The following is a 288,358-nucleotide window of genomic DNA, read 5'->3' as shown; positions in this document are numbered from 1 at the left end:
TGCGCTCTTCGCTTTCTTCACCGCTACCATCTCTCTGGCCGCCATGACGCCCATCCCACCATTAGAGCCCTTCACTGTCACCGGGCCACCACCCTCCCAAGCTGCGCGGTGGAAGGCGTGGGTAGAGTGGTTAGAGACATTCTTAGACGCTGCCGACATCCCTGCCCCACGGCGAAGACCTATGCTCCTCCACCTTGGGGGGTGCAGAAATCCACAACATAGCGAAGATCCTCCGTGAAGCTGGTCCCCCCAGGAACTATGCCACGATGCGTGACGCCATCACGGCCCATTTTGAGCCCTACGCCAACCCGGATTACGAGCGCTTCCTCCTCCGCCAAGCAAAACGGATCCCAGACGAGTCAGTCGACTTATTCTTCACCTGCCTCAAGGAGCTAGCTAGCACGTGCACCCTTCCTGATGAGGAAGACGAGATCTGGGCGCAATTCATTCAGGGCTGCGCTTCCTCCAAGCTACGTGAGCGCATCCTACAGGAACACAACATGCCGATGAGGGACATCCTGACCCGAGGACGTGCCAAAGAAGTATCCAAGGCCAGGGCAGCCCACATGGAGCTCAAAGCTACAGCAGCCATCAAAGAGGAACCAGTCAGCGCCCTCCGTACGGAAACCCGTGAACCCCGACAAAGACCCAGGAGGTCCCCAGCCCAAAGTTTCAGGCAGAGCCCAAAGACTCACCTCTGTGGATGGTGTGGTGGCCCACTCCCACACAACGGCACCTGCCCAGCCCAAGGAAAACCCTGCAGTGCGTGCGGAAAGCTTAGCCATTTTTCCAAGGTCTGCCGCTCGAAGCCACAGCGACAGCCACAAGGCCCACCTCGCCAGATGCGTGCACTCGAACTGCTCCCAGATGACTCGTCGAGCAGTGACATGGACGAAGACGAGGCCGCCACTGTGTATGTGGTACACATGCTACACGCCCTCTCTGCCTCCCGCGCAGGCATCACCCATGTGCACTATCAATGTGCAAGACCACCCAGTAGCGGCGCTCATCGACACAGGGGTAACCATCAACCTCATGGCTACCAGTGTCTACAGGCTTTTGCCCAACCTGCTAGCCCTTCGCAACACAAACGTCCAGGTGTATGCATTTGGAACCCACACCGCGCTCAGATTATGAGGCATCTTCCAAGCCGAGCTATCTCACGACCAAATCCACCAACGGTCCAAAATCTACGTCTCCCAAGAAGGGTCTGGTTTCTTAGTCAGCTGCCGCACTGCACAGGACCTTCGCCTCATACACTTTGCCTTTACCATGTTGGCTCACGACCTGGAACGCCTGCTGACCGAGTTCACAGCCCTCTTCAAAGGGATTGGATGCATCAAAGGCCCGGTTGTCCAGCTGCAAATAGACAAGTCCATAGCCCTGATTGCCCTCAGGCACAGGAGGATTGCCTTCCATCTCCCCCAAAGGTTGAGGCGGAACTCCGTCTGTTGGAAGCAGCTGAAATCATTGAGCGAGCGCGGGGCCCCACTCCGGATTGACCCTGCACAGAGAGAAATGCGAGTTCCTGCAGCAAGACCTAAGTTTTTTGGGATACCGATTCTCGGACAAAGGCATCGGGCCAGTTCCAGACAAAGTGAAAGATGTCCAAGAGGCGCCAGCCCCCACATTGGTGTCAGGAGTGCGCAGCTTCTTAGGTATGGTCACATACAGTGGACGCTTCATCAGAAACCTCTCAGACCTGACCGGCCCTCTGCCAGATCTCACCAGAATCACCACTCACTGGACATGGGGTCCGGAGCAGGAAAAGGCATTCCAGCAAACGAAGGCAGCACTATCTGCAGACACCACGCTAATCTATTTTGACCCACGACATGACTCCCAGCTCATAGTCGATGCCAGCCTACGCAAGCCAGACCCTTAACCCACCGAGCAGCTGTACTCTCAAATCGAGAAAGAAGCCATTGCGATCCAATGGGCGTGCCGCCACTTTCACATGTATCTGTACGGCCATCCATTCACAGTCAACACGGATCACAAACTGCTGATCCCACTGTTCCAAGGCTCCTCGTCTCGTCCTCCCCCGAGAATAGAGAAAGAGATTCTGCAGCTGCAGGAGTTCCAGCTAACCCTAGAGTACAGACCCGGCACCCAGAATCCAGCTGATTTTCTTTCACGGCATGCCCGGCCAGCTACCCCTCCAGAAGCGGCCGAAGCTGCAGCCAAAAAAGATTACATGAGAATGGTGGTGGAAAGGTCCTGCCTCTTCCTATATCCCTGCAATATGTCATAGCAGCCATCATGGATTATGACTGCCTCCAAGTCGCCATCCAGGTGGTTTCGTCAGGCTACTGGAGGCTCCTATAGAACCCTTCATCTCGACAAACCGCAGCAGCTCAAGCAACCCTGAAGTCCCTGCACCAAGTCCGCCATGAATTGTCGGTATCGGCCGACGGCTGTTTACTGCGAGGCCCATGCTTTGTCCTGCCGGAGAGTCTCACCAGACAGGCAGCCCTTCTGGCACATGGTGCCCACCAGGGAATTATCAAATCGAAGAACAGACTTCGCAGCAAAGTCTGGTTCCCCGCCTGGACCAACAAATAGAGTCGCTGGTGCACCACTGCCCGGTATGCCTTGCAACGAGTCTACCAAGCAAACCGGCACCTGTGATCACTGAAGCATCTCCGAGCGCCCCATGGGAGAAAGTAAGTGCTGACTTTGGCAGTCTACCAGGAGGAAAGTGCATGCTGGTGGTTGTAGACAACTTCCATAGGTATCCAGAGGTCGAGTTAATTACATCTACGTCTGCAGCGGAGGTGAGCCCTAAGCTGGAAAAGCTGATCGCATCCAACGGGCTCTTCGGCGAACTCCGCACAGACAATGGACCACCATTCACTAGTGTGGAAATAGACAAATATCTTGCCTCCCGCAAAGTAATGTCTTAAATAGGTGCCTGCAAGTGATTTTATTTAAAAGAGTGAATCACAAATAACAGACTATGTGTATCTGCTTATATGTCTGTCTCAACTTAATTTGTATTTGTACCAATTATTAGCCAACTGTTATTTGCTCAAACAATTGGCACCTCTTTAAGACAATATTATCTGCCCAAGCCCGCAAGGGTATATTGGGTCTCCCAACCCTCTCTTCCCACAAAGTAAAGCACCCCAAAATCACACCAAGATGGCCCCAAGCCAATGAGGAAGTAGAGAGACTAATGAGGACACTGAACAAGACGATTCAAATCGCCATAGCCGATGGACTCAACCTTGAACGGGCAGTGTACCAATTCCTCAGGGAGTACCGGCTTACCCCCCACTGCACTACTGGCATATCCCCTAGTCGACTGTGTTTCGGCCGGACTGTAACAGACACCATTCCACACCATCCGATATGGGCTGATACACCCAACCCCACGTACCAGTCCGACTACCGGAGAGAACGGAGCAACAAAACAGCGTCCTGGAGGAGACATGCCAGAGAAAGCCCCCTTGCTGTGGGCGACCAGGTGCTCTTGCAAGATCGCCACCCAGGAGAAAAGTTCCATCTGCCTTTGGAGCTTCAACCTTGGACTGTCACGGCCATGAAAAGGACCAGGGTGACTGCCCAAAGAGGACTGGAGAAAGTAACTCGCAATGTGTCCTTCTTCAAAAGAGTGCCGTCCGAAGAGGAGAATGACCTCCTTGTGTCTGAGAGACGCAACAAGACCTCCTGTGAAGGGTTTTCAAGTCCTGCCAGCAAATCATCCAACCTGCCGCCGTGGATCCATCTTCCAGTCCTGTGGCTGCACGGGATCTAGAAGGTGGTTTGAGTCCATCCCCCTACAACAACCCATTTGAACAGTCCCCTGCGCCACAGCCACGGAACAGCCAGAACAGGTATCACTTACGACCCTGTCCGAAGCCATCCCAGAAGTACAAAGACTATGTAACCTGTGGCTAGTCGGCGACCATAGGGCGGGTCACAGCCTGACTGAACAGCTGAAAAGACAACCAAGTAAGACTGTTCCATCTGTATCTCATTCCAGAAGTTGTGTATTTAGTGTTGCACATTCCATTTTGTTATGTTCTGCATTTCTGCCTAGTGTTTATATTCTGTTAACATGTCTCTCCTGGTAAAGGAGGAATGTAATATTATGGAGACTGTGGAGCATTCCATGTCTCCTGTTATGCTGAGGGGTGGTCTCCCTAAGCCATCGCACCGTGAGCGTGCCTTAATGGTTTTTGCCTGGCGTACGCCAGGACAACGTGTATATCGCAATAAATAGCCCAGGGCTCTGGGCGTGGCTCAGTTCGGAGCTGGCCACTAATGTGAACAGGCTCCTGTGTGTCATCATTGCCAGCAGCCCCAGGCCTAGGCCACTATTTTACACCATGCATCCGCATTAGGGTGACCAACCGTCCGTAAATTTCACGGAAAGTCCGTGTTTTTACTGTTTTGTCCGTTGTCCGTGAAGGATGTTTCCACGGACGGCATTTGTCCGTAATTTTAGCCTTGGGACTGGGTGGCTCTCTACAGGGGCCAAAGGGCAAATGTTCAGCAGTTGAGATGGCTCAGCTCGGGCAGAAGGGAGGGGGTTTACTGTGCAATGATTCAGAGGGAGGGGTTGTCGGGGTGCCAGGCTGCTTCATAGAAATGGAAATGTGGGGCCGGGTTAATCTGGGGATGTAAAGGCTGCTTGAATGAGACATAAATAGGTGTTAATTGACCCTAAACTACCTGAGGTGAAAGATTTCTTTCTCCATGGTATTGTTAAGGTGCCGAGCTGTGAAGTGTGTGCTTCGCAACCACTGAGGACACAAACCACTGTTACATTACATTGCGACTTACAAAGAGGATGCAATAGCTATTTCATGCCGCTCATGTTTACAATTCAGAAACTCTTTCCCCACTCTTAAAACAGGTTTTTTGTATTGTAAAAAGATGTTTAGCTAATGAAGCGTGATTCAAAGACTTTGCAGCTAAAAAAAACCTTTATGACATGCGGCCCCTGGTAGATTGACCGGTAAGTATTCTTCTTGCTTTAAACAGGATTTTTTTCGTATTGCACATTTCACTGTGGAAATGCAGGCTCTGGACAGTGGTAGTATATGACCTGCTGTAAATATACATATATCAATGTTACCTAGCAACTAACATCAAAATAAATCACAGATGGGATGTGATATTGTGTGTGCTGGTGCCTCATGAAACAGGATGCTTAACTAGTTCAGGGCTTTAAGTGGGCCGGGTTCTGCCTGTGCAGATCTAAAAAGCAGGTGCTGAGATGGGTCCCTATTTGGCTCTCCATTTTGCCCTAATCCTCGGGGTGGAAACAAAATCTTAACTCTGCTGCAGTTCCACCCTTCACAGCCTTTGATGTAACGCCAAAGAGACTGGTTACAGTGCTTTCATAGTCACATCATTTTACAACTAAAGCATTTGCAATATTATTTACAACAAAGCCAAAGTTGCTGCTTATTTGTCTTATGCAACTAACAACCATTGACAAAGCCAAAAGCCCTGACTTGTTCTAAGTGGATTGTTACTTATTGTGTCATTTATCTGGATGCACTGACATAAGCAGCAAATTTACCAGTCGGGCAGCAAAATATGCTAAGCACAGATTTTTAGCTTACGTGTTTTGTAAGCCACGCTCTTAGTTACATCGGCCGAGCCCCTTTGACAGACCCCCCAGTTTTTTCATCCCACGTAAAGTCCTGTACTAGGTAGTGTTCATATGGCTGTCCGATAGTTCTTCTTCATCATTTTACTACAGCAGTCAGCAGAAACATATCATGCACCATTTGAGGTAATTTGTGTCCTGCAAGCTAGAGTCAGTGCAGGCGTAAACCTTAGGGGTTTGCATTATATCATCACCATCATCATAGAAACTTTATTTCGATCATGTACATCTTAAAAAGTCCATATCACCTCAGTACATCTGCTGAGACATAAAACTAGCTACACGTGAGGGGGCATGACACTTTAGGTTATACTGTCCCACCTGTGATCCTCATGTTCTTGGCATAACTATACTGCTCTCGTACCTTTACCCTGCTTTCATCCACTCTTCTTGATTACTGCTCTGATTTACTAATGTATATCTTGATGGCATCTTTTTGTGCTGGATTTTGTTATACTGTGGACATTTCAATATCTCAAGGTTAGCATGGATCAGGCAATTCCCTTGTCATGCTTTCATGTAATACACCTTCTGCACATCTATGTAGACATGCTACAATGATTACCGTTTCTATGCTAATGTGATCCTTCTAAATGTTTACTCCTGTTATGACAATACTTTATATGGAGCTCCGCAAATTGTGTCTCTGCACTCCTGCTATTGTGAAATCTATTGTGTGGTTCGCTGTAATAGTTTCATCATGTGCTTTCCCTACCCTTCCATATTCCTTTTACAGATCCCTCAAGCCAGTTTGAGAGGACTCTGCATAACAAAGAAAAAGAAAATAAACTGCTAGACTAGACATTTTACGAAGAGAATGTGCATGTTTCATTTTTCCCAGAGTCTGCTTTCAATTTCTTATGCACAATGTATGGATTTAAGACAAAGCATACTTTTAGTGATCTGGAAATAGGAACACACGGGGAAGGAGAGATGTGGTACTATCCTTGTGCTTAAAAAACAAAAAGTGTGGAGGGTCAAGAAGGGGAAATATTTTCACGACCTGTCCACTCATGCCCCTATATTGTGAATATGTAACAACGAAGGAGTGGACCAGGTCAGCTGGTGGTGTGTTGTCCTGAATAGAGAGTAGGAATCACCAAGACACCCGTGTGGACTTGTATTGTTGGGTCACATTGGGCTGGAAAAAATCCCATCAGACCACCCTCTCGGCAGTATATCATCATATGGGGATAAATAGCCTTTCCATATACCGCCCTTGAAGTTTTGCGGAAATGGAGCAGATGGCGCTTTGTGCCATACTTGTGCCCAAAGTAAAATGTGAAAAAAGTGCAGTGCTAAGAAACAAATGATGGATAAAAATGACTACCTAGACTAAGCACATAGCTTATCAATATAAGTGTAGGTGTCAGGATTAAAAACACGCCTAGTAGTAAATAGGTTGGACTACATCGTGGCGCTATGTGAAAGGGTCAACTAGTTTCAGCTCGATGGAGCATTGCTCCAGCTTTCATCAGGACCAAAAATTAGTAAGCTACTGCAACACAATATATACTATATAGGGTGTACAGAAATGAGATACCAATAGGTTGCATCAAAGTACTCTAAAGAGGAAAAGTGTCACCCAGATTTGGAACTTCTATGTCCTCTGTAGATAGAGAAGAATCTTCTACCCAGCTTTGTGTGGGTGAAGACCTCACCTCGCCCGGCAACCGCTCGGGAAATTGAGGCCCCGCTCTGTCCGTCGGTGCCCGCGCTCAAGTACGAGCGGAAGTTTGAGAGGACTCTGCATAACAAAGAAAAAGAAAATAAACTGCTAGACTAGACATTTTACGAAGAGAATGTGCATGTTTCATTTTTCCCAGAGTCTGCTTTCAATTTCTTATGCACAATGTATGGATTTAAGACAAAGCATACTTTTAGTGATCTGGAAATAGGAACACACGGGGAAGGAGAGATGTGGTACTATCCTTGTGCTCTCTTCTGCTGTACATGCGAACAACAGCAGTTCAGTGACTTGGAGCAATTTTCGTATTTCAGACTGGGGTGCAATGTCATCTTCATTAACAGCAAATTTACTTGCCCATGGAGGTTGGCACAATAGATTACGTCTCACATTAGCCAAGTCCTTTTGATTTTGCTAAAATTATATATATAATATATTCATCTGACACAAAGTTGGCTATTTAGCTGCATCTTATGTGTGCTGCTTTACATCTCACAGTGCAAACACAAGGAGATGATGGACAGAGTACTGAAACTTTTCAGACACATCACCCCAGTCACAGATCTGGGTTGAATCCATCATCATTCTTTAGTTCACTTCGCCACCCCAGTTCAAACCCAGCCATATGAAAATCAGTCATGACCCTGTGCCTCAAGGAAACAGTCCAGCCCGAACTGCCATGCCAGGTCCTCACTGGACCGGACCCAAGCATCCTTGGACCGATTCTGGGTAACACGTCTCATCAGCCAGGCTAGCGTGAATCCAGTGGCAAAGTGAGCAAGGGACTCACGTCTGGGCATGCCCTGCCAACTTAGGGCAAACAAAGCAAACACAAGGAGTTGATGGACGGAGCACTGAAACTTTTCAGACACTCACCCCCAGTCACAGATCTGGGTTGAATTCATCATCATTCATTTGCTCACCACACCACCCCAGTTGAGACATGGCCATATGCAAATCAGCCTTGACCCTGTGCTTCATGGGAACAGTCCAGCCTGAACTGCCAAGCCAGGTCCTCACTGGACCGGAAACAAGCATCCTGGTACCGGTTTCGGGGTAACACCCCTCATCAGCCAGGCTAGCTTGAATCCAGTGGCATCTGACACAAAGCTGGTCACTCGGAGAATTGCACTCTAGTCCAGCAGTGCAAAACCCATTTAGCTACATCCTATGCGTGCTGCTTTATATCTCACAGTGGCACTCAGATATGAGATGCTAGTAATAAAGTCAATCCGAACAAATCTTCCAGACCACTTCTCTCACTACACATGCTTGCTCAGGACCATGAACTGCAAACAAAATATTAGAGTGAACAACTGCAGTAACCATATAAATAGATTATGACCATATGAAATAACACAAAAAGACCTGCAGAGTTGCTCAAAACTGCACGCACACCGAAAAAACGTGAAGTGCATGATTGTCTCAAAAGAGTATAAACTTATTTTGACTTGTACTTATGTTGATTGTCTATTTACGTATATACTATTGCGCGACCTCCTCTGATGTGTCTGTAAAATGTACCTTTTGTTGCAAATTTTTGTCCTGAATTTTGACCTGTCCTGAATTTTTGTCTTGAATTTTGACCGTTTGTCCTGAATTTTTACACTCACCGTCCTGAATTTGCACCCATGTCAGTTGGTCACCCTAATCCGCATAAGCGAGCATAATTAAACCAGAGGAAAAGGAAACTTACCCTATGAAGTGCTGAGAAGCTATTGAGAAAAATTTGAGGCAAAAATATAAACAAAATGCATTTTTTTGCAAACGGGACACACTTAGTATGTTTGTTACAATGGTGGATTTGATCAGTGTGTGTAATAACAGTGAAGGCTGATAATGTTGGGCAAAGATCTAAAATCAGCCCATGAGTATCCTTGTCACCTACTGCCCTAGAAATGCTGTCTAGGTTCCCAGCCTTTTTTTTTTTGCGTACCCTTTCTCGGTTTAAGCTACTGTCTATAAACTGGGCAAATGCAAAAGCACACATATAAACAGAGACTTCAGTTTGCTCTAATGTGTCTTGACAGCTGAATTGGGAATGTTGTTGTTTGACAAATAGGCTGTCAAATGTTTAACACGGCTTCACGTTGTTGCCCAGGGCCGTGAAATATCACACACATTTAACACTTCCTCCAGGCAGTCATTCAGAAGTGTCAGCGTGCTTGACACCCAGGTCTTTCCCCCAGCCGTCATTGCTAATGACGGCTTTGGTATTTCACAAACGCACAGACGCCATTAACCAGGGAAGCCTCCTTTCGAAAGACACAAGCTAAAAGCAAACACCGCCGAGGTAGCATCAGCCGAGGCAAGAACTCCTTTGTAGGTCGGCGTGTGAATTTAAATAAGAGACTTTTCTCAATCTCGTCAGAAATCGTGCATTACTTAGAATAATTAAGGAATTTGGGGCAATTCCATTTTGATGACTCGCTTTTCGCAGCAAAACTCTCCACAGGAATTTTAAAGTATGTCCATTATGTTTAGTTTTTTTTTTTTTTACTTTTGAATATTTTTATGAGATTTGGGGCCATATGTATCAAGGCCAAATGGGTTCGCAAACGCCGAAATTCGCAGAATTTCGGCGTTTGAGAACCCATTTTCGCAAAATGGTATGTATGAAAGAATTTGGGTGCAAAATAAGGAATTGCAAAATTTGCCATTCCTTATTTTGCGATTGCATTTAAGGAATCGCATATTTTGCGTTTCCTTAAATGCAATGTATTAAGCAAAAAATAAATCCAAAATGCCCTTAAGGAATCGCAAATTACCACCAACTTGTAGTTGGTGGTATTTTGCGATTTCTTTTACAAATGCACTTTATGCAATTTGTAAAGGTGCCATGTGACGCTCATACATGCCCTTAGGGCATGTATGTGCGCCATATGCGCACACATGTCATTTTCAGGGGTGCAGCAGGGTGTTCTTGAGACACCCCTGCACCCTTGAAATTATTCACAATTTGCGATTTGTAAATTGCAAATCGCAAATTGAAAATAATTTCGCATTCATTCCTATGGGCCTCCTGGCCCATAGAAATGAATGGGAAATTATTCCTTAATTGCGATTAGCAATTTGCTAATCGCAATTAAGGAATTTTAAGAAATCGCTAAAAAAAGCGATTTTCTACATACATACCATTTTGCGATTTCTACATAGTGATTCCTTAAAAATCGCTATTTAGAAATCGCAAAAGGGAATGTTGATACATATGGCCCATGGTGACGTAATGGCTTGGCACAAGACTGGAGTAGATTTCTATCTGAAGGCTGAGGGTGCAAATCTGCAAAATCATTTCATAAGGCCTTGGATCCAAGGGTGATGTCTAAGAGAAATACATTCCAGCATTTCCTAGGAAATGCTTCTACAATCCGAGTTCCCCACCTTGTGCTTCATATTAATGTTTAGGTCTCGCGTTAGCCAAAATGATTTAATTTTACTAAAATGGTATGTATAATAATACTTACACGTGCTTTTAGCCAGCCCTCTACATCCAGTGGTGTGCAGTTGTGTCATTCACATTTTTCTTCTGCCCACTCTCGCCAACACCAAGGGGAAATGGGTCTGCCCAATTAGGCCATCCACTAGCTTCACTATGACAAGTCTGTCCTTTCACAAGCAGCAAATCCACACACAAATTAGTTCATGTAATTATAAGGGTCTACTAGGGCAATGTTTTTTTTTCTTTTTACATTGCTGAGGTCTCAACAGCCTCCCGAACAATAAAGTTTTGCAAAAACAATGACAAAACAAGCATTAACAAAGCAAAAAGAGCTCATGGTAAATAAACCACCGACCCACTAGCTTCACCAATGCAAGACTGTTTTTTTTTACATAATGCATATAATCACGAAACAAGCAAGCATTAGCAAATGCGTAAGGTTTTGCCTGTTTGATTAATAATAAGCTGTTTTTTGTTGTAAGTTGTAGCTTGGTGGACAATTATGCAATATAAAGTAATTTGAACTCCCTAATAGTATTATGACTTTTTTTTATTGAGAAAGTCAATATATTGTGCAGTAACTGGTAGAAATATAATACGGGGAGATTATTTAAAGGGCTGAGGACAAATTAAAAAAACATGCAGCTGGCAAGCACGGTTGAAATGGAGTTTTCTTCCCAAAAAGTACAGCTGGGATTATGCAACACAAAAAAGCATTTACAAAGCCAATAGATTTTGCAGGGGGGGAAACCCAGGGGTGGCTCCGCCGCAATGGCGGAGGAGCGTTGCCCCATTGTCTGGCTCGGAGCCAGCAAATAAAAAATAAAACAATGTTCTAGCAGCGTTTTATTTTTCATTTGCCAGCTTTGAGCCAGTGCTGTAGGGAGGGGCAGGGCCGAGGCATGGGAGGGGGAGGAGGAGTGGTATGTGCACTCCCTAAGTGTCCATATGGGTTTGGCCGCCGTCTCAGGTCAGCCAAACACACATGCGCACTTAGGTTTCTCCAGCCCGGATTAAACAGCCGGGCTGGAGAAACCCTACAGGCTCCTTGGTCTGAGTGGAGCGTCTTTGCAGCCTGCTCAGGCCAATCACACCACTGCTCTGCAGCACGGAGATTTGATGGGAGTCTGTCCCAGGGGCTGCTGGGACCAGGAAGAGGACAGGAGGTGCAACGTGATGCAGGAGGTGGCGGGCAGCTTCAAGTAATTTTAGTTTTTAAAATATATTACTACTAACACCCCCCTCGCAATCCCTCCCGCTCTCCCCCTCCCATGTTCCCTCCTCCCATCCCACCACCTTTTGTTTGTGTCAGCCACCACTGATGAAATATATTGGTTTTGGCAATGATTGTATTTAAATGTCCAGAATTTATGGATAAGACAACCCTGAGTATTTGCACTGATGATCGCCAGATCACCTAGATGGCTGCATACACCTATCTCACTCAGCTAGCGGAATAGCACTTTATAAGATGGCGAAGCCTATGATGTTGGTGAGCTACATCCAGCTGTTTTAAGCTGGTTTGATCGCAGCATTCTTATGGTGCTACTGAGCCCTGGTCATCATTGTTCATTACAAACACCACCCAAGAACATTTCACGAGTGTCCATTTATTCTTCCAAAATATATTTACCGAGCACACTGGTGTGGATGCTCTCTTAAGTGCGGCGAGAGAATGAACGAAGAAGGAGGTTTCCCATTGGCTGGATTTGGGGTGGGGGCCACAATGTGGGTTTGATATTTATGGGTGACGGGGGGGGGGGGTGGATAATGGAGGTGGCATCCCAGCAGCTCCACTTTGTTGTTGCCACAGTCAGCCACCTGCCATCAAGTCTCACACCCAGAGTGGACAGACTGTAAACCTATCCTCATTTTATGGTTTTTAAGCTTGAATGAAATAGGAATTAGGGGCTAAAGTAAAAACACGTCCCTGCAGGAAGAAATAGAGTTTGTGAAGCTATACAACAGCTGTGCTGGTAAGCCAAGGAACAACAACCCAGTGTTCACCTCCTGACAACGCATCTGGATTTTGTTGATGTCAGCATAAATGCCATATCCTTACGTCGGGGCTTAGCACTGACCTACTCCAAGAACTGTCATTCATGGTAGAAAACTCTGGGAAGGTGTTGCATGGAAACATTTTCTTTTCCCGCCTGTGGTTGGGCAGCGACAGGGCAGCGATATACAAATATGACAATCTCCCAGAATTAAGGCAAAGAAAGATCCCAACATCTGTGGCTTGCGAAATGCACACACAGCTTTTCTTGACCCTTGACCAATTCAAGCATTGCTGTGTTATTATGTGGATAGAGAGCCTTCTTCTCTAGGGCAGTAGCACTGGGGCAAAACGCAGTGCAGCTTCATTGGCACCATAGCATCTATTTGTGCAAGACAAGCAGGATATGTTAAAAAAAAACATACAAAAAGTGCAAGGAGGTTGGGAAGAGGGCAAGCAAAATGAGAGTGGGGGTGTGGGTCAACAGAGAGCAGGATTAGGGGAGGTGGTGGTGAGACAATGGACTGCGGGAAGAGGGTGGGGTTTGGGTAAACAACAGACAGGGATGGGGACAATAAACAACATATAGTGGGAGAAGGGGTGGGGAAATAATAGTCAGCGGTAGTGGGGCGGGGTGGTGAAAAAATGGAGAGGAATGCTGAAGTGAGGGAGAGGGACTGCAGACACATTCATTCCATAAGAGTGAATGTGCAAAAGTATAAAAAAACCACAAGCAACAACTTGTGATTCGGATTGTTATAGAACACCTGCAGTATGTGGTTAAGGACAGTCGTGAGTGACAGCTACTGTAGTTATGGAAGAGGAAGCGTGCTTGGGTGAGGGGGCAGGGCCCAGCTCAGAAAATCATGTATATACCATTTTTTAGCAGTGCACTCGTTACCAAGCGGATAAATGAGCTGAAGATGGTTTACTCTGATGTAATGCCCAAACAGAATGAGGAGGCAATTTAAGAGCTGATGAGTTTGTATTAACAACTATAAACAGTGGATCGAAAGCCATGCTTTCATGGTATGCGCTTGTCGGTATTACCTGTACGTGCCTAAATTGGTATCTCCTATCTAGTAACGCTAACACTCCTGAAAATGGTGGTTGGCTATTAACCCATATGAGGCTTGTTGGTCTGCCATTGTTTATACCGGCCAACCTGGTATTGTTGCTATTAGCATCAGTTCTGCTCAAGACTGCCATAGTTTTCATGGCGGTTGTTAGAAATTGAGTCTCTAATTGGCAGAGGTATGCACCCTGTCCAAGAAGGGACCACAATCTGGGTATGTCACAACACAATCCTAAATCCTGTGCCCATCCTCTGGTAGCTTGCTCAGAGCAGCCAGGCTTAACTTAACAGGCAATGTATAAAGGATGTGTGCAATAATTCATACAAGAGAGTAGATACACTATAAAAATACTCCACAGCTGTTTAGAAAAAAGAGAATATTTATCTGAGTAAAATAAGACCACAACAACAAAAATCCAACTTGTAGAAGTTCAGATATTAAATATTGTTGAAATAAATGCAGTATGGCTTTTAGAAGCAAGTTAATCTAAAAAGTTTACTTTAAGTTGCGCAGGACCGTGGCAAAGACAAAGTTTGGGCCGACCTCGTGGAGGAGCATACTGGCTACAGGACTCACACAGGCCCTGGTGTACAAAGTACCTTTCATGGTTGCAAGCAACGAAATGTGTCTGTCTTCTCCATGCTTTGAAGGCAATGCGTTAGTTCAGACTCATGCAGGCTAATAGATGCATCGCATTTAAGCCTCGCAGATCGGTGCTGTGTGTCATTGTCGAACCTCGCAGTCAGGTTGATGCGCCAAAGTTGAGCCTTGCAGTCAGATCCCACGTCATTGTCGAACTGGGAAGGGCTGTCTCCAGATCGGCACTGCGCTGGTGTCGATGGGCAGTGTGTCGGTTACGATCAGAGGTGACAATGCATTATGTTTGTACCAAAGAAGCTGGAGAACATACTACAGAGACCCAGAACATGGCGGTGGCGCATCCAGCAAAGGTAGGACTCACAGAAGGCAGCACCGGTAGGTTTGCCGGAGGTCTTTTGTGTCCCTGAGACTTCAGAAAACAGGAGGCAAGCCAGCAAGCCCTTGGAGATCACTTGGAGGGAAGGCAGAACCCAGCTCTCCTTCATCAGAGTCAGGGAGCAGGAGGCAGCTGGGCAACAAACAGAAAAGCTGTCCCTCCAGAAAAGCAGTTCAGTTGGCTCCTTTGAGCAGCAAAGCAGTCCTTCTGACAGATGTTTAGTTCAAGACCCAGAAGTGTCTTATTTGTGTGGGATAGGAGCCCAGTACTTATACCCAAAAGTGTCTTTGAAGTGGATGTCACATCAAAGTCTGGCCTCTGAAGTGCACACGATCCCTTTCACTCCAGTCCCGTCTGCCACGCTAATCCGAAGTGTAAATCAGTGCTTTGTGTGTGGGCAGGATACTACCTATTGCAGTGTAGGTGTCAGCCCCTCCCATTTCTCTTTGTCCAGGAAAACCCATCAGAATGCAGATGAGTGCTCAGAATGCAGATTAGCCTCACCCTCCTGTGTTTGCGGTTATCTAGAGGGAATGCACAACCTCAACCTGTGTATTTGAGATAAAATGTAAGGCACAAAAGAGCTGAGAGCAGAGAAATGTCAGTTTTCTAAAAGTCGTATTTCTAAAACAGTAATGTTAAATCCAATTTCACCAATAAAGAGGATTTCTCAAGACCATCCCAAACATTTGAAGCGTCAAAAAGCTACTCCTCTCAGATCAGGAATTACAGCTTAAAAGTGTATTAAGGAATACCCAATGCTAGCCTATGAGAGGAGTAGTCCTCACAGTAGTGAAAGTGAAATAGGCTGTTTGCCACTACCAGGACATATAATACATAAAAGTACATGTCCTACCGTGTACTTACATAGCACCCTGCCACTTAGGTTACCAAGGCCCTTCCTAGGGGTGACTTACATGCAATAAAAGGAAAGTTTAAGACTTGGCAATTAGTTTAAATGTCAAGTTGAAGTGGCAGTAAACTGCACACAAACACAGGCCCTGCAATGGCAGGCCTGAAACACGGTTAAGGGCTACTTGTGAGGGTGGCACATCAGTGCTGCAAGCCCACAAGTTGCATTTCATTTACAGGCCCTGGCACATGTAGTGCATGTTACTAGGGACTTATAAGGGAATTAAATATTCCAAATCTGTATGAGACAATGTTACCATGTTTTAGGGATAGATCACATGCATGTTAGCACTTTTTGATAGCAGCTGTAAGGACGTTAGATGGTTATGTGAAGTGAAAGGGCCTAGTTTAAGGTTTGGTGGTAACGGTAAATCCTCATATTTGTGGAGAAAATTCTAAATCACAATATGAACGTGCCACAGTAATTTCCACCAAAATATGGATAGAATGATAAAGCAACTTTCACCAGTAGAACGGCCTGCAGATTTAGAATTTCCTCCAAATATCACAGAAACTTCAATTTCCAACAGCTGACCGTGCCCGATATCTTGGTTAGGTAGTGTTTCGCAGCTTAAATAATTTAAGGGCATATATTTCTGGTAGAAGTTTCCAGGTCATAGAAAACCATTCCCCTGCGGTACCCATCATGCTAAATTTGCTGTTGATTACTATTGATGGAAAGTGAGGATAAGCAGAATCCACTAACATCACTAAAATAATTTTTAATATCGTAAAATAATTCACTAACCCAAAAAGCCTAGAACAGGAAATCCCTCCATCACAGTACCTATGTGATCAAATCGCCGATTTCTTTGACAACAGAATTCTCTATTTAAAGAAAGATTTTATGAAAACACTCCCCCAACCAAATAAAGTCCAGACCTTAGGAACAAAAAAGGAACTCACATGTGTTAAGGAAATTAACTTAGAACAATCTAGGCAAGCCATCCTCTACTGTAAAAAGGGCTCACCTTTCGATCCATGTCCCCCAAAAATCCTACATGCGCTGGTGAATACTATAAATCCCATCATCAATCAGATTATTAATGCCACCTTTAGGCTAGCAAAAATCCTGGATATTTGGAAAACCGCCACCGTGAAGCCACTTAAAAAAACATATTCTCGGATCCCACCACCCTTTCCAACATTAGGCCCATTTCACTGTTGCCATGTTTGAGTAAAATTGCAGAGAAACTAGTTAACATCCACCTCAATGACTTCATGCACGAAACTAACATCTTAAATCCTAAGCAATCTGGTTTCAGACCCGGCCATTCAACAGAATCAGTACTACTTCACACCACCAAGACCTTAAAGCTAGCCCTGGATCAGGGTAACGATGCGGTACTGGTTCTGTTGGACTTGTCAGCGGCGTTTGACACGGTCTCTCATGACATCCTGAGAGATAGATTTGCACACAGTGGAATCACGAATAATGCATTGATTTGGATCACATCTTTTTTTTACAAAACAGGCACCAGATTGTAACATTGGGAAGTTACAAATTTGGGAGAACAATGGCTGTCATCAGGGGTTCCTCAGGGCTCGTCCTTGAGTCCAACCAGTTTTAATCTTTATAAGGCACTGCTTCTTTTCTGATGGATACTTATGATGTTGAATCCATTGCTTATGCAGATGACACTCAACGGATCCTCACCCTTGATAAAAACTCTACAGTGGCAGAAGAAAAATGTCACCACTGTTTAACAGCAGTGATGGATTGGATGAAACTGAATGATCTTAAATGTAACAGCTCTAAAAGAGAGATTATGCTGTTTGGCAAGTCCAACGTATTGGTGGCCGTCAAATTCGGCTCCACCTCCTAACACAGTAGACACAGTGAGAAATCTGGGAATACATTTTGATCACACATTATCCTTCCACAAGCAAGCTCTCGCTGTGGCAGGCACCTGTTTTCAAATACAAAAATTTCTCAGAATAATCTTCGATCTACTCCCTGTGCCTGCTAAGAAGACGGTTGCAGCAGCCTTAATTTTATCTCGTCTGGACTACTGTAATAGTCTCTATGCAGGAACCAAAAAAACGGTTCTGAAAAGACTACAGTTAGTTCAGAATGCTGCTGCGAGGTTGGTACTCAAACTGCCCTAAGATTCCTCCTCAGCAACAGCACTAAAACCCTCCACTGGTTGCCTGTCCATAGGAGGATTCTTTGAAAAGTTCTGACCATTATCTATAAAACTAAAAATAAAAATGGGTCAGAATACCTAAATTCCGTAACCAAGCCATACACCACGCAACGTACTCTACAGTCATCTTCAGAGAATCTTTTAACAGGCCCCAATTTCAAACTAAAAACTAGAGGTGGAAAGACAATGGCGGTCCTAGGCTCCAAAGCCTGAAACTCCCTGCCAACACAACTTAGACACACATAAACTGAACTTATTTTTAGGAAGCAACTAAAAACCTGGATCTTTGCTATCCCAGATAATACTGTGTGTTCTCTTATCTAAGCTCTGCCATAAAGTTCTCCTCCTCTTAGGTGTTCTTCCTCCGCTAAAGCGCCAAGATACTCTTTGGAGTGAACGTTGCGCTTTATAAAAACCACACATTCATTCATTCATCTGAGTTACTAAAACTCAATTTGATGAAAGATAGAGAAGGAAATGCCTGCCTATTTGCTAGAGCACAAGGAGTAAAACATTTAAGACACTTCCTGTCATTGTCAGAACAAATGATGGCTACAAATCTTCAATCAAAGGCTAAATACCTTGTTCATTTGTCCAGTTAATCTCATACACTCCTAAGTTCTCTGATCGTGCCTTGTCAGGACTCAGTTTTACCGAATGCATAGGAACAGGGGGTATGTTAGATCATGTCCTATAAAATTGGCAAAGACTACTATATATCATTTTCTAGTAGTATGAAGCAGAAAGTGTGTAGAAATTCCAAAAATAAGGCTTCTTTGAGGATTTCAAGTGGAAACCATAATATGGGCTTGCACTTTCACAAACCCTTGGAGGAGCTGGCTGTAAGAATATAAGTGTGAAAGTAGCTTAGAATTCCCAAAACCTACTAATCCTACTGCTCAGCAACAGATGTAGGCTAACCGCCTCTTTAAATTGCCTTTGGCTCTTTTTTAGGAAGTGAAGCAGGACTAAAAGCAAGACACACTCCACCAACAATGCTGGGGAGGACCACTTCAGTAATCTAAATTTAAGGTAAAAGGAAAGCTCTAGAGTTCAAGAAGATATTAAAAGTATTGGATTTAAAATCTATGGAAAAAGTATAATATGTCACATACAAGAGATTAAAGATTAGGTGTGAAAAGTGAAGAATTAAAACTAAAATACACTGTGCACTTTTATAATTGAAAAATGAAATACACAAATAGGTTCATTTTACTGCCTTTCAACTGCATGGAGAACCTATCTTTGAGGCTATACTATGTGTGCATTTTAATGTTGCATATATGTATGTGCATGATAAATTTTTGTGTCACCCCCAAAAATGTTGCCTTTTTTCCTCCACTTTTTAATGAGTTTTTATTTGTTGGCTTTCGGATTCTGTGTACCTTACCACTACTGACCAGTGCTAAAGTACTTGTGCTTGCTCCCCTAAAACATGGTTAAAATCGGTTACTACCTAATTGGCATATGTATTTATTCATACATCCCCTATAGAGTGGCATACCATATTCCCAGGTCCTGTAAATTAAAGGCTACCAGTGGGCTTGAAGCATTTATTGTGCCACCCATGTACGTAGAACCTCCTAGGCCTGCTACTGTAGCTTCAAACTGCCAATTCAACAAGGCTTAACTACCCTTTTATTGCATATTTCACTCCTAAGGTATGCCCTGGGTAGCCCTTAGGGCAGGGTGCATTGTAAATAACAGGTTGGACATGTACTTTTAAGTTTTATATTTCCTGGTAATGAAAAACTCCTAAATTTGTTTTCCCTACTGTGAGGCCTAATCCTCACATAGGATATCATTTAGAATTCCTTATTACATTTAATGTGCTGTACTTTCCAATTGTGAGAAGGTCTATATTATGTTTGGTGTATTTAAAATTGTAATGGAATACCTTATTTAATGGTAAAGTCAGTTTTTTTAATTGCAATTTAAAAAATGACACTTTTAGAAAGTTGCCATTTTTCTGCACTTAACTCTTTTTTTATTGTAGCCTGGCCCGGGTCACATGGCTGGGTGTAACTTACAGTTAGACTTTGAGATTGGCAGGATCGGTGGTAAAGCTGAGCACAGCCCCACTTGTAACTGAATAGATGGTGTTCTGCCTTCACACAAAGGGCATAACAACCACAAGTTGTCACTGCATTCAGATTGGGACTAGTGCAGGAGAGTCAGGAATTCCATGCACTACAAATCACTGTTTAGAAGCGTCTCCCACCTTCCAGAAGGAAGGCACTAGGGTATAAAAAGAAGACCTCAGACACACACTCTTCATTTCACTTCTGGACCTGTAAATACTCTGCCAGGAAGAAGGACTTCTGCTCTGAAGGGCTGCTGCCCTGATTGTGCTGCAAATCTGCAACCTTCTGCCTGGAGGCAAGGACTGAATCTTCAACTCTCCCAAGACCTGCAGAGTGGCTCACAAGGGCTAGTTTGCTGACCTCCTGCTCAAACAACAGGGAGACAAACAGCTTCCCCAAACTTTAACCCTCACCTGGACCCAGCCTGAGTGAGGCTTGACTATCAAAGTGGTGCACATCCAGTCCTGTATCCTTGAAAGTGGGGCAAATGGTGCCAGATAGCCATAATCGAAAAGTAGGGACTTTAAAAAGTTTTGGCTAAAAACTGCTCCGAGAACCAAGAGGAGACTGAGACAAGCTGCTCGCCTGTCTGCCCGAGGTGCATTGCCTGTCAAATTGATTTTTCGGCTTCTCAAGCTACTTTCTTCATCGCAGCAGCAATTCATTTTCAGTGGTCCTTCGCCAAAAGGGTATCCGGCCTTGTGGAAATTTCTTCGGCAGCAGATCTCTGCCTCGTTCTACTGGAGATTTCCATCTTTCATTTCAAAGACTGAGTTAGAACACAAAAATCTTCATGGTGGCTTCGACCCAAGGCTATGCGATGATGCCGCTCCCTCTTCGCAGCTCTCCTGCAGCCTTGCCCCGCTGAACTTTACCTTCTCAGAAACGTTTCCAAGTCTGAAGGTAAGCACTGACCTGGCCCAATCCAATTATTGTATTCAAAACGCACCCTAGGAGGTCGGCCATATTTTTTGACTTTGACCCGGTTTTGTGCAAGTAGATTTCGGTGGTTTGTACTTTGATCTTTTAGGCGCTAGATTTTTACTAAAAAAATTCAAAACTCCAGTTCCACTGATTGGATGTTTGTCATTTTGTTGTCAAATAATTTATTACATTGATTTAATCTCGTTAACTTGGTTTAGGATTTTTCTTGTGTTGCGTTTTTACTTTATTATATTACTGTTTGTGTGCTACATGAATACTTTACACATTGCCTCTAAGTTAAGCCTCACTGATTTTTATTCCAAGCTACCCAGGATTAAGCAACTGTTATTTTAGTGGCTTTTCATGGTTCACCCTGCAAGAGATTGTGGCTGTTGCTTGATCTGGGCTCACAAACAAGTCAACCAACAACCCAATTTCTCACAGTGTTCATTCATGTTCATGGTGAGGATGAAAAAAGTGAATGCTGCCTATGTTTAAAAATATCCAAAAAGAAGCCTCCAAGCAAATATGATTTTTTAAAATATAATTCAAATCAAAAGAAAAAAAAAAGGAGATTGTACTCAATTATTAATTTAGAAATACAGTATATATTTATTCCCTGGCATTTTCTTCAACAAACATTTTGACTGTGATATGAAAAAAAATGGATCATTGTGGCTATCCTTATTAGGTAATCATACCATTTATCTAATTCTCCATAGAACAGAAATGATAGCACAATCATATGTAGGAGCAAATATTGAGCTCAACGCACTATTTCACCAGTCTGACTTGACCTTATGCTTACTTGGCATTGCACTTGTAATATTTTGTAGTCTTTCCCATCTTTGGCGTGTTCATTTTACAATCAAAACAGAAGTTGAAGTGAGCAGGAACTAAAGGAAACAGTTCCTCTACTTTTATTTTCATTGTTTATAAATCTTCACTACATTTTCAAGTCAATTACGCAGTTATGATAACTGCATTCTTACAATTATTTATTCAAAAGGTCAACTCACACGTAAGTTAATCTACATGTGTCAGCTTATCTTTACACGTTTGGGTAAATGTACACCTTGTAGTTATTGATATGTTGTTATGCTATGTTATGTTATGTTGAATTGCATAGCATACTAATCACCCTAGAGGGTATCCAGGCGCCTGCACAGGTGTAGGTTTGTTGGCCCCAAGGTGCTTAGACAAGATCTTCAACTTCTTGTGGAACTCAAGAAATGAGCAGGAGGCTCTGTTGTGTTGAGGGAGATCATTCCATGTCTTGGGTGTGATGTAGGAGTATGAACGACCGCCAGTTTTGAATTGCGGATGCTGGGAATGTTTGCGAGTCAGAGCAAGACAGAGCGTAGGTGTCTGGTGGGTTGGTAAACGTGTATATGGCTGATTAGGTATTTTGGTCCTGTGTTGTACAGTGTTTTGTATGTGCGCTTGAGAAGTTTGAATTGTCTGTGCTTGTGAATGGGGAGCCAGTGAATCTTCCTGAGGTGCGGTGTGATGTGGCTGCTGCATGGGAGGTCGAATATGAGTCTTGCAACAGTGTTCTGGATGGTCTGTAGTCTGTGTAGGAGTTGTTTGGAGATTTTGGCATAGAGAGTGTTGCCATAGTCCAGTCTGCTGGTGATGAGTGCCAGCATGATGGTCCATCTGGTGATCTGAGGCAAACATTGGGAGATTTTTTGCAGCATGAATAGGATGTTGAAGCAGGAGGTGCACACAGCATTGACTGGAGCAGTCATGTTGAGCTGATCGTCTAGGTTGATCCCTGGATTACTTGTATAGTCTCTGGGTGTGGGTGTTGGTCCTAGCTCCGAAGGCCACCAGGTGGAACTCACCATTTTGAGTGTACAGTTACTCACACGTGTACACTCACATGTCCCCACTTCCAGATCAGGGATGGAGTCAGTTAAAATGTCACATAATACCATTAAGTTAGTACTAGTAGTGACTTTACTACTCTATTTGACGTTCCGCTCAGTTGATGGAGACCTTGTGGGGATCTCCCTGTGGTAAAGGATAGGTATAGTTTGAAAAGCTAAAGTATGAAAAAAATGTAAAATATTTGTAAATTAAATTTTAATGTAAATTAGACTTATAGATAAAATTTAGATGTAAAATATTTGTTTTTAATACTTCAGCACTATTAACTAAAATGTACATTAAAAGTTGTTAATTTAAATACAATAAATTACATGAAAATTGTTTTTTTAAAGATTTGTTTAAAAAATATCACACTTCTGAAGTAAAATGTTTATATTTATTTATTATGCAACAAAAGTTACTAAATGTAATGTATAGAATGAATTTAAACTGATTATTTTTAAAGGTACATTTATTTTTAATTGAAAACGATTATAACCTGTTTCAATAAAATAATATTTATAATTCAGGTTATATTTTTTAACAATAACATTTTTAAACGTTTAAATAGATCAATTTATTTTAACATTATTTCCAAGAGGGATTTATTTTAAGTCACCACCTCTAGTATTTTCCATGGGAAGATGTTACAGTATCAGTTCGTGGACATGAGTGGTGCTGTACTTCTTCCAATCTCTCAGCTTGAGTACATTTCCACAGTTTTGGTTCCTTTTTGACTGAAGTAACTATAGAAGTGCCTTTTTTAACAGCAATGAAGATACTCTTTTGCGAGTGCGCCCATGTTGTTTACTAAATTCCCCTCTAGCCCTCCATTAACCCCTCTTTATTCCTCTCTAATCCCTTCCCCTGTAGTAGTGATGGTGAGTATTGCCCATTTTTCAGCCACTCCCCTATGTTCTTCACTTGCTTATTACTAAAACACAGGTGTGTGTGGAGAACTATAAAAAATAAAGGAGGCAGAGGCAGGCCCTTCATATGTTGGTTTGTAGATAGTATTTTGTTGGGCGTTAATAGTATTACTGTAATACTATTAAGCATACTACAAAATGCAGTTTGTGAATAGATCCAACGGTGTTTGGAACTGCTCATCGTCATCTAGTGATGTCTGGGACACGCTCCTTAAACATGGGCTTGTGAATAACAGGAAAAATTAACCTTTCACCTTCTGAATTCTTCTCTTTTTACATATTTAATTGGATGGTATATCATAAGTTTACTGTGAGGCATTTGTGATGAGTATAATAACTATTCAATGCATTGATTGACTTTAGTAAAATGTTGAGATCAATAGGATACCTGAGCTAATGTCTTTCATTAATGATTGAAAGATTACATTGAGGCTTGAAGGTTGTTATCTCATAACAATATAGCAGAAGTAAGATGAATAAATATATCAGCCATTTATGATGTGGTATGTTATTAATGAAGTAATACGACATAGGTCACTGACACACTCAAGATTGTGGTGGATGGATATCATATTGACAGATTCAACTGCACAGAAACATTTGTACATGGGGTTTAGATACACAGATGTGGTTTTGCAAACTGGTAGAGGTCAATACTGAATTTGTGAAGACAAGGATTAAATAGGGGCCAGTATTTCATGTGGTTCAATTGTTAAAAATTATCTCTTTTTTGTAAGAGGGGGTGCAGTTTTCATTAGCAGCCATTTACTGCTTTAACCAAGTTATACATACAGATAATTAAAAATAAACTACATGAAATTGTTTGTCGCATTGTTTTTTTTCTCCAAATTTTTCATCATGAAAGGCATTCCACTCTCACAAAGGGTTTGACACTGGTCTTTTTGTGACCCCAGACTAGCTGTGGGTGAGGACATGGAGGAAGGGGATGGCTTACACCCCACGGAGATGTAAACCTCTAGAGGTTTCCTCTACTTCAAAGTTGGCATCAGGTATAAATGTTGGACCTCTTCTGGACCTGTGGACAATGCCTGGAAGGACTGCCACTCTGTTGGACTGCTGCGCTGAAGGACTGCTGCCCTGTTGTGCTAACCTACTGCCCAAAGCAGTGCACCGCCTGCAGAACCGATGCATCACCTTTGCTGATCGTGGCATTGCTCTGTGAACTGATGTATCACCTCTACTGCACTGTCTTCCCCGATGCAAGAACTTTGCATCTCTCATCACAGTCCATCAGAGCTGCCGCATCTCTACACAAGGATATTTGCTCGCCCAACACAGCCATTGGAACCACCACTGTGTGACGCATCTCCACACAAGGATATTCCCTTGCACTTTGCAGCTCCCGGAACTGCTGCTGCTTGATGCAGAGCCTCACCCAGACCTCACATCACCTCTCCTGCAGGACGCATCCTTGACATGGGGCTCCACATCTCTGTGCAACCAGGATTTAAGGTACTCTTATTCAGTGGTCCTAACTGAAATGAAATGAAAAGGGGTTTTGTTAAGCGCGGCTGCTGCCCTAGGGCGTCCAAGCGCTGAGAAGAAAAAAGATAGTGCCTCATGATACAACAGCTTAGGAGTTAGTCTTATTTAATAAAGAGGAAGGTTTTGAGCTGCTTGCGGAAAGATGACAGATTAGGATTGGATCTTAAGTGTAGAGGGAGTGAGTTCCACAGTTTGGCGGCATTGGAGGTAAAAGACCTGCCTCCTGCTCTTGATCTCCTAATCCGAGGAGCTACGGCCAGAAATGCATGGGCAGAGCGGAGTTGTTTGCTGGGGTGGTAAGGGGAAAGCAAAGGGTGATTACTCTTGGGGCCAGTTTTCCAAAAGGCTTGGTGGGAGATGCACATGGCTTTAAATTTGATTCTCTCCCTAACAGGGAGCCAGTGCAAAGTCCTCATCCTGGTTTCTACTGACGCTCTTCGTGGGAGCTGCAGCAGCGTGCGTGTAGCACAATTCTGAATCTGCTGGAGTTTTTGCAGAACTTATTCAGGCGCCCCTAGGTACAAGGCATTACTAAAGTCTAGTCGGGATTGGATTAGGCCTTGTATCACAATTTGCTTGGCTTCAAAGGGTAGGATCGGAAGGATTTTTTTCAGTCCCTGTATCCAGCCCGTGCTCTACTGCAGTCAACCTGAACTTGTGACTTTGTCCCGTCGCGACATCTCCGATCCTACTGATTGGATTTTTGTTGTTTTGATCTCAATTTACTTATTAGAATCTACTCTATTTTTCTAACTTGGTATGGCATTTTTCTTGTGTTGTATTTTCACTTTATTAATGTTTGAAGTGCTGCATAAATACTTAACACATTGTCTTCAAGTTAAGCCTCACTGCTCTGTGCCAATCTACCACAGGGTCGAGCCAGACTAATTTAGGGTTTGAGTGTGACTTCACCCGACAAGGATTATTTTTTCTGCTTGAGAAGGGTTTTACCCACGCTCAACCAGTACCCCAATTTGTTAAAAAATGACATTTGAAATACATTTTTTTTAACAACTTTAAGCATGTGGTGGCATAAGAAAATCTAGAATATGTTAGAAGAAACATGTACATACCTTCCAATGCAAGAAAGTAAACATTGTTTTTAGGTATCAGCTGCAGAAGCTTTAACTGTCTGTTGACTTATTGCTTTCAATATATCATATATAATAGAGTGAGCTTTGGGTCACCCCTTGCTCATGATTGGATGTTCTTGTTGTGTATCCCACTTTTGATTTGCTGGCTATCTTCCTCCTTCTTGTGTTTGTCCTGCCCAGGAGCATTTATGAACTGTGTTCTGATTGCTGTGCTGTGCCTAGGCACTGCAGTCAGTGTGGGGAAGTATTTTTATATTGTGAGGGACATCAGGTATTTTCTCTTCCAAAAAGAACTTCTTGACAAACAGCTTTGCCCATAGGCAGTCAGTTAAAATGGGTGCTCAAATTTTCTAAAAGAATGCCTCAGGTCAGCATAGAAAAGAAGAATGCACAGCTCTCTCATAACATGGCCACTAAGAAAAGAAGTGGTAAAGCACTGGAGACTAGAAACAACTACAACCTTCTTTTAAAAGTGATATATATGTACTGAAGTACAAAAACAACCAGGCACACATCCACTGAGATGTGCATGTAGTTGTTATTTATGATTTGTACATATCAACAAAATGCAAGCGAAAATAAAATGTTGAACAAATGTGCCAGTAAATATTTTAATTAAAAAATCTTAGACAATTTGGTAGTTTACTGTTGTGTTTTGCACACACGCTACCCAAAACAAAAAAACAATTTCATGTTTTTTAGTGGACAGGTGTCACACTTTTATTGATTAATCAACATTAGGGTGGTATGTTTAGCAAGATAAGTTTGTTATGAGATAGCAGGAGTGGTAGATGAAGAAAGCCACTCATATCAAGCAAAAGTACACATTGTATTGTGATGGGGACTACTATTGTCACTGCATTCTATGGTAAGATGGTTAAAAAAATGTAGTTTTCATACATATATGCTCAAGAAGATGAAACATTAATGCAGGAAGAAATTGGTGATCATGCAGAGATAATGCAGCACACATCTCATAGTATACGAACAACTTTAAAGCACGAGAATTTTGCTAAATTGGGCCATTGCAAAGAAGTCAAATAGGAAATTTGAAGAAATAAACTGGTACCCCATACCAAACCAGAATAGACTAAACAGAGGGGCCACAAAAAACCATACAGGCAACAAGAGATCAGATTCCATACGGTTGACAAAAGAAGTTATAAACTACTTGTACCCAGTGGCACAGTCTAAGCACAAGCAGCCCCTGCAGTGTGCGGGATCTAACACAACAGAGTGAAACTTCTTGGTCCAAATCCTTTGTATTTCAGTGTGACAGCCAGTCCAAATTAAGTTTAAGGGATCCACTAGGCGCGCAGAGGCAGTGATCCAAGATGGCCGCTCCTTGAATCGGCTCTTTGACAAGGAGGAGCATTTTTCATGGAAGGGCTTGCTTTCCTGCTTGGAGCGAGGGGAAAATGATGAATTCCTCTGCCGGAAGCTGTGCTGTGAGGCAAGTTTTTTTTAGACCTCCAGGTCTTTTTTGACTCCTTTTTTATTCTTTTGCCTTCCGCCTAGGCCGGCCTGCACTGCGGCTGCCATTTTGTCTTCTTCAAATATCCGCTGTTTGCCTAATTGGATAATATGATCGCGTAATCCCTGAGAATGAATGTCTCTCCTCAACCTGGATCATTTTTTAGAGGATGTCACATCTAAAAGATGTTACGTTCACTTTTTTTCAATGGGCATCTACATATTCTCCTTTCTTCTCTATTGAGGCCATATGGCTATTCAGCAATTTTCAGTCAAGCTCTGCATGCTGTCTGTTGGTATCCTCTCTAATTGGCTGGTACTTACTGCGACCTTAACGTTTTTTGCCCTACAAGGACTTATCTACTGTAGTGCTGAGCACTGTGCTCCGCCATGGACTTCCCACACTCAAAAAAGCCCCACGGGGCAGCTGGGTCCACTTCTGGAGGTCGCAAAGACTCAGTTGTTAGCACTAACAAGAGCGCCAAAAAAAGACCCGTCCTCGCCATCAAAATCACCTCTTTCTCTGACGTTAGAGGACATCATTGACAAATTGCACCATATTAGACCCTTCATAATGGATACAACTGCTACACTCCAGAGAATTGAAGAGAAATGGTCCGGCCTTGAGTCAAGACTTTCAGACGTGGAACAAAAAAATGAGTGATGCACGGGACGTTGCCGCCAGAGTCAACATCCTCACTAAAGAAGTTACTCAAATTAAGAAGGCTACAGAAGATTTAGAAAATTGTAATAGGTGCAACAACCTATGCATTTAAGGTATTCCGGAAGGTTATGAAGGCTCGGACATGATCTCTTTCTTGAAGGCTCAATTCTGCAAATTGTTGGTCTGTTGAACTCTATGGACCTTAATATTCAAAAGGCACACAGGTTAGGACCTCAGAATGCATCTTCAGCAACCAAACCAAGGGGCATCATCGCTTACACCCTACTGTACTCTGATCTCATGGCAATCCTCAACGCTGCCAAACAGCACAAGCAGATGCTCTGGTCTGGCCACAAAGTATTTTTCAGTCAGGATGTCTCCAAGCCAACCGCCAACCGGCGAAAGGAATTTCTAGACCTCAGGCCATCATTGAGAACCATGAATGCCCGTTATGGTCTCATCCATCCGTGCTTTTTTAAATCGACTTATAACGCCAATGGCGTTTCAACAATTCCCTTTTACTGGATTCTCAATTTGTCAAACAATTTACACTTTTTATACAGGAATTCTTTAACAATAACCTCTCCTCTGCTTCTCAACACCATTTTGTCTGGGACGCTTTCAAAGCTGCTGCCAGAGGCTACATAATCGACTATGTGTCCCGGGAAAAAAAAGCACTCTTGGACTCAACATCCATCTTAAAACAAATTAAAGCTCTAGAACATAAATACTTCATCACTAATTGCCCTGACATATTGTCAAATCTTATTAAAGCAAAAATGCAATACAATAAACACTCTTGGGACTCCGCTTGTAACAACCTTCTCAAATCCAATGCAAAAATGTACAGTGGTCGGAACAAGGCAGGTAGATCTCTAGCCAACTATCTTAAAAGCAAAAAAGCAAAAATCTAAAATTGTGGCTTTTACAGATAACTCTGGAAATATTACAAACGCTAAGATTCTTGATTGCTTCACTGAATATTATACTTCCCTCTATACCCCAGAGTCCACCCCTTCTTCAGGCCAAATAGATTCCTTTTTCCAAACTATTCCCAAATCTCCTGAAAATCACATTGATCTCACATCTTTGGACGTTCCAATATTAGAACCAGAAATCACTAATGCCATCAACCTCTTGCCCAAAGAAAAAACACCTGGCCCATATGGTTTTACCATACGTTTTTTCCTTAATTTTAGACAACTTCTAGTCCCTCAGTTATTCTAATTGATAAATCACTTTCTTGCTACCGGTGAATCACGAGGATCTTTCACCCAGGCATTGCTATGTTTGATCCCTAAAAAAGATAAAGATCCCTCCCTCTATAAAAACTATAGGCCCATTTCCTTAATTAATACAGATTGTAAAGTTTTTGCTAAATGACTTGCCCTCCGCATTAATAAGGTAATCCCGGACCTCATCAACATATACCAATCAGGGTTTGATAAAGGACGATCTATCACAGATAACGCAAGAACTTTCCTTATTATTATCCACCTGGCTTTCAAAATAGATTCACCAGTCGCTGCAATTACATTACATGCTAAATAAGCATTTGATAAGGTATACTGGGAATTCATCTTTGGTGCTTTGAAATGGCACGCCTTCAGTCCTCCCATTATTAAATACATCAAGTTGTTATATTCCGCTCCCTCTACCTCCATCTGGGTGATCGGTTGTCAATCTAAATGTTTTCCAATTCTTAGGGGGACTAGGCAGGGATGTCCGCTTTCCCCACTCCTATTTATTTTTGCCCTTCTTAGAGAAACTTAGGTGCTCCCCACAAAATACAGGTCTCCATTTTAAAATATCAACATCAAATTTACTGCATACGCAGATGATATTTTGTTATATCTCTCCAATTCGTCTACTTCTTTGCCGACATTCTTCTCCTTGTAAAAAGATTATTATAAAGTTTCTGGTTATAGACTGAATCTTGACAAATCCGAAGTCATGCCTTTAAATAAGCACTGTCTCTCGCATATGTTTAATGACAGAGGTTTTGAATGGAACTCCAGAAGTATCAAAGGCTTAGGCATCCTTTATGCTAATAACATTAGGGAAACTGTTAAAATTATTCTTGCTGACATACTTAAAAAGCTAGTTGGTCTCCAATTTTCTTATCCTGGTGGGGCAGATTGGCTACAATTAAAATGATGCTTCTCCCAATTATTATTTTTTTATATTTCAATGCTTCTGGTCTCTCTCCCACTTTCCTCTTTTGGTGCTATTAATCGCTCCTTGACCAAATTTCTTTGGAATAAACGCAAGGCTAGGATCTCACTTACTCGTCTCCAACAATCCAAAGCGTTGGGAGGGGTTAATTTTCTCAACCTCAAACGTTACCACTCTGCATTCACCTTGAAACAAGTATGGACCTTTTTAATGGAATCCACACATATACCTATAACGGCCTGGAGCTCTTTAGAACAAGCTCAATATACACCTTTCTCTTTTATCACAGCTACCCGATTATCTCAACCTCCTAAGTATTTCTCTTCACCTACCGTTACTCCCTCCAAAGAAATTGCAACCTCTCTGCTTAGACCTCATCTCTCCTATGCAGACCTTCTTCCACGCACTCCATTCTGGTATAATAAACACCTAAAGATTAACAACAGAGCTGTATTCTGGAATGGATTGGATTGGATTGGATTGACAAAAGCATCATTACACTTGATCACTTGTTGAAGGATGGGTCTTTTATGGACTTTACGAAGATCCAACGGTCTTCCGGTATCTCCTCTACACATGCTCTTCATTACCCCTTGCTTAGAGCATATCTGACTTGTCTCAGGGTTGGTTCTCTGATTCACCTGATCAGGCCTCCTCCCCCCACTTGATTTCTCTATCCAATTCAAAGCAGCTGTAATATACAAGATATTATCCCGTTCTGTTGATGTTAGAAACAAATCCAACTTAGAACTTTTATGAGAGAAGGACTTGGCTCAGGATTTTTCATTTCAAACATGGGACTCCATCTGGACAAAAATCCATACTTCCTCGCGCTCAGCTAGCACAACGCAGACTTTATATTACTTTTACAATAGACTTTTTCTCACCCCTACTGACCTGCACAGAGTCAAATAGCTAGACTCCAAAAAATGCTGGTCTTGCTCTCATGAAAACAGTGATTTTCTTCATATGTTCTTTCATTGTCCTCTGGTTAAATATTTCTGGTCTCGTATTTGGTTGAAATTGAATGAACTAATATGTTCCAATGTTTCTTTTGATATTGTGCATGTTTTTTTGGGTAGCTCTTCGCCTATCTGGGATGTCCAGAGTAACATGAGCAAATGTATTGATTTATTTTTAGCTATTTCCTTTCAGATCATCACCGCTAATTGGAAGGATACCTCTAAAATGTCATATCTAGCTTGGTGGAACTTGCTCTGTCATCATCACAGGCTTGATCATGCCTATTCCACTTCATTAGCTCTGTTGATCAAAAGAGACTTGCTTTGGTCGCCAATACCACTTTTCTTTCCAGGTTGACTACTTGATTTCACTTGTATTTATGGTACCAATGTATTCTTATAATTCACAATGTTGAGCTGTTTCTTATTACTTTGCATATTTGTTTCAACTTCTGATGTATTCTCCCCCCTCTTCTCTCCCCCTTTTTTTTCTTTCTTTCTCTCCTTTTGGCTCCTCTTCAATCTAAAAATGTTAAAATGTACCCTATGTACAGGTTTTTTCTTTCAAGGGTTCTATTAGTCTTGCAGTTATATCTATATATATATATATATATATATATATATATCTTTTACTTCTATTTTCATGTTGCGCAGCCACGTATTGATGTTATACTTTGCTTATTATCTTAATAAAGCATTCTAAACTCCCAAAAAATGTTTAAGGGATCCTCCTCAAAATCTTCAGGTCTCTTCATTTTGAGTTGCACCACTGGTCATAGCCAAAACATTAATGGTGGTCATTATTAAGCAGGGAATTCCTTATAAAAAGATAATATTGTGCTTCATGCATGGACAGGGTGGTTGGGTGATGTGAAAATCTATTATTATTGAAGCAAAGTCATTGCAAGACCCTGATTGCTGGCCTACCTACAGTTTTCAGATTGTGTGCTTTCCTTACGGTTAACGGTTACTCCCCAGTGTGGTTCCACCCTCCAAACTTGCAATATTTCCTCGCAAGTGCTAGGTGACACTTAAATTGGTTGTGCAGTTTTCTACAAGTTAAGTTTATACCCATTTGAACCTGGATGAAAGTTGAAAAAACATTTCATTACACAACTTAAAAGGAGTCTTAAAGTCCTATTTTTAAATTGAAAACCCAGATGCAGAGTTGCTTCAGAGCTACAGGTTCTAACCATAATCTTCACAAGAAGTAATAGAAGCTTGAGACAGAAAAAACTCCCCAACTTTGAACATCCCAGGACATGTGTATTCATGGCAATTCTTTCAAATATAAACATAGATTGTAAAAGTTATTTAGCTGAGAAAGCAATTGAAATTGGTGTGTTATTGTTTTATCACTCATATTGCTGTCAGTGACTTTCTATCAGCAAATAGCATGGCAGTTTTCTAGGTTTAAGACACACACACACGCACACACACACACACACACACACAAACCAAATGTAGAACTATTACACTAACTACAGAGTGAACTGGTCCTCGGAGGCTTTTAGATTACATATTGGAAATGGTAGTTTCTCTTACTGCCTGCTATATCTCTGATTTATATACTACATGATGTGAAATTGTGACCCAGTAATACTAGCTTGTGGTTATGACACATTTAATTAATAGTTTTCTTTTTTTTTAAAGTCTGGCTTGACAATATAGCTGTTTGCATTACCTGTTGTTAACAACTCTAAAATATCTATATGCAGCCATTAGCTCCAACCAAAACAGCATTACTCTTACACCTCAACCTATTTGCTGTTTATTGTATAATTCTGCCTTGTATTGTCTGCCATTGCAAGGTGTACAGGACTATTTTATGTTTCAAAAGTACATTGAATACGAGAAATTACATTCACAGATGCACTCTTTTTTGTTTTCTTCTTTCACTGCAGCAAGCCTTTTTAATGTTTTAACGAAGACAAAAAGGGCAAAGCAGGCCTACTGGCTTTGTCAGTGTATTTTGCACTGATATGTGAATCACTTTAGAATGGCATGTTCCTGCTCACTAAAGATCACAAACACACAGCACAGCAGTAGAATATAGTAATATACTTCTTTTGTAAGTATTGAAGTGCTTATGCAACATACATCCTCGACTTTGAACACCTACAATCATTAATAAAAAAATGTTATTCTAATACTCATGAAAGATTTCACAAAGCCAGTACTTAACTTGAACCTGTGGTATCTGGTCTTTGGTACCCTCACTTAATTGTCAATACTGGCACTTATGACAGTCTGCCACATTGTGGTGCTATCTATCTAATTTAGAGATGAAGACAACAACTATTGTTCATTCTTTCAATATGCATTAAAATTGACTAACACCAGGGGCATGGCTTCGGCGGCAATTGAGTAAGCAGCGACTCCGACGAGCTCCGGTGCCCTGCTGCCTGTTTGAGCCATCTTGAGCGGAATCTGGGGGCTACTCAACATCTCTGGGGCTAGGAGAGCCCCTGGCTGCGTGGGGTGCAGTGTGAGCGACGACGGGCCCCCGAAAATGGACTGCGAGGAGGCGTTGTGATGGCGGGGTCCCGGCTGGTTGTCGCGCCTGCCATTTCGCTTGAGAGGCCGGAGGCGAGCCCCTTCACCCGGACCCGGGCAATCTCTCCTGGGCAACTCTCGGCGACGACCTGGTGGGTCCCACGGAGCGGCCCGGGCGCAGGCTCTGCCCTAGTGCTGCAGTGCTGAGACTTGGAGCAGCTGCCAGTGGTCCCGGCCGGAGGAAGCCCCGAGGCCCTGTGGCTAGGGCGGGCGCCGGACTTGGAGGCGGGCTGCCCCTGTGGGCAGTGGAGGGGCCTGCGGGAGCGGCGAACCTTGGCGCCGGCCTTCCTGGAGGCCGCGGTGTGGCCGTGCATCGGCCCGGTGCCGGGCTCCCCCGGTGGCTGGCGGAGAGGCCCGAAGCAGCAGTGGATTCGGGAGCTGGATCGCCGGCGGAAGCGAGGCAGGTCCGGAGCGTCGCTGCAACCGCCATCTTAGACGCAGGCCTGGACACGGCCGGCGGTGACATTGCTGAGTTGGGGAGCCCTGAGGCACTGGCGCAGGGGCGGAGGTGAGGTGCATCTGCTGGGGGGTGCGGCTGAACGCGGTGGGCGCCCCCTCGCCCCTAGTGTTGTTGGCGGGATGCGGCTCGTTGCCCCGCGCCCCTCCCCCCTTGTGACCTAGGGCCTGATTTGGACGCTGTGCCCGGCGTGGGAGCGTGGGGGCCCTGCAGCCCTCTGAAGCGGGCACCGCATAGAGATACGGAGCCTTTTGTCTATCTACTGACCGCCCTTTTGCATGTCCTGGACTGCTTCGGCTGGGGGCCTCGGGAGGCGGCATACGTGGTGAGGAACGGTGGGATGCTGCGGGCCCTCCCTGTGGGGAGTGTAAATTGGCCTGGGGCCCCGGGGGCTTGCGATGCTCCCCGACTAGCGTGCCATCCCTGAAACCAGCGGCGGTATACCATTGCGCTCGGCTGGGCCTTGACTAATTACAGCCTGCCCCCCCTGACTGGTGGTGTGAACTTGGAGGGGGGTGCAAGGGCCCTGCAGAAGTTTGGAACTGTTGCTGGGTGCTGGTGGATGTTGGAGGGGGGAACTGCCTGCCACTGAGAGTTGCCCTGCGCCTTGCCGCTCGAGAGCCCTGCCCTTGGTGAGGTGGAGTGGACTTTGGCCTGTTTGGGTGGAGGAGCTGGCCGGGGGGACTACTGGTGCTACTAGACCCGGGCCCTCAGCGGTGGAGGTGTCCCTCCCACGGCCTACTCGAGTGGGCTACAACGCCTTCAAGCGGAGCTCAGGAAGCTGCATCACCTGGGGCATTGCTTCTTTATACTGGGAGCGCTCCCATCTCTTGCCTCCCGACCTGTAGCCTTCCCGCCTTGAGTGCGGCGCTCTGTGCAGCGCTCTGTACTGCTGGGCCCCGTCTTCTGCCTGCATAGCTTGGGGGCGCCCTTGGTGTGCCCTCCGCCGGGGCCTGTGGTGGACGGGGGGCCCCAGCCTCTAGCCACTGAGCTGCTGCCATCTGGGGGGGCCCGGGGCTTTGACACACTGAGAGGGAAGCGAGAGGACTTGTGGTGACGAGGCCCGGCGTGGATCCTTCCCCCGCTGCCTATCCCCTTGAGTCTACGGGGTTGCATCCTGCTTGCAGTGACACGGGCACGTGGCCCTCACCTGCAGGCCTGATCATGATACGATCCAAAGGAAGCAACAAGGATCCGGCGACGACGGCTAAAGACACGTCGGTGATGGCTATGTGGGGCAAGACTGGAGCGGCGCCGCCGACCGACGGGCCCGCGGAGGCGGCTGCGGACTCGCCACCGGTGACTCAGGCCTTTATGGCCTCCTTCATGTCTGATCTCAAGACGGAGATAGGCTCCCTACGCACAGAGGTGCAAACATGTGTCAAGGAGATGCGCAAGGAGGTCACGGAGCTGGGCGACAGAGTGGACGGCCTGGAGAAGTTATTCGACGTGCGCACGGAAGACCAGGAACAGCTGTGGCAGAGAGTGGTGGCCCTGGAAGAGCAGAATATTGAACTGCAGGTTAAACAGGAGGACCTTGAGAACAGGAGCCGTCGGAACAACCTCCGAATCCATGGCGTTCCGCTCGACGAGGAAGGGACGGATATTTTGACCTACGTGGCACAGCTCGTGCTTGAGGTATGGGGAGATGAAGACGCCTCCCCCCCGACTTTGGACCATGCTCACCGGGCATACGGACCGGCGGGTAGGGCGGGCCTCCTCCCAGACATCCTGACTGTGTGCACTACTTCATGGAAATGGAAGCCATCCTGTAACCGGCCCGGGACAAGCCCAACCTCACCTACGGAGGCCATAAAATACAGATTTTTCAGTATCTGGCTCCTAACACACTGCGTCGGAGAAGAGCTTTTCGGACAGTGACGGAGAAGCTGAGAGCTCTTAACATTGCCTACCAGTGGGGTCACCCCTTTGCCCTTATCTTTCACTGCGAGGACAAGCGCAGGGTCATCCGGTCGTACCATGAGGCAGCGCAACTTCTCAAGCTACCGGAATCGCCGACCCACAGCCCGTCACGATCACGTCAACGAGAGAGAGTCCCTGCCCGCCCGGACTGGACCAAGGTTCGGCGCTATCGTCGATCTCCTCCGGTGGACGAGAAATCCGCATCACAGGCCAAGCAAGACATTATAGCGCACATCCGCTCTCTGGAGGGTGACCGAGATGGCCGGTCCTCCCAACCGCCCACCCCATGATCTGGACCTTGTTGAGACATATTCTTCCGTGGCTCCCCCTGGCACTGTGGGGGGCCTCTTTGCTTCCTGCCCTGAGGTGCTGTCTTGATGCGCTGCCTATACAGCCACTCCTGGCGACGCCTAGACTTCCTTGCTTTGCTGCAGTCGCCGGCCAGAACACCGGTCTCCCTGTAATGCAGGCGGCTTGCACCCCTGCGACGCCCTGCCCTGACCTGCACTTGGGGATTCAGCTACCCCTGCCTACGGCGTGTGGGCCCCCTCTGCTGCCGCTCCCGCGGTGGACCTGGACCTGTAGGGGCTCTCCCTGTAGTACAACGACTGGTTCGCCATGAGGACCTGAGCAATGGCCGCTGATATGCCCAACTGCTCTGCCCAGCTGTGTGGTGCCCCTGGACTCGGTTTGAGCGGCGGGGCTACCGGGGTCGGGATCTCCTATCCTGCCTGTGAGTACCCCCTGTGCTGCCCCATAGGGAGTGACATTCCTGTGTGCGTCCAAACCCTCGGGTAGAGGATGCCTGGTGACTGGGGTAGTTCGAAATGGCCCTGTTGGCCGTTTTTGTTCTTGGTAAACGCGAGGCGTGTTTGGCCTCCTGCTGTTCTCTCTCTTCCTCTCTTCCTCTTCCTCTCCTTTCGTTTGCTTTCCCTCCTTTGGCCTTCCTCTCTTTCCCTTTCCTCTGGGCTGGTGGGTGATGGGGCGGGGTTGGGGTGGCGGCTATCTTCTGGGGGGGCGGATCCTTTGACAGACCCCTGTGGGCGCCTTCCCCTGCGCTGGTGGGTGCGGGGCACGTGGGCGGGTTCTGCTTGTCGCTTGCTATGGCTGCAATTGTGCCTAGAACCCTGAAGGTCTTGTCACTTAACGTTAAGGGCCTGAACTCCCCTAACAAGCGCAAGCAGGTTTGGCGCTATCTCCTCCAACAGCAACCCGACATTATTTACCTTCAGGAAACCCACCTGCTAGAGGGCGACACGTTTCGCATGGCCCATCCCAAATACCCTCTTCAGTTCTGGGCGACTGCGGACACTAAAACTGCGGGGGTGGCCATACTATGCAGAGCTGGCTTCAGGCGGGGAGACTCTAGACCCTATAAGAGTGGGGATGGGCGCTTCCTCAAGGTCGCGGTGTACGCGGGAGGGCGCAGGTTCACTTTATGTAACATATATGCTCCTAACCAGTTGCAGGACCGATATCTTCAGCAGCTTCTGAGGGAACAGATACCTTGTGGAGACCCGCACCTGATACTGGGGGGGGGACTTCAATCTAGTGTGGGACCCTGACCTGGATCGATGTGGTACTGCCTCTAATGCCTCCGGGGCGATGTCCTCAGCATTGCGCAAGCAAATTCCAGATCTAGGCCTACTAGACGTGTGGCGCTATCATAATCCGGATCTAAGAGATTATTCATTCTATTCACACTCCCACAGGTCTTACTCCCGTATTGATTTCCTCTTTGCGTCGCTGGGAATACTCCGAGACACGTTGGGAGCCTCCATCTCGGACATTTCTCTGTCGGATCATGCCCATGTGGAGATGTCCCTCCAGGATCCGACGGCGGGCCCTGCGCGTGTCGCCTGTTGGACTTTTCCACCGAGCGTTCTTCGAGACGCTGACGATGTGGATAGCATTCGGGAAGCTATAGACGCCTACTTTGCTTCTAACGATACCCCGGATATGTCTTTCCCGGTGGTCTGGGATGCCTTCAAGGCCACGATTCGGGGGCACATCACCTCCCTGGCGATTGCACGGAGGCGCGCGGCCTGCAAATTAGAAGCTGACTTGGCAGAAGATATTAAGAGGGCCGAGAGGCAGGACCGGGAGCGGTCGTCGTGAGACACTAGGAGGAGATTGGCCAATCTCCGAGGGCAACTCAGACTCCTGCGCACCAATAAGGCGGAGGGTGCCCTGTTGGCCCTGAAGCAAAAATACTTTGAAGGTGGTGACAAGGTGGGCCGACTGCTGGCGGGATGGCTGCGAGCGCGCGCTGCCAAGGCACACATAACTAGTATTCAAATGCAGGACGGATCGAAAGTAGTCTCGGAGAAATCCAAGCAGGCTGCATTTGTGGACTACTATACCTCCCTGTATGGGAGAGAACCTGTCTCGGTAGATGCGATGGCGGCCGTCCTGGATGACTACGAAGGACCGACGGTACCAGCTGGGGATGCAATGGCGCTGGAAGGTCCCATTACGGAGGACGAGATCACGGCGGCGATTAAGGACCTCCCTTTGGGGATGACACCGGGTCCAGACGGCCTGCCACTATCTTTCTATCGCACATTTCAGACTCAGCTTCGACCTTACCTCCTGCGGCTGTTCAACTCTTTCTCTGCAGAGGTGGCTCCATCCTCTGACATGGGCATGGCCGAGATAGCGTTAAAACCGAAGCCTGGGAAGGACCCCACACTGTGTGCGTCCTACCGCCCCATCGCCTTGCTTAATACGGATCTCAAAATATACACTAAGCTCTTCGCTCAACGCCTAGACCCGTATATGCAGTGGCTTATGGACCCCGATCAGGTCGGATTTATCCAAGATCGTCAGGGGGCGGATAATGTTCGCAAACTTGCGCACCTCGTAGGGAAAGTGCGAAACTGGCACATCCCGGCCTGCCTTTTCTCCCTGGACGGACGCAGAGAAGGCTTTCGATCGGGTGGACTGGGCCTTTCTCGGGGCGGTCCTTCGTAAACTCGGGCTGGGCCCGAAGATGATTGCGAGGATCATGGCTCCATACCTAGGGCCCCAAGCCCGAATTCGGGTCAATGGAGACTTAACACAGCCGTTGGCGATCCACAGGGGCACTAGGCAGGGGTGCCCCCTCTCGCCCTTCTTATTCGCCCTTGCAGTTGAACCCCTCGCAGAGCTAATACGGCGTGACTCGGGCATCCACGGGATAGCGCACGGTGGGCGGGACCACAAGGTGGCGCTGTTTGCGGATGACCTGATCCTTACTCTCACTCGCCTGCAAGAATCCTTGCCGGCTGTTCATAGGGCGCTCTGTCTATTCGAGAGAGCTTCCGGCCTCAAGATCAACCAGGACAAGTCCTGGGCTCTTAATCTTACCATCCCGGCGAGGGACCTATCCGCCCTGAGGGGAATTGTGCCCTACCAGTGGGCTGAGCGTCATATTATATATCTAGGCCTCACCCTGACCCCCTCCCTAGATGACTGGACCTCAGTCAACTGGCGTGCCTGCCGAAAGGAGGTCCTGGAGGACTTGCGGCGGTGGAAGCCCCTGATGTTGTCCTGATTGGGCCGCCTTCACGCTATCAAAATGTCGATCCTCCCCAAAATTCTCTACGTGTTCCAATGCCTTCCCACTCCAATCCCGCTGCACTGCATACGCAGCAGCCTACAACGCGAGCTCACCTTGTTCATCTGGGGTGGTAAACGTCCCCGTTTCTCCCAGAAAATTCTCATGGCTCCGCGAGACAGGGGAGGACTAGCTTGCCCTAACCTGGTCCATTACTACTAGGCTGCACACCTCCGATTTGTGATAGAATGGGGGGTGAGAGAAAGTGAAAAGGGGTGGCTGCACATGGACAGGTCGGTGACGGGGCGTACCATTTGGGACCTGCCGTGGCTCCATCGAGTGGCCCGCTCCAGAAGTGCCTACCTTGCAGTGCCCACGAAAATGGTACTGGATATCTGGGACGCTACCGCTGTCTCCAGGGGTCTGACCACGTTCCCGTCCCCGCATAACGCCATAGCGGCAAACCCTCACTTCCCGCCGGCCTATCAAACTCGGGCATTTAAGAATTGGGTGCAGGGGGACTGTAGGGTGCTCTGCGACCTGTTTGACGGGGGCTCATTTAAATCGTTCGATCACTGTCGGGAGGAATTCCTCTTGCAGCCCTCTGCGCAGCTGCAATATGCCCAACTGCGACATTGGGCCTCCGATGGTGATACATACCAAGCTGCCACACGCGCCTTCACCCCCTTCGAACGTCTGGCGTGCACCCTCGGGTGACTGAAACGGCTGGTCTCTCAGATTTACCACATTCTACAGCATCCACCACTCACACCCATCCACCCGTATCAGCGCCAATGGCAGATGGCGGTCGATACGGACATTACGCCCTCGCAGTGGGGAGCGGTGTGGAGAGACATCCCCAAGGTCTATCGGAGCATCCCGCAGAGGGAAAATGCCTATAAACTTTTAACCCAATGGTATTACACTCCCCTGCGCCTTCATAAGATGTTTCCCAATGTCTCGCCGCTGTGCTGGAGGTGTCGAACTGCGACGGGTGACTTTGTGCACGTATGGTGGGCATGCCCGCTCCTCACTGTTTTCTGGAAGGAGGTCCTTAACCACATACGGGGGGTATTGGGGTTCCCCTTGGCTGAAGCCATAGATACGATCTTGTTGGGTGTCAGGTCGCCGAACCTTAAGGCCGTCACCCGCAGTGACTGGATTGTAACGCTGCAAATGCTAGGTGCGGCCAAACAGCTCATAGCCTTGTATTGGAAGAAGAGTGAAACACCTCCCATAGCTGCTTGGTTTGTACGGCTGTGGCATGTCTTGGCAATGGAGCTTCTCACGGCGCGGCTACAGTTGCGTCACACTCGCTTCGAGTCAGTCTGGAAGCCCTTGGTGCGCTACCTGTGCTCAATGGAACATGCACGACACATGCCCACTAGGCTTCCAACCCTGCGTCTCTTTGAGGACGCTGTCGTCCTTGCAGATCCCACTAGGTTGCTCCCATAGATTACCTCCATAACATCTGAGCTCTAGAGGCCGACCCTCACTGCCTGATGCCACCCTTCAACAGCGGACCAGCCTGACCCCCCTGCTAGCGCGCCATCTCCTCTATCTCCTGTCTCTGGCCTCTTTCTTCTTTTCTTCTCTTTCCTTTCTCTCTCCTTCCCCTGCAGCTCTTCTCTGTGCTCACGGACCTCTGTTGGGTCGTTCATGTGTGTTGGGTTTGTTAACCTCCTATTTACCCTCCCTGATCTGTCCTTGGGGCTCTATTGATGCTGACCAACTTTAACAGCTTATCCTAAGCCACGCGGCCGGCCCCCTTGGGGTTGTAGGCAAGGCGCTGTGTTAGACAATTAGACTACGCAAAATTCATTGCCCACTCTTCGCGGCCTGCCTCGGATAGAGGTTGTAGGCTTAACGCTGTGTTATTGTGCCCCTCCCAGGGGTCTTGTTCTAAAATAAAAACAGACTTTTATATAAAATTGACTAACACCTGCCAACCAAGCTATTGTTATAGTTTTGGGGGCTTTCATTACTTGAATAGTCTGAGTTGCCACACTTGTAGGAGTGTGATGGTTAGTAATTGTGCTTGTGGTGTCATTGGTAGTACTAGCAGAGGCAATGGGTGGCTCAAGCTGCAGTGGCCTGCTGGCGAGGGCCCATGCACTTATTTTGTTTTACAAAATAAGCACTGCACAAAGTAACTTTGAAAATTGGCACTTTCATGAAATAATTACATTTCTATGGAAGAAACATGAAATTCATACTTTCTGCTGGAGGCCGGCAATTATTCCAACACACAGAATATACTGAAAGATGTGAAAGTAATTAAGCGATCAGCATTGCCATGCTCAGCCATGCTCAAGATACTCTGACGTGGCTGTCATGACGTTCACAGAAGTTTTTACAGACTTAGTTTAAACATTTGTTGGCTTACAATGACAGTTCCCTTTTCCCAGACCTCAGTGCACTTGTTAGCAAATAAGACATATGCAACCTGCAACCATGTATATTTTAAGAATTTAATAAAACATGTATAAAAATATTGGTGGTGGGATGAAGTAGCAAATATTTGTCTAAAACTAGTTAGCAATATGCACGGTTCCTCAAAAGTCCCTCTAGCACTCTTTAAAGTGCAGTGCATAGAGTTATAGAGTTAAACAAAACCCTGCAGATCTGCAGGCTCATAAAAAAGCATTTGCAATGCAATAGGTCTTGCATTTACGAGTTTAATAAATGCGACACCTATTTTATTGCAAATACTTTTATTGTGAGATTGCTGTCGCTGATGATGCCTGGGATGCCGGAAAGACCTGACTGCAGCAGGCTTGTTAAAACAATTAAATGAACTAGTGATCGTAGGCTGTAATGAAGCCTTCTGAGCAACAACTGAGCAACAACACAAGTACAGGGGGTGTCGCCATGGAATGTTACAAAATGCAACAAGGCGGTACTAAGGCGGGAATATGAGGCATTTCCACCATTGAACAGCCACAGTTTACAGTGGACAAGGACAAGTTTACAGCGGACAAGGATAAAAGGCAATGAAAAATATGGGTGGAGAGTGGGCGCGGCTTCAATACCATACTCCAATACAGCATGGCTTGCAGAGCAGCGTATGTGCTGCCCAGGCTCGATCTAAAAACACAAGCTGAATACTAAAAAAGACTGAATTCGCCCTCCCTGACTTCAAAAACAATCACCCGCCTGTTAAAAAATGACTTCAAGCTTTGGTCCCCTCGGGAATTTCACCTACAGTTGCACTGATAGCACAATTTTTGGATTCACTAAGGACAACAAGCTGAGTTTCAACAACAACAACAAACCAGTTACACCTCTTAAAGAAAACAAAGAACCACATTCTGCTAAAAGACTTCAGATCTACTGTGCAAGCCCTGGTAGTCTCGCCTACACACAGTGACAATACCATTTTAGCAGGACTAACCAAATCCACAATGCCACAACGAAAAGCAGTGCATCATTTGAGTCAGTGGTTTCAGACAGAGCCCACCTGCACTCATTTTTGGGGACAGTCACTTATTTTTTCCCATAAGACTTTGTCCCACAAAAAGTGAGAGGGAAATTGTAAAAGAAGAGAGGGAGAAGGAAGAGAACAACAGGAAACAGTGACACAGACAGAAAGCAAAAAGAAAACATCTGCAAAAACGAAATAAAGGGGCAGGGAATAAGAAGAAAAAGACATGAGGTGGAATCCTCCACCCGCAGGTTTCCCTGCGCCTCATCCCTGGTGGTCCAGTGGACCTCGGTCTCCTTTCTTTCTTTCTACTCCTTCACTCCTTTTTCTCCCCTTTCTATCTTTCACCTTTCTGCACCTCTGCTCTTTTGCGCCTTATTTCTGCCCATTTCCCTTTCTCTCCCTCTGCTCCTTAACTCGTTTTCACTCGTTTTTTTCCCTTTCTATCTTTCACCTTTCTGCACCTCTGCTCTTTTGTGCCTTATTTTTGCCCATTTTCCCTTTCTCTCCCTCTGCTCCTTCACCCGTTTTCACTCGTTTTTTTACCCTTTCTATCTTTCTCCTTTCTGCTCTTTTCTGCATCTCTGCTCTTTTGTGCCTTATTTCTGCTTATTTTCCCTTTTTTCTTTATCCCTTCTTTCCTCCCTTTACCTTTCCCCGCCGCTGCTGCCCCCGCGGCCCCTCCCCCCCCCAGCACGACCGGCCCAATCCAGCTCCCCACCCCGCTCCCGCCTCCCAGCTGTCCAGCCCTCCCCGACCCCTACTTAATGGCGGCCACTGCGGGGACAGGCGAGCAAGACCACTGACTCATTGTCAGTGAAATTGCTCTCCCACCCTCGCAGCTCCACCATTAAGTGAGGTGCCCCTGCCCCTGCACTCTTGAGTGTTGGTGATTGAGGCCCTCCTCCACCCGCAGGTTTCCCTGCGCCTCATCCCTGGTGGTCCAGTGGACCTCTGTCTCCTTTCTTTCTTTCTGCTCCTTCACTCCTTTTTCTCCCCTTTCTATCTTTCACCTTTCTGCACCTCTGCTCTTTTGCGCCTTATTTCTGCCCATTTCCCTTTCCCTCCCTCTGCTCCTTCACTCGTTTTTTTCCCTTTCTATCTTTAACCTTCCTGCACCTCTGCTCTTTTGTGCCTTATTTTTGCCCATTTTCCCTTTCTCTCCCTCTGCTCCTTCACCCGTTTTCACTCGTTTTTTTACCCTTTCTATCTTTCTCCTTTCTGCTCTTTTCTGCATCTCTGCTCTTTTGTGCCTTATTTCTGCTTATTTTCCCTTTTTTCTTTATCCCTTCTTTCCTCCCTTTACCTTTCCCCGCCGCTGCTGCCCCCGCTGCCCCTCCCCCCCCCAGCACGACCGGCCCAATCCAGCTCCCCTCCCCGCTCCCGCCTCCCAGCTGTCCAGCCCTCCCCGACCCCTACCTAATGGCACGCCGCTGTTGCACCGAAGGCGCGTCAAAGGCAAGCACGTCTGTGCCCGTCTGCGACCCGTCCGCGACCAGCACCAGGAACCCTAGACCTCCGCCCCGCCAACGCTACGACCCAGCAGCACTCCACGCACTCAACCCAGGCTGCAACAACAACTGCAAGCTAGCATCACCAGCCGACACCCATGGACCCTTCAGCTGTCACCGCTGCCGGCACACCTGCAGCACCGCCAAGAACACGGATCCAGCACAACCCGCCCACAAGAACACAACCGAACCGAAGACCCTACAATGCATCCTCCTCAACGTCCGATCCCTCCACAAACACGCCACAGACATCTGGGACCTCCTCGACAGCACAACCCCAGACGTAGCATTCTTCACCGAAACCTGGACCAACACCACCTCAGGACCGGACATTGCCATCCCCCAAGGATACAAGATCTCCAGGAAGGACCGCCCCATCCACCCAGGAGGAGGAATCGCCATCGTCCACAAATCCAGCCTCCGCCTGAGCACACTCCCTGACGAGTCCACAGAACTGATGGAACACCTTCACTTCAAGATACTGGCCAGCCCCACCGCCGCCCTCCAAAGAACCCTCATCTACCGACCCCCTGGACCCCGCGGACCCTTCGCCAACTCCATTACGGACATTATCTCCCCGCAGGCCATCGCATCCTCCAACTACACCCTGCTGGGAGACCTCAACTTCCACCTCGACAATCAACTGGACCCCAACACCACATCCCTCCTGGACAACCTCCACAACATTGGACTCCGCCAGATCGTGACCGAGCCCACGCACTCAGCAGGACGCACCCTCGACCCCCTCTTCACTACAGGAAACTCCATCACCTTCAGCCACACCACCGAACTCCCATGGACCGACCATCGTTGCGTCCACTTCACCTTCAGAACACCCACCATCCACAGACATCAGCACCTGCTTCCACGAAGAACTGGACCAAAATCACCGATGACCAGCTCACCTCCTCACTCAACAACTCCACCCCAACCATCGAGGAAAACGACGACCACAACACCGCAGCCCGAACCCCGCATAGAAGGATCTCGGACAACACCAACACCATTGCCCCCCTTCAAGAAAAACAACAATACCCGTGCCAAGAAAGCCAGATGGTTTACCACCGAACTTAGAGAGTCCAGGCGCACATGCCGCCGCCTCGAAAAGGTATGGAGAAACACCAAATCCACAGAAGCCCACAACAACTTCAGAGCCGCCACCAACGCCCACCATCAACTCATCAGAGAAACGAGGAAAAAAGCGATTGAAGACAGAATCTCCACCCACGCACACAACAGCAAGGAACTCTTCAGCATCATCAAGGAGTTCGCCCAACCCACCAGCGAGTCTACCGACATCCCTCCCTCACAAGACCTCTGCGACAAACTCAGCATCTTTTTCCACCACAAAATCAAGAGCATCTACGACAACTTCGACGAAGACAACCAACACACTGAACCCTCACCAACCACCCCCGACACCCGGAAACCAGCGATTGATGACTGGACAGCCCTCACCACCGAAGACACACTGAAGACAATGAAGTCAATCCACTCAGGGGCCCCCACGGACCCCTGCCCCCACCACATCTTCAACAGAGCCGCCAACACCATCGCACCCATGCTCCGCCAAACCATCAACCGCTCCCTGGCGACCGCCTCATTCCCCGACGACTGGAAACACGCCGAGGTCAACCCCCTCCTAAAGAAACCCTCAGCGGACCCCACCGACCTCAAAAACTACAGACCCATCTCCCTGCTCCCGTTCCCAGCGAAAGTCATTGAGAATGCCATCAACAGCCAACTCGCCACATTCATTGAAGAACACAACATCCTCGACTCCTCCCAATCCGGCTTCAGAAAAAAACACAGTACGGAAACCGCCCTCCTCGCCGCAACAGACGACATCCGCACCTTACTGGACAAAGGAGAAACAGTAGCCCTCATCCTCCTCGACCTATCAGCGGCGTTCGACACAGTCTCCCACCGCACCCTAATACGCAGACTCTACGATGCAGGAATCCAGGACAAGGCCCTCGACTGGATCTGCTCCTTCCTCTCCAGCAGGACGCAGCGGGTCAGACTCCCCCCTTTCCTCTCGGACCCCACACCTATCACCTGCGGAGTCCCCCAGGGCTCCTCCCTCAGCCCGACGCTCTTCAACGTCTACATGGCTCCACTTGCCCCCATCGTCAGAACCTACGGACTCAACATCGTGTCATATGCAGACGACACCCAGCTCATCCTCTCCCTATCCAACGAGCCCAACACCGCCAGACGCAACTTTCGAGAAGGCATGGAAGCCGTCGCCAAATGGATGAAAAACAGCTGCCTACAACTAAACACCAACAAAACAGAAGTACTCATCATGGGCCCAAACCCCGACGCCTGGAGTGACACCTGGTGGCCCACCACCCTCGGAAACCCGCCAACCCCCACAGACCACGCACGCAACCTGGGAATCATCCTGGACTCCGAGCTCAAAATGGACCGCCAGATCAACTCTGTCTCATCTTCCTGCTTCCACACCCTCCGCCTCCTTCGTAAGACCTTCAAATGGATCCCCCTCGAACACCGAAAGACAGTCACTCACGCCCTGGTCACCAGCAGACTCGACTACGGCAACGCACTCTACGCCGGAATAAACAAAAACCTCATCCGCAAGCTACAGAACATCCAGAACGCCGCCGCAAGACTGGTCCTCAACCTGCCAAAACACTGCCACATCTCCCAGCACCTGCGCACACTCCACTGGCTCCCCGTCGAGGCGAGAATCACCTTTAAGATGCTCACCCACGCACACAAGGCCCTCCACGGCACCGGACCAGCATACCTGAACAGCCGACTCAAATTCCACGCACCCCAAAGGACCCTACGATCAGCCCAGCTTTCCTACGCTGTGGTCCCCCGCACCAGAAAGACCAGATCGGGAGGCCGCTCCTTCTCCTTCCTCGCGGCCAAAGCATGGAACGTCCTTCCGCTCCACCTCAGACAGACAACATCGCTCCCCATCTTCGCAAGAAACCTCAAAACCTGGCTCTTCGACAGACCCCCTCCTTGATGGAATGGAACCTGCACCCCCCCAACCCTCCCACCCCTAGCGCCTTGAGACCCTTACGGGTGAGTAGTCACGCTTTAACAAACTCCTGATTGATTGATTGATTGAATCAAGACTACGCTTTCTTGGTATACAGCAATCACGACATTCATCAGCGCTGGCTATGAAGAACTAACTAACCACTTCCTAAAAGCAGCCCTATTGAAGCACCTTAACCGCATGCGTGCGGGCGGAATTCCGCTCGTACGCTGAGATTTTTCAAAGCGCACTTTACGTGACGAGCTGGGCTCGTCATCAGCGTAGCAGGAGGCTACCTCATGACGAGCCCAGCTCGTCATCAGCGTCGAAGGGGTTAAGCAGCAAATGCAAGGAACCAAATCATATATACCCAATCCTGAAGCAACTGCACTGTCTGATGTCGACTCAGGTTATGATTCATTCTGTACGTGCTTACCCAGGCACTGGACAGGCTTATTCCAGAAATCTGGTGCACTAGACGTATTCAGGATGCCAATCCCTGGTATGATGCAAATTTGGCGGGTCTCAAAAAGACCTGTAAACGTTATGAACGCAACTGGAGGAAAGAATATTCCACCGAAAAAAAAGCGGACTACCTAATACAACTTAAACTTTATCACAAAGCCATTTGTACAACGCGGGCAGCATATTATGCTACAGAGATAAAAACTAGCCCCAATCCTGCTAAAGTGATTTTTAAAATCTTAAAGGAACTCAACACTAAGAAATCTGCTGTTAATGTTACTACCTCAGCGGCTCAATGTGAAGAAATAGCCTCTTTCTTCGTGGAAAAGATCCGGGGCATCTACTTGGCCTTCACTGCTGAAATTCAATCCAGCGGAGGCTTCGATGCTATACCTAGCTCTGTTTCTAGTTTATCTACTATCCCCGAAATATCCACTGAAAGATTCAATCAGCTCACTAAGCTCATTAAATCGGGCTCCCCGATGGACCCTCTTAAGCCTGCCCAATTCCGAGACTCCTCCCAGTGTTGTTTCACTCCACTTCACAGTATAATTAATGCCTCCCTTTCCACCAGAGTGGTCACAGCCAAATGGAAACAAGTATGGGTCTCCCCCATATTAAAGAAGCCTACTTTAGACCCCCAGAAGCCCGAAAACTATAGACCCATATCATTGCTCCCCTGGGCCACTAAGATCGCTGAGGCCCATGTTAACACCATTCTTACTAGTGTCTTAAACATCAATAACACTCTGGATGACACTCAGCATGGATTCCGTGCCGGTCACAGCACGGAGACGGCGCTCCTGGCTGTGACGGAGCACCTTCGGGCCTCCCTGGACCTGGGTCAAACAGCGGCACTTATTTTATTAGACCTGAGTGCCGCGTTTGACACTGTGTCCCACCAGATCCTGCTTCGCCGGCATGAAGAGGCAGGGATCACTGACATGGCTCTTGCCTGGTTTAGGTCATTCCTGACCAACACGTCTTTTCGGGTTTCTACTCCTCCCTTCCTTTCCAAGGCTTACTCTATTGAACAGGGGGTCCCTCAGGGCTCGGCCTTGAGTCCCACCCTGTTCAATTTGTACGTCCAGCCGCTGGCTGCTGTCGCCAAAGCGTGGGACCTTAACATCGTGTCCTACGCTGACGACACTCAGCTAGTGGTTGCTTTATCAGAGGGAAGGGACACGGACCCTCTCAAGTTCAACTCTGGCTTGGCTGCGGTAGCAGAATGGCTTACTGCCAACTGTCTACAGCTTAATGCCGCAAAAACGGAGGTGCTACTGGTGGGAAAAAACCCGGAACACTGGGGAGATCACTGGTGGCCCTCCAATCTGGGAAAAGCTCCTACACCTAAGCCAGAAGTCAAAAACTTGGGAGTCTGGCTAGACCCTGCTCTTAGTTTTACCACCCAAACTAAAAAAGTAGCCGCAACATGCTTCGGAATTTTGCGAAGTTTAAAAACTATTTTAAATTTTTTCGACCCTGATACCAGACAAGTGATTGTCCAATCTATGGTGCTGACCAGATTGGATTACGCGTCCTCTCTGCTTCTTGGGACCAACAAAACAGAAACGGCCCGCTTGCAACGCGTTCAGAACGCGGCTGCAAGAGCTCTGGTAGGCTTGCCTCGCTTTAGCTCTACTTCCAGTACTATTCGCAAACTTCACTGGCTTCCAGTAGCCCAGCGAATACAATTTAAGGCCTTATGCATCTCTTTTAAAATCTTAAGACAGTCTACCCCCAGAATGCTAAAACCTCTACTGAAGATGTATGTGCCCATTCGAGCCCTTCGCTCAGCTGGTCAGAATCTGGTTGAAATCCCCCGATTCAAGCGCAGTAGAGCTGGTGGACGGTCTTTCCGGTACCTAGCAGCTAAGCTATGGAACACACTGCCAGGTCACATCCGTGAAATGAATGAACTCTACCAATTTAGGAAAGCCATTAAAACTTTCCTATTTCCTTAATTTCCGGATGTCTTTTTGTTCTCTGTTGTGTTTTGTTTAGGATCAGCGCCGGGACGCCCCTTTGCTGGGGCAGCTGTGCGCTCTATAAAACCCCATAACATAACATAACATAACTGTCTCCCGCTAGAAGCTTGCATCTTTATCAAGGTCACCTGAACCACACATGGTGATACTCTCAGTTATTCCTAGCTACCTGCAAGAAAAACTACATACCAAAGGGAGACATAAACTAACAAGATCTAAGCGAGTCTAACTCTGGAGGTCCCCACAATATTGAATACCAAGACAGCGATAAACATGTATTCCCTTGGCTAGCACCCAGACATTGGAACTAGTTCCCTGATTCTGGAAGAACAATCCAAACTCCTGACATTCTGTACAAACTTAAACACACACCTTTTCCTGCTCTTTCTACCATGGTTCTCTACCTTCTTCTAGCAAGGCCAACTTATGATGACTGCCATTGATATAGTTATTGGAGACTGCTTTTTTAAATGTTATATGTATCAAAATGTTACATGTAGAGTACGCTGCTGCCGCATGGCACGAACTACAGTCCATAACACCATTAGTAAATAAATCAAACAGGTGTAGAATGTATCTAGGTAACCAGAGTAAGTATAGCATTAGCAGGGATTCTAGCAACTTTGTCAACTCATTACGTGCCACATTTCATATTTCAAGTGTCTGATTTAAATTCCATATATAATTTTTGGATGAGGGACGTACCTCTTCCAAAGAATCACTGCCAATAGTGGCTCCTTAGTTCACACGCTGTGCATTACCACTCTTCATTATTACCACAGTACATGCACACTAATATGATACACGCTTCACATGTTATGGGGCACGAATGTGTATTGCTTACTGACTATAGAAGTTTCTTGTTCAAAGGATTCAAGGAACACAAGGGAGCTATAGAGGGAAAAATTGATCAGCTCGCCCTCCACTCAAAGCAACTAACAAAATCAATTAGATTTGATCAACATGGGCACTAAATTCTTTTAGCTTCCTGAGTGGGAAAGGGATTTCATTTTCTACCCCAACAACAAGCCTTCATATTTCTACAGTATTGTCCCTATTCATACTAGCCCTGTCTTTTCATTTATTACAAAAAACCGACCTTCAAATGAACAGTCACTCTGTTATACACAAATACCCTGCAGGTATATATTGAACACAAATTGTAAAAAAACGAGATAGCACCTCACGTGTGCAATACCACAAGAGCTTGCTGGTTAATTTGCTGGTTAATTATCACAGTTGTGCAAACGTTTTTCATCATCAGTCGCTATCTTGCAAAAAAATAAATATATATACATTGATGTCCAGAAAACCAGTGAAAAAATAAATGTGTGTCTGCTGACAACAAAAATAGACCCGTGAAGGTAAAATTGAGATAAGCCACACAGTCACCAAATAACCACTGTATTCTCAACTCATGGACCTATTCAAAGTAAACCCAAACTGAATGCTTGCAGACCATTTAATGATGGGCCGACATGTTTCATTGCCTATATATCATAGAGGCAATTTCTTCAGGGCATGGGATCTTAATCTACCTCTCTGGACCCTTGTTTCGTACACACAGTGACTGTTAAACACAAATAAGGTTTATTAAAAAGGACGTCCAGCCAGTAAATGGTCTGCAAGCATGCAGTTTGGTTTTACTTTGAATGTATATATATTTATTTTTTGTGAGATAGCGACAGATGATGAAAAACGTGGGCACAACTGGTGATAATTAACCAGTAAGCTCTTGTGGTGTTGGGCACGTGAGGTGAGGTGCTATCTCGTTTTTTCACAATTTTTCACAGGTCGGTTTTTGTAATAAATGAAAAGACAGGGCTAGTATGAATACGGACAATACCGTAGAAATATGAAGGATTGTCCCACTCCCACTCAGGAAGTTAAAAGAATTTAGTGCCCGTGTTGATCAGGTCTAATTGCTTTGTTGGTCAAAGGATTTAAAGACCTGTCATCACTGTTTGGTACCATTATTTTGCAGTCATGATGTTGTCCACTGGAGGAATGCTTAACACAATCCTTCCATTCTAGTGTCTAAAATGTAATAATGGAATTCTCCTTCAACCTACTTAGCGCAAAATTGTATTTCACTTTTATGCCACTTTCAAGCATATGAGTAGAAAGTGATGGGCAAGAGGTATATGCATAGCAATGAATAGCTCCTTGAGGCACATACGTGATAAATGATAATAACAGCACTGTAGAAACTGTTTCCCCCTATTTTAGAAAGTATATGAACAAACTAAACATGCATAGGTACCTCTAGTTAGAGGTGAAAGCTTAGAGGCAGCCCACCTTAATGGCATTGGACATGTCAGACAGAACAATACCAAGACACTTCTGAAGGTTCTGGTCTAACAAGGTCAAACCTAAGTATATTAAAGCATGGGGATAGCAGCCAAGTGGCAGCACATTTAATGGCCCTCAACAACGGAGAAGGACAGCGTAAGATCTGTCATCCTTAGGGCGGTCTTCGCCTACTCTTTCTGCCTGCTTACCTCCACCTTTTGTTGTATCTTTTTGCTGGCCATAGGACTCTGAGCACTTCATCACTTTTAACCAATGCCAAACTGCATGTGCTTCTCCCCTAAAATATGGTGACATTGGTGTATACCTGATTGGCATTTTCGTGTACCTGTAAGTCCCTTGTAAAGTGGTATACCATATACCAAGGGCCTGTAATCTAAATGCTTCGAGTGGGCCTGCAGCATTAGGTGTGCCACCCACACAAGTAGTCTTTCAAACCTGTCTCAGGACTGCCATTGCAGGGCTTGTGTGTGCATTTTACTGCCACTTCAACTTAGCATTTAAAACCACTTGCCACACCTTAAACTCCCTTTTATTACACATAAGTCACCCCTAAGGTAGGCCCTGGGTAGCCCTAAGGGCAGGGTAACAGGTAGGACATGTATTTTCAAGCTTAACGTGTGCTGATAGTGACAACCAGCTACATTTGTTTTTCACTACTGCGAGTCTTGCTCCTCTCATAGACTAGCATTGGGAATTCCTTAAAACTATTTTAATCTGTAATTCCTGATTAGCTGCATCATGTTTCATATCTTTGGAATGGAATGGTAAATCGTCTTTACTGGTAAAATTGGAATTAATATTGCTATTTAAGAAATGCCACTCTTAGAAAGTGGACATTTCTCTGTTCTTACTGCTTTGTGTGCCTTGCAGCATGTCTCAAATGCACATCTGGGCTGGGTGACAGCTACGCTTTGCCTTTGTACATTCCCCATAGATAATCACAAACACAGGAAGGGTGAGTGTCACAGAGGACTCATCGGCATTCAACTTCATTCTGATACCCTTCCTGGACAGGAAAGATGAGAGAGAGCTGACACTCACAGCTGAATAGGCAGTTTCCTGTGTCCCACACAAAGGGATGAATATCCCCACAGATAGCCTGGCAGACAGAGCTGGGATGAAAGGGGACCTTATGGACTTCAAGGAGATACTTTGAAGTCCCCCCACATCAAAGGAACATTTGGGTATAACCACTAGGGCTCTGACCTTACCAAGACAGTACACTACTGGACCTGAGAAGAATTCTGCCCGGGAGTAAGGACTGCTGTGCTACAGGAATTGCCACTCTGCTTGACCGACTGTTCTTAAGGAAATTCTTCTCTACTTTTCTCAACTGCCCTGTTGCCTGCTGATCTCTGCCCTGCTGAGGACGAGGAATGGACCCATTTGACTTGAACCCCGAGTGACTTCAAGGGCTTGCCTCCTTTTTCTGAAGCCTCAGGGTCATGAAAGACTTCTTGCAATATTGCTGCCGGACTCTGCATATGTGAGTCCTCCCTTGCCTGAAGTGCCCCCTTCAGTCTTGGGCCTCAGAAGTGGGTTCTACAGCTGTTTCGATCCTTGACTTTGTCACAGCAGTGGCTTTGTGCCGATCGGAACTGATGCTTCGCCATTCGACGCCGATGCAGCGGGTACTCCAAGACAATGAATCTACATCCAGTGCGACTAAACGACGACGGACTGCATGGCTCAACGACGATGCTGTGACTGCATTGTACAGGGGTTTGATGACAAAGCTTCCATTGACGGTGCGGATTGGCAGCAAAGCTCGCATCCATCCACAATAGCAATGATGATGCAGTGCTGCGTCAACTGCTTGCCTTGAGTCTTCTATGCCGCCGCTTGGCTCCATCCAAGGTACTTTGTCAACTGGACCTGTCTAAGTCACATAGCCAGCCTGCTCTCCATTGCGGTCAGCCTGAACTTTGAATTTACCCCAGTGTAATGTGACCTCAAGTAATCTTTTAGCGTAATTGACTCCTAAGCACTATTCTTAAAAAATTAATAACTCGGGTTCTACTTTTTGGATTTTTGTCATTTTGGACTTGATTTTTTCAATAACATATTACCAATTTTTCTAAACCCCTGTGGAGTCTTTTTGTCATGTTTTAATTGTGTTACTGTGTGTGTGTTGCACAAATACTTTACAAATTGCCTCTTTAGATAAGCCTGACTGCTCAGTGCCAAGCTACCAGAGGGTGAGTAAAGGTTATCTTGTAGTGTGTACTCAGCTTACCCGACTAGGATTGTGGACCCTACTTTGACAGGGTGCATACCTCTGCCAACTAGATACCCAATTTGTAACAGTCAGAAAGTATTTGGAGGCAATTGGATGCACTGAGCCGGACAAGGAACGTTTTATGAAATGTTTGTAGAATATTTGGGGAAAAAATAGGTGGTCTTAAAATGTTTTTAATTGATTTTATAAATGTGATGGGCATATAGAGGGGCACAAAAAAGATGTTGTCAAAACGCATAATAAATTAATGAGTTAGGTCAATGCTCCATCTGGCAAAATCCAGCCCAGCCAACGAATGTAGTGCTACAGTGCGACCAAGTCACCTAATAAAGTGCCAATATCGCACAGTGAGCACAAGATCAACTGGAAACTACTATACTGTGCAGGCTGCCAGCTTGTATGTGGAGGCTCTCACTTTTAAACGTCTATTACAGATTTTTAAACCTGTCTAGGAGAGGAAGGTGGACTTAAAAAAACCTTTAAAATAGTTGTTTGGACAAGGTGAAGAATGGCATTGCTGAGTCTTGACCCCGCTCCTTGGTCCTTCCAGTGCCCCTCCAAGGAAGTAGGTGTCTTAAGGCCTTGCCCCTACTCCCACCCACATTCACTGAGCTCCACCTCCTCACTCGTGCAGCCCGTATGTTTCTGAAGTTGATAGGTCTGGAAATCCACAAATAAAAATTGTCCAATGTTCATTTCCAAATCCAGATGTTGCAAGGTGAAAAAAACATGATATCAGTCACTGGTAATTCACAGACAGTAGGCTGATCAAGTATGATTGTGTAAACATCATGCCAGGGGCATATGCAGAAAGTAGTTATCTTGAAAATCTGGCATGAGTCAAGATCTCATGGACCTACGTTGTAAACCCATATTGTGCACAAATTCCTAGTGAATGAGAAAATGTCAAATCTTTAACCAGTGAGATCAAGATTACAACAAATTCAAATTAACATTTGGAATTTCACATCATCTCTACGTCATTAGTAAGACTCCTGTTTGTTGTACTGTAATCATTATTTTGACTTCAGGTTTTTTCTGAGTTTGACTTTCTTAGCATTGAATTGTTTTACTTGGTTTGCTCTGTCTTCTATTTTGGGCAATTTTTTACTAACTGATGTTTTCTCTCCCACCCTATACCTGACAAAAAACACTTTAAAGTCATCACGAAAATGTCACCAGTTTCAAACGTTGAAAATGTAATCTTTATATTATTAACTTCCATTAAAATAGTTTTCCCATCCATCAGTTGTAATTGTTGATTGGCAAAGCTTTTATCACAATGAAAATGTGTGAAAATAAATATGCATATTAGCATAATGCTTGCAATATTGAAGGAATTTCCACTCCACGTTTTCCTAACCGAGATCCCCCAACATATTTTCTTATTTATGAGTCGTTTTGGAGAGACAGTATTAAATCTGTACATTTTATAGAAGGGCATTAAATTCCCCATTTGGTTTATTTTTTATTTCACCCTAGCTGCCTACACCACTGTAACAGAAAAAAAGAATTCATGATTATCTTAAAAGAAGCCTTGTTGCTGGATTTGCATGCCTTTACTCTACATTGATAATTCAATTATCTTATAGGAGGTTGATTATGGAATACACATGGAATGCACACATTTTGACCCGGATTACTGAAAAATTCATAACAGAACGATCTCAATTGAAAATAATTCTATTTAGGATCACAACATGGCAAAATTACAGTTTTTAATCCTGTCTTGCCGATGGGTTTAGCTAAAATCCTATCAATGTGGTTAAAACATGTCCCACAAGATTCAGTGTTTCAGGATTCTGAAAGTGGACAGCTGAAGATTATCATCCGTATTATTCATAAAGATCTCTTCTATGTTCTATTCTCCTGATTGAAAGTTTTCTAATGGTGGTGTTCAACTACAGTTTATTCCATGGACATATGTAACATAAAGGGGCCAATTATGATGTGGGGGGGAAAGCCCAGGTCGCAGGCCTTCCGATCGGTATCTCTGGTTTCAATTCTGACCGACTAATAACAATGTAGGCGGTCAGAATTGAAACCCGCTGGTCAATCCGGCTGGATTACGACGAGCTCAAGGAGCCCATCAGCGAAGTCGGAGGCCCCAAAGTAATCCCTGAGGACGGCGTTCCCGCCATCGGGATTCCGATGTCAGTTTCCACAGGCTTTCCAAGTCAGGCTTTCCGACATGGAAAGCCTGTCGGGAAGCATCTTTGGGGGCCAATAGCAGGCCCCCATTCCTCCACGGCCTCTGGTTGGATGCCGAAGGGGCACCTATGGTGCCCCCATTAATCCCTGTGACAGACATACAGTGCGGGGATTAACAGAATTCCCCATTTCTCCATGGGAGTTTGTGTTACAGCCGGTTTACAGCCTCCCATTGAGAAATGGGATTCTGTGACCACACCATGTGCAGTCTCATTGCAATGCAGTGTTGGGATCGCCGACCGGAGGTAAGAGTCCAGAAACCAAAGCAATTTTGCCCAACATCATAATCAGGCCCATAGTGTGTTTTCTGAAGCTATGCTTAATGTATTGATACACATTAGAAACTTTAATAGTTTAATTACATAAAGGTTTTGTAGCACCCACATTTGTTAAATGCCCCCCAGCTCACTAGTAATCAGGTCGCTACATTCATGTGAAAGAGGGTGTTACATTTAGTCAAGGATGCTCTATTGTCTTTATGTGGTTTGCAGATCTTCATCAATCACATCCATGGGTAGGAAGGACCTGGCAGTATCTAAATAAAAAAAAATCCAAGAGGCACATTGACATTATAGTCAGTTACAAATCTAAGAGGGGAATCCTGTGTACACTAACAATCCATGTTGTTACTTATTTTATTTGGTTATTAACACTGTACCAACGAGCAAATTTCTGTATAAAAATTGGTTGATGCCCCCGCCTAAGGACATCCTAGTCTTCAAGCGTTACACAATTTTCTTGTCTCTCTAATTGGATAAACTATATCCTACCACCAAATACTATTTGTTCCTACAAATTACCACCATAGAAGCTCCATTTCAAGATTAAATATGTGGAGCTCTTCAGTTAGACAAAGGGTTTCATTTCAAGGGTTTCATTTTAAGATAATTAGTGTACATTAATGAAATTAGTTTCAGCAGCATTAGCAAAACTAGTTGAAGTCTCAAATGTACTACATCTTTCAATCACCATATATCCATTGAAGCAACACCAATGCTACATGTTCCATGACCATATCTATTGTGTTGTTTGCAGTTTGTCTTGTTGGAGAAGGTCATATCCCTCTTATTTTTAATAAACCCATGGTTACCGATTTAGATGGTGCTCCGGGATGGGTAGTGAGTTGGTTCTCTAGCCTCTTTGATGAAGAACCTAAACTTGAACTATCTGACCCAAGCTATTGAAGGCAAGTTCTATTAAAGGCCAATAGCAGAGTTCCATACAGTGGCTGACACATTTCAATTGCAGGACCATCCAACCAGAGATAACTTCTGCAACCGCAAGCAGTTAGTTTCCAGTCCTTGTCTTTTGACAGAAGCTGCATTGTTTAATGTTTGCGATCATTTGGTAAGGGAGTAATTATGGAACATTTGGGGATGCACATTAAGGGGCTGAGTCCGATTCGGTAAAATCCCTTACAAATAGCCGTACGGAGCATATTTCCCGTACAAATCGTACCCCTAAACGTCCCCGTACGTACAATGAAGTAAGATTCGGACCCAAAGCAGATCTCTGTATGAATCGCACAAAAGACCATACGACTGAAAAATCCGTACAAATCGCATTCGGATCACGCAGTACGCGACATCCGTACGGATCGAAGCAGCATTTTCCGACTCTTTTTCTACGGGAGCGCAAAACACCCGTAAAAGCAGATTTCGACTCGAACCACGTACGAAACGGACCCCTGGGTACGGTGCATACACCCCATGATTGGAGGGGTACGGTGCGTAGGGGTATGGTGCATAGGGATACGGTGCGTAGGGATATGGTGCATAGGGGTACAGTGCGTACACCCCATGATTTCAGGGATACGGTGCGTAGGGGTACGGTGCATAGGGGTACGGTGCATAGAGGTACGGTGCATAGGGGTACGGTGCGTATACCCCATGATTGCAGGGGTACGGTGCATAGGGTACGTTGCATCGGGGTACCGTGCGTTGGGGTACGGTGCATAGGGGTACGGTGCATTGGGGTACGGTGCATAGGGGTACGGTGCGTACACCCCATGATTGCAGGGGTAAGTTGCGTATGTGATTGTGCGGCTCTCCATACAAATTGCTCATATGCACGTTTTCCGTACAAATCGCGTTCTCAGTCCCCGGTCTGGATCGTACATGTCGGGTCGTACAGCATGTTTACGATTCGTACGGTTCACTTTGACGGTCCGTATCGTACGGATTTTCCATTGCTTTTCGTACGGTTTGCAACGAAATTTGCGATTCCTTAAATGCAATCGCAAAATAAGGAATCGCAAATTTTGTGATTCCTTATTTTGCCTTAATACATATCATTTGACAAAATTGCATTCGCAAATGCCAAAATTCGCAGAATTTTGGTGTTTGCGAATGCAAGTTTTCTTGATACATATGGCCCTAAATGCTTACCAGTGGCCAATTACAGAATTCGGCGTGCTCTCTTTGTTTGTGATGGGCGCATCTTTTAAAAGGAGTGCCCAGCACAAACAAGGAGAGCGTGCCATTTTATATTGAATGAACTGCCCCCAGGGCAAAAGGGCAGTCGTGCTACCCTGGGGGCAGTACATTCAAATGAACTACGGAGCGGCTTTGAAGCAGCCTCTCTGTGTTTTCTGTGTAGCTGCAACCCTGCACTTTTTAGGGGAATTAGAGATCCCCTTGCAGGCGAGTGCAGTGAGTGACTGCACCCGCCTCCAAGGGGTTGTCTGGGGTGTCCATAGGACCACCCCTTTCCCCCCCAGAGACTGCCTTCAGGGGGTGCACTGACAGTGCACCACATTTTCGTCGGTGCACTGTCATCGTGACAGCTTCTTTGCTTCTGCACTGTCGTCTATAATACAGAGCGGGAACAGAGGCAAAAGGATTTCCTCATTTGCATGGGGCCACTCCCCATGCAAATGAGGGAACACTCTCCTGTGATATTGCTGGTGCTAGATATGCAACAAGCATCTCCGACCCTTTCTGTAATACCAAAGTGCTCCGGGCAGTACAAAGTGTGCGTACATGTCCATTGTGCCCCAGGGGTACTTTCCATAATACAGCCCCATATCAGATGCATGCCAAAGCTCTATTTATTAGCCATGGCTCACACAGCAACAATAAGAGCAAGGCTCCTTAGTAAAGTTCTTATTCCAGGTAATTGAGTGCATGGTAAATATAGATGCTGCAAGGTTCAGTATTTCTGGGAGTGCAATTACTTCACAATTCCAACTTGCAGACTTATTATATAGGGAGTGGGTTTAATATGCTAAAAAATGCATGTTATACCCATACTCAGCTGGATAAAATAGGAATGTGGATAATGTGTCTGCTTGATTTGTGCAATAAGGTGGGCAAACCCCCACGGGCTTCGCGATTTGTATACAACATACATTCCCTCATTGAGGTGCAAATCCCAGTTTGTGTCAGAAATTGTATTTGGAGGTTCCTAGGAGGAGGGCCTCAAACTTATAAGGTCCAAACTATTTCACTTACAACTACCTCCTAACAGTACAGTTCACATGGCATGATTCTCAATGGAGGTAAGCAGAATCAAAGGCTGTATGCAATTCATCCGCGTAGCCGACATAGGTAATAATATTTTATATTTGAATCCACATCTGCACACACATATTTTATTACTACTAAGCCCTGCTGATTCACCAGGCCAATGCCTAGAGCTTTTTGTTTCAAATCAAATTGCGCCTGTAATTAGCCTCCTCAAGAAGCAAGAAAGGGCAGAGGAAAAACCTGATGACATATTTACCAGGCAAGAAGGAGGAAGCAGATGTAGATTTCAGGAGCATAATGTTTTGGGGTTTCTCTCCATTCACCTGGTTCACCTTAAAAGTTGAGTGAAGACACTTGTGACCAACCAACTTCAAGAACAAAGGTCTGAAATTCCATAGTAGCACCCTGCGGGGAAGCTTCTTTTGTTTCAGAAGCTTTTGTCACTAACATTTATTTACCTTTAGGACACCCACAATAATCTCTTACAATCTCCATTTGTGAAGAAATCTGTTTCACTTGAGAAGACAATTCAATAGGAAGCCCTAAAAGTATAGCTGGATAGAACAAAAATCTGCCCAGAGACGTTTTAAGGCATGGGCAAAGTGGGCTCTGGCCCAGGGCCCCAAACTTTCAGGCCCCAATGATACAGCCAACCCTGTTCTACCAAGTCATTCCCTGATGACCTTGAATGATTCTGAAACAGATTGTTTTAACCCCTTCGGTGCTGATGACAGCTCCCGGTCGTCATGCGTCACGGTGGGCGTGTGCTGATGACGGCGGGAGCCGTCATGACCACGCCCGCGATCGAAATGTCCAGCACCGGCGCAGAATTCCGTCCGCAGCCAAGGTGTTAAAGAGGGTTTTCCTTTAATTTACTTTAAATGTGGGTGCTGTGTGACAGTCTATCACCGACCTTTTGCGGAGAAACGTTGTGTTTATCTTTTATGTTACATCCATTTTTTGTTTTTCTTTGTTTTGGATCAAAACTGGACCGCTCACATGAGAACTGGGAGTGTGTTACAGAGATTATTTGCAGTAATATTAGTGAGCTGCTGCTATTTTATAATAGTGTCACTATCCCTAAATAGTAAATGTAAACACATTTAGAATCTGGACTAGTGCGCATGTTCGGTCAGTGACCTGGCCAAAGAGGGCATTTAAGAGCTAAAATTGGATTATAACTTAAAAGCTGACCCATACAGGGTCCCCCAAAATATGTTTGGACCAGCGCCCCCAGCATCCCTAAAATGTCTCTGAAATACCCCTCCCCACCATGTGAGGGGCGGAGGTTTATACATACAACAAGCTCTTCTGCGCAATGGATGCAATAGGACAGGCCAACACTCCACATACAACCAATGTCTAAAACATAATACTCACTTCAGATTAATAACAATTATAAATATTTATAAAAACGTGTATAGATTTGAAAAGATGTGTTATTGTCACACTTGTGATGAATCACTGAGTTGACCCAGCCAGGATGGAATCTGTTGCTTGTGGCTCCAAGAACTGACTCCCAGCCCAAGCAAGACCTACCTTACAGGTATGTTTCACACCTACAGTCACACGCAAATACTGGGACAGGATTTTATTGGCAGCGAGAGGGTGGTTTCCTTCTGCAATACATTGTGGATGGATTTACGTCATGACTGATCCACGTATATGATTGATTTATAAATCATATTTGATGTATTTCATCAATCCTCTACCACATACGAAAAACTCTTGAGCCCCCATATCGGTTTAGGGATGGATTTCACTGGAAATGCTCGCCAGACCAAAAGCCTGGTTTTAAATCGCAGCCCTTCACTGCTGTTTATAATCTCGAGTCACAAACAAGGAAAATTTGTGTTTGTCACCAGAGAGGATTAAAAATACCTGCAACTGAAGATACGGCAGATTTACACCTGGGAGCACAGTCAAGGGCCTTAAATCCCACATCGAGATGGCGTTTTATGCAGGGCTTTCGCTCATACAATTGCTAATCCCGCACTGCCCTGCCTCTTCTAAATGTATCTTTCCAGACAGGTGCAGGAAGTCGTGCTGTGGCACAAAATGTTCAGATCCTTTCACTTTAAAAAGCGTCAGAGCTCCAGGGAGCCGCGCGCATTGTCTCAGCCCCGGCTAATGCAAGGCATCGCCATTACACAAAGTGCGTGTTTACTTACTGAGCCAAGTTCCCCCTGTTACACAGAGTACATGTACTGCCTGGGGACAGGCCATTGTTTAATGGCAAATTGGACGGGAAGGGTCGCTCTATTAAAGGTTTTAAGCCGGGAGATGTTTTTGTAGAAAATAAAAAAATAAAATGCAGATCTGCGTCGATGCTTTGGTCATGGAATAGTTGGAAAATAGAGATGGCTTGTATATTTTCTTCCTAAGACACTGTTGGTATCAGAGGGGATTGTTGAGAATTAAACAGCTCAGATCCTTTCAAAAAAGGCAGGGTAATTTAAATTGGGCTGGTGCTCGGCAGTTTTGGGCTGGTTGATGCTTGTTCAAAGTTGGCGGAAAATTGGCCTACCCCAATTCAAAATGTTCATGCAGTGGTGCAAATTGTGTGATTCTGACGCATTAACACATTTCGGGCCTATTATTCGGGTTCAGGGCCTTTAACAACTGGTATTACCCTCAGAAGCAGACTATATGGCCACAGTGGTGCAGACGCATTTTCAACCCTCCAACCAGCCTCTGGACTTCATGACTACTTAAAGGGATGCTTTTTGTTTCGCACATACTTGTACGTCAGAATTGTGAGGGCAAAAATATTGGGCTACAAAAACATCACAACCTGAAATTCAACTACTAACATATCATGAAGGTAAGAAGATAGGTAAGTACAGAGTTACTACTGTTAATTTGGTATCAACTTATTTTGAAAGTATATAACTATATCTATCTCTGTCTATCTATCTATCTAAATATATATATATATATATATATATATATATATATATATATATATATATATATATATATATATATATATATATAGCAAATGTTCCAAGATGAGAGGAGCTGCAGTAGCTGGTGCTGGCGGCAAGGTTCAGGGCACCCTCGCAAACATGTTTTCAGCAAAAACTTGTCAAAAAAGACAACGCCGCACACTGCTTCGATATGTTGATTTTTCGTTTATTTTCTGTAGGTTCCCCACCTACGCGTTTCGGCGCAGTGTGCGGCGTTGTCTTTTTTGACAAGTTTTTGCTGAAAAAAAAAATATATATATATGTATGTGACCAGCATGAATCCTGTAATTGCCTGGCTGCATCCACCAGACTCGGCTGGTGCAATTCCGTGGGTACGGGTCCCGTATCAAATCAAAGGACTGCGCCTCACGAGAAGGTGAGACACAAAAGGATTGCACTCCACGTACTGCTTCCAATAAAGTTTATTTGGGCAATGCGTTTTGACTTCAGCAGGTCTTCTTTACAGCCTCATTTGTAAATAGTGCCCCATCTACCATAGAAATAGTGTTTAAACATTCAAAGACATAAACAACATACTACCAAGAATTGCTTCCAGAGACTATTTTGAATGGCAAAAAGAACAAGCATTTGCAATGCAATAGGTCTCGCATTTGCGAGAGTTTAAGCTATTGGCATTATAAATGACAATGCCTTTTATTTATCTATTTTGAAACCCAAAACATAAATAAAAAGCATTGTCATTTACAATGCCAATAGCTCAAACTCTTGCAAATGTGAGACGTATTGCACTGCTAATGCCACCTACTCATGCACTGCAATGCAAGCACACCAAAAGAAATTAAATTGTGTAGCAAACAGCCAATTGCAGGAGTTGAGCGATGCTAAACGTTGAGCGAAACACCCGTTTATGTATAATATATCGAATTTGTAACCATAGGTACACAGGCAGCTGCGCTGTCAAGCCAAACCGAAAACGACAAGAGAAAAACAAAACAAAATTGAGGAAGAAAGACTGAAGGGAATTAGTGGTTCAAAACATGGAATAAATTTTGGAATAAAGACAAAATGAAACCGAAATAGTGAATGTGTCTGGGGGGGAAATGGGGAGAAAAGGAATGAGAGCAAATAAAATAGAAGAAAATAGGTAGGAAATGTCGAAAGAGTGGTTAGAAACTGAGGGGTGAGGAAAGAGCGTGAGAGGGAGAGAGCAAGAAACCGAAAGCCAAACCCAAATTCAGGCATGAAAGAGAGACAAATTATATATCCTAGGAGAGGGTATGGAAACGGGGAAGAGAAAAGACAGTAGGCAGAGCAGAGGATAACATGCAACGAAAACAGAAGGAATTAAATTTAGACGAAAAAATATTCAAAAGGTGGCCAGTAAGGGAGTTAGAGAATAAGAGGGCAGGTGAAAAATATTTACAAGGGAATGGAAAACAGAGGGTAAAGACAGGAGGACGAAGGAAAGATTAAAATAATTTGGACGAAATATAGGAAATATAGAAAGATATGAGATACAGGGTTAGTGAGACAGAGAGAAGGGAATGTGATCATTTGGAATAAGAAAGAGGAGAAAAAGGGACAACACTGGAGAAAGAGAGAAAGGGAGTGAGGAGCCAGCATAAAGGGCTGAGTACTAAAGGGGTGGCGTGAAAGGTAGAGGGGTGAGAAGACAAGACAAACAGGGAACAAATGACAAAGACTGAGGAAAGATATGAGCAGCGTTTGGACTGTGCTGAGCAGGGAGGCGCGGGGGAGTGCAGGGGGAGGCATCTACCCACCCCCATCCAGCGGGCAGGTAATGGTCATTTCCTGCCAGAGCATGGGGGGTTGTGCAAGAATGCGTTCACCTTTTAAGGTTAACGGCATGGGGGCAGCTCAGCAACAGCGGGTGGAGAAGGTGGCGATAGAGGGTGGGCAAAAGGAGGTAGGCGGAAAGAGGGTGCGAGCGGAGGTTCGATGTGCAAGGAGGGAGGAGAAGATGGTGAAAGTAGGGAGGAAGTGTGTGTGTGTTGGGGGGTAGCGGGCAAGGGCAGTGATGTCAGCAGGACTGTCCCAATACCGCTGCCAGAGAGCTCAGGCCGAGGATGAGGCCAGGAAGCTTGCTGCGAGCAACAGTCGATGAGTCCAGTCCGGGTGGGCGAGGCCTAAGGGAGACAGAGTGGTCACCAACCCCACTTTCAAACAAGAAAGGGTGGAGGGGGCAGGGGAGGAGGGGGCAGGGGAGGAGGGGTCCGGGGAGGAGGGAAGGGCCAGAGGGACTTGATGGGAGTGGTGGGGGGGAGGGGGAGGGTATAGAGAGGGAGAGGAGGAGAGACAGGACAGGGGGAAGCAGCAGAGACACGGCGGGTAAAATAAACAAACAAGCCTTTCACCGTAACACGGCTGGCAGGGGAGGGGGCGGAGAGGGGAGAGGTGCGACACGGCAGTAGGAGGAGGAGGGGGGAGGAGAGTAGGGGAGGCACGGCCTAGCGGCAGGCAGGCAGGGGAGGAGAGGAGGAGGGGGGAGGAGAGTAGGGGAGGCACGGCCTAGCGGCCGTGCAATCAAGTAGTGAGGGGGCGGAGCTGGGGGAGGCTGTGAGAGAGAGTAGGCAAGGCAGGCGGCTGGGGGCATGTGCACGCGCTTTTAAGCTCAATGCACATGCGCATTGAGCTTAAAAGTCACGGGCACTGCAAGGAATCGCCACGATTCCTTGCAAGTTAGATAAAGTCTGGATGAGCCCCTATAGTCTCGCTTGCTCGATGCGCATGCGCATCGACAGGCGAGACCTAAAAACGACCATTGAAATGCTTCGTCATAATACATGTGTGCATAAATAATGCAAATATACAACCAAGCAAAAATACTTAAAAATACACAGATTTGGCAAATGATCACTGAATTTAAACTTCAAGAAATATATATGTTCCATTGTGGATAAACCGGAGCTGTAATGGAAAATGCATTAGTGAGTAATGATATAACAAATAGAAGCCAAGTGCCCCATGATGGAAATAAATAGCAACATACAATCAAAATTGACTCACATCCCAGAAAGATCAATTACAATTATTGAATTGAGTACAGGTCAGGTAATGCACCTGATATCCTCCTTCAGACCAGGATACTATGCTAAAAGCATAAACACATAAGATTATGTACTGAGTGTGTCAATGGCCCAGTGGCCAGTTCCCAAAGTAATAGCACCATGTCCACAATATAACTGGTACTATGCAAGTAAAAGTCTCATATTCAAAAACCACAAAACCAAGTGAACACCATTTCCAGAAGAGAGCATGAACGTACAGTAGTGCAAGTCTTCAATACACAATTTGAAAAAAAAACAGAGAAAAGAAAAAGTTCTAAACTGATTCAAATTCAAAGGGGGGAATGAAGAAGAAGAAGGGCAGGGGCGTCTATGGGAAAGCCAGAGGACCACATAATGAGGGACGCATTTCCGTACGTACATAGTCAGATCATTAAAAATGACACCAAGTAAATAGTTACCTATTGAAAATGCAGTGCTATTCCACAAAGAATGTTAGCATTATAGTAGGAAAACAAGGTACCATCATATTAATCTGTGACAAAGAACAGAAATAGACAAACGAAAAGACTGCAGCATCAAATTGAAATGAACATCAGCTGATGTGTATATGGAGCTCCTCACTCTCATTCAAGCCACCTGGAAACGGGTTGCCAAGCAGAATGATGTACTCAGATGGTTTTTGCCATAGATGCCTTTCTCTGATTCCTCCTCTGACTGTCTGTTTGATCCTGTCAATAGCAAAACATACAAGAAAATCACCATTTCGTTGATGCATTCTTGCCCTGTGTCTGGCAACAGGATATGCCTTATCCAGATTCTTTATAGCCCTGTTGTGCTCCAAAATACCCTTTTTAACTGGGCAGATGGTACTGCCCACATATCTGAGACCACATTTGCATATAAGGACATAGACACAGAAATCAATCCCAAAAGTAATGAACTTGTTGATGCGTTTCTGTTTACCTGTGGCTGTAAGGTAAATTCTGACCTTTTTGCTTCTCTTGCATGCCTCACACCTGCCACACTGCCACACTTAAAGAACCCATTCTGTTCCTGCAGCCATCCCTTTTTTCTTCGAAGTGCCAGTATAGCTGTGTACCAGAATATCACACAAGCTTTTAGCTTTGCAATACAGGATTTGAGGGAACTGACTCACAGTCTTGCCTATATATTGTGGAAAAGTAAATTTTGCCATGTTGTATGTGCCTACGTGTTCCCCATGTTATGTTATATGTGCATGATCGATATGCATGTATTCCCTTCTGATCGATTAAAGACGCAATTACAGTTGTGTCCATCTCTAGTATGCCAGTTTCCAGTCTTCGTGAAAACAACGAATATTAGGCCTATGTGAACCTACGTTGCCACATTTCACAGTGTGCACGTTAATTCATTGAATTATCCCCGTTTCTAGGCCCCAAAAGGGCCCGGACTCAGATTCAGCTCCTGTTTCCTGAACCCTCTCCGAGGAGCGATACAGCCCCCACCTGCATCCCTGACCCTTAGCTTACTTTCATGCCTCGCAGTGCCCGGCTCGGCCTGGCTCTGCCTCCCAGTCTGCCAAGAGTATGTTATGTTTCTAGTTATCAGTTCAGCCCTCCTTCTCTGCATTCCTAAGCTACTGAATCGCATCAATAGTCTCCGGCATGGTCTAGCCTTTATGTCTCCATGTAAGAGAAATACTGTATTGATATTCATAGAATATTCCTAGCACACGTACTACATGTAGAATAATGCATGCACCAGTCTTAATGTCTGTTAGCCTTTGCCCTGATAACTTTTTGGATTCTATCAACATGTACTCTAAACACCAGATACTAGATATGCCTGGGTACATGTCGCTCTGACACTCCAGACTTTCGTCTCCTCTTCTAGCGCAGAAGTCATAGCCCCCAGTTCTCCCTGGTAACACGTCATTGCCCGTTTGCGCGCACCACTAGGTTAGAGGTCCCAGCTGCTCAGGTAGCTCCCTCCATGTTTCCGCCCCTTTTATGACATATTCTGTTACGTTTACATCACATGTCTATGTATACGCCCTGTACACGCCTTCTTGTTACATCATTTTACCCTTATCTTTCGCGACTGCTACAAACTCCGCCTACTGCTACGCCTACTGTATTGAATGCAATGTATTTGTTTAACTATAAATATTGTGCACTGTTATTAAAAGTTACCCTTATGCTCCCAGATCCTGCCCCCGGCAGCTGCCATCCCATTCCCATGCAGGCTGTCCTGTTCCTGTCCTTTTATGCCTGATTAAAGCCTGTCAACTCCAGCTACCTCGAATCTTGACTCTTATTTATTGAGCTACCTGTTTATTGATTATAGTAAAAAATAGATCCGGTAATAATTTATTTATTTACCACATAATGGCGCCCGAATAGGGACTTGCCCTTTCCCCACGCGCCGGAGAAGCCACGCAGGCCCCCTGATCCTCTGCAGCCGTGACGGAACCATACCGTGCACGTGCAGATATTTCTGCTTCAAGTATCCCTCAGGCCCACGGAGGAGACGGAGGTTGCGGTCCAGCGTCCAGACGAGGCGGTGGAGGAACGCGGCGAGTCCCGACCAGAGCCCAAGCCGAGAGTCCAAGGTCCGAGGTATCCGGAGGCCCACCTGTAACTAAAGTCCGAAGTTCGTCCGTCCGTCGTCGTAGCAGTCCAGTCCAGTCCGAGGCCTTCCGTTCTTGCTGCCCGGTGAGTACCGTTGCTGGGGTAGTATCTAGACAGGGTCAATTGAATTGTCTCTGGTCCGTGGGTTTGGGTACACAGATCCAACACGAAGTGTCCACTTAGGTGGATGCGGGTCCTGACGTGTCTCTTTATGGGACCGGTAAGTTTCGTACTGTTTTAGCAGTGCATCTAGTCATTCTAGTAAGTTCTGTTCTCGAGAAATTCATGTGTTCTGTTTTCAGTATTTCAGGTAGTTTTCTGTCCGAACTGTTATTTTTAAATGTTATTTCATGTGTTTTCAATGTCGTGGTATGAGTGATTTGTTTTTCTTAAAGTTATTATTGTGTTTATCGTGTATTGTATGGTGTCCAGCCTTAGTTATGCCTCTGTTCACGAAGTTACGTCAGTTAAAAACCAGAAAAGGTCTGCTCGAGGAAGCAGTTCCTGTCCCGCCGAGGGACAGTCCAGGTCATTTTATGTATCATAAGCATGGCATAAGTGCCATATTATATCTAAACTTATGGGTGGAGTACACCAAGGAATTAGAAGAAAAGTATAGATGCCCGTATCAGGTACGTGGGATGCCGAGTGCATCATGCGAGTAGAAGAAGCATTATGGAAAAAGAAAGCCAGACAGTCCCAGAAAGATGCCATCGAGTTATGGCGCAAAGAATCTCATAAAAGAACCGAAAAGGAAATCAGAAAGTCAGAATTAAGTAGGGAATCCTCAGAAAGAGCCCAAGAAAGGGAATTAATCGAAGTAGGTGAACGAGTAAAAGCCGAACAGTCAGACAGACAGAGAAATGCCCTCATTAAGGGTATGTATCCTCTTCTTGCCGAGGGCTTGCCAAAAGCAACCCCGGAAGCACCATGTAATTTTCCGCCGCCATTAGTTCCGATTAAGCTACGTCACAAACCGACCGCAGCTGATATTTTTCTCTCGTCCTATTTGGACGACACAGTCCCAGAATATGCAAATCCTGTTCCGCCAGCTCCTGTAAATAATGTAATTCCTGTTCCTCCAGCCACCGGGGCACCTGTTACAGCACCTGTTACGGTACCCCCGGTCCAGCCTACAGTACAAGTTCCCGCTACATCGGTCACTCTGCCAGCCCGAAGAGTATCAGTCGACGATTCTAGTTTAGGAGCCGTGGGGGGAGGTCCTCCTGGTACCCCGCCGCCACACAAACGTGTAACGTTAGTCGAGTTACATGAACGTGCGTTACAGCGTACGCCCAAATATCAGTCCGTTGCAGATATCAAGCGAGCTCTTACCGAATGCCGTTATGATCCAGTCCCAGGCGATGATAATATGGTTATATATTCATTGCGTGTAAGACGGGTGACCGAGTATTTGGACACCCTACCGAACATGAAAGAAGATCTAGACAGAATATATCGTTTCATCCGTACAGGAGATGATCCAGAAAGTATTGGTGAAGTCATGTCTCAAAGGAAAGCTGAGATTCAGCTCATGCTATTAAAGTTTCTAATCAATTGTTTAATAAGGGAACAAGATTATCCAGACAAAGATCCGATCGAAATGAGAGTTCTGACGAAGTGGAGTGATCATATAGCCGAGGGAAGACACAAGACACTCAGTAGTATAGAGAGTATGTACAAGAAAATTCGTAAGGAAATAATAAGGTTGCACCAGCAACGTAAAACAGCACAAGTGTCCGAGAAAGAAGACAACTCTCCTACCGAAGAGGTAGAAGACGAGAATACCACCAGAATAGCGTATGTAGGTAAATCTAGATTTCCAGACCGACATTCACGCCTAGAACACAAGAAAGTCTTTCATCTTCCAGCACCAGAACAAGAGAATCTTGAACAAGTATTTCAAGCTACCGATCACATTCTGAAATCACGTATCGGTTATAGTGAACTTAGTACCATGCATGAACTAGAACTAGCCCGATCAGCAGTCCGGCGGGCTACTGATTCTACCACTTTTCCAGACGAAATAGTGGCACAAATGTTTCTGAAACTGCCCCCAGCCGAGCAGCGACTGGTGGGTATGTATATGATCCAGCACCTCATTACACTGTATGAGGGACAACATTCTGATCCAGGTCCGTTACATGATGTTCTGAACGAGTTACTCCAGTATAGATGGAGAGGTCTAGGTACCGATTTAATTAGTGTCATTCTAGAACAGCGCCACAAATACCGAACGTTCCTGAATCCGCATTTTGTTCACGTCTCACCTCCAGAAAGTAAACCATTTTACATGGATAGACAGCATCCGTTACGAGAAGTACACCCAGTTAGGACACCGGGTGGTGAAATGCAACGAGTATTTGTTTACACCCCTATTACAAAGATGGAACTCTTAGAGATGAAGAAATTAATTCCCTGTCACGACAAAGACCCAGCAGGGTTCCATCGAGAATTAAAAGACATGCTCCGTATGGGAGAATACACGTATCCAGATATCATTAAAATGCTAAAGGTCCTGTTGCCCGCAGGGGTATATGAAAAACTCAAGGAAAAAGAATGGGAGGTGGGAGAGAAAAAGATCGATTGGACAGCTCTAGAAGCTGAAGATAATATACGAGTACCAGGTACCGGTCTTGGGGACAAATGTAAAGAATTGCCCGAGTTATTGATACAAGTTTTGCCAAGGTTACTAGCCACGAAAAAGGAAGATTGGGATGCAATCTCAGCATGCAAACAGAAACAGGATGAAGACACTAGTGATTTTTATTCTAGATTTGAAAAATGTTTTATTATTAACAGTGGTTTGAAGACAAGTAGCGAGTCGTACCCTCATCTTTTTGTTTCTAAACTAGTCGAGAATTCAAGTCCACAAGTTAAAAATCGAGTATTGAAAGTCGAAAGTACCTGGCAAGCTAATACCCCGTCACAAATGCTCCAGATGCTCCAGTATCACCAGAACAGAATCAGGGAAGAGCAAGAACACGAAAGGAGACGTATGAAAGACACGAAAATGAAAGTACTAGTTGCACAATCTGTTCCACAAGACAGTCAGAAAAGGGGTCCGAATCAAGCCAGTCATCCTGCAGCTCCCGTTAAAGGGACATGCAATTATTGTAAACAGCCAGGTCATTTTATAAACGAGTGTGCAGTTCTGAAACACAACATAGCAACTGGTAAGACTAAAGAAAGACCACGTCCGCCTAGACAAGAACAAGTTTCACAGACTTCTCAGTCACCACAGAATGCACAACAGACAGTTCCAGCACCGCAGCCTATCGCTGCAACACAGCATGTTACACAGCAGATGTATCAGTATGCCCAGACAGAGTATCCAGAGTATCAACCGTATTCATGAAACAGCCTAGAGAGGGAGGTAGGCTTGCCTCTCATCGAGATACCTGTAGATCAAGAGGGTCCCTATGTACACAGTCAAGTATTAGGGAAAGACAGAAAGTTTTTGATTGATACAGGGGCAAGTAGGACTACTATCAGTCATGACGAGGTTCCAGGGGCTCCGCTCTCAGGCTCTAGAAATGTTTCCCTTGGATTTTCAGGAAAGCCTATTGTTAACGAGATTTCAAAACCAGTTACTCTAGAAGTAGGTCCATTGTCCCGAACTACTGATTTGTTACTTACGAAGTCATGTCCAGAAAATTTGTTAGGCATTAAAACATTGAAAGAATTAGGTGCAGTTATTTGCTGTTCTCCAGAAGGAATCCGATTGTTTTTAAGAGACTTCAAAGGTCACTATGTATTACGTGATTTTGATCCAAGATTACTGAATGTCCCGCAGCATTTATGGGCGCAAGGTCCAACTGATGTAGGCTGTATGCACATCACACCCCATCGTGTGACTCTCAAGCAAGGTATAGTTTTGCCACGAATCAGACAGTATAGATTGCCGCCTGAAGCTGTAGCAGCCTTATCCAAAATTATTGACGAGCTTATTGCTCAAGGAGTGGTTGTAGAAACTGACTCCAATGTATGTAATTCTCCTATCATTCCAGTCATGAAACGTACTGATCCAAATGCACCTCCAGTATATCGATTAGTGATTGACCTTCGAGAGCTTAATAAATGTATCATACCCCAGTATCCAGTAGTCCCAGATATTTCTTCCCTATTAACAGCCATTGATTCTGAAGCTACATTTTTCACTGTCATCGACCTCAAGAATGCATTTTTCAGTGTCCCCATTCATCCAGACAGCCAGTACCTTTTTGGTTTTTGTTTAAATGGAAGGAGCTATAAATTCACACGAGCTCCTCAAGGTTTCACAGAAAGTCCTAGCATTTACAGTCAAGCACTTAAACGACAACTAGACAATAATCACATGCCAACTGACACTGCCCTGCTCCAGTATGTCGATGATCTACTGATCACAGCCCGTTCTGAACGTGACTGCGAGCGTGCGTCACTTACAGTTCTGTATTTCCTAGCCGAGATGGGGCACAAGGTGTCCCCTTCGAAGCTCCAGTTCTGTGTCCAGCAAGTGATCTACTTAGGCCACTTACTGTCCAAGTGGGGTAGGCAGTTGACACCAGACCGTATCCAGTTGATAGCGAGTCTTCCACAGCCCAAGACACAGAAGGAGGTACGAGCTTTTATTGGCCTCACTTCTTACTGCAGACAATGGATTCCTCAGTATGCATTTCTAGCCAAGCCACTGATACAGTTAACGACACAGGAGGCAGCCGTATCGACTGTCCTCCCTTGGACATCTGAACATACACTTAGTTTTAATGAATTAAAGAAAGCTTTATGCCAAGCACCTGTTCTAGCTACACCGAACTACAGTAAGCCTTTTACACTTTTCGTCACAGAACGTGATGGTACTGCATTATCTGTTCTCACACAAGATCAAGCAGGACAGTATAAGCCTTGTGCTTATTTTTCGAGCACATTAGATCCAGTAGCCCAGGCTCTGCCTGTGTGCCTCAAGTCAGTTGCAGCCACAGCTCTAGCAATCAGACAAAGTGATTCCATAGTGTTAGGACACTCCCTGACAGTACAAGTTCCACACTCCGTGGAAGTTCTTTTAAACCGAACACAGACTCAGCACTTGACCATTGCACGTTTAACAGGTTATGAACTGACACTATTCCAGCCACACATAGAAATCAGACGCTGCAACTTTCTAAACCCTGCTACACTGTTACCGTCAGTTACTTCAAATCCTGCCACACATGACTGTGTGGAAGTTATTAACACTATGACTAGGCCAAGACAAGACCTGACAGACATTGCATTACCTAATCCCGACCTGACACTTTATGTGGATGGTTCATGTATGAGAACTAGTACAGGAGAACTAGTAGCCGCGTATGCAGTGACTACTGACACTGAAGTTATCGAAACACACCGTATTGACACCCTGTCTGCTCAAGCAGCAGAGCTAGTTGCTCTGACCCAAGCCTGCATACGTGCCAAAAACCTGAAAGTAAACATATATACAGATTCACGTTACGCATTCGGAGTTGTACACGACTTCGGAGTACTATGGCAGGAGAGAGGTTTCATGACTTCTCATGGAACCAAGATTCAGCATGGTCTCCTCATTCAAGCTCTGTTAGATGCAATACATTTACCGACAGCTATCGCTATAATGAAGTGCAAGGCACATACGAAAGTTACTGACATCATTTCCCAAGGTAACGATCTAGCAGATCGAACAGCCAAGCTTACAGCTCAGACACCAGACATTCCAGTTAACAAGACACAGACACTCACTCCAGATCCGACTACATGTATGACAGTTAAAGACCCTACACAAGATGTCATAGACATACAGTTACATGCTACTCCTGAAGAAATCAAGAAATGGTCCGAACAAGGAGGGGTCCAGACAGATCAGGGATGGTTGACGAAGGGAAAAGCCACATGGTTTCTCCCCGACTCCATGGTTCAAGTCATTATCAATACCGCACATAGTCCAGCACACCTAGGAGAAAAAGCCATGTTAGACAGTATACAGAACCTCTGGTTCAACAAGCATTTACGAGCTGCAGCCAAGCAGAAAGTCCGTACCTGTATGATATGTTGCCAGTTCAATCCAGGTAAAAGTGTCCCGGTGGAACAAGGTGGATTCCAACCTCCTGACCACCCTTTTGAAGTCCTCCAGATGGATTATATTCAGATGGAGCGATGTCGAGGTTTCAAGTATGTCCTCGTAGTTGTATGCGCTTTGTCCAGGTGGACAGAAGCATATCCAGTTCCAGATTATACAGCAGCGACCACTGCCAGGCAGTTGGTTCGTGAATTCTTTCCCCGTTATGGACTCCCTAGGGTCGTGTATTCTGATAACGGCCAGCCATTCTCATCCGAGTTAATGAAACATGTTTCCCTTTTGTTAGGGTACCAGTGGAAGTTCCATTGTGTGCGCCATCCTGAAGCAGCCGGTCTCGTAGAGAGACATAATCAGACCCTGAAAATCCGTATTGCCAAGACATGTAAAGAGAAAGGTGTAGACTGGCTAGTTGCCCTGCCAGTTGCTTTATTCTTCATGAGGATGGTTGCACATTCCAGATCAGGTCTGTCCCCTTATGAGGTCGTATTCGGCCGCCCCCCAAACATGTGGGGTACACCTAGACCCCGCAGTATTACAGATGTTTCCAGTAATATGTTGACAGATTACCTAGCTTCCTTGATGTCTGCCCTACACTCTTGTCGTTCACAGGTTGCTGCCGCATTTCCAGACAATACTGAAGTGAAACCGCACGAGGTCATTCCAGGGGACCTCGTTCTCGTAAGGAACTTTGATCGTTCAAGTCCGCTGGAGCCTCGTTGGAAAGAGCCACGACTTGTCCTCCTGACCACCCGTACGGCCGTGAAGTTGGAAGGCCGCAAGGGTTGGGTCCATCTGTCCCATGTAAAGAAATTCCATGGAGTCCGGAAAAAGACATTTTTAAAGGACACTTCTAAAGACTGTTCCATTTCTAAAGACTGCCTGAAACCAGATATTGATCTAAATCCTGAACTGAAAGTTCCTCTGTTAGAGAAAACTCCGCAAGAGGAGTATAAGTTGAAGCTCCGGTCTAGTAAAATAAGTCAGCCAGTTTAATTGTCTAAGTCCCTCTCGGGTGAAACGGTTAGACAGGTATCTGACATGTATGAGATAGACCCCCATAGTGAGAGAGTTAGTCAAAACTCTATCCGATGTATCGTTTTTCTAAGTTTCTTATTGTTTCTAAGTTTGATGGTTACCTGCACAAGTTATGCATTGCATTTATGTTTTCCAATTTCTCATGTAAATAAGTTTTCTAATGCTACAGTAGAGCACACGTTTAGTGATCTGCCTCCTCACGAGTTATCCTATCGTCTTGCTATGCGCAATAATACATTCATCAGAATGTTACATTTTTCACACCAGACCAGCAATGCTACTAATTGTTGGGTGTGTGGTCGACTCCCCCCTTTCCAGACACCGAAGGGAGTTCTGCCACTCTTTCCTTATCCGTTTTCACATAATGGTTCGTGTGGAGCATGGTCCACGTTAACGTCATCCTCCAATGATATGTCCCTTCTGAATAGAACATGTTTTCCAGACAAGCAAGGTCTCTCCCATAGAACAGGGTTAGATCTAGAAAATGAAGTTTATGATTTAGGTAATTATTCTTCGAATTTTATGGTCCTGAGTGTTCAGTCTGATACTACTCCAGACTTACCTGCTATTTCAGTACTACCAGTCAAAGGCGAATTATGTGTCCGAAATAATGGTTCCACACATGTAGGACATAGTGATTGTACTACTATTGTCGAGTATAGTGACAGTGGGAAATCTATTTTCAAAGCTTCACGTCATTCTTATTTTGTTTGTGGTCAGACCGCATATGTTCGTCTGCCCCTCGATTGGGATGGAACATGTTACATTGCCTTCCTACTGCCACCAGTTTTTCTAGCCCCATCTGATTATCACAGAAACACACATCTAGTACACGTCAGACCTAGAAGGGAGATTGAGTCCCCAATTGTCGATCAAACTGAAACTACTCTAGAACAGTATACAGATTTCAATAAAGGTTTCTTCTTCTTTATAGGACCTATCCAGAATAGTAAGTTAATCCGTAGGTTAACCAGAACCCTTGAAGCAGTAGTGAATGAGACTACTTCTGCTCTAGGTAACTTAACCGAAGAGCAATCTGCTATGAGATTTGTCGTGCTCCAAAATCGTCTCGTTCTTGACGTCATACTGGCCGATAGAGGAGGAGCATGTAGAGTCATCGGATCTAGTTGCTGCATTTTCATTCCTAATAACGCGCCGTCTGTTTATTCAGCTATAACCAGACTTCATAAAATTGCCCATCAGTTACACCAGAATCCAGGCACCTGGACATGGTCCGGTTGGCTCTGGAGTATTATATCTGCCTGGGGATGGAAAGTATTGTCATTCCTAGGTATTGCAGTAATGATCATATTCAGTTGCTGCCTCTGTATACAATGTGGCCCTGCGATTTGCGGCATTTGTGCTACCTCTTGTATTCCTAGTCCTAAGTCCCGTTCCAAGACAATTCGAGACGAGCAAATGATGCTATATGAAATGATAGATGGTATCATGAATATAGATGTTTCCTGATGGAAACGTAGGGCACAAGGAGGGAATGTGGAAAAGTAAATTTTGCCATGTTGTATGTGCCTACGTGTTCCCCATGTTATGTTATATGTGCATGATCGATATGCATGTATTCCCTTCTGATCGATTAAAGACGCAATTACAGTTGTGTCCATCTCTAGTATGCCAGTTTCCAGTCTTCGTGAAAACAACGAATATTAGGCCTATGTGAACCTACGTTGCCACATTTCACAGTGTGCACGTTAATTCATTGAATTATCCCCGTTTCTAGGCCCCAAAAGGGCCCGGACTCAGATTCAGCTCCTGTTTCCTGAACCCTCTCCGAGGAGCGATACAGCCCCCACCTGCATCCCTGACCCTTAGCTTACTTTCATGCCTCGCAGTGCCCGGCTCGGCCTGGCTCTGCCTCCCAGTCTGCCAAGAGTATGTTATGTTTCTAGTTATCAGTTCAGCCCTCCTTCTCTGCATTCCTAAGCTACTGAATCGCATCAATAGTCTCCGGCATGGTCTAGCCTTTATGTCTCCATGTAAGAGAAATACTGTATTGATATTCATAGAATATTCCTAGCACACGTACTACATGTAGAATAATGCATGCACCAGTCTTAATGTCTGTTAGCCTTTGCCCTGATAACTTTTTGGATTCTATCAACATGTACTCTAAACACCAGATACTAGATATGCCTGGGTACATGTCGCTCTGACACTCCAGACTTTCGTCTCCTCTTCTAGCGCAGAAGTCATAGCCCCCAGTTCTCCCTGGTAACACGTCATTGCCCGTTTGCGCGCACCACTAGGTTAGAGGTCCCAGCTGCTCAGGTAGCTCCCTCCATGTTTCCGCCCCTTTTATGACATATTCTGTTACGTTTACATCACATGTCTATGTATACGCCCTGTACACGCCTTCTTGTTACATCATTTTACCCTTATCTTTCGCGACTGCTACAAACTCCGCCTACTGCTACGCCTACTGTATTGAATGCAATGTATTTGTTTAACTATAAATATTGTGCACTGTTATTAAAAGTTACCCTTATGCTCCCAGATCCTGCCCCCGGCAGCTGCCATCCCATTCCCATGCAGGCTGTCCTGTTCCTGTCCTTTTATGCCTGATTAAAGCCTGTCAACTCCAGCTACCTCGAATCTTGACTCTTATTTATTGAGCTACCTGTTTATTGATTATAGTAAAAAATAGATCCGGTAATAATTTATTTATTTACTACAATATGTATATGTATATATATATATATATATATATATATATATATATATATATATATATACCCGCTGGGACGGCCGAAACGCGTCATGACACACTACCTAATGGCTGAATAAAAGAATGCTGAGAAAAAGTTGGTCCTTGCCTCGAGTCTCTTTGTAAGGAGCGCTGCTGCGAGGTATTTGCAGATATATATAAATATATATATATATATATATATATAAATATATATATATATATATATATATATTCACTGAAAAAACCATAGGTTATAGACCATATATAGTTAGGAATTAGCATTTACAAAACCTTGAAAATTCACTGAAAAAACCATAGGTTATAGACCATATATAGTTAGGAATTAGCATTTAAAAAACCTTATTTTACTCACACAAAACCATTGAAATTCCATATATAGTTAGTAGTACTAACTATATATCGCGCACCCGCAATCCACTGCTGATCATGTCACATATTACATCATTCACGACATGGTCAGTGACATCACTGATGACATCACTGATGACATCTCAAATGACATCACTGATGACATCACTGATGACATTTCAAATGACATCACTGATGACATCACTGATGACATCACTGATGACATCTCAAATGACATCACTGATGACATCTCATTTGACATTACTGATCACATCACTGATGACATCATTCATGTGATAATACGATGAACCTCTTCAGACTCTAATATAACCTTAGATACACTCAGTGTAAACAGACACTCACAGACTGTCACTCATCCATGGAGTTACTTACACACCTAGTCAGTCATGCAAAGAATCAATCACACCTCAATTTCCTCAACTATACAGTTATACACACCTTACTTATTCAAACATATACTAACACATATTTACTCTCTTTTACAATCCCTGATACAAGTTCACAATGATCCATACAGCCACTCACACATTCACTGACTCTTATGCACAGTTATTTATATATGCCAATTCTCACATGTACTGTGTTTTACATATGTACTTACTTTGACATGTAGCACTGAGATATCCATTCACTCACCAATGCACTCATGCACACAGTCAACCACCCATACAGCTGTTTCCACATGCACTTTTGAACCCATACATCTAGTGAATCAACTGCTCACACATCTATGCACAGAGTCATACACCTCCCAGCCACCCACACACACACTCAGTCTCCCATACAAATACTTGAGCAACCAATCAATAACCCATATACTTACTCATATAGCTACTGATCAACACATGCAGCAGTTTACAGAACAACAAACATAATGATGCACAAATTAAGACAGTTCGTCACTAACCCATGCACTCAGTGAGACACATTTAACCACTCACTCATACAGTCAGGCATGCACCTACTAAATCCTTCATCCAGACACTTCTACATCCACTCATTCTTCAATATGTAAGACATATTTTAACTTTACAGAAATACACAGTCACTGGATGTTGTCATCAGTGATGTCATTTGAGATGTCATCAGTGATGTCATCAGTGATGTCATTTGAGATGTCATCAGTGATGTCATCAGTGATGTCATTTGAGATGTCATCAGTGATGTCATCAGTGATGTCACTGACCATGTCATGAATGATGTAATATGTGACATGATCAGCAGTGGATTGCGGGTGCGCGGTATATAGTTAGTACTACTAACTATATATGGAATTTCAATGGTTTTGTGTGAGTAAAATAAGGTTTTTTAAATGCTAATTCCTAACTATATATGGTCTATAACCTATGGTTTTTTCAGTGAATTTTCAAGGTTTTGTAAATGCTAATTCCTAACTATATGTGGTCTATAACCTATGGTTTTTTCAGTGAATTTCAATGGTTTTTTAATAGCAAATATCATAAGCTGTCGATTGTCAAGTACGTGGTAAGAAAAAACATTTTCGTGTTTATGCACACTGATCTGCTTTCAATGCTGCCCCCCCCTCATTTCTATTAGGAGTACTCTCTCTTTCCAGATAGTGAAGGTTAGTTAACGCAGGCCTTTGCCCCCGTTGTAATCCGTCGTGCCTGCTTCTCTCTCCATTTGATTGATTGTTATCCAAGCATTTGCAAACAAGCACAGAATCGCCATACTCTGTTTAGTCTTTGCAGATAGTGAAGGATAGGTAAATGCAGACTTTTGTCCCCATTGTAATCCGTCATACCTATTTTTCTCCCCATTGATTGATTGATTGAATCGAGCATTGAATTGTTCGAAGTTGGTTCTCTTAAGGATCTTCTCTGCCTGCAAACGGGGAAGAATAGGAATATTCTCTCTCCCTTTGCAGATAGTGAAGGGTAGGTAACGCAAACCTTTAACACATCGTGCCTATTTCGTTCCTCATTGATTGATTGTTTGCCCGAACATTGACTGTTTGGGAATTGGTTCTTTTTGGAGGTATTCCCTGTTTGCAAATAAACGTAGGAAAATCTTTGCAAGTAGTGAAAGGGTAGGTAATGCGGACCTTTGTCCCCCGTTGTAATCTGTCATGCCTATCTACTCCCCACTGATTGATGCACCTGTTTCACCCGGACCATTTACTAGAGATAGGTCATCTGGCCCGACCAGAGAGCACCCCTAGTGAAAAGGACATATGCAATAATAACGAAGTGATCACTGTATCCTGTTAACAGAAACTTTAGCATGAAACAACCTGGAAAGAAAGGAATAGGAAAATGAAAATCAGTAGGCCACTGATGAACTTTTTATTAAATAACAAACAAAGAAACGATAACAATACGTAATGATAAAACCTATTATTGTCCTAGAAACAAGAAACGTTAGAAGTAAGCCCGTAATAAGAAACCTGAAAACAGTAAGAGAAACCAAGTGTGACATTGCAACGGCCACAAGGCAACGAGGCTTCATCGCCCCTCACTGCCCCAAAACGTGTCTGTCCCACCGCCTGCCACGGCCAAATAACGGCAAACTGGGAAAGATACAAGTCAGCAGACATCCGCCCCATTCTGGAAACTTCCAAAGTGCAACAGGTTTCCGGCTACGCCCAGCCGGAAGCAACACATATAAGGCGGGTCCTGCTGCCAACCGTCGGCAGAAGATCATCACGTAGGGTGTAGCCGGAGGAAAGGCCGAGGCCAATGGCACCCGTCCAGGGGGATTGCTACGACCACCCTGGAGAGTTGCAAGGGGGGGAATGTCTGTGTCCTCGACCCTCCCCTCTCTCTCCCAGTCCGGCCACCATCAACCAGAGGCCGAGGCCGACGGGATCCGGCCGCGGTGGCGGTAACCCTGAAGAATTGCAGGTTAGACCCTCTGTCTCCCAGTCTGGGCCAGCATCCATGGAGGGCCTGGGAGTGGAGAGGCCACTGCACGAAAGGCCCAGGAGAGGCACCACACGCCAAGGCCTGCCCCACCGATGAGCCAAGGAACCCGTTCATGGGGCCAGAGCAAAGGGCGTCCGGCCGCCATCCACCGGAGGTCCGGCCCAAAGACGGACGGGACATTTCTTCTTTCTTTTATAATGGCTGCGACAACACTGGGGGGGGATGTCTTGCGCATGTCTCCGACCCCCCCCCCCCTCGTCCTCATCGCCTGGTCCGGCCATAACAAATGTCAAGCGAGACGCCGTGGGGTGCACTGGGTGGGAGAGACGGTGCGAACAGGCCTCTCCCGCCTCCCCAGGTGGAGGCTTCCCAGCTGCACCCTCAGCGCTCCAGGCGCCCGGAAAAGGGTTCTTCCACTGTGGCGATGCTGCAACGTCTCGCCCGGCAGGGTGGAGCCCGTCCGCTCATTTGACCCCGCGATCGCCGGTAGCTACCGAACTCTCAAAATGGCGGTCGACCTGGCAAGAGCGGGCCCAGCATAAAGAAATGGCCCGGTCACTGGTTGACTCCACCACCGTAGTCCTCCACGACCTTGAAGATTCTAGAGGAGCCGCGGGAGTCCCCGACCCCCGCAGACACCCCCGATGGGGAATGACTGCCATGATCGCCCGTGGAGTGACGAAACTGTAGCCGCGGGACATCGGCGCTCCCATGCTGGCGCCAGCCTCAGTTTGAATGACTAGAATCCTGCAGACCTCAGTTCCGGTGAAAGCACAGTGTGACCCGGTAGGAAAAATTGTTGCACCCCCTCCCCTTTTTGACTGATGGTTCAAACCACCGATCCTTTCATTTGCCCATTTAACGAAACTTTGGATTGCCTCCCCCCCCCGCGGCGCCCCACGCCGTTATTTGGTGGGCGGCAACTTACTGGACATCACCTTGGTGCCATCCAGATTTCAGCGCGTTCTGCTGCCTTGGAACTATTTGCACAACAGACCGCTACTGACGACCCACCCCCCGGGACGCCCCACGCCGGATACCCAAATCAGTGCGGCACCCAGGCAACATCTTCTGAATTTTCATAATTTGAAAGAACTAGTAACATGTCCTCATCAGGAATTTCCTCTTCAATCATCTCATCAGGAATCTCCTCATGAAAAGTCTGCAATGATGATTCTTGTAACTCTATGGTCTCCAAACATTCGATAAATTCGCCATCAAGAGATTGATCAAAAAAATCATTCAAGTCATCTCCTCCTTGTGAGAATATTTCATTATTGGTGCTGTCAATTTCAATAAATGTAGTGGATAATTCAAAAGAAATTACCACGGTCTCTTCATTGTTTAAATGTTTTTACTGTTTTTGTTTTGTTGTATATATTTATAAGTTATTAAAGTTTTATATTCCTACTACTTTGTTGGAGTGCTATATATTTTTAATGTGACACATAATTGTAAAAACTTTGATGTACAAAGAGTCATCCCTGGAATCTTCCGCTTCAGGCTCGGTCCCCTCCCCAATCACAATACAGGATGGTTTTCAGATAGTAGGAACGCGTGTGGTGTGACGGATCTCATCGGGTGTGGGCCTTGATCTACTATAACTCCTTTGAAGAAGGGTGATTCTTTACAGCTGGGGCCATAAACTACATCTGCAGGGCTAGCTGATAGCCTGGGACCGGCCTGGACAATCGGACACCGAGGAAGAGGAGTGTCAGAGGGTGCGGTAGTGAATAGGGCGAAAGGGAGGTGTCGGGCGGGCACAGGGTGTGATTCTCAGGGAAGAGCAGCGCAGATGGGGGGAGGTTTATTGCCCATGCATAAGACAGAGAGCGGGGGTGACCAGTGCCTGGGGAAGATGCTTGCGAGGGTGGGGAGCCATGCTACGGATCGACAGCGTGCAGAGAGTGGGTCTGGTCAAGGCATCTAAAATGGCTGCCGTGCACGACAAAAGTGTGGCATTCGAAAAAAGGCTAGATGGCGCAGACAATGTTTTTCAACACTTCCTCGTTTCCTTCTAATCGAACGTTAACAGACGTTGGGGCATATTACCAAAGTTAAGCGATATTTATCCCTAACGATGCTTAGCAACAAATTTTTACCGCTAAGCATCGTCAGAAATTATCGCAGATAAACCTTGCTATTATCAAGGTTTATCGCAAATGCCATAAAAAACGGCCGCAATGCATTATTATCGCTGAAAAGTCAGCGATATTCATGCATTACCGAGCTAATGCTCTTAGCCATGTTATCCACCTCCCATTGGATGACATGGCTAAGAACTGCTCAGGACAGGTGTTACTTTTTGGAGATATTCGCGCTTAGCGCGAATATCTCCAAAAGTTGGTAATAGGAGATAGCGATGTTAGCGACTGTTTCCAGTCGCTAACATCTTGGCATGCCCACTTTGCATGTCATTAATGATAAATATCACTGACATGCAAAGTGGAGCCCAAGATGGTCGCTATCTCCTACTAGCGGTCGCTAACTGGTGTTAGCGACAGCTACGTAATACGGAGATAATTTTATCTCCGCTTTCTTGGCTTTTAAAGCCAAAAAAGCGGAGATAAACCCCCTTGATAATATGCCCCGTTATCTCTCCCACACTACCGGTCCCCCTGGGCTCAGACGCCGAGATGGTAGGGACTGCATCCCGTGGAGATAGGCCGACACGTCACTCAGCAGAAAAACAAGTCTATAAACATACAATAAGTTAAAAGTCAATCATTCTTCTTTCCTTGTAGTACGCTCCCCAGTCCACTTCCCGTTACGCTAACCGGGCGCACCCCACCAAAAAAACGATTTTTTTTTTTTGCACCTCCAAAAAGAACCAATTTTTGCACTCTATACTATAAGTCTTTTTTTATACTACAATCACTTCGCTACAACCTCATAAATTAAAAATAAAAATGAATAATGTCTCAAACAATTTTTGATTTCTAAATATAAATTTATTCTTCTGAATTTTCATAATTTGAAAGAACTAGTAACATGTCCTCATCAGGAATTTCCTCTTCAATCATCTCATCAGAAATCTCCTCATGAAAAGTCTGCAATGATGATTCTTGTAACTCTATGGTCTCCAAACATTCGATAAATTCGCCGTCAAGAGAAAATCATTCAAGTCATCTCCTCCTTGTGAGAATATTTCATTATTGGTGCTGTCAATTTCAATAAATGTAGTGGATAATTCAAAAGAAATTGCCACGGTCTCTTCATTGTGATCCATTTTATTTTGAAATTTCTTGCTGTAAATTGCAGAAAAAAATAATCACTTTCATTTATCGTTTTTAGTAATACATAATATAAAACTAACTTTATCAAGTATTTAGTATAACAGAAGGACTGAAAATGAATAACAGAAAACATTTTTCAAATTATCTTAAAGTGTACAACATAGTTCCCCTTACAAATTAACAACTCACCTTTTTGAAAGTAGGAGAAGTGTTAGTACTGTGTAAATCAAACACCAGAAATTGAGCACCAAAAATTCCTCACAAATGTACCTCAGACAGTAGTATCACAAAATGGCTGTGGTTTCCTCTCATTTTTGATATATACATAACCAATTAACTTTCATCACACACAAATACAAAACCAAAGTAACATTTTAATTGGTTCTAAATTTCAACACTTTCAAATGTGTTTTCCCCATGCAATTTTCCATAGGACATTTAGATACGTCTACAGCCTGAATGGCTGAACGGAATTACACCAAACTTGGCAAAATGGTACATCAAACCTAAGAGGTCAGTGAGGATCTACTATGCCCCCTTATGGTCATTTGCCCCTTCGCTTTGGCCTCCTCTTGTCTCTCGATCCTACCGAGAGACAAGATGGCGGCCGCTACGGACCATTTGGAATGTTTACAGACGCCGGAGAACCAATCAGCTTCGCAAAGCTACGTAACGCGAAAAGTACGCGAAGCGGAGCACTGTTACAGATATCTTTTTTTGAACGTTAATTTCTCAAAATCCACTGGAGCACATATATTGAGACCTAGCAAAGGCACATCGGGCTACCAGTCCCTACAATTTTGCCAAGTTTCGTGCAAATCCATTCAGCCGTTCGATTATTATTTTTTATTTTTTTGCCCCGCGGGGCCCTTTTAAAACCTCCACATCAAACCTAGGGGGTCAGGGAGGATCTACTATGCCCCCTTATGGTCATTTGCCCCTTCGCTTTGGCCTCCTCTTGTCTCTCGATTCTACCGAGAGACAAGATGGCGGCCGCTACGGACTGTTTGGAATGTTTACAGACGCCGGAGAACCAATCAGCTTCGCTTCACAAAGCTCCATAACGCGAAAAGTACGCGAACTGGAGCGCTGCCTGGTCCGCTGTTACAGATATATATCTTTTTTTGAACGTTAATTTCTCAAAATCTACTGGAGCACATATATTGAGACCTAGCAAAGGCACATCGGGCTACCAGTCCCTACAATTTTGCCAAGTTTCGTGCAAATCCATTCAGCCGTTCGGGCTAAAAGTGAGGCCAACCGCCCTATGGAAAACTCAATGTTAAAAACACGTTTTGGGACCCCCCTTTTTTCTTGGCCCCCCCTTGACGAAACCCCCCCAAATTTTCAGGAGCTGCTCAGAAACAAAATGTTCCATTTTCCTGACAATTTCAGCCAATTCCGTCCGCAAACGCCAAAGTTATTAGACATAGAATTTTCAAAAATCCCATAGAGAAAAAATCCTAACTATATATACCTACTGGCGACCGCCAGTAGGTAATATATATATATATATATATATATATATATATATATATATATATATATATATATATATATCAAGCTCCGAGGGGATGGTACAACATTAAGCAGCACGCTAGAGTGAGAAGCTTTTCCCCAAAGCTTTTTAATGGTACGGGCATGTGCGGTAAGAGCTAATTACATACACCTGACTCTCGCTGCCGACGCGTTTCGTATAGTTACTTCCTAATGGGATTCAGACAGTCAGAGGGGTGCATTATGGTCCTGTAAGTCCCTTCGTTTGGCATCAATCAGTTTCCCAAATGGGCGCACACGTAGTCTTAGGACCCACAGTTACTTTGTTTCCTGAATGGATGCTCCCCTGCTCCTGTGTTTCAAAAAGGCTCTGCATGAGCTCCTCCTGTCGCGCAGTCCCTCAATCCAGCTCACTCTCCACCTAATGAGCTCGACTTCACTCGAAGCTTGGTGCCCCCTACAGAAGGGGTGGTGCCAGCTCAGCGGCAGGACGTCCGCTAATAGATCAAGCTCCGTGGGGATGGTCCAACATTAAGCAGCAGGCTAGAGTGAGAAGCTTTTCCCCAAAGCTTTTTAATGGTACGGGCATGCGCGGTAAGAGTTAATTACATACACCTGACTCTCGCCGCCGACGCGTTTCGTATAGTTACTTCCTCATGGGCTTCAGACAGTCAGAGGGGTGCATTATGGTCCTGTAAGTCCCTTCGTTTGGCATCAATCGTTTTCCCAAATGGGCGCACATGTAGCCTTAGGACCCACAGTTCCTTTGTTTCCTGAATGGATGCTCCCCCGCTCCTGTGTTTCAAAAAGGCTCTGCATGAGCCCCTCCTGTCGCGCAGTCCCTCAATCCAGCTCACTCTCCACCTAATGAGCTCGACTTCACTCGAAGCTCGGTGCCCCCTACAGCAGGGCTGGTGCCAGCTCAGCGGCAGGACGGCCGCTAATAGATCAAGCTCCGTGGGGATGGTCCAACATTAAGCAGCACGCTAGAGTGAGAAGCTTTTCCCCAAATCTTTTTAATGGTACGGGCATGCGCGGTAAGAGTTAATTACATACACCTGACTCTCGCCACCGACGCGTTTCGTATAGTTACTTCCTCATCGGCTTCAGACAGTCAGAGGGGTGCATTATGGTCCTGTAAGTCCCTTCATTTGGCATTAATCGTTTTCCCAAATGGGCGCACACGTAGCCTTAGGACCCACAGTTCCTTTGTTTTCTGAATGCTTCGAGTGAAGTCGAGCTCATTAGTTGGAGAGTGAGCTGGATTGAAGGACTGCGCGACAGGAGGGGCTCATGCAGAGCCTTTTTGAAACACAAGAACGGGGAGCATCCATTTTTTTTATTTATTTTTTTCACTAAAAAAACATAGGTTTCAGAGAAGTTATAGTTAGTTGGACATTCCACTCGTACAAAACCATAGAAATTCCCCTGTTATAGTTAGTTCAGCTGTAATGTAATGTAATGTAATGTAATGTAATGTAATGTAATGTAAAGGACATTTCTACCGCGCAACTTTCGCTCCAAGGAGTATCTTGGCGCACAGACAACTCAGATGGAGGAGTTGTGGGGAAAAGGAGGAGGGTGTCACTAACTTTTACATAACACATTACACTAGAGTCCTACAGATGGCGTCCGACAAAGAAAAAATCCAGGTTTTCAATGCCTTCCTGAAATGGGCTTCCTGGGGGATTGATCTCAGATGTAATGGAAGTTTATTCCAGGCTTTAGTTCCCAATACAAAAAGAGATTTGCCACCTTTTGTAGCCAACTTAAAATGGGGGGGAGTGAGTAAGTTCTGATGAGCAGATCTTAAACAACGATTTGGATGATATCTTTTAAACCCATTATATAAATAGGTTGGACCGCGTTGGTGAAATGCCCTAAAGGTAATTAAAAGAATTTTGAACAAAATTCTTTTGCCTATTGGCAACCAATGAAGAGTATTTAATGCTGCCGAGGCTGATGATTTACGGGGCAGACGCAGTACAAGGCGGGCTGCCGCATTTTGGACCATTTGTAGTTTATGGAGCACCGATTTATTTGTTCCAGCATATAGTCCATTGCAATAAACTAGCCTTGAACTAATTAAGGCCACTGCGACAGTTTTCCTCGCAGATTACGGAAGAAGGTCAAAAAACTTCCTTAGTGCTTTGATGATCTGAAAGCACATACCTGCTACTGCCACGGCCTGAGGTTTAAAAGACAGCTGATGGTCAAATTTAATGCCCAAATTACGGGCAGATGTAATTGTATTTGGGGGCACTTCAGCCTCTGCTGGCCAGCATACTGTTGGGTAAAAGAGGTTGTTGTTTCCTATAGGTAGGATTTCAGTTTTTCCGGCGTTGCACTTTAAATGGTTGTTTGTCATCCATTTAAAAATTGCTGCAAGACAGTCCTTAAGATCTTCCTCGGCCCCTGGACGCTCCCTATCCAACACCAATATCAATTGGGTGTCGTCAGCGTATGAAATAGAGCTGATCTTGAATGACGCGATCAGCTTCATCAGGGGCACGATATAAAGATTAAAAAGAGCCGGGCTCAGACTAGAGCCCTGAGGGACCCCTGAGCTGACTACATTAACCTCAGATTGATACGGGCCTAGCACTGTTATTTGGCGTCTGTTGGCAAGGAAGTTTCTACACCATGCCAAAACCTGTCCTCCTATCCCTGCGGCAGCCAAGCGATCCACTAAGATGTTATGTGAGACCGTATCAAAGGCTGCCGACAGGTCCAATAGGATAAGGACAGCCTTATCTCCCTGATCCATTGCTGCCCTTAACGTTTCTGCGGTAAAGAGTAGGGCTGATTCGGTGGAGTGTTCTGACCGAAATCCTGACTGATTAGGATGGAGAACGTTATTCTTCTCCAAGAAGTTGGTTAGTTGGCTGTTAACAAACTTCTCAGTCAGTTTAAATAAAATGGGTAACAGGGAGATAGGGCGCAGGTTGGCCAGGGTAGTAGGATCAGCAAGGGCCTTTTTTGGGAGTGGCTTAACAGCGGCAAGTTTCCAATCGTTAGGGATGGTTGCCGTCTTTAGAGAGGAGTTAATAATCCCGTTGATCATTGGGTTAACCAACTCTATTAAAAGATGCAACACCAGAGGGGGGCAGGGATCGAAAGGGGATCCCGATTTGCTGGCTAGAATCGCTTTAGCAGATTCCTCCAGGGATACTGGGGCAAAATCATCAAAGTGAGGAAGAGATATCATCTCCACTGTCGCTTCAACAGCGGTCGTTGTGATATCTACTGGTGGGAAAGTATTAGTAATATCCGAGATTTTGTTCACAAAGTAGTCAGATATCGCATTACATAGATCTTGTGAGGGGGGAATCTCTTGCGATAGAGCTGACGGGTTCATGAAATCCTTAACAATCTTAAAGATTGCTTTTTGTTCATGTCCTGCTGAGGATATGGCCTGTAGATAGTAAGTTTTTTTCGCGAGCTTTATTCCGGCATGGTACTTCCGTCTTGCTGCTAAGTAGATATTTCGTGCGTCGATGTCATAATTTCGACGCCACCTACGTTCCAGGGTTTTGACTTCGCATAGTTCAAGTTTTAAGGTTATTGAGAACCATGGGGCATTCCTTTTAATGTTTCTGGATTTCAAGTTCTGATTTCTGGATGTTTTAAGCAGAGTACCTGCTCCCGCAATCCAGTTACAAAAGTTTTGATTGTCTGTTAAAGTATGACCAACCATAACTGGCATACTGTCCTTAAGTTTCTCGATAACATCAGGTCTACTAGCTAGTACCTTCCAGTCTGGGGCAGTATTAGTATTAATACAATTCTTACCCTTTACAGAATGTGTACTGGGTTTCAGAACTCCAAGTATGTTGAAGGGAATAAAAAAGTGATCTGTCCATACTTGAGGACAGGGGGATTTAACTGTCAGATTATGATAGTTAGAACAGACACAGTCTAAAAGATGTCCCGCCTGGTGGGTGGGTTCATGGTTCACAAGAGTAAGACCCAACACTTCAATTGTGTCCATAACTATAACTCGCGCCCCAGCAATGCACTGCTGATGACGTCACATATTACATCATTCATGACATGGTCAGTGACATCACTAATGACATCACTGATGACATCATCCAATGACTGTGTGTTTCTGTAAAGTTTAAATATGTATTATATATATGCCAAGGTGTATTGAAGAATAAGTGGGTGTATAAGTGTCTGGATGAAGGATGTAGTAGGTGCATGACTGACGGTATAAGTGAGTGATTAAATGTGTCTTACTGAATGCATGGGTTAGTGACTAAACTGTCTGAATGTGTGTATCAGTATGTCTGTTGTTGTGTAAGCTGCGGCATGTGTTGGTCAGTAGCTACATGAGTGTCTATATGGGTTATTGATTGGTTGCCTGAGTATTTGTATGGGTGCCTGAATGAATGAATGAATAGGATATTTTAAAGCGCAACTTAGCCCAAGGGCATCAAGGTGCTAACGCGAGTCATCCAACACACAGTCAGCCTTACAAGTATACCTCAGAGAAAAGCCAGGTTTTTAGGGCCTTACGGAGCAAAAAGAGAGAGGGCTGCCCTGTTAGCTCAGGAGGGAGAGAATTCCACAATCTGGGCGCCACAGTGGAAAACGCTCTACTGCCCCATCTTGCCTTGGCAAACCTAGGGATCACAAGAAAGTTTTTACTAGAACGAAGGGATCTAAAGGGGGTATAAAGATGAACAAGAGACTTGATACCTTCCGGGCCAGTACCGTAAAAGGCTGCATGGGACAAACATAGAATTCTAAAAGTGATCCTACAGTGTATCGGAAGCCAGTGTAAGTTCTCACGTGCTGCCGAGGCTGAGGCAAATCTAGGAAGATTCAGAACCATCCTCGCTGCAGCATTCTGGACCATTTGAAGACGATGAATAAGACTCTTGTTAATGCCCATATAAAGGGCATTACAATAGTCCAGTCTGGAGGAGACTAAAGCTAGCGTAGCCTGTTTGCGGGCATCTGGGGAAAGAAAGTGGGAAATCTTTCTAAGGATTCTAATGATCCCACAGCAGGTGGAAACGGTCCTATTAACCTGACGGTCATAGGAAAGGGCAGTATCCATTAGCACCCCTAGGTTCTTGCCATACAGGCCTGGACGGGGGCATTCCCCAAGTGAAGGCGGCCACCAGTCCCATGACCAGATTTCCTGATTGCCCCAAAGATTAATACCTCAGTTTTCTCCCCGTTCAATTTCAGGAAGTTCTGAACCATCCACTGAGAAACAGCCTCCATGCAGCTCCTGACATTCTGGGCAGCGTCCTTTACTGAATGAGTAAGAGAAACCATTATTTGGGTGTCGTCTGCATAGGACAATACCTCCAGCCCAAATGATCTCACCACCCTAGCAAGGGGGGCCACATAGATGTTAAAGAGTGTAGGGCTCAAAGAAGAGCCCTAAGGGACCCCACAATGCACAGGTTTAGGGCCGGAAAGATACTGACCCAGTTTCACTCTCTGTTCCCATTCATTAAGAAAGGAGGCAAGAAGACTCAGGGCAGGGCCCCCGAAACCTATCTCCCTAAGACGAGACACCAGTATAGCTGGAGACAGAGTGTCGAAGGCCGCTGTAAGGTCCAGCAGGACCAAAAGAGTGGTGTGGCCCTTGTCAACCTGAGAGTGGATATTGTTAACAACTGCAGTGAGAGCGGTTTCAGTACTGTGATGTCTCCTGAAACCATGTTGGGAGCTATCCAAAAGGCCAGAGTCCCTGAGATAGGTGCTAAGGTGGAGATTAAGATAGGTCTCCAATATGTTTGTGGGAGCGGGACGTAGGGAGATGGGGCGAAAAAGTTTCAGGACACCTGGGTCCAGAGCAGGTTTCTTCAGGAGAGGTTTTACAACCGCCGTCTTCCATAGGGAGGGAAAAACTCCCTCCAAGATGGCACGATTCATAACCTTCATAAGAGGTGGAATAGCCACTTCCCGGCAAGCTTTCAATACCTTAAGCGGGCAGGAGTCTAAGGGGGAGCCCGACTTAGTATTGTCTGAGTGTGTGTGTGGGTGGGTGGGAGATGTGTGACTGTGCAGAGATGTGTGAGTAGTTGATTCACTGGGTGTATGGGTTCAAGAGTGCATGTGGAAACAGCTGTATGGCTGGGTGAGTGTGTGTATGGGTGTGTTTGTGAGAGATTGGATGTATCAGTGGATGATGTCCAAGTAACTACATATGTAAAAGGCAGTGTATTTGAGAGTTTGAGTATATAAATGACTATACGTGAGAGTCAGTGATTGTGAGAGTGGCTTATGGATGAGTGTGTATTAGTATCAGTGACTGTATAAGAGAGTAAGTATGTGTTAGTATATGTTTGAATAAGTGAGGTAGTGTTTGTATAACTGTATAGCTGAGGAAATGGGAGTGTGCTTGATTCTTTGCATGACTGACTAGGTGTGTGAGTAACTCTATGGATGAGTGGCTGTGAGTGGGTGTCTGTATAGGTGTAAGAGTGCATTTGATAGTGTTGTATTGATGAGTGACTGTATGTATGAGTGATTATATGGGTGAATGAGTGGATGTGTGTGTAGACCTAGGAATCAGTGAGTGCGTATGTAGTAACTGGTATTGGTGTGGCAATGGTTTCAAAAATGGTAGTCTGTATTTTACAGTGAGTGTATCAAAGGTTATATTAGAGTGTGAGGAGGTACATCAGATTTTGACATGGATCATGTAATCAGTAATGTCATTTGAGATGTCATCAGTGATATCACTGACCATGTCATGAATGATGTAATATGTGATGTCATCAGCAGTGCATTGTGGGGGGGCGAGTTATAGTTAGCTGAACTGACTAAAACGGGGGAATTTCTATGGTTTTGTGCGAGTGAAATGTCCAACTAACTATAACGTCTATGAAAACCTATGGTTTTTTTCAGTGAATGTCTAAGGTTTTCTAAATGCTAATTTGTAACTATAACGTGACTATAACGTGCCTGAAACTTATTGTTTTCTGTGAATTTCAATGGTTTTTTTAAATGCTAATTTCTAACTAACTAATTTCTAACTATAACGTGCCAGACACCTATGTTTTTTTCAGTGAATTCCAATGGTTTTATAAATGCTAATTTCTAACTATGCTTTCAAAGGTAGGACATGTGAAGAAAGAGGAAGAAAAGGGCAGAAAGAAGCAAGACAAATGCTGAAAGAGTCAACAGAATTCCAGAAAGGCGAACAAAAGTGAAGGAATAAGCAAGAGATGTGCAGAAAGAACCAACAGAGGAGCAGAAAGGCCCCCTGTGCCCCTAACTTTTTACTGACGGGGTACTGGTGCTAACTGACTCTGACTAACCAGGACCGGAGCCAGTGCTATGGTAAAAGACGCTTAGAATACAGTGAAAACACCTACATACACTAGGGAACACTATGCGTTGGGGTACCCCTGTGAGTAGCATGACCTCCTCTGTATTTGCCATGAGTTAGTGCCTGGGTCTTGCATGAGTACATGGGTACTGAGTGGATGATTAAAGTACTGCAAGGAGAGTGCATGGCGAATTTATAAGTGCTTGGGTTTTGGTGGACTGATTGCTTAAGTACACACATGTCACATCAGGCCCCATCCCCTCCCTTCACCACTGTGCAAACGCACCCCCTGGCGGGTTCTAAGTTGGGGGATTAATTTCCCTTGATTCCTGAGGGTCCCTGGGGGCCAATTAGCCCACCAGGGACCCATTGTCAACGTGTTTCCTGTTTCATTCTACTCATAATATGGCTAATGAGGACCGATTCAAGAACATGTTCTGCATCTAATGCATGTTATTCTTAACTTCTCTAATTCTTGTCGAGTTGCAGGAAGGAGAATACATAATTACATATTAAACATCATATGTTTGTTATATATATCTATTAATGTGCGTCGAGGAAGGTGATTCTTCATATGATAGACGCAATGAATTGAATTGAAAACCTGATATGTCCTTATAGTTTTCTATTTAATCTCCCAAGTGTACTGCCAACTCTTCCCTTCTGTTCAAGGTGTTTTTGTCTGCAAATCAAAAATATAACATGATTCCAGACGCCTCAGATGAAGAATACGGTCCCCTCTCCTTGGGTTCACGGGGACATGGTCTAAGCAGTGAAAGGTAAGTAAATTCCTATCCCGATGGTGAAATTTGTCAAAGTGTCTGGCAAGAGGGTATGTTACATCTCCGTTTGTTATTGCCCTGATACGTTCTAATATTCTGGTTTAGTGGTATGGATTTTGCTGCCAATGTATTTTCGGCCACATGGGCAGTTTAAACAATAAACTGTATAAGGTGTGGGAAATATTTGAGTTTTTGGGGTTTCTCCAAATCAAATATGTCCTCACGTGTACGACGCCTTACATGGTTTAAATAAGGTGCCCACTGAAATATCCCCACTAAATCAAAATGATCTGATAACATTGAGGGCCCTGAGGAAATTAGGGACTAGTGTTACAGATGTAGATTCAACATCGACTCCAGAAATAGAGGATGACATACAAATATGCCAAAGGGAAGGCATAATCACATGTAAAGGTGGAGAAAGCAGATTAAAAGTCCAATCGAAATTCTGTCCACAACATCCTCCAGGAAATAAGGTGGATCTCTTTCATGAAATTGTAGTGGAAGAAATCAATCACCTATCAATGAAGAAGAAAAATAAGAGAAGATCATGAAACTTAACTCCAGGAGAACAAATAGTTTTAAAAGATCTGAGAGAAAATCAGAAAATCATTATAAAGTCCGCCGACAAAGGCGGAAATATTGTCGTGCAAGATCTGGAACAATACATTGCAGAAGCGAATAATTGGGGGGATATTCTGACAGAGGCAGTACAGCCACAATCAGATACATCAGGGTCAGTAGAAGACGTCTACTCTCAATGGGAATCCTGGATTACACAATCACCAGATATAGTAGCACCTAAGACCATGCACAAACATAAAAACAGACATAGAGCAGAAGGATGGTTTAACTCCCTACTATTGGAACAAAAAAAGGAATGTAAAAAGATCGAAAGAGAGTGGAGAAAGTGTTATGATCCCAAACTCAACACAAAATATAAAGTGGCCATTAGGAAGTACCACGACAACATCAAGACGAACCAAGCAAAGTTTTTTGAAGAGAAAATCAGGGAGGCGCAGAACTCTACTAGAGAACTGTTTGCAATAATCAAGTCCTTGACCACTCCTTCCCACGACAGTGGCCCTCCCGAATCATCAGAGGACAGGTGCAACACCCTAGCCTCATACTTCCTCTCGAAGGTGACAGACATTTACAGTGGTTTTGAATCAGACAATGCCCACCGATTAGAGAAGGAGGAAAAATACGTAGGGGCACCCTCACAACAGGTCATTACTAACTTTCCCAACATGGAACAAAAGGACCTTGAATCCCTACTAGACACAGTGAAGTCGGGATCACCTTTGGACCCAGCACCACCCCATATCCTAAAAACGGTATCACCAATTGTGGCACCCACTCTTAGAAAGATTATGAATCAATCTCTGGATACTGGTATAGTCCCTAGGGCATGGAAACACACTGTGATAAACCCTTACGAAAAAAAGCCAATGCAGACCAATCACTTCCAGAAAATTACCCCCCCCTGTCTCCTTACTACCTTAAGCAGGCAAGCTACTGGAAAAAACAAGTCAACAAGAACCTGACAGATTTCCTGGAGACCTACCACTGCCTCCACCCCTCAGAGATGGGCTTCAGGACGCAACACAGCACTGAATCCTCTGTTGGTGGTGGTTGAAGAGCTAAGACAGTCACTAGACACAGGAAAACCGGCGGCACTGCTCCTATTACACTTAAGTGCAGCCTTCGACAGAGTGAACCACCGCATATTGTGTAGAAGGCTGTCAGATAAAGGAGTAAAAGGGGTAGCACTTAAGTGGCTAACCTCATTCCTGGACGGATGCTCATTTCAAGTACAGGAAAATAATATCTGCTCCAAAACTATGTCACTTAAGTGTGGAGTCCCTCAGGGCTCATCCCATAATGTTTATGTGGAGCCTCTTGCCAAGATTGGACAGGAGTTCAATATCTCCATGACCTCGTATGCTGACGACACGCAGCTGGTCATTTCCCTGGATCAAAAAAACAGCAGGGATGGGGAGAGGCTGTCCTCATGCCAGATTAAAGTCAAGGAATTGATGACAGCAAGCTGTTTAAAGTCAAATGGTGAAAAAACAGAGCTGCTACTTATAGGAAATAAGGCAATACCAAGACCTATAACAAACTGGCCAGCCTGTCTGGGCCAACCACCCATCCCAACAGATACAGTGAAAAATGTGGGATTCTGACTAGATACAAATCTTTCCATGACCACACAACTCAATAAAGTCGTGGCAATTTGCTTTGGGCTTCTTAGAAGCCTACGGAAAATTCTAGACAGAATACCCTCTCAACTAAGGAAGATAGTAATCCACTCGCTGGTCACCTCGCGACTGGATTACGGAAATTCACCCTTCGTAGGGGCACCCAAATATGTCATTCAGAAGCTGCATATGGCCCAAATTGCAGCTGCAAGATTGTTGTGCAACATCCTGTTGCGGGAATCAACGAAAAAGCATCTGAGGAAACTTCACTGGCTTCCAGTAGAAGGTAGCATAAAATGTAAAACCTTAGTCATTGTCCACAAAGCACGACATAGGAAAGGCCCCAAAAAAATAAGAAATCTCATTTCGTCCTACATACCAAAGAGACAACTGCGCTCTAGCGCAGAAGAGAGGTTATTTCAAACCAGGGTACGTAGGGAAAAATGGGGAGGAAGATCCTTTTCTCATTTGGCCCCTAAACTATGGAACTCCCTCCCACTGGAATTGAGCCTAATAGAGGAGGAGCTACAATTCTGAAAAAAGATAAAAACATGGCTGTTCATGCAATACCCTTAGGTTTTACTGTCTAATTTCAGTATCTGGTTGCGCAGCGCTGGGAAGCCCAAGGGCAGCCATGTGCTTTGTAAATCCTTCATTCATTCATACATTCATTCATAAGCAACTGGGGAACTAAAATCATTATCTAAACCTAGAGAAAAACCCATTGGAGTCATGGACCAAAGAATACCATATGCAGCTACAAATGTGGAAAGAGAGGGGATTGATTGACTTCGAAGAATATATGTACCTTAAAATAGACCATCCGGTAACAGCAACTATTTATTGTTTGCCAAAGGTGCATAGGTCACTCAACAACCCGCCAGGGAGACCTATAGTGAGCTCTATAGGGTCCCTTCTTGAGAAAACTTCCCACTACATAGATAGCTTCCTAATGGAATATGTCACATCACTCCCCTCTTATCTTAAATATACAACAGCCTTCTTGAAAAAGATACAATACATCAATTGGAATGAACATTACACCATGGTCATTATAGATGTGACATCTTTGTACACATCAATTCTTCACATTGATGGATTAGCAGCAGTCAGACAGTTTTTGAAAACAAGATAATTAAGCTTCCAAGAGCATTCAGAATTGATCATGGAAGTGTTGCACTATTGTCTGACACACAATATCTTCCTTTTCAATGGAGAGATATTTCTCCAAAAACAAGGCACAGCGATGGGAACATCTTTCACCCCTACATACGCGAACCTATTAATGGCGGTATGGGAAGCGGGTGTACTGAAAAGCAGATACAAGTCAAATATCAAAACCTGGATGAGGTTTATAGATGACCTCTTCGTGACATGGGAAGGGGATACATCAGACCTTGAAACCTTTATCCAGACATTCGACAACAACAACTACAACTTGTCCTTCACATCTACATGCAGCAAAACGCAGGTAACATTCTTAGATGTGGAAGTATTTGTCCAAGATCAGAGAAGATGCACAAGGATGCATAGGAAGCCGACCGCCAGCAACAGCATCCTCCACGTGAATAGCGGGCATCCACAACATCTGAAATGGAGCATACCATATGGAGAGATGCTTCGCGCAAAGAGGAACTGTTCTGAGACCACAGACATCGAGCGTAACCTTGATGAAATGAGCACACAATTCTTGGGTAGGGGGTTATCCGTCCGGAATAATCGAAAGTGCCAAAACTGAGGTAACACACAAAACCAGACTTGAATTACTGGAAGACCATGAGAACCTTGATGAAGATGATGTAAAATGCATAATCATGGACTTCAATGTTTAAGAACCATCTTAAAAAAGTACTGGAGCATTTTAATGCTTGATGAATCAATGAGGAGGAGACTACCAGCAACACCTAAAATCACATACAGGAAAACGGCTTCTTTAGGTGACCTCCTAACACACAGTCACCTGGAGATAAAAAGAGCAGGGACAACATCATAGGTAACCACACCTGGATTTTGGAAGTGTTCCAAATTTAAAGCCTGTGAACATGGCCGAAACACACGATCATATCAACTACAGAATGGGAAGGTGGAGTGGATCACCGATCATATCACATGCAAATCCAAGTATGTGATATATATTCTAGAATGTTCTTGCAAGAAAATTCATGTTGGGAGCACCATCAATAAATTGAAATTACGAATACTTCAGCACCTCAGAACGGTAAAGAATAAAGATCTTTCTTATCCCATGGCAAAACATTTTTGGGAAAAATACTCAGGAGACAACCAAGAATTAATATACTTTGATGCACAAATGGTGAAACAAAATGAAAGAGGAGGGGACAGAACCCTGGCCTTGAGAAAAGCAGAATCAAGATTCATTCTAGCCCTTAGGATGGAGAATCCATTTGGTCACAATCTGGATGCTGAGTTACACGTACATCTGTATTAATAAAACAACAAAAAAGAGCAAAAGAAAGAAGAAATGGGGAAACAAAAACAATGAATCAAGAGGTGTACTCTGACAGCATAAAAGGACATTCTATAAACATTAGCCAGAGAAGAACTTGAAAGGCATTAAAAAGAGGAAACAAAAAGTGGAGTGGCAAAATCTGGAAAATAGAAGAAGAGAGATAAAAAGTGGGAAAAGAAAGGAAGATATAATATATTGTGCTAATAAACCGAATCGGAGATGGGATCAAATCAATTGAATAACTATATATGTCTTTACTGACCCATAGTTTGTTAGTAACTGAATAAAATGAAATCCTACTTCAGAAGACAGAACAAAGGAAAGAAAGGACATACGGGAACATAATTTGCACATCGCTCTGAGCACTTTCTTTCACAGAGCTGCTACATACTAAATTTGGGTGATAAGGACAATTAAATCCTCTTAATAAAATTTCAATGGACCTTCGCCAAACATATGGTCCAAGCCATTGCACATAGCACTTTAGCGAACAGTATTCTTTTAAAATTATAAATTAATTGATGACTGTGTACTTTACGGACAGTTAATTATCACTACCTTATTGTTCTGGAGGCTTATTGTTCACTATTTATATTCCTCTTACTTTTAAGGATACACAATCTTCTCTCCCCTCTCTTTCTCTTTCAATCGCTCCAAGTCAGAGATAAGAATGAATGATCCACTTTGCAAATTGAATTACTAACGATATTTCCTTCTTTTAAATCGCTTTAAAGAACAATTATGAATTTTATTCATAATAGAGCTCTGTAACTGCCATATCGAAATGGTACTTTACCATCAGTATTGCGAGTAAAAATGGCAACCATGAATAGCCAGGGTCTGCAATAAGAATAGGGGTCAGCAGTCTAGTCTATTTTTAATTGAAACAAACGAGGGTTCATATGCACAATATCACTTTAAATGGATGTTCTAGACAGTGCGACTCTATGGTCCAGTTGAAGGCAGTAGCCGAAACGTGTTGACCGTCCACGCTTGCACTTATGGTGCACTGAATAAAGCACTTTGGATAAAACTACCTGTGGACTCTCTCTGGTGCTGTGGAAACTCTCTTCGAATGGTGAGGAATGGTGAGGAGTTTGGTTGAAGATATATATATATATATATATTTTTTTTTTCACTGAAAAAACATAGGTTTAAGGGACGTTATAGTTGGTTGGACATTTCACTCATACCAAACCAGAGAAATTCCGCTGTTATAGTTAGTTCAGCTAACTATAACTCACGCCCTCACAATGCTCTGCTGATGATGTCACATATTACATCATTTAGGACATGGTCAGTGACATCACTGATGACACCACTGATGACATCATCCAGTGACTGTGTGTTTCTTTAAAGCTTAAATATGTTTTATATATATGCTAAGGTGTATTGAAGAATGAGTGGGTGTATAAGTGTCTGGATGGAGGATTTAGTAGGTGCGTGACTGACTGTTTAAGTGAGTGATTAAATGTGTCTTACTGAATGCATGGGTTAGTGACTAAACTGTGTGAATGTTTGTATCAGTCTGTCTGTTGTTGTATAAGCTGCTGCATGGGTTGGTCAGTAGCTACATGAGTGTCTATATGGGTTATCGATTGGTTGCCTGAGTATTTCTATGGATGCCTGAGTGTGTGTGTGTGTGTGGGTGGGAGGTGTGTGTGAGGGTGGCTGTATGGATGAGTGTGTACTTGTATCAATGATCGTATAAGAGAGTAAGTATGCATTTGTTTCTGTATGAATAAGTGATGTGGTGTGTGGAACTCTATGGATGAGTGGCGATTTGTGTGAGTGTCTGTATGGGTGTATGACTGCATGTGATAGTGGCTGTATTGATGAGTGACGTCATGTATGAGTGATTGTATGGGTGAATGAGTGGATGTGTGTGTAGACCTAGGAATCGTTGAGTGCGTATGTAGTAAATGGTATTGGTATGTCGATGGTTTTGAAAACGTCAGTCTGTATTTTACAGTGGGTGTATCAAAGGTTATATTAGGGTGTGTAGAGGTGCATCAGATTTTCACGGGCATGATGTCATCAGTGATGTCATCAGTGATGTCATTTGAGAGGGGAACGTCGTTTACGACGCAACTTTTAGCACGCAGTGCTATTACAAAGCGGTTTTTAAATCACATTCTATTACAACGATCACCTGCGAGCGGTTTAGCGCGCCTGTCTCACAGAGGGACGCCTACTTAAGGCGAGCAGCCCTGGGGACAGCCTGACTAGGTATTGTAACGCTGCTGTGCGCTTTGCGCGTTATTTGCTGCTCTGTAACTTTTAAAACTACCTGTTCTTTTATTTCTGTTAATTTTAGTTATTTCTCCCTGATTTTAAACTTGGGAATCTTCCGTCCCTCACACGCACTATAATCGGGACTCACCGCCTTCTAGAGCGGGTCCGGTTCCTGGGGTGGGTGCTGATTTCAGGCGCCATCTTGGAGTGGTGTGGCTTGATTGGAGGGCATCACCTGCGAGCGGTTTTGCGCTCCTGTCTCACAGAGGGATGCCTACTTAAAGCTCCCTTCTAAGCGCAGCGGGATCGCGCAGCGGGCGCGCCTTCGCTGCGCCTGAGTCGTGCCAGAGTCCTGCCCGTCTGCGCCCGTCCGCGTTTGGACGCATTGGGCTGGGCAGGACTCTGTTTTTATTTTGGCCTGGTTGTGGATGCGATGATCCGTTACTCTAGGGACGCTCTTGTGTCTATTAGACATCATCTTCCGGTTTGCGATGAGGCGCTGGTGAGGCCGTTGTGTGGCCCGCACCAGTGTGCCTGTGGTAGGTGGTCGTTGGGGGCCCACACCCTCTCACGTTGTATGGGTAAGGACTTTCTATCTGGAAGTAGACGTTCCTTGCATGACCTTAGTATCTGGAACCTGAATGTCAGGTCGTTGGTGAAGCATTATCAAGATATCTATGATCTTGTTGAGAACAGGTCTCCTGATATCTTCTGCTTGTCTGAGTCCTGGCTACAGGAGACTGATACGGCCATTCTCAATCTGGCCTTCCCCTCCGAGTACTCGGTTTACACGCTTAATCGCGCTACTAGAGGTAGGGGAATAGTGCTGGCTGTAAGATCTTGTTATCCTTGTGATTGGAGAGGGCTAAAAATCGCTGGCTGTGAAAGTGCCTCATTTAAGATTTCCATCAGCCCTCACTTTTCCCTCTCGGGCATGGTGATTTACCGCCCCCCAGGCAGCGACGTGGCATTTAGGGAGGCACTTCCAGACGCTATCAGCACGCTGGCTGTAGGGTGTTCTATCCTTGGGGATCTGAATCTCCATTTTGACAATTTGACAGCGCCCGCCGTGAGCAGCACTTTGGCCGATCTTGAGGCATTACAACTGTCGCAACTGGTCTCGTGTCCCACACACGCAGGGGGACACATTTTGGACCCTTTTTTTACCAATCTTACAGATGTAAGGGTCGCATCTCCCTCTCCTTTGGCCTGGACGGATCATTTTTTAGTGTCGATCCAGTGCCCATTGTACGAGTGTCCTCAAAAACCTATGATCCGAGTTCTGCCCAGACGCCCCTGGAATAAACTAAAACTTGAGGAGTTTCATCACATATTGTCTTTGGACCCTTTGGGCCCGTTAGACACTGTGGAAACGGGCTATGACCGGTTCTGCGAATGGGTCACTCGAGCCCTTGACTCCCTCATTCCGGTGACTCTGAGCAAACACGGATCAAGGGACCCCAGTCCTTGGTATGATGGATCTCTACGTGCGCTGAAGAGTACGTGTCGACGCGCTGAGAGAGAATGGCGTAAAACTTATGACACCAGCAAAAAAGCCCTCTACTTGGCCACTATTAAATCTTACCATCGTGCTGTTTGTAGAGCCCGTGCGGCATTCTATGCTCTTGAATTCCGTAATAGTATTAATCCATCTAAAACTATTTTTAAGGCTCTCAAAGAGCTGGTGGCCAAAAAGCCCTCTGTGAATACAATGTGCTCTACTTCACATTGCGAAACTTTGGCGTCCTTTTTTCTTGGAAGGATCCAAACCATCTACCAAGCCTTTCCCACGGCTACGCCCCTTGGCGGAGGGCTTGTTAGCCCCCTGGTGCAGGTTGCTTTACACTCCTTTCCCTGCCTTTCACCTGAAAGCTTCAAGAAACTGGCTCAGCAAGTTAAATCTGGGTCTCCGGCCGACCCTCTAAGATCGACCTTGTTTAGAGACCCGGCATCTTTCGATCTTTTGCCAATTTGCTCCTTGATTAACATCTTGCTTGCATCAGGTGTGGTTCCCGCCAAGTGGAAACAGGCAGTGGTTAAGCCCATTTTGAAGAAGCCGTCATAGGACTCTGGAAAACCCGAGAACTATCGTCCAATTTCGCTTCTTCCGTGGCCGGCTAAAGTAGCGGAGGCGCATGTGAACACCGTTCTCTCTGACCATCTCACGCGGGCCAACATTTTGGACGTCACGCAGAACGGTTTCCGTGCTGGGCACAGCACGGAAATGGCCCTCCTCTTTATGGTAGAACACCTGCGTACTGTGCTAGATTCGGGTCAAACGGCGGCGCTGGTTTTGTTAGATCTCAGCGCCGCATTTGACACCGTCTCGCACATGATCCTTCTGCAGCGCCTGGAGGAAGCTGGCGTCGTTGGCCCTGCGCTTCAGTGGTTCCGCTCTTTCCTCACTGATCGATCCTTTTGTGTGGCCGTTCCGCCCCATCAGTCAAAATTCTATCCTCTGGATCTGGGGGTTCCTCAGGGATCCTCGCTGAGTCCCACGTTGTTCAATCTTTACGTGAGGCCGCTGGCTGAGGGTGTCAAGCAGTGGGGTATGACCATGGTGTCATACGCCGATGACACCCAGCTGGCGGTTACACTCAGCGGGGATTCTCGTGTGGATGCCCCCAGATTCCAGAACGGACTTAGGGCGGTTGCCAGCTGGATGAATTCCAACTGTCTCCAGTTGAACGCAAAAAAACGGAGATCATGATCATCGGCAAGCAAGCGGAACTCTGGGGTGATATGTGGTGGCCCCCAGAGCTTGGTCCCACCCCGACTCCGGTTTCGGAGATAAAAAATCTCGGGGTGTGGTTAGATCCGACCCTTAGCTTTGTCTGCCACACAAAGAGAACGGCTGCATGCTGTTTTGGTATTCTGCGGGGTTTAAGACGTGTGTTAAAAAATTTTGGCGCCCCGACCAGGCAGCTTGTGGTGCAGGCGACGGTGATTTCTCGGCTTGATTATGCCAGCTCCCTCTTGGTAGGGATAAACCAGGCCGAAATCACCCGTCTACAACGTGTGCAGAATGCGGCCGCTCGAGCAGTGGTTGGTCTTCCCAGGTTCTGTTCCACGGCTAACACTCTGCGTTCTCTCCATTGGCTACCGATTAAACAAAGAATCCAGTTCAAAGTGCTCTGTCTGTCATATAAGATCCTCAAGGGCTCCCCTGCTCAGATTCTTTCGAATCTCCTATCTCCCTATGTCCCTGTCCGCTCGCTACGTTCTTCTGATCTTGAACTTGCAGCAGTTCCCAGGTTTAAGCTTAGCCGTGCTGGTGGCCGCTCATTTCACGTACGTGCGGCGGCTCTGTGGAATTCCCTTCCCTCAAAGACCCGTGCCTGTGTTGACCTTCTCTCGTTTCGTAGGGCCGTCAAGACCTTCCTATTTCTTTAAACTGTTGTATCCTTAGTTTCCCACTTTTTAGCTGTGTTATGTTGGTACCTTGTCGGGCGCCAGTTGCTTCTTTGCTGGAGCTGCTGTGCGCGTAATAAATGCACATAACATAACATAACATAACATAACGCATGACTCTGGGGGGCGCTCAAGGATAGGGAATACTTTTAATTTACTATCCAACACCTTCCCTAGTGTCAACGGGGACTGGTGTTGGAATAGTAAATTAAAATATTCACTATCCAACACCCCTTTCTGTTATGCGTTGTAAAAGAATGCGTTATAAAAACCACGTTGTTACAGCATGCGTGCTAAAAGCATGCGTTGTAACAACGTACATCCCATTTGAGATGTTGTCAGTGATGTCATCAATGATGTCACTGACCATGTCATGAATGATGTAATATGTGATGTCATCAGCAGTGCATTGCGGGGCGTGAGTTATAGTTAGCTGAACTATCTATAACAGCGGAATTTCTCTAGTTTTATACGAGTGAAATGTCCAACTAGCTATAATGTCCCTGAAACCTATGGTTTTTTCAGTGAATTTCAGAAGGTTTTTTTAAACGCTAATTTCTAACTATAACGTGCCTGAAACCTATGGCTTTGTCAGTGAATTTCAATGGTTTTTTAAATGCTCATTTTTAACTATAACATTGCAATCTCGTTTTCAGAGTGGTGGAGAAAGGTGAGCGTGGCCTCCAAACACCTTTTAGCAAACCTACTGTGTGGGATTTACTGGAGGTAACAGGAGGGGTAGTTAGCCCCCAACATCAACCTTGAGGGCCAACTACCCCTTTTATTACCTCCAGTAAGTCCCACACAGCAAGATTTGTTATATCAGGCCCGCCCCCTCCCTGAACCACTGTGCAAACCCGGCCGCCTTTTTACACCACACTGCAAACGCGGCTTCTAGTGCACTGCTGCTCAAAGGATGAAGTCCACTTGTGTCCTGAGGTCCTCAGGACACACGAGGACCTCATCGCCCCACCAGCAGTGTGCCAGAAGCCATGTTTGCAGAGTGTTGTAAAAAGGGTCGTGGCCTCGGACCACCTCTCTGCAATGCAGCTCTGTGGCACTTACTGGAGGCACCTGGTGGGCTAGTTGGCACTCAGGGACCCTCAGGATTGAAGGTGACTTGATACCCCAATTTACAATGCGGCAGGGGGTGTGTTTGCTGAGTGCTGCAGGGAGGGGGTTGAGGCCTCCGGCGCAATGCCTGCTTTCTTTTTTTAAATGAATAAAAGCAACCCCTGACACAGTGTTTCGCTCTAATCCTATGCTTAAAAACTTTGATAGAAAAACAGACATTTGAGGTGAGCAGATCTAGAGTGTCGCTGGTGTTGAGAGTGCTCTAACAGGAGCTGCTTTCCACCTAAACTGAGACCTACCCAGAGTTCTCTTCTTCATTTTTGCATAATTTATGCGTCACTCTATGCCTGAAAGGGTTTTGTTTTGACATATATATATATAAATATATATATATATATAGGGTTACATTTAGTAAACCTCTGCCTAACTATATTTGCTTACCTTGACAATATAAATATTCTGCCTGCAAAACGGTTGTAGCTTCATATTTAAAATGTGATATTCCTGTAGCATACCACAGATACTTGCTAAACTTTGAGGAGGGACCCTGAAGACCACCATAAGGGTGGGATCAGTTGGACACACCATTGGATTATTCAGAAACCGCAAGATGGCCACTGCAAATAATCTGACAGCACAGCTTCTAGTGCACTCTCAGTGTGTCCAAAGCAGATATCTTTGGAAAAACATGAAGCAAACATTTATGAAATTCTGCAGTATTACAGAGTTCTGCCTTTGGAAAAGTACTTTACCCCATACCCTTATCCACCTCTACATCCTAAAAATTACCCTTTCCACCCAATACCCTTACTCACCCAAAACACAAAAATGACCCTTACCACACAATACCCCTACCCACCCCTAAACCCTAAAAATACCTTAACCACCCAATTTCATTATCCACCCCTAATCCCTAAAAATACCCTTACCACCCTAAACCCTAACCCACGAGTTTCTAAAGCGTGTTGTCCCTGTAAAAGCGCGATCCGTGCACTGGAGAGACCTTGGAACCAGAGAGGGGAAAAGTACTGTGTGTGGAACTGTCCCAGTCCTCTCTCTGTGTGAATATCTGCTGTCCAATGGGGTCACTCACCTGGCGATTTAAACTGCCTACGAGAGTTTTAGCACAACTCACCCTTCCAGCAAACAACCGGCACTGAGGAAAGCATATCGCTGAAACGCGTCTGCCAGGAACTGGGAGACAGGACCTCGTGAATTTTGAAAAGTGCGAAATGGTGGCAATAAAACGTACCTGAATGCAGCTCAAGCATGTGTCAGACCCGTTTTTTCCAAAAGACGGGATTGGTGGCAATGTTTATTGACGGAGGTCGGCTCCGCATACTGGCACGCCTCTTGATCTGGAGCTCCGCATATGGCCGGTAACTCTGTGGTTTTCGTGCACGGACTGCACAAATGCGGCGCCCCCCCAACCTGGATGAAAGTGTAGGTATTGGGGAAAGAGTATTTATTTTTATTTTTTTTATAAATACAAAAAGGGGAGACCCAAGGAGCTATATGAAGGTCCAGTGTCCGTGCTCCCAAACCAATATCTCAACAACAAAGAGACACTGTACCTAGACGTGAGATGCAAAAAGTCATCTGAAACGTCAGGGTGCAAAAAGTCACCCATTCAGTCTAAAGTAAGAGGAAAAAGAGGGGAAGAAAAGACTAGGTGTGAAAAGAGACAATATTGTCCATAGTAGCCCTCACACACCCATAGGATGTCATGCTTCATCATCGGGCCATTTTGCTCCACGTAGGGCCGGCGCTGCAATTCCCTACGGGCCCCATACAGGGACACTTTGGCGGAGATCTTTTAGGACAGCCGGATGGTGCATGCGGGTGTGCGGGGTATAGTTGATAGAGGGAAAGTGCGTGCCAAGTGAAGGTAAGAGTAGTAAAAAGGTACATATGCAACAGTTTGTCATATAGGTGTACCTATAGCTGTGATGGCTTGTTTTTGTAGGCATGTTAACCCCAAAGTATCATAGGTCGACATGTTTCACGCCTTTATCGCCAGGGTGGTCGTTGGCGTTTAATCAGGACCAAAAAGCTTAAAGCAACATGTGCACGTGAAATGTGTTAAAACCCTCTGGATTTAACATGGCGGGCAAAAATATTATATACCTTGGAACAGGCTATATCTTCAATAAGTGTCCCGCTTCTGTAACACCTAGAAAAGAAGAAAGACACAGATATATATATATATATATATATGTATATGTGCAACAGTAACTACTTGATGCCATACCGTGTGCCACCTTAGCGTGCACATTATCAACACAGAAAAGATAAAACAGGAACTAAGCACGCGAGATACCACAAACACAGTTCGTATAGAATAAAGTAAGGGCGCCCTATACTAAGGACAAAGTCTTAACGACTCGTTAGTAGAATGGCCTGTAGGGGTCCTAAATGTCAAATGCAAGTAAAATTGTCCCTTAGAACACATAGTAGTAACAATATTCAGGAACCAGAACAAATGCTCGTTATTCGTGGGACCAAATTGAATGCTCGCCATACTAAATGATAGTATGCTCACCTCGTTCTTGAGGGGTGTCCCTAATGGCAAGGACAATACGCGCCCACACCGTACCGAAGTTACGATCACTGAGCATCTTGACGTGAGCATTTTGCATCTCACGTCTAGGTACAGTGTCCTCTTTGTTGTTGAGATATTGGTTTGGGAGCACGGACACTGGACCTTCATATAGCTTCTTGGGTCTCCCCTTTTTGTATTTATAAGTATTTGCACGGCGGATCAGCCGTAGACCCTTATGTATCTTTCTTCTTTCTTTTTTCTTCCTCTGGAGCAGGCACGCGAGATACCCCTTAAGTTTTAACAATTGGACCTGCCTTTGGCCAACATTGTGAGTGGTACCTATATTTCTAATACCACCACCGTTCGTTAAGGAACCCTTTAGGTATTCTGAAATACTGCCCCATCATGGTTCCTTTCCTTATAATACATTAATATTTTCGTATTTTGAGTGGTCTACTAGCAGCTTATTACACTACACATGTTTTTGATTTTTAGGGGGCCTGCGTATTCTGTAGGCTCTCACCTGGACTGCAAGACGTTGTCTGCGTTTATAATATGATTTTCCATTTAATTGAGAGCACGTATGGAACAGGAAGCTATCCACCTAGCCCAGGGACCTACATAGTGTCTCCCGGCTTTTTGCTCCTGTGAAACTAACACTCTGCGCATGTGCGGAGGATTAGTTATACGCTTTGTACGCCAGCGCACCTAACTCGTGTATCTCGCGCAGACGCTGGTCTTGCAGTCACCGGAAGCTTTCTGGCAATATGCCGCATTCTGGGTGCATTCCTGCCCTATTTAACAAACACCGAGTTCCGGGCTTATTCTTCACTGGCCTCGGGACGTGCAGGTGCTCCCTTGGAAGCACCCTCAAAAACGTAAGTGTTTATTAAGCCCCCTGGAGGATTTTTGTGCCCTGTAACTCTAGGACTATTCCGGCGCGAGCTACAGGTGCCACTCAGCTACTTACTTTTGCCTCTCTCCCCCCATTTTTTTGCTCAGTGATCGTAACTTCGGCACGGTGTGGGCGCGTATTGTCCTTGCCAGTAGGGACACCCCTCAAGAACGAGGTGAGCATACTATCATTTAGTATGGCGAGCATTCAATTTGGTCCCACGAATAACGAGCATTTGTTCTGGTTCCTGAATATTGTTACTACTATGTGTTCTAAGGGACAATTTTACTTGCATTTGACATTTAGGACCCCTACAGGCCATTCTACTAACGAGTCGTTAAGACTTTGTCCTTAGTATAGGGCGCCCTTACTTTATTCTATACGAACTGTGTTTGTGGTATCTCGCGTGCTTAGTTCCTGTTTTATCTTTTCTGTGTTGATAATGTGCACGCTAAGGTGGCACACGGTATGGCATCAAGTAGTTACTGGTGCACATATACATATATACATATATATCTGTGTCTTTCTTCTTTTCTAGGTGTTACAGAAGCGGGACACTTATTGAAGATATAGCCTGTTCCAAGGTATATAATCTTTTTGCCCGCCATGTTAAATCCAGAGGGTTTTAACATATTTCACGTGCACATGTTGCTTTAAGCTTTTTGGTCCTGATGAAACGCCAACGACCACCCTGGCGATAAAGGCGTGAAACATGTCGACCTATGATACTTTGGGGTTAACATGCCTACAAAAACAAGCCATCACAGCTATAGGTACACCTATATGACAAACTGTTGCATATGTACCTTTTTACTACTCTTACCTTCACTTGGCAAGCACTTTCCCTCTATCAACTATACCCCGCACACCCGCATGCACCATCCGGCTGTCCTAAAAGATCTCCGCCAAAGTGTCCCTGTATGGGGCCCGTAGGGAATTGCAGCGCCGGCCCTACGTGGAGCAAAATGGCCCGATGATGAAGCATGACATCCTATGGGTGTGTGAGGGCTACTATGGACAATATTGTCTCTTTTCACACCTAGTCTTTTCTTCCCCTCTTTTTCCTCTTACTTTAGACTGAATGGGTGACTTTTTGCACCCTGACGTTTCATTGGGGAAAGAGTAACAGTCTGCCTGTTGATGAGCTGCGCACAGGTGAAGAATTCCGCCATGGATTGTGCTTTGTATGAAGGAATAGGGCGCTTGGAGGGCTGACGAAGTCAGGGCACAATCGTATGCCTGAGAGGAACATTGTATCTTGCTCACGTTTCTAAAGCGTGTTGTCCCTGTAAAAGCGCGATCCGTGCACTGGAGAGACCTCGGAACCAGAGAGGGGAAAAGTACTGTGTGTGGAACTGTCCCAGTCCTCTCTCTGTGTGAATATCTGCTGTCCAATGGGGTATCTCACCTGGCGATTTAAACTGCCTACGAGAGTTTTAGGACAACTCACCCTTCCAGCAAACAACCGGCACTGAGGAAAGCATATCGCTGAAACGCGTCTGCCAGGAGCTGGGAGACAGGACCTCGTGAATTTTGAAAAGTGCGAAATGGTGGCAATAAAACTTACCTGAATGCAGCTCAAGCAAGTGTCAGACCCGTTTTTTCCAAAAGACGGGATTGGTGGCAATGTTTAATGACGGAGGTCGGCTCCGCATACTGGCACGCCTCTTGATCTAGAGCTCCGCATATGGCCGGCAACTCTGTGGTTTTCGTGCACGGACTGCACAAATGCGGCGCCCCCCCAACCTGGATGAAAGTGTAGGTATTGGGGAAAGAGCAACAGTCTGTCTGTTGATGAACTGCGCACAGGTGAAGAATTCCGCCATGGATTGTGCTTTGTATGAAGTAATAGGGCGCTTGAAGGGCTGACGAAGTCAGGGCACAATCGTATGCCTGAGAGGAACATTGTATCTTGCTCACGTTTATATATATATTTCCTGGATTCCTCTCATCGCCTTACTTTTGACGGAAGTCACGACACCACAGCAGTAAGTTAAGTAAATTGCTTTATTTAATTAAAACATCATGTGCAAAGTACAAAAAAAAATATATATATGCATATTTGGACTGGCAGAAACACACAATAACAGCATTTTACATGGAATAAATCAATTGCTGTGTGGGTGATTGAGATGCTGTGTGATTGACTGTGTTGGTGAGTGAGTGGGTGTGTCAGTGGTTGTATGGGTGAGTGAGTGGCAGTGTGAGTGGCCCTATGGGTGTATAAGTGGGTGTGTAGTGACTATGGGTGATTGAGTAAGTGTCTGAATGGGTGTATGGGTGAGTGACTGGGTGTGTAAATGGCTGTATGGGTGAGAGTGAGTGGCTGTTTAAGTGGGTGTTTGGTTAAGTGAGTTGGTGTGTGAGGGGCTGTATTGGAGAGTAATTATCTGTGTGAATGTCTGTATGGGTGAGTGAGCAGATGTGCGAGTGCTTGTATGGATGAGTGTATGTGTATATAAGTGGTTGTATGAGTGTGTGAGTGTGTGAGTGCTTGCATGGGTGAATGAGTGGCTGTGTTGAGAGGCTGTATGGGTGAATGAGTGGGTTTGTGAGTGACTGTGTAGGTAAATAAGTTGGTGTGTGAGTAGCTGAATGGTTGAGTGTGTGGCTATATGACTGGCTGTACAGGTGAGTGACTGGCACTATGAGTGGTTGTTTGGGTGAGTGAATGGTTGTGTGAGTGGCTGTATCAATGAGTGAGTGTATGACTACTGGTATTGGTCTGTGAATGGTTATGTGAGTGGTTGTGTGGGTATGTGAGTGGGCACACAAGAGGCTGTATGAGGTGTGAGTGGATATGTGAGTGGTTCCGTGAATGATGGCATCAGTAATGGCATTAGTGATGTTATTTGGGATATCATCAGTGATGCCACTCGCCATGTGATGAGTTATGTAATATGTGAGGTCATAAGCAGCGCATTGCAGGGTTTTAAGTTATACTTAGCTCAGGTAACTAAAGCTGCTGAATTTCACTGGCTTTGTATGAATGAAATCTAACCTTTTTTTTCAGTGAATTTCTAAGGTTTCTTTTTTAATCAATTTCCTAACTATAACAATCTTGTAACAATTGTTTTTTCAAGTGAATTTCTGCTAGTACGAGAGTGGAGGAGAAAGAGGGCGGGGCCTCTGACCAGCTCTGAGAAATCCTGCTGTATAGGACTTATTGAAGGTAATAGGAGGGCTTCTTGGCCCCCAAGAACCCTAAGCAGCCCAGAGGACTTCATCCCCCAGGAGGTGCATTTGCAGAGTGGTGGAGAAAGGGGGCATGGCCGTCGCAACCTCTCAGCAATCCTGCTGTGTGGGGCATACTGGAGGTAACATAAGGGGTAGTTGCCCCCCAAGGACCCTCAAGAGCCAAGGGGACTTCATCCTCCAAGTAGTCGTGAGCCAGGAGGCTTGTTTGCAGAGTGGTGAAGAAAGGGGGCATGGTCTCTGACAACTTCTCAGCAATCCTGCTGTGTGAGACTTACTGGACATAACAGGAAGGGTAGTTGGCTCCCAAGATCCCTCAAGCACCAAGGGGACTTAATCCCTAATCTAGTAGTGCACCAGGAGGCTGGTTTTCAGAGTGGTGGAGAAAAGGGCATGGCCTCAACAACCTCTCTACAAGGACTTTCTTGGGGCCCAACTACCCCACATGTTACCTCCAGTAAGTTCAATAAAGCAGGATTGCTAAAATTCTTCAGAGGACATGCCCCCTTTCTACATCACTCTTTAAAAGCACCTCCTGACATGCTACTGATGGGGGAATGAAGTCCACTTTACTTATGAGGGACCTTGGGGACCAAAAAGCCCTCCTGGTACCACCTGAAAGTCATACACAGCGGGATTCCTGAGAGCTGGTCAGAGGCCCGCCCCTTTCTCCACCACTCTGGTAACATGACTACTACTTAAAAAACCAAAGAAATTTACTGAAAAAACCCAAAGGTTACAGGGACATTGTAGCTAGGCTCAGATTCCACTCATACAAAACCAGTGAAATTCAGAAGTTATAGTTAGCTGGGCTAATTATAGCTCGAACCCCCGCAATGCACTGCTTATGACCACATATATTACGTCACTCATGACATGGTCAGTGATACTGATGACATCTCAAATGACATCACTCATGTCATCATCCACATTACTATCATCATCTATAGCAGCTACCCTGGTTTGCATACCACAGCAAAGTGTCCTAATGCGGAAACATTTCCTACAATTTTTATCTAAAGCCACATACCTGCGAAAGTCTGCAGTGTGGAAGGTACTATCACACCTATAGCACAATTTGGTTGACTGCCTAATTCTTGGTACATTGCAGCCAGATTTTAGTACAGCAGCCACATCAGAGTCTTCTCTGACAACAGTAGAGACAACATCCCTATTATTGTTTCCTCTTTTGTCTGTCTCACGCATGCAATGTTTTGATTGTTCAACCACTTTAGCAATGTCTATGGCATCTCTGTGTAAAGGATTTTTGGCTGCTGATAAATGTTCCTGGGCCTTCTTACACCTACAATGAAGAATCAACTGATCATGACGAGGAGAGGATGTAGCCTTATGGCTAGAGAGGTCGACCTTGAAGCTCAGGAACCGGGTTCGAGTCTCGGCAATGACGCTCAACATCCTGTGATCCTGGGCAAATCACTTAGGGCCAGATGCAGGTAAAGTACATTTACCGATTCTGAAATACCGAATTTTACCGATTCGTTATTTTAGAATTGGTAAATGCTATGTAGGAATAAAATCGGTAAACATTACAGAATCGGTAAGATTCGGTATTTACCGAATCGGTATTTACCGATTTGGTAATTGCCATGCATTCCTATGGGCCTAGAGGCCCATAGGAATGAATGGCAATTACCAAATCAGTAAATACTGATTCGGTAAAATGGGGGACACATTCAAGGGTGCCAGGGTGTCACTTTGACACCCTGTTGCACCCCTGAATCGTGCTTGTGTGCAGATGTGGCTCACATACATGCCCTAAGGGCAGGTATGTCTGCCACATGGCACAGTTGAAAATGCACAGATTTGCATTTTCAAAGGTATTCGTTATTTACCACAAATAACGAATCCTAAAATGGGAAAAGCACTCATTTGAGTGCTCCCTACATTGCAAATTCGGCCATTTACCGATTCGGTATTTTAAGGAATCGGTAATTTACCGATTCCTTAAAATACAGAATCGGTAAATGACCGAATTTGCAATTTAGGCCATCTACATCTCAGTAGCCTAATACCGGTCGGTAACGGCCGAAATTCGGTAATTTGGGCCGTTACCGACCGGTATTGGGCGACCTACATCTGGCCCTTAATCTCCATGTACCTAACAAAAATGAATGTGTCCTCATGTAATGATACTGGTGCTCATGTAAAGGGCTCTGATACCTGATATCTCGGGTCTAGCTCGCACTGTATAAAACTCTAAATAAAAAAGAAAACAAAGATCATGGACCAATTCATCAGTCATGGTCCTAAACTTACATTTTAAAGAGAGCTCTTGTAACTTAGAGACAACGTCATCTATTGATTGATCTTCTGCTTGTTGATGGGTGTAGAATTTATAATGATTCATAACCAAATTATTCTCTTTAGCAAATCTGGTTTCCAATCTTTTTTTTGCTTACACATAGACATCCTCAATTAGGTCCGACTAGGCTGGGTAGCCAGTGATAAATATTTAAAAATATGTTGCCCTTCTTTGCCTCGATTGTTTACAAGTAAAGCCTTTTTGTAGGAAGCACTAAATCATACCCGATCTAAGGCCTCCAGGTACGTTTCAAACATACTTAACCAATTGTCCCATTCAATAGGAAAAGGACCTGGTGAAGCCAGAAATACTGGGGGAAACCCAATGGCACCATGAGATTGCAAGACTATAAATTAAAAATATAGGTTGGGAAACTCTCCTTAAAATATGTAAATATGTCAATACAAATACTGGTCCAGCAAGTGCTAAAATCTTAACTAAAGATGGCAGTGTGACTAATAGAATTGTTAAAGAAGAGAAATCAGTGGTGTGCAAGTCACCACCAATGAGGAAATTACTTGTGAAAGAAGTGTGCGAGTCACTATACTGTTTAATAAATTCCAATTAACGATGGAAGGAAGTTGCAATGTTGTGCCGAAATCAAGCAACAATGAAGAAACACTGGTGTGCAACACACCAGAGAAATGACTCACATGGTAAGTGTGCAAGTCAGTAACTAATGATAAGGCAGTGGTGTGCGAGTCACTGAAGAGCAATGAAAGACTCAGGAAACAAGTGTGTGAGTCACTGTACTCCTTAATTAAACTCAGTAGCGTAGAGTGTAGAGTGCAGAGCTATACAGCGAAATAGCATAGACTGTAGTAGCGTAGAGGTTAGTGATTTAGAGTGTAGTGGCATATACTGGAGTTGCGTAGAATGTAGAGTTGTATGGTTTAATAGCATATACAGGATTGTCATGTAGTTGCGTATAGTGCAGTGGCATACAGTGGAGTGGTGCAGAGTGGAATGGCGTACAGTGTAATAGTGTAGAGTGAAGTGGTGTACACTGAAGTGGCGCACAGTGGAGTGGCATAGACTAGAGTGTCATAGAATGGAGTGGCATACAGTGTAATAGCATAGAGTACGGTTATATGGAGTGGAGTGGTGTACAGTGGAGTGGAGGGGCGTATAGTGGATCAGCATTGATTGTAGCGGTGGATAGTGGAATGATGTAGAGTGGAGTGACGTAGATCCGAAAAGGCTGCTGTGTCGTTTTTATCACCATTTTGCTGCATTCTGCACTTCACGGCATTCTGGGTTAGGGTCTTAGATATAGGTAAGTATTAGGTTTTATTGTTGTTCACTACCAATTACCACTTTACTCAAGTGGTAATAGGTAGACATGTTTTAAAATAATTTACTATATATTTTTATAGCAGTGTAAGGAGAACTGTACATTTTTTTAAGTAGTGCGGTAATTTGTAGGTATTACCGTGCTACTCTGTAAACGTTTTGTGCATATTTAATTATGTTAAAAATTGAAAACACACTTTAATACGTAATATTTAAAAAATATAGTGTATTACCCTGTATTTGTAATTTTTTTATATTTTTTTTATATTTAAAAAAAATGTGTTTAATATGTTTAAAATAATGTTTTTTTGGTGCTCTTAAGGTAGTACTGGGGCACTCAATATTAAAAAAAAATATATGTAGAAACACTGCCTGCGTGGCTTTTCCTGTCCTTATAAATACAGCAACTTTACACACAGCACTTTGCGTGAAAGGGTCGTTCCATGCGTGTTGCTGTTGGTGTTCCCACGCAACACCCAAGGAACCTGAAACATTTTCAGATTTACGAGAAATCGTAAAACTGGAAATGAGTATGAATACTAGGCCTCCCAGGGAAGGCGTAGGAAGGTGTAACGAGGAGAAATGTATTAATTTCTCCACGTTCTTTCCCTCTTTCTATGCGTGCTGCATTCTGCAGCACACATAGAATGAGGAAATTACCTCTGGTAATCGTTTATGTGAAAGAAGGTGTCCCTTCCTGCACATCAACAATCATTAAAAAAATGACACTTTGCGAATTCTACATGTGCTAATGCAGCACACAAAGAGGTTACAAAATGCCATTTCAGATTATTTATGTGCAGGAAGGAACACCTTCCTGCATATAAACAATCATCCCCATGATGCGGGCATCCTTGCACCATGGTGAAAAACAGGTGCCTGTGTCGGCGCATGGCAGCAAATTGTGCGCCAGCGGAGGGGAATCAAAAGGGATCCATCATATCCTTGTAGATATGATGCATGCTTGTGCTTTGAAAGTGCTGCAGCGTGGCGCAGTCAAAGGGCTTCTGGTGCCACATTGCAGCACTTTCTTGTAAATGAGGTCCTTTATACCTTAAAAAATACTTACCTGTATAACACAAAAGGATAATCTGTGCACCATAATGTCTAATCCTGCCAAATTTCATGTAAATCCATTCAGCCATTTTGGCACTATGTTAGATGCAAAATGTCTATGTAAAAACTTGTTTTGTGACCACCCTTTTTTCTTTGCCTCTCCTTCACCAGTCTCGTGAAACTTTGCATCATCCGCAAATTTAGAAGGAAGAATAGGTCTGCAAAGTTTCTTGGAGATTTGTCAAATAGGCGCAAAGATAGTATGGGGCAAAATTCCAAGGAACTCCGATGCCTGGTAACCCTAACTATAACTAAAGAGTGGCAGCTGCCACTCTGTATTACATATACTTACCATAACTATACTTAGCTTGCGTGGTAAAAGAATATGCACGGTAAAGTCATGCATGGTAAAGACATTGCGTGGTAAAGACTGCACAGTAAAGGATGTTTCCCAACCAAAATAAATAACAATATTGGTGGTTTACTGACCAATTAGCTCAAATAAACCTTCTTAAATGCCACCTACAAAGAAAAGGTGGGACTCTCCAATAGGAAGACCTGCACAGTAAAGGATCTTTCCCAAGCAAAATAAATAACAATATCTGTGGTTTACTGACCAATTAGCTTAAATCAAGCTTCTTAAATGCCACTTACAAAGGAAAGGTGGGAATCTACAATCTACATCTCTTATGCCACTAAAGGTTAAAGGTTAAATGTTGAGTATGCAAAGAAGATTTAGCCCTTCAAGCACAAATCAGAAGCTACCTTAACTTTAACAGAACTATTCAGTATTACTTTAGCTCTTCTGTTCCTTTAGAAGCTGTGCAGGACTCATACAGATTATAGGTAAACATACCACACATTTTCACCAAGAAACTTCAGGACAACTACCTCAATTTACTCCAAACACTATACATGATGGAGAACGTGATACCTCCCAAAAGGCAGATATTAAAATGTCACCCTTTCATCAGTCACACCAGGATAGGTGTTTGAGCTCGCATCTGTAAGTGTTCACCCAAGTATAGTTGCACAATGTGCACTACCTATTTATATACCTGTCACATATGCAAATGTAATGTCATTGCTAATCCCTATCTTTGATAGACTTACTCAATGCTTACCTATCATCAGCAGTGGTGTGGACTGAGTTCAAATACATATGATTATACTTATTCCCAACTTGTAATTGCTGTAAGGGTGTTGGTAATACGATAATAACTAATTAAATGATTTCAATCAGGCATGTACATGACAACACAATTCTGCGGTGATGTGTTAAGCAGAATGTTGATGCATCATGGAATGTGATGATGTCTTAGCTCTGCATTCCATTAGTGACAGTTACTCCTGTAACCCATTGATGTAGACGTATTTTACTTGACTGAATAAACCACATCATTTTACATCATGATTGGGGCTCGGACGAGGGTGGGAAGCAATATGGCGGCCGCCTGAGGTCGTAGAAGTGCTTCACTGAACCGTGAACTTGGAGCTCAAGGATAAGGGGAAAAAATAAGTGCTGCAGGTACTTACAGCATGGAAATCGACTGGACACGGTGTGTGCTGCTGGCGGGGTTCAGTCGGGGCTTGGAAACTGTCCTGGTACAGCACTTGGTCGGTCGTTGGTCGCTGCTCAGCCGACTAATCGCGATAGCCCTCACCCAGTCCGGTTGCGATTTGTGTCGAAGCAGCACGGCAGGAAAGACGGGCCGTACTCAGCTGGAGTTTCGAAAGGGAAGCCGGTCGTGCCTCTGACAGGGATCTCCAATTCTGCAGGTGGCGCAAAAGCAAGACAAAGAACCAGACGAACACCATTCCTGCCAAAGCCAGCTGCAGGGAGTGAAGCCCTGCCATGAAAGGGAAGAGGCAGGGCGTCCTATGGTCGACGCCTGCTTGGAAGTACGGTGCTGGAGCTACTTGGTGCTCCAGCGAAGAAACACGCAGAAGCAGAGGCAGTAGGGCTGGTGCAATCAAGCGGGGGAGATGCTCCAGATATGGCAGTACAGCCAGTGGGCCCAGAAGAGGCGCCACAAACGTGGACAGAAACTGTAAGTATCTCCATAGAGGGAGGCTCAATTAAAATGAGGGCTGAAAAATCAATCGGATATGGCAAGCAGGAGGACTATGGGAGTGAGGCAATGGGACTTTATTCTGACAATACGAGGGGGGGACACAGCAGCTAGGAAGGACAGACTTCCACTTTCAGGGGACAATGTGTCTACAGAATGTAGTGGACCCCTCAACCTCTAAAAATGTTCGGCACGCAGGTGTCCTGGCTCAGGCTCAGGATGTTATGCAGCTAAATCCAGAGATCGAAAAGGACCCCAGTGACTGCTTTTTTTCTCTCTCGGACAGGCCGGAGTGGTTAGCAGATAGATCAGGATCTTCTATAGGCTCGAGTGAGAATGACAGCGACCGGATACATCTGGGGATCCCCTCTTTACGACAGCACAGAGGGCTGGGGGGGGAGAATGGAACACTGTATGCAAAGGGCTGAGAGCGTGAAATGGGATTACTCTTAATGGACCCTCTAACCAACAACCAAACTACCACCCCTCATGGCACCCCAGGCATGAACCCACCCACGCTAGAGACAGTTCTCCAATCTATTATGCAGCACCGAGAAGAAACTCGAGCAGATGTACGCAAAGCCCAGAACACAGCAAGAAATGTACAGGGCATGGTCAGGAAATTGACTACGACTTGCAGCACTATAGAGGAGCGTCTGACCAAGCTTGAAGCAAGAACCAATAATGTTGAAACAGAAGTTTCTGATAATCTCATGCAGACTAAAGCGCAAGAAAAGCAGATTGTGGTTATTCAATGGAAACTGGAGGAACACGAAAACCGCCAGGGACGTAACAACCTGAGGGTTTTGGGAATACCCCAAGGAAAAGAAGGATCAGACATTAGGAGCTACATTTATTTTATTTATTTTATTTTTGTTTCTTGTATAGCGCAGGAATTCGACTGAGAACTCACTGATTGGAACTGGCAGCAAGAGGTTCAGCGAGCCCAGAGGACACTATTTTCCATGAGACAACTAGTTAGGGAGGGGTCCATACCAAGGGCTGTCCTGGTCTTCTTTGGGAATTTCCTTTTGAGGCAGGCAATATTTGAAAAAACCAGACCTGAAGTTAAGCGGAATGTTCGAGACATCTTGTTCTTTGTCAGACCTGACTTTTGTCACGTTACAGTCATAAGGAGGTGGTGATTACGCCAATTATTCAAACCTTTTCAGGACAATGGGGCCCAAGCCTTTCTAAATAACCCAGTGTCTCTGAAAGTGGTCTGACAGGCGAGCCAAAATTCTTTACATCAGAAAAAAAAGCAGATGAATTTCTGATAGGGTTTAAACCATAACACTATAGTGGGTCAGGTTAAGGAAACCATGTCTAGATATATGTTGGATCTTTTATTTTTGCTCTTTCTTTCTTTTTTTCTTGCTTTAGCCAGAATAAAGAATCCCCTTACTCTGGTAGTTAAACTATAATATGCACAATAAATTCACGGTTAAGTGAATCGCTATCCATCTCCATACAGACCTATGTGAAGTCTGGATTCTTCCCAGAGAGTGGGATGAAGGAGGGAGGGGGGAAGGGTCAGGGGGGCAATGTGGGGTGAGGGCAGGGTGGGACACAGGGTTTTCTTTGGAGGGGTTAAGGGGAGGAAATAAAAAAAGAAAAATGTTCAGAGAGGGAACTAAAAAGGTAATAAATAAAAAAAGAAAAAGCTGATCGAAATAAGGATAGGAGATGTTATGGAAATGTTATCAAGCTATAATAAAAATGGCTGATAAAAATAAGGTGGATAACTCACTAAGGCCAAATGGGTAGGATCACTATTTGTTCAGTTAACGTAGGGGGACTCATGGACAGAAGCAAGCGTTTAAGGGTTATGGAGATCATAAAAACCATAACAACTGACATAGTCTGCCTCCAAGAGACACATATCTCATGGGATAAAAGGGGGCTAATTGTGGCTAAGGGGTAAAGGCTACTGGATGTCTCCTCTCAAAGCTCTAACAGCAGAGGGGTCACTATTTTTGCTAGGAATGAACTAGGGCAGGTGAAACGAAAACTCGACGGTGCTTTTGGAAGATGGGCCCGGGAGGAGCTAGAGTTTGGGATAACAATAGGTACTGTGTATGGCTCAATCCAAGACGATCCGAAAGTACTAGAAGATCTGGAGCTAGCATCCTGGCCTCCTCCCCTGATTATGTGTGGGGACTTCAGCCTTCATCTGGTAGTAGGGAGGATCACAACCAGCAGGTACCAAGGAAGGAAGCCTAGAGTTTATAGAGCTTTTTCCTCCCTCATGTTAAGTCATGGTCTGACTGATGTGTGGGATTTTTAGTTCCCATCGTATCCTGGGTATACTTATTATTTGTGCCCTCACAAAAAATATGTCAGTTTGGACTATTTTTCAATATCAAAACAGATACTTGCCAGGGCAGGATTAAACAATTTGCCGAATTTGCTGTCGGATCACAATCCCTTGATTCTTGAGGTAATGATTCAACAGAATCTAAAGCAACAATGTTAATGGTCGTTTGATCATATACAAAAATGGATAAATGATTATTTTAATACCAATAGATACAATACATTGAGCATTATGGTATGGGACACCTTTAAGGAAGGGGTGAGGGGGAGATTGTTAGATTTGTCTCTCAAAGTAGGAAACTAGAGGATTTGGAGAATAGTAGGCTACTAGCAAATCTGAATGAGCTTGAAAAAGAGCATTTGGTTAAGATAGTGCAGGGGAAGATGTTGCCCCAACACAGTTAGAAATTATTCTGAACAAAGGCAGAAATAAATGTATATTACACCCCAAAAATTGTGGCAGAATATCAGACCCATATGACTGAGAGCTATGAGCTTGGGAAGGCTCCTAGCTCTAAGAATAAGGCAAAAGACACTTAAGAATCAGATAGCTTCAATAAAAAGGGTGGAGATGACATACACAGGTCCGGATGACGTAATTAGAATTCTTCATAGGTTTTATCAGAAATATTATAATGCAGGGGGCAAGGGCCATCAGATGCTCCCCAGGAGAGGTTTCGATACGAAGAAGGAAGGAAGCTAGACCGCGCTGCGGGGAGAAGTTAGAATCGGACTTTTCATTGGAAAAGGTGCAAAATGCTATACAGCAGCTTGCTTCAGGGAAAGCAGCAGGCCCGGATAGGATCCCATTGGCTTTTCACAAAATATTACAAGCAGAATAAGCCCCCTTGTTACTGGATCTATTCTTAGGGGTACAATATACTGGTCGCCCACCAGAAACTTGGAAGGGCACTAATATCGTCATCTTTTCAAAAAAAGACAAGCCTCCCGATAACCCTACTTCTTATCTGCCTATCTCCCTAATAAATGCAGATGCAAAAATATATTCTAAAATTTTGGCAATCCGTCTTGGGGGCATCATAGTCCGTCTTGTCACGCCATGGCAACATGGCTCCATACTGGGAAGGGGCACAACAGACCATATAAGACGAGCTGTGGCACTGTTTGACATCGCCAAAGAAACCAACGGGCGGCTGGCTATGATCCTCCTTGATGCGGAAAAAGCATTTGATCGGGTGGCATGGGAATATTTATGGGGAGCCCTGGCAGCCAAAGGATTCAGTCCTAGGGAAATAATGGCTGTTAAGGCAATGAATGCTGATCCATATGCCAGACTTCAGCATATGGACAAGGAATCAGGCACTATAATAGTAGCTAGAGGAACAAGGCAGGGGTGTCCATGCTCCCCAATATTATTTGCCCTTTATATTGACCCTTTTAGTGAATAGATATTAAACAAACAATCAAATATTCTGGCTCTTACCGGGGGGATAAAACCAAAATATTAGCATACGCTGATGATTTTGCTGTAATAACATCTTATCCCGAGACAGCTATAAATTAATTAGAAATAATGGAAGGGAGTCAGGATATCTGATGAATAAAACAAAGACACAGATAATATGTACTGACAATATCTCTTTTCAGGATGCTCGGCGAGTAGCCAACGCTACATATCTGGTGGTTAGCATATATCCAAAGGAAGAGATGATTACTCAGATTAACTTTGTTACCTAAGATTTTATACTTGTTTAGGGCCCTCCCCATTAAAATTGAAGGCTCTATATTGAAGACACTGGACTCTCTTTTTAGAAACTTTACATGGCAGTATGGCAAGATCAGAAGATCCGTGACATTTCGTACTCTGCCTCAAACCCAAGGGGGATGGGCTGCCCCTAACCTTACGTTTTACTGCTGGGCCGCATTACTACAGCAAATAAATATACTCTTTTTTGAAAGTGGCTCCAGTGAGCGTTCTGACGGGATTGAGGGTCTTCCAACAAAATATGAACTGGCACTTGGAGAAGGGGCAAGGGCTCTGTTACTTCGCCAACAAGAACCAAGTTGTTTTAAGACGGTACGATTTAAAATTATCAATAATGTCTGAAGACCTTGAAGAAAATCCAAAAACTCTTGAACATGGAAAAATACTCTAGGTATACACCACCCTGGCGATCAGCTTTTTTCCCTCTGGCTTTCCATGATATAATGGGGAAACAATGGGAACAGCTTGACTTGATTACAATTGGAAATCTTCACGCAATAGATCAATTGTATCCCTTTTCTGAATTACAGAGAGATTATATTTCCAATAGGTCTTATTTTAAATATGTGCAGATAAAAGTTTTTTTTAGTAAATGTAGACATGTGGTTAACGATGGCTTAGAACCCTTTGATTGAAGTACTGGGTAAAATTGACTTGAAGATAAAACATCTTTATGGTATCATGCTGGATCACGTATCTGATGATGTAGAGAGAACTGAAACGAAGTGGGCTAGCAAATTGGAGAACGCTGATATTAATATAGATATGTCACTAGAATTGGCAAAAAAAAACTTCTTTCAACTAATTTGAAGGACCAATAATTTAAGAACGTTTTTTACCTGCATTTCACTCCAGCTAAACTATTTAATTGGAAAAAAGGGAGGACGATAAGTGTCCCAGATGTGGGATCGGTCCATCTGAAGTGGTGCACATGTTTTATGGCTGTATGAAATTATCATCCTTAAAAAGGGACAGAGAAATTCTGGGAAAAAATACTTGGTAGGTGGGTCAACCTTACTCCTCCTTTAATGCTATTAGGACACAACAATAGTTTAAGGCTGGATTAGAGCACAACCAGATTTGTATTTATTTCAATTACAGTTGTCAGACTGCTGATAGCAACAAGCTGGAAAGGCCCTGATCCCCCAACGTTTCAAGCCTAGCCGGCTCGCTCAATTGCCATCTATAGTCTAGAGCGAGAGCTATATGATTATAAGGGATGTCAAGCTAGGAAATGGGGGAAAAAGGTTTAGGCTGCCAATAACAAAATGGTTAGACAGAGAAGGCAATATTGGAGGTTGACTGTAAGAAAGGGGATGATCATTATAATCAACTGCTTTAACAATGTATCTTGTATATAGGAAGGGTAATGGTTCTTGCTTCTGAATTGTTATATATGTGATTCCTAACTGTGTAACGTATTAATCATGATATTACCGGTATTTTTGTATAATGTATTTGGTATTAATCCGTACAGCTGCTCTCTGATCAATAAAAATAAAATGATAATAATTTTACATCATGATTTTTGTGTAGAAGATCTCTACAGAACCGGTGATGAGCAGGAGGCACTTCGTGTGAAAGTGTAATTTACTGTGGGGACCAGAGAGTGACTAAGGACCAGATTCTCAGAATCTGGCCCTTTGCGAGCGCAATTTTTGCATTTGGGATTCATCATCCCAAATGCAAAAATCGCTATTTGCGAAATCGCATATTTGCGAGGAATTGCATTTAAGGAATCTCTATTTGAGATTCCTTAAATGCAATTCATTAACCAATTTTAAATTGCGAATTCGCAATATTTGGCCGCTATTTACCACGAAGTCTGACTTCGTGGTAAATAGCGAAAAAATAGAAAAAAGCCCTTTAGTGCATTTTTCTCAGTTGCATGTTACACACACACATGTCCTTTGGACATGTGTGTGCGCAACACCTGTGTAAAGTTGCATTTCAGGGGTGCTACAGGGTGTCCTTTGGACACCCCTGGCACCCTTGAAATCGCATCCTTAATTGCGATTAGCAAATTGCTAATCGCAAATAAGGAATAACTCCCCATTCATTCCTATGGGCCTGTAGGCCCATGGGAATGAATGGGAAGTTATTCATTATTTGCGATTAGCAATTTGCTAATCGCAATTAATGAAGATGTAGGAATCGCAATATTTTTTGCAATTCCTACATGAATCCCGTTTAGCAAGTCCTTACTAGCGATTCCTTATGAATCGATGTTACAGACTCGCAAAACGGGACTTTGATGAATCTAGGTGTAATTCCACTATGAGGAGCAACATGCTGGTGCTACGGCTGGACTACTCTGCATAACCCATGACTTTTAAAGAGGTGAGAGGCACTTCTTTAGAGTGAGTATTATGTATTGACCCCGGAATTCTGTGTTATATTAATTAATTTCTGACGCAGACTGGTTTTGACTACTGACCAGGACCCAACCTCGGCTACCAACGGCATCGTTCTAGTTCAGTATTTTATAGCAGGGTTTAATTTTTGTAGTAATACTTTAAGATTTATTTAACAAGTAAGAAAATGCAGAATGTACCTCCACCTGCACCATTTTTGCAAGAACCAGTTAAACCACCTTTGTTATTAAAATATGTTATGTTATGTTATTAAAATATTTCTAGAGCGCACTATCACCGATTGGTTGCTTGGCGCTGTGATCAGCAGTAACATGAACATAGAGGGAGAGAATTATGAAAATGCTTGTCTGAATAGCCAGGTCTTCAAGGCTTTCCGGAAAGAGAGGAGGTCTTGACAATTCCGGGTCTCCACCGGGAGAGAGTTCCACAAGCAGGAAGCGAGGGTGGCAAACCTACGACCTCCTGCACGCTTTAGATTGAAAGAGGGCGACTGCAGGAGGTTCTGATGGAGTGAGCGTAGGTTGCGGGACGGGGTATATTTGGAAATCAAGTTGTTGATGAATGATGGACTTTTACAGTATAGGGATTTGAAGATTATGCAGCCCGTCTTGAAGGCACAGCGCTGGACTACAGGGAGCCAGTGTAGTTTCCTAAGGAGAGGGGTGGCTGCCTGGCGCCTAGGTTGGTTCAGAATCAGCCTTGCGGCATAGTTCTGTACCATCTGGAGTCGCTTAGCTAGGTAGTTGGGAAGACCTAGGTAGATGGCATTTGCGTAGTCCAGATGGGATAATACAGTAGAAATCACCACCTGGGTGATTGCCTCGGGTGTGAGCAGGCGGCGTACCTTCCGGATTTTCTTCAGTTGGAAGAAGCACTTGGAGACCACTTGACCACCTTTGGAGTGGAAATTATGGTTGAGGTCCTTCAAAGCTTATTATGGGGCAATTGATGCTCAAAAGGTCAAACCAGAAAGGGATAAACGTCTAATGTACTATTATTTAAGGGTTGGAGGCCAAAATGTTTTCAAACATCTACCTGAGTATGAACACACAGCTGATGAGGAGCTTTTTGAATCTGACACAGCTGTGACTAAAAATGGATGAATATTTTTCAAAGACTAAGAATTTAGTGGTACATAGGTAAACATTTTGTACAAGAGTGCAAACACCTTCAGAGAATATAGATGCCTATGTTACAGCATTGGAAGCCTTCGCAGCTAAATGTGAGTTTGATGACTTTACTTCACAGTACATTAAGGATCAATTACTGGTAAGGTGCAGTTCAAAGAAAATACAAGTGCAATTACTAACATGCAAGAATCCAGCTTTAGATAAAGCAATTGACATAGCCAAGAGTGTAGCAGGGTATTGTAAAGATGCCACATTTTTAGAAGAATTGTTTATGAAAGTGACAGTTTCAGGAGCTGAAGTTGGCAAACCAGTGTCTATGTCAGAGAATAGGAACATTTGGGGGTCAAGCAAACCAAGTGTGTTAATGTATCAACCACGGAAAGTCAGGCGCTTTATGTGTGGCTCCCCTAAGCATGTTTCCACCTCCAAAAATTGTCCAGCTCATGGCCAACAGTGTAAGAATTGTGGTAAAACAGGCCATTTCGTCAGAGTATGCAGAGGCGGCAATAGCATTCACTTCATACTCAGTGAGTAGTATGAGGACAGTTAAGATGACAGACAGGGAGAATTTAAGGAATTAGTATTAGAAGTAAGTTTTGAAAACTATGAGGGAGGTGTTCACATTGCTGACCCTCACATTGATGTTACCTTAGAGGGGAATTTAGTCAAATTATTGGTTGATACTGGGGCTCGCATTACTATTGTGGCACACAAGAAAGTTGATCAGTTTTGGTCCAATAAGACTTTGTTGCCACCAGATATCTTGACTGTAGCTTTTGAGGGCAGCAGAGTGGATTTGGTGGGCTATATCTGGGCTGCCATTGAGACGTTAGGTGAGTCAATCAAAGAAAAGGTTTATGTGGCTTGTATAGGGATCAATGTTCTGGGTTTGGTGCATCAGGCTGAATTTAAGATGACTATAAGACCTGGATCAGATAAGCTTGTTACCATTGAGAGAAATTACATTAAGTCAGTTACTAATGAGGAGAATTATTGGGAGAGGAGATTTGGTAAGGTTTTTAGGAGGAGGTAGGGAAAACAACAGTTTTTATATGCACTATTAAAATCAAGCAAGAGGTTCCACCTGTAAAACACAAACTATGTAACATTTCCTTGAGTGTAAGAAAATATTTATCTGATATATTAAAGGATATGTGTGAGCAGGGTATTAGTGAGAGAGTGGAGGCAACTTTGTGGTTATCTCCAATGGTGTTAGCGGGGAACTTAGGATGTATGTTTACTCAAGGAGTGTCAATGGTGCCATCTGGGTAGATACTTTCCCACTGCGAAGATTAACGATTTGATTACAAACATTTACTGTACTTTCCAATTCTGCGGGATGCTGTTTAGTATAGCCTCCGCTGTGGCTGTCTTTCAGAGATTAATGTCAACTATGTTCAAAGATTTCCCACAGTTAGTAGTATTTCAGGGTGATATTTTGGTGATCTCAAACAGCAAAAGTGTACATGATCAAAAGTTAAGTAAGGTGTTAAGTGTACTTGAGAACAGAGGAGCCACCTTTCAAAAAGACAAACGCATTTTTAAAAAGAGAGAAATTGAGTATCATGGAATTTTTTTTTTCTGGCCAGGGAGTGAAACCTTAACCCAATCTTCTAAAAAGTATAGTTGAAGCACCAGCTCATAAAATATGGAACCACTATTATCCTTTTTAGGGTTGTGTGAATTTTATGCCAAGTTTCAGAAAAAAGTTAGAAAATTTAACTGAATGCTTTAGAGTGTTCCTGAAGAAAGGTGTAGAGTTTTTGTGTGAAGGAGTTTGACGACCAGAAAGTGATCACAATCCCTTTCACTTATGAGTAAAATGTATGCTAAACTCCCCTATCCCCCAATATACTACACACTTTTCAGAGGGAATAACTCACTTGAAGCCTGACAAGTATTAAATGTAAAAAACATATGTCATGATAAAAGTCTGGTAATATCAGGAGACCTTCCGGACCATTTCATTGTTGTCTGGCAAAAGAAATACAATGAACAGCTTGGCTAGTCTCCTCTATATTATTTGGAAAGTTTCTGTTAAACAGTTGGCATTCCACTAGAAAACAACGAGGCGTAAACTGTTGTGAGATGTAATAGGCATTATAAATCCTCCAGTAATTCAAAGAGATCAATTTGGAATCAATTAACAAAATTTAAATAGCTAGAGGGGAAATCGGTTCAATATCAATCATTACACCAGAAAACAGTGAGTTCTCAGAGAAAGTGCACACAGAAACAGGCATGAGATCAACTAGAAGAAGAATCTGGGTAAAAGATTAATCAACATTTTGATTAATAGTTTTGAGAGTTGGAAGTTATAATCAATTAGCATATGCCCTTATGTCCACATTTCAGCAATTAAATGGGAAACTCGTTTACAAAATGGGTATAGCCCTCGAGGCTGTTTTGTTAAACTCTGCCAATTTTAGTTAGGCTAATTTGAAATCCTCTTTAGAAGAAATGCTGACTGCCCTACAGCAATCTATGCCCTAAGAAGGCCCTAGAAATTTACAAACACAATATAGATCTGTAGGGCCCTCTCCACAGCGAGTGGTATGCATTGTTATCAGTTTGCAGGGTGGTTTGGACGGCTGTTTCAGTCCTGCCAAAACATCACACGCACTGAAGCTCTCTCCAACCCAGCTGCATCACCGGGTTGGAGACAGCAAGCACAGGCTCCCAGTCTCCCTAGGAGCGCACATTATCGGCACTCGGGCCAATCCTGAAGCTGCTCTCATGTATGAGAGCAGCTTAAGGATTGGCCGCAGGGTAGTGTATGAGCCTGTTCCTGCTGTGGAGCCACGAGAGGAGCAGAAGTCCCCTTTTTTCGTTGTTGTCCCCCCTAAAACCACCCCCTCTCCTCTAACATCGGCCACTACTAATTAACCTTTGAGGACATTAGCTTGACACCGAAATCTGCTTATTCTAAATGAATCTCTACAAAATGGGAAATAATTCTCTATCGTATCCCATTTTGAGTCCAAATTAATACTCACATTTATTGCCTGACCTGAGCAAGTCTCTTGATGGAGGGGGGAGAGGAGGGTGATAATCACAGGGTATAATGTTGACTGGTGGGGCTGGCAGCATTATAAGCTGCCCTACAGTGTAGGAATGCTTTGGCTGGGGCTATGGATTGAGCTGGGCTGCACATTCAGTCTAGAAAAAAGAACTTTTATGGACCAGGTTTTCCTTTTTTTTATATCTGTTAAGCTTTAAATGTGTTATGGATTTTTTTGAATTCTGAAATAAATAGATTTCATACTGGTTTTGCCACCTCCTATTCTGAATTTTCAATGTAGAATGAGGCATAACCTGCAGCATAAGTTTTTAATAATCCGAAATCCACATATCACACACCTCGTGTTTTCAATCCCTAGTTGCAGTTACATTTGCACAGGGATAGTAATTGAGAGCCTCTCTCTGAAAAGCCATCGGTGATGGTCCCACCGACATATATCCCATCGGTCCGACTGCAGGATTACGGTTTCGTCAGTCAGCGCGAGTTAGGCAAGGGGCAGACCGCTGCCTCCAACAGGCTCAAGGAGCCCATCAGGACAGAGGTCAAATTTCTAATCCCTGCAATGGGAAGGGATTGGGATATCCCTTTTCGACTGCCTGTTCATTGCTGCCCCACCACTATGAAGAGGGAGCTGGAAAGGGACTTTGGGGGCCCCTAGCAGGGCCCCACCCCCGTGGGCCTCCGCTATGGGGGTGCCCCCCCAAACATCCATGCAACGTGTGCCAGGTAGGGCATGGCACCACATGGTTCCTGGCACACAGTGCATGGGTGTTTGCAAACCTGCCCTTTTCTATTGCAGCTTATGCTGCAGTCCTGTTTCAGGCTGCAGCACAAGTCACAGTAGAAAAGGGCATGTTTTTGACTGCCTTCAGGGTGGTTGCATCGGAATATGTTGGGTGGAATCAACAATTACTAATCAGGCACTTACCATCTCGTAACTATGCTATTGTAATAAGGCCCTTAGTCTTGAACTTGTAATCGTGGTCTCATTGTTTTTACAGAATGAGAACAGCATAGGAAGAGTCTCATATTCCATGAGGATTTAGGAGAATGTATTTCCCAACAGGTAAAATATTTTTTCTATCAGAGAAATAAGTAAAAACAAAAAGGTAGGCATTAACACACTCATTAAACCGTATTTTCACAAGTCCAATTGGGCTTGCGGAAATACAGTTGCAGCACAGAGAAAATATTTTTCCCTTTATAGAAACCTTATCCCTTGTGCCCCTACCAAGTTTCAGATGTTACCTGCCCATTAGCATCCTGCCAAGGCCTTTACTCCTGCCAATTGGACACTTAGCCCATAGTCTGTTTTTAATTACTTTCGGGTCTGAATCCTCCCAGGATCCTCCCCACGTAATGCCCTGCATTTCCTTACACTTCATGGTTTGCAGTCTGTTCAAGTTCAAGTGTCCTTACAGAATCAGAGGTCTCAAAAACGAATGTACACAAATTCCTTCAACTGATAAAAGGCACCGAACAAACTTATTTCAGCCAAATCTGGTATTCTTATGCTCGGCCGTGTTTCACTGAGAAAAATTCATAATGGCGGTTCAAACTGAAAGGATCAACTTTACACCCCCTAAAAAAGATTATGCAGAAAAGTTGCTGAAAACGTTTGGACTATATAACATTTTTTTTTAAGTTTGAGCAGAATGGTAGCAATCTTGTTAGTGATCCAAATGTTGGCCCGGTTTCATTCTTAAACACAGAGGTACAAATGTCGCTTCAGTAACATACATGTATAAATATATGCATACGTAGGAGTCTATGCATATATAACACATGTTTTCACACATAAATACATCACACTCGATTAAATGCTGCCGATCAGCTGCATTTTGCATTCAGCATGCTCTGGGGAGTCATCAAACGGATTTAAATGCACTAAGCAGCATCAGTCAACACATCCCTCTGCTTGACAAATGTCCCCATCAGTGAGCTATCTGGCAAATGTGATCATTTATCACCCAGAACATGACACTAACAAGCAGTGAACGGAAAGAAAGAACAGTGGCGACGTGTCCATTGATTTGGAAGGTTGTACTCGCCTGTGTGCGGGTTCTGAATGTGTGTGTTAGCCTCCACTTGAGTAATTTGTCAAGACCTTGTTGAAGACAAGATGGATGACCACTGTGGCCTCGGGAGCAAGGGGCGGGTGAGACTGAGCATTGCTAATAGTGGATTTCCTACTGACCCTGTGCCTGGTGCTTTCATCATAGACAAAAACAGAAAGGGCGAGACTGGATTGAATAATCTAGAGTACAAAAATGTAAAACTCATGAAGTATAGCACACGATTTAAAGCTAGCCAGTTAGCCGGGTTATAGAGATGTATAGGATGTTATTAAGAAAGCAGCTACTAAGAGGACAGGGGTCACAAAACCTCACGTGTGAGCACAGGCATTAACAACAAGAAAAATGCACGCTTTACACAAGTGAAAAATGTGGCCTCAGTGGCAAAAAAGTGTCTGATTGGCTTAGGGAACTTAGGGCCACACGTATCAAACAATTTTGCATTCGCAAACGGTGCAAATCGGTAATTTCAGCCATTTACGAATGCAAACTAGTCTTTCAAGATGTAGACTTTGCAGTCGTAATTTTAGGTAATTGCAAAGATAGCCATTACCTAAAATTGCGACTTCAAATAATGAATCGCGATTCCCTTAGCACATGTACCAAGCATTTTCTAAATGAAAACTGTGCATTTAGGAAACTGCTATTACCACCGACTTCAAATAAATAGTAACCATGTGCAAATTTAAAACAATGCACAAAAATTAATTTTTCAAAGTGCTATGTACATGTGCCTTTTTGGGGGGGGGGGGCTTCAAAGGAGCCTACGGCCCCCGGGCTCCCTTGGCTTTGCATTACCTAATTTGCGATTACCAATTAGGAAATTACAAATTAGCTAATTCAAAACCTTTCACACCTATGGGAATGAATGGAGTCGTATTGCCTAATAGCGATTACCTATTTACCGAATTGCTATTTGGTAATATTAAGGAATCGCTAAATCTTTGCTGATTCCTTACTTTCATAGCATTTTGCTATTACCAAATAGGGTTTTGGCAAATATCGCTATTTGATAATGGCAAAAGGGTTTTTTGATACATGTGGCCCTTAGTGATGCACTGCGTTAAAATCACACATCTGCAACAAGGTCTGAACCAAAATGCAACCATTTGGACATGTTTGGAGTCCTTATATGTAAACGTCTGTAAACAAACATAAATGTACAAGATGTATATTTCTGTATGTGCATTTATAGATGCTAGCGGGCCTATTTATGAAAAAGTCAAACAGTGCAGCGCAGCAAGTTACCTTGCAGCGCTGCACGACGTCACAGGGAAAAGGCAGGAATGTGCTGTATTAGAGGCAACATGGTATATTCCTGCCGTTTCCCCTGCGCTGCAGCCATTTTGGCTGCCTAGTGCTAATACAGGTACACTTGCATCATGATGCAAGGGTGCCTGTGTTGCATGCAGGATAGTTTGTGTGCACGAAGGGACACCTTCATGCACAAAAGTAATCCTGAGAGGCACACATAGAAAATTGACGTAACGAGAGATCCTCGTTACGCCTCTCCTGTGAAGGAGTATCTTTTTGGTGCATTCCCAGGTCTACCAGTGCTGACAAATCTGGGAATGCATCACAAACCATGGGAGTTGAGTAGGAACACACGACACAATGCCCATGGAATGCCTTCCCTGGGCAGATTTAAGCAACAAAGTGATCTGTGCTGCATCGTCTTACTCTAGATTTATGGAACCACTCAGGACCACACAAACTGGCGCTGTGTGGCTTCATAATCCTGACTTATGGTTTGCGTTGCTCTTGTACCATGTTGCTCGGTGCAAGAGCGATGCAAACCAGCTTGTAAACAGGCCCCTATGTTTTTACTCTACGGACAAAACCCTCTTTGTCTACACTGCCACAAATGTTCACTCCCCAATTCCACCCTAGACACTTTAGTTTTATTTTTCTTTAGTTTTACTTTATCGATATGGATCTCAACTGAGATCAACAAAACAAAATAAATAAATACAATCTTATCTAGGTACCTGCATAATTATCAGTTTAAAATATATTGGGAAAGCTTTTAAAATATTAGTCTCATTCAAATATTTTATATATTTTTTAAAACAGACATAAATATGCTCTAGGAAGGGAACATAATGCTGGACAAACCAGTAGCTCTCATGTCAGACTCCACTTAAACAAAGACCGCATATCCACAAGTCATAAGACAGAGCCACCCATCCCCCGCTTAACACTCTCAATGGAAGATTAGTCAAAATGAGTAAGTATTATTTATTTATTTGAAAGTTTCATATAGCGCGAACCAGACCCTTGTGGGTATCAGAGCGCTTTACAGGGTAGGTGTTAAAGTTACATAAAAACAAAGAAAATAACATAGGTTCAATGGTGGTCAATGATAGTATCAACTTCCTAACATATATACAAGGCAATAAGGTACATAACAAAACATTCAATGTATGTCAAGCAAAATATAGATAGAGTATCCAATACCTGGTTGTACAATAGACAAGAAAAGGATCTATTTAGAAGATACGTTTGGTAGCAATAAAACAGTAGTCCATGCTCAGGTGAAGTTAGCCATGAGAAGCGATTTCACTTCTTTTTTGAAAGAAGCCATAGAGGGATTAAGTTTGGTTTCTGGGGGTAGAGCATTCCAAATTCTGGGCGCCATCCCTGAAAAGGTTCGGGTATTTGTTTTCTTTTTGTTGAATCTTTGCAATTTCAGTAGAAGGTTTTTAGCACTTCTTGAAGATCTGACCCCACAAGAGGGCGCCAGTTTCTGTACTAGATAGCTAGGTGCATTGTAGTGAATGGCTTTATGCGCCATACATGCTATTTTAAGATGTATTCTAGCTTCAAAAGGTAGCCAATTAAGGGATTTTAGGTCAGGGGATATGTGGGAGCTTCTTTTGGAACCAGTGATAAGTCTTGCTGCAGCGTTGATTGAGGCTCTTAGAGGGCCCGTTGCAGCTCTGGGCAGGCCGCAAAGCGAGACAATCCCGTAGTCAATTCTTGGGATGACTAGCACTTGTACTGCCAGTTTGAAGTCCTTTTCCGGCAGGAAAGGTTTCAATTTTCTCAGAGTATGAATCTGAAAGTTTGCTGCTTTTGTTGCGTTGCTAATGTGTTTTTGCATATTGAGGTTTCTGTCCAGTGAAATTTCCAGCGATTTCGCTGAGTCAATGATGAGAGGTTGGCAGTTGAGTGCAGTAAGGTGTTTGATCCATTCTTGCATTCTAGGTACTTGAGCGGCAGGAGCGATTAGGAGGAATTCGGTTTTGAGGGCATTCAGTTTTAGATGGTTTTCTGGCAGCCAGGTCTCCTAGTGAGGTGGTCATATAGAAATGTTGGATAGGGTTGCATTGACTTCACCAAGAAACTGCTCGAAAAAGTTTTTTGTATTTTCAAATTTGCACAATATTCTCTGTGCAGTTTAAAACTCATTAAGGAAATTACCCTTTTCATGGAAAATTTAAACAGTTTTAGGGCCACATTTATGAACTAGTTTGCGTCACTCTTGTACCAGGCAACGCAGTGCAACAGCGACACAAACCTTAAGTCATATTTTTGAAGTCACACAAAGCCATTTTGAGTGGTTCCAAAAATATGGACTTATGCAACGAAGCACACATTGCTGCATTGAGTACTCTACACTGGGTATGCATTCCATGGGCATTGTGTGTTCCCATGCAACTCACATGGTCTTTTGATGCATTCCCAGATTTTCACAACCTTGTAAACCTAGGAATGCACCAAAAAGATATGTCTCCCTAGGTGAGGCATAAGGAGGAGACCTATCCTTATTTCTCCTCATTGTTTCCACTTCCTTTGTGTGCTGCAGAACTGTAGCACATGAATATAAAGGAAAAAGCCTCCCAGATTGTTGTGGGGCAGGGATGTGCCCCTTCCAGCACAAAAACAATCCAGTCCACAACATGATAGGCTACATAACGCCACCAGTGCATGGGGAAAAGGACTGGAATGTGCAGTATTGGATAAATACTGTGCAATCCTGCTCTTTACCCATGATGCAGGGCAGCGCAGCAAGGTAACTTGATGTGCTGGCCTGTGCCACCAAACTCATAAATATGAGAAACCTTGATTACTAGCATTAGCAAAATGTTCTTGCTTCAAAACTTTAATCAGAGATCCATCTGGAACATGGATCAAGCAATGATCCCAAAGAATACCAGCTGCTAATTCTAGAGCAATAGTACTTGACAAACCAAATTCAGTATGCGTAATGATTGATTCCAGTCTATGGAACTTATGCAGAAATGTGCTTTCATAATTATTTCATAGGGTCCAATAGATGAATGGACATAAATTAATGTGGCTGGTATTTTAGTTTTATAGATTTCAATAGGTGCATAAAATGTCCTCTCCCTAGAGGCTATAAAATTAATTTATTCTCTAACGCCGTCCAGGACTTTATAACGTTGCTAATTAAAAAAAAGTGCTTGTTACTCAGGTCATGGGAAAATATTCTACCCAATAAGAGTACGATTTTATATTTTTCTATTTAGCCTGCCCTAACACCCAACTGAAAGTAATACTTTTTCTCCTGCCCCTTAAGTTAATAATCTTATGTTTTGAGAAATTGATCTTCAAAGAATGATTCAATTTGTTTAGGCCCTATTAAAAGAAGTGTGTTTAGTAGGTACTTTTTGCAGCCATGATGGATGAGAAAAAAGAGGTTGCAATACAGCCTTTACTTGCTTTTTAAAAATTGGAAAAACATGTTCAGAAGTGGGAAATCATCGGGTGGTATTGGGGCTACTAGGAATAACTTTCACATGCAAAATTCATGCGTAACACGCTTCTTCCTCTGTTTGTAACTTTGGGATAATTTTTTCTTGGGCACTAGTGTGGCCGTCTGAGATGCCATATTCCTTCTTCTCATATTCCCGCCACAATGTATGTAAGGGAGTACAGAGCTTGATTCATTGTCCTTAGACTGTGATACCTGTTGATCTGATCTAGGTTCTGCATGGGAATAGAGTCCTTGAGTTTTTCCTTGGATATTAGACCAAGCAAGAGCAACCAAAATTGTAAATGCTGTCTCCAAAATGTAGTCAGAATTAAAACTGTTTGCTCCTGCTATTTAAAATTGAACTTGAAATCCTGAGTAGTACTTGTAGTGCCTCTAATAATTGAATTTAATCAACTGGAAATAGAAATAATCCTTCAAGAGGTAGTTTGGACTTTTTGATAAATCATACTCAAAAACTAAATCATCAATGGGTGTATTGTTGAAGAGTCATAAAACCCCTCCAGTTTCTCTATCGGCCAGGAGGGATTTTAGTGGAACAGAGTGAATATCCAGAAGTGTGAATAAGGCTTGGAAACCCCTAGTTCAATGGACCTGCTTGAGAATAGAGTTTCAAAAAGTTGAGTCCATTATTTGATCCATTAAAGAGTTATCTACCATGCCTTCATCTGATATATCAAATAGAAGGTTCACTCTGGAAAAGAAAAAGGGAAAAGAAAATAATGCATACCAAGGTATAGTCAATTAAATTAATTGATATTAGCAAATGCCCAAAACCAAAATAAACATAACAAATATGGGTACAATCACAAAGTTGAATGAATAAACTGAGACTTCTGAATCACAATCACAATAAATTACAATGGCTTAGTGTGAAAAATCTGATGACGCAGTGAGTAATTGGTGACACTCAGGTGCAATACAAAATAAGAAATACATAAAATCAAAAACAATAGGCTGCAATTTAAAAAAAACTCAGTACATGTGAAAGATCCACAATCAGATGAAGCTTTTGAAAATCAAGCAATGTGTGTTGAATCGACTGAGGCAGTCTATATTAAGATATTAAGTTGACTTTTCAACCCCTATGGTTAACTTGACCAGTGGCCATCATCAGGGCAGCATTGTGAAACGACGTTTAAGGAAAATCAACCTAGAGACATTGGCTAATAGTACACAGAAACTAAATTCAAAGGGGATGTGTCCTGGCCAAAGTCACAGATGAAACCAGAAAACGAGGGAGAAGGAATTCTCAGGTAGGGTCAATCGTCAAAGACAGGAAGGTTCAAGTAGCTCATCTGAAGAAGCTGTCAGGTCAAATCATACTTTGTAGTCCTGGCTTGTTAGCCCATCTGCTTACAAGTGTAGAATAAACCCCCCCGCCCAGCAGAAACAGGTCAAGAGAGTGATGTGTCCTAGAAGGGAACTTTTAATAGTAAAGTAGCCTGGTGAGAGATGGCGCTGCAGAGGGAGACCTCTTAATGGTCACATCACTCAAGAGTGGGGCTCGTATAGGAAAAGTGACGGCTCACCATAATTTGATAAGCTCCTTCTTTGCCAAATGGGTAGTTCCTCCATCTCATTTAGAAGTGATCGACTGACCGCTTGTGGAACCAGTGCATGTTAATCAATGGTGGTGGCTGCCATCTTTGATGCATCAGAAGTTCCAACCGATTTAATGGAGGGTTCTCAATGCATGACATTTACCCACTTGGGACTGCCAAGTGAGAAATGGTGGACTACAGCAGGAAAAACAAATAATGAGCTCTAAGTACAAGTAGAATACTCCTTGTATGTCAGAGTCATTGCTATTTAATTTTTCAGAAGCAAACCGTCACTTTGTGGGCTTGTTTCTCATAAATAAAATGGACCCCCATATGGGGTGACACAACCAGGTGGCTTGTTCAGCATTTGGTTTATCCAAAAGTGCCTTAGCCTCACCTACGTATGAACTTTTGGGAAATAAGGGCCAACTAACATGTTATGTTGTTATGTTATGTGAATTTGTAGAGCAAGGCTAATCACCTGTGAGGTTGTCCAGGCACTGAGTAGGGGATGCCTGAGGGGGAGGAGGAGATCATGCCTGTTTCATCTGGAAGAGCCATGTCTTGAGGTTTGTTTAGAAGTTCATGAGGGAGGGGGGTTCTAAGGTGCATCAGGAGGTCATTCCAGATTTTGGCTCCGAGGTATGAGAAGAAGAGTTCTCGACTTCCGGTCTTCTTCATGTGAGGGAGGTGCGCTCTTGCCTGGAACGCAGATCTAAGATGTCTAGTGAATTGGTAGAAGTTGAGGCGGGGTTGAGGTATGCTGGGCCAGTGTTGTGGAGAGCTTTGTAGGTGTGGGCGAGTTGCTTGAACTTACATCTTTCTTGTACTGGAAGCCAGTGGAAATTGATGAGGAGCGGAGAGATGTTTTTTTTTCGTGGGACATTCGACATAGGACATGGTCTGGGATTCTGATGTAGAGGGCGTTTCCTTAATCCATCAATTAATCAATTCAGATTTGAAAAGCACTGCTTGTCACCCCTGAGGGTATCAAGGCACTAGGGGTAGCTGCTGCTGAGCATGGTGAATCGAACAGCCAGGTTTGTAGCCCACTTCTGAAATCCTGCAGGGATAGTAAGGTCTGCAGATGAATGGTGAGGCCATTCCAGGTGTTGATTGCCAGGTTGGAGAAGGAGCGACTGCGGCGCTTGCTTCGGTGTAAGTGGGGAGTGTGGGTGTGGGGGAGGGATACAGAGTGCAGAAGTTTTACTGGTTTGTGGTGGTTCAGCCTGTGGTTACGGTAAGCTTGTCCTTCATTGTGCAAGGTCTTGTGGGTGTAATCAAGTCTATTAGTGATAAGAACCTGGGTGACTGCTCATCTGCTGTTCAGTTGGGTGCATTTGAAAATCTAGTGTAGCATGCGCTGTGGAAGCATTATATGGAGATGGTGTTGATCTGTCTGCTCAGGGAGAGGTTGATGTCCAGGATGATCCAGATGTTCTTGGCATGGTCCACAGCAATGAGCGGTGGGCCAAGTTTGGAGGGCTACCATGAGGCATCACAGAGGGAGTGGTTGTTACGGAAAATTAAGACTTCAGTTTTGTTTGTGTTGAGCTGGGGCAATTGTTTTCTATCCAAGCTGTAACATTGTTCAAGCAGTTGGCCAAGTTTACTTTGGTGGTGCTGGTTGAGTTGGTAGGGGAGAGGATGAGCTGGTTGTTATCGGTATAGGATACTATGTTGATGCTGTGTGCTCTGACGATGTCCACGAGTGGCATGTATTGTATACATTGGCGAGTATTGGGCTAAGCAAAGTTCCTTGAGAGACTCTGCAGATGAGTTTCTTGGGTTCTGTGGTGTAGGTTGAAAGTTCTGCCCGCAAGGAAGGAGGATATCCATATGATTACTGATTCGCAGATTCGCCAGTGCTTACGTTTTCTGATGAGTGACTTTTGGAAGACCATATGTAAGGCTGCGGAGATGCCAAGGCGGATTAGTGTGGATGTTTCTCCTCAGTCAAAGATGCTTCTGATGTCGTTGATGGCAGCAATGAGGGTTGTCCCTGTGCTGTGGTTAGTGTGAATGCCTGACCGAGAGCTGTCTAGGAATTAATGGAGTTTTATGGAGTTCACTGTGGTCTGCAAGTTGACTATAGATGGCTTTTTCCATGACTTTAGCTGGAAAAGGCAGACGCCAGATGGGTCTGTAGCTGCTGAGGATGTTGTGGTCTGCTGTTGGTTTCTTCAATAGGGCATTGACTTTTGAATTTTTACAGCAAGACAGGAAGGTGGCGGTGGTTATGGAGGTGTTGATGATAGTGATTAGCATGGGCCAGATGATGGTTCTTTTAAGGTTGTATATGAAGAGGGGCATGGGTTTTAGGGGGCTCCTGAGTGGAAGGTATTCATCGGGGCAGTGGTTTCTTCATTAGAGAGGTGTTTCTAGTTGCTTAGTTTCTGTTTGGCGATGAAGGAGGTGTTCGGCTGGTCGGGGGAGTTGGTATCGGTAAGCTGTGGGTCAAATGTGTTGTGGATGTTGCAAATCTTATATTCGAAGAAGTTTGAGAGGTTGTTGGAGAGTGCTTGGGATGGGATGACTTCATTGTTGGCAGCTGCAGGATTGGAGAACTTCTTCACAATAGTGAAGAGTTCTTTGCCATTGTTGGAGCTGGATTTGAGTCTGAGAGTTAGGGCCTTTTTCTTTGCTTCTCGTAGATGTTTGTGGTTGAACGCTGCTTTGTATGTGGATCTTGCAGTGGTGATTTGGTCAGGTGTCCATTTTTTCAGAATTTGTTTGCAGTGGCGCTCTGACTCACTGATGTCGTTTGTGACTTAAGACAAATTTCTCCCCGAGCACTCTCACTCAATATAAATTCAAATTGCCAAGTCGGCTTAGTGAAGATTCTCGCTAACCGCTGTAAAGAAATAGTGATGCTCTATTTCGTGAACTTGGGAGGATACAAGGCGTGCAGAGGAACCGGGAGTAGGAGGTATTGGTGATTGAGGAGATATATAAATACAGTGAAATTCAAAAGAGGATCAGACTTTGTAGTGGAGATTTGTGTCATTGAATGAATAATAAGATATATGGAAGGTACCTAATACGGAGGGACAGGTACATTAGATTAGAGCACAGGATATACAGCCCTGAGGAAGTCATTGTGGTTTATAAATCCACGACGAAACACGTGTTGGCTGCTTCATTTGAAGACCTTTTTTGATTGGATGAATTGCATAAATAAAAACGGATGGAGCAACTTCTCCGGGATTTCGGACTTTTGATCAAGGAACTTTGATTGTGACATTGCCAATTATGATGTGTAACACTGATTATTTCAATTTGAATTTATATTGAGTGAGAGTGCTCGGGGAGAAATTTGTCTTAATTCGTGGTTTCACCGAGGTGAAACTTTGTGGGTGTTGGGAACCGCATCCTCTTTCCTGGAAGCACCACTACCTACTGTGTCAGGAGACCCTTACCCTTGATATTGTAGAGCGCCCTGTTGTCTGTTGGTACCCAACTCTTTATATCGTTTGTGACTTGTTTCTGCTGGGAGATGTGCGTTTGGTGCAGTTCATTAGCCATTTATAGAAGAGCTTGGTGTCAAAATTGAGGTTCCCATTGTGGTTGAATGGGCGTTCCTAAATGGTCTATTTTGTAACTGGCACCTTCTGGTTGGCTTATACTGTGTCCATCCAGGCAGAAAGAACCACTTCTGTCAGGGGTGGGTGATTACACACACTGTATAACCTGCGCTCACCTTTGGGTAGCTTGGCAATGAGCAATCAGGCTTATCATAGAGGAAAAGTATTAAGCAGTGGCACAGCACTCACTTGCGATAAATACCTTGAGCATCACAAAAGAGACTTCCCTTAGGCCTGGGCGGTGAACTCCGCTGTATTCACTGAGTTAAAAAAAAAAAATGTATTTACCAGTTTCACATTTATCACAGCTTTAATTCCAGTTCACGGAGTTTGCAGAGTTTTCTGCACTCACGTGGAGCACGCGGAGTTCTGAAAAACTTATTTTTTTCCCCTTGCTCGCGTTTGCCAACATCAAGCTGGCAAGCGAGTAAAATTTACCTCCCGGAGAGATTTCTCAATGCGGGCAGTCAGATTTCTCAACACTTGCAGTTGCGGATGGTCACGACCATTCACATTGAGAATCCTCCAGTTCGTGTTGAAATAGCCGCTCGGGTAGAAAAGCCCTCTTGCGCTGCACACAGGTGTTGCAAATGAAGTCGACATGCGTGCTGGAGAATGTTCCTGCCAAGGTGTTGGGGGTTGCGTGTCAGCAACGTGTTTGTTGGTGTGTGTTGATGAGGTCAAGCAGGATGGTGGAGTAGTGGCGGCATTCGTTGGACTTGTGTAGCGCTGCAGTTGTGGTGTTGAGCTGGATCGTCAAGCGGACAGGATTCCTGCCACTGGGCGTGGTCCAAACTGGATGGGCACAGGCGGGCTTGCTTTTGTCACACCAGCAGCACACCTACTGCATGTGTCTGTAGCATGGTCACGCTGTGGAATGCATTAAGTAGGTCCTCTGGTGAGCAAGGCTTTTGATACAAGGAAGAACAGTGAGTGGGAAAAACCCATGGAGGAAAGAAGGAGTGCAACATGATTGTGTTTGCACACTTATGTGTTGGTGGTGTGCAGTTGCTATGTGTCCCCTTTCAATTATAATTATTTATTTTTTTATTTTTTTTAAAGTGCAAATCTAGCTCTGAAATAGAGGTTATTCGTTCATTCCATAACACTGGGATCTAAGACCTATACCGATATGCATTGACGCTGGTGAGAACATAATGCAGATGGTCTGATCCAGGGTTCTCCAAAGTCGGTTCTGGAGGGCTGGATCCATGCCAGATTTTTAGCATATCCCCATTTAGATGAATGCAGTTATCTTAAAAATCTGGCATGGAACCGGCCCTCCGGGACCGATTTTGGAGAACCCTGGCCAATAGATGAGGCCACATGTGAAGTAATTAAGTCATATCTCAGTTTGTTTCTTTTCTTTGGAGTCCAGTCATCATAAAGCAAAGGAAAAGGTAAACTAGCATCTGTACACCTTCACTCATTTGGTAAAAATAATTTGCATGTTTTGAAATAAAAATACCGCATTCAGCCGTGGCCCGTGCAGGTAAGAGCGGTGGGGCAGTGGGGCCGGGTGGGGGGGATTTCGACAAACACCGACGACAGAACATTATTTATTTATTTAATTTCCCCCTCGTCGTCTGTCGAAATCCCCCCACCCAGCCCCACCACTCTTACCTGCACGGGTCACGGATGCCGCCATGTTATTTCTTGGTAACTGAAAGGGTGCCTCACAGTATAACTTTCTTTGCCTTTCTAATGATCTTCAAAAACTTTGTTATTACCATGTACATTACATGACAAACATTGTTACCAAAAAGCCTTCTATCTTTTTTTATGCCAAATTCACAAAGAACCCCAAAATCTCCATATGAGTTTGAAATGTGTTGTAAAAAATTACAACTATTAATTTCAGTAAATGAACCAGAAGGTACATGTTTATGATTCTTGTAAGCTCACAGAAGGAGTAGCAGGACACCTCCCGAAAATATATCACGTTTATTCGAACCTGTTGTGTTCCTAAAAGTTGGCTCAAACAGTGTTATGTGCGTTTATTTGGGCATCCTTGGCCTCACTTGTTCTTCATTCTGTACTTCCTTTAGGTTTCCCAATGTTCTTTCTTGACGTGGTGGTGATGTCCTCGTGAGTCGGGAGAAAAAGTGCCCGTCAGCGGAATGACAAAATAAACACAGTTGTACGTTTAAAAAAATAACAACTTCTCTTTTCTCTTTTCCTTTCTACCTTTCCCTCCATTTGCTCCAGAGCTCCTTTCCCTTTACTTCTTATACTTTATTCTTTCTAGGTAACCTTTGCTACTATTCTTTCCTTGGTAAATCGTTTCTCTCTACCGTAACCCAAATTAAAATTGGGAGACTGCCATTTGCAGTGTCTTATTGCCTTTTGTAATGCTACATTCTCCTTTGTATTTCCTACTTTTATTCAAGGTCATACGAAAAAAGAATTTCAATTTCACCTTTTTTTATTTTGTCTCTTCCCCACCTATCTCCCTTCCCAAGAAGGCTTGTATGATTCTGTTTTTTTGTTTTTAGAAACTCAAACTGGTTTCTTTTGTCTGACGTGGTCCATCCTTGGACCACGGGTGAACAACCTGGTTCACTCCCCTCTCTTCAAGGAACCAGGGACCGAACAGTCTGATTTCTGCTTTCCTGGTGCAGCTTCTCTGTCAGAGTTTCTGTTGAGGTCAGATTCCTGACGTATTACTTGCTCTTGGTGTCTTTCTCCCAGCACAGTGTCTCTCTGCTTTCTTTCTGCCCCAGAGGCGTACCTACCATGGGTGCAACAGGTGCAGTCCACAGGGCCCAATTAACCCTGATAATTGCTGTATTTACAACCACAACAACAGTCAAAGGGGCAATTTTCTTGGTTTGCACCAGTGCCCATGGCAACCTTGCTACGCTACTGCTCTCCCCATCGTTAGGTAAAGGAACAGGCATTGTTTGGTAGGGGAATGAAAGAGGCAGGATGTAAACTCAAGATGCAATCTAGACATTTGGCAGTACTGGTGGTGTGCGTCTGACCAAAACTTGTGCCCCAGCTCTTACTCTTTCACAAATCAAGGACTGGCTCCCTCCCTCCATCACCTAGATTACTAAATGCACCCGATGGTACCTCTCAACCTCTCATTCACCTTGCACCTTCCACTATGCCAAGACTTAAGGATGTAGACCTCGGTATGGTGAATTACTCCAACAGCTTCCTTCTTGTCCTTTTCCAACACTTCTAAAATGTGTCTTAAATGCTGAAACCTCTCAACTTTCCAAAATTCACCTGTCTACAAACATGAGGCAGACTGCCAAAGAGCATACCATAGGCAGGGCTGGCTTTAGGACAGTGCGACCGGTGCGGCCGCACTGGGCGCTGACGTCATAGGGTGCTGTGTTTAGCAATAACTTATGTTTGGAGGGATGAGGGTCACTTTTCCCAGTGGTAGTGAGAGAAGCCGAGAAGGCGATTATGAGGTGAGGGGGCACCAAAAATGATTGTCGCTCCGGGTGCCACTAGCGCTAAAGCCGGCCCTGGTTTCATGTATACTACACGTATGTAGAACTTTTTTTACACACCTAATATCTCACGTAGATCCTGATTGATGGTGTACCCATGTGCCAATTAGCTTTACGAATGAATCTGTTGTTTTCTCCTGAGTTAAAATTAAAACTGTTTCCCTCATGACTTTGAAACTAGTCAGAAGTAGCAATCATTTTTTTCTGAACACGACTTAAGAGGGGTGATAAAGTCCCAATTTTAAGGTGTAAATTCACATGCAGTACATGTTATGACTACAGGTAATAATCATAGCATATGAGAGATTTACAGGTATTTGGTGAGAACAAAATGTAACTTTAAACTCCACTAGCATGTACGTCATCCTCGTATTCAAATTAGCCAATAACCATCTCTCACTACATCTTTCTTCACCTCCCTCGATCATGAACCGCCCTTCACCTCACCTTCCTTAAAGGACCAAGTCTTCAAAACTCAGATACATTTTTCTTTCTGGAATTCCTCCATTGGAATACCCACCTCCTCATCTTAATTTCATGCCTGCCAACCTGAACAAAAATCTTACCATGGGAGGAGGGGCGGGGCCTTGGACGGGGCGGGGCCTTGTGTCGAGAACTACCTAAGAAGCACTTTTGAACCTTACCCTGCCCCCAAGACTCTTCCTCTCAAAATAAATAAACTTGCTGAGGCTGGTGCAGATGTCCTGGGGTGTTTTCACACCCCTTAATGGACGTCTGCTGTTCAAAGCCTCAAAAAACAATCTGGAAAATCCTTATTTACTGTGGTATTCAGCTCGCTTTCCCTGCCACCGTGTGATATTGGCTCCTCACCCGGTACTCTGTGATGGGAGCCGATATTGTGTGTCACAAAGTGGCACATTGTGTGTTGGCAGGATTATAATTGAAGCCTTACCTGTAAAATATCCATCAAAACCACATCCTTAAACTGGAAATGTTACTTTCTATTTTGAAGAGGTTCTCTGTTTTATGTTTGAATTTATCTGAGACTAGAAAATTAAATGAGTTTGTCTTTCATTAAAGTTTTAATGGTATAGAAAAATAATCCCCTGGTCTTCACAAGCACTGAATTTGCATCTCTTGCACTAGCTACAGTGGCAGAACAGCAGACGGCGGGGGCCCCTGCAGAATGACAATCAATCAGGGTTGGTAAAGCGCAACTACTCACCCGTGAGGGTCTCAAGGCGCTGGGGGGGGGATGGGGGCGACTCCATTGAGTGCTTCGGTCACCCAAAAAAAATTTGATGAAGGCCCCTCAAATATCTCATATTGCACAGCTATTCGTTGGCTTGGGCTGAGTGGGGGCCCCTTGAAGGGTTAGGGTCCCCCTAAAGTGTTAGGGGTCGCCATGCAACTGGGAGTGCTGCAGTGGCCTGTATTACGCCCCTGACTAGCTATAACTTACATTTTAGCTTCTTTAATCATCCCGTAATTTGTCACTGGCCACCTCCCATCCCAAATGTTGGCTTTCTGGTACCATTTTCCTTATTAGAGTTCATTACGAGCCATGGTTGTTAATTGTTCTTTGATAAACACTGCTACCACCGAGATACCTTCCCATAGTCACTTTGCAAGGATCAGTCATACAAAGAAGAGCCATTCTAGATACAAAATGGCGGAGCATTGCAGGGCGGGAGGTCGGGGGGATTAATCAGGGGACTAAATTCTATTTCGCATTAGGATCATATGTCACATTCATTTACAACACGCCTACTTACATGCAAAGCACGTGGCGAGCCCCTTTGGATGAAAGGTGCTTCTACAAATCAAATTATTTCAGTTTTCCAATCTGGGAAGCTATTTTCTCTATTTATTTACGTATGTTTTGTATTGAAGCTGCGAATCACTTTACAGCTTTTAGCAAACACTTATGCATATTTTAAAAGTGCACAGCAGGAATCCTCTTTCTTGACAAATCGGTTGCTAATTAATGCTGCCTCTTTTTTCCAGCAGCCATTAACCAAGCACATCCTGTTGTCACAAAAAGACCCTTATTTCCTCACAGAAAATATGCAGCGCCGTGTATTCTGGGAGCGAAAATGAGAACAAGCGAGGAAGGCAGGCAGAGAAACATGTTTAGGAAACTTTGATAACCTACATCTACCGCGTGCAAAATTTGGGCTCTGCAGTTTGTCGGATACTTCAGTAGCTAACCAGAGATCTGATACAAACACATTTTAATAATTGACTAAAATAAACAGGCAATTTGACAGCCATCATGGATTTAGAGCCTGGAAAGATTAAATGCTTTGCGGTTATTCAAAAGAGGATTAGGCTGGCTAAATTTATTTAAACCAGATCTTTTACAGAACTAAAGAGTTTACAGTAATATGTGTGATGGAAAATAGGAAATCCGGGTTAAGTGCGAGTGTGTATCATCCACCCGCAGATGCGGAACACTGCGTGATCCAATAAACATGATTCTGTGAAACAAAATTACTTTAAACTCTGTTTAGCCACAGAAGCAGAATTCTGCATGCAGGCAACGTGATTGCCTATTATTGGCAAATAAAATATATATATATTTTTAATTTTGTTTTCAGCTTGAAAACAGAAGGCAGATCAGATTTCTCAGAGTGTGCTAGGGTCTCCGTGGTTGTTCAGGAGTGTCCGCAACCCAAAATCTCCCTAATTTACACGAAAACACAACTTTCATCTATTCATTTTTTATAAGTAGTGTTAGCCTATATTTAAGTAAATTTAAACCTTCAGCTATAACCCATTCCTGTTGATTGATAATATCAGTATAAGAAAGGAAATCCCTTGGTGAAAAAATGAATGCCCCAGAAATTGGAAAAGGTTAAATTGGTGACTATGCTGTGGCCCATATAGGGATGTATGACGTTACAACGCATACTTTTACCACGCCTACCATTACCACGCATTTTTTACAACGCAGGATCCATTACAACGGATACCATTACCACGCATGTATTTACAACGCATATACTTTTACAACGCATACAATTACAACGTAAGTATTGGTAAGTATATAATATTTTTTAATATTTAATTTAATTAAAATTAATATAATGTAATTTTATTAAATTTAATTTAATGTAATTTAATTTAATTTAATATAATTTAATTTAATTTAATGTAATTTAATTAATTTAATTTAATTTAATCAATTTAATTTAATGTAATTTAAATTTAATTATATTTAATTTTTACCCTGTACCCTTTTACCCAAAAACCCAAAACTGACCCTGAACCCAAAAAATACCCCTTTACCCAAAAACCCAAAACTGACCCTGTACCCTAAAAATACCCCTTTACCCAAAAACTCAAAACTGACCCTAAGCCCTAAAAATACCCCTTTACCCAAAAACCCAAAACTGACCCTGAACCCTAAAAATACCCCTTTACCCAAAAACTGAAAACTGACCCTGAACCCTAAAAATACCCCTTTACCCAAAAACTAAAAACTGACCCTGAACCCTAAAAATACCCCTTGACCCAAAAACCCAAAACTGACCCTGAACCCTAAAAATACCCCTTTACCCAAAAACTGAAAACTGACCCTGAACCCTAAAAATACCCCTTTACCCAAAAACTGAAAACTGACCCTGAACCCTAAAAATACCCCTTTACCCAAAAACTGAAAACTGACCCTGAACCCTAAAAATACCCCTTTACCCAAAAACTGAAAACTGACCCTGAACCCTAAAAATACCCCTTTACCCAAAAACTGAAAACTGACCCTGAACCCTAAAAATACCCCTTTACCCAAAAACCCAAAACTTACCCTGAACCCTAAAAATACCCCTTTACCCAAAAACCCAAAACTTACCCTGAACCCTAAAAATACCCCTTTACCCAAAAACCCAAAACTTACCCTGAACCCTAAAAATACCCCTTTACCCAAAAACGTAAACTTATAATATTTTTAATAAAATAATATACTTACCAATACTTACGTTGTAATGGTATGCGTTGTAAAGGTACCTGCGTTGTAAATACCTGCGTGGTAATGGTATCCGTTGTAATGGATCCTGCGTTGTAAAAAATGCGTGGTAATGGTAGGTCGTTGTAAAAGTTGCGTGGTAAAGGTTGTATACGCCCATATAGTAGAAGTAAATGAATAACAAACTAAAAATTGTTTTTTATAAAACCTGTTGGTGCTTTTATTTTCAAATAATTAAAAAAGAGTTTTTTGTACAAAAATTACTTTAAAAAACAGTACATACTATTTCATGAAATTGAAGAGCCCATGACATAAGGACTTTTTTGATTCTGGCAACCATCCAGTGCCATTTCAAATAGGAGAGACACATCATTTTTGTCTTGAAAAAGATGGTCTTAAATTCAAACTAACCATCGAAACGCGTCGACGCAAGAAAGCACATAATCAAGGCACAGAGCTATCTCCATAGACAATATAAGCAAAACGTGTCCTGGATTAGCCTCTCTCATTTCGTATTCCCAGATATGTATTACCATGACAAATAAGATTGTCTGTTTTTTGTTTCTCTCCTCTGTCTTTTTCCTATCCTTATAACTGATTGTTTTAAAGCTTTTTATTGTAATATGTCTTTGTGGGACATTTGAATGTATTAAGTATGTACTGTTTTTAAAGTAATTTTTGTACAAAAAACTCTTTTTTAATTATTTGAAAATAAAAGCACCAACAGGTTTTATAAAAAACAATTTTTAGTTTGTTATTCATTTACTTCTACTATATGGGCCACAGCATAGTCACCAATTTAACCTTTTCCAATTTCTGGGGCATTCATTTTTCACCAAGGGATTTCCTTTCTTATACTACTTACTAGTACCCTATTCCCCTGGTGTGTTAAGGGGTCTCTCTCAATTGATTTACCGCTGATTGATAATATCAACCATTCTGATATTACAGCTGGAAAGATGGCCCAGAGACTTAAATTGCCACTGCAGTCATTTGTGTGACCTGTCGCAATTCATTTGTTTTTTGCCAAGGCTAGTTCAGCATTCCAAAAGTGCACCATTGATAAACTGAGTACAAACATTGGCTTACATTAACACCCATTATCTACAGCATGAAGAAACTGTTAAAACTGTGTTATGAAGCATTCCATAAAAACAAGGTATTGTTGTTATGTTCAAAATTCATGCTTACTGAGCACAATAGTTTCAATTCCCAATATTGACAGGTAAGAGCATCCATTAAAGATAGTGAGGAGCATCCAGTTTCTATAAATCTATGGAATTTCTTTGCTAAAATATCCCAACGCAAGGGTGAGGACCACCTTGGAGACCTTCAGGTTGCTAGGTGTCTATACCCAAAGTAAGGTTTGGTAACATGAATAATAGCGACATTCTCGTGCTATTTCTGTCTTAAACACTGCTGTTGAAATGGCACTTTTGCCTAAAAAATCAAAGAAGATTCATGGGTTGGACATGGTCAAAGCCAATTTTCACATTCAAGATTTCGTATAACCTAGCAACGATTCTTTTACTATATACAATGTATTGCGAAGCCTTTAATATCATGCATAAGGGCAAGAGGCGATGTTCCAACCCTTTGGCTATTGATTTTGGTTGTATGACAGAGCATCAACCACAAAATTAAAGCGTACAAAAAAAATCAACAAAATATAGATTTTTCAATGCCTGTGACATACAAGAATATTGACTAGAAAAATATTGTGGGCCAAAATGTCAAAAGTAACTAAATGTATTTAAATGTAATGAAAGGTATTGTAACTTGAAAAAAGAATAATGCAGTTTAAAAATCAGGAACAGTTATTAAAATGTTTTAAAAAACTAAACATTAATTTACTAACTAACATAACTTTAAAATAACTTTAACAAATAATATAAAAATCTAGCACTAAATTCTAAATTAAAATACATTTATTAAATAAATAAACTGTTGGAATAAAATATGATATGGTTAATTTATATTAAATAAAAAAACAATATAAAGTTGAACAATTCTTAATATTTTAAAAAATAAATAAACATTTGATATAGTTATAAAAACATGAAAACACTTTCACAATGTTTGAAAATAAATATTTGTGAAATAAAGCACATAACAAAAATGAATAAAATAAATCTAAAAAGTAAAAATCATGTAAAAGAAATTTTGATATTTTTTAAACATATACTTTTAAAATAAACTATCCTTAAATTATTTTATAAAAAAACACAGAATGAAAAAAGAAACCGTAATCTAATTCCAGTGTAGCTCCAACTCAATATAATTAAAACATAAAATAAATAAAAACAATCCAAATACAGTACTGTAAATGAGATCCTACAAACACTTAGAAACATGCTTACACACGGAGGGTGGGGATCACATTTAGTATTCTAAGTCCAATTTAGCAGACACTGCGGAAAATGCTTACACTGGGCAGGGACTAACCATAACTCCACTCTAACAAAGAAAGAGCATCCTTTGTGAGGATCTAATTTACTATTCTAAGTCTAACAAACATTGGGAAAGTGTTTAAACTGTGACAAGTCAATTTTTTATTGTAATTTCAATCCAACAAAAAGAAGTTTGGGAAAATACATATATTTTTTGAGGGGGGGGGGTAGCAAGTGTTGCCAAGTGTCAGATGTAATATTCTAACTCAATACCTACAAACTTTACAAACAATACATACATAGGTGCACAGAGACGTTTTCTTTAAATACAAATAAAAAAAAGATATTGTTCAATAATTTTTTTAATAATAAATGATATTAATAAACATTCTATTAATTGACAATGTAAAAGATTGTATAATTAATACATTAATCAATTAATCAAAATCGTACTTTGAAAAAAACTATCCACCTAAATCTCCCAATAAACCTCACAACCTGAAGTAAAAATTAAAATGTAACAAATGATTTACAAAATTATTAAACATGTAAACCAAAATGACAAATGAAAGAGTTCAAATTAATCAATTGTAACAAACAAAGCACATTCAATTTAGAATTATGTACAAATTCAAATATATTACACTTTAAACAAATAAGTAACAGGAGATATAACTATTATCAAATTAATAAAATAACATAAATTAATATACACAAAAAATTGCCCATCCAATCCCATAACAAACCCAACAACATAAGAAATTACATTACAAAGGTATTTTTACATAAAAGTTACATTTTGCAATAACTAATACAATGCAATAGGTCTCGCCTTTGATTAACTTAAAACCATTTGCTTGGCTATTGGTATTGTATAGTAAAGCAAATGGCTTTAACTTAATGAAAGGCGAGACTTATTGCATTTTTAATGCTTGTCTTTCTTTGTTAGGGCAATAAAATGACAACAAAGACGAGCATTTCACCCAAGAGTTTTTAATTGAACTACTCTTCATAGTATGAGCTATAATTGAAGGAAGTTTTCATAAAGGCACAGACAAACCACTGGAAGCATAATCGCATACGTTTAAAGCTTCATGCTCATTCTTTTTGGCAGATAAAGCCACAGAGGCTAATGGAAGCAGAGTGATTTAATCTCGCTATGGTTACCGCATCCGTGTCTTGTAGGGGTAGTGGCGGCGGGCAAGTAGTATTGTTTGAGGGATAGGAGGTGGGGAGAGAAATGGCACAGCCAATCAGTCAGCCCTTTTCCACTGTGACCTCCGTGCAAGCTGTGGACACGGGAGACTGTATATCAGTCATCGAGCCTCAGTGTAGGCTCAATATGCTGTAAATATTTGTATTTTTTTTCAAATCACTTATTGTCTGCCCGCACTATATAAATGCACAATTGTTAAAATAGCAGGGAAACAGACGGCCGGGCCATTTCGTCTTGCTTTCGGTTACCGCATCTGTGTTTTGTCGGGGTGGTGGGGGCGGGCAATCAGTTAGCCCTTTTCCACTGAAACCACCCTGCAAGCTGTGGACTCGGGAGATGGAGATCCGTGTTTGAGCCTCAGTCCGCGCTCCAATAAATGGATTGCTGTTCACATTTTAGCTTTCAAGGATGTCTGAATATTTGATTCCGTCAAAAGCATATCATCTCAAAAAAACTACTTTTTCACAGTCCCAACACACATTATACTTGTTTTGCCATAAAAACTAAAATAAATTATCACAGAAGTTTGCTCACGCGCAGCGGTTTTCTAGGACGTCTGAATTTTGGATCCAGTCAAAAGAATAACTTCTCCAAAAAACAACTTTTCACAGTCCCCACACACATCATACTTTTTGGGGAAATAAAAATGAAAATAAATTATAAAAGAAGTTTGCTTACATGCAGTGGTTTGGAAATCAGCAGCCCTGACTGCTTGTCAGGTAGTTTACCATGTGGAGAAGACACGCTCGAACTAATATTACACAGTTCGGCTCACCTCCTCCTGAAGAGAAACTTGCCCTCTTTGACTAAGGAATCTCTGTAGCCACCATGACAAAAGATCTCCATGCTACATATGGACGGAAGAATAAAAAAAAAGCAATAAAAGCTGCATTATCAGAAGCAAGAGCAAGAGCGCTCATTAAAGGAACAAAGATGGCGTCTGGCTGTCCAAATTGGCCATCCTAAAAGTAGACAAGGTGGCATCCCTGAAGCCCGCTTGCCAATCACGCACCAGCGTTTAACATAAACGCTGACGCAAGCCAATTAAAAAGAAGCCCGTAGCTTAAAGCACACTTCTCAAACTGCATCAATTAGAAAAGGTCTTACATGGCGAGGGCAGCGCATGCGCTGCTAACGCCAGGTGAGACCTAAAAATATAGTGCAATCCAGTATTAAATTCAGTTTTATAGTAAGCCAGGTAAAAAAACAACAGACCATCCTTCAATAATTTGGTCGATAATAATTTTTGATTCAAATTCCGCTTCCTGCTCAACTTTATTAATTCCCACTGCTTCTTTAGATTCTTCCGTTCCTGTGACACTTGACTCCCCAACTATTGTTTCTGGGCCCACTATCTTGGCAGAACAAGAGACTTTCAGCTCATCTCTTGATATTATTCTACAGACTCTATCTAGTCATCGGCAGGAAGCACAGGATCACTTTTTTTGCAGCTGAGAGACGATAATGGTAAGCTGCAGAACACCTTGCAAGAAATTACTCTTAAGATGGGGGGGCTGTCACAGGAAATGGAGGAAATACAACAACGGGTGGTTAATATCGAAGAAGGGTCAACCCGCACAAAAGCTACCCTGAACTCACATGATGCCCAGATCACGGCCTTGCAGCTAAAGATTGAAGACTTTAGAAAATCGTCAAAGACGTTTAAATCTGAGACTTTTTGGTATTCCTGAAGGGGCGGAGGGAGCTGATTCGAGGGCTTTTGTAGTGAATCTTTTCCAAAAGGCTTTTCCGGAATTAGCTGATTGGGACTGGGATTCCCAACTCCAGAGAGTACATAGGCTACCACTTGTTCAGAGGAACAAGGAAAGTAAATTTCTCCGTCCCTTTCTCATTTATTTTGGGAATTTCTTACTTAGACAGGCCGTTTCTTTAAAAGCAAGGCCTAACTCTCCCGTCACCACGGAAAATGTGTCCTTCTTTGACCGGTCTGATCTCAGTAAGGCCACTATGGATAGACGGTGGAAGCTACGTAAGCTCATTGATCCGTTCAAATCCTTGGGTGGGCAAGTGTTCCTACAGGAGCCCGCCCATTTAAAAGTGGTCAAGGGGGGGACATACTTATTTTTTCACCGATGAAAAGGAGGCCGAGAGGGTACTCTCCACATTGGTTTAACTTGGAGAAAAGGGAAATCTAGTGTCTTTGCTTTAGTATTACCTGTATTCTCTTCCTATGCACATTTATTCTTTGCTGTTACTACGATATTTCCTTTTTCTCTGGTATTATGTTTTTCTGGGTGGGGGGGTAGGGTGAGCCTCTAGCTGCTCCTTGTTGCTTGCTGCCAATCCAGCGGCAGCTTAACACCGAGGGGTGTTCCCTCCCCTGGGAGGTGAGGGAGCGGGGGGACGGGGGAGGGGGCTCTTCTGGGGTTGGGTGGGTGGGTTTTTTTTTTCTTAAAAAAAACATCACAAGAAGGAGATTTGGGGGAAGTAGGTGGGAGAGATGTGCGCATTCCTTTGCAGAATGATAAGAGCTATTGGAATTTTTTCAAATGTTACGGCTAAGGTGTTTGGCTTGGAACATTGCAAGCCTTAATAACAAGAATAAAAGACGTTTGATCCGAGAAGCATTAGTACTATATGACTCACATTTTGTTTTTTTATCTGAGACGCATGTTGCTTATAAGGATAGAAAGCTATTGGGACAATTAGGCTACGAGGTTATCATTTGCTCGACTTTTAATGCTTCTACTAGGGGGGTTGCCATTCTTAAAGGTAGACGACTTAAAGCTGAAAGCTGTAAAGCCGTTTGTGATAAAAGTGGACTTTAGGCAATTGTTCAGCTAATTATTGATACATGTAAATTTGTTTTCTGTGTGGTTTATGGCCCAAATCTAGACAATTCCTTTGTTTTTGATCAATTGAATATGGAACTTTTGAATTGGGAGGGAGAACTTGTCATCAAGGGTGATTTTAATTGCATAATGGATTACCAATTAGATACCACAAGGTGCGGTGCATTTCAACGGATGCGTAGATCTCGAGCCGCCATTCTAGAACTGGGGCGTATTCATAATATCAGAGATGTTTGGCGTAGTATTTATCCTAATTTAGCGGGATACACTTATTATTCTGCGCCCCATAAATTATGTTCTCGTATCGATATGGCCTGGGCCTCTGCTAATATTGTGAATACTGGTTCTATTGAGTTATGCCCGAGAATTACCTCAGACCACAATCCTATTTTGCTAACGTTTAATATAGCACAAACTTAAACAGGCCCTAGGACTTTTTCCTTTCCCAGGCACTTATTTACAAATATAGTGTTTATTTCACAACTTAAGTCACACCTCATCGATTTTATAAAAATTAACCTTAATTCCACTTCGTGTCTTATTGTTTGGGATGCATACAAAGCCAGTATTCGGGGGTTCACTTAGCAATACCTTTTTAGACAGAACGCTGAGCGTCGTTACAGGAATAAAACTCTGACTAATAATATTCTGTCACTCGAACTACGGTTGGCTGAAGCTTTATGGTCACGCTATTCTAATGTGGTTGAATTAGGACTAAAGTTAGGACACCTAAAATCCACTTTAAAAACAACACTTAGGGAAAAAAGTAGTGTTAAATTACATAAATTCCATATCTCTCAATATGAAAGTGGAGACAAAATTGGGAAAATCCTGGCTTTTAAAGTTGCGGATGAGAGGGCTAACACCTTGATTAAAACTCTAAGGGGCTCTAATAATGTTATTTATGATCAACCACTACAGATATTAGAGCAGTTTGCTGAGTTTTATAAGAAACTATACACTCTGGAAAATTATCCCACCGCGGCTAACATTCAAGAATATCTGGACAGTAATATCTCAGAAGCGGTAGATCTATTTGGGCTTGATTTATTGTCCGGAAATATTAGTCCGGTAGAGATCAGTGAAGCAATTTTGTCCCTACCATCGGGAAAAGCAGCTGGGGAAGATACTCTACCTATAGAGGTTTATAAAATTTGTATTGACGAGTTATTAACTCTCTTCCATCTAGTTATCTGCTTTATTGGTGAGACTGGGAAAGGCCCGAGTTCATGGAACATTGTCAAATTGGTATTCTTTTTGAAAAAGGGCAAGCCGGCAGAGGAATGCGGTTCTTATCGACCCATTTCACTTTTAAACACTGATGCCAAGGTATTCGCTAAAGTTTTGGCTTCACGACTGGCCCATTTATACCCAAAATAGTTAATCCACAGCTGCATGGGTTTGTAATAGGTAGGGATACTACAGCACATATCAACATGGCCATACCCGCTTTTGACATAGCAGAGACAGAGTCCACCCCACTCGGTATGATCTTACTGGATGCCGAAAAGGCTTTTGACCGAGTGGGGTGGGACTATCTCTGGTCAGTAATGACTACTTTTGGTTTCAAGGGTCAATTTTTAAGCTGGACCCGATCCTTATATGATAATCCTACTGCAAGAATAAGTTACGCTGTCCTAATGTCTGCGCCATTTCGATATCCAGGGGCACCCGTCAGGGGTGTCCCCTGTCACCCCTGCTGTTCGCTCTTTCGATGGAACCTTTCCTTGATGCTTTACAAATACGATCCTGTATTATTCCTTTTAGTCTGGGTTCTCATTCACTGAAAATATCGGCATATGCCGTCGATATCGCCATCTACTCCACCGATGTCGTACAGGCTTTGTATGGTATATCTACGGAGGCGTGTAGATTCGGGGATGTTTCCGGATATAAATTAAATTTAAACAAAACGCAAATAATTGTTAATTATAAACCATCAGTCGCTATATCAGGGCTATGTGAGAATGCTACTTATTTGGGGTTAAAATCTCGTCAAATAACAGGGATATGGTCACAATTAATTATGATGTTTTAGTTAAAGATACTATTTTGTTACTTAAAAAATGGCACAAACTTCCTTTAAATATTATTGGTAGGATGAATCTGATTAAAATGAAAATATTCCCTAAATTTCTTTATTTATTCCGTCCATTCCTTTATCACTTAGTAATCTTTTTTTTTTTTAAATTGGACAGAATATTTAGCAGTTTAATTTGGGGATATCGTAAGGCGCGTCGGTCCATGGTGTCACTTATAGGTCCATTAGATAATGGCGGGCTTAATTTTCCTGATCTCAAACTATACTTCTGGGCAACCTTTTTGGGTCGTTTACGGTCCTTACTTAATATAGACAACAAATTTTATTTTCATGTATTTATGTTAAGCTCTGATTCTAACATGTTTTTGTTAAGCGTTAACGACCCCAACTATTTTAAAAGGGTAAAATTCAAGACCGCCAGGGATACTGTTGAGATTTGGTTTAATATTCTCGCTTATTGTAAAACCTCATTTTTTCATCCTAAACTTTTGCTATGGGGTAATCCTGGGCTTCCAGGGATCTTTAGTGATGGTGCGACAAATATTTCACTTGCACATGGTATAAAGACATTGGGGGATGTATATGGCATGCAGGGTTTTTTGAGTTTTGAGACGCTCAAAATCTTATATAAAGTCACTGATTCAATGAGGTTCAAATATATTCAAATTCATGACTTTTTCATTCGTAAAATGCAATTACATGAAATATCGGGCTCTGATATTTGGGATTGTTTTTATTCGCTCAAGAATGAATCTCTAATCAGCAGAGGGTATGTGTGCCTCAACTCCTACAAAGTGAGTGACTGTTCCAAACTAGCAGAAAAATGGAGTAATAAGTTGGGGTTTACTATAACTTCTACTATGACTACTTTATCCCTTCGTAACATTAATAATCTTGTTCAATCTTCCAGCTTAAGGCTTCAACAATTTAAAACTACCTGCATGTTATATTATACTTCTGAAAAGATTTCAAAATGGGCTATGAACAATATGTCTAGTGATCGAACTAAATGTCCTAAATGTAACCTTAATGCTGCAGACCTGGAACACATGTTGTTTTCTTGCCCTATGTTATCTGAGTTCTGGTCAGCTCTAGAAAAGATAATGAAGTTAAAATTGCCTTGCTTTTATACTCTTACAGCGTCTTCGGTATTACTTGATATACATCCCATCACTATTCCCCAGCAAGCCGTTGTCACTATCGCACTATCATGTGCTAAATTAATTATTGCACATGCCTGGATCTCCCCTAACCCCCCCCACATAATGGAATGGTGGGCACTGGTTAATGAGATTTAATCTATGGAACATGCCCTGGCCAAGCTAAGAGGTACCCACTCAATATATTTTAACTGCGTCAACTGTCATTCTGCTATTTTGTCTATTCTCCCCATTGTTTACTTCTATTATGTGAATTTTTGTGTCTCCCTCTAGTGTTGTAAATAAAAAAATAAAAAAGAGAGAAAAGCTCTTACATGGCAAGAGCAGCGCATGCGCTGCTAACGCCAGGTGAGACCTAAAAATATAGTACAATCCAGTATTAAATTCAGTTTTATAGTAAGCCAGGTAAAAAAACAACAGACCAACCTTCAATAATTTGGTCGATAATAATTTTGCAGTTGCAATATTTTGACCATGATATATCTTCAGATGATGCTTTTAAGTTAATATTTAGGTGGACTATTTTGACATTGAGATATGCATATAAATGTAGTTGATGTAGATAGAGTAAGGTTGACAAGGTAATTCTTATTCCCTACCTACTATCTCCAATCAATGTGAGTTTATGCCTCAGCACTGTAGATTTCCATACAAATGAGGCATTCTTTCTATTGGCTCCTAAGTTGGCAATAAAAAGGGAGGCAGTATATTGGCAGTAGGGACAGCCAATTTATGTTGTTCAATTGAATTCCAGGTCAACAGAGGCCTTTCTGATCCTCACTGGGACAAAGCACTCCAGAGTGAAGTGATCTGTAAGGAACAGGTCACCACAACAATGAACTGGAGAAAGGTTAGATGTGGAACTAGTCTTTATCTGACAGTCCTTCTTAGTTAGAATGTGCAGATATTGTCTTGTAAAAACCACCCAGCACTAAATATTGGCTTCATGTGAAATGCGTAGTGATTTATAGTAAGTGTGCCATGTCAAAAAGAGCCAGGGAAGAGCTTGAATGGCAAGGGTGATGTGATAAAAGGCTTCGGAGATGGTGATAGAGTTGGTAATAGAGGTGATAGAGTTCTGGACATACAAGATTTAATGTCAATAGAAAATCAGAACACCAAGAAGGAGCCAGCCAACATATTCTAAGTAGAAGTGACTAGGGTAATGGTTGCTGAACCATGGGATAGAAATCAAGAAAAGGGAAAAATGTGACTTTGGCATTTGCTTTACCTCCAGTAAACAGCAGAAGCTGCAGTCCACTGCCAGTAAAAGGGTACTTACCCCACTGAAGAAATAGTGGGAGATGCAAATTCCTGGGGTTCTGAGTGCTTGGCATGATTTTAGACCATTCTCTGCAATTCAGAATATTTATTTTCAAAGTGTTTGAGTTCAGGTGACTATTGGGCATACACTGGACTATTGCGATAACACAAGTACCTAGGGAGCAAAGGTCTACATCAGAAGGCATTTCCAATCTTTTACCAATCCTGTTGTTACATAGTTATAGAGGGAGATGTTGAATGCTTCTATAATATGTGGGGGATACTAAAAATAAATGCTGAAGATTAGGAGAACAATGATGTATGTTTGGGAGATGCCTGTACCGTTGTTCAAAAAAGACAGGAATGATGGCTTATTACAATACATGAAGAGATCTAGTCCAGCTAGTGCTTGTACCTTAGCGTAGGGTGGTTCAATGTTTCAAATGCCACAGAGAGCCTAATTAGGAGGAAAGTGGCTACTTTGTTCTGATGAACTGTTAATTTGAGGCCATCCCAAAGTGCGAGAAATAAACACATTCTTCCGTAATGTTAATGGAAACTTGCCATTTCTATGCTATAAGTAATTATACTGCAGTATTGAAAGCCGCCATGTTCAAGGTAAGAATACCGCATGAAAAGCTTGGTGGTGGAGGAGCTTGAAATATGCTCTGCATATTGTATTGCCCCTCTGCCATGACACCACCAGGGAACAATGGTTCCCTGGCGCTGCTGGCGGTCCACCATCGTAACGACTCAAAAAATTATAATCGGGTTGTCGGTCCACCGCCACTGCGAGTCTGGCGGTACTTGTACTCAGGCCGTTAGTGCTTAACATCCAAATTATAACGTCTACCATTGACATAAATTTAGTGCAGCCTTACTTTGAAAAGCAACACTTCAGATTATTTTATAATTAACATAGTCCAAAACAACTGTAGCAATCAAAATTGTAAACCCCTTGTATGTATGGATGTATATACACATTCGATTTTTTGTTTTCAATGCCTACTATTATATTTTAAATTCCATTTATTGCTATGTTTTATAAAAACAAAATTAACCTTAATTTACATTTTCTTTTTTAATTATTTTCATTTAAAATGCTATTTTAATTTTATATTACCCATACCTAAACCCCAAAAAGCCCTTTTTACCTCTTATCACTACCCATCCTTAAACCATGAAAAGTCCTTACTACCCTTTACACTACTCTTTGCAGCAACCTAAAAAACCCTTGCCAGTCCTTAATGATACCCATCCCTGAACCCTCAAGTCCCCTAATTGCTCCTTATTATTACCCCTCTCTAATTGCTAAAACCTTCTTCTTGGTGGCCCTTAACCCTACCCAACCCTGGACAATAAAAACCCCATGCTACCCCTTAACACATACCTGAACCCTAAAAACTTGTTGCTACTCATTAACACTACTCGTCCATGAGCCCTAAAAAGCTCTTGCTACCCTGTTTCCAATACCCATCCCTGAATCCTAAAAAACCCTTTCTAGCCTTTAACACTACCCATCCCTGAAGTCTAAAAAGACATTATTTACCCCATAAAACTGCCTATCCCTGAACTCTAAAAACTGTTATTACTTCAAAACACTCCCCATCCGTGAACCCTAATAAACTTTTTTATCCTTTATTACTACCCATCCATGAACCCTAAAATCCCCTTAATGCACCTTAAAACCACCCATCTCTGAAAACGTAAAACTGCTTACTACCCCTTTACGCCACTTGTCCCTGAATATTAAAAACCCTTAATATCCCTTAACACTACCCAGCCCTGAATGCTAAAACCCCCTTACTTCCCATAAACACTATCCATCGTTGTACCCTAAATACCCTTACCTACACCTTAAAAGTACTTAACCCTAAAAAATTGACATTTAATTCAAATAAAATTACTTACATGTAGTATAATAAATAAAATTATAATATTAACATAAGAAATTACTATATATAAATAAATATTAAAATTAAATTACACATTAGATAATTCTAAATGTAACTTTTTATTCCTGGATATTACCTAATTAAAATGAAATAAATAATTAATCTAAATAGTGTACATTAATATATGTAGATATACTCATTGGAAAAAACCAAAGGTTAAAGTAATGTTATAGTTAGGTGGGTATGTTAACAATTTCTTACTTTACAAAAAAGTCTGAAATTCTTTAAAAAAACAAAGGTTAAAGGGACATTATAGTTAGGTAAAAATGTTAGTTAAAACATAACAGTTTAAACACAAAAAATAACTGAACTGCACCAAGTATAGTTAAATGAAGTGTTAAGCAAGCTGGAATACTCAGTCCTCCGGTGAGGCCTCTGCGGAAAATGTTCAAATGACAAGGGCCCTTATGTAAAGTGGCCTTGGGGAGGGATTAAATTAATGTGTTCACACAAATTATCCTCGTTGGTCTATGTGCCCATGTAGAAAAGATGGACGTCTCCTATTGAAATTATTCCCTCGAGCTCTCCATCTGGTATCAGGCAATTCTCTGACTCATGTAGACACGTGAGTCAGAGAATTACCTGAGAATTCGCGTGAACACATTAATTTAATTCCTCTCCAGGGCCACTTTACATAAGAGACCTGATTAGATCTCCTGCAGACGAGAAGCTGCTGACCCTTATCATTTGAACATTTTGAGCAGTTTCCTCACCGGAGGACTGAGTATTCCAGCTTGCTCGCCTCTATTCTGTCACCGATTCCTGATGAAGACCTGCTGGTGAGGCTTTAACTGGAACCTCTTCCCTTCGCCGGTTCGAAATGTCAATACTTTACAAAGCCTGAATTGGACAGTTGGTCCACCAAGGAGCAATTATGATTAAGACAATTACCCTTTTTCAGTGAGATCACATTTATGCTGTACAATAAATGTAACTGACAGGCTTCCCTGTAATTATGATACATGTATGATTTCTTCCTTTCATTCTCTATTAACTTTCACCCATGGGCACTCTGTTTGAGCACCTTCTTTCTCTTCATTTTCTGTCTGGAGCAACCATGTGTAAATAATGTATTTATACTGTTAAATTTGCATTTATAAAAAAATCATGCATTTACTTCCTTGTGTGTGTTAAGAATTGATATTGATATATACACTCTTCTGAATTGATGGAAGCAATATCTTACCCCATACCTTAAGGATGAGGAGGTGGGTTTGGGTAAATGAAAGTAAGATAAGCTAATTGGTTTAGCCTTGTCCTTCCTGTTGGCCCAAACAATTGTACTACTGTTGTTGTGCATCTCAAGGGAACACCCAGGCCACTTATTTTTTAGGACTTTTTTGGAACTCTCACAAGGGAAGAGGGGTTTGCACTTGCTCCCACGAGAGTCCCATGGGATCGCAGCAACCACATTTTGTTTATAAATTTGGCCCTGGGGGTGTATTAAGGTCCAGGGGGTCAGAGTACCCCTACCCAGCTCCTTATACTTTCTTTCTTTATTTTCAGGGCACATGGACTTTGTCCTGTAGTGGTGGTTGAAATATTTATCTTCATGTTGCGGCAGATAATCAGAGCATGAGCTCCCACTGGACTCGCAGGAGCATCTCAGTCCTACAGGAGCAAGGCCGCAGATAGGAGAAACGCCCCCTCTGCAAATCAGATTACTCCATTATTTAAAATTGCATGCCCAGTGGACTCCTGCAAGAGTCCCACGAACCAACCATCTAGAGCTCTATACATTTTTAACCTTAATTTTGTTTAATCCACTGAACGGATTGACATCAAATCACAAAAAGTACCCTTTTTTGTATAGCTCTATCTTTCTGCCAAATTTAGTGCTTTGAGACATTTTGGCTGTAGTGCTGTTCAAAACTCTCCATTGTGATTGTCTGGGGAAATTGCATTTTCAGATCCCACCCCCCATATTTTCAGCTCCCACTTGACGGATCACTTCATAACACTGTAGGAAGGAGCTGTAGCAGTTGCAATGCTAATTACCTCACATATTATATCACTCATGACATGTTCTATGACATAATTGATAACAATTCACTGCAACATCTGAAAAGACATCAATGATGACAACACAGATCATGGAGGCGGCGGGAGCAATAGTTACTTGGGGGCACTATAACTGGTGAATTTAAGTGGTTTTGTTTGTTTAAAAAATGTTTTTTTTAACTGACAGTCCTCCTAACTATAACGTCCTTTTACCTTTATTTTATTTAGTGTTTATGCATATATATATATATATATATACATATATATATATATATATATATATATATATATATATATTTATATATATATATATATATATATATATATATATATATATATATGTTCCAAGCTTTTGGTCACCTGACCAACCCACTTCGTGTGGTGAAACGCGTTGTGATTCAAACATCCCTGACTGTTGAGAGCGCGCTGGATATTTTGGAAACAATTTGGAACATTTGACAGCGGGCCAACTCCTCCGGCATGTGCGCCACTCTTCTTGGGTCCTGAGAGGTCCAGTAGGAGGAACTTTGTGTGTGGATATATATATATATCCACCATTGCATACAGCGTGGGGCAATGGTGAGCTGACTTCAGCCACTGAAACCGTGAATGTAAAAATCTGTGCCTGTCTCCTCATGACCATATGCACGTGTTATTAGAGAATGTATACATTTTATGTTAATATATGCACTTTATAATTTGTTTATACTAGCATTCCCAATTGATTCATTCATTTTACACTGTGAATAATGGCACGGCCATGTAAGAAAAGGTGCATTTCAGTGTAATAGCTGAGGGCCAAAACATTACATTGCCAATGCTTTTTCCTACCATTCTTTATCATTTTTTATTTTTACACATCCTTGTCTATTTAAATTATATATTCAGATTGCAGTAATTAAAAGCGAGTAGTGATTTTTCATTGCACCAGTTGGATTCATATTTCCCAGTGATGCGCATGAAAACTAAAAAAGGTTATAACCGTCTAATAGGTAGCATCCTTATTTTTGTGTTAAAATTGCATTTCATGGTTATCATTATTTTTTTATTGAAATGTTTATTGCAAGAAAAAAGAAAAATCCACCACATTTAGTCAAGGGCATGTTTATTTCTCTTTTCTTTTTATGACATATGCTTACAATGGTGGGACAGGACAGTGGAAAAGTTGTACGTTGGCATCGCTATATAGACGACCTATTCATTGTGTGGCAAGGGGCAGTGAATACGGCAGAAAAATACATCAAAATCTTAAATAACAACAAGTACACTCTTGCACTTCAGCGGACTATTTGGACCTGAGGGTGTTCATTGATAGTGGCCACATACATACTGCACTTTTCAGAAAGGAAACTGCAGGCAATTCCATTCTCTTTGCCAGCAGTAGTCATCCACCTCAGTTGGTTAGAAGCATACCCTACGGGGAACTATTAAGACTCCGGAGAAACAGGATTTCGAGGCGGCTGCCTCGGAATGCCTTGCACGATTCAGCCTTAGAGGGTACGGTGAGAAGCTGCTGCAAAGCGCTTTCAAAAAGGTGAGAAGAATCCAGAGAAAAGAACTCTTGTGTGTAAAACCTCCTAAGAGCAAGGGTGACAAGAATGAGGGAAAATTCAGGATAGTAATCCCATTTTCATCTGGGGCGAATGATTTGAGAGCTATGTTGAGGAAGAACTGGCACATTCTCCGGACGGAGAGTGTGCTAAAGGACGACTTACCAGCATACCCCTTGGTGACCTTCAGCAAACCTAGGTCATTGAGAGACATGCTGGTGAGAAGCCATCTGGAGAAACCTATCCCGAGAACTAACACCTTACGGGAAATGAAGGGTTTCTATCCCTGTGCCGCTAGCAGAAGAGTCCTCACATATGACATACCAGATACAGAGAAAATAATGAAGATAAAGAAATTCATCACCTGTAGCACCCCCTATGTAGTTTACTGCTTGGTTTGCCCGTGTGGCTTACGCTACATTGGCAGAACGATCAACCAATTAAAAATGAGAATACTCGAACATCTCCAAGATATTGACAAGGCAGATCCGGCTTAACCGGTGGCCCACCATTTTGCAGAACTACATGAGAGGGATAGGAGTAAGCTACAATACTTCGGATTGGACTCTGTACCATTGAATGTCAGGGGTGGGGACCGGCTGAGACGGCTCCGTAGATTAGAGTCAAGATGCATCATAGACCTGTCTACTAAACATCCCAGGGGCCTGAACAGTGGAGAGGAGATGGCAGTCCATCTAGGGAAGTGAAAGGAGAATAACTGAATGACATACTGTCCGATTTGCTGATAATAAGATCTGATATGAATTAGAGAGATATAGAGAATTATTGACTTTACCCTTAAGTGCAGGAACTTAGATATAGGGATAAAAAAATGTGATAAAGTAGCTGTGAAATGAATGAATTCTTTGAGTAAAAATTTCTAAGAATAGCCGTGCACTGTTGATTCTTAGTAATGAAATATAATTCTGATTATTATTGTTTCTTGTTCTGTTCTAAACTGATAAAGTTGACAACAATGTGGATAGAGTGACGAGGGACATTAGCCGATCCACGGCTAGATTGTGTGGCATTTTCCAGTGTGTAATGTTGTATACCCTCTGCTTTTACATAGTAACCTATGCTAGGTTGCATGATATTCATAAGAATGGAATAAGAAAATATGCACTCCAAGATGGCGTTTATGTTGTTTCAGAGGGGTTAGTCCCTTGTTAATGTCCACTAAGGTTGAGCAACTTTATTAACATGTCAAGAGCATAGTGTCATTGACATTGATGAAGGCAAAACGCCGAAACGCGCTTGTTGTGTGGTTCCTGAAAAATAAAGAAACTGTGAACCTCACCTGTCCCTCAGGAGTGCTGTGTTTTTTGCGTGAAGGCAAAAAACACAGCGTTTTACCGGCGGCAGGAGCCAGGACCCAGGAGACAACAGGGGCAAGCACGAGACCAGCGGCCCCTCCCCCTTGACTCTGGGAGCATTGAAATTGACCTCGCGCCTCCCGCTTCGCGGGAGACGCAGCGTTTTACCGGCGGCAGGACCCAGTACCCAGGAGACAGCAGGGGCGAGCACGAGACCAGCGGCCCCTCCCCCTTGACTCCGGGGGCATTGAAATTGACCTCGCGCCTCGAGACGCAGCGTTTTACCGGCGGCAGGAGCCAGGATCCAGGAGACAGCAGGGGCGAGCACGATACCAGTGGCCCCTCCCCCTTGACTCCGGGGGCATTGAAATTGACCTCGTGCCTCCCGCTTCGCGGGAGAAGCAGCGTTTTACCAGCGGCAGGAGCCAGGACCCAGGAGACCGCAGGGGCGAGCACGAGACCAGTGGCCCCTCCCCCTTGACTCCGGGGGCATTGAAATTGACCTCGCACCTCCCGCTTCGGGGGAGACGCATCGTTTTACTGGCGGCAGGAGCCAGGACCCAGGAGACAGCAGGGGCGAGCACGAGACCAGCGGCCCCTCCCCCTTGACTCCGGGGGTGAATTAAATAGGCACTATTTCTGGCCCCGCGGGACGCGCGCGGGCGTGCGCCGGGCTAAGCCCGGGCAAAGGGCGGGCCGTCTGTGGCCGTCCGGGGCCGGAGGAGGTCGGGTCGGGCCACCCCCATAACATTTTGCAAGCAACACAGGCAGATGGTAATAGGGTCCCGAGGTGGGCTAGGTAGCAAGAAGGGTTTCTAAACTACTGTGCGTGTGGCAAAAAGTCATACTAAATGGGGAAAAGGAAAACCATGGAGGGTTGGGTGGCAACAACTTCCATGAAAAAGGGGAAAAAAGCCAAAAAACAGCACATGTAGCATCTAATTGTGTGCTTACCCGAATAGAAGCCATTGTGGATGAATGTGTTGAAGTATTAGTGGGGGACGCAGATATGAATTTAGCGGCCAGTGTTATTCCCCCAACTGCAGAGCAGGTGACACAGGGTAGGAAAAGGGCAATCCCAGCTATGTTTAATAAAAAAGGAATTGCTAGCCTCCCTATCTGTGAGGTCCACAGCCCAGCTGAAGGGCTAGGTAAAGTAAACCCCTTGTTGAACACCCCTAACAAAGATGCAGAGGGCCTGGAGGATGTGACCCTTAGGGGGGTTAGCCTCAGGGATAGTATTCCCTGTTCAAATAGATTTGCGGTGTTAGAAAGGCTATCCGGGGACCTAGAAGAAGATCTACTAGGGGCAAACAGGGTAGTAGAGTCCCCAAAGGTGCCCCTCGAGCATGCTCTAGTTTAAGCGTGGGCGTAAAATCCGTTTCGCGGGCGAATTTGCGAATTATTGACGATTTGGCGATCCGCGAATCGCCCGAAATTACCCAATAATTCGCAAATTCGCAAGCTACAAATTATTTTGCTTGGTCGCGCTTGAAAAATACAATATCGCGCGTGCGGCGTTGACTCTGAGCCTGCCGAGTTGTTTTTCTCCCGGTTTTGCATGTGCTGCGCCATTTTCGATCTTGCTGCGTGATCGCGCGAGACTTTTTCGAACGCAATTACGTCATCGCGGCTTGCCATCTTGCATGGCGAGAGTTTGACAACACGAGTACGTCATAAATGCCTGCAACGGCGCGCAGCTGACTTCCGGCGGGAGGTTTGAACAGCTCGCGTTCCCAAAATTGCAAAAATTTTAATTCTGCACAAGAAATCCACCGCAGGAAGCATAAACCTTGTGAAAATGATGATTTTGATCAGAATAACTCCTCAGATTGACATTTGGCTGCACTTTTTGGTGCAGGAGTCCATTTTTTGGGGTGGGGTGGGAGGAAGGAAGTGCCCCAGAGTCTCCAACTTCCTGTTCCTGTCCAGCAGGCTCCTCCCAGTGCTTTGTCCATGTACTGGCAACTTTTCATTTGGCTGTGGAGCTGGAAGGATTACTTTTTCTTGCTGCTGGTGGATGTTTGTATTCGAGGACTTTTTGGACTTTGGAGTTTGGATCACTTTTGGACTTGAGATTTTACAAGTAAGTTGGTGTTGTTTGTTTGGGGCATTGCAGTTGAGGCAACTGCAGTTCTAAAACTTTTTTCACAACTTTAACAAAATATATATTGTGGTGGGTAGCTAGCCACAGTATCCAGTAGGCCCAGGGTTAGTCATGGGTGCATGATACACCTGTTTCTCTGATTATTTTTTTTTTTACTTAATTCTCATTTATGTCATGGAATTGTAGCTCACTGTTATGTGGTTTTTTTTTGGGTGCCTGTAAAGCCTCACTAGCCAGTAGGCCCAGGGGTAGTGAGTGGTGCATGGACCAAGTCTTTCTGTGGGGTGTCTTGAATTTAAACATCATTGAGGGCATGGATGGCATGGGATTGTGGTGATTTTTATGTGTTTTTCGATTTTTGGGGGTGTTGTTGGGGACTGGCCATGTGGGTGGGGGCCATTTTGAGTGCTGGTACAGGCATGGCCTGGCCATGTGCTGGGGGGCAAGGGGCCATTTTGAAGGCAGGCAGTGTTCTCAGGCCTGCACCAATTTTGCCTAGCTTTCATCCATTATGCCCAGGGGTACTCAGTGGTGCATGGGCCTAGTCTTTCTGTGGGGTGTCTTGAATTTAAACATCATTGAGGGCATGGATGGCATGGGATTGTGGTGATTTTTATGTGTTTTTCGATTTTTGGGGGTGTTGTTGGGGACTGGCCATGTGGGTGGGGGCCATTTTGAGTGCTGGTACAGGCAGGGCATGGCCATGTGCTGGGGGGCAAGGGGCCATTTTGAAGGCAGGCAGTGTTCTCAGGCCTGCACCTATTTTGCCTAGCTTTCATCCATTATGCCCAGGGGTACTCAGTGGTGCATGGGCCTAGTCTTTTCTGTGGGGTATCTTGAATTTAAACATCATTGAGGGCATGGATGGCATGGGATTGCGGTGATTTTGATGTGTTTTTCGATTTTTGGGGGTGTTGTTGGGGACTGGCCATGTGGGTGGGGGCCATTTTGAGGGCTGGTACAGGCAGGGCCTGGCCATGTGCTGGGGGGCAAGGGGCCATTTTGAAGGCAGGCAGTGTTCTCAGGCCTGCACCCATTTTGCCTAGCTTTCATCCATTATGCCCAGGGGTACTCAGTGGTGCATGGGCCTAGTCTTTCTGTGGGGTGTCTTGAATTTAAACATCATTGAGGGCATGGATGGCATGGGATTGTGGTGATTTTTATGTGTTTTTCAATTTTTGGGGGTGTTGTTGGGGACTGGCCATGTGGGTGGTGGCCATTTTGAGTGCTGGTACAGGCAGGGCCTGGCAATGTACTGGAGGGCAAGAGGCCATTTGAAGGCAGGCAGTGTTCTCAGGCCTGCACCCATTTTGCCTAGCTTTCATCCATTATGCCCAGGGGTACTCAGTGGTGCATGGGCCTAGTCTTTCTGTGGGGTGTCTTGAATTTAAACATCATTGAGGGCATGGATGGCATGGGATTGTGGTGATTTTTATGTGTTTTTCGATTTTTGGGGGTGTTGTTGGGGACTGGCCATGTGGGTGGGGGCCATTTTGAGTGCTGGTACAGGCATGGCCTGGCCATGTGCTGGGGGGCAAGGGGCCATTTTGAAGGCAGGCAGTGTTCTCAGGCCTGCACCAATTTTGCCTAGCTTTCATCCATTATGCCCAGGGGTACTCAGTGGTGCATGGGCCTAGTCTTTCTGTGGGGTGTCTTGAATTTAAACATCATTGAGGGCATGGATGGCATGGGATTGTGGTGATTTTTATGTGTTTTTCGATTTTTGGGGGTGTTGTTGGGGACTGGCCATGTGGGTGGGGGCCATTTTGAGTGCTGGTACAGGCAGGGCATGGCCATGTGCTGGGGGGCAAGGGGCCATTTTGAAGGCAGGCAGTGTTCTCAGGCCTGCACCTATTTTGCCTAGCTTTCATCCATTATGCCCAGGGGTACTCAGTGGTGCATGGGCCTAGTCTTTTCTGTGGGGTATCTTGAATTTAAACATCATTGAGGGCATGGATGGCATGGGATTGTGGTGATTTTGATGTGTTTTTCGATTTTTGGGGGTGTTGTTGGGGACTGGCCATGTGGGTGGGGGCCATTTTGAGGGCTGGTACAGGCAGGGCCTGGCCATGTGCTGGGGGGCAAGGGGCCATTTTGAAGGCAGGCAGTGTTCTCAGGCCTGCACCCATTTTGCCTAGCTTTCATCCATTATGCCCAGGGGTACTCAGTGGTGCATGGGCCTAGTCTTTCTGTGGGGTGTCTTGAATTTAAACATCATTGAGGGCATGGATGGCATGGGATTGTGGTGATTTTTATGTGTTTTTCAATTTTTGGGGGTGTTGTTGGGGACTGGCCATGTGGGTGGTGGCCATTTTGAGTGCTGGTACAGGCAGGGCCTGGCAATGTACTGGAGGGCAAGGGGCCATTTGAAGGCAGGCAGTGTTCTCAGGCCTGCACCCATTTTGCCTAGCTTTCATCCATTATGCCCAGGGGTACTCAGTGGTGCATGGGCCTAGTCTTTCTGTGGGGTGTCTTGAATTTAAACATCATTGAGGGCATGGATGGCATGGGATTGTGGTGATTTTTATGTGTTTTTCGATTTTTGGGGGTGTTGTTGGGGACTGGCCATGTGGGTGGGGGCCATTTTGAGTGCTGGTACAGGCAGGGCCTGGCCATGTGCTGGGGGGCAAGGGGCCATTTGAAGGCAGGCAGTGTTCTCAAGCCTGCACCCATTTTGCCTAGCTTTCATCCATTATGCCCAGGGGTACTCAGTGGTGCATGGGCCTAGTCTTTTCTCTGGGGTGTCTTGAATTTAAACATCATTGAGGGCATGGATGGCATGGGATTGTGGTGATTTTTATGTGTTTTTCGATTTGTGGGGGTGTTGTTGGGGACTGGCCATGTGGGTGGGGGCCATTTTGAGTGCTGGTTCAGGCAGGGCCTGGCCATGTGCTGGGGGGCAAGGGGCCATTTTGAAGGCAGGCAATGTTCTCAGGCCTGCACCCATTTTGCCTAGCTTTCATCCATAATGCCCAGGGATACTCAGTGGTGCATGGGCCTAGTCTTTTCTGTGGGGTGTCTTGAATTTAAACATCATTGAGGGCATGGATGGCATGGGATTGTTGTGATTTTTATGTGTTTTTCGACTTTTTGGGGTGTATAACTGATGTTCCTCTTTCTTCCATTGCTTTTAGGTGCACAAGAGAACCACCAGTGCCAGGAAGAAGTCCTGCAGCGGTGTGTGCAGCTCAACGTCACGCGACGTCACGTGTGGCCACAGACAAGACAACTCTGCAACTCGTGCAACTGCGGCCTGCTGTTCTGACATCTGAAGAAGATGGGCCCAAAGAAAGGTAGCCATAGCGCCTCAGCGAAGAAAGTTGCCAGTGCCACTGCCAGTAAGAAGGAGCAGAAGAAGCAAGTGGCACCACCTACCAAGGAGACGGGTGTGCCCAACGACATCTTTTTTGGGAAAAAAAAACTACGCCTGCAGCAGCAGCGGTGTCCGCCGGGGACCAAGCTGGAAGCAGCACCTCCGCCTCATTGGGGTCAGTGCCACCACGCCAAGTTAGGTCCAAGACCATGAGTGCTGCTGCGGCAGCCACTTTGGTTGTTCAATCACCATCGACCAGTGATGTTGGCTCATCACAAGAAAGTACCATCCAATCAATGCCGGGTGTAACTCAGCTGGCGAGTGTTCAACAATCACAGCCGCAACGACAACCACAAGTGCAACTAGTACAAGCGCAAGTACATGGGCAAGGAGAGGCGTAAGTACATGGGCAAGGAGAGGTGCAAGTACATGGGCAAGGAGAGGCGCAAGTACATGGGCAAGGAGAGGCGCAAGTACATGCACAAGGAGAGGCGCAAGTAGAGGTGCATGGAGAGGAGGTTCATGGAGCGGCACAACTGCCTACAACGCTTGTTCCTCCAGAAGTAGGGGCACATCAGGAAATTGATATTCAAGTGGAAGAATCATCCGAGGAATCCACTCCTCCTGAGGATGATCCATTGCTTTCCAGATCCCCAGCAAGAAAAAGGTTAAGGAGGGCTGCTACTACTACAAGTTCTTCTTCAAGCCCCCTTCATTCTGATGACCTTGATCTTGATTGGAACCCACCAATGCAGTCTGACAGTGAGGCACGCCATGAGCCGACAAAGGTAGCTAAGCCTAAAAGGAAGGTTCCCGCAAGGCTTCGACTTATGGTTGCTGACGATGAACAAGAAGTGGTGCCTTCTGCTGCTGATGAAGAGTCTGATGATGACCCAGTCATCACAGACGTCACTCCAGCCACAGCGGGCATGCAGCAGACAAACATTTTAACCCTAACCCGAATGGCTGCCGAGCGGGATGTGGGCGGCGTGGCACTGGTACCACCACCAACGCAGTTAACTGCAACACCAACACGACCTCCAGCTTCCATATTTTCTCGTCAGAAGGGCCGGCAGGGACCTCCCTCCATTACCTAAAGTACTGGCGCTGTAAGTGAATATTAGAAACAAATTAAGCCACGCCCATACTCCACTTCATCTGGCAGTGAAAGTCAAAGTAGCGCCTCTACCACCAGCAGACATCTCCAATCCCCAGTTTGGGACTTCTTTACTGTTAGCAAAATGGCAGAAAACATGTTCGTTTGTTCGATTTGTAAAGCATGCGTTAGTCGGGGTAAGCTTGGTACCAACTATGGTACCGGAGGCCAGAGAGGTAATCTCAAGCAACACCACACTATCATTGGGGAAGCACACATGAGGAAGATCGAGGAAGCCAAAACAAAAACAAATCCAAATGTATCCCTTGAAATTGCATCTGATGATGATGACGAGAGGCTGATCGTGAAGGGGGGAAGTGAAGAAGCGACAGACATTTTTTCTGGTACACCCAGTACCCCTGGCAGCAGCACTGCAGTGGTAGCGCCCACACCCTCTACCCCTGCAACATGTATGAGGCACACTAAGAGTCTGAGACAGACACCAATGCAAAAAACTAAATCAATGAGCCTAACTCGTTTGAAGTCTGCATCATCATCATCATCATCATCACGTAAAACGGTCCAGCGCACCATTAGCAGCATGTTTTGGTCGGATGTGCCATTTGAACGCAACCACCCAACGGTGCGTTTGTATAACGCAAAGCTGGCTAAAATGCTAGCGCTGGACCTTCTCCCTTTCTCTTTCGTGGAAGGGGTGGGTTTTCGTGAATTGGTGGCAACAGTCTGCCCTAAATGGAAGGTTCCTAGCCGGTCCTATTTTGCAAGGGTTGCTGTTCCAGCACTACATCAAGATATGCTGGAGGTGATTGGCGCAGCTATTCTGAAGAGTGCTGTTCACACTATCCACATGACAACAGACATGTGGTCCAGTTGCCAAGCCCTTGATTACATGTGCATCACTGCACACTGGGTCTCTTTTGCAGGGGTTATAAAAACAGTTAAAACACAAAGATGTTGACACGGAGGAAGTTTTTCATGCTACTCGCAAACATGCAACAGTAGCCATGTTTGCCATGGAGAAATCTCACACTGCACCTAACCTTTTGGAGGAGTTTAACAGGAAGGTCAATGAATGGCTGCATCCAAGAAACCGCACAGTTGGTTATGTTTCCACGGATAATGGCAGTAATATAGTTAAGGCCATGGACAACGCTGGCTATTTCAGAGTGCCATGTTTGGCGCACAGTATTAACATCGTGGTGCAAGCCTTCTTGAAAACAGAAGAGCCAGTCGTCAAATTACTGACCATCTGCCGAAAAATCTGCACACATTTCAACCATTCTTTTAAGGCCCGGAAGCAGCTGAGGAGCCTTCAATATGAACGTAAACGGCCAGTCAAAAGACTAATCCAGGAGGTGGCAACACGTTGGAACTCAACCTTTTACATGCTTGAGCGTCTGTCTGAGCAGTGGGAGGTAATACATGAGTTTGTCTTTAAACTGGGTTATACTCACAAAGACATGATGCTAGAGTTGGAGGAATGGAAGCTAATTTCAAGCCTGACAGACATGCTTCGCCCTTTTGAGATCTTCACGCGTGAAGTCAGCAGGGAGGGCTGTTCTTTGAGCAAAGCTATCCCATTGTTGCGCATGCTAGAGCACCAACTGAAGGAGGTGTCTTCGACGTTCCGAGATGATGGTGAAAAGCGAGAAGCATATGGTTTGGCGGAGAAGTTATTATGGCTCCTACTTGACAATGAAAGGCTTAAAAAGATACATACAGAACAACATTACATTTGTGCCACTATTCTTGATCCACGGTACAAAAAGGCACTGCCCACCAATACTTTCATTCCTTTTTCTGAAGCAAATGTTTCAAAGTACAAACATTGGCTAGCTGTGTCAGCCACTCGGTTAGAAAAAGACCGGCAGAACCTTCTAGGAGGCAGCACAAGTACAACTGAATCATCAGGCCATCCGGCGTCAAGTTCCACTTCTCAATCCGTGGCCGAGCCACTTTCTCTCACAGCCGTTAACGACACCAGCAACCAGATCATCATCCTCACCTGCACCAGGCTGCAAACAAATATTGTCGGAAGGGAATTGGCTAACTCAGCAAGGGTTAGCTCGGTCCACTGATGAAAAGGTCGCAGATGGTACGCAAAGTGGATCAACCCTGGAGAACCTTAAGTCGGTGGTGCAGGCCTATCTGTATAACCCAACAGAGGTCTGTCATAATGAGAACCCATTGGGATATTGGTATACGAAAAGCTCTGTATGGCTACTGATCACCAACCTGGCTCTAAATTATTTGTCTTGCCCACTTGCAAGCATGTCTTCTGAACATGTTTTCAGTGCTGCTGGTGCCATTGTTACTTCAAAAAGGACCCGCCTTTTGCCCAAAAATGTCGAGAGGTTAACAATAATCAAGATGAATCAGTACTTCATACCACCCAATTACAAAATACGTGAATGCACGCAGGAAGAAGAGGACACCGACTTAGGTGACGACTACGGAAGTTCTTCTCGGTCACCAGACCTACTCCGTCTCAATTCTTAGACTTGGAGGACGAGCTCTGCTTCCCTGACACCGAGGACTGAAAATTACTTCCTTTTTTTCCGTACTTATTCACTTTTATTCCTGTGTGTCTTTCTTTGTTTTGCTACTTTTACCACAACAAAACTCTAATCACCTAATCACAATAAGTCCATCATCAGCACTGTCTTCATCTTATTTTCCTTATTGATTTGAAGGTGCCGCAGTCTGTATTCAGATGTTCACAAGTTCACAACTCAATCATGCTCCTCTATCCTCCTCCTCCAGACTCCCCCTATCCATTTCCCTCATGGCAGATGGATGGATTATGGAGAAAAAACAAACTTTGTCTTCGTAGACAAGTCCACTCAAGTGGGACTGAAATAACTGACTGACTACATGCTTGCTGATTGTTGACAGACCTACTTCTGAAATTTACAGGAGAGGCTGCCCTGTGGCCCTCACTTTCCGAAGAAGATGCGGACATGAAGTAGAACAGGTAATGAATAATGAGAAGATGGCATGCAGTGGACAGCAATGGCTGTCTGTCTCTGTTGAAACCAATTGCTGTTTGTTTTTTGTGAACAGCGCAATTTGCCATGTTTTCAATATACCAGTATTGCAGGTTTTTGAGGGTTTATTTGGGGGTGTTCTAGATTTGTGGTGCTGGGTCGGGGGGTCTGGAAGCACTGCTGGCACAGTCTAATGTTGATTGTATTTGTTTTTCAGGAAATCCATGGTGGAAAAGGGGAGTTAGGGCCTAGCTGCACAGCGCATTTGGACTGAACTCCAGGTTGGCCCGAAATTAGCTAAGTCTCACTTTTTAAGGTTTTGCTTTTTGGCTGTTTGGGGGTTGACTTGTTTCCGCCTGGGTTGACGGGTCTGGGGGCATTGCTGGGAAGGTCTAATACCGGATAAAAGTGTTTTGGATAAAATACATGGTGAAAAAGTTTTTCACTTTTTAGCGTTTTCGTTCACTTTCGTGTTTTCGGGGGCCTATTTGGGGGGTTCCTGGAGTTTGGGGGTGGGTTTTGGGGTCTTGGTGCAACGCTGGGTATGGATACCTTTGATTGCAAGAGGTTTGAAGCAAATACATGGTGGCAAAGGGGAGTTAGGGCCTAGCTGCAGAGCGCGCGCAGAGTGATTTTGGAAATTTGCCTGGAAATTTCTGTCCCCATTTTTGTATATTTGCTTTTTGCCTGTTTGGGGGTCTTCTACTTGTTTCCGCCTGGGTTGACGTGTCTGGGGGCATTGCTGGGAAGGTCTAATATCGGATAAAAGTGTTTTGGATAAAATACATGGTGAAAAAGTTTTTCACTTTTTAGCGTTTTCGCTCACTTTTGTGTTTTCGGGGGCCTGTTTGGGGGGGTTCCTGGTGTTTGGGGGTGGGTTTTGGGGTCTTGGAGCAACGCTGGGTATGGATACTTTTGATTGCAAGAGGTTTGAAACAAATCCATGGTGGCAAAGGGGAGTTAGGGCCTAGCTGCAGAGCGCGCGCGAAGTGATTTTGGAAATTTGCCTGAAAATTTCAAGGCCCCATTTTTGTATATTTGCTTTTTGCCTGTTTGGGGTTCTTCTACTTGTTTCCGCCTGGGTTGACGGGTCTGGGGGCATTGCTGGGAAGGTCTAATACCGGATAAAAGTGTTTTGGATAAAATACATGGTGAAAAAGTTTTTGCGTTTTTTTCTCACTTGCTTGTCTTTGGGGTGCTGTTTGGGGGGGTTCCTGGTGTTTGGGGGTGGGTTTTGGGGTCTGGGAGCACTGCTGGCACAGACTAATTTTGATTGCATTTGTTTTTCAAGAAATCCATGGTGGAAAACGGGAGTTATGGCCTACCTGCACAGCGCGTTTGGACAGAATTGAAAGAAAGCCAATTCTAAGTATGAGATTTTCCATTTTTGCTTTTTGCCTGTTTGGGGGTGTTCTGCTTTTTTGCGGGTGGGTTGGCGGGTCTTGGGGCATTGCTGGGAAGGTCTAATACCGGATAAAAGTGGTTTGGAGAAAATCCATGCTGAAAAGCGTTTTGGCACTTTTTTTAACTTAGGGCTCGTTAGGGTTAGCAGCAGTATTGCATGTGTTTGAGAGTGTTCTAGATTTTTGCAACTGGGTTCTGGGGTCTTAGAGCACTCATGGGAAAGTGTAATTTTGGTTGCAAGTGGTTTGAAGAAAATCCATGGTGGGAAAGAGGGGGTTTGGCCTAGTTAAAGAAAGCGTTTGCCACTATTCTTAACTTAGGGCTCGTTAGGGTTAGCAGTATTGTATTGCATGTGTTTGGGCGGGGGTTCTAGATTTTTACGACTGGGTGGGGTCTTGGAACACTTGTTAGAATGTCTAATTTTGATTGCAAGTGGTTTGAAGAAAATCCATGGTGGAAAAGGGGGGTTTTGGCCATACTTTCTGAGTGCGTTTTGGCACGATTTGAAATTAGGCCTCTGCAAAGTGTATTCTGCACGTTTTTGGGAGGGTAATGTGGGGTGTTCTAGATTTTGGGGATTGTCATCTCTGAAAGTGACAGTATAATTTTTGCACTACACAGCGCGCCTTATATATTTTTTTCTCCGAGGTGTCTTTAACACTTACTGTTGTGTTTTTCCATCATCAATTACAGGCAGGCTTTTACCCTGTGCCATCAATGTACTACTCAGGCTTACAATTAGCGATCCGCAAATCCGTATCAGGCAGGCAGTGGACAGTCAGTGTGTCTGGTCACCAAGTTTGATCGACGGAGCATCCGATGGAATGAAGGAGTACCGCGAATAAGAGGAATGGCTGGATGCATCAATTTCACAAATTCAACGGGACAACTACAAAAAACAGTAACAGTATCCAAAATTCTCCTTATCTTTTAAATGATATTCTTGTGAACTTGAACTTACTTCTACGAGTGTGACTCTGTGCGTTTGTTTGATCTCTGCTTCAAATTCATCCCTCCAGCTATTTGATACGTATTTGCTATGTTTAACACTAATTTAATGTTCTAAGTGTTTATTCTCGGAGGGCAGAGAGGCAAGTGAAATTGCGTAATGACTGCAGCCCTGTACTGCCAACTTGTTCCTTCGTAGTTAAGTTGCAGTAAGTAGTAGTACTACTTTTCAGTAAGCTAACCATCCATTTAGTAAACAACTTCTGGCATGCAGTAGTGCACTTCCTTTATGTCCCTTTAAAGGTTTATCAATATCTTCAAATTCAAAGATTTGTTTCTCTTCATTTGTTGTTTGACTCTCCATGCTGTGTTTTTTTTCCTCTCTACCAAATTTTCCCCAAAACCCCCATTCCCATCCAATTTTCAAACCCTAACCCTCGTCCCCCGGGCTGTGTGGTATTTCATTGAGGTGTGACTGACAACAACAATAAATTCCACACACTTGCTGGGGAGGATAAGGTCAAAGCAACCAGAAGTTCATGTGCGCCATTGTGGATTGATAATAAGAACATCCTCCTCCTACACGACGTGAACAATCTAATGCTTGATGCTTACCTTACGTTGGCACTGCTCAGGCTACAATTTAGGGCACTGTTCTGTACCGTACTATCTATTGTACTGTTTCTAATGCTACGCTCAGGCCACTCAATGTTTAATTTCCTCTTATTTTCACATGGTGATACTGCAAGTGTGTACCACTACTGCTACCAGCACAACAATGATATTGCATCAGTCGAGGATTCAAGTCAACAACCAACCTTAATCACCATTTGCAATGCAGCCAGACCTGGGGCTACCCCGATTCTCAAACACGAATCACAGGTAAGATAAGCATTTTGGAGAGGCAGAATAATGGGCTAGGACTGGGAGGAGAGCAGAGATTGCCAGTACTACTAGTAAAGTACTAGTAGGGCTACTGAATTCACTAACTCGGTTACTGGCACTTTGGTACATTTCAGGATTAGATGTTTCATTCATGCTGGTAAGTTGGAAGAAACCAAACATCCAGTAACCACCGCCTACCCCCACACAAAATATTATGAACGCGTATACTATGTTTTGGTATGGAAAATAATTATTAAGAAATATATTGAGGTAGTCAAAAAATGAAATAAATTAACCCAACTCACCCCCCTACCTAACCCCAACCATTGTCCAAAAGTCCAAAAGTCCCCTTTCCCAAACACTCAATTCCCACCCCCCAACAGTCTTTAAAAAAGGGGCAAGGGACAGTCACTTCCTCCGGTGGCGTAGTTTTACAAGCTGTTGCTTCATGTCCCGCTGCTCTTTGCGGAGGTCCCGGAGCTGGCGCTGATGTTTTTCGGCCAACCGCTCCAGGTAGTCCACTCTTTTGCGTAGTCGGCGCACACGAACGATCCAGGATCTGGGGGGGCCGCTGATGTTGCTGCTGCTGTGCGGCGGTGGGAGGCTGTCGGGCCATGGCTCCGTATGGCTGGAGGCTTCTGGCTGGTGGACCCGGGGTCAGTGGAGGAGGATGTAGATGTTGATGTCTCCTCATGCTCCCGAGCCCACAACCGCCGATACTCAACACAAATAGCCTCCAGCTTACGGGCCCTGGCCCGGACAGCCATCTCCTTACGGGTGAGCTTTTTGGGAGTAGCATCTATGAAGAAAGAAAGAAAAATACTGTAGCCAATAGTCTTTAACATTAAGTCAAAATAATTCAACGGAAGGTTGATACTCAGTAACACCAGCAAGTAGCAAACACAGTATAACATTTTGGCATGTATCTTTCCGCCGTCTTTGTAAGCCTGTGACACTGTGAGTTTCAGGAATTCCACTAGCAGCACCATAGGGTGACTCACTACTACATACATAGTCAGAGAGTACTAAAAAAAGGCGTTTTTTACTTTTTTTCTCTTGTTTTGCAAAAGAAATTACTGGTACGTGAACTTGTGGTAGCCGCCATAATGGCAGCTCACTCAGCTTTCACCCAAGAAATACAGACACAGGCCATGATGATGCAGACCCGCAGTACTTAAGCAGTACATGCAGGTGGGTTTAGGAATGTCTTACTTTTCTATAGAGGTGGCACTGCCACTGGCCATACTTCATCCACTCAGCGTCTGCTCTACTACATCATACACCTCTGCTATCGACGAGGAGGATAAAGAAGATAACATCCGGGCTTCCAAAGTACGTCTATGATTCTTCTTAATGTCTCAAATGTACCAAAATTTATTTTTGTCAACAACCAACTAACACCCTTTTCATTATATTTTGGAAACCGCCGTCTTCTTTCTTATGTTGAATTGCATTCAACAAAACCATTCTTTACAGTCATAAATAAATATTAAGACTCGCTCGTCCTTCGTTTCACCCTTCTTTAACTTTTCGTTCTTCACATCCCTAAACTATATCTGATATGACTTGGCTTCACAATAAAAATTTGCCAGCTGAGTTGAAGTGAAATAGAGGGGGCCATTGGTTACCAGAGAAGTACCGCCGCTAATGCTATTAAAAGTCAAGGTTGACTGTCTTCTCCGTGATAGCCCAAAATGTAGTTCTACATTAGTAAATGTTCTTGATAGTACAGTGTACTTATACTAGTGTACTGTGTACTACTGTACAGTACATCATACACTCCTTTACGAGTCTACTTAAAACAATTTCAATAAGTAAGGAGTATAATAACTTACCACCATCTGCCGCCGATGAGTCTTCCCCCCCAGCTCCTCCTGTTGGCGCCGCCGCATCCAGAGTGGGCCCCTCCGCACTGCTGGCCCCGGTACTGGTGGTCATCTGTGCCGCATCAGATGTTGTTACGTCTAGGAAAAACATGTCATATTTTCAGATGCCATACACAACACCCTATTTTGTCTCGTAATGGAAGAAAATGTTACATAAAACATTTTTTATTACTGGGATTGAAAAAAAGTAACGGTTTTGGGGAGGGTGTTAACCTTTTATATGCTTATTCCATTAAATGCTACACTTCTTCTTATGACAACTGATGAATGCTTGCTTAACGTGCACCATTTTTCTCATTACAGAAAGAAGATTCCATTACCCTTCTGACAGACGATTCACCAACTACTACTGAGTCATCACCAGCAGTACTTTAAGTACTTTAAAGAAGGTGGGGGCTCACGCACAGTTATTCTAATGATTTCCTGTGTCTGTTAACTATTATTAGGTTTGAGTCATACTAGTTTCATTCATGGGAATGTTGTTTAAACTTTAACGTCATCTTCATCCATCAGAATATTACGCTATTAAAAATAAAGAAATAATTTTTCATTTCTTAATTGAAAATAAAACTTTAAAACTAACAAACACTGTGTGGTTTTTGTTCACGAGTGAGTGAGCGGAAAGGTTTGAACTACTGCACTTGGCAGTCATGTTTCAGTGACTCAGATAGGCCGGTACTCAGACGTAGTCTTCTTCTGTTCTTCTGGGTCGTAAAATCATTGGTCAGACATTCTAGATAGTCGGTCAGGGGAATGGGGGTTCAACTTCTGTTCGGAATGAGGTATGGCGAAAGTCGAACTGCACCTATTATCAACAATGTCCTATTTATCTTGTCCATACTTCTTTGTGTGCAGAATAGTCTGTGAAACACTAGCGGTATGGGATGTGCTCCTCTCAAGTCAAAAAGGCAACTGCTACCTTTTACTTGGTGTAAACAATGACATTTTGTTGTTGGAAATTGTCAAAGCACTTACATTAAGAAGACTGGAATAGACAGCAAGGGCAACCCAGAGGACTACGCTCAGTGCCTAGAGCTATTGCTGTATCAGAGTTTTGTTTCACACCGTTTGCCGAATGGGCAAGCTTAGCTACCTACACAGACCGACTCATAATTGTAAATAGTAGTAGTACAGAGAGTGATGGTAGAGGCAGGATAAGAATGTAGAAAGTAGTCTACATTAGAAGAAGATCAAAGACTATTTTGTAAAACATAGAATTATTAGGAACCAGTTTGTAATGAATAGGAGCTGTAAAAGTTAGGGAAGTATAAGTATTAATATAACAATAGAACAACTTACTGGGGCCAGCAGAAGAGCCTGCAAGGAACTGAGCCTCTCCACCTTCTGCCACCGGAGTCTCTGTCGCCGCCGCCGCCTTGCCCCTGGGAGGTCCTGGTGATCATGAAATAATGAAACACAACATGGATGATTGTTTTTTGGGAAATATTTGATTTCTTTGTACTCAATCTAAAATTATGTCGGGGAAACAAATTAACATCAATTGCATCTGATCTGGTCAACTAGGAGGATAGTAGTACAGTATTGCAGGATTCGCAGACCATCTAATAGGAAAGTTATGTAATTCACTAACTACATCAACAACAAAAAGGTTCTACTACGACTGCCATCACTCAGCAGCACGAGACGTCGCGTGACAGACACAGTCCGTCATCATGATTGCAGACCACTAACAAATGTCCTATAACAAGTAATAAATAATATACTCAACTTATCAATCCACCACTATCTCTTCAAAGTGGCAGCAGCAGGACTACAAAGAAGGACTAGACTTGAGTCTACTGTCTCTAGCATTACGCAGTAATGCTCTCAAATGACTAAAAAGTTGCAAACAAGTAAGCATAGTAGCAGCGCCAATAACCAGGCGAGCACCTGCAATGACAGAAGCTATTTAAACATTAATTTACATGCAATGTAATCGAATCAGCAGCATTCATACTCTTCAGGAAAAAAATAGATTAGAAATATAACAGAGCAGACGGAAAAAAAGTAGTTATTAAATAGCTACTTACCAAGGCCAGGGATCTCCACACCGAGCAGGTCGAGCATGTCATGCTCCCGGTCCAAGATGTCACTCCACCGGTGCGTCACTTGCTGGTAGGTGCGCCGTACCCCAGACTCCTTATACATGCACCGGCACACCTTCTCCCACAGCTGGTGACGCTCCCGGAGGCCGTAACCGGAAGCAATCCGCCCACCTGCTGGCGCGGTTTTAGGGAGGTGGACTTGCACAAACACCATCAAGACGGCCACCTCCACCGCGGAGAAGATCTCCCTGGCCTGGACTTCCTCCCCCCTCAAACGCCCGCAAGGGAGCCGGGTACGGGGTGCTGGGCCCTTCCCCTTGCCCTTGTCGCCTCCCTTAGCCATGGTCCTGGGCACAAGAAGAAGGAAAGAAGAATAGGTGTGAAAAAAAATAAGAGAGAGAGCGAAAGAAATAAAGTAGGTAATAAAGTAACAAAAAGTTTTTAAAAAACACAAAATATAGATGTAGGAAATTGAAAAGAGAGATAACAAGCAAAAAAAGACAAAAAAAAGTTCAGAAAAACATAGGATTATGAAGATGTGAGATGGATAGAAAGGTAGCATGCCGAAAACCATAGCAGTGAATGAAAAACAAGATGGCCGCGCCCGTAGAGGACCGCGTGGGTAAGTTTGCGCGATATTTTCCCCACGAGCACGCGAAAACGCCCATGAACACGTAATCGCGCGCCGCATACGACGCGAGCATGCAACAAGCGCCTGGAGACGAAAACAAGTCACGCAAACAAGATGGCCACGCTCATACACAACCGCATGGGCAACCTCGGGGTCGGTGAGCTGCAAGCAGTCCGCGAATAAGCAAAAAAACGCGCGAACAAGAAAAAAAAAAATCAGCAAATTCGCACAAATTTGCGGATTGCAAGTTCGATTTCGCACGAATTCGCTCCCCGCGAATCTCGCGAAATGGCAGAAAAACTAATTTTGGAAAACTGAAAGCACTTAGCAGGTGTAAAAGTTTAAGCTAATTTGTAACCATTCCCTATAGTGCTTCCTAAGGGGCCCCTCCAGAGTTCAGTTGCCTACTTGCAACTATTCTCTGACCCTGCTCTGACCCTCAAAGCAGGGTCCGAGAATAGTTAAAAGTATGGCACAATGCTCCTGTAAAAATAAAAATGCAACAGGAAGCACTTACAGCTAAGGAAGCAGGTGCCAGACTTGAAGCACAAATTCAGTTACACATTAACCAGCCCCAAATTAATTCATCTCAGTTGAGGCTGGGCAGGTGTGCTTTCCCCCCATAATCTACAGTGGAGAACAAGAGGGTGGTAGTGGTGAACCAGAGGGTGGCACTGGTGAACCAGAAGGTGATGTGATGAACCAGAGGGTGGCAGTCATGAACCAGAGGGGGACAGTGATGATCCAGAGGGTGGCAGGGGTGAACCAGGGGTGCTGTGATGAACCAGAGGGTGGCAGTGGTGAACCAGGGGGTGGCAGGGGTGAACCAGAGGTGCTGTGATGAACCAGAGGGTGGCAGTCGTAAACCAGAGGGTGGCAGTGGTGAACCAGAGGGTGGCAGTGGTGAACCAGAGGGTGACAGTGCTGTACCAGAGGGTGACAGGGTGAACCATAGGGTGCTGTGATGAACCAGAGGGTGGCAGTGGTGTACCAGGGGGTGGCAGGGGTGAACCAGAGGGTGGTAGTGGTGAACTAGAGGGTGGCAGGGGTGTACCAGAGGTGCTGTGATGAACCAGAGGGTGGCAGTGGTAAACCAGAGGGTGGCAGTGGTGAACCAGAGGGTGACAGTGCTGTACCAGAGGGTGGCAGCAGGGGTGAACCAGAGGGTGCTGTGATGAACCAGAGGGTGGCAGTGGTGAACCAGGGGGTGGCAGGGGTGAACCAGAGGGTGGCAGTGGTGAACCAGAGGGTGGCAGGGTGAACCAGAGGTGCTGTGATGAACCAGAGGGTGGCAGTCGTAAACCAGAGGGTGGCAGTGGTGAACCAGAGGGTGACAGTGCTGTACCAGAAGGTGGCAGTGTGAACCAGAGGGCGCTGTGATGAACCAGAGGGTGGCAGTGGTGAACCAGGGGGTGGCAGGGGTGAACCAGAGGGTGGCAGTGGTGAACCAGAGGGTGACAGTGGTGAACCAGAGGGTGCTGTGATGAACCAGAGGGTGGCAGTGGTGAGTGCTGAACCAGAGGGTGACAGCAGGGGTGAACCAGAGGGCGCTGTGATGAACTAGAGGGTAGCAATGGTGAGTGCAGAACCAGAGGGTGGCAGCAGGGGTGAACCAGAGGGTGCTGTGATGAACCAGAGGGTGGCAGTAGTGAGTGCTGAACCTGAGGGTGGCAGGGGTGAACCAGAGGGTGCTGTGATGAACCAGAGGGTGTCAGTGGTGAACCAGAGGGTGCTGTGATGAACCAGAGGGTGGCTGTGGTGAACCAGAGGGTGGCAGTGGTGAACCAGAGGGTGCTGTGATGAACCAGAGGGTGGCAGTGGTGAACCAGAGGGTGGCAGTGGTAAACCAGAGGGTGGCATGGGTGAATCAAAGGGTAACCGTAATATGTTGTTGTTGCAAAGAATGAATATGCTCGGGGAAGAGATAGCCCTGATAAAGGAGATGATGGCTGAATTAATCAGTAAATCGGGCTCAATGAGGGGTAGTACCAGCCCTGTACCCTTACCCACTGTGGAAGCATGCAAGGCTCTGTCAGAGCATATAGCACCATCTACAGTGAAAGGGGCAGGGGGAACAAGGGTGGTAGATAATATGCTGAAGGGACCCCGCCATAGTCGCCTTTAATAGACCTAAATAGATCGTCTGCAGGCCCCATTGGTAGAAGCCAGGGTGCTGGTGCTAAGCAACTGTATCCCACCCCTCTTAAGACAGCGCACCAAAATACATCCACTGGAATATATAGGCAAGTGGGAACGAATAAGTTTGGGGCCCCTGGGAGAAATTCTGCTACAATAGTCTACATGACTAAAATCCCAAAACTAGGTAGTTCCTCTGGATATGAAAGTGCTGAGGCCATTCATAATAAAGCAATACATTGGCTACGACACGTTAGGGGCTGCAGGACTATTATAAGGGAGGATATGATAGGGGTAAAAAGGGTTTCTCTGTTCAGTTCCAGGACAGATTGTATTGAGCTACAGTTAATCAATGCAGAACTGGCGGAGAATCTAGTGGCCTTGGAATATCGCCCCTCCCCCCCGACACATTCTGACATCCAAATTAGGCTTTTGCCTCTCTGGTCTACAGCCAGGGAGCCGGACAATGTAGATCTCAACACTGTGGATTGACTGGACGAGACTCCCCTTAGGCCCCATCTGATAGGTACCCAGAGAGACAGGGATGGTGAGAGTATTATTAGAGTAGACAGTGCAGAGCTAAACCCTTGTAGGAAGGATGGGAAGAGTGGGAACAAGGGAGTTATGAGAGCTGCCCCGGTAGTGAACCAGAAGGTCATACAATTACTCTCTTGGAACATAGCTGGTTTACATAAAAAATTGGCCATACCAGATTGGAATAATTTCATTGACAAATTTGACGTCTGCTTATTTCAAGAGACCTGGAGCACGCTTCCCATAAACAAATCTGGGTACTCCACTTTTTATACCCCTGCAACAAGTTCCGGGAAGGGCAGACCAGCAGGGGGCCTCCACGTTTGGATCAAGATTGCATTAAACTGGGACATCACCGTCCATAATTCGTTGACAGAGGACATTTTACATCTTACAATCCAAGGGCAACAAAAGGATAGTAAGATAGACCTATATAATGTTTATGCAAGAGGGTCTGCCGGGGCTCAAATGTCCAACACAATAGCAGCCCTAGAGATAGAAATAGCTAATAGTCCCCCGCTTTCCAAAACCATCGTAGGAGGTGATCTTAATTGCACCTTTGAACCTCTAAGTAGGGAAGTCTTCCTGGGAACAGAGGAGGAAGACATTGGAAGGTCCATACCTGCCTTGTCGTTAGCACCTATTAGAAAATGGTCTCAGAGGGCAATTCAAATCAATGCCCTGACTCTGGAACACAACCTGAGAGCGCTAAATGGCAGGACAAGTTCTGATCCAGACGGGGCCAACACCTTTAATAGGCTTAATGGCCCGTCCCGAATAGATTATATCTTATTGGACATCAACCTGTGGCGAGATTTAATTCATATGGAGGTAATACCATCCCAGGATAGCGATCACAACCCCTTGTGCATGAAGCTACGGTGGGGAACTAAAAACGAAAATAGAACCAAGGCCCCTTTAATGCAAACTAAGGAGGTTGTTCCTTTTAATTGCAACCGCCGGTTGAAATGGGATAGGGTTCAATCCCAGGACGGGAACTTAAGTAAAATTAGCGAGCACTTAGCACAGACGAATGTGGACCTAGAGCAACTTGCAGCTGTAACAGAAAGTCCTCAGGGCCTTTCCTTCCCCTTAGTTTATGAAAACGCAATAGAGAAAGTGGGTCAATATTTCATTATCCAGGATAGCAGCAGACAGAACCAGTCGCAGGTAAAATCAAGTAATCCCTGGTATACGGCTCACTGTAGGGGTAAAAGGAAGGCGCTTACTGCAGCTTTGCTCAAAAAGAATCCATCACTAGTTAGAGCGGCTAGGAAGGATTATGCTAGGTCATTAGTGCTAGCTAAACGCGAATGGGAAGAACAACACTGGCAGGATCTTAAATCCGCATCTCAGAGGAAGGACTCCACCCTATTCTGGGACTTAATTAACAAAGCTAGGAGAAGGGGAACGGAACTAATTACTAATCATATAATGGAACAACAATGGCACTCACATTTTCATGATCTGTATTGTGGCGTAGCTGAGCCATGTCCCCCACCTTTTCATTTCCTGACAGTGATGGTAGAGTACTTACGGTTCTTGAAGACCCTTTTTCCATCCCCGAGGTAAAAACGGCTATTAAACATCTGACCCCAGTAAATGCGGCAGGCCCCGACGGGCTTCCTGGGGATCTCCTCCTAAACGACCCTGCAACCTGGGCAAACCTCATCTCCCTAATAATGAATCTGATCTCAAGGGGTCACCCAGTCCCGGATTTTGGGAAGGGGGCGGAGGTGGTAACAGTGTATAAAAAAGGGGCGAGAGATGACCCTGCCAACTACAGACCGATCAGTCTGATAGATGTGGTCCAGAAGGTGGTTGGCAGGGTCATTATCTCTAGGGTAGGGTCATGGATAGAAGAGGAGAGCATCCTTTCTCATTTCCAAGCGGGATTTTGGAAGAAGGTGGGCACGATTGATCAGGTCTTCCGACTTTTTGCTGTATACTGGAAGTCTGTGATCATCAGGAAAGGCAGCCTTTATTTGGCGTTTATAGATCTCAGAACAGCCTTCGATTTAGTGCCACGTTCTAGATTATGGTATGTACTACAAGAGATGGGCCTCCCCATTACCCTTCTTGAATTTATTAAGAAATTACACGAGGGGAATTATGCGAAGATTATATGGGGTACTCAGGGGCAGCTGACAGAGAGGGTGGCCGTGAGCAGAGGAGTCCGCCAGGGATGTGTAATGGTGCCGACTCTGTTCTTTCTCTTTGTGAATGGGGTGGTGGACCATTTGAGAGAGGACCCAGCCGACGCCCCATCCCTGTCGGGGGGAAAAACACCTACCCTGCTCTTTGCTGACGACACCCTCCTGATCTCTAATACCCCCTATGGCCTTCAAAAGCTTCTGGATCGATTTTGCTCGTTCTGTGAGGATAGAGGTCTTACTATCAATACTACCAAGACAAAGCTTATGGCCATTGCACCTTCAAAGAGATTTAAGAATAATGTCTCCCTTAATGGTACTCCATTGGAGTTGGTAGACTCATTCGACTATTTGGGGGTAAGGGTTAATAGTCGGATGAATTGGAAGGCCCATATGGCCAAAATGCTTTAAAACCACAAACGAGTTTCAGGAGCGATCCTATGGGAACAGCGAGAGTCTATGAGCAAACCTGTAGCTCCGGCCCTTGCTGTGTACGAAGGTCAAGCATTGTCCTCAGCAGTTTATGGATCCGAGCTGTGGGGGTTCGAGAATACCACTGACTTAGTGAGATCAGAAAATAAGTTCCTGAGAGAATTGGTTTCACTCCCCATCTCTACCCCGGTAAAACCCCTACGACAAGATATGGGTAGGCGTTCATTGAAAGACATAGTCTGTCTCCGCCCGCTACTCTTCTAGGTACGCCTTAGAAGGACTCCAGAGCCGTCAAATCATGCGGCTGTTCTGGATGAACTAATCACACTCAACTCGGGCAATAAGATCAAGTGGCTGAGTAATCTTAGACAGCTGGTTTTAAAACTAGGTTTGAATGAAATATGGGCTAGCCAAACGCCACCCCCTAAGCAAGTAATGAAGAAACTATATTGGGACTGGGTTCAGGAGGTGGACATGTGTAGAGGCAAAGGGGGTATCCTTATAGAGCAGTTTTTAGAGTTCAAACTTGTAAGGAAACTCACACCGTTCCTTGATTTTATACAAAAAACCCTGGACAGATCACTCTATTTAAAATTAAGGTTCGGGACCTTCCCGGTGAATGAAATTACTGCAGGGTGGTCAAAGTTAAGTTCGCCTGTAATATCCTGCCCTGGGTGTGCAGCCGCTAAGGAGTCTTTGGCTCATTTCCTTTTTCCATGCCCAGCATACAGGGGTGCAAGGAAGACATGGTTAAAACCAATATGCAAAGAGCTAGGCCTTAGGTGTCATAAGATGGCCATGCGGGTTCTTACCGCTGACACGTCTTCCCTAGTCATGGTCTGTGGGGTAGCAAAATATTTGGGAAGTGCCTGGCAGACACGCCTGCGAAGGATAAAGCAAATCCCCCCATAGATGGTTTTATATTGATTTATGGTATGCTGATTTTATGTGATTATGTACTTCTCTTTTTATTGTATATACTTATTTGTAAAGGGAATATTTTCGTATTTATTAATTACAGTTGTATGCAAGAATGGATTGGTGGTTCTTTTTATTCTGTAAAAGGATGTGCATACTTTTATGATAAAATGTTATCGAATAAAGTACATACAAACAAACATATATATATGTATATATATATATCCAAGGAAACCTCCAGCAAAGCAGAAGGAAGAGGCCACAGGGAGGGAATTCGAGAGAGGTTTCTTTAATAATACAGCAGTTGTGGCATAATGCATTTCGGCGTGGTGTGCCTTCTTCAGATGCCGCTGACGAACTGCAGGTGAGTTTGACCCAGTTTAAATAGTTCTGCACTGCTCACAAGTAAGGAGCCGACGCCTCCCCCAACCATGTGACCATCCACCAAGCTGTAGCGACGCTGGAAACTAAAGCTCCCAGAGACCATCATACCTGGGCAGGTGGGACGTGGGGAAACGAAGTCAAATCTTGCTGGAAAATGCAGGAGTAGCAGTACTGGGCACGCTGTGTGCCGTTAAGTACAATTAGGAAACCTCTCAAGTCCCCGCACAACGTTCCAACCCAAAGAGAGCAGGTCCGCCGGGTCGTAGGCTGAGTACAGTGACTCAGAGTCCTCTGTGCAGTCACAGACCGCCGTTAGGCAGCGTCCCTGGCTTATCTCACCCTCCAAAGGTGGGCTGTCACTTGTCAATAACTTGACCGAAGAAACGACTGCTTGCGCAGGAACCAGTAACAGCGGCAGCCAGCTTATAGAACGGGGCCCCTTTAATGTGTCTCTGGTTGACACAGCAATATCCAAGGAAACCTCCAGCAAAGCAGAAGGAAGAGGCCACAGGCAGGGAATTCTAGAGAGGTTTCTTTAATTAATATATATATATATATATATATATATATATATATATATATATATATATATATATATATATATATATATATATATATATATATATATATATATATATATATATATATATATATATATTCACTGAAAAAACCATAGGTTATAAACCATATATAGTTAGGAATTAGCATTTAAAAAACCTTACTTTACTCACACAAAACCATTGAAATTCCATATATAGTTAGTTGTACTAACTATATATCGCGCACCCGCAATCCACTGCTGATCATGTCACATATTACATCATTCATGACATGGTCAGTGACATCACTGATGACATCACTGATGACATCTCAAATGACATCACTGATGACATCACTGATGACATCTCAAATGACATCACTGATGACATCACTGATGACATCTCATTTGACATTACTGATCACATCACTGATGACATCATTCATGTGATAATACGATGAACCTCTTCAGACTCTAATATAACCTTAGATACACTCAGTGTAAACACAGACTCACAGATTGTCACTCATCCATGAAGTTACACACACACCTAGTCAGTCATGCAAACAATCAATCACACCTCCATTTCCTTAACTATACAGTTAAACACACCTTACTTATTCAAACATATACTAAAACATATTTACTCACTTATACAATCCTGGATACAAGTTCACAATGATCCATACAGCCACTCACACATTCACTGGCTCTTATGCACAGTTATTTATATATGTCAACTCTCACATGTACTGTATTTTACATATGTACTTACTTTGACATGTAGCACTGAGATATCTATTCACTCACCAATACAGTCATGCACACAGTCAACCGCCCATTCAGCTGTTTCCACATGCACTTTTGAACCCATACATCTATGCAGAGAGTCATACACCTCCCAGCCACCCATACACACTCTCAGTCTCCCATACAAATACTTGGGCAACCAATCAATAACCCATATAGTTAATCATATAGCTACTGATCAACACATGCAGCAGTTTACAGAACAACAGACATAATGATGCACAAATTAAGACAGTTTAGTCACTAACCCATGCACTCAGTGAGACACATTTAATCACTCACTCATACAGTCAGTCATGCACCTACTAAATCCTTTGTTCAGACACTTCTACATCCACTCATTCTTCAATATGTAAGACATATTTTAACTTTACAGAAACATACAGTCACTGGATGTTGTCATCAGTGATGTCATCAGTGATGTCATTTGAGATGTCATCAGTGATGTCATCAGTGATGTCACTGACCATGTCATGAATGATGTAATATGTGACATGATCAGCAGTGGATTGCGGGTGCGCGATATATAGTTAGTACAACTAACTATATATGGAATTTCAATGGTTTTGTGTGAGTAAAGTAAGGTTTTTTAAATGCTAATTCCTAACTATATATGGTTTATAACCTATGGTTTTTCAGTGAATTTTCAAGGTTTTGTAAATGCTAATTCCTAACTATATATGGTCTATAACCTATGGTTTTTTCAGTGAATATATATATATATATATATATATATATTATATATATATATATATATATATATATATATAACATTTCTATGGCAAAATGAAACCCCTTATTTTGTTCCTTTTCAAATTAAATGTATTAAGTGTTACCACTTTATTCCAATCAAGATGACTTCAGGTGTGCCATACTTTTGTCATAAGTAAGACTGTTAGCGTTCTAGTTGTTCTTTAAAACACTCTGGGACATTCTGTCACTGGGCTATAGTTGGGCTACATCTGGCTGATATTTGGGCTACATTTGTTTTTTTTTGTCTCTGGCGGCCATCTTTGGGCTACATTGGGCTTCATTGGGCTTCATTGGGCTACATTGGGCTACATTTGGGCTCCAACATATATATAGCCCAATGTAGCCCAATATATATTTTTCAAAGTTAATTTTCGTAAAAGCCACTGGAGCATATATCTTGAGACATAGCAAAGGCACATCGGGCTACCAGTCCCTACAATTTTGCCAAGTTTCGTGGAAATCCATTCAGCCGTTCGAGCTAAAAGTGAGTCCAACCGCCCTATGGAAAACTCAATGTTAAAAACACGTTTTGGGACCCCCCTTTTTTCTCGGCCCCCGCTTGACGAACCCCCCCCCAAATTTTCAGGGGCTGCTCAGAAACAAAATGTTCCATTTTCCAGAAAATTTCAGCCAATTCCGTCCTTAAACGCCAAAGTTATTCAACATAGAATTTTCAAAAATCCCATAGGAAAAAAATCCTAACTATATATACCTACTGGCGACCGCCAGTAGGTAATATATATATATATATATATATATATATATATATATAACCACCATTGCATACAGCTTACAGCGTGGGCAATGGTGAGCTGACTTCAGCCACTGAAACCGTGAATGTAAAAATCTGTGCCTGTCTCCTCATGACCATATGCACGTGTTACTAGAGAATGTATACATTTTATGTTCATTTATGCACTTTATAATTGGTTTATACTAGCAATCCCAATTGATTAATTCATTTTACACTGTTAATAATGGCACGGCCATGTAAGAAAAGGTGCATTTCAGTGTAAAAGCTGAGGGCCAAAACATTACATTGCCAATGCTTTTTCCTATCATTCTATATTTTTACACATCCTTGTCTATTTCCATAATATATTCAGATTACAGTCATTAAAAGCCAGTAGTGATTTTTCATTGCAGCAGTTAGATTCATATTTTCCAGTGATGCGCATGAAAACTAAAAAAAGTTATAACCGTCTAATAGGTTGCATCCTTATTTTTGTGTTAAAGTTGCATTTCATGGTTATTAATATATAATTTTTTTTAATGTTTATTGCAAGAACAAAGCCACCACATTTAGTCAAGGGCATGCTTATTTCTCTTTTCTTTTTATGACATATGCTTGCAATAAAGAATAAAAAATAGCCATTGCAAGAGCTTCCCAAGGCCAGACCCATGACATTGCCAATGCGTCATGCATATATATATCTCTTTTCCTCTTTCAGGAAGAACCCTAAATCTGTTGATCTGTTGAATGATGCTCTCCTCCTCTCTAAAGTAGGGTTTTAACTGGCATCACTTCATTGCTGCCTAACTTATGCCTAGCTCTGCCTCAGGGTTTTATTATTCTCATGGTTTTGTGCATTTGTGGGCTACTCGGAATAGGTATGTTTAGTGATGTAGCAGTTTGAGGCCACAGTGTCAGACATCCCCACTCAAAACTGAGGGACATATTTACATGCCCCTACCGCCACCACAATGTCACTTTTAGTGGCGTTGTGATTGGGATAGGTAGTGTCTTCGCCTTATTTACAAGCCAGCGTTAAGCCAATTGATGTGGCTTAACGCTGCCTTGTAAATAAGGCACCCTTTCATGCTGTGTTTAGCGTGAAAGGAGAGGGCAATGGGTGTTGCGGTTGGTTTTCCATCGCAATACCCATTGATTTTTACCCTGCCCCCCATTTACAAGAGCAGAGTAAATAGGAGGCAGTGCCAAAATTAAGACCAGGGAAAACCTGGTCTTAAACAGGCTAAATGAGGAGAAATGCTTTATTTCCCCTCGTTTTTGCTATTTCCATGTTTGCTGCCTTGTGCAGCAAACATAGAAACAGTAAAGTCCACATTTGTAAAGCGCACAATCACCCGTAAGGGTCTCTAGGCGCTGGGGGCCGTCGGGAAGATTAAGCGAGCTATTGCCCAGAGTCACATGGTGCTGGGCAAACCTGCCGCCGGAGCCGGGGATCGAACCGTGGTCCCCAGATTCCAGCGTCAGTCGCCCTGGCCGCGGCGCCACACCTCTCCCAGCAGAATTACCTATGGTTGTTTATATGCAGGAAGGTCCGCCTTCCTGCGCATAAAAAATCATTAAAAAATGCAGTTTTGCAACTTCTATGTGTGCTGCATTAAGCAGCACACAAAGAAGTTACAAAACGGCATTTAAAGATTGCTTATGTGCAGGAAGTGGGACCTTCCTGCACACAAACAATCTTCCCCTCAACACAGGCATCCTCGCACAATGGTGCAAGGTGCCTGCGTTGGCGCACATACAGTTAGCACTAGCGCAGGGGGAAGCGCAGGGCTGCCCCATATTCTATAAATATGGTGCAGCCCTGCGTTTCTAAAGTGACGAAGTGTGTTGTTAGCCTTCTTGGCTCAACGACGCGGTTCGACACTTTATTGTAAATATGCCCCTAAGTGACTACAAAAAGACTGCAGACGCTGTTTACATAGTTCTAGTGAAACTGCACTTATTTCGGATTTATGCAATTTGCAAATGGCTCATGCATGTGCAACCCCATTGATTCATGAATATACTCACAAATGTGTGATGCAGATCGAATATCCTATAATTATAGGTTCGATTGTAACTTTTTGAACAATCTGAAGTGTCTATGTCACAACTTCATTTGTTCAAACTGGTGACAATTTTACTAAATTGCCGGTAATTCGAGTAGTACAATAATCTTTTTATGTATTATCTCCCAGGTTTTAAGAGCAGAAATGTGTGTCCTTCCCTGTCTTTTGTCATTCGTCTTAAAGTGCGCATTTTGCTTTATATGCAGCGTGAGGTCTCGTCCTTGTTGAGCACAGGAGCACGATTGTTCCAGAAGTGAATTAACATTTGAATGACAGGCTTCCCCCATCCAAACCTTCGCTCTTTCTTCAATTGAAGCAGATGGGTTGTCAGTCTCGGAGAGTCAGGGGAGAGGCTGGGTGGAGGGGGTCGGGGTGGGTGCATTAGTATGCCCCCGCCGAACCTGTCGATGTAAAATAACTCAGTAGTAGGGAATCATTTTCCCCACATGGCCACTAAGGTTCATTGCCTCACAGAGGATATTGAATACTTTGGGGCTTATTCACAAGCCCCTTACGCTGCTGTTACGTCACTTTTTCTCATATTAAAAATGACGCCCCTGTGGCGTACGGGACTTGTAAATAATCCCCTTTGTTTGCATGGTTCTCTCTTTTTATTACAGCTAGAGGTCTCCAGAACATTGAGGCTTATACGCATACGTCATAAAATGGAGCCGCTGTCAATCATCCAGCGCGAGCCGGTGGCTAAGTATTTTGTTAGGCTGCTCTCTCTGGGCGCACTCCACTGGCTGCCAGCCTGTGCCGAGTTACTGCTGGGTGCCTGCCAAGCCCCCTCAGCTCTAATTATCCGCATTGTGGGACTACATCTGCGGATGCAGCGTGCCACTCGCTGCCAGGCTTGTCTAGTGTGCTATGCGCAACTATATCTGTTGCTAGGCCAAAAAACGCCTCTCTCTGATGCCTCTGTGCTATTATATGCGCAAAGGAGAGTTAGGTTGGAGTGACATGTTATTTATTACCTATTGGAAACTGAAGGGATGTTAATATACCACGGCCTAAATTCAAGGCATTTTGTGGGATCCAAAAATCCTCTCAATTTGCGGCAGACCAAAGACCTTCTAACCTTCAGGAGACTTCTCAAGGCCTGGCTCTTCGAACAGTAGCAGCTCCCACCACCACTCTCCCCCCCCCCCCCCAGTGCCTTGAGACCCTCACGGGTATGTAGTGCGCTCTATAAATGCTATGATTGATTGATTGATCTGTAGAGAACTCACAATTTATTTCCCAAGACACACATTTTATTAGCTCTTCAAAGAAAGCTAGAAACCTTTTTGTAGCAAAAATATAAAAAAAATTACTTGACACATTTGCACCAAATCACAAAAGGCACTATTAAGAGTAGTATCTCCTCCTGGGGAGGTAGGAGTTTCGTGGTTTGCACCGCTCAGAACTGGAACTCGCTTTGGAAATAAAATCTGCTTTCTCCCTTTTGAGCTTCCGCAAGCTCTTAAAAACCTGGCTTTTTACTAAATCTTAAATGTGGTCTTCAAATATTCTTGTTCCTTAGTGCTGAGATGCCTCAGGGTGTTCATTGGTACTTTACAAACCTTAAATCAAAATGAAATCATTTCAGTTTCATGTCATGTTTGATGTAATTCTGTGTTTTTTTGCTATAGCGGAAAACAAAAAAATGACACTTATGGTGAGAAAACATAACTATTTTGACCAGCCCCATTTAAGCCCCCAATTTGTTAACTTGAAATATCTACTGTATACATTCTTTTTTAGGTTTTATGTGTATGGTGCCTCCACTATTCCAGGATAACATATTGTGTTCTTTCATCACTCGAAGGAGCATTGGGGCAAACAAATTCATCTATTGGCTAGTGTCATTGTCAATCACATGACAGATCAACCCACAGGAATCATTTGTCTGGACATTTTTCTTTTGGCTGGTCCTTCTGGTGTACACTAGGGACTATTTTTAGACTAAAATCACTTAATGAGATTATGCATTAGGGAATGAGTGCTCACAAAAGCATCTGAAAAATGTGGGTTACAGCAAAAAGAGTTGTTTTATTTTTGGCCTCAATTTGCCAGATGCTTTTATGGATCTTGGAATTGTCCCTAAATAGAGAAAATGTTGCCATGCCCTTCAGATTCGTATTTTTGCAGTTTTCTAAAGTGGGTACTGGGTCTAAAATGTGCCACAGCGTTCTTCATGTTTTTTGGGACCACTGTACCACTACAATTTTCATGTTGACATCCAGAATACGAAACTCGGTACACACGCCTGTTCCTCATTTATTGACCCTGTATAATTTGTAGATTTGTGTGTGGTCAAGAGGAGACAATGAAGAACATGAAAACTATTCAGCAAAGATATTGCATAATACAAGCTATTAAAAGATTGTCAGTATGGAGATATCATTAACTTTCCTATAGTTTAATGTTGGTCATTTTTTCATTGTTCATACTCTGAGGGTGGTTGGAGGTCTGATCAATATTGACCATTGCCTGAGTGTGGGCAGCTTTTATAATGATTTCTGTAAGTTGTAGTCTACAGATATGGGAAGATTGGATGGGTGCATAAGAGGGAGGCTATGGGCTATGCGTTTAGCACCTTCTGCCACTATGGTGGACTCTGGGGTTGCATTAATGGCAGTGAAAGGCAAAAGGAAAAGGGCATAATCTAAGTTTGAGAAACTGCAGTATGAGCAGGGTTCACAATGGCCTTTATTTGTGTATATGTTACATGAAAATCTCTACGCAAGAAACATTAACAATTAAATGTAAGTTCATGCTGCACATGTGCTCAATTTTGAAGTGACTTTGTACTAGATGATGTAACATTCCAAAGAGTAAAGTATAACACGTGTGTTGTGATGTTACAAATATTGAGGGCCTGATTACAAGTTTGGTGGTGTAGGAGCGGGCCAACCAGATTAGGAGTTTCCTCCTGGGCTGGCAGGCGGTCCTTTGGCAATCCCATTATAGTGCCTATTAGAAAGTCACGGCACTGGGAGCACCAAAACCTGTTTCTGCACGCCATGGACTGTGTAGTCTATGCTGTGCATGAACAGGGGGTGCTTGCACACAGGAGGGCACACCATGTGCCCCCTGCATGCATCCCCAGTCCTTGAGGCAACAGCGGGTCCTGTAGGGCCTCCTTTGTTTCCTCATCAACACACTTTTCTTGGTGGGCTCACCGCCATAAAAGGGTAGATGTGAGGAAACTCCCAATATGCTTGGCAGTGCTGCAGCGGCACCGCAGGTATATTGTGGCCCCACACCGCTGCAACACTGCCGAGTAATCATGGATCCCTGGCGGTTGCAGTCTGACCGCCAAACTCGTAATAGGGCGGTTGGACTGCAGATTCGGCAGTGCTCGCACCGCCACCGTGGCTAGAGCGGCCCATCGCATCCGACCGCCATAGCCATAATCAGGCCCTAAGTCTTTGCTTCCTTTCTTGTTTCCTTCATTACACTTGAGGCATGTCTTTTTCAAGAAAAAAAGCCTGCCCCCATCACATGGTTACAAACTGGACCATCTACCTCCATATGTCTTGATTTGTGCCTGTCTATAAAACATGCTTAACTCAGCCAAGAGTAGTGCGACAACTGTGAGGTTTAGAGGAGCGCTTCACTACACACTTCAACACTGTGTGAAGATTGAGGTGGCCACCCCAAATCGCAGATCTTATGCAGATCGGCAGGCCTTCAGACACCAGCTTGCCATTTTTTGAAGCAGAGAAGAATGTTTCTGGGCTAGGTGAAGAACACTTGGCATGGAGTGTTATGGTGTCTGTGTCTCCTAGAAAACAGCTCATCAAAACTTAGAGTCGGCTTTCAGTTTAGCCGCTTATCAGATGACAAACCCTAGTTTAGTAAAAAGTCTGATTGAATACACAAGAATGTTCTACCGATACAGAGAAACCGTTATGCATGCTCAAACAGCTGAGGAAAAGTGAGTTAAAGAAAAAACCTTTCTCGGTAGTTATATTTTTACCTGTTGAATATTCTATTTGTTTTTATAATTGCTGTGCCGCAGAGGGGAGAGAGGTGCTAAAAGGAAACATATGTCTCCTGTTTCTTCTAAAAGAGAAGAAAAAGGTAGTTCAGCAGGGTCATTGCCCTTATCTTCCAGGTGTGATCCTAGTAAACTTGGTTTAATGTTTGCTAATAAAATTCTAAAAATAATCGAAGACAATGTGGTCAAGGATCTGGCATCTGGTAGACCAAGCAAAAGAAAAAGACACAATGGACATCATGTTGGCCTAGATTGGACAGATATTTGCCTTTCTGTGTATGAAATGGTGGGTCCTAACATCTCATCTTCAGGAAAGTACTTTAGAAGAGAAGAGGTGACAGTATTGTCTTCCATGGAGGAGCACTGGAATTTGTTTCCACAAAGTGACATACCCACTAATCTGGAATTCCCTTCAGATGACAAAATAAAGGTTTTTTAGTCTGAGAGAGAGGAGGCCCTTGGATTATATCAGTATCGCTCACTTCCTACAAAAGATGTTATTGGAGCATGCAGATCAAGTTCTGCCTCATACAACAAAGATTGACTTAATTCTACAAACTTTGGTTGTACTTTTCTTAATCAGGAATACTAGTAGAGAAAGTCATAAGAAGTCCTTTCCTGGTAACAACCTTGTATGTAGAACAGGAACTCATGCAGCATATGATGCCCAATCACTGCCCAATGACTTTGAGTGGCTTGCAGGTGCTATGTAAGACGTGGAAGACTTATCTGACCTTTTTGCCCACATGAAGCAAAATGCATTTTTACTTTCAGATACCTCAGGTTATGCAATCAGGGTTTGGCACTAGCTTTAGGTACCTCAATCTTGATCTGTAGGCATAACGTGGATACAGTGGGGAAGTCCTCGTGATCATGCAACAGTCTCAATCCCAGGTAGGGTGAACCACAAAAAGTCACTAAATTAACTGGTGCTAAACCCTGACTAGCATGTCACAAAAAGCAGCCAAGCCTAACTTATATGCAATGTGTAAAGTATTCATGCAGCACACAAACAGTAATAAAGTGAAACCACAACACAAAAAAATCCTACACCAATTCAGTCAAGTAGAGTACATTTTTAATAAATTATGTGACATGAAAATGGCAAATTCCAATCAGCAGAATCAGAATTATGAATTTTTGAAGTTTTTAGTAAAAAACAGACACTGAAAAGATCAAGGAGCCAAAGAGCCAACTGCACATATTTAGTCGCTCAAGACTGTGTCAAGGTCGAAAAATAGGACCCATTGCGATGGAGTGCGGGTTGGATACAAAAGGTGGATTAGATTGAGGCCAGTGAGAGCTTATTTTCGGGTTTAGAAGTTTTTTTTTAAAAAAAATTCTGAGGCGGGAAAGTTCAGCAGCCCAAGGATGCATGCGGTGTCTACGAAGGGAGCGTTGTTGCTGGGAAGTCACTGTACAATGTCACGGTGAGGATTTCTATGTTCTTACTTAGTAACTATTTTTTAGTTCGAAATTAGCGGTAAGAGGCAGGAGAGTGTAGCTAAAGGCAGTTCCAGGTAATCAAAACCCCTTTGGCGAAGGATCACTGAGCAGGATTTGCTGCTGTGGAGAAGAACAAAGCTGGACCAGCTGCGAAGTAAGGCCGACAGGTGATGCACCTTGGGCGGATCAACGATAAGATTGGTCTCGGTCTTCCTTCAGTTCTCAGAACAGTGTTTAGCCAAAAGATTCCAAAGTCCCAGGTTTTGCATTTTGCCTCTCTGGGCACCTTTAGAATCAAAACCAAGGGGCAGATTACGATGGAGGATTTTCCGCATCCTCCGGGCCAGCGGAAGCCACCGCCGGCCCGGAGGATGCGGAAAATCCTCTGCGGACCCACCAAAGACCCACCGCCACATTAGGATGGCTGGTGGGTCCTGGTTTCAGTCCGCCGCATTTCCGCCGCAGTTGGCTTACAACCGCGGCGGAAAAGGCCTAATATGGTGGCGGTGTCTCTCAGACTTCGCCAGACATATTAGGATGGCTGAGAAGTAATGCTTTTCCGCGGCTGCTTCTCCGCCGAGGAAAAGCATGCGGTTCTTCACCTCGGGGGCCCGTAACGGGCCCCCTGGGTGAAGGGGGGTGGGGGGTGCGCATGGGGGGTACCTATGGTACCCCCCTGCATTTGTATGCAGAAATCGGCAGGCACCGCGCGGTGCCTGCCGCTTTCTGCATACAAATGCAATGTATGCATTTGTAACATTGCGGCGGGTGCAGCTTGAAGCCGCACCCGCCGCAATGTTACAAATAGAGGATGTGACCGCCAGGGTGGCGGTCACATCCTAATTGGACATGAGGGAACTCTGCATGCCCATGTGGAGGTTCCCTCCTCCTCGGTGATCGCGGACGGACTCAAGTCCGTCGGCGATCATAATGGGCCCCCAAGTGTCCAGGACTGGTGGGGTACCACTTGAGGGTTCAGGACTTACTCAGGCCGGGTTCAGGTGAAGATTCAAAATGGTAGGTGGGAGCCTTTTGTGTCCCTGTGGCTCTGAACATGAGGTTAGCAAAGTAGCCCTTGCGGTCTCTCTGGTAGTCCTGGGTTCAGGTGTAGAAGCAGGGCTCAAACAGCAGGGCTGGCCTGAGGGTGCAAGGCAGGCTCCAGGCAGTAAAGCAGGCCTTACAGATTCAGCAAATCAGTCATGTGGAGTACACTGCAAGCCACAGCAGCAGACAGTCCTCTGAGAGTCCTTCCACAGGTCCAGAAAGTAAACTGAAGAGTGGGACGGAGGGCCCTATGTTTTCCCTGGTGCCTCCTTGAAGTTGGGAGAAGTTCCTGGAGGTTATTCTTTGAAGTGCTTGGAATTTCCTGACTTCCATTGCTCAAACGAGACTGCAGGGACAATATGGATGTGACAATCCCTTTGTGTGAAGGCAGAGCACAGCCTATTCAGTTGCAATAGGGTCTGTGCCTAGCTCTGCCCCCAACCTGCCAGCAGATGGCCCATTCAGGCACACCTAATCCTGCTATGGTGTGATTGTCTGGGACAAATTCACAAAGTCTAACACCCAGTCATGACCTAAGGCAGGCTGCAGGAACCAAAAGGCTAAGGGCAGGAAAATGGCAACTTTTGAAAAGTGGCATTTTCAAAATTGTAATTTAAAATCCGACTTTACAGCTGGAGAAGATTTTTAATTACTACTTCATAGATACCAAACATGAAATGCTTACCTGGTCCAAATCAAAAGTTAGTACTTATTAAATGTAATAAGGTATCCCAATGTTATCCTATGGCAGAGGTAGCCCCCATCATAGTGAAAAATGACTTTAAGATTTCTTCAATACCAGGACATGTAAAGCTTTAAAGTACATGTCCAATCTTTTAATTACATTGCACCCTGCCATATGGGCTACTTGGGGCCTCCCTTAGGGGTGATGTATATGCAATGATATGGGAGTTTAAGGCTTGGCAAGGGTTTATACTATTAAGTCAAATTGTCAGTTTAAAACTGAATTCAGCCTGCAATGGCAGCCTGAGAGATGCTTTAAGGGGCTACTTAAGTGGGTGGCACAATAAGTGTTGCAGGCCCACTAGTAGAATTTAATTTACAGACCTTGGGTATATGGGTTACCACTCTACAAGGGACCTATAAGTGCATTTCATAAGCAAATCAGGTGTAAACCAACATAACCATGTGTTAGGGGAGTGATCACAAGCACTTTAGCACTGGCTAGCAGTGGTCAGAAGCATAGACTCCTAAGGCCAACAATGAAAACTAGGCAAAAAAGTGGAGGGTATAGGCAAACGTTTTGAGGGTCCCTTTAATTCCTATTTTGTTTATACTACAGCTGATTTAACTTGATCTAACGATACTCAGAGGAGCAGAAGTGGATATTTGTTTTTAACAGTGATCTTCTTTAAGGCCCTATAGTCTATACACACACAAATCTCACCATTCGCCTTTGGAACAAAGAAAAAAGGAGAGGTTGCTGGAGATTTAGAAGGTCTAATGAAGATATTAGCAATATATTTATCTAAATAGTCTCTGAGATACATATTTTATTTTTCCGATAATGATTATATGCGGCAATTAAGAATCACCGCCCCCGGTATCAAATCTATTTGACAGTCGTAGAAATGATGTGGTGGTAGTTCTTTGGCCTGTCTTTCATTAAAGACATCCTGGAATTGTATATATTGTGGAGGCAGGGTTACTTCTTTTTCTTCAGCTGTGGCTACGGAATGTGTAAGTTCTTTAGGAGTAGCCATACAATGTTTTGAAAAAACTTAAGATAATCTCTCTTTTTACTCAATCTATTGTTGAATTATGTTACCGTAACCAGGGCATGCCTAAGATGAACCCATATTGAGCGGCATCGGTGAGGTTAAAAAAATGAACTCTGTAAGTTTCATACCCATTACGATAAATTCAAAAACATGGCGCGGTTTGTTTGGTGATCGGTCCAGAGGTTAAAATTCGCCCATCCACTGTTTGTACAATTTCAGTTCTTTCCTTCGTATGTAGGGTAAATTCAACGTTTTTGCTATAGTGGAATGTACACAATTGCCAGTGGCTCCTGAATCAATGAACACTGTGATGGTTTATTTTGTATTAGGTGGTCTAACTAATGTCATTAACATTGTAAAATGGTCAACGTTCACACACTACTGTATGCAGAGAGGGGATTTGCCAAGCACTCAAAAGATCCCCCTTTTTATCTTTTGAGCTTTTCAGTTTTTCTGTGAGGTTTCAGTAATATGTATTGTTTTGGCAGGTGGAACAAAAGTCTTTCCTTTGCGTTTTGTTGGACAGTCTTTAACAAAATGGCCTTTTTTACCGCAATAGAGACATAGCCCATTTTCGCATCGCAGCTCCTCCTGTTGCACAGACCTCCCGAGGCTTCGCTGGGAGCAACAACGCTACCTGCTGTGGCGCAACGTGACATTTTAAAATGTGCTTTTAGACTTGACCTTACCTGTCCTGGGGCCGCGCTCTGGTCACCGCGCACCCCTCTTGCCGCCACTTCGCCCCCCCTGGGCTCCCGCTACAGAGCGCCCCACGCCGAGCGTTCTCCCCCCCTCTGACGGGCAGGTCACGGGGGCGGGGACGGGCGTGGCTTCCATCTTGGGCTGCTCTGGGGTTGGCGGTGCAGCTCCTCTGTCCCTCCCCACCTGGCTAACTCTTCCGGGCTTGGCGAGTCCCGCCCCAGCTCCTCCTGTTGCACAGACCTCCCGAGGCTTCGCCGGGAGCAACAACGCTACCTGCAGTGGCGCAACGTGACATTTTAAAATTTGCTTTCAGACTTGACCTTGCCTGTCCTGGGGCCGCGCTCTGGTCACCGCGCACCCCTCTTGCCGCCACTTCGCCCCCCCTGGGCTCCCACTACAGAGCGCCCCACGCCGAGCGTTCTCCCCCCTTCTGACGGGCAGGTCACGGGGGCAGGGACGGGCGTGGCTTCCATCTTGGGCTGCTCTGGGGTTGGCGGTGCAGCTCCTCTGTCCCTCCCCCCCTGGCTAACTCTTCCGGGCTTGGCGAGTCCCGCCCCAGCTCCTCCTGTTGCACAGACCTCCCGAGGCTTCGCCGGGAGCAACAACGCTACCTGCTGTGGCGCAACGTGACATTTTAAAATTTGCTTTTAGACTTGACCTTACCTGTCCTGGGGCCGCGCTCTGGTCACCGCGCACCCCTCTTGCCGCCACTTCGCCCCCCTGGGCTCCCGCTACAGAGCGCCCCACGCCGAGCGTTCTCCCCCCCTCTGACGGGCAGGTCACGGGGGCGGGGACGGGCGTGGCTTCCATCTTGGGCTGCTCTGGGGTTGGCGGTGCAGCTCCTCTGTCCCTCCACCCCCTGCCACGCCCCCACTGCTTCCTGTGGCCTATTTCATGGCACTTCTATCCCGGCCGCGCAGCGGGCGCGACGAAGGCGCACCGAAGTTGCGCCTAAGTTAAGCCCGTCTGCGCCCGTCCGCGACAGGCCGGGACCTGGGGCCTTATACTCTGCCCCTTTGCTTGCATACTCATCCGTACAGCTCCTCTCCTGCTCGGCTGATGTCCCTCTCCCCCTGTCCCTCACGCAGCATCTTATTTCTTTAGGTATTTACGCCCCTCATCCTGGCCGTACTGCTTCCCTGCAGTTTACTCCTTCCTTGCACTCCCAGGTCTCTATGCCTCCCACCACTACCTCTTCCTCTCATACTGCCTCTGCCTGCCTCCTCAACACTCGTTCGGCAGGCAAGCATCAATCGCAATTATTCAATCTCCTTACCTCTGATTCTCCCGACATTCTGTTTTTAACAGAAACTTGGTTTTCAGAGGCTTCCCTTCCTGATATCCTGGCCATCCTCCCCGATTCCTATTACGCCCTCCGGGCTGATCGCCCTGACGGCAGGATCGGAGGGGGTGTAGCCATGGTTGTCCGGACCAGTCTTCAATTCCAGCTTCTTTCCCAACCTTCTATAGCTGGTGTGGACTTTCTGGTTGCCCGTTCCACTAATCTTCTCCTCCCTTTGACAGTCGTTCTTGTGTACCGCCCCCCCCCCCTGAGTATGCCCTTATTTGTGGCCTCCCTGCAGGAACTTCTTGCTACACTTGTAGTTAACAACTCCTCGGTTCTCCTGCTGGGAGACTTCAACTACTGGCCTGGTGATCCCAGGGAGGACCTGGCGTCTAAAGACTTCACGGTCACTCTCTTGTGCCTTAATTTCCAGTCCCATGTCTCCGTTCCTACCCACAACCTTGGCCATATATTGGATCAAGTTTGGTCATCTCAGGATATAGTCTCTCCCCCTAGTATTCTTCCCTGCACATGGTCTGACCATTCCCTCATTTCTTTTACTATCGACCTTGGCTCCCCTCATAAACCCCTTCGCCCTAAGAACATCCTTGCCCGCAGTTGGAACCGCGCGGATCTGCATTCCCTTTCTCTTTCCCTTGCATCTTCTTCCCCTGACCTTAATGGCCTTCCTCTTGACATCCAGGCCGCTGCAGTCAGCAATTGGCTATCCTCTTCTTGTGATCAAGCTGCCCCTCTTAAGATAGTCAAGTCTGTTCGCCCTCACGAGGCCCACAAATGGTTCAATTCTGAACTTAAGGTTCTCAAACTGGAACTCAGACGCTCTGAGCGTCTTTGGCGCCATAATTACTGCCCCGACCTCAGGACACTTTCCTTGCCCTGCTTACTAAAATCAAGTCTGGCTCTCCAGCCGAGTGTGCTCCTGCTCGCGTGTTGAGCACCCTTTTTACTTCTTGCCCTACCACTCCTCTTTCTCTTCTTAATGCTTCCCTTTCCACTGGTTTGGTCCCCTCCTCATTTAAATCTGTGATTGTCCTCCCTATCCTCAAAAAACCTGGTCTGGATTCTTCCCTTCTCTCTAATTTCAGACCCATCTCTCTCTTACCCTATCTTGCCAAAATTCTTGAAAGTTATGTTACCTCTTGTTTTTCCTCTTACGTTGAGCAGAACCATCTCCTCGCTTCCCATCAAGCGGGTTTCCGCTCGGGCCACTCTACGGAGTCAGTGGTGCTTGCGGTCCTCGATGAGCTGAAAGCCAAGGCCGATACCAACTCCCCCCAAGCTCTGGTTCTCCTCGATTTGTCCGCTGCGTTCGACACGGTTGATCATACCATCTTACTTGACCGTGTCGGCGCAGCGGGCATTCGGGGCTCTGCTCTCTCCTGGATTGCGTCCTTTCTTACAGGTCGCTCTCAAGCTGTTCATCTCTCTGGCTTCTCCACTTCCCCCCTCCCGGTGTCTTGTGGGGTTCCCCAAGGTTCCTCCCTCTCTCCTCTTCTTTTTAACCTTTATATTCGTCCCCTCATTGTTTCTCTTCTTGACCTGGGGGTCTCTGTGTATAATTACGCAGATGACCTCCAGCTCGTCTTTGATCTTTCCTCTTCTTCTCACTCTTTATCATTTTTTCGCTCCACTCTGGTTTTCATTTCTGGATGGATGAGCGCCAATCATCTCAAGCTCAACCCAGACAAGACCGAGCTTGTCTTGACTGGTGGCTCATCCAGTCCTTGGTCCTCTGCTTTCTGGCCCCCCATTCTCGGTCCCTCCCCATACCCCGGTTTCCTCTGTTAAAACGCTGGGCATTAAGGTCAGTCAGGACCTGTCAATGCACGACCAGGTCAGCTCTGTTGTGTCCTCCTGCTTTCTTTCCCTTCGTTTGATCCGAAAAATTTCTCGTTTTTTTTCTCTGGATTCCCTTAAAATTATTATTTCGGCCCTTATTATTTCCCGCCTTGATTATGGGAACGGCTTGTTCGTTGGCATCCCTGCCTACGAAACTCGCCGTCTCCAAGCAATTCAAAATCAGGCTGCTGGTCTTATTTTTCATTTTCCCAAAACTCATCACATCACTCCTGTCCTTAAATCACTTCACTGGCTACCTGTCTTGCAGACATCCCTATTTAAATTAGGGTGTCTAGTCTTCCGGGCGGTTGACCGCTCTGCTCCGACGTTCATCAATACCCTGATCTCCACTCACACCCCTGTCCGTACCTTCCGTTCCTCTTGTTCTGCCCTCCTCACTGTTCCTCGTTTCCGCAAATCCCGCACTGGTGGTACCAGATTCTCTGTTCTTGCCCCCCGGTTCTGGAACTCCCTTCCTCTATCTCTGCGCTCTATTCCCATCTTTTCACACTTCCGTAAAGCGCTCAAGACTTTCTTGTTTGCCCAGGCATACCCTGGCTAACTTCCTCGGCCCTGTTCTGTTGTGACCTGTAGAGCTCTCAGCGCCAGGAAGCCGTTCGGCCACCGTGCGCTCAATAAATACCTTATTCATTCATTCATTCATTCATTCCTTCCTCTTTGGTGAGGGCTGAACGAACTGATCCTATCTCCATGGATTCAATAGGATTGTCATGGACATTGGAAGTAGGATAAAATGAGACTTTTGATAGTTCAAACTTGACTCCTGGTCGATCACCATGACGGCGCTCTCCAGGAACCAAAACCGGCCCTGGCAAGTGCTCGGCCCGCCCCCTGGGGGTGCGACCGAGCTCTTTGCCGGCCGGGGCCGGTTTTCGGCCGATTTTGTTACAGGGCCGATTTTGCAACTATGCTGCAAAAATGGCCCTGTAACAAAAACGGCCCCCAGGGCCCAAAACCGGCCCCCACCCTTGCGGCGCACCGGGGGATTGCCCGGTGCCCGCAACAGCCAGTCCGGGCCTGGCGCTCTCCTTTCCTTTCCACCAATCGGTGATCTAGTCGTAGTGTAAGATTAATGAGTTCTGTACAGGTTTGTGCTTGAGGCTCTATTTGTGCCAGAACATCTTTCATATCATCTCTCAGACCCTGGTAATATATGCAGATTGTTTGTCTTCAGGCCAAGCTGTCTCCACAACCAAACGATTAAACTGAGTCAGATATGTTACTAAATCAAGATTCCCTTGTTTTAGTTCCAGCAATTCTTGGTCTGCAGACAAAGTTTCAGTTTGACTGTCAAAAATCTTCTTAAATTCTTTAACAAAGGCCTTCCAATTATGCAATACAGGATTGTACCCATGAACCAAAGGAACGGCCCAAGCACCCGCGTCCCCTAAATAAGAAACCAGAAATGCTAAACATGATTGTGCATCAGAAAATGAAGTAGGTTTACAAGTAAAATGAAGTTCTATTTGCGTAAAGATTATCTGTACCTTAGTCGGATCTCCAGAAAATCTTTCTGGTGCAGCTAAGGGTATTTGTGGTGGGACACTAACTGCTATATTATGTTATGTGTTATGTTAAAATACTTGTATAGCACAATGTACACCGGGAAGGTTTCTTAGCGCTTCAAGGGACAAAGCTCTGAATAAGTTGAAGGCTTAGATGGAGTAGGCTTGTAAAAATAACCATGTTTTTAGCTGTTTCCTGAACTGAAGATGGGAATCAGTAGCCCGTATTGGAAGAGAGAGAGAGTTCCAAGTTTGAGGAGCCAACGTGGAAAACCGGATCCCGCCATGTTTAAGGTGCTTAAATCTAGGGACGGTCAGGAGATGTTGACCAGAGGAGCGGAGGGTGCGGGAGGGATGTATTTCTTGATCCTTTTGGAGATGAACTTAGGACCTTCATCTGACAGCGCCTTGTGTATGATGCAGCCTAACTTGAAGACACTGCGTTGTCTCACTGGGAGCCAGTGCAGTTGTTTGAGCAGTGGCTTTACGTGCTGGCGGGCCGGGAGTAGGTGGTACACTACCCCCAACTGCACTTCCTTGACTAACTGTGTGTACTACACTAGGACATTTTCCTAACAGGATATCAAACAGGTTTTTCTCTATCTTTTGTTGTAGCTGTGAGAATGTATCTGCTACGGGTGACGTACAGACTTTGGGATCTGATGGTTCTTGTTGCACTTGACCTAAGGCCTTCAATATAACATCTAATATGGCCATTCTAGCATCAAACAAGCTGGGAGGAAAATAAATCGTGGGCTCTTTAGTCTGTCACAGACTATGATTCCTCAGGGTTTGCTTGATGACAGAAATTCCACCTCCAGGCATCACCAAGTCTGAATGCCGTAATGGCACAGACTGTTGGAGTGGCCAGGTGGGGGAAAGGGTGTTTTGAAAGGAGACCAGCAAAAGAAAACCAAGGTTGTGAATCTACTTCTTCTAACTCTTCACTACTTTCTATTTCTGAGATTACTAAATGTAGTCACCTGAAACATGAAACTGCTGTTCAAACGTAAGAAAGGACTGCTGCTGTCTGAAGGGTGGTGACTAATCGGTAAAAAATATAAGAAAACATAATTAACCTAATGTATCACAATCATAAAAGCTTGTCAAACATGTTTCACATGGAGTTGAATGATGGTTTACCAGTTTCCACCCCTTTATTCAAACGTGTTGCTTATTTGAAGCTTTTCAGTCCCTTTTAAATGGTATAAATGAAATATTGTTCCAGAATGTTCCTGGCGAATTAGGGTTACAAACGGAGCCAGCCCAGTGGTAGAAGTGGGCGGGATCGGAAGGGCACGGCGTGCGCCTACTTTTCGAATTTCACTAAGTCCGTTCCTCTACTTCTTCATTTAAAAAATGCGTCCCACGACGGCAGGAAAGCTCAGAACATAAAAAATATTACAAGATTCTCTAGCCCTGTGCGGTGCACATGAGGCAGGCCGCTGCAGTTGCCAGGACTTCCTCCCCCTTCCCTCTGTATCTGTGGACAGGGGCCTGCCCAGCAACACTGTAGAAGCAGTGTTGCACTGGAGGAGCAATCAATCAGCACAATAAAACGGCTACCTTCGCTGGCCCGGCTGTGCAGTGATTAACGCCTCATTTAGTGAGGAGGCCACATACCTGCCCCCACTGTGACCAATACAATGGTCACTTCAGAACACATTGGCAGCCCCGCCCTTGGCCCCATCTACCCATTATTTTCGGGCTCATCCAGACGGACGCTGCCACAAGGACAGGAAGAGGACTTCATGTGTAATTCGTGGCAGACTGTGCCCAAACCTTGGCGCTTTTTTAAAAATAACTGTAAAATGTTTCATGTCTTATCTTATCAGCTGTTTTCCTGAAAGATGCGAGCCTGTGCCATTCTACCCAAGTAACCACAGATGCCCACTGGGGAAACAGAAACCGGTTCTCTCCAGACAGCTTTATTTTTATACCAGCCCTTATAACAAGAGCACTGAAGCAGACTTCAGCTAGCTGTGACAGTATATAAATGCCGAGTCCTTTTTGCCCACATTCTGAGAAGGTCTACCCACCCTTCTACTTAAAGCTCTGAGTTTACATCAAGTTTCCTCTCACCTCTGGCATTATGCGGTTTTGGTGATATTATGTAAACTGTCAGCTAGAGCAAAATTGTTATATTCCATTTAACCCCAAAAAAATCCTGGGGGGGAGGGGGCTGCCGCCTGCCCACCCCATTGGGTCTTTATTGCTCCATGGACGTATTCACCATTCACTTGATGCAACAAAACTGAAATATTTTTACCACATGGGTGGTTTTAACCATGGACCATAAAGCAATTTAATACGTACAGCACAGCTGCTCTTTGGTTTTGAAAATCCTTGAAGGTAAAATGAACCCCTTGCCCAAACAATAGCCCTCTCCTAGCCGGAGGAATCTTCACACAAGTGTGAAGGGTGTGTGCGTTGGGGTGGCAGGTGGAAACAGATACACTGCCAACTGCGAAATATGTAAACTAGTCCAAAGCCCAGTTTGCCCATTTGTTCACATCCTGTAATTCTGAGCAAATGTTATATTATGTATCATCTTCCCATGCCCTGCTTCCTTAATCTGCCTAAACTGTGAGTGCTTGGGAAACAGCCAGAATCCTTGCCCTCCACCCCTCCAGCATTAAGAGCTATATAAACAACCGATCTGCATAAACAAGCACTGGCAAATCCAACAGGTCTAGCTTGGATTGTAAATTAAGAACCTTCTGCAGTGAAAAAAAAAACAATAAGAAGGGTTTGTTTTCAGTACATCCTTGACTCAAGGAATTTAATGTATTATGATGAAATTTACCTTTTGGGGCGCAAAATAGACCCTCATGCAAAACTTAAGAGGCGGCATGATCAGTGGTCGAAGTGGGCGGGACTGGAAGGGCACGGCGTGCTCCTACTTTTTAAATTTAACTAAATCCTTTCCCCTACTTCTTCATTTAAAAAATGTGTCTTGTATTGCATATGAGTGTTTGCTTTTTCCAGAATGATGTTACTTTTTTTCAAGCAGTGCATAATTTGAATTGAGACACATTAAGGTGTTTCTAAAGGGGCACAATTGGGTTGTAGCTGAAGGCAGTGCATGTGTCTCTCAGTAGGGTAGAAAGGTGCTCAGGGGGGAGAGGATGTGGCAGTATCGTCAGAGCTACCAAATCTGTAACTGGGGACTCAAGCTTCATGAACAGTCCACCGGACCACTCTCCTGAGGGAGAACATTCCCCCACTAGACCACAGAAGCCCTGGTCTCTTAGCACCAGCAGGTGAACCCTAGCAGGGGCAAGTGTGGGATAACCTTGAATGTCCATCCACCACAATCCATACTGAAGTTCACCTCCAGTCTTGCGGGCAGGCCTACAAAGCAGCACACCCTAGAACAGCAGAGACTTTGTCACTGAGGTCACAGGTCCCTTGAGGCCAGTCTGCCTCACCCATTAGTGCCTCATTGGCCTTGTTCCAGCAGTAGTATGACTCCGCCCACTGACCCAACCCTCATATTATTCCTGCCCCCTGATACTCCACCCACAGTTCCCCTACTTTTTTCCCCCACTTCGACCACTGAGCCAGCCACACAACTTTATACAATAGAAATGTTCCTTAAATCTTTGGAACAAATGTTCCAAACCTTACAACTCCTGAGTTCTCTTTTTCAGAAAGCGCAATGTGCTTTTACCCCCGAGATCGGTCCGATGTCAATGTGTCTTCTTGTGTTGCTTGGATGCCTGAAATTGACAGAAAGGGAAAGCCGAGTCCCCAGTTCCTCACAGCCTCGACGAACGATGGAGGATCACACCCCCTTTTTTAGCTGCCAAAGATCGAACTCCAAAGACATCCACTGCCGCCCGTGGCAGAAGAATAACGAGCACGTACTCATGGATGGGGCTTGTTTTATACATGAACCCCGCCCTTCTTGGTGTTTGCACTCAGCGTTTCTGGAAAAGATAGTTTTCCTTGCCGAGCGGTCATGACAGTACATTGTCATAGTATCGTGACTGTAGTACCAGGACAATACCAGGGGCGGTGGGTGACATTTGAAAGTGGTGGGGCGCAAAGTGATTTGCATACAGCACCATAGCGAGCGAGCCCAGCGAGCGAGCCCGAACCCCAAAAGGGGTGTTTGGGGGGGTTACCCCCCAGAAAATTTTGAAAAAAAAGAAGAAAAATCGTGCATTTTCAAGCAAATTTGAGAAAGCAGGAAGGTTAATAAAGCAATTGTGAAAGTGCAGTTATTACATTAATAGATGGCATAACATAGGTAGCTGCTTATTTAGTATAACCACAGAGCTTCATACATTCCGTCCTATTACGCTCAGGTGCTGAATTCAGACTATAAGACTTTCATGAAAATCTCAGATCAACAATATTCACACCTAAAGTGGGAGCAAACGAGGCACTCCACACTTTTCTGGCAAAGAAACACATTTTAAATTACTGTAGGACTGGTATATACATCTGGCGAAACTCCACAAATAATACCCTAGTGCTAGTGCGCCTCGCTGCGCTGGCGAGATTGTGATAACATAGGTGATCTAATTCATATGTCGTGGCCTTGTCCCAAAAATACGCCCCCCTCGTTGAGCTTGCTTTCCTGGCCCCTGTTCCCTCATTGTGCTTGCTTTCCTGCCCCCTGTTCCCTGTGTGTGGCTCTCTGTGTGTGTGGGGCTCTGTGTGTGTGTGGGGGGGGCTTTCTGTGTGTGTGTGGGGGGCTCTGTGTGTGTGTGGGGCTCTGTGTATGTGTGGGTCTGTGTGTGTGGCTCTGTGTGTGTGTGGCTCTGTGTGTGTTCGGCTCTGTCTGTCTGTGTGTGTGGCTCTGTCTGTCTGTGTGTGTGGCTCTGTCTGTCTGTGTGTGGGGCTCTGTCTGTGTGTGTGGCTGTCTTTCTGTGTGGCTGTCTGTCTGTGTGGCTCTGTCTGTCTGTGTGTGTGGTTCTGTCTGTCTGTGTGTGTGGCTCTGTCTGTCTGTGTGTGTGGGTGGCTCTGTGTGTGTGTGGGCGGCTCTGTGTGTGTGTAGGTGGCTCTGTGTGTGTGTAGGTGGCTATGTAGGTGGCTCTGTGTGTGTGTGGGTGGCTGTATGTGGGTGGCCGCTAAGTGCAGAAAAACACTTGCCTCATCCCTGAAACCCCTTGTACTATCCTTACCCAACACTCTGCATACTGCCCCAAGCTCCTTCAATTTCCTCAACCCGCCCGATCTAGTCCTGTTGCGTCCTTGTTCCACCACCAGTTGGCTTTCCTTCCACATCTTGTTGCAGTAACATTTCCTCCTCTTGGTTGATTGCCATCAAAAAGCTGCCATTAGTTGGGTACGTCTTTTATTGCTCAATTTGATACTATCACTGAAAAAAACAACCCTAGACTCCTCCTCTCCTTCTAACCACTATGTACGCACAATGTATGCAGTATGTTTAGTATGTACAATTTCCTAAGCAACACTTAGGGAGCAATAAAGAAAATTCAACAGTAAAAATGAAAGCGTTTTTTGTATTCTAAACTAGCATTTGTCATGTGCTTGTTTAGCGGATGCACACTTCAATCACATCAAGAACAATTTAAATCGGCAGTGATGAAAAAGAAAACAGTACACGGATAAGACATAAATATGTCACAAGTGGCTTGCCAACATCGAGACATTACCATCGAAACATTCTATGACAAAATATCGACCTGCAGCAATTCTGGTATAGACTATTGGCTACTGCAATATCCTATAAGTAAGAGCATATATTTAAGAAAGGATGTACTATTCTTAACTCCACTTCTATGTACCGTGAAGATAAATAATGAGGTTACACTGATGTGGAATTAAGAATGCCTAATCTATACTTACCTTTACATTCTTGCCTTCACGATATAGAGACAGTGGGTATTTTGCGATTAATGTTACTGCAGGTGGATATTCTGAACTACATATTGCGATTACACACTGAATCACTTTATAAAACCCCTCAAATTATTCATCGTGGAATTAAAGTGTACACACACGGACTTTTTGTTGTTATTTTTTTCCCAACACCAGCCAAAGACCTATTAGATGCCAATATTTGGTGCATCTCGAAGGTAAATGGGCATTCTGGAGCTATCGATGGACAACCTTTAAAATGTAGGTGTAAACCCGGCTGGAACCACAGGCCTCATTCTAGTCTCATGGGTAAATAAGGTAACAGTAAAGCCTATTGAATAAGTAACGTCTAGACGCATTAAACTGAGTTTCTGACAGCCTTGTACTCCTGATGAAATTCCTGTTAACCTACTACTTTCAATTCACTAAAAGTAATGTACATTGTTTATGATGTTGTGATATGTGTAGTTAAAATGTTTACTAGATGATTTAGAATGAACGTATATGATGTCGGCGAACCACTGCGGAGAATGAATTTACCATCATTTTCTTTTATAATTTTTGTATCGGTGAACAGGGGCTAGCCATATCATGAAAAAGGCTTATGCGCAGATGCGCAGTTTGATGGTCACTACTCTCCGGACCTGTCCTTAGCCCAGATAATTTAAAAGAGACTTCATCGTGAATGGCAGCCGACAGGCCAGCGGAGAGCCATGATGCGGTGGGGACCGGAGGGCGCTCGGTAGGGGCCAGCTGGAGCATGTCACCGTGCCGTTGTGCTCTGACTGTGGGACTGAAAGGCGCACAAAACCCGCTCAATCCCAGCTCATAAAGATGCGTGTAAAAGTCTTGCTGTGAATTTGCGAGCAGCCCTTCAGTTGCCTAAAAGTTACCTTTGTATCAATCGTTGATGTTGTTTTGCTTGACCCACAAACCGACTCACAACAAACAGACCCCTTGCACTGTCTTGACTTCCTGGTGGTTGAGATGGTGCCGCTGTGAGACCAAGTACCCATCACAAAGACACCACTAGTTCCAACACCCGCGACAGTAAAGTGCTCGCCGCTTCCTTACCTTCCTTGCGGTCGATAAGGTGGCTCTTCGCCCGGCTCTCCGTGATGTCCTTGAACGAGAAGAGGAGAGGCCACAGAGCGGGGCTCCCAGCCGAGCACAGCAAGAGGCAAAGGCGATGCCACAGAGAGAAGGGGCTTCCCGCTTCCCAGACGCACGCATCCCGGTGGTGAAATGGCCAATCACTGCATGGTTTCACTGTGTGAAGCCATGCAGTGATTCAGTGATTGGCCATTAACTTGTGGCTGAGGCAGTGTGTGCCACCCCCACGCGCGGCATCCAATGATGGATGCTGCGCGGTGGACCAGCCAATCCTGGCGCTGCATGCAGCACCAGGATTGGCTTGGGGGGCACATTTGCTGCTCGCCCTGTCGCCCCTTGTAAACCCGAGCTACGGCAGGCTGAGAAGTACCCCTGGGTCCCACTGGGGTACTGTAGTGCGCATGCTTGGGAAAGTTGGCACCCAACTTGCACTTGCGCACTACGGTCTGTCTGTGTACTGTCACTCAAGCTGCAGCAGGCGCCACCCCCCTGCTCATTCCGAAATTGCCGGGTGTGTCCCGGCGGCTGACTCGCAATCCTTACAATAAATTACTCTGTACAAGACTTGTACAGAGTAATTTATTGTAAGGATTGCGGCTGCGATGCGGGTCCATGTGGCTGGTGGGGCTACGCCCCGACGCCCCAATGGACGCACCGCGGCTGGGCAGTACGAGAGTCAATATATACCTTAAGAGGCATAAGAAAAACAAGGCAGGCAGAAAGAAACAGGACATGTATGAAATATTCAGTAATGGTGACATTCACTGATACATTGGGGAATGATAACACAGCCTAACTGTTATATCAATATGGGCATACAGGAAATTACAAGGCAGGATCGTACACATCCTTATGATTGCTACTGACAGGGACATCACCACCAAACTCTTGCCCACACATAATGGCCATGTAACTTCCCACACAGTTTCCTGGAACTCCAACTGCGGAGTGTGCATAATGCAGTTGTGCTCCTAGATCCGCAGCCAGTAACCATGACAGGGACCCACTTGTTTCTCGCCCCCTGCTTGATGGATTATTCCGTAACTTTCCAGGAAGCAGATGAGTTGCATGAACATTTTTTGTTTTTTGAAAGTTTTGTGAATATTTGTCAATAGGTGCCAAAGTTATTAGCAAATCAAATGATACTTTTCCTATGTAAAAGTGGTTTGAACCATTACTTCACAGAGGCGACTGCCACTGTATAAAATAAATGTGTTTGTGTCTGTGTGTGTGGGGGTGCGTGTTGCATATTATAGGACTCTGAAAATACATGGTATGTTATGAACATAACAAGGAATGGAACAAGTCACCATATTTACAAAGCAATATTTACAGAAAATACAAGCAGCAGCAATCATAAGGAGAAATTTAGATTAGAACACTGCTTGACCTATCTGGAAGTGACACTGAAACAGCAGGCACTTCAACTCTGCTATAAACATTTCAAAGGAACATGCTATTCTAATTGCTCATAGAATGGAGTGTTGCATCCTGTGGGCACTTCACAAAACAGTTAGTATAAGCTTTTTGAATTCTTTAAGGAAAGAAAGTTGGATTCAGCCCTATGATCATTAAAGTACAGAAGGCTAGAGTAAGAGTTCCATCGTTAGGATTAAAATCATGATAATTTCACCCCTTTTGCTAAACATCATTATATAGGAAAAAACGTGCTCATTTTGGATGCACAGGCAAACAAAAACTAAAATGGTAAAAATAGTAGGGGTGTGCAAAATTCAAATAATTTGCTTTTGCCTAATTATGTAAAATTTGGGCAAATCACTCCACTGCCATTTTGTGATAAATTATATTGTGAAATGTGTCCTTGTGTAAACTTGTGATGATGCATTTCACACTAAGATTAGTCCAAAAAACCAAAGCACCACGAATGACCTGTTTTGTTATTTTGCCTAACATGTAGGGCCGGACTGGCGGTAGCGGGCACCGGGCTTTTCCCCGGTATGCTGCTAGGGTGGGAGCCGATTTGGGTCCCTAGGGGCCGTTTTTGTTACAGGGCCATTTTTGCAGCATAGCTGCAAAATCGGCCCTTGTAACAAAAACGATTCAAACCGGCCCTGGCAAACAGCTCGGCCGCTCCCAGGGGGTCCGGCCAAGCTCTTTGCCAGGGCCAGGTTTGCTTCCCTGTCCGGCCCTGATAACATTGTACAATCTATGGCATAATTCAGTACACTTGTCTTGCTACTGGAAAGTAAATATACAAAGTGGCGTAATGGTGTAATTGCAGTAGTTTGACATAAATATTGTAAAACGAAATTCCCAAAATTACTTGAATTATGGAGGAGTAATTTAAATTCTGCCCAGGCCCAAAAAATAGTTGCAATACTGCAAGATCTGTTGCTTTGTAGGTGTACACTTCTTGACTACTGCTTATCCTTGGTTACTCCCTGCTTACTTCTGCTTTCCAATGCAAATTAGGATATTTAGCAGAACTAACCCCTTCTACACCCACATTTTGAGGCATGTATGTGCATAACTTCCACACATATTCTAAAAGTAGGGTTTTCGTTTTTCAGTGAAAACCATTTATAACTGATAAAACATCACCAAAATGAATGATTGTTTTTCAGTAGAAGCCAGAAAACAGATATGGCATCCTCTTGTGTCAAACAATATAGGTGTTGTATATGTCCCCCACAATGACCAACTAGGGTCTTGTCAAGCCACTTAACATACCGTTGTGCCCATCAGCCCATTTTTGAGACCCTAGGACCAACTTCCATTCCGGTTTTAGAAGCCAGATTCACCTCACATTGTTTTAGCTCATAAGTCTACTGCGTGTTGCTTTGTTGTGGGCCCCAGTTTCACAGTTGAACTTAGAATAATGTCTCAGTCTATGGCAATTGGCACCTCAATAGTGTCCTCCTAATTCACTAATAATAGGACAGAGCTTTGCTTTCAGAAAGCTCAGGTGTCAGGATTATGACAAATGAGATCACTGTACAAACAGATGCCTCCATAATCAAACTTTTCTAATAACCTTTTAATCTAAAAATCGCTTAAGAACATGATTGGTTGAAAAGCATGCTTATAGGAGAGGCATCCACTACTAAAGGAGAATCAGGAGCCGTTTCATGAACATCTTCAGTGCCCTGGCACAGGCCCAGTAGGAGTCCATGCTCTGCGTTTTAGTAATACTTCACTAATTTTAACTCATGCATTAACTCAAAAGATCTATGAAGTAGTAGACGAGCTATACCCAGTGAAGCCCAGAAGCATGAATAGGCAACCACTGCCCAGTGTTTCCTAGTATGTGATGCACACAGCTTAATTTGAGCAAAACAGGTGTTTAGAAACGTATAAACCGGTACGCTGATGTAGGATTGTGACAGAAGCCTCACGTTTGCATAGGTGAAGTATCATTCCTAATGCCTTCATGTCAAAATGAACCTTGGAACATCTGGTGCTGAAACTAGACTTGACTCCTGGCAACATCATTCTTATAAACCCCTGTGATCACATTTAATGGAAACACACTGAGCTGTGATTGTTTTCCCCCCCAAGATGAAGCATGCCTAGAAGTGTGCACACTGCACAGAATACAAGGTTGAAGGCCTTGAACAATTGTTGCACCTTTCCTGCAGGAAGACTGCATGCAAATAAACAAAGTCACACTCACATGCTTGGTAAATATCACTGCCAGTGGGTCCATCTGCTAGCTTTGAAGCACAAAATCCCATAGATATTGCTAACAATGTAAAATAAACGTCATTCATAGTGTCAAATTCAATTCAATTCAAAATATTTATTCGAATTTTTGCAAATACATAAAAGCATTAAAAAAAAATCCCAAATCAGATTACCATAGTTACAAAATAAAGCATATTATTAAATACAGTCAATTATTTGTAAAAATCCACAATTTATAAGGGTACTCCATTGTTTCCGAACATGAGAAATAACCTTTAGAAAGGTGCTAGTGCGAAATATCAGCTCTTCATTATTCAAAGTTAACATCATCAAATTTGATTCCTCCAGAGAAAGTGGTCTACATTTTTTAAAATACGGTGCTAAAATCCATTTAAAATATTTTTGATAAAATTTACAAAAGAAGAAAAAGTGTATTTCAGTTTGCAAACTCACATCATCACATGGGCACAAATTATTTCCAGATTTTAAGAATGAGTAACCCAATGGGAAGCATAATAAAAATCTAACTGAGCCTGCCCTAAGGCGAAAGAGTAAAGATATTTCCCAATTTGTCATTGGCAGCGTGAGATACAATGGGATTGGTTGTGTATACAGCTCTTTATTCACATAGGCCTTAATTGTTGGTTTTGTTAGTTCCCTTGCCAGTCTTTCTTCTCTATAAAGTGCATACAGTGCAAATTTTAAAATATTTTTATCTTCCAGCTCAATTTTCCCTGGGTCAAGGAAAAGATATCCTTTGCCTACGCTGCTCAATTTTTTAAAAACTCCAGAGAGTCAGGGGATCAGCATCCCTTTTTCACAATTAAGGCAGTCTCTTATAATGTCATGGGTTAGGCCGGCCAGGTTGTTCTTCCAAATAGCGAGCCAAAACATTGCCGGTCTAGAGGCAATAAAATCCGATATATAGTGCAAATTCAGTTCGCAGTGGCAGATGTATTCTGAAGAGGAAATAGGTGCTCCGAGAATTTTCCTACAGAAACGGTTTTCCTCAATCTGAATACTCAGTGTTTTGCCCAAACCCCAAATCTCTGCCCCATAGGTGGCTACTGGCACACATTGTGATTTAAAAAAAAATTATATTGCTTTTGTAGCATCTACTTTCTTAGGCCGGGGAAGGCTAAGAATAGAGTTAATGGATTTTGAGAACTTGCTCGTGGCGTGGACCAAATGTCCACCCCACGAGCCGCTCGCAGCAAAAACCATTCCTAAATAGGGAAAAGTGTTGGTGGAGTAAAGTTTATCAGAACCCACCGTAATAACACTTAGTTGTCTCTTCCCCAGATTTTTTTTAATTTACTTTAAGATCAAGTTTTTCCATGTATTGAGCAAAATCTTTTACCAAACTGCGTAAAGCGTTCGGAGTAAGACCCATGAGAACCGCATCATCTGCGTAAAGCAGAGTCGGTAGCAATCCCCCCTTTATTTTTGGGACATCTCTAGTTGCTAATTTTAGGGATTTGTTTAATCCATTTATATAAATAATAAATAACAGGGGTGCTAAAACGCACCCCTGTCTAACTCCTCGTTCGACCTTTATGGCCTCTGACACTTCCCCCCATCCCAATCCTTACTTGTGCCTTTGTAACAGTGTGCAAATATGCAAGAAAGTGTACAAGCGATTCGTCTAAGCCGTATTCCAGGAGAATTGACCACAGTTTGGACCTATTTACCAGATCGAATGCGGACGATAAGTCCATGAATGCTAGGTAGATTGGTGCTGACCGAGCGATAGTATACTTGCCAATTACTAAATGTAAATCTAGGCACTGCTCGGTTGTTCCTACCCCGCTCCTAAACCCCATCTGGCAGGAGTCTATGATCCTTGATTCATCTGCCCATTCATTAATTCTATTATATAGTACTCGCCCTAGGATTTTAAGTGTATTATCCAGGAGCGAGATGGGTCTATAATTAGTTGGATCTGTTCTTTCTCCTTTTTTATATATGGGCACTATAATGCTTGTGGACCATGTATCGGGTATTGGCGCTAAAGGTAAGCTGTTAAATACATTTTTCAATATGGGTGCCCAAAGTTCAGGTTTCCATTTAATAATGTCTATTGGTAAGCCATCTGGCCCAGGGGCTTTATTACCCAGGCTTTGTTTAATGCCCTCAATAACCTCTCCTAGGCTAATCTCTAAAGGGCGTAGATCTCCTAGTGCGAAGGTGTTACTAGCATTTGGTGGTGTTACATACACTTTAGAAAAATGATCTTCCCACTGACGGCTGGAAATGGTACAGCTTATTACTGACATTTGTGCGCCCATGTTGCGCATATTTTTTACTGCGCCCCCAAAAAGTAGTGCCTGTTTTCCCAGATGCGTAATCTGATAGCTCCTCCCAGCGTTCTGACAAAATAATTGCCTTACGTTTTCCTGTTGCTAGTTTATACTTCTTTCTTGCCTCCCTAACTTCAATTTGACATCTCGGCTTAGCGTTCAGTGCCTTACGTAGGGCCCTGTTTGCAGCTGAGCAGTTTTTGTCGAACCACTTAGGGTCCGTTTTGATTTTGCAATTGGAACGGTTAAAAGTGTTTTAATCACTGTGCACAAGTTAGTAAAATCTGATGTCACCCTTTGGTGATTCCCATCAGATAATGTGCAGGAATCTATTGAGTTTTGATGTTTAGTTATGAGCTGATTAGTTATGTTTCCGCAATCCACCCCTCTCCATTTCAGTCTTAGATTATTTGTGACGGGGGTTATGTCCCTGGCCCCCGCAGTGGTTTTGAATACTGTCCAGACCCTAGTCTGATGTTGGCAGCCAGGGCATTGTGATCCCCGAATGCAGTCTCGACGACCTTGGCCACCACAAGGCTGTCGATAAGTTCAGGTGACATAAAAACATAATCTATGGTTGTAGAGTAATCTCTGCCTCTAAAAGTTGGGACATAATTATTATTAAGAGTAGGACTTACGTTCATGATGTTAGTTAACATATGTCTACAGACAAGCGAGTCCAGTTCTTGTCCCCTTTTGGCAGCTCGATCATTTCGAGTGTCTAACCCTGGTTGATCAAAATTAATATTTTTGCATTGAAATCCCCAGCCAGGATAATCCTTTTACATATGCTAGTTCCTGGGATATCAGTTATGTCATTCAGGGTTTTAGACAAGTCAATCAAATTTTTATTTGGGATGGAGTAAAAATCATTATTATAAAAATTGATTATATAAAAGGGAACTTTTCTTGTGTATTCAATAATCTGGATATTTGGGCTTTTGGTAGGTACTACCTTAATATTACCACCTACACTAATCCTGATACCGATTAGTAATCCACCCATCGGTCTGCCAAAAACCGGTTTGACTGCGGTTATACTGTTGCAGTGAAAGCCCTCAATATGCAGATTGGTGGTGGCCCTTGTTTCCTGGAACATGATTATATCTTTATCTGAAAGGATCTTTAACCAATCTAGGTCTTGTAGTCTTGGTTCTAGTCCCGCCACATTCCAACTGAGGATCGCAAGATCAGATTTAACTGATGTAATAGGGAGTCCTTTCCTGATACATTCATCGGTTACAATTACAGACCCCTCACTCAAGCGTTTCCTAGCATATGGCGGACTATCTATGCCCTCGCCACAACTTGCAATTGGTACTACAGTTAATGCTATCATCGTCTCCCCTCTGTTGTTTTTTGTCCCTATAAATGAGAGGAATCCCTCAATGGGGGATAATGTTCCATTTACTCCTTTTGGGGTCAGTTTCTGTTTGGACGGCTGGCGGCTGTTGACCGACTGATTGTTTCCAATTTCATACTTTCTAGGGGATTTCTCATTTTTATTGGGATTGATAGTTGGTATCAGTCAATCAACCATCTCTAAACAGCTATATCTGTTGAAAGTAGGTACCCCTATGAAATTGTCCGTAAAACCTATATCTCTTCCCCCCCCAGTTTCCCAAGTTCGCTACCCAGCTTCCCCATCCTTCATCCCATTCTTGATAGCCCGATCTACTCCAATTCCTGTTGTGACCTGGCCAGGCACGACTCCTAGAGGGATAGAAGAAGGAGAGTCATTTCGTTTCTATATTTTTGTAGGAGGCCTGTGTGTCCCAGGAACATATGTAGTCTACAGTACGGGCGTCCTCAAAATTAGTTATGACACAGTCACCCTGGATACTGTTACGCTCTTTCCCTATCCAGGGTACTCTACGCACTGTCAGGATCCTACTTGTACAGTGTGGGGGGAGGGAACGGTTAGCATTCAGCCAGTAATGTACTTTATTTTTTAAGGACCAGCTTGTTTCAGTTATGTGGTCTGCTACCTCTGGGACCCCAGTCACAACTACTACAAGCGGGCTTGCTTCTGGGGGAAGATGGACTGTGCGTCTATTCTCTTTTTCTCCCCTCTTCTGGTCCTTGTCCTTGTCCTTGTCAGTGGGCATTAGAGTTGTCCTAGTTTGGCTTTCTATTTGTTTCGTGTGTTGGGGAGGTGCAGAATCATTTGTCGGTTTGACTGAATTTCTATTAACTTGGGCTGCTGGTATCTTTGATGTTATAGTTGTATTCAGCGCTTGTGCCATCGTCTTCTTAGCCCCCGGGTCTACTGTGTTGATACTTCTAGATTTTGTCCCACCTAGTGGAATAACCGCGGGGTTGGGTATGTTTGGGGCTTTAATAGGGATATTTTTGAGCGGGACAGTGAGCCCAGCCAGTTGTTTCTCTATTTTTGAAAGTCTGGTCCCTATTGGGGCAAGATGTAATTTAAGAAGTTTCCCAATTTTTGCTAACAAATTACTAGTTGCTTCATAGCAATTGCGTATGTCCCCCCCTGTGGTCTGAATCTCTATGTTCCCTGAGTCACAATCCTCGTTTGTCTCATCATTATTTGGTTTACTATTCCTATCTTTTAGATGAGAATCTTTAGCTTTACTTGTTTTTTAGGTCTCGCCTGTCAATGCGCATGCGCATTGAGCAGAGCGAGACTATGGGGGCTTAAACAAAGCTTACCTACACTGGCGATTCCCTGGCGATTTGATGAAGTGCATGTGCACTTTTAACTCAATGCGCAAGCGCAATTAGTTAAAATGCGCGTGCACAGCATCAAATCGTCAGCTTAGTGCCGCCAGCAGCTCTTCCCGCTCCGCCCCCTGCTGCATCAAAGGCTTGGCGCTGTGCCTCAGCCCAGCCATTCTCCTCCCCTAATTACCCCCTGCGGCATCAAAGGCTTTTTCACGGCCGGCCGGCCGTGCTTTCAGTTCACGGTATGCCGGCCGTGTCTCCTTTTCTTTTTTTTTTTTCATTAATTGAATGTCTTCCAGCAAGCTCTCCTCATCCGTAGCTTTAGGTGTGATGACAGCATTTCCTTATAAGATTACTGCTCTCTTGGGAATATATGAGGGCAGGAAGCCTTCTGAATTCGGCTGATCATTATCAGAGAGTGTTTTGGTGAAAATACGGGACTTTTCTTATGCGTGCTGCTACAAAAAGAGCTCAGCTCTCCTTAGCTACGGGAAAGCTGTTTGGCTTACTTCTGCTCGCTCAGCCAGCAATTGTGCCATGTGGTGTGTTTTTAGCTTTACTAGCTCATTGGTGTGTACTGGCTTGCCACTTTGCTGGAATAAAGTACCGGCCATAACGCTGAATACGACTTTCTTTTAATTAGTTCACCAGTTTGCTGCCAAGTGAATTTGAGAGTAATAGTGGCAATCATGTTTGAAACTGCATAACGTGAGCGGAATAAGCTTGCAAGCCGCAATCACCCCACATCCACCACATCCACCACCACCTCCACATCCACCACCACCGCATCCACCACCACATCCACCACCACATCCACCCTCACCCTCACCCTCACTCACCCTCAACCCCTCACCCTCAACCCCTCACTCACCCTCACTCTCACTCACCCTCAACCCCTCACCCTCACCCTCACTCACCCTCACCCTCACTCACCCTCACTCACCCTCACCCTCACTCACCCTCAACCCCTCACCCTCACTCACCCTCACCCTCACTCACCCTCAACCCCTCACCCTCACTCACCCTCACCCTCACCCTCACTCACCCTCAACCCCTCACCCTCACTCACCCTCAACCCCTCACCCTCACCCTCACCCTCACTCACCCTCACCCTCACCCTCACTCACCCTCACCCTCACTCACCCTCACTCACCCTCACCCTCACTCACCCTCACCCTCACTCACCCTCACCCTCACTCACCCTCACCCTCACTCACCCTCACTCACCCTCACCCTCACTCACCCTCACCCTCACCCTCACTCACCCTCAACCACTCACCCTCACTCACCCTCACTCACCCTCACTCACCCTCACCCACCCTCACCCTCACCCTCACTCACCCTCAACCCCTCACCCTCACTCACCCTCAACCCCTCATCCTCACCCTCACTCACCCTCAACCCCTCACCCTCAACCCCTCACTCACCCTCACTCTCACTCACCCTCACTCACCCTCAACCCCTCACCCTCACCCTCACTCACCCTCACTCACCCTCACCCTCACTCACCCTCAACCCCTCACCCTCACTCACCCTCACCCTCACTCACCCTCAACCCCTCACCCTCACCCTCACTCACCCTCACCCTCACTCACCCTCAACCCCTCACCCTCACTCACCCTCAACCCCTCACCCTCACTCACCCTCAACCCCTCACCCTCACTCACCCTCACCCTCACTCACCCTCACTCACCCTCAACCCCTCACCCTCACTCACCCTCACTCACCCTCACTCACCCTCACCCTCACTCACCCTCACCCTCACTCACCCTCACTCACCCTCACCCTCACTCACCCTCACCCTCACTCACCCTCACCCTCACCCTCACTCACCCTCAACCCCTCACCCTCACTCACCCTCACCCTCAATCACCCTCACCCTCACTCACCCTCAACCCCTCACCCTCACTCACCCTCAACCCCTCACCCTCACTCACCCTCAACCCCTCACCCTCAACCCCTCACTCACCCTCACTCTCACTCACCCTCACTCACCCTCAACCCCTCACCCTCACCCTCACTCACCCTCACTCACCCTCACCCTCACTCACCCTCAACCCCTCACCCTCACCCACCCTCACCCTCACTCACCCTCAACCCCTCACCCTCACCCTCACTCACCCTCACCCTCACCCTCACTCACCCTCAACCCCTCACCCTCACTAACCCTCAACCCCTCACCCTCACCCTCACTCACCCTCACCCTGACCCTCACTCATCCTCACCCTCTCACCCTCACTCACCCTCAACCCCTCACCCTCACTCACCCTCAACCCCTCACCCTCACTCACCCTCAACCCCTCACCCTCACTCACCCTCAACCCCTCACCCTCACTCACCCTCAACCCCTCACCCTCAACCCCTCACCCTCACCCTCACTCACCCTCACAACACATATTGTGTTACAATAGGTGTCACATTTGCGAAAGATAAAACTATTGGCATTGTAAATAACAAAGCTATTAATTTCGCTATTTTCAAAACAAGCACATAAATAAAAAATGTGTCCTTTACAATACCAATAGCTCAAACTTTCCTAATGCGAGACCTATTGCATTGCTGTGCTTCTCTCCCCTGCTGCACTCTCCTGCTCTCTAGAGATGTGGCCTAACGACCAGAGCTGCCATCTAAGTCACGTAAATACAAAACATGTTGCATTCCAAATGCTATAGGTGTCACATTCGCGAAAGTTATAACTATTGGCATTGTAAATGACAAAGCCATCAATTTAGCAATTTTAAAAACCAACAAATAAATAAAATATGTCATTTACAAGACCAATAACTCCAACTTTTCTAATGCGAGACCTATTGCATTTGCAATGCTTGTTTTCTTTGGTGCACTCTTCTCCTTAACCTTTGGGATCTTTACTTGTTTCTTTTGCTTCTGTACGGCACCCTCCCTCCTACCCCTTAACTCTCTATCCATTACATCATCTGGTGTGTGGTTAATGACTAAGTCAGGGGTCTTTTCTAGCGCCAGACTTAGTTGGGAAACAGATAGGACTTCCTGTCATCATTTGAGGGCCCGCAGTCCTGGGTTTGTATTGGGGTTCTAGCTAGAGCAAGGAGTTCCATGGATGAACGTCTCGCTTGCTGTAGATCTTGGGATACTCTACGTTCAAAGAGAATAATGCCTTGATCTATGACATCATTTGCTCTAGTTATGAAACTATCTAAGGGGCCAATTATCTGCTCTCTTTCTGCTGCAGTCTTACTTCTACTACCCCTCATAGACATGGCATGTGGCAAAGTGTATTCAACGATAATCGATTAATACCACAGGGTGGGGTAGAACACACAAACGGAGAGTCTTTATAAAAAGTACACAAACCAAGAGGGGGGGCCCGGTCCGGTCACAAACGGTCTCTAATGGGCTACAACGGGCCCGCCCTTGGCCCGGGCTTCACCGGCGCTCTCGCGCAGCGAGCGACTGGTGCTGTTATATTGAGTTTCGAAGGCGTCCAGGGGTGGGGCTAGCAGGGGGCGCAGACCAGCTGACAGGTCAGGCAGGGACTCCTGGGAAAGCGAGTCCCTGCAGCGCAACACCCCTGTGATGAAGATGGAGCCTCTCACTGCAGGCACACTCAAGGACCCAAAGCAGTGTTTCTAGGCGGCAATTCTCAAGCCGCGCAGTGGCACCCGCGAAGCGGGTGCGGCCAGTCGTAGCTGTAGAGGCGAAGGTAGATGACGGCATCCCAGGTAGGGTCTCCTCAGCAATTTCGAAAGTTCATAGTGTCAACTGCAGAAGCAACTGACCCAAAGCATCCTGCAGGCATGACATTTCTTTACCACCTCCGCTGTTTCTTCATACATCAGCAATGTTTCCTGCCACCAAAGACCCTGTTAGCTAACAGTGTGCATATTAATCAATTAGCAGACTTCTCCTATATGGCTATGAACAGCAGGAATAGACCCAGATCAAAAAGTAATTCTAGATTTATTAGCCTAGTTCTTTCCTGGTGTCTAAATGCAAAGCACAAGTCGGGTAAACATTGGTTTGCAATAACTTAAAGTTGATGTTAGTATTTGGGTTTCTGGTTGGTAGAGGTATGTATCCTGTGCAAACAATAACCACAATCCTATCCAGGGTAAGTTAGATACCCTCAATAAATTAACCTGTGCTCACTCTTTGGCAGCTTGGCACAGAGCAGTCACGCTTAACTTAAAAAAACAATGTGTATGTATTTGGGCAACACTTAATACAATAAAACAGTAAAAACATCAAATGTTTTCCAATCCGGGTTAGAAAAATAGAGCTTAATTTAATGAGCAAAACAAGACCAAAATGACAAAAATCCAATAAGTAGAACTTGAGATATTGACTTTTACAGTTTATAGTGAAAAATAGCGTTAAGAAGCAACCAACATCTTGAGATATAGTGCATGGAAACATAAAGCGCCAACAGGTGCATCTGGTCGCGCATGACCGGGTCAAGTCTGACAATTTAGGCCGACTGCAATGGAGTCCTGGTCGGATACAAGAGCCACGCAGGGCCCGCTGCAAACATTACCTTCTCGAAGGATGCGTCCATGTTGAGAAACAAGATGCGAGGATCCGCCGGGGGCGATGCGTCGGCATCAATCCGTAGGATTGTAGGCGATACATAGGTACCGAGTCGCACAGTTGGGAGATGCGTTATTATTGAACCCCTGGCGATGAAGGCAATGCGCAATCTTTGAGCCGCACAACTGGCAATGAGATGTCCTCAAAGCTACAGCATCGGCGATGTGTCGGCTCCGAAGCGAGATGGGTGGATTCTGACTGGCACAAGGACGGTGAAAGAGCAGGACCCACAGTTGGCAGAATGCAGAGGCTGTAGAAGGGTTGTTAGAGGTCTTTGATGTCCCTGGGACTTCAGAACAGGAGGCAAGCCAGTAAGCCCTTAGAGTCATTTTGGTTCTGGGGATGTAGAGATGTAGGTCCAGTACTTCTTACTCTCAGGCAAGGAGAGCAGCAGGGCAGGCCCAGCAAAGCAGTGTCCAGTAGAGTGACAGTCCTTTAAGCAGCACAGCAGTCCTTCTTCCTAGAAGAATGTCCTCAGGTCCAGAAGTGTACTGAGTTGATTCTGTCAGGAGTCCAGGACTTATTCCCAGTTGTGCCTTTGAAGTGGGGGAAACTAAAAGGAGAGACCTTTGAAATGCACAACGTTCCTGCCCTTCATGCCCTGGCTCCAGACTCACTACAGGGGGTTATGCAGTGCTTTGTGTGGGGACAGGCACAGCCCTATTCAGGTGTAAGTGTCAGCTCCTCCCTCCGATCCTGGCCAGGATGGCAGCAGGTTGTGAATGGCCCATTAGGCACACCTAAGCTTCCTTTGTGTGTGACTGTCTAGAGGGAATGCAAAAATCCCAAGTTTCACCTACCCTAGACGTGTAATTCAAAGACAGCAGAGGCACAGAATGGTGAACGTAAAAAAATGCCAACTTTTTAAAAGCTGCATTTTCAGACGTACAATTTAAAATCCGACTGTACCATGAGTTGTGATTTTAAATTGTGAGTTCAGAGACACCACACTCAAAATACCCATACTTTCCCAATTGGGAATGACACTTATGAAATGTAATAAGGTAACCCCAACTATATCCTATGTGAGAGATAAGCCTTGCAGTGGAGAAAAACAAATTTAAGAATGTTTCACAACCTGGGCATGTAAACTTAAAAGTAGATGTCCAACTTTTTAAATGGAATGCACCCTATCCAAGACATACCTTAGAAGTGACTCCTATGTATTAATAAAAAGGAGGGTTTGACCCCTGGCAGGTCGAAATGGCAGTTTAAAACTGAACACACAGGCTCTGCAATGGTAGGTTTGATACATATTTAACGGGCTACTTGAGTACGTGGCAAATCAGTGCTGCAGGCCCAGTAGTAGCAGTTAAGTTAGAGGCCCTGTGCACCTGTAGTGCACTTTGCTAATGAGTTAATAGTAAATTAAATATGTCAATTATGGATATGCCAATGTTACCATGTTTTAGGGAAAGAGCACATGCACTTTTGCACTGGTTAGTGGTGGTAAAGTATATAGAATACCAAGGCCAGCACAAATGAATTCAGCAAGACAGGAGGCCAGAAGTAAAAAGAAAAGTCAGGGGAAACCACACCAATGATGCCAGGTCTAACTATTTAGCATCTCACAATATATATATCAGGTCCTAGGCGGAAGATCTTCATTGAGCAAACCCCCTGTTATTTATCTGAAGATCATTAACATTTTATCTGCTGCAATTAAATCTTAATGAGGTCCAAACACATCTCCATCCATGCACTTCCTTGATATTGAGTAGGACTGGACTGCTGGAAAGAGGGCTATGAATACTGGGAAATTAGACAGGCAGGGAGGTGAGATGAATAATGAAAATTAATTGAAAGAGCAAATTCAAGGAAAGGATTTCAAGAATGCAATTAGGAACAGAAAAGAAGGGAGGCATAATTGACAAAAGGAATGAAGGGTGGAAATAAAAACAAAATGTACTTATAAGCACTAGAAAAACACCATTCACTGAATTTTACAGGTTTTGAAAACATTGGAAAATATTGAAAAAGACCCACCAGAGCTCATAACGATATAAACTGAAAGAAGGAAAACCTATGGAAAAATAACACAATATACATAGGGTGCATGCCTACTTGTAAGTGATGAACACTTTACCTATGTGCAAAAGCTACTTTTTTATTGGTGCAAGTCCATATGCAATCAAAATGTATACATATATTTGACCTGTCATGTATCCTTTCATTTTCAACATCAGTACTTGCTTCGCAATGCATACAAGGCATTATTTTCTTTCCCTGCCCCCTCACTCACCTTTCTTTATTAACCCACTTCTAAAGCAGCTTGTTCCAAAAACACTGTGAACTTTGGGTGACATTCACCATGCTGTTAGTGGGCAGCCTTTTAAACATTTTTTTTTAATTCCAAGTTGACTGCCTGTGCATGCACATACACATGCATGAGTGGCCAACATCTTTAAATGTATTTGCATTCTAAGAACTCCCCCTGAAGAATGGCTATCATGGAGGCATGTGCATTCGTAGTGGCCATCTTTGATTAAAGATTTCTAAAATATAACTAAATATATTAAAAATGGCTATAGTCACATCCTTGCATGGAATTTCTTAAAATATGACTAAATACATTCAAACATGACTACCACAATGTGCTCTCTTCAATGGCAGGCATATTTGAATGGATATTTCTAAACTTTAAGAAATACAATTGAAAGATGACTACCGCAAATTTGTGCGCATTCACATAGGCCATCTGGGAGAAAAAAACAAGCAATTGGCAAAACCAATAGGTTGCACCGGCAAGGGAAGTTGTCTTTCCAAACTTTTTTTTGTGTTTGTTTGTGGTAGAGATTTTCTAATACATAGTCCCAAGTACCACGATAGAATGATAGATACGAAAAAATTTCAAATATGAAAGTTGAGCTGTTCAGTTGACTAAACAAATGTGTTTAATCGCCTTAGACGTGGCTGACTCTGGAGGAGGTGTATCAACAGATTACTATCTGGGGTTGCAAATTCCTTTGGGGTCTCCTTCTGTATTTTTATTCTCTCCGTATAAAACAAAGCTCCATATTACGTTTCTCTATTCCATAACGTTCCCTCTATTAGCATGCTCTAAATACTGATATTAAACATGGTGGTGCCTGGATGCATATGCAGATAAAGCACAACAGAATTATGTTTCTGTGCAACAATATGGCAAATATCCCATGGATGTAGTGCCTAAAAGGACTGCAGAGCAAAACAACATGGATAGGGGCTAGATGAAGGATCGGCTGCCAACTTGGGACCAGGCTTGTCTTCAGCCTCACTTGCAATGAAAATAATCTATCTGTGTAGCCAGAAGTGCAGAAAACAGGCTAACAGTCTCTAGTACTGGAGTAAAAGAACTGGGGTGCGGGTAGGGTTCCTCCATCAGAGAGATTGTATCACAAAAAGCAGGGCAAGTGAGTTCCCCCTTCCAGAAACCAGTGGAAAATAAAAGTGGGAAATTCCGCATCGGGAACATAGCAACAGGGGGGCAAAGTTACAAACCCCTTACAACACTTTTACGCCGCCATTGCGTTACTTTTGTGAAGCAGCGACGGCGTAAACCATGGGCCACGTTGCGTCCTATTTACAACGTGATGCATCTAGGGAGATGTACTAAGAGGAAAGGGGTCCCAGTGTGGACTAGAAATAATTACCACAAAATTAAATAATAGTAATAATGCACTTGATGGGTCTACAATGTTTTATTCACAGAGTAGACACAGCTAGGATATAGTATCCAACATTTCTCATTATAAAACGGTTGATTAGTGCCCAGGAGTAGGGGAGGTGGTAAAGTGAGGTTTGTGCAGGTAGAGAAAAGTGACCATAAAAACAGACAGTTATCTGACACATTAACACATTAATTGAAATGTACAGAAGAACGTAAATCAAGTTAGTCGAATAGACATCACATGCCCCAAGTAGTTCATAAATGTCACGATTGCGGAAAGAGGGGCTGGAATGCAGGGACCAGTTGTCGACGTTTCGACCCACTATTGTGCAGGAATTAATGGAACCCTTGCGGCGGGGTCTTCATCAGGACGGGTGTGGGGCTAACAACCTATTAATATCAATGATGGGTATGTATTAATAGACCAAATATCGTCAGACCGCAGTTAAATTCAATAATTAAGCACACACTGTGAAGAGAAGAAGGGGGGAGCATACCTATCTGTTTGGCGCTCGTCGTCTTAGTTAAACCTTCTGGGAATGTCCATGAGAGGATTAAGATTGCCTGAGGGGTATGAACAAAATTATTCATACATGTATGAGATGTGTCACGTTGTAAAGTACTGCGCCACATGAAACCTGCATCAGGTTTCATGTGGGCGTTCCGGCACAGGGTGGGCGTTCCCTGCTGACTTGCAGGGATGCGCTAGGAAACGTAAATCTGCCCCAGTTAATGTGCATTGGTGAAGTCAAATGTTCGGTATTCATTTAGAAAAACATCGAATAAACACAGGAAACGGGCATTAACACATCTTTCAGTGTGAAGAACATATTACAATATCTCTATCACATTCATCAAAAACTGTCTACCGTAGAGATTACTTGACTGGTACATTTCTGTAAAACATTAGTCTGAAACAAAGCAAACATGCACACACTGCTGCGAAGACATGTTGAAAAAGAACAACATAACCAAGCAAAATACACATTTTAATTAGAACGGCCCGAGCGGCTGCTTTCATTGTCTTCAAAAAAGCCTCCTATTGATTTCATGGCATGGCAGAACTTCTCAGGGTAGACTGCTCAATTTCAGATGATCTAATAATCCCTCACATGTAATCGCTAAAGGGGCTATTCAACACCTCTCCCTCCGCCCCTCCCCCCACACGCATATTCTGATTTTGTTTTCCGCTGTCACACTGAAGGTTATCTCCCCGGTTGCTCAGAAAATCAGGTGACAGCCATTTCCCATGATGCTCCGAGAGCTGTCAAGCTGTCCGTCAAGCTGTCACCTGACCAGTCGTTCCCATGGTTCTCCGAGACTTCCGCTCTGACAAATTGAAAAGCGCCGTTATCTGCCTGTTGCGAAGAGGCACTGTTTAGGCTTTGATAAGATATCGTTGGTCCCAGGTGAGAGGGAGCTGACAGCACATCAAGCGCAGACAACGCTCGAAAATAGTGAACAAGGTTCACAAACATCTGTTTCTATTATTTATTGTCCCCTCGTTTGGCATAGATTTCATGCGTGTTATTTTACTTGAGGTTTTAGTTTCTGGAGTCTGGAGCAAAAACGATAACATTCCCCATATTTTAGACATTGCACGTGCAACCCTCGTGTGAGGCTGCGCCGCATAAAAGTGCAAAGGGGAGTTTTTGGGGGCCGTGCAGTTCAGCCCTCAGATACAATTGTGAATTATAATTAATACACCAAAATCACCATTTGCACGTAGCAACAATGGTGCAAAAAATAAAACACCATCTACACGTAACAACAATGGTGCAAATGCGTCAACAAAAAACGGTGCAAAACTGAAACATCTGTGGAATTGATTAAATATAGTGCAAGCACTTGTAATAGTCACTATAAATAGATGTGGGAAATACTATGTCATTGTTTGTGCCTATTTGGTCATATTCCTCCCTGCTCACTTTTATATTTAGGTGGCTTCAAGGGGACAACATTCTGTTAGGAATTCATATACTCGTTGGCGACATTAAGACGAATTAAGCAGCGCTCACACCACCACCGTGTGTACAAATAGATTGCTGCACGCATATTTTGCAATTTTGTAAACATGCCTTGTCATGACTTAAAGAAACATCATAGAATATGTTTGAACAGCTTGACATTTATTTAGCAAGACTGGTGAATTCATATCCAATGCAATTAGCCACTTCCTGTAATTCTGTAGCTGATCTGTTTATAGTCCTTCAGGTTTAAATCTAATTGAACATGTTCAACAATCAAACTGTACGCTCATTAAATGAGAACCTGGCATCCTTGGCGTGTCCCTGCAGGCATTCCTACTACGTGAGAGCTGAGAGTGGCTGCCAGTTTCATGGCAAATTCTTTTTTCTCAGACTTGCCATACATCAGTGATATCAATTAGGGGTAATGACGTTTAGGGATTCCTTTCCCTATGGGACATTGACCGTAATGAAGTGTGTAATTACTATTCTAACTCCACATGAGCTTTGACAGTAGGGTAGGTTATAAAGCGGACCGAAGCAGACCTAACAGCACTTTTAGTTTTTTTGATACACTTGTTCTAAAGTACCTAAACACATTACCAGGACCGGTCCTCCTAAAGCACCGGTCATCACAAAATAGTGTTTGTCTGGTTCTGTCAAAGTTAATCCACGATATGAGGACCAATCAGCTCCTCACAGTGCGGGATATATATATATATATATATGATGTGATCAAGTCCGGGTTTCCCTGACGAAACGCGTCATGCTGCCGATCCCATCGATGGAATAAAGCACTTTACAACTCTACGATCCCTTGCTGTGGTCTGTACCTGTGTCTGTGTTTGTGTTGCCGGCTGGTTGCACACACTTCAGGATTGTGGAATTATATATATCAGTGATGTCATTTGAGATGTCATCAGTGATGTCATCAGTGATGTCACTGACCATGTCATGAATGATGTAATATGTGACATGATCAGCAGTGGATTGCGGGTGCGCGATATATAGTTAGTGCAACTAACTATATATGCGAATTTCAATGGTTTTGTGTGAGTAAAATAAGGTTTTGCAAATGCTAATAACTAACTATATATGGTCTATAACCTATGGTTTTTTCAGTGAATTTCAATGGTTTTTTAATACCAAATATCAAAAGCTGTAAAATGTATTCTTCTTTTAAAGGAAAAATATATTTTATATGTATTTAATATAATTTTTGTATGTATATAAATTTTTTGAGGGAACGAATTTATCAACTATCATGCTGAAGAAGAGTGTGGGGAAAAAAAACAAAGAGGAGGACTAAGAGGAAAGAAAAATCAGTTCAAAAATACAATTGCTTTAAAGCATGAAGTGCTTTACCACACATTTACATTTAAATAACCCATATTAGAACATACAACATATCTACAGAGGAGACGGTGTACATTGAATTTTAGACTCTTCATTGGTACCTACATGTTGGTACTTACATCACCCACACAACACAACAACCGGGATGCTGTCACAGATATATATATTTTTTTGAACGTTAATTTCTCAAAATCCACTGGAGCACATATCTTGAGACCTAGCAAAGGCACATCGGGCAAACAGTCTCTACAATTTTGCCAAGTTTCATAGAAATCCATTCAGCCGTTCGAGCTAAAAGCGAGTCCAACCGCCCTATGGAAAACTCAATGTTAAAAACACGTTTTGGGACCCCCCTTTTTTCTCGGCCCCCGCATGATGAAACCCCCCCCAAACTTTCAGGGGACGCTCAGAAACAAAATGTGCCATTTTCCTGAAATTTTCAGCCAATTCCGTCCATCAACGCCAAAGTTATTCAACATAGAATTTTCAGAAATCCCTATTCAAAAAAATCCTAACTATATATACCTACTGGCGACCGCCAGTAGGTAATATATATATATATATATATATATATATATATATATATATATATATATATATATATATATAACATTTCTATGGCAAAATGAAACCCCTCATTTTGTTCCTTTTCAAATTAAATGTATTAAGTGTTGCCACTTTATTCCAATCAAGATGACTTCAGGTGTGCCATACTTTTGTCATAAGTAAGACTGTTAGCGTTCTAGTTGTTCTTTAGAACACTCTGGGACATTCTGTCATTGGGCTATAGTTGGGCTACATCTGGCTGATATTTGGGCTACATTTGTTTTTTGTTGTCTCTGGTGGCCATCTTTGGGCTACATTGGGCTACATTGGGCTACATTGGGCTACATTTGGGCTCTAACATATATATAGCCCAATGTAGCCCAATATATATTTTTCAAAGTTAATTTTCGTAAAAACCACTGGAGCATATATCTTGTGACATAGCAAAGGCACATCGGGCTACCAGTCCCTACAATTTTGCCAAGTTTTGTGGAAATCCATTCAGCCGTTCGAGCTAAAAGTGAATCCAACCGCCCTATGGAAAACTCAATGTTAAAAACACGTTTTGGGACCCCTCTTTTTTCTCGGCCCCCTCTTGACGAAACCCCCCCAAACTTTCAGGGGACGCTCAGAAACACAATGTGCCATTTTCCTGAAAATGTCAGCCAATTCCGTCCATCAACGCCAAAGTTATTCAACATAGAATTTTCAGAAATCCCTATTAAAAAAAATCCTAACTATATATACCTACTGGCGACTGCCAGTAGGTAATATATACATAATCCTCAGTTTGCTTGAAAGCATAACGCGCACTCAGCAGTATAGATGCTCAGATATTTATTACTCAGAAAACGTTACGCGTTTCGATACTGAATGTGTCGAAACGCATAACGTTTTCTGAGTAATAAATATCTGAGCATCTATACTGCTGAGTGCGCGTTATGCTTTCAAGCAAGCTGAGGATTATAATTAATCGTTCGGCATTTGGGTTCGCCGAAAAATGCGCCACCTGACGGGAGCAGGATCCCGGAAGGACCCTTCTTCGGAACTAACGTATATATATATATATATATATATATATATATATATATATATATACACACACAGACACGTATATGCACACACACACACGCACTGCAACACCAGAACCATATCCCTGAACTACCATTCATCCCTGGAATCAGCAACAAAATCTTACAGCTCCCTCTCGTAAACACATAGTTATACCACAGAGTGTATCTCATTCAGTGCAGTAGGAAACACCATTCAACACATCACAGAACTTGTGTGAATATTTATGACAGAGAAATGATACTTTGCCTGAATTACTTGTCAGTGGGAAATTCTAGAAACACAGCCTCAGACTTGCCATGAATATTAGAAGGCTTTATAAATGGCCAAACATGCTATAAAATGCTGATAATGTAACATAAAATAATTTCTCCCAAATGGGCTAATCAGGTGGCATGGCAATTTATTCATGCTTCCCTATATGTTTTTAATCATACTGTATATCATGCAATCCTAGATTGAGATTCAAGAGAGGCCTGAAACCTAATTATTCAAAAAAACACACAAGGACCTTGACTCCTAACTCAGCCCGGCTGAGCCAAACTTAACAATATACCAAAACAAATGCCAATGCTGAGAGATTAATTTTTCAACTCTACAATTCACATAAGTAGCTGTTTGGAATCAAGCACAAGCAACTTGCTTAAGAAATTACAACACATACATTTTATTCTTTTTCTTTTTTGAATTCTTCACTTTTTATAACCATATTTTTTGGTGCATGAAAATACAAACAATTTTTTATATACAATATATACAGCGATTATAGAAAATAATAGAAAAACATTTACACACTTCAAACATTCTTGGCCATTCAGTCATACAAAACACAATCACACAACATGACTAAACAAAAATAGGTCTCCGTATCAAATGGACTGTTGTAATGGAAAGAATCCTTTTGTGCTTTTTCAATTTTGAAGTCTTTAAAGAAGGCTAATCACAAGGAGTGTCCACATCTCTTTCTAATAGTTGAGACACCGCTATGAAATAAATAAATGTAAGCCAGATACGGGACTGAGCTGGTCGACGCGTTTCGAACCCCTGTTACTGGCGGGGTTCTCCTGAGGACCAAATTGGGTTCTGTGGTTATACAAAAAACAAAACAACTCCGCTTTAGGATCATGAAAGGAAAAGAGACTTAACCCCTATGGCAAACAACAGCAGCGTCCTAGTCATACCTTAAAAGCTTGGCCAATGGTCCAAACGTAAAGAGGTTGAATCCAAAACAAAGTATTTCCAATTGAAAGTGCGCGCGGGGGCTGCAAAGGAGACAAACAAAAAAAGCGCGCTTCATTTAGTCACAACATTCACTGCCAGGCACTCGAGTGTTTTGCCCCCGTGCGGGGAATGCAACTTACCCGCTAGGACGATGGCGTCTGATTCGCCATGGCTTCCCTGTCCTTGCTTGGTCCTGAGGAGAACACCGCCAGTAACAGGGGTTCGAAACGCGTCGACCAGCTCAGTCCCGTATCTGGTTTACATTTATTTATTTCATAACGGTGTCTCAACTATTAGAAAGAGATGTGGACACTCCTTGTGATTAGCCTTCTTTAAAGACTTCAAAATTGAAAAAGCACAAAAGGATTCTTTCCATTACAACAGTCCATTTGATACGGAGACCTATTTTTGTTTAGTCATGTTGTGTGATTGTGTTTTGTATGACTGAATGGCCAAGAATGTTTGAAGTGTGTAAATGTTTTTCTATTATTTTCTATAATCGCTGTATATATTGTATATAAAAAATTGTTTGTATTTCCATGCACCAAAAAATATGGTTATAAAAAGTGAAGAATTCAAAAAAGAAAAAGAATAAAATTTATATGTTGCAATTTCTTAAGCAAGTTGCTTGTGCTTGATTCCAAACAGCTACTTATGTGAATTGTAGAGTTGAAAAATTAATCTCTCAGCATTGGCATTTGTTTTGGTATATTGAAACCTAATTATGGCGTGGAGCAAAAGTAGTGCTGAAGACAATGGTGCAGAGGTAGGCTGAAAGAAGACACATTACGAACTAAAATGGGCCTATCTTCCTGCATTATCTATCTGAAGCAGACCTGGAGGATAAATAAAGGTAAATCTTGTTGCATAAGCAAGAAGTGAGGACATACCTGTGATATATGGTACAATTTACCTTTAAAATGTGGCATCCCTTAAGACATTCTTTAGAGCAACTGCCACACATTTATACATGTATTACTACTGAAGGAAATGACCCAATTAGGGTCACCCAGGTCACTTACGACCACCTCTTAGCCTTCCAAACAAGTGAAGAGTCGGTCAGACAGTAGAGAATATAAACACTCATTTATTAGTAAAATACACTGCAGCGGATCCCAATCAGACCAGTATCCAGGGATGGCTGTCGATGGGACTGGCTCCCCAACACTTGGTAATGCATAATCATTCTTCCGACAACCACCAACCACGCCCTCAGTGGAAAGTTACTAGCTTGAGACGGTCATGAACGAAAAGGCACAGTAGGATGGGCTACAACCTGCGAGATGGGTACACACTATCACTATTTCAAGGTTGCATTGCTAGGTCTCAGCTCCTCCTGATGTAGGAGCAGGGCTACAGAGAAGGATAGGCATGCAGGGGCAGAATGGCCTATTCATTAGCAAGTCGGAATACAACCTTTAATTTAACACAAAAGAAAAAATAGCTGAACACAGTCTTCTGCTGTGGCGAGCAATACAGATAATTGGAGTTCAATCCAGTCACAATGTAACATGGCCTACAAACTGCACAATAGAGCCGCAAATGCTAACTTAAGCTTGTATGGCAAGGAAATCTCAGTGGGGTATAGTGGGCGTGGCAGCTGTCACTAACATAACAATTATATAAGCTAACCTAACATAACGCAAATAAAAGGTACATAAATTGCTGAATTCCAACAGTCCCTTCTTTTAGCATATAGAAGGCTAAACTTTATTAGTGCTATCAGGTATGGGTCTTTACAATTATAAGCAAGAAAGAATAATTGTTCACCTTTTCTCATTATACTACTGGAGCTAACTAATCACGTAGTTGCAAGACATGTTCAGTATTCAAAATGCCTTCATCAATGTTCATCATATCCTGTACATCTTGCATCATCATAACAGTGCCTTTACTATCTGGTCCCGATATTTTGGGTGTAGGTGTCAGTTTACTAACACAGTAAGAGCAACAAACTGGAAGACAGTTAATGCATAGGCAACATGTAAATGCCACCTGCAATGATCACCAGGAAAAGAAGCATCTTCCAACCCCACACGGTCATTAAATCCCAAAACCACCCAGATAAGGACCATGTCCCATTCTCTTGGTGAATGTCAGAAGCAAGTCTGTGCAACTTCTGTATGGCTGCGTAAACATTTGGGGCATGATCCAGTATGTATACACAGCAACTGCTGCCGATGACAAGGCAGGCTCCTCCCCTGTCTGCAAGGATGACGTTTAACACCATCCTGTATTGAAGGGAAACAAGTCTGGTAGCCTGAAGCTCGGCTGTAATATTTGTCAATATTCCTGCAGTCGTATTAATAACCCCTTCCACTACCCTGGTGAGGCGAGAAATACTACGACTATTGTACATGGGACCCCCAGAAGGGCAAGATACCCTTCATAGCATCAGTAAATTGCTGTAAGGAAGTGTCTGTTTGATCTATGTCCTTAGTATCAATGACCCTTTTCACTCGGGCAGGTGTATACTTCTGCATTGTAATCTATGGTCTTTGTGATAACCAGATGGTGCAAAGTATACGGGTGGTAGAAGGAAGGAGACATAACATACGCCAGACCAGCCCCTAGGGAGCCATATATAAACATGATGTCCACAAATAAAATACATATTAGTAGGTGGGAGTAAGGGCAGACTACTAGTTGTATTCAAGCGATATGTGTAGTTGCAATTATCTTTCCCTACTGGAACATTTCAAAAATCCTGAACACAAAAACTGGCTGTGGTGTTAACCACTGGCACGGGCATTGCTCTGTCTTGGGTAATATTACGTGAATGAAGGGATCTAAAGTACTCAGAGACATTGGATCCCAGAAAATCCATCATCTCATTCTGGAGCCACGTGGCATTTTTCTTACTTTCATAGATGTTCATGCAAGCATCTAGATGAAAAGTACCCTGTTCCCCTCCTTCTCCCGTAGTAAATCCTTGGTGTTCTACTAAATACTCTAACACAGTCTTGTAGTCAGACTGTGTTGTATTCATTGCTTTGGCATGGTAATGAATATAAACCTTTGAAAGCAATTGGAACCATGGCTCGCAGCTACCCAAATATGACATGGGTAATGACACCAACAAATCATTTTTATGCATAACAGAAGGGAGTAACCCGAACACCCAGCAATCAGTAACATTGGACGTCTGATGTACCTGATGGAGCATCTGAAGGAAGACATTATCTAAATACGTACTCATGCGGGGCCAAAGTAACAAAAACATGTTCAGGAGGAACAGGAGTTGTCCCTATTTTAGTGTGTACAGCATACTTTTGCTCTAAGTACCACACTGCCCCAAATACTGTCATTAATGCCACGAAGACAAAAACCACTGCCACTATCCTACTTTTAGTGGACCAACTAGACCAACCAGGATTACTCTGCTTTACTAGAGGGGCTGCAAATGGCTGCTCTTCTTCCATAATAGGATGACCAAATGGGTAAATTTTTTCAAAATTATGAGTAATTCACAACTGCCAAAGGAAATCTGTATACTGGAGCCAATAATAGTATAACAAGCCAAAGGAGGGGCACAAGTCACTCAGCGTCCTTCAGAGCCTCGCTGGTTGACTCCTATTGTTCATCTACGGTTGTGCTGTTGAGCACTCATTAGTGGAGCTGCGTGATCGCAGCCCTTGCTGGTAAAAGAAGAATCTCTTTGTGAACGATAGGGCACCTTCCCTCCTGGGAAAACACCCTCAACTGATCCTGTCCAGTGTCTAGGGCAGTGCACCACTCTTCTTTACCCTATTCTATCAATGGCACCTTAGACAGAGTACCCACACCATATACTTCATCCATGAAGTCCATCCCTATTCTTCTGACTTTTCCTCCGGTGCACTGTCCTTCCATTGGGGACGCAAGTTTATACCAGGCAACTCCAGGCACAGTGTCGTCACGGAAAATAACCTGAAACTCAGGAACGGAAGGGGACTGAGACTCAATTGCGGGTGAGTTAGACGAGAGTGGCTCTTGGGAAGCCCTGATCTCTGGTGGAATTGCTTCCTGCAAAACAGCGTCGCTCTCCTCCTCCATCTGCACCCAACTCACTCGGGCATCAGAGAAGGGAATGAAGCAAGGAACCCTCTCGGTCTCGTGGTCTCTGATGCCTTCAAGGACCCAGCGATCATAGGGAAGCGGGAGAGGAATCCAGCGGCAGTGCGAAGCATGAACCCAGTGCATCCGACCCTCCACTTTGACCATGGTCCAGGTTGCGAGAAGGACCTGGAGAGGCCATTTCCAGCTAAGCTCCAGACAACTCTTCCGCTGGAAGTTGCGGATCAGTACGAAAGCACCAGGCTGCAGCTGATACCCGGGCCCCTCAGGTACTGGCAGTAATGTCTCCTGAATGTGTTGGTGGCCAGAACGTAAATCTTTAGTTAGCTCATGCAGATAATCCACAAGAAAGGGGTATTCGATTTCAGAGAAATGTCGGGTGTGTGGAATGCCCTGTACATTAGCAGGGTGGCCAGAAACCACCTCATATGGGGACAACCCTGTTCCAGAATGCGCTGTCGCCCTGGTGGCTAACAAGGCTAAGGATAGTGCATCTGGCCACTGCAATCCTGTGCTTTCCTTTATCTTTGCTAACTTCAGCTTGAGAGTACCATTGTACTTCTCAACCAAACCTGCTGACTGAGGGTGGTGTACTGCATGGAACGTCTGTTTAATGTGTAGACCATCACACACCAGTTGGATAACTTTTGAATTGAAGTGACTTCCGTTGTCACTCCAAATCAAACGCTGCAAACCAAATCATGGGAATAACTCTTTCAAGAGTGCCTTTGTCATTGCAAAGGATGTATTCTCTTTAGTGGGGTAGGCTTTGATCCATTTACTGAAGGCACAAACCACCACCAATACATATTTCAAATTGTTCACTCCATTTCGATAAAGTCCTTTTGGAGAACCTCAAAAGGTAATGAAGACGGTGCAAAGTTGCCAGTGGGTGTGGGAGTGCCCTTTCCAGGATTGTGTGTCATACAAATCATACAGTACTTCACCAGATGAGCAGCTACCTTAGGGATATTGTCATTCTGCCATACAGGATCCAATACCTAACATATTCCTTGTGCACTAATTTGGGCCAGGCCATGTTCCATAGTAACAACATGAAGTACATATGCATTAGGCAGCATCCAGCTTTGCTTCCCAGACAGATAAGTCCAGCACCCATCCTCATCTAGAAGCCCCGTACTCTCCTGCCATATTTCCAATTCATCCATTGTCGCTTCACTCTGTATCTCCTTATCATTGTCTAGTGTGTCGTCATACATCCAATTGTCAGGCACCCACCTAGCTGGGCCTGCCACAAGCATCTTTTTAATCTTTGATCTAGCTGTCTCTTTCGCTGTCTGATCTGCAAATGCATTTCCTCTCCCAACATCATCAGTAATCGCCTTGTGTGCACTGCACTTTACTATTGCTAGCCTTTTTGGGAGTGTTAGAGCTGACAAGAGTCTGTATATCAGTGGGCCATTCTGTATTAGTAAACCATGCAAGGCCAGAATCCCTCTCTCCGCCCGGAGTCACCCAAAGTTATGGGTGACCCCAAAGACGCACTGGCTGTCAGTATAAATATTGACAACCAGTCCCTCACTCAACTTGCAAGCCCGAAGAAGGGCAAAAAGCTCTGTAGCTTGGACCGACTGATACGGAACACGTGATGTTTCAACAATAGTACGCAGCGTTGTTATTGCATATGCTGTAGTAGTAGTGCCATCCGGTAACTTAAAACAAGTGCCATCAACATATAGTTCCCCTTTGTGGCTCAGGTAAGGGAACATCAGTCAAGTTTACCCGTCCTTTCGTCTCCTCTTCAGTTCAATATACACAATCATGTGCATTCGTATCCTTCTTCACCAAAGCGAGGGGTACTAACGTGGCTGGGTTCAGAGTTGCACATCTCTTGTTGGTAATGACAGAGTTTGTTCGTAACTAGTCAGACGTGCACTAGTAAGGTGCTGTGTCTTTGTCTTATTCAAAAGTGTATCTATATCATGAGGTACCATAACTGTGAGGTCAGTATCAAGAACAAGCCCTGCTGATTGTCGGATAGAGACGGCCGCGGTAGCTTGGGAGGGCTCTGGCGACGTTATCCAGGATAGCAGAAAAATAAGCTCAAGACCTTTGCTTACCACCTAAAGCCTGTGTTAATACAGACAGCGTGCACCCAGCCCTCTTGTGTACATAGAGCATGAACGGCTTCTGGTAATCAGGTGTACCAAGCACAGAAGCAGAGTAAAGCGCAACCTTTAATTCTCAAAAGCTTGCTGGAATGCAGGTGTCCAAGGCAGGGGTTCATGCAAATCTTTAATGGTTAGGTGAAGTGGGGGCTTTGTTAGTAGGGAATAATTAGGGATCCAGTGACGGTAATACGAAGTAATGCCGATAAAAGCACGCAAATCATGTTGGGTTTTAGGGATAGGCATGTTATTTATAGCAGAAATGCGCTCAGGCGTTAGTCTACGACCCTCCTTTGACAGTAGGTGCCCAAAATAGGTAACCCTCTGTCGACAATATTTAAATTTGGAAAGGGACACTTTATGTCCATGACAGGCCAAATGAAGCAATAATTTAACTGTTGTGTCTTTGCAGCCGTCCCCAGTGTCAGAGGCTACTAAGAGGTCGTCGACGTACTGCAATAAGACATTGCCAGAGGGTAGTCAATTAATCCAATTGTCTTTTTAAGGCTTGACTATAAATACTAGGACTTTCGGTATAGCCTTGAGGAGCACGATAGAAGTGAAAACTCCTGCCAGCTATGGCAAACCCAAAAAGATGTCTACTATTGGGGTGAATTGGAATGCTAAAGAAAAAAAATTTCAACTCAATCACGGAGAAGAACTTTGCTGAGGGAGGGATCATCGTTAACAATGTGGTGATGTCAGGAACTACAGGATATTGAGGAATTACAATTTTGTTTATCGAGCGCAGATAATTTTTCATCAGTAAAAATGGTGGATCAACCGTGAAAGGGTCAATAGTCAAAGCCAGAGGCTTAGAAATGGAGCTCACAACCTGCACACCTGACAAACCTACCAAAACATTATTTAGGCAAGACAGAGCTGCCCCAGGGACCAGCAAACGAGAAACAGAGATATTCATAGCACCCATATCAATCAGGAATGTCTTGCCGTGCCATGCAAGTCTGCGGAGACATAAGGTCCACGCTGACCTACAGGCACCAAAACCGGTCCTTCGCCCTGTCCCTGGCTGTCCTAGATGTAACACATTCCCGTCACCTCGTCCATATCATAATCATCATGATGATACTGTCCTCTCCGAGTATCATCAAAATAATTCTGAGTCTGACGACCATCCGATGTATCCTGTATCTGCATCGCATCATGGCCACCTGCATCACGACCATGTCCTCTAAAACCCTGACATCTTGGAGCCGCAACTTTGTGCAATAGCTCCGGGCACTCACTGCGCCAATGCCCCTCCTTTTTACAATACGCACATTGGTTCGGTCCAACGGGTGCACCTGCAGTGCAATTACTGTTAGTCTGAGGCAACTGCTGGGCTGGACCCAAGCCCCCTCTTCCTCTTACTCTTCCATTCCCCCTTATCACTTGCTGCATTAACACCTTCGTCTTTAAATCCTTTTTCTTTTTCTCCACCTTCTCCTTCTCCTCATTTTCTCTATGCTCATAATACTGTGCCATACTCAATATCACTGATGGGGAAGAGGTAGTCCAAGTACTCTCCGAAGACTGCAACCGAGTCGCGATCTCCGGAAGCAAATTCGTAACAAATCTGTTTACAAACAATCAGACACCACACTCCACCGACAAATCTTATTACTAAAATCCAAGAACACACCTTCAAACCTAGTAAAAAAATCAGACACACTTTTTTCCCTCTTCTGATGACATGCTGCTAACTTGTCCCAATCTACTTGTCTGGGTGGTATAAGGGAATGCATATCAGTAATAATGCGTCCTGGTAAAAGCCAGTATTTCTGCTCTCGGCTTCTCGCCAGGCTTCCGTTTCTTATCCCACGCCTTTATCTCGTTACATGTCCCTCTTAACTCTAGTACATTGTCGTGTGCATGCACCTGCCTCCATATATCCACCAGTACCAATATTCTGAATAACAACTCAATATCAGCTCGTGTCATTACCGTGAAGTAAGTCGCCTTCGTCAATTCCTTAGAGTACCCAGTTGGATTTTTCTAGGGTCTAGCAACTGACTTTTAAGGGATAGTACCTCGTTTCTCTTCCAAGGAGTGTAGACCCACTGTTCCTGGAAACAGGCCTCAACTTTTTGGTGAATAAAAATGTTTGCAGCATTTTGCTGATCCGAAATCTCGGGATAGTAGATGGGGTGTACCTCTCTCATAGGGAACTGCGTAACCATCGTTGGGGTCTTCTGATGTAATCTATTGCTGTAGCCAACCAGTGTCGCAACATTAATAAAAAGGTAATTAGGGGCCAAGTCAGTAGCATACACACAATCTCTAATATCATATATATTCTGTGGAGCAACACCATTGAAACACTGTTCCCACAATCCTATTAGTGTAGCCGACATGTGCTTGAGAGCATGCTGCTGCACAAACGCCTCATAATCTTTCATCACACTCCACACGTCTTCCACGCTGCAAATCGGATTCCGGGCCCACTGTGCAGCCTGATCAGCCACTATTCTTTTCTCCTCATTCCCAACATCAGATCTCATCCACAACCTCCCCATTCGTTCTCGTCCTGCTGCCCAATTTCCTTCATCCACTCCACGCACCGGCGTCCCAGCACTCAGCAGTACTGGAGTTGAAGTATTTGAGGGGGACAGAGTAGATGAAGAAGCATGTAACAACAATATCAATGTATGAGAAGAAGGGGTGAGAGAAGGGGAGACAACATGTATATAGCCATCAGACATAACAGGATAACTAACGGCCCCCACACCAGCAGCTTGCAGCGACAAAGACGAAACAGGCGGCCGAGGCAGGAGCAGCCGAGCCAGAGACAGGAAGACCAGCAATAGCAAGAGCAGAGTCTGGAGCCTTCTGTTTTTTCTCTCTATCGCAGGCCACGGCTTCCTGTGTCACTGTCTGCACCTTCCCACTCCGGGCCTCCTTCTCTACTCTCATACGTCACTGCTTCGCTTCCTTCTGCCACACCTGGAGATTGTCAAACATTGACTGCTTACTTCTCTTAGCAAACAATGTATCCTGCAGGAAACTCAATTTTTGTTCATCAAATGTACCCATGAGTGGCCACTGCAAGTCGGCATTGTCCCTCGTATACTTATGCCACAGCGTGCTAAACATAATAGGGCGAATACAACGAAATTTGGGGTACCATCTGGCGGCGCAGGCTGCCTCTCTTCCAATCTAGCCTCAGTAGAACAACGCCGTCATCCAAAACACCCTAATTTACTCAAACAAGGCATCTTAATATAAGACACATTTACTGTCCACACTTGACAAATATAATACCAGATAACAAGAACCAAGATGGTCCGAAAACCATACCAGGCAGTCCGCAGACTGCACCAGACAGTCCGAAGACTGTACCAAGACAAGAACATAGGCTGTAGCCCTAAGCCTTTTCAAGAGTAAACCAAATTCAACAAGTGGCCTGGCAGAGTGTTCGCAAACACCCTGTATCTCAAGGATCCGCAGACCCACCAAGTTCGAACAAGCTAGGACTCAAGATGGTGCCATATTTATCACAAGACAAAAATAAACTCACCTGGTGTACACAGGTCAAGTTAAGTTATTCTCCACTGCCGACTCTATGGACCAAACGGTCAGATCCAAGGGTTTCCCCAGACGAGGTGGCCACTGGGCGAGGCACCGTCTGATCAGACTGGCAGAGCAGCTAGCGAACAATGCTCAATTAAGTGGGGATCCCCACTATGCCCATCCAACCCGGCGTGGCCCCGTCCACTCCACCCCTCCCCGGGCGAGAGATGGGCCACTCACCCAATGGAGTCCCTGTTCGGGTGCCAACTGAAGGAAATTACCCTATTAGGTTCACCCGGGTCACTTATGACCACCTCTTAGCCTTCCAAACAAGTGAAGAGTTGGTCAGACAGTAGAGAATATAAACTATCATTTATTAGTATAATACACTTCAGTGGAGCCCAATCTGATCAGCATCCAGGGATGGCTGTCGAGGGGACTGACTCCCCAACACTTGGTAATCCATAATCATTATTCCAACAACCCCCAACGACGCCCCCAGTGGAAAGTTACTAGCTTGAGCCATTCATGTAGGATGGGCTACCACCTGCGAGATAGGTACACACCATCATTATCTCAAGGTTGCCTTGCTAGGTCTCGGCTCCTCCTAACGTGGGAGCAGGTCTATGGAGAAGGATAGGCATGCAGGGTCAGAATGGCCTATTCATTATTAAGTCAGAACAACCTTGAACACAAAAGTAAAAAATACTGAATACAATCTTCTGCTGAGGCGAGCAATACTGATAATTGGAGTTCAATCCAGTCACAATGTAACATGGCCTATGAACTGCAAAATGGAGCCAAAAGCGCTAACTTAAGATTGTATGACAAAGAAATCTCAGTGTGGTATAGTGGGCGTGGCGACTGTTACTAACATAGCCTTATATATGCTAACCTAACATAACGCAAATGAAAGTACATACATTGCTGAATTTCAACACTATGGTACAGCAAAATTCCCACGAGAATAAAAGTTGTTCACTGTCTCACGGATTACATGTTACAATAACTTTTTACAGGACAACGACTACCATAATTCTCACGAGGTCTCTCATGTTCTTATTCTTAGAGCACAAATTTAACACCCCGCATCCTGGTTTTATTTACATAAGATTTTGTTAAAACAAATGTACATGAAAAATGCAATTTCCTAAACCATGTGTACAAATGCAGTGTGTAATATGCTATTTATTTTCATAATTAAGAGAGAGGTGGGTCATCATAACCCAGTTTAGACTTCACTTCTTGTGAAACATGGCTCCTCACCACACTCAACAATGGTATTAAATGGCATATTATCATTTGCACATCTACAAATTACAATATATATATTATATAAAAATATATTGTGGTGTAAGAGCAAAGGGAGTCTTGGAGACTAACGCCCTGATTCCAAGTTCGGCGTCATTCCTTGTGGAGATTATCTGCAACCAGAATTACCATTACTGGCCCATATCGCTGATTGGAATTCCACCTTTTCCACTTTAGACACCTCAGAATGGAGTGAACCTTTGCAGACAAGGAATTGTCAGTGGCATATTCTAAGCAGTATTACCGTTGTGAGGGGTTGAACGATCCAATTTACCACTTATTTTAAGCAGGTGGTAAAGGGGAGAAGTGGATTCCCTGCTGGGAAGATGTGGAAGAATGTCGGTTGGAAGGATAGAGGAGGGAAGGGGATGAGTAGTTCTGACAAAGAATAGCATATCCTCCTTTGCCCAAAAAGAAAGCTTGGCATGGACTGGAAGCTGCTGTTACATCTAATGACTTGTGTGATTTCACCTGCCAAAATATCTGGCTGGTAAAAAAAGAATTGGATCTGGTGCACCGAAGACAACTGTGTACAGGAACGCTGGGCTATTCATGAATGAGTGGTATCTCAGAATTGCTGGGGATTTCGGTGACGTGGTTACCGGTAAGTAGCAATACTTCTCACTGGACATACATTTAGAGGATGGGTAGTTTGCTAGCATATGGCTTATTGGTAGGTAACACCCCCTCACACTGGACCTGCATTTGCAACTAAGGGTGACATTTCAAACATAATCAATAATCGCTATAACACAATACTAGAGGTGGGTGTAACTCGCAAAATTCCTTGTAGTGCAATCATGCGTCATTACCTAAGAATTCTGTGACATTACGCTTGAATTTCGTCAAAGGAATAATTCTGCTTTTAGCACTATTTCTTAATGAAACAAATGCTCCCTCTCCTTCAAACTGGACGTGAGGAGGCATATTGCACCAATAAATAGTGCTAAATGCAACAGAATCCAAATAGCAAATGGAAGCAGCTGCTCACGCTTGTAAGAAAATGCCCTCTTTTTGCATGGTTCCCCCCCACTTCTTGCTAAACTGCTGATGTGCTTTGACTGAGTGTGCCCTGGGTTCCTGCCTAACAGGTACCCAGGGCCTATGTTCTTTCCCTAAAACTGCATTGAAAACAAAACCCAATTGGCACTCTTTGGCCACAGGTCAGTACCTTGTAAAAAGTACAAGAGGCACCAAGGGCACTGTGGCCAGGGAAGGCCTCTGAGGCCTGCAGCACTTATTGTGCTACACCTTAGAGGCCATGTACCTCTGCACACACACAATCTGCCTTTGCAGGCTGCGTGTCTTGATGCAGAACAAAGTGAAGAGTTGACATGGCACACATCCCTGTGTGCCATGCCTACAACCCCCTGCCCTGGCAGAGGTCAGCCACCCCTCTAGCTGGATGCACTATACCAGTGTTGAGGGTACAGGAGCATGAGCCCTGTACCCTTACAGTGTCTAAGCCAATTCTTAGACATTGTAAGTGCAGTATTGCTATTAAGAGTATATGGTGCTGGGAGTTTGTCATTACGAACTCCACAGCACCATGATGGCTTTGCTGAAAACTGAGAAGTTTGGTATCAAACTTCTCAGCACATTAAACCCACAGTGATGCCAGTTTGCGATTTAATAAAAACACACTCAGAAGGCATCCTAGAGATGCCCCTGAGAAACAACCTAACACTAGTGTCCAGGCTGAGTGGCTGCTCGCCAGCTGCCACCACCAGACATGTTTCTGGACCCCTGGGTCGAGAGCCTGCTGCTCTCGGGGGTCTGAAACAATGCACATTCTGGGACGAGGTGCCATGCCTTTTCCCCCAGAATGGGCAGGGTCCACGAAGGGGAAGCTTGAAAGGCTTACCACCTTTGTGAGCTTCCCAACGCCTGTTGCTGCTTTCCGTAACTGGCCCCCACCGGTTCTGACTACTTTGGGTGGGAGAATCTGCAGAAAAACAAAGTAAGGAAGAGAGGTGTGCCCACCTTTACCAACCCCAACCCTCAGGTGGGGGAGGCGAGGTGAAGCACAACTTTTAATCCGCGCCATCTTACAGATGGGGGTCATAGCCAACCAGAGTGAGGCATATGCCCCCCTCCCACCGGAGGGTGGCATAATAGTTGTTATACCCACCCCAAGGAAGGGACCCATTGGTCTCAACCTTTACCAACTTGTAACACCCCTAAATCTAGTATTTAGGGGCAATCCTGAACATTACCTCCTCCGACAAGAATCGACTAAGAAGAAAAGAAGAAGAAAGACAGAAGAAGCTGTGACAAAGCAAAGAAGAGGAGGACGCCCACTGACTTGTCCCTAGCCTTACCGGCCTGTCCCCACCTTGAACCTGCGGAAGCGAAATCCCGGTGTATCCTGCAGCCAGCAACCAGCCAGCAACCTCAAGAACCATGAGGACCTGCACTGCCTTCCACCAGAAAGACTTTGTCTCCTGTAAGCACCGGATTTGCTCACCCACAGAGTCTGGCTCCGGACAACGCTGCAAGTCTACACCACTCTGCACCCGACGCCCATGGCCCGAGTGGCCCAACATCACGAGGAGGTCTCCCCGGCGATCCTTACCGGAGATCTGGTGATCTCTGACATGCCTCAAATCTTCCAGCGAAGCCTGCAGCCTCTTTCTGGAGGATCCCACCGACCGCGAGCGAAGCTGGTAAGAAAACTCAACGCCTAAAGACACCCCTGCACCCAAAGTCCCACGGCCTTGGGTGACCCAACAGATAGTGTCCCAGCATCCCCAGTCATCCCAGTTTACCTCTCCAACCGGAGTTGCAGCGTGTGGTGTGCGGAACTCAGTGGTGAGGAGCGGAGTAGAGCATCGGCGGCGGTGGTAGCGGAATTGGCAGCAGAATCGGCAGAATCAGCAGCGGAATCAGCAGTGATGGCACAGAGTGGATAACGAGATAACGAGATACGGAAACGGTACGGCGCGGCACAGCAGGGCGACTGGAGTAGAATCATAGCACCTTAACCCGGTCCCTGCCTGTCCATCAGTCTCTCCACCACCCGCCCAGTGCTCCCGCTCCCGCTCCCATCCTCCCACAGGCCTCCCGCAGGTGCGCTCGAAATTAATAAACCCGGAGCGCTGGTGCTCTGATTTAAGCTGCAGTGGCAGCAGTGGTAAACGGCACAGAGTGGTGGTAGTAGTAACGGTAATGGCAGGTGGCAGTAGATTAGAAGGATAGCCCCTTAATCCATCGATGCGCTGCCCCTGCCCCTCCATCAGCAGCACGTTGCTCCCGCACCACCACAGGCGCGCCCAATTAAGAGAACTGGTACGCTGATACGCTACGTAACCGTAGTACTGGGCTCCGAATGTGCTGAGTGTGCCGAGACTAACTTTTTGTGACTAACTATTGTGGCTATTGTGATTATGAAAACGCCGAGGCCCTGAATGACGTCTAAGTCAAGGCAAGTGTACTGTGGGCTATAACGGGCTATAGCGGAGTGACGCCCCAGAGGGCCCAAGAGTGCTCAAGAGTGACACAGAGTGTCTTACATAGGTGGTCCCTGTTTACATAAAAGTTTGCACCGGGTCCCGATTGGGAAATTTAGTGGTAGTGGTAGTGGGTAGCATAGGCTGGGTGAGAGACGCAGTGAGCTTACTGATAGCAGTGTTTCGAGGAGGCTCCTACTGAGAACGAACACTAAATTAGCTACAGCTGTGTAGCGGTGTAGACCTGCTGGAGTAAGAATCCTCGAAGGATAGAGTGTGCTGAGGGTTTATGCAGCAATTATAAATCGTACATTGTTTTTCCAACCCGACTTTGTTCCCGCTCAATCCGCTTGATCCCTCCCTGACAGCAGCTGCTCTTTACCTATAGGGCAGACAGGCTTGGGAGGGTGAGCATATTAAAGGCAAACGGGAACCAGAGACACACAGAAAAGTTAAGCGGCCACCACTGGGAGACCATTGGGAGGTCACACCTCTCCCCACAATTTCCCCAAGATTTTCCCAAGATTTTCCTCATGACAATCATTGACACTGGGCTTTGACATTGGAGAGGCCAGCACAGGATATCCATTGAAACCAGACAAAAGAAGAAGATACAGGGAGCTGGAGGGTTATCTATTGGAGGATTTCAGTTTGTATGCTGGTGTGAGCAGGCGTGAGCGCGGAGATACGCGCTGGGAAAACAACGCCGCTGCACATCGAAGTACACCATATCAGACGGGTGGAGTTAGACCGTAAGTGGGTTGAATGTGAGCGTGAGCGCTGTAAAAAAAAGAAAAAAAAGCGCTGTGATAACAACGCTGCTACAACTCTCAGGCCTTGAGTTTACATCATAAGGAGGGACTGCAAAAGGCTAAAATCATCTGTAATTGTGGCGGAGGGCAAGAGCTCAGGTTGAAAGGCTGAAAGCTTGAAAGCTTTAACCCCTGGAGCTTTTGAGCCCTCGACCCCTTGAGTCCTGAGAACTGAGCACCTCACCCTTATTAAGGTCCGGGATAAGAAATAACAAAAGGGCAGTGTTGAAACTGCAGGAAAATATAAAGGAACTATGCGCTCTGGCCAATTGAGAACGTCTGGATCAACTACTAGACGTACAAAGAAAATACAACAAATAAAAGCTGAAAAAAAATCAAAGCAAACATTGGGGGAGAGTAAAGGAGCATAGGAGTCTACCCACCTCTATTGACGCCGACGCCGCCACCAGGGCCAAGAGTCATTTGTTGCATAGCCCCCTTGCTGGGAGGATGCCGCCACCGGGCCAAGAGTCACTTGCTGCCTGAATCGCGCCGCCGCTCCGGGACTACAGTTCCCGGCAGGCACCGCGGCGGCACGCAACTGTGACGTCGTGCCAGGAGGCGCTTATCAACAGCGCACGGGCCGGCGGAGAGGGGGAGAGTAAAGGAGCAAAGGAGTCTACCCACCTCTATTGACGCCGACGCCGCCACCAGGACCAAGAGTCATTTGTTGCATAGCCCCCTTGCTGGGAGGACGCCGCCACTGGGGCCAAGAGTCACTTGCTGCCTGAATCGCGCTGCCGCTCCGGGACTACAGTTCCCGGCAGGCACCGCAGTGGCGCGCAACTGTGACGTCGTGCCAGGAGGCGCTTATCAACAGCGCACGGGCCGGCGGAGAGGGGGAGAGTAAAGGAACAAAGGAGTCTACCCACCTCTATTGACGCCGACGCCGCCACCAGGGCCAAGAGTCATTTGTTGCATAGCCCCCTTGCTGGGAGGACGCCGCCACCGGGGCCAAGAGTCACTTGCTGCCTGAATCGCGCCGCCGCTCCGGGACTACAGTTCCCGGCAGGCACCGCGGCGGCGCGCAACTGTGACGTCGTGCCAGGAGGCGCTTATCAACAGCGCACGGGCCAGCTACGCGGGACGCGTGCGGGACGCCCGGGGCTAAGCCCGGGCAAAGGGCGGGCCCTCTGTGGCCCTCAGCAGCACGAAAAGGCCAGGCAAGGCCATCCCCCTGATATCATCATCATTGAGCAGCTAAGGTACTGTACCCTTTGTGAGAAATTATTGTGGATCATTGTTGTACATCGTCACTGAACATTCCTCGGCCAGTAATACCAGCTATCTTCACCCCCCATTTCCTCACCGGTTACCAGGCGGGGGTCAGTAGGAAGACGGTTTTGACCCATTGCTGATTCGCCCAGGAACCCGGATTGGTAGGAGGGGTTACTGTTAAAGAAGAGGACTAGATCTTCCTTATATAATCCTAAGTAGCTGAAAAGTTGCTTTGATACGCTGGGACCCAATTGAGGCCAATGCGAACCTAGTGCTGGCTGTTTGAGAGGTTATCTCATATTTGACTTGGACCCTAGCTATTGTTTGCATTTGGTCTATGAACTGATTGGAGTAAGAATCTGCCTATTGTTGTATGGTAGTGTCTCTCTCCCGTCTTGTTAGTACTGTGTATTGCTTCCGTCGTCAATTCTTTGAGTGCCGTTTTAGACTTTTGATAGCATCTTAATCCTGCTGTAAACATGCCTAGAAAATTGGCACCTGTAGTTACAGAGTCACTCAACACCTTAGATTCTTACTTAGTACAAGTGGTCAATAAAATAAATAATGAAAGAAGGCAATCCCTAGGTCTGAGCCAATCACCAACTTTGCTCCCAGTGAGTCCTTCCGCTAATGCACCAATGTCTGACACACCATCACTAGACCCCACTTCATATACACCAGACCTTAATTCTCAAGACACTGGCAATGATGATGAAAATTCAGATCTGCTAGTTGACTTGTCAACAAATGCAGTGTCTGACTCTGATCAACAGCAAAATATTGTAGTCGAAGTTCACTCACCCTCGTTGCCCGTAGTACGGGCTGTGAGAACTTGTAGAAAATCTCAGCCAAAACGTGGGGGGAAACATCTAGGAAGAAAAAAGCCGATCACACCACCTAGGCGCAAAGGGAAAAGTGTGGAGTGTGATGTTGATGATGAGTCAAGACATATCATTGATGATGACCTATTTAATAGGATCTCAGACATGATAGATATGAAAATCAGGACTATCGTTAAGCCATTGATTGGGAAAATAGACAAATTAACTGCTGAGGTGAAAAAGATGGGTGTGTCGCAAAGTAAGTTGGCTGATGAATTGGAGAATCTAGTTACTCATGTCACAAAACCAGTGGCCATAGCTGAGGAGGACACTGGTGCGGACATGGGACCTACGGAAGGCCAACTACAGTCCATCCCGCTAGGGCAGCCACCACCACCCGCGCCTAGCCAGGAAGCAGTAAGAGAGTCCCCCACTTTACCATCTGTTGTGCCAGCACCACTGCATTTAGGGGATGACTCATCACAATTCATCATGGAAGCCTCATCAGTAGTACTTGTATTGGCCAATGTCCCTGTTCTATCACATGACAAAATAGAATCTATTCAAGGACTAAAAGATAAAGCTTTACACTGGCTCACTAATAATATGCATATGGCATATCAGGGGTCCGATCAACTAGCAGGGGAGATCGTAATGACAAGGAGGGTACCATGGATTGGGAACAAGCCAAAGAAGTTTAAGGGGGACTGCGTAATATTAAACTTTGCTAACGCAGAGGTACTCCCAAACGTCCTGGCCAACATCTTTCCCCCTCAACGAAGAAGTGGTTCCATAATCCCCCTTACCCTGAAATTCTTCTATAGTGAGAACCAGATTGCGACCTTCTCTAACATCTCTAGACTTAGAAGGAATACAAAAGTCACTAACTGGGGAGGGGACACTAGACCCAGATATAACAACGACCGTTTCCATCCTATGATTAGTCTTGGGACAGGGCAACGTAACTATCAGACTGAGCCAATTGCCAGAACACCCAGGTTAAATGGGCCCATTATAAACAGGTGGGGACCAAGCACCCCGGGATATGATCATAGAGGTCAGGGAAATGGGTTTATAGCCCGGACGGGAAATGATCAGTTCTCGATGCGTCCAAATACCCCACGACCCATGTGGAATACAACAGCTAGCGGATGGGGTCAGGCGGCCACCCCTTTTGACTGGGGATTTGGAATGGGGAATAGGTATGGAGTCTTATCCAATTTAAATGACTGCGACTGACATATGGAGGACATTGATTTGGTAAATGATGCTTTAGATCAGCCACCAGCCCAGAGCAGTCAACTTATTAATGGCTTAGATCCCAGTGAGTTCATCTATCAGACAGGGCAAGAAGACCAAGTCACATCAAAACATGAACATCTCCCCACTTTAAATCTGCCTGAGCACTGTGCGAATCAGAGTCTTGCCAGTGATAACCCGCAGAGCTCTTCGAAAGTGGGAACTAATGAAGGGATCCAACTGTCACGAGCAGCTGAAGGGGTATTGGTGCGGTACTCAGAACCTAAGACACCTATAGATTCCTGCAAGATGATAAGCTGGAACATAGCGGGGCTAAACGCCAAACGACAGGATGAGGCATGGTCAAGTTTTGTTTTAGGCCACCATATTATTACTCTCCAGGAAGCCTGGGACACATCCGCCAATCTTTGGTGGGATGGGTTTACCAGCTGTACCAAAGCAGCTGTTCCCAGTCGTATGGGGAGAGCTAAGGGAGGCCTTTTAATTCTGTTCTCCTTAGACCTGAAGGGAAGTTGTAGGCAGATCAGCACCGATTCCCATAACATCTTAATGGTAGAAAGAGTGATCAACAACACTAGCAGGACCATATATATAAACTTCTACAACTCAGGGAACAGTGACCATAGAGGATGTAACATCACTAATCTAGATAGCATTTTAAAACTAGTCAGCCAGAATACCAATAATGACTTAGAGTATATTTTATTAGGCGATTTTAACATTCACCCATGTAACCTAGTCTGTAGGAGAGGTAGCGATGACGGGGACGAAGGACCAGAGGGACCCCACTTCGAACATACCACAGAGGGAGAGGAGTTAGAAGAATTTCTTGCTAACTTTGATTTGTACGAACCAGATGGTGGCTCCAGACTGCCAACTTTTACCGGTGTCCACCAAGGCACAATAATAGATTATATTTTTGTTTCCCAAGGTATTTTAAACCGGGTTATTGACTATCGTACGGTACAAACACATTTTAGCGATCATAACCCGGTAGTACTCGAAGTGGCTTGGGGAGTTCATATGGGATTATCCCCAATGATAGTAAGCCCCGTTCACCCCCTGAGATTTCTGACCAAGGCAGGCGAGTGAAATGGGCAAAGGTGGTCCCGGAAAAATTCTATGCAGAAAATTTCCTTAAGATCAAGGACCAGGTCGAGATTTGCAAAAATCCTTGTGCGCAGGGCAAAGAAACTGTAGAGGCATTCGAGGCAATATGTGGGCAGGTGTCACAGGATCTTTTAGTTAAGCCAAAAAAAGGAATCCCAGGAAATAAAGCGCTGGTTTGACTCAGCATGCTCTAAAGCTCACAGATCACTGTTGGCAGCCCTAAAAAATACTCCTAGGGTAAAAGATGAGATCACCAGACTGAGGAAAACTTATAAGCTAGCCGTAAAGAAACGAAAGGACACCATTAAACGTAAAGCGTGGGAAAATCTCCTCTCAGTGGCAGTCCTGAAGGATAGTAGGAAATTTTGGGAGATTATTAAACAGCCCTTCTTCTCAGATGACAATAACGAATCCATGGACTGTGTTATCCCCGACGAAAAATGGCTGTCCCATTTAAAAAATGTATACGGGGATAATGACGAAGCAATCAAAGGTGCTCCGTTGGTAACCTTAGCCACCCGTCCCATACTTTTTAACTATCAAGAAGTGGAAAAAGCTATCTTGGCTACTACAAAGCACAAGGCACCCGGTCCCGATGGAGTCCCTGCTGACTTTTTTATGTATTCACCAAAATTGTGGGCAGAGGTTTTGGCAAATGTGTTCAATGCAGTCAATGGCAACCCAGCACCTGCCTCATGGGACACCTCCACCATCGTCCCTATTTTTAAAAAAGGCCAGCGACATGATCCCGCCTGTTATAGGCCTATATCCCTCTTGGATTCATCTGTAAAAATCTTAGGTAGAGTCCTTTTATCTAGGTTGAGGGAAAATGTTGAGAGCTGTGGTGGGTTGTCTGAGATCCAATATGGTTTTAGAGAAAGAAAAGGGACCATTGAACAGTGCGCTAACTTGCACTTGCTCATCTCCAAATATACCGTGGCCAAGGAGGGGTCCGTGTTCCTTGCATTCATGGATCTCTCCTCGGCTTTTGATTTGGTCAATAGGACAAAGCTGTGGGCCATCCTGTTGGAGATGGGCATTGATGAGGCATTGGTCACATTTATGGCCACTCTGCACCAAGAGCTCTTTGCAGCCGTACGTGTAACGAATGAGGGTAGATGTACCCCCCTCTTTAAATCATTAAAGGGGGTACGGCAAGGCTGTATATTAGCCCCCTTGCTCTTCACCATTTATATCAATGGCCTGGGCGCACACCTAGGGGAGCAGGAAGCCGACGTCCCGCATGCAGGAGCCGTTAAAATCCCGGCGCTCCTGTATGCGGATGACGCTGTACTGATCGCTCGCACGGGTGTTGGCCTCCAGCACCTTCTGAATGCCTTTGGTTCGTTTATGGAGCGATTGGATCTTAAGGTAAACGTAACCAAGTCACATACAATGGTGGTGGGGCGTGAGTGTAGTAAGAAGAGAAATAAAACATTTACATGTAGGGGGGACACGGTTTCCAGGGTATCTACATTTCCCTATCTAGGCGTATTGTTTGATCAGAAAGGGACCTGGGGCCCGCAGGTAAGAGCAAAGAGGTTGGGTGTCATTAGATCATCATCAGCACTCCTGGGCTTTGCTGGTAGGCTAGGGGCTAGGCCTATGGAAGCTCTGTTAAATATCTATAAGAGTAAATCTGTGGCTATTGCGCTATATGGTTCCGCATTGTGGGGGCATGTAAACTTGGAACCAATCCAGAGAGCAGAGAATAGATTCATTAGAACCCTGCTTTCTGTACCACAGTCGACCCCAACCTACTCCATCCATAAAGAAGTGGGCCTACATTTCTTGTCTGACACGCTGAGCATGGCCCCTCTGATCTTTTGGTTAAAAACGTGGATGAACGAAGAACTCCCATTAAATCATAAAATCATGTCTGACGTCCTGTCTCTGGACAAATCTAATAAGATCCCCTGGTTGGCCTATTTGGCTAAGGCATTCTCAGATCTGGGACGTTCGGAGCTTTTTTCCTCCCCCGAGAACATCAAGGTACATGACATAGATTTTGTAAAAAAGTCCTTTATGGGAAGCAAGGAAGCATGCCGTGAAGAATGCGAACTGGCGAAACCGTCAGTAAGGGAACACTGCCTACTTGTTAATTCATTTTCACTAGCACCTTACCTTGGTTTCGTTACAATTCCCTTCCATAGGTTCCTTTTAACTAAGTTTAGATTTAATTTGTTACATTTTTATTTAGGCTCTTTTCAAAGTTGGCAGAAGCCGGAACTAGCCTTGCCCTGTAGCTGCGACCAGTTTTCTGTACAAGAAACAATGCATTTTGTCATGTTTTGTGGGTTTTATATAGAGCCAAGAAAAAAATACTTGTTGCCCATTCTTAAAGAGGCTGGCTTCACTCAAGTGAGACCGGCCCTGCTCTTTTTACAATTACTGCCCAATCCCCACATTACTTTTCGTATAGCTAATTTTCTGGTAGCCGCCTCAAGGGTGAAAGCTGTCTGCCTAGATTCGCCTTAAAGTAAATGTTTTATCACTTATACTCATTTTTGAATGAAATACCTTTTTAACTGTTTGTAATACTTTTTAATTGTTTGTCTGTATTTACTGTTTTTTAAGAAAAAGGAAGAAAAACCCTGTATGAAATGTTTTTAACTTTTCCCTTTCTTTGTATGGCTTTTAAATAAGTCGAATAAAGATATTCTGACTGACTGAGTAAATCAAACTTTAATTTCCCCAATAGCCAGAATGTTCGCGAAATCAGGAAAAATCCCGGACAAGTTTGAATTCCTGACAGACCCAGCTGGTGCTCTTATCACTATGCAAAAGGATATGGAAAATGATAAACTACAAACTCCAATAAAGCCAATGAGCACTGGGAAATATAATGGGCAAGTCATGCAAAGTACCCCTCAAAACGGAGATTTTAACACACAAAAGATGGGTCAGGATTTCCTAATTACAGACCAGGATACGCCAAATGTAACCATTCCTCCAAATATAAATCAATACGATAAATCAATAGAACTAGAGGATTTAGAAGTATTGGATAAACAAGATATACAAGAGACATTAAATAAAAGTAGCATGATGATGAATCAAAGATATCAGTAATTCCTATAGAAATAAACGTGGAAATAATGAAAAAACCTCAGTCATCAATGGATGAAAATAGTACTAAATCTACTGGTATACAAAGCTACAACACTGGGAAAGCTAAACATAAAGAAAATGAAATGCTTAGAATATGGGAAGATAATAAAACAATGGAAGATTTACTCCCAAAAGCAAACACTCTCCTCACAACAGATTCTGCACCTCTAACTGAACAACTAAATGGAAGGTCAACCCAATACAATCGAAAAGAAATACAAAACCTAGACATTGGAATAAATTGGGATATTTTCTATGAAACATCGACATTAACATTATAAGCGTTAAAATATCAATCCAATAAGATGGACATTCAGATTGATCTCCTTACAATGATGGCAAATGCAGTTACAGGGATAGATAATAAACTTACACAGCTCAATAATCTAGTAGTTAGAGTCCAAATTGACAAACAAAAAACGGACATTGAATGTATCTGCACACCACTTATGGATAAGCTTGTAGCTATACCAGAGGTTTTGCATACTATAATAGAAGATACTAAAAAGGCTATTAAAAAAGAAAATAGCCAGGAAGATAATCCAAGAAAACATAAATGCAAAAAGAGTGAGACAGCTAAAAAGGAGAAAAAGAGCGTTGTGGCAACTGCTGATAATAAAGAAATACTATCAGTGATGGAATCCAAGAAAAAAGTAAATTGCCAGGATGATAGAGATGTGTCAATAGAAATACAAGTAATGGATGAAACACATGACGAACCAATTAGTACTGTAACAAGGGCAGAGTACGAATGCAAAGAACAGGATTCAAAAGGTTATACTATGCCAAAACGGCAAAGAAAAAAACTACGTAAAGCAAGGAAAAATAAAAAAGTTAACAACTATGCGTACGGATATTCTACAAAAACTGATGATGCAATAAAAAATCATGGATTACAACTACATAATTCAAAAGAAGAAGAAAAAACTCCTCTAAAAACTGAGAATGAGACTAAAAAATTATTCCCATTATTCGTACAAGAACCATTACTGGAACAAGCACTTATTAAAGATGCCAAAATAATACAAAAAAAGGTGGAAAAAGAACTGATGACTGTAACTGATTCACCACTAGTTAAAGAAAAAAGAAGGGAAATAGATGAAGACCAGGAGGACAATTTGAAATTTTTCATTATAAATGGAATAAATGAAAATATGCCATTAAAAGTAACGGTAAAAACATGCCAGCAACAAGATCTAAACCACAATGGGAATACAGAAACATGTTACAAAACTAACGTGAATGATACAGCAAGAAGTACTATATATAGAACAGTAGAGCATGAAACCAAATTACCATATAGGGATCATTTTGTGATTGAAAATTGGAAAGGAGAAAAACAAATTACATATAGAAAAAAACATACTCTGGAGGTACCTTACAAAGAAAACCTGTTACAACGGAGAAAGCACAGCTAATATTTAAACCGGAATATGAATCCAGAGGTAGATCTGACATATTGAATAGAGGGAACATCCTTAGACTATTTAAATCAATTCCAGCATTAGATAACATTAAGAACGAAGATATCAATTCCATTGAATTTATTACAGATAAGGATAGTACTCAAGAAATGACATTGATCACATTAAAATCTATGTTAATAGTAGAGCAAATACTAAAAGAATTTACAACATTTAAAGCCTGGGGAATACACATTATTAAGCAGGCACCGAAAGTTTATCCTACTCCATTTATTAATGAGATGAGTCATGTCCTAATAGAAAAAAATACTAAACAAAAAGGAACAGTGCTAAGGAATGCCCGGGGTAGATCTATTAACACACCAAGAGTGGCATTACCATCTAATATAATAGAAACCACCCCAGGAATAAATGAAAAATGAATTGCACAGGCTCTTCACAGCAATGTAGTCCAATGAAGGAATAAGACTACAACCTCCCACGAAAAAATAACTGAAATGATAATGTGTTCATGGAATATAAATGGAGTAGGGTCAAAGCTCTTTAATGCACATATAAGGTCCATACCCTCCCCATGTCATATATTATTCCTCCAGGAAACCTGGGAAACACATCCCTTTATAATGGAGGGTTATGTAGGATACTATGAAAATGCAACCAAAACTCATAAGAACGGTCGTCCGAGTGGGGGGCTAGCAACCTTTATTTACAGTAACATACAGGCTGATCATGAGCAATTGGTATCTAACAGTAAAAATATTCTTATAGTCAAACTGAATTATAAAACAACTGAGCTAAAAAAGAAGTCATTAATTATGATCAATGTATATATCCACCCAACAAAAACAAGTAGAGCAAGTATATGTGCAATTCTCAACAGTATTTTGCTGGAACATATGCTGGAGAATCCACTATTAGACTATGTGATGACTGGAGATTTTTACCTTAACTTATTAGTACCATTAATAAGGGATGATGTTTCACAAACACAAGACCAGCAGTGGTTAATTCCTCAACAACAGCACTTAGGTGCCATGATTAGCCAGGCACGTAACAAAATCGCTGTAACATTCATTAAGGATATAGAAGCGCTGGGATTGCGAATCTTTAATGGTCGATTTAAAGAGGATATTCCCCCAGCATATACATACATCTCAAAGAATGTAAGCACTAGGATTGACTATACAATGGTATCACTTAATATATTTCAGAATATAAATTCATATAGATTAATCAAGGTTGGAGATAGTGACCATTGCCAGCAGATAATAACCACCAATATTAGAAGCAACACTAACCAACCATACCATACTGTCTCTGGGTATGTTGGAACGATAAACTATAAGAAACTTATCTGGACCAATTTGAATAAGGATGGGATGAATGAACAAATCCAGATCATTCTAGAGACTTGCTTCAATGAAGATTCAACGGAAACAGCGGTTGAACAATGGGTGGAATTTACCAAGAAATTAGTGAAACCTCAAACCCAAGATACCTCAAGCAAAAGGAATGTAAAAGAAAAACGAGAAGAAAAGGATTCATACATAAATCTTCCGTACACAATAACGAAGTTAAAAAGAACTCGCAATAGGATAAGAAGACAAATAAAAAATACAACTGCTAAAGAGGAAATCCTAATTAAGCTAAAAATATTAAATCAACACCTGAGGAAGCTAATATGGAATGAAAAATATCAAGTCAAAATTATTTCATGCAAGTAAACAAACAAATGCAAGAGAATTTTGGAAAATTATAAACACATTAATAAGACCAAACAAATTGGTAGTTTCTTCAACTTTGGCTGAGCAAGAATTGGTTACATATCTAGGAAAACACCTAAATCGTAAGAAACCAACGTCAAATATCATGAAAACACAACTAATTAATATTGCCAGTGATGAGATACAAGATCAGCTTGAAATACAAATAGATCAAATAGCAAAACTAATAAAGAAGCAGAAAAATGGGGCACCGGGTCCCAATGGGATACCGTTTGCCCTTTATAAAGAAAACCCAGACTTATGGTCGTTCTATCTGGTAAAAGTATTTAAAGAAGTCATAAAGTCAGGTAATATTCCTGGTCCTGGCGAGGATCCTTAATCTCCCCAATATATAAGAAAGGAAATTGGGCGCTTGCTGAAAACTATAGACTTATCACCCTCCAAGATACAGATGCTAAGCTATTTGCTGGAGTATTATTAAATAAATTGAATGAATGGGTAACAGAAAATAAGATCTTGCCACTGAACCAAACTGGTTTTATTAAGGGGCTTGGAACAATGACAAACATTATGGCGTTATCATTAATAATTGGAAAGTCACTCAGAGTTAAACAGCCTTTGTATCTATGTTTTGTAGATTTTAAATCTGCTTTTGACTGTGTTCAAAGAAACCTATTGTGGAAAAAACTCCTGGAAAAAGATATTCCATTTGAATTGCTAAGATTGATTAAAATTGTTATACAGTCAAACCGAGTAAGAATGGGGGACGGACAATCAGTAACAAAAGAGATTCCAGCACTAGAAGGGCTAAAACAGGGATGTGTGTTGGTCCCACTCCTTTTTAAACTATTTCTGGGGGATCTATCAGGAAATCTGGACGAACTGAATGCACATCCTCCGAAACTAGGGGTAAACTGATATCTAAACTAATGTATGCAGATGATGCAGATGATGCCATCCTTTTAAGTCATACTAAAATTGGCCTTCAGCGTTTAATTAATCAAACAATCTTGTATGCTAATGAAAATGGAATGGAAATAAATGAAATAATTGAAACAAAAACAAAAATCATGGTGGTCACTAAGAACATAAGACTGAGACAAAAAAATAAATGGTATATTGAAAACACCCAACTTGAACAAGTAGAAGTGTACAGGTATTTGGGTGTTCTATTTGACCAGAAGGGAAATTACCAACTGCAAAAACTGGACATACAAAGAAAAGCTAACTCACTAACTGCAGCATTTAAGATAGCACAGAAATCGCTTGGAAATCTAACCTATCGGCCACTTTTGAAAATTATAGGGGCTAAATTGCTCCCAACCATAACATATGGTAGCGAGGCACTAATGGGGACGGATGCGGAAATATTAAATTAGGTACTTTCCAAAACATATAAATCTCTCTTTCATCTTCCAAACAATGCTTCTCCAGCACAAATTAGATTGGAATTTGGTCTAAATAACCAATGTTTTGCAAGAAAATGCCAATTTATCAAAACGTGGTATAGGATAAAAAACGACCATGACAATCATATATCACAACTTCTTTGGCAAGAATTAAATAAGAATACGAATTCCCTTGCATGGAAGTATCTAAATGAGGCAATAGAAGAGTTTGGACTTATGCCAATTTGCAATAATATGATAAGTAACGGATCGTTTAAAAAAATAGTAAATCGAACAACAAATCACCTATCGCTTGTAAGTGACAAAGATACGCTTGCAAAAAGAAAGCATTCATGGTCCGTAATAAATGGATACCAAAAAAAGAAGATACAAGAATACTTGGAGATACCCTGGTCTGAAAAATGTAAACATTGTCTCATGAGAGCAAGATTTGGAGTACTACCGGGCCTTAGTCACGTCCTTCCGTGGAAAAAAACGAACATTAGCACATTGTGTAGACTTTGTAAAAGCGGTGAAGAAAATATTGTGCACCTCCTATGTATCTGTCCTGAACTCCGTAATGAAAGATGCGCACTGCTTACATTGCAATTTAATATACGTGGGATAAGGACGTGCAGGCAAGCATTGATAAACTGTCTTCATTCAAATGATATAATCATGAACGCTACCTTTGTGAGGTTCTTAAAAATAGTAATTACAAAACTGGGTGAATAAATTACTAAACAAAAATTTTAACTACATTTTATTGAACTTTTTAAGGATATAATTGATTTTATTGTATTGTCATTAGATGTTTTTGTATTGTAAATATTGTAAGATTTTAAATAATCAAACAATAAAGAATTTACTACTACTACTCTCCAACCGGTGGTCACTTCCAGAAGATCTTCGTCCTTGAGCCTGCAGTCTTTGTTGAAACCAGAGAATCAATATTGCAAACAACAGGGCTCCCGATGCCAAACCAGCACCCTGCACCCAGTCGCCTCTGCGTGGCTGCGGGTGTACTTTGTGTGCTAAACCGGATCCCCCCTTTGCCCTGAGCCTAACACCAGGAGCTTTGCTCACACAACCTTTTGGCCTGCTCGTGAGCAGCCACCAATTGGAGGCCCCCTATCCCCTACAGGATAACATTGGGCCACAGCACTCTGCACCCGGCCGCCCTAGTGCGGCAGAGGGTGTTTTGAGAGTGCATCCTTGACACTGGGGGAACCTTGGTTCTTCCACCAAAATACCAATTCCCACAAATTGGTACTTACCTGTTAACCGATAACTTCATTTCTCTCCATAGGAATACATTTTCCCTGCAAAAATGTAGTGTGCAGTTGGTTTTGTATTGAACTTTGAAAAACTGCAAAGAACTCGAAATTGCTTACTTACCTTTTTCTCTAAGAAATTTCCCAGTGTTATATCTAGGTGTATCACACTGATTAGGAAAAGTAATCCAGATATTAATCTGTACAGTAACCAAAAGTAATCTAACAGTAATTTGAAATGTTTTGAAAGCATTTACTGACCTTCAACGAAGGCATTTTCATTCAGCTTGCTTGTATTGTTCAACCAGTCTGAAAATAATCCTATACACTTACTTGTGCCAGGCTTGCTTGGTTCTAGGAAATAAATACAACTAAGTAATATTTCAAATCAAATTGGTCTGAGTTCAGTCTTTGAGTGTGTGACATCATTGGCTGATTGAGTGTGTACAAGAAATGCTTAACACTACCCTCTGATAAAATCTTACTGCTCGCCCACACTACCACGAATAGAGAGTAAGGTGCTATCTACTTTTACCTCTGCCCACCTTTAGGGTTCTACTGGGCTCTGTGCACACTATACCTCATTTGGGTATAGTATATCCAGAGCCAGCTTCCTACAGTGCTCGCTGAATGTGCTCTTGGGATACGATTTTCCCCCAACTTACTACTGGCATTTAGCGCTATTTTCTGAGCACAAAAGGCACCCCTGTGTCCAAAAAGGATGCGAGAATGCCTTTTGAGCTAGGAAACAGCACTAAATTCAGCAGAGCTTAATAGCAAGCGCAAGCCACTAACCCTTGCTAAATGTCCTCTCGTGGTAGGATTTTCCCCCCACAACTACTCTTAACTATATGAGCAGGAGTAACTGCATAATTCTGTATCAAAGAGTAATGTGGAATTACCGAAATTACTTCAATTACTCCGGCGTAATCTAAATTCTGCGCAGGTCTACACAATACACACATATTTCTCTGACACACATTCATGTAGGTTGTCATGATGTAATGCACTTAGAAGAGATGGCCCTTTCTTTATAAATTAGATTTTTTTTGTAGGTTTGAGAAAATTCCCATTTTTGTGTGGCCACTCCCATGTTTTGCCAGGAACTCATTTCAACAACAACCAATCACAGCAAGGCTGACAACATACCAAACCTTTTTTCCTGCATTTACTATGTTACTGAACATCTTTGTAGATTTGCCACTTCCAGGAGGAATTATTTGATGAGGAACAGAGAAATAGTTTACAGTCAAAGGATCATTATCATTGGCATGTTCAATAAAGCTGTCATTGTCAGAAACCGTTTCTCACCTGATGTGATCATGTACATGGTTGCTGGCCCGGAGCTGGAGCTGTATTTACCTACAGCATGCCCCCGGGGTATCCCAGTGTATGACTTCGCCAACTCTGCAAGGCCACGCCCAAACATTTTACCTACTCCTCATGTTGCTGAAATTTGTTTTTATTGGCTTTAGAGCTCTGTATACTTTACTCCTGCTACCCCGTGCTAAAGTGCTTGTGTTCACTCCTTGAAACATGGTAAAATTGGCTTATACCCAATTGACACATTACATTTATTTATAAGTCCCTAGTAAAGTGTTACAATATGAACCCAGGGCCTGGAAATTACATTTTACTAATGGGCCTGCAGCACATATCGTGCCACCCACCTAAGTAGCCCTTTCAAAACATGTTTCATGCCTGCCATTGCAGTCTGTGTGCATTTTTAAACTGCCATTTTGGTGTGGCAAAATGAAGATTTTGCCAGTTCTAAACCTTCCTTTTTAATACAAACTGTCGCCCCTATGGTAGGCCGAAATGGCACATAAATCAGCGTGTGTTGTATTTAAAAATCTGGACATGTACTTTTAAGTTTTACATATCCTGGCAGTAAAAAACTCCTAAATGTATTTTTCACTACCATGATGCCTACCTTTCTTATAGGGTAACTTTGGGTTAGCTTATTATATTTAATATGTGATAGCTTACGTTTAGGAACAGGTAGACATGTCATGTTTGGGCTCTAGATAAATGTAATTTTAAATCCTCTTCAATGGTAAAGTCAGATTGTAATCAATCAATCAATCAAAGCATTTATATGGTGCACTACTCACCCAGAGGGTCTCAAGGCGCTAGGGGAGGGGGGTCCGCTACTGCTCGAACAGCCAGGTTTTGAGTTGCTTCCTGAAGGCGAGGTGGTCCTGGGTCAGGCGGAGGTGGGTCGGGAGGGAGTTCCATGTCTTGGCGGCGAGGTAGGAGAAGGACCGTCCCCCTGTGGTGGCTCTTCGGATGCAGGGGACGGCAGCGAGGGCGGGGCCGGTCGATCGGAGCTGGCGTTTGGGAGCGTAGAAGTTGAGGCGACTGTTGAGGTAACCTGGGCCTTGGTTGTGTAGGGCTTTGTGTGCGTGGGTGAGGAGACGGAAGGTGATTCTCTTGTTGACCGGGAGCCAGTGCAGGTCTCTCAGGTGTCCGGAGATGTGGCTGCGCCGGGGGATGTCCAGGATGAGTCGTGCTGAGGCGTTCTGGATCCGCTGGAGTCTCTTCTGGAGTTTGGCGGTGGTTCCGGCGTAGAGGGAGTTGTCGTAGTCCAGGCGGCTGGTGACGAGGGCCTGGGTGACCGTCTTCCTGGTCTCGGTGGGGATCCACCGGAAGATCTTACATAGCATGCGCAGGGTGTTGAAGCACGACGAGGAGACGGCGTTGACTTGTCTGGTCATGGAGAGGGAGGAGTCCAGGATGAATCCCAGGTTGCATGCGTGGTCTGTTGGTTTGGGTGCGCTGCCCAGGGCGGGGGGCCACCAGGAGTCGTCCCAGGCGGAGGGTGAGGATCCCAGGATGAGGACTTCCGTCTTGTCCGAGTTCAGTTTCAGGCGGCTGTTCTTCATCCATTCGGCTACCTCTTTCATCCCTTCGTGAAGGTTGGCTCTGGCGGTGGCGGGGTCTTTGGTGAGGGAGAGGATCAGCTGGGTGTCATCGGCGTAGGAGATGATGTTGAGGTTGTGCTGGTGTGCGATGGTTGCGAGGGGGCTCATGTAGACGTTGAAGAGGGTAGGGCTGAGCGAGGAGCCTTGGGGAACACCGCAGATGCCTTCGGTGGCTTCAGATCTGAACGGTGGGAGGCGGACTCTCTGTGTCCTTCCGGCGAGGAAGGAGGTGATCCACTCCAGTGCCTCCTGGATTCCGACGTTGCTGAGACGCTGTACTAGTGTACGGTGGCAGACAGTGTCGAAGGCCGCGGAGAGGTCTAGGAGGATGAGGGCTGCAGTTTCTCCGTTGTCGAGCAGTGCTCGGATGTCATCGGTGGCTGCGATCAGGGCGGTCTCGGTGCTGTGGTTGGCCCGGAAGCCAGACTGCGAGAGGTCGAGGGATCCGTTCGTCTCGAGGAAGGCGGCCAGCTGCTTGTTGACGGTCTTCTCAATGACTTTGCAGGGAACGGGAGCAGCGAGATGGGGCGGTAGTTCTTGAGGTCGGTGGGGTCGGCTGATGGCTTCTTGAGAAGAGCGCTGAGTTCGGCGTGCTTCCAGCTCTCCGGGAAGGTAGCGGTGTCGAAGGAGGTGTTGATGATGTCCCGCAGGTGGGGTGCGATGACAGCGTCGGCCTTGTTGAAGACGTGGTGGGGGCAGGGGTCGGTCGGAGATCCGGAGTGGATGGAGTTCATCGTGCGGACAGTGTCTTCGGTGCTGATCGGGGTCCAGGCACGGAGGGTGGTGGTGGGGTGCGGTGGTTCGGTCATGGCGTGCGTTGGTTGAGTGCTGAAGCTGTTGTGTATGTCCGCGATCTTGTTGTGGAAGTAGGTGGCGAGGGAGTTGCAGAGGTCTTGCGAAGGGGTGATGTCGTTGTTTCCGGCGTTGGGGTTGGAGAGCTCTTTAACGATGTTGAAGAGTTCCTTGCTGTTGTGTGCGTTGTAGTCCAGTCGTTCCTTGAAAGCAGTTTTCTTGGTGGCACGGATGAGTTGGTGGTGTTTTCGGGTGGCGAGCTTGAGGGCAGTCATGTTGTCCGGTGTTGGGTCTCTGCGCCAGGTTCTCTCGAGGTCTCGGCAGTTCTTCTTGGAGCTCTTGAGTTCGTCGGTGAACCATGGGGCTTTCTTGCTGCCGGGTCTGCTGGGCGGGGTCCTCAGGGGGGCGAGGTCGTCTGCGCAGTCGCTGATCCACTTGGTGAGGTTGGTGGCCGCTTGGCTGGGGTTCGTTGCGCTGGTGGGTGGGTTCTTGCTCAGGGAAGACGTGAGCTGGTCGGCTGTGATCTTGTTCCAGCTTCTGCGTGGGACCTGTTGTTGTTGGTGGTGGATCGTGGTCCTTTTGAAGCTGAAGTGGACGCAGCTGTGGTCTGTCCAGTGGAGTACGGTGGCGTGGCTGAAGGTGATGTCCTTGCTGGATGAGAAGACGGGGTTGAGTGTGTGTCCGGCGTAGTGGGTGGGGTGGTCACCAGTTGCTTGAGTCCGAGGTTAGCGAGGTTGTCCAGCAGGGTGGTGGTGTTGCGGTCGTTGTTGTTCTCCAGGTGGAAGTTGAGGTCCCCGAGGAGGATGTAGTCAGCGGAGAGGAGGGCGTGAGGGCTGACGAAGTCGGCGATGTCCTCGCTGAATTGTGTGCGTGGTCCCGGGGGTCTGTAGATGAGGGTGCCTCTGAGGGTGGTCTTGGGGTTGATGTGGACCTGGAAGTGCAGGTGTTCGGCGGGTGCGAGGGAGTCGTCGGTGTCGGTCGTGATGCGGATCGTGTTCTTGTGGATGATGGCGATGCCTCCTCCGGTCTGGTTGATACGGTCCCTACGGATAATCTTGTAGCTGTCTGGGATGGCGATGGCGATGTCGGGCGCTGAAGAGGCGTTCATCCAGGTTTCCGTGAGGAAGGCGACGTCTGGTGAAGTTTTGTCGAGCAGGTTCCAGAGCTCGACGGCGTGTCTGTGGACGGAGCGGGTGTTGAGCAGGAAGAATTTCAGGTGGCTGCTGCTGTTACTCGTCTTGGTCTTGGTCGGTGCTGGAGAGGTGCAGGTCCGGATGCAGGTGAACTTGCAGGAGTGGCAGCAGAAGGGTACGTGGGTGCGTCTCGGGGTGGCTCGGTAGCAGGCCGGGAATCTCCCGGTGTTGAGTGCGTAGAGTTCGGTGGCGTCGTAGGTTCGGCGGGTGGGCTGGTTTCTGCGGGGGCCAGGGGTCCTAGCGATGGGCGCAGTCCAGGCGCGGACGGGCGCAGACGGGCTTACCTTTGGCGCACCTTCGGCGCTCAATCGGTGCTCCCGCTGCGTGTGTCCGCTGTGCGGTCGCTCTGGGGGCGTCATAAGAATGGAGCCGGGAGGGAGGGTCCGCTTGGAGGCGGGAGCTTGCTGTCCAATCGGCAGGTGTGGGGGCGGGGCCGCAGGCAGGCAGCGGCGGGAAAGCGGGTGCAGGCAGGCTGGGCGGGCGGCCCTGCGGCGGCTGGGGCGCTGAAATCGGCGTCGGCGCTATGCGGCGTAGGACACAGGCAGCAGGAGGCTCAGGAGGGCTCAGGCAGCAGGAGAGGTGAGGAGCGTGGGGACGACCAGGCCGAGGGCGCAGTGGTCACTCCCGAGTGGCAGGCTAGGTCCCCTTAAGAAGGGAGCCGGAAGGGAGGGTCCGCTGGGAGGCGGGAGCTTGCTGTCCAATCGGCAGGTGTGGGGGCGGGGCCGCAGGCAGGCAGTGGCGGGAAAGCGGGTGCAGGCAGGCTGGGCGGGCGGCCCTGCGGCGGCTGGGGCGCTGAAATCGGCGTCGGCGCTATGCGGCGTAGGACCCAGGCAGCAGGAGGCTCAGGAGGGCTCAGGCAGCAGGAGAGGTGAGGAGCGTGGGGGCGACCAGGCCGAGGGCGCAGTGGTCGCTCCCGAGTGGCAGGCTAGGTCCCCTTAAGAAGGGAGCTGGGAGGGAGGGTCCGCTGGGAGGCGGGAGCTTGCTGTCCAATTGGCAGGCGGGGGGCGGGGCCGCAGGCAGGCAGCGGCGGGAAAGCGGGTGCAGGCAGGCTGGGCGGGCGCCCCTGCGGCGGCTGGGGCGCTGAAATCGGCGTCGGCGCTATGCGGCGTAGGACACAGGCAGCAGGAGGCTCAGGAGGGCTCAGGCAGCAGGAGAGGTGAGGAGCGTGGGGGCGACCAGGCCGAGGGCGCAGTGGTTGTAGGACACATTTCTAAAAATGCCACTTTTAGAGAGGTGGTCTGTACCCTGGGTCACATGACTAAGTGTAGTAGGCAGTTGGAATTTGTGTATTCCTCCCAGACAGTAACACAAAAGGAGACAAGTTGTCAGGATGGGCCATCATGCGAGGATGGGAGGGGCGGAGCTGTGCAAAATCCCACTTGCATTTCAAAGGAATGACCTGAGCACATTCAGGGACATGACAAGCTCCAGAGGCCTCCTACACCTGCCCAGCTGACCGGCTGCAACTGCCCCTGCCTTAGACCAATTGGCCTCTGCTGGAGTGAGTCCCTGATTCTCAAGGGGTGCCTACCCAGGTCTGGGGCTTTGGTTTGCATCAGAATAAGTTCATCTGAAGTAAAGAGAGAAATCCTGAAGTATTAGGCTTGTCATGACGGTGAATGGGCCCGTTTGTGTTGAGATCTTTTGGCCTGTGGGGACCACCATCCTGAAGCTCCAGTGAACCTGACTCGTCACTCTTCAGGGACTGCTAGTGATGACCTGCAAAGCGGGAACTGCACTTTGCGCTGCAACATCCACAGCCTCTGGTGACCACCAACGCAAAGCTCCAGCAACGATTGTTTGCGATGCTGACAGGATCTTGATGCTACAGCGATGACGGTCCATGGCACCGGGCCTGCGCTTTGCGCTACAACAAGGGCCTTCCAAGATGCTTTCCCTGCTCCTGGAAGCCTCCTCCAGCATGAACTGGAGTCTGCGCAAGACTTTGAGAGGGTAACTTTTTTAGTGGGACAGACCTGATCTCTGTCTTAGGCCCGCCCTCCATCTCAGTTGGCCTGAACTTGTGACTTTCCACCGGTCTAGCATGGCCAGATAAACGCGAATGGCTCTTTATGCTTTTTGGTGCTATAATTACCTAAACTCCTTGAAACTGCATATCTCCAATTCTACTGATTGGATTTTTGTAGTTTTGGTTTGGTTATTTATTAAACTTTACTTTTTTTCTAAATTGGTGTGAGATTTTTCTTGTGTATTCAATTATTCACTGTTTGTGTGATGCATACATTTTCTTACCTTGCCTCTAATATAAGCCTGACTGCTTTTGTGTCAAGCTACCAGAAAGTTAAGCGCTGGTGAATTTTGTGACTTTTTGTGGTTCACCCTAACAGGCAATGTGGGTATAGCTTGAGACGGGTTCACATCCCCCTCAACCAAAAACCCAATTTTTCACACCAAGCCTGGGTCAAAAACACTGGCTACACTCCATTTCATGGTCAATGGATCTTTCCAGAGGGTCTCCTTTGACAACGTCAGTATCTCATAGGCAAACAAGTCCTGATGCTTGTATCAGGTAGAAAATTGCATCAATAGAAGAGTACACCTGTTTATTGCCGTGCCACAGTCAATGAAGGGAATGCAAAGGGTTGTAAGGGTATTTTTTGCCTTTTTCCACTTTCCTGGTGTACTAGGTGCTATAGACTGCACCAACATGGCACTTCAGCCACCTCACCACACAGCACACCTTTGCTGCAAACCTTTGCTGCAACAGACACCAAAGATACCACAGACAGCCTGTAGGTTGCTGGTACTCTAACAATCTACAGGCTGACTGCGATAACAGGAGCTGCTTCACTGATGTATATGTTGAATTTCATGGAAGCATGCATGGCAGTTATATATTATGACAGTCACCTCTTACATGTTGTTTGGTTGCTCATCATTTTGATGCAATGTGGGTTATTGGTAAGTAACTACACATCATACTCATCCTACATTTGTATCTGGGGTGGCAATTCAAACATAACCAATAATCATTTAAGTAAAAATACACATACATTACCCTGACACACACTGCAAGGAAGGCAGCCATGGTGTATTAAAAATAGAATAAATGCCCCTTTAAAAAAAATATCAAATTTCTTTTTTTTGCAGGTTGTGAGAAATGCCTCTTTTTGCATGGTCACCCCATTTTTGGATGCATTTTATTACTGTCTTTTAGGCTCTGCACACTGGAGCACTGCTGTCCAGTGTATTTTCTCTGACCTCTAAAAAATGCAGAAAGTGTCTAATCCCTGAATGGTTTTATTTAATGCACCTATAAAGCCGCAGTTTATAGTCTATAAAACAGCACCAAAGGCATGGAAAAGCTAAATGTCATCTGTGAACTACAGCACTTATTGCGCTTTCCACTAGTGTGACATGAAAAACATAACTTATGGCCTACCATTGAAGCCTGACTTGGGCAGGTAAAAACCTACTTTGTTAAATATTAGAATGTCATCCCTATCTAGGGCTTGCAGCCACAAAGTTGGGTGTATGGTATTTAAAAGTGGGGCATGTAAGAAATGAATGTTACAACATCCCTACAATGACAAGGCCCTAGAGCTATAGACCTGAGTGGAATTTTGAATCACGAGCTAGAAACCACTGCTTACCACTCGGCGCTGTTGCATACCTTGCAGTAATTAAAACTTTAATCAATATGAGCCCGAATCTGATCTCACTAGCAAAGCCCTCCGTACGACTCGAATCCATAGGAATTCATGAGCAATTCGTTCACCTGGAGTCCGAGCGAGCGAGTATGATGCATTCTCATGATGACGGACTCTGTTCGCTCGGACTCCCATTGAACTCAATGGGAGCCTGTATACTGGACTTGTACACAGGCTCCCATAGCAATAAGGTGTTGGTGGGGAAAAGTGTACACCCTGTGGTGCCCAACATATTGTGCATGCATGGAAAGGGGGGACCCATGGGTGCCCCCACGGGCCCGAATTGGAGGGCTCCAGGTTATGGGGGGCCTGCTACAGGCCCCAAAAGAACGATTCTGGCAGCTTTTTTGATCCCGACAAACCAAATCGTGAAGGCTGTCCAAATCGTTCATCATACTTGCTCGCTCGGAAGCAGAGTCCAATGAGCTGTACGAAGCGTCTGCTCACGAGTCGCACCGACTGGTTGGGGTTGGGAGACGATTCGCTCAACGCGTATGCGATCTTCGCATCGTAATTGGTCGTTCGGACCAGTGTACAATTCGGTCAGAAAAAAGGGCTACAAATCGGATCCGTAAAAGCCAAATCCGATTCGGAGCCTTTCCGAGCGAGATCGGAATTGGGCCATAAGAGTATCTAAGGGTGCCAAGTGATATGTAGTCATTTCTAAACTTTAGAAATCACTGTATATACCATGTGTTACTCTTCAGTGATTACAAATTTGAATCACTGCAGAGTATACAAGGAAACTGAGTGGTATTTGGCTGAGCAATTTTCTTAGTGCAAAATACATCCTCTCAACCCATTTTGTATGCAAGAGTGCACTTTGTGGTTAGAAAATAGCACACAATGCCCACTGTGCCCTGTTGTGTAATTCAACAGAATCTGGCCGAATTTTAATGAAATTCCAGGGAATCATCCTCTGTGAATTCTGCCCACCCCTTCTATTTTCATGGGGGCAGGCCAATCTATTCTATGTAAAAAATGAGAGTACAGATCAAAATACTAATACTGCATCTTGAAACTGAGGGCAGCTTGGAAAATAATTTAACAACTAGTTTAAAAGTTCTCAGAAATCCAATTCAATATTGAGTTTGGATTTGAATAAATATTAAGGAAAAATAACTCTTGAAAAGCTATCTTATCCCTGCCTGAAATTCCTGATGGCTTATTTGCATTAGCTGTCCAGCTTCTTCCAGCCTGTGCTTAGAATGGGAAAAGTTTGCAATAAGTGTGGAATTCTTCCCAGGACCATGCATGAAGTTGCCCTGAATAGGCAGAGATGATTCCTCTGAGATCAATAGAATATGGAAGGTAAAGTCTGCCCCTCCTGTTGACACCACGGCGTCAAATCCTGCATGACCATTCTGCCTAAAGCATATTTAAACGTTTTGCACCCTTCAAAGTGAGCAAACAGGATGCCAAGACAATTCTTGTGTACACCCTGAATAGATTTCTGAAGGACCCTGCTTTTGTCCTACTAGACACCTGTTTCTGGGGTTGATGTGAGTGAGGTGCCTGTGTTAGACCTGAAATCCTGGGGTGGTATTCCATCAAACCTTTGCCTTCACATTCCTAATTTTCTGAGTCCTAATTTGCTGAATTAGGACTCTATGCACTTTAGCACTGCTAACCAGTCATAAACGTCCTTCTGCTCACTCCTTCCATAATGGTAAACTGGGTCGACACCTAATTGGCACCTTTCATTTACTTGTAAGTAAATGGCCCTACATGTGCCCATGCCCTCAAATGAAATGCTGCTACTAGATCTACTGCAAAAAACAACAAGTGATGGACTGAATGTGGATCAATGTCACACACTCCCCCAGTCAAAAGATCTGGGCCCAAATCCATCGTTTTTTTGCACTCCACACCACCCTGGGTCAGATAATGGCTTTATGCAAATCAGCTCTGACCCTGTTGCCCCATGGGAACAGTCCAGTCCGAACTACAACAGCCATATCTTTCCCAGACCGGAATCAAGCATCCGAGGACCGGACCGGTTTCGAGGTAACACCTCTCTTCAGCCCGGCTAGCTTGACTCCAAGTGGTGTGGAGTGCCTGGGACCCACGTCTGGGCATCCCCAGCGCACTTAGGGCGGCAATTGCAAAAAACAACAAGTGATGGACTGAATGTGGATCAATGTCACACACTCCCCCAGTCAAAAGATCTGGGCCCAAATCCATCGTTTTTTTGCACTCCACACCACCCTGGGTCAGATAATGGCTTTATGCAAATCAGCTCTGACCCTGTTGCCCCATGGGAACAGTCCAGTCCGAACTACAACAGCCATATCTTTCCCAGACCGGAATCAAGCATCCGAGGACCGGACCGGTTTCGAGGTAACACCTCTCTTCAGCCCGGCTAGCTTGACTCCAAGTGGTGTGGAGTGCCTGGGACCCACGTCTGGGCATCCCCAGCGCACTTAGGGCGGCAATTGCAAAAAACAACAAGTGATGGACTGAATGTGGATCAATGTCACACACTCCCCCATTCAAAAGATCTGGGCCCAAATCCATCGTTTTTTTGCACTCCACACCACCCTGGGTCAGATAATGGCTTTATGCAAATCAGCTCTGACCCTGTTGCCCCATGGGAACAGTCCAGTCCGAACTACAACAGCCATATCTTTCCCAGACCGGAATCAAGCATCCGAGGACCGGACCGGTTTCGAGGTAACACCTCTCTTCAGCCCGGCTAGCTTGACTCCAAGTGGTGTGGAGTGCCTGGGACCCACGTCTGGGCATTCCCAGCGCACTTAGGGCGGCAATTGCAAAAAACAACAAGTGATGGACTGAATGTGGATCAATGTCACACACTCCCCCAGTCAAAAGATCTGGGCCCAAATCCATCGTTTTTTTGCACTCCACACCACCCTGGGTCAGATAATGGCTTTATGCAAATCAGCTCTGACCCTGTTGCCCCATGGGAACAGTCCAGTCCGAACTACAACAGCCATATCTTTCCCAGACCGGAATCAAGCATCCGAGGACCGGACCGGTTTCGAGGTAACACCTCTCTTCAGCCCGGCTAGCTTGACTCCAAGTGGTGTGGAGTGCCTGGGACCCACGTCTGGGCATCCCCAGCGCACTTAGGGCGGCAATTGCAAAAAACAACAAGTGATGGACTGAATGTGGATCAATGTCACACACTCCCCCAGTCAAAAGATCTGGGCCCAAATCCATCGTTTTTTTGCACTCCACACCACCCTGGGTCAGATAATGGCTTTATGCAAATCAGCTCTGACCCTGTTGCCCCATGGGAACAGTCCAGTCCGAACTACAACAGCCATATCTTTCCCAGACCGGAATCAAGCATCCGAGGACCGGACCGGTTTCGAGGTAACACCTCTCTTCAGCCCGGCTAGCTTGACTCCAAGTGGTGTGGAGTGCCTGGGACCCACGTCTGGGCATCCCCAGCGCACTTAGGGCGGCAATTGCAAAAAACAACAAGTGATGGACTGAATGTGGATCAATGTCACACACTCCCCCAGTCAAAAGATCTGGGCCCAAATCCATCGTTTTTTTGCACTCCACACCACCCTGGGTCAGATAATGGCTTTATGCAAATCAGCTCTGACCCTGTTGCCCCATGGGAACAGTCCAGTCCGAACTACAACAGCCATATCTTTCCCAGACCGGAATCAAGCATCCGAGGACCGGACCGGTTTCGAGGTAACACCTCTCTTCAGCCCGGCTAGCTTGACTCCAAGTGGTGTGGAGTGCCTGGGACCCACGTCTGGGCATCCCCAGCGCACTTAGGGCGGCAATTGCAAAAAACAACAAGTGATGGACTGAATGTGGATCATTGTCACACACTCCCCCAGTCAAAAGATCTGGGCCCAAATCCATCGTTTTTTTGCACTCCACACCACCCTGGGTCAGATAATGGCTTTATGCAAATCAGCTCTGACCCTGTTGCCCCATGGGAACAGTCCAGTCCGAACTACAACAGCCATATCTTTCCCAGACCGGAATCAAGCATCCGAGGACCGGACCGGTTTCGAGGTAACACCTCTCTTCAGCCCGGCTAGCTTGACTCCAAGTGGTGTGGAGTGCCTGGGACCCACGTCTGGGCATCCCCAGCGCACTTAGGGCGGCAATTGCAAAAAACAACAAGTGATGGACTGAATGTGGATCAATGTCACACACTCCCCCAGTCAAAAGATCTGGGCCCAAATCCATCGTTTTTTTGCACTCCACACCACCCTGGGTCAGATAATGGCTTTATGCAAATCAGCTCTGACCCTGTTGCCCCATGGGAACAGTCCAGTCCGAACTACAACAGCCATATCTTTCCCAGACTGGAATCAAGCATCCGAGGACCGGACCGGTTTCGAGGTAACACCTCTCTTCAGCCCGGCTAGCTTGACTCCAAGTGGTGTGGAGTGCCTGGGACCCACGTCTGGGCATCCCCAGCGCACTTAGGGCGGCAATTGCAAAAAACAACAAGTGATGGACTGAATGTGGATCAATGTCACACACTCCCCCAGTCAAAAGATCTGGGCCCAAATCCATCATTTTTTTGCACTCCACACCACCCTGGGTCAGATAATGGCTTTATGCAAATCAGCTCTGACCCTGTTGCCCCATGGGAACAGTCCAGTCCGAACTACAACAGCCATATCTTTCCCAGACCGGAATCAAGCATCCGAGGACCGGACCGGTTTCGAGGTAACACCTCTCTTCAGCCCGGCTAGCTTGACTCCAAGTGGTGTGGAGTGCCTGGGACCCACGTCTGGGCATCCCCAGCGCACTTAGGGCGGCAATTGCAAAAAACAACAAGTGATGGACTGAATGTGGATCAATGTCACACACTCCCCCAGTCAAAAGATCTGGGCCCAAATCCATCGTTTTTTTGCACTCCACACCACCCTGGGTCAGATAATGGCTTTATGCAAATCAGCTCTGACCCTGTTGCCCCATGGGAACAGTCCAGTCCGAACTACAACAGCCATATCTTTCCCAGACCGGAATCAAGCATCCGAGGACCGGACCGGTTTCGAGGTAACACCTCTCTTCAGCCCGGCTAGCTTGACTCCAAGTGGTGTGGAGTGCCTGGGACCCACGTCTGGGCATCCCCAGCGCACTTAGGGCGGCAATTGCAAAAAACTGGGGGAGTGTGTGACATTGATCCACATTCAGTCCATCACTTGTTGTTTTTTGCAATTGCCGCCCTAAGTGCGCTGGGGATGCCCAGACGTGGGTCCCAGGCACTCCACACCACTTGGAGTCAAGCTAGCCGGGCTGAAGAGAGGTGTTACCTCGAAACCGGTCCGGTCCTCGGATGCTTGATTCCGGTCTGGGAAAGATATGGCTGTTGTAGTTCGGACTGGACTGTTCCCATGGGGCAACAGGGTCAGAGCTGATTTGCATAAAGCCATTATCTGACCCAGGGTGGTGTGGAGTGCAAAAAAACGATGGATTTGGGCCCAGATCTTTTGACTGGGGGAGTGTGTGACATTGATCCAAATTCAGTCCATCACTTGTTGTTTTTTGCAATTGCCGCCCTAAGTGCGCTGTGGATGCCCAGACGTGGGTCCCAGGCACTCCACACCACTTGGAGTCAAGCTAGCCGGGCTGAAGAGAGGTGTTACCTCGAAACCGGTCCGGTCCTCGGATGCTTGATTCCGGTCTGGGAAAGATATGGCTGTTGTAGTTCGGACTGGACTGTTCCCATGGGGCAACAGGGTCAGAGCTGATTTGCATAAAGCCATTATCTGACCCAGGGTGGTGTGGAGTGCAAAAAAACGATGGATTTGGGCCCATATCCTTTGACTGGGGGAGTGTGTGACATTGATCCACATTCAGTCCATCACTTGTTGTTTTTTGCAGCTACTAGATCTACAGCATGCATGTGCCACCCACTAAAGTAGAACTTTAAAATATGCTTCAGGCCTGCTATTACAACCCTGGAGTGTTGTTTTAAACTGCCATTTTTGACATGGCAAAATACCAATTGTGCCAAGCTAAACCTTCCTTTTTAATACATATACGTTACCCATAAGTTATGCGCTAAAGGCTCATAGGGCAATGTACCTTGTATTTGAAAGGTCGGACATGTGTGTTGCCCCAAAAGTTAACAACTCCTAAAGTTGTTTTTCACAGTCCATCTCTCCCGTTGAACACTGGTTTACCTTATTACATTTAGTAAGTGTTTACGTAAGATTGGGAGGAAATAGAGATATGCTGCTTACAGTCAAAAGTATTGTAATTTAAAATTCTCTCTAATGGCGTAGTCAAGTTTTCAGTTACAATTCTGAAAATGCCACTTTTAGAAAGTTTACATTTTCTTCTCCCAGCCAACTTTGCCTTTCTGCAATGTCCTCAGTCACATAATTGTGAATGGCCCTGCTTTTGGTGTTTGTGTGTTGCTTCCAGAACGTAATGCAAAGGGAGCTTATGTGTGCACATGATGGGCAATCCTGACAAGTTGACTGCAGAAGAGCTGTGCCCATCCTCATTTACACTTCAAAGGGCTTTGCCCGCAGTATACACAACGGACCCGGATACTAGGCCTGCCCTGCTTTTTGTCAACCCAAGACAGTGAGGAGCATTGACAGGGAAAGGGGAAGTGCTTCCCAGAACCAGATGTGGTGGTAGGACAGGCAGTCCCCCATACAAAGAATGGCACCAGGTATGAATATTGGACCATATAGAGCCCCTCTTCCAAACACTCCTAGACTTGTGGTATTTATGAAGAAGGACTGTACTGCTGGTATACGGCAGCTCTGCAGCTTGAATGACTGCCTTGCTGTTTGAGAAGGAAGATTGGACCTGCTTGCCTCCTTCCCAGGCTAACCAGAAGGAACTCCTGTGTGAGCCACAGTGACACAACAAGCTTCAGAGCCCTCCCTGCAACTGCCCAGCTGACTTGCACCATATTGACCTGCCTGACCTCTGCGGACCTCTGCTGGAGTGAGACCTGATCCCAAATAGTTGCCTCCCAGATCCTGCACCCGTGGCTGTCATCAGAGTGTACTCCTGACATAATGGGGGAAATCCTGATATTTCTCATCCTTGCAACTGCGAATGGGTCAGTTCATGCTAAGGCTCTGCTGCCCGTGATGACTATCATCGCAACGTACTGGAAAGAACTGCTCTTCACACTGATAGCGACTGTTTGCAGTGCCTGTCAACACATGACCTGCAATTCATGCTACAGCAACGACAATCTGCAAAAACTACCAACCCAAAGCGAGAGCAATGACCATCCATGATGCTTGACCAGTTGTTTGCACTACAGCAACAACCATCCATGACGCCTGACATGCTCTTCGCGCTACAGTAACAACCATCCGTGAATCTCTGCCTCCTCCAACGTGAACAGAACTCTTTGTACAGGGCTCAGGAAGTAACTTTTAAAAGAGACTAACCTGTCACCTGTATCGAGCTCAAGCTTCACTTCAGTGGGCCTGAACTTGTGACTTTCACCCGGTCAGCACAACCAGATAACAGTGAGCAGTGCTTTGTACTTTTAGGCACTATTTAAACTTTAAAAAAAATTTATATTTCCAGTTCTACTGATTGAATTCTTGTTGTTTTGGTATCATTTTAGGTTTTCAAATTTGCTCTATTTTTGTAATTGATAATGGATTTTTCTTTTGTTTTCACTTTATTTGAGTGCTTCATAAATACTTGACACCTTGCCTCTCAGTTAAGCCTGACTGCTTTGTGCCAAGCTACCAGAGGCTTAGGCACAGATTCATTTAGTGACTTTTGTGGTTCGCACTGACAAGGATTGTGGGTGTTGCCTGAGTGGGGCTTCCACCTCCCTCAACCAATAACCCACTTTCTTACAACAGCCAACTATTAAGGTACTCCAAGTGCTTGCAACACAGCTTCTCCTGCAGGGTGTGGACACCCACTGCACTGCAGCATGTCGCAATGTCCTGTCATATTGTTATCTACGTTACATTGCTCAGCTGTTTTTCAGCTGCATATCAGGACCCCCATAAAGCTGTGAGTAGTCAGGAACTCAATGCCCCCCTCCCCCACCCCTAGTGATAGTGTTTAATTCACCCTCTGAAAATCTGGGGAGCCTGTTTGAGAAAATGAGCTGGACTTCCAGGGCCTGCACAAAAAACCTAAGCCCCGGAACTCTTCTACCCTCCACACCACACAACTCTCTTGTGCTGCCCAATCCCTTCCCCCAGAATATGTGTACCCAAAAGAAACCTCAGATCTGCCTGCCTTGCTCTAGCAGAAACCCAGCGCATCTGCAGAACCAGAGCAAGTGGAAGAGCCTTCTCCTACATCGCTACAAAGGCCTGGAACGAGCTCCCGGTCAACATCAGACGCTCCCCTACTCTGCACAGCTTCAGGTAGAGCCAAAAGACCTGGCTTTTCAGCTGACCCGGAGCTTCCCCCCTAGGCCTTGAGACCTTCACGGGTGAGTGGCGCTCTTCGCAATTCCCTGATTGATTGATGTATCAGTGGCCTCTCATAAGGAAGCTCTGATGCCAACTGTAAGGTTTCTGCACTTTCATGGGCTATCTGGGACTTAGTTGTGGACGTCCAAATGCTCTGAGAGGCAGTTTCTGGGCAGCTATAAACTTTATTTAGCATCATGACCTCATTGAGAGCAGCTCTTATATCTCTTCAGCCTCCCAAACCCTCCCCACCTCTTGTTGTCCCATCTCCCAGTTTGTCTGTGATCCCTGTTTTCCCTGTGGGCCCTCTGTTACTTTCTTCCAGTGGGTTGTCTAGTCCTGTCACGGCCAGCCAATTTAAATCCCTGTCGGATGAGAATCTCCGCATTGTGGTTAAAATGGAGATTGAGGATGGCTAATGACTTTTGCCCCTAAACCAGAAACCTGGATCAGGTTTGCTCTGGCTTGAGGATCTGACTTTGTTATAATTGTGGCCTGTGGACTCTTGTTTTGGCCCATTTATGGACTTTTTACTTCCTATTTGTATGTAGACTGATTCTCTTGGCACTTCCTGGCATGTTTTTATTATTTGCCCAACTTCTCCCAAGTTACCATTTCCCCTCTCATGTATTGTTTAATTTGAGCCTGTGTTTGCCGGTGCTTGGGATCTCAACATCGGCACTTATGACAGTTCACCACATGGTGGCACCATTTGTCCATTTTGAAGTGAAAACATCAGCAGGTGTTTAATAAATATGCATTAAAATGAATTATACCAGAACATCCACTCATTTGGATGTCCTTGAGTAGTCTAAATTGTAGCAGTTGGAGGAGTTTGTTGATTAGCAGTAATCTTGGTAGTGGAATTTAGCAGCAGTGACATTGGCTTGTGGAATCTGCAGTGGCTGAATAACCGAGCCCAGGCGCTTACCTTTTTTTTCACAAATGAAACACTGGGTTCATGCTCAGGGGTAGAATCTGCTCCTGGTTTGGAACAGTGTGTTTTCACTAGCAGCAAGGTAGATATCAACCCACATGGAAAAAGTATAAACGTATGCTTCTGGAAAAGTAAATTCATCTTTCTTCTGCACCCTTAGGAAATGGCATTTTGTTTTGACACGTTGAAACTGTTTCCTTTAAAATACGTATTGACATCACAATGAAAGTCTTGGTGCCGTCAGCATTGTTTCATTTGTCAAGAGCTTCTCCATAAAATGACTATGAATTTCTTGTCAAGGAGACATCCAAACACATTTGTCACAAATAGTGCTTGTGAAAATGGTGCGCGAACCGTGAAACTGACAGATACCGCCCAGATGTTCACTGTGTTGTGATCTATAAAACAGTTTAACATGTATACAATGTCTTCAGTCTCTTAAGGTGTAGAAACCATGCAGCCAAATCAATCATTCCATGTTGGACAGATAGCAAAGAGCTGTCTAGAGACAAGACTTGTTTTACAAGGCAGTTTCTTCCCATAACGCCCGCTCAAATTATATTTTTATGCGTAAGATATGTGACTGAAGCAGACTTTGCAAGACTTTCAGCTGCGGTACACCAGAGGCCATGTCCCCTCACTTTTTGCCCAAAAAAGAAAAGTGTCTGTCAGGCTGAGCAAAGGTCAGTCTGACAGATACTCTTCTAGTTCAGGCCAGAGAGCCAGGAGCTAGACATGCTCTACATGCGCGAGCTCCTGGCTGCCTGAGCTGAACTTTGCTGGGCCGAAAAAGTCACAGCTCCTGTGGGCCTGGCCTCTTCAGCCTGGGAAAGCACCACGAGGCCCTTCCTCTCGTGACTGGGAGGAGTGTAACTGATTGCTTCGGACCTGGACACTTCAGAACTATGCTCTGGGAGCCGCTTGTAGGAGAGGACTCTGTTTTGGGACGCTCTCTGCTCTGCTTTCATGGGACTCCAAGGTCCAGGAGCCCTGTTCACACCTGCGCCCGCCCACAAGCACTACATCACTCCTCGTGGCCCCCGCTTCGCGGGACCGCTCGTAGGAGAGGACTCTGTTTTGGGATGCTATCTGCTCTGCTTTCACGGGACTCAAAGGTCCAAGAGCCCTGTTCACAACTGCGCCCGCCCACAAGAGCTACGTCATTCCTCGCAGTCCACGCTTCGCGGGAGCCGCTTGTAGGAGAGGAATCTGTTTTGGGACGCTCTCTGCTCTGCTTTCACGGGACTCCAAGGTCCAGGAGCCCTGTTCACACCTGCGCCCGCCCACAAGCGCTACATCACTCCTCGCGATCCCCGCTTCGCGGGAGCCGCTCGTAGGAGAGGACTCTGTTTTGGGATGCTCTCTGCTCTGCTTTACTGGACTCCAAGGTCCAGGAGCCTCGTTCACACCTGCGCCCGCACACAAGGGCTACATCACTCGTCGCGGCCCCCGCTTCGTGGGAGCCGCTCGTAGGAGAGGACTCTGTTTTGGGACGCTCTCTGCCCTGCTTTCACGGGACTCCAAGGTCCAGGAGCCCTGTTCACACCTGCGCCCGCCCCCAAGCGCTACATCACGGGGGCCGCTCATAGGAGAGAACTCTGTTTTGGGACGCTCTCTGCTCTGCTTTCACGGGACTCCAAGGTCCAGGAGCCCTGTTCACACCTGCGCCCGCCCACAAGCGCTCCATCACTCCTCATGGCCCCTGCTTCGCGGGAAGCGCGGGGGCGCGTCCCGGGCGAAGCCTGGGCCAAGGGTGGGCCCGTTTGAGCCCGTTGGAGGCCGGAGGAGGCTGGGCTGGGCCCCCCTCTAACATCGACAGACTGAACAGCAAGCTAAATTTATATATTCTTGTGTGTTCCCCAAATTATAATTATCTGTATAACCCCAGTACCTCAGTAAGGTGTACATGGCTGGACATGAGGGGAAGGGGAGGAATGCTGCAGCGGGAGGCTATGTGGCCAGGGCACTCGACCAATTCATAACAAGGGCCACCTCAGTACTGGCGCATGAGATCGAGCTTACCGAGCACCGTCTCTCACAGGATCCAG

Source organism: Lissotriton helveticus, chromosome 11 (genome assembly GCF_964261635.1).
Source record: "Lissotriton helveticus chromosome 11, aLisHel1.1, whole genome shotgun sequence".
In the NCBI taxonomy this organism is placed as follows: domain Eukaryota; kingdom Metazoa; phylum Chordata; class Amphibia; order Caudata; family Salamandridae; genus Lissotriton; species Lissotriton helveticus.
Note: the sequence above shows the minus strand (reverse complement) of the source record.